Raw genomic sequence first — 242,442 nt, 5'->3', positions numbered from 1 at the left:
CGGGGAGGGATCTGTGCAGGACATTGAGCCTGTCATAGTCCACGAAGCCACCGTTGGTCAGGATGGCGATGGAAGAGAGGTAGACCAGAAGGGTCATCCTTTTGTCCTCTTTTGTGACCTCTGGTGGCATTCGCCTCAGGACCTTGGGCAGCCAGGGCATCCCCCATTCCCTGTATCGCTCCACATGTCCCTCCCCGGTCAATCTCCCGTTCAGGATCTCCTGAGCAATCTTCTCCACAAGTTGGATAGCCTTTCCCTCCTCTGTTAGAGGCTCCCCAACTGTACTGTGCTGGAAGTTCCAGTTAACCCTTTTCGTGCCCTTGTAGGTCCTGTACTTCATGAAGGGGAAGTACTTGAGCTTCAGACAGCTCAACCCTGCCACAAGGCATGCAGCAGGGTCTCGTCCCTTTCCCTCCACCAACTGCAGCATCCTGGGGAACACACAGGGGTATCTTAAGGATACATATGTTAATTGATTTGGGATGTTGGAATGACAGCATGTAACCCCGAGCAGCTCCTTAAGCATGTCGCCAAACGGACAAGCGACTGGATTGTGGCCACTTGTACTATTGTTTTTCCTGGCCTGGTAGTAACCGTTTTTCAAGTGTTTCCACCTGCTCTGGGGTCCGCGTGAAGCTAGCTTCTTTCAATTGTTCGGCAACCTTTTTTAAGAGGTCTCCATTTCTAGTTTTTCTCTCTTACATATATTTTTAAATGATCAGCTCATGATCAGTAGGTTCATCTCCTGTGACTGCCTTCTTAAGTCTGGTTTATGGTTCTACGTCGCGTCGATGCGTACGCGGACCCTACGCCGTAGCCTGACGAGCGGTTCGTGTCACATCGATGCATAGTGACGCGAACCGCAAGGACTGTGATTGGTCCGCTCAGAACGTCGGTGTGGTAAATTCACCCGTTCTCAGCCTCGACTGGTGGTTGGACAGACGACCTCCGCAAACGTCTTCTTTGTCACCTGTGCTTCAACATTTGCAATAAAAGCGTTTGTTTTTCAGTTGCTATTGTTTACTGTGTCCGGAAGAAAACCAAGGAATCCGATATGAGAGGTTTGGTTGGGTTTAGGCAATGAAGAAAGGAGTTGGTTAAGTTTAGTAAAAAGACCAGGTAGAGGTTAGACAGGCTAGAAGCATAATGAGCGTTACATGTCATTAATATTAAAGGGACAGTTCACCCAAAATTCAAATTTCACTCATTATCTACTCACCCTCATATCGACTAAGGGCTGGGAGAAGTTTCAGAGTTATCCGTGTCTTCTCTGAGTTACATGCAGCACTGCATGTTCATATGACGGTTGCAAATGGGGTTCAATTTTCTTCGTCCAAAAAGACACACCAAAAAACATCCAAATTCTTCGATTTGGATGGACCGGGAAGAGCAAGCTTAAAATATATACTTGTCAATTTTTTTTCAGAACAGTTTCTCATGACAGGGCTTCAATACAAGAGGGACATTACAGACGAGCTATGTGGAGGTATTTGGATGTTTTTTGGTGTGTCTTTTTGGACGAAGAAAAGTGAGCCCCGTTGACAACCGTCATATGGACATGCAGTGCTGCACGGAGCCCCGCTGTAACTCCGAGAAGGCACGGAGGACTCTGAAACTTCTCCCAGCCCTTAGTCGACATGAGGGTGAATAGATAATGAGTAAATTTGAATTTTGGGTGAACTATCCCTTTAAGTATTTGCTTATTTTGCGGTTAATTATGCACATGATCCGTTTGACCCCAAAAAGGAAAAAAGGATCAATGCGCAGCCTCCGCTTCCTTTCTGATTGCGTCCGTCTTTCCGTTTGGAGTGGGGGGGTTTCGGAATGGAGGGTTTTCCCCAATAGCCTTTTTGGAATAGCGGGGTCTTTAGAAAAAATAAGAAACCCCGCTATTACGAAGAATTACGAAGTCTATTTTTGGAAAGGCAGGGTGGAACCGATCCAAACAGCCAGGCACGTGCACACATACGGCCCTAGGGGTGCTTGAGCCCCTGCCCTTTTTGCCTCATATTAAAAAGTGCCCTCTGCGTGTGTTTTTTTAAATAGTCCTTGTTGAAAGTGCAAAATCAAGCCTGCACTTTATCACATTTTTCAACCTTGTAGAGAAGCTCTGTGTTCTTCACAGCATTTGTAAAATGCCAACAGGACCTGCACCCTGGAGAACGTGTCATTTAACTACAGAAGCCCTCTGACACACGCTGGGCATGTAGGGAGAAAGCCCTGAAGGCCCTCAACAAGGTGATGGATGCTGTGGTGAAGGCCCTCACTCTAACAGTCCAGATACTGCTGCTGGTGATGCAAGAATGTACCTTAATGCCATCGATTTTGAGTTCTTACTGTGCCTTGCGATAGCCACACCAGTTCACCTGTCCACTGCATATAGTGTTGTTGGGGGAGTGATGGATACCTTGTCCAATCTGAGAACAGAAGAACATGCAGTTTTCCAAACTATTCAAGAATGCCACAGAAAAGGCAGAGGCTTCTGGGATCAGCATCCCCACAGTCCCCCCGGGACAGAACAGGCAGAGGAAGGTTCCTGAACACAGTTTTGATTGATTGAAAGCCTTTATTGTCATTATACATCAGTACAACGAAATTATGTTGCTACTCCACTGAGTCAAGATGTACTATCCATTCCTTGATGTTCTTTCTCAGGAACTACATAGGACGTTTAAGGGAGATGGGAAGACACAGTCCTTCAAAGTAATCAGTGCACTCCACTCCAGATGCCATGGGTCCTGACTCTACTGAAGCTATTCGCACGCTGTGTGACTTCTATGGAGGAGAAGAAAAGGAGCTGAAGACAGAGCTCAGAGTTTTCCATGCATCTTTCCAAGACACTCTCACACTGAAGGGGATCTTAAGAACGCTAAGAGACAGTGGACATGACATCTTCCCAGCACTGGAGGAAATGATGAGAATATATGCCACGATTCCAGTGTCCACTGCCACAGTAGAGAGGTCTTTCTCTAAGCTGAAGCTGGTAAAAAAAAACACTCAGAAGCCTATGCACAGAAGAGAGGCTCTATGATCTCCTTCTCCTCTCCATTGAAAAAGACCTAGCCATAAATCACAATGATGTGATTAATATCTACAGGGACATGGCCTCCAGAAGGTTACTGCTTTAAGGGAGGAAGGTTTTTTCCATTAGGGTATTTATTTTTGTATTTTTTTCAAAGTTCCTGTTTCACTATTCAGTGTTCAATATTAAAGTGTTCCTCTTCAACAATAAATAGCCTAATAATAAACCAGTGTTTTGTTGCTTTGCATGTCTTCCAAGCCTATGATAATGTGAATTAACTCATGTCGACAATAATTTGTGGACACAAAAGAAATGGCAATTGCATATCACTTTCACCTACAAAGGACACACAGCTAAGTAGTTAGCTTTCTATTAGCACTTTATTTTTTAATTATACAATAATTTCCATATTGTGTAAAGGACCGAAAAAATAAAAAAAAATTCAGCACGCGCTTTGTGGGCGCACATGCTGCCCTTTTCTGACTTTGAGCCCCTGCCCCTCTATAATCATGTGCACGTCCCTGCAAACAGCTGATGTAGGTGGAGTGATAAAGCACTTTGCGGAGCCTGCCTGTATGGAGGAATACTAAGCAAGTTGGTTAATTACTGATAAACAGGGGTTAGGGAGAAATGTCTAATTTGACATATTTGATCATTTTATTAAAAAAAACACTATAGTTACTTTTCCTGGTAATTAATTACTTTTACCATGTAGTAACTCTGTTACTTTGTGCGGAAAGTAACTAGTGATCATAATTACTTTTTTTAAAGTATCGTGCCAAACACTGAGTTTAACTCCTAAGAAAATTGATTTCCAATAACATTATCTGGGTGTCAGTCGTTTAAGGAGAACTCCGATATTAGTTGGACTAACACGTTTATATGCACTTAAGTTGTCCTGTTATAGTCAGATGAAGGCAATAATTTGTTTTTTTCAAGTGTAATGTAAACGTACTGACTGATTTTCCAGTACAGAGGAATACAGCTGAATTAAAAGCATTTTTTTGTGCAATTGTCAGACATTACCTGCTGGCACATAGAAAAGCCATTGCTCACAAACCCCTGGATTAAAAAAAAAAAAGAAAGTGTTGTCAGAGCATGTGAATTTGACATCCACGAAGTGTCCAGAAACACTAAAGCACCATTCCAACCTTAGACCTCTGAGCTGTAAAAAAATATATATATCTGCAGTGCTCATATAACAAAGGAGGGCCCTTAAACTGGGTCTGGGAGGCGGGTGCGGGATGTGTGAATGACTCATCCTCTATCCTGCTATCTAGCAAGGGCCTACTAAACCTGAGTCCTGACCTGCTGCTTGTTCTGACAACGTCCTCACTGCTCAATCCCTCTGGCAGAGACTGGCCTGTAGCTGTGGTTCCTGCTCCAGCTTGCACACAGGAATGTACTATTGAGAAAGTGCTGCACCGCAAACCCTCCCAGCCATTCCAACCCGTAATCAGATCCAGCATGTTAAACCCCTTTCTGTCTCCAATCTCTCTTTCTTCCTCTCTTTTTTCTTTTCAATCCTTCTTTCTCTAAATGACATGTATACACAGAACACAAAAACTCCCATAGAGAACAAGCACTCAGACACCCACACAGAATCACAGACACCAGACTAGACCAGTGTTAAGATTAAGATCAAGATTATTAAAATTAAGATTAACTTTATTGTCCCACAATGTGAGAAATCTGTTCTGGGCATTCGTTCTGGCCTGGTTCATTTGCCCATGCTGCAGCCACAAGTAACACAGAACATGCAATTACTCACGATCACATACAATAGATATGTGCATCTATATCATACAAAGTGCTGGAGAATGCAAAAAACACGGTGCATTGAAAAATGAGGTAACACTTTACAATAAGGGTCCCTTAATTAACGTTAGTACAGCATTAATTAATATATTAACAATCATTATTATGTATTATTTATGATTACACATTAATGAATGTAGCCTATTAGTAAGCAGTTAATTAATGTTTACTACTCAAAGTTAGTTAATACATTTAAAATTTGAATAATGTAATTAGTTATCATTATGTATGCATTACTCAGCATAAGTTAACACATTAGTTTATATATTAATGCTTAATAATGTACTAACTAACGTTAATTAAGGGACCCTTATTGTAAAGTGTTACCAAAAATGAAAAAATAGCACCAGGAAAATTACTAACCTATACAGAATGAGCAAGCACAAGTCACCTGAGCTCTAGTCTTATCTGACCTTATTTAACAGCTTGATTGACATGGGAACAAACTAGTTTTTGAATCTGTTCAGTCTGCAGTGAGGAACTCTAAACCTTCCACCAGATGGTAGCAGCTCATACTCGCCATGCAGGATGTGTGATGGGTCGCAGACAATCTTATTTTCTTGTTGCAGAGTGGCCTGTTCATAAATACTCTGACTGGAGAAGTGCTCTACCAATATTTTTTTACAGCAGCATGAATTAGCCGAGACAATTTGTTCTTTAGCTGCCACGCTGTGATGCAATACCTAATCAGACTTTCCAGGACTGCCTTATAAAAAATCAACACAAATCTTTGATCAACACCATGGATTCTCAGACGACGTAAAAAGTGCAACCGTTGCTGTAGTCTGCAATAGAGGCTATCAACGTGTGTACTCCAGGTGAGTGCGTTGTCAATGAAGACACCCAGATATTTGTATGACTGCACCTGGGCAATGCCTTCTTTGTGGATGACCATGGGCCTGTGGTCACCCACTCCTCGGGGGTCGATGAAGTGATTGTTGTCGCACCACTTAACAAACCTCTGAATTTCCAAAAAGTAGTCAGATATATCATTGTTCTTTTTCAACAGTGATAAGATTGCAGTGTTGTCTGAGAACTTTGTGATTGTTTGTGTAAAAACTTCTTCTACACTCATCTGTGTACAGTGTGAACAGAACCGGTGAACTCACGCAGCCCTGTGGTGCACCTGTGCTCAGGGTTTCAGTGTCAGATAAAGTTCCAACTGACCCGCTGTCTGCAATTACTTAAAAATGAAAAATACCAATGTAATTTATGTTATAGTTGTGCAAACATATTGTAAAAGGTCACTGTCTTTCTGCAGCAACATGTAAACATTAAATCTAAACATTAGATAGCAAAAATAATAAAATGATTTGAATCTATCCAAACATACATATACTGTAGATATTGATTGAATTTCTGTCACATTTACTTGTAACTGGGAAAGATGAAAACCCTGAAGGCCTGGTGAAACTAAGTGGTATATGTGTGATACCACAAAATAGGTAAGCTGCACTTCTCTCTGCACTTTGATTCATTTTCTCAAGCATAACTGTTCCTAGGATTGTACATTAATAAATCCAATGAATTGCAAATGAAGACATAGGGCTTGTTCAGTTAGAAGGCAGATCGGCTTGTGGGTTCTCTGTTTCCTACATAATGCGTCATTTAGTCCCTATCACAATTGTTCATCACTGCACTAAATAGACGCTGAAGTGACAGATGGGTGACCTTGCTGCTAGTTCTTAGTTAGTGTTAGTGCAGGTTTGTTAGCTATATCAACAGACAAGACACTCTATTGTCATTTCTCACAAATCTATGTTCATACATGAAAACGAAAATACCGTTTCTCACCAGCTTCTCGCAGTGCTGGACTATAAATAATTAAAATAAGTTAAAATCGTATCGTATAAAAAAGGAAATAATTTAAACATCTTCTCCATGGCATTCATACACCAGCAGCAGTTTGGGAGTGTGTCCATAATAAAGTGCTTTAAAGGACAATTCCAGGCGAATTCAACTCGGGGGTGTATTTTCCTATCATTTTAGGTCTAAAAGAATGAATCTGAAGATTTTCAGTTTAATCGCTCCTGTTTTGCCGAGAAGTTTATTTGCCGATTAGTTTATTTACTTCAAGCAAGCCGACATGTTTGTAAAACTAGATCTAATTCAAAGTCTCCCGGAGTCTCGCGCGAGACCCAGTTGCCGTGCTCGGTGTGTTCAGGAGCAGTGGGAAAAGCTATCGTTTGTGTCATAAACACAGGAATATCAACTCTTTACTTGCTTCAAGTAAAAAAAACTTCTCGGCGCATCTTTGAGTAGCCATCTGACGCAGTCTGTGGAAAAAAATGTACACTTCAAGCAAGTCAAGAGTTGATATTCCTGTGTTTATGACACAAGCGGTAGCTCCTACTGCGCCTGAATACACCAGCACTGCAACTTCGGGCTCGCGCGAGACTCCGGGAGACTTTGAATTAGATCTAGTTTTACAAACATGTCGGCTTGCTTGAAGTAAATAAACTTCTCGGTGCATGTTTGAGTAGCCATCTGATGCTGTCTGTGGAAAAAAATTGCGGCTTTGAGGGCTGGAAACAGCCTAAACAGCGGAACTTACATCCACTCCCATTCATTGCTGCCGTGGCGATGCGGGGACAGACGCAACTACCGCAAAACAGGAGCAATTAAACTGAAAATCTTCAGATTCATTCTTTTAGACCTAAAATGATATGAAAATACACCCCCGAGTTGAATTCGCCTGGAATTGTCCTTCAAGTGTGAGGTGACTGACCTACTAAGGGGGAGGGCTGGGTGTGAATGTGTGTGTGGGTAGGGGGTGCAGTCCATTCACCAGCCTTACAGCTTGTGGGAAGAAGCTGTTCAGCATCCTGGTGGATCTGCAGCAGATGCTCCTGTACCTCTTCCCAGATGGAAGGAGGGAGAACAGTCCATGAGGGGGGTGATGAGGGTCCCTAATGATGGCGGCAGCTCTGTGGATGCAGCGCTGCTCATAGATGTCCTTGAGGAAGGGCAGAGGGGCACCAACTTACTCTATTCTTAGCAGTATCCTACAGTCTTATGATCAACCAAAACCAAATAGTTAAAGTTATAAAAATGTATTACAATGGAAGAATCCATTATACTTCATAAGAGGGAAATATTTCAGTTCATATGCTTGTTCATCCACTTACACTCTTAGTTATTGTTTCAGTTTGTTAATCATACCTAACAATGATCTATCTCCAACCACCAAATCTCATCTCTTTCCACCTGACTGGCTATGATTGCTGTCGATCCTTCCCTTTTCATCTCCAGACCTCCCTCCCCCTCCTCTGTGTTTCCATCTTTTCACTGAGGCGGCATGGGGATTATTTCTTTAAGCTCCTTTTTCTCTCTTCTTCTCTCAGGAAACTTTGACTGTGGGGCTGCTTTGCTGGCTTTCAATAAACTTTTTGGATCCTGCGCCTTCAAGAAAAACCACAGCTTCAATTACACAAAATGAAGCACCACACAACCCTAGGCAACCAAAAGGTGTTTTCAATAATTACTTATTATATGTGTTTGGCGAATCAGAAACATCTGCGGTGAATTTGACTGTAAGAGCCCCAAAACATTCCTAAAATAGGAGTGACGCATGCAGGCTCTAAGACACAAACTGTCTTTCAGACACACGCACACACACTGGAAGGCTACACTGCGCCATTGTCAGTATGGGTCTATTTGCGGGGTGTTTTTTTAGCTGGCCACAGCTGCGGAAATGAATATCAAATGTGGTTATGCTCCCATAAATCAAAACCATTTGCCATGTTCTGACTTTCTTTTCCCTGTTTAAAGTCAATTCACTGGGGTAGTGTGCATTACAATTACACCCCACAGCTTAACCCTTTCCTCTGAAACAGTCACAGAGGAGTGTTCAGGAGCTGGAAGTTAAGAATGGTTGGTAAGCCTTTACGTAATTTAATGAAATGAAATGAAGTATAATTTTGAGCACATGCTAGAGTAGACAAAATGACAGAAAATAAATGTACAAATGGGAGATGCCTAAAAAGCTGTAAAAAAAAACATGTAGCCTATCTTGCTGGCTAGCAGTAGGCACACCAGCTACAGTAATCCAGCCATAATAGTTTATCACAGCATCATCAAGCTTTCTGAATAACATACGTGTGAAGTTATATTTTGCTGTGCCTCTTTCTGGCGCAAGACCTTTAGTAATGGGAGATAACATTGCTATCCTTTATGGGATTCAGCGAAAATATTCTTTGTGTGTGTGTGTGTGTGTGTGTGTGTGCGTGTGTGCGTGTGCACATTTGTGTGTGCAGGTGAAGGAGGGTGCATTGCTGAAAGCGTCGGAGGTCCTGAACAGGGCTTTACCTCTGCTTTTCTGGGATTAGAGGGGATCCAACACTGTCCAAATCTTATCTTAACCTACTGTCCAGGCCAAACTAACAGACACACTCTAGATCAAGCTGCAGGACAATAGACCTGCCGTGTGTTAGTTTAACAGGTCTCTATGCTCACTAAAGGGGGATTGTGGAGGCCTGTTCTGATGTCCAAAGGCATGTGTGTGTAACTTTGTATGCATGTGTAGGTTCAAGGAGGGCAGGGACACATAAGGTCGTGCATGTGAGCGTGCATGTGTGGAACACTGGAATGTGAGGGAGGAAGGGTGGGTGGGGGAGTGCAGCAAGGAACATCCTATTAATACCAGACCTAATCTCCACCCTGAGTACTGAAAATACACACACGCACATAGGACACTGACGAACGGGGGGCAACCCCCATTCAGAAGGACCGCCATTCTGAAAATTTCCAAAGGTCCATCATTCCAAATTTCCGGGGGGCCACCATTCCGAAGGTGTCAATTGCTGTGTTTTTTTTTTTGAAAAATGAAGCTTTGCGCAAATTCATGCAGGACAAGTCTCAAGCCCCAGCTGTAGTCAGCTGACAGCCAGCCCATTAGTCTCTATCCAATCACATTCATTCTCCCACCATAGGCGGCCTATTTAAATCTAGACTGTCACTCTGATCTCCCCTTCTACACCGCTGCACACAGCTGCCGCTGTCAAAGCTTGCCTCCTCAACCTTCTCAGTGTCTCAGAGTCTTAAATGGCTCCATCTCACAAGGTTACATGCTGTCATTCCGACATCCCACCATTCCGACATCCTGTAGCGTAGCCGGGGGGGCAACAGTATTTGCGATCTTTCGACGATTACCAGGTGAAAGGGACAAATTTAGCCTTCTAGCTCCATAGGACCCCATTCATTCTGCACTCGTCCGCGATCACTCCTAGTGGAATTCTGGTGGAACTGCAACCAAGTTCGATACAATGGCTATTTCCTCTGCCTATTTTACCAATCCATCGAGAGACCACTGAGGACATAGCAATGCAAGTGGATATGGGGTTCAAAATACTGGCGTCGGTCAGAGGAGTCAGTGTGGAGGATGTGTATAAACGTAGATGCACATGACCGACAGCACAGAGCACAACAAAGGGTTTTCAAAGCTGTTGACAGAGATGTACAGCTTGGAAACACCAGCGGGGCAGATCTTTTGTGGCACCCACACTACACTGGGCTTCAGCAGTGCCATGAATAAGGTGATGCGGTTGGTGGAGGCTGATATGAAGATGGAGCAAGTGCTACAGAGTCTCATGGTGGATCTGGCTGTAGACAACAAGAATGCCAGTGTGGCTGGACAGGCACTGGACATGTGCCTCAAGTTGGTGGCTCCTGAGTATGCCCACAAACCCTGCAACCGCTACAGGAAATTCCTCCTCTTCCTTGAGCAAAGGCAGGTATCCAGTGTGCTATTTTCCTACAAAGACAGCAGGTTTGGGTGTCTCTCCAGGGCAGCAGCAGTCCTAATATACCACTTTGGCCAGCTGACAGAGTTCCTGAGCCAGAACCCTCACATAAACAACTGCCTGGCCTGCCTCGTCAGAGAAGTGATGGAGCTTCCCTACCTCAAGGTGGTCCTTGTGATGTTTGCCCGCCTGGGTGTGCACTTGGTGGAACCCTTCTATGCCAGAACCATAGAGAAAGATGCTACCCATACTCAGCTCAGGGAGTTCTACAAGGGACTGCATACAGGCTTGGGCCAGCCAATCAGCGACAACTACACTACGTTCACAACAGCTGAGTATCCTGTAGTGTCTGACAAGCTTTTCAGTGGTGTAAAGAAGACCTACACAGAGGAGATCCTGAACTCAGTGTCAGATGTGGCTGCCGAACACTTGAATGAAGTGAAGAAGCTGACAGAAATCATGCAGCCTCACCTGCAGACTGTCCTGGCCAGGCAGCGGAGGGGCTATGGGATTGACGAGGAGACCTTCCCAATGGACTATCCTGTCAGTGAACAGGCTAGTAACATTGATGACACCCCTGTGCACAACACTGGGGTGGAGAGACAATGTGGCAAGGTGGACTACAGACTGAAGAAGCTAGGCACACTGAACGCAGTCAGTAGGTCTATCATTTTACAGAGGAGCCAGGAGCTTAGGGATGGACAGATTCCGTCCTTCAGAGGTTTCAAGGCAGCAGCCCAAGCAAAAAGAGAGGTTGAACTCAACTGGAGTAAACTTATGAAGGTGAAATTCGAGAGTGGGGCAGACCAGAAACAGGAGATGGCTCAAAGAAAGGAGAGGAAGAGACTTGGCATGCTGGACACTAGGGGTGTACCCGAACCCGAATATGGTATTCTTATGTTAGGTTCTTTTAAGTTAATAAAAGAACAATATACCACACAACAACTCTTCGACATTGTGTTTTTTTGTATTAGTGCCTATGGAACACACCGAGGACTCCTTTGTTTTCACCAGTGAGGTGGCGTGGCCTTTTAAGTGACGTAGGGTTGTGGTCTTCTATAGTCGTTGACCGGAGGAGGGAGGGGTGGGGTGGCAGTTCTCCTGTTGTCGGTAGCGCAATGGCGTGTAGCATAAACAGCTCATGCAAAGCCTGACTTCTTCTAACGCAGAATCATATTTCAGCACTGAGACAGTGGACAGCGTGCTTGGTCACTCTCTCATGGGTGCCATCATGCTCTGTCATATTTCAGCACTGTGGACCTGAAATTCCTAGTGCCGACATACAGTATAAAGCAAGACACAGTCACACAGCCCTACAGGCTTTTATTGCTTTTATTTTGAAAACGGGACATATACCATCCTGTCAATATCACTGTCTGTTTCGCGGGTTGCCTAGGCAACTCTACATTTCATTTGATCGAAGTCGGGACGTTTGCAGACAGTGCTGCTAGTAGGCTAGTAACAGTAGGCTATTGCTAAAATGGGGAAAAACAAGTCGGGTTGGCAAAAGATGAAGGAGAAACAAAGGAGGATGAACTTAGTGGCCTCTTGTGCTCCACTCACTATTTCTCAACTCAGGCAGCCCTCGACATCTGCCCAGCTGCATGCTCGCCCTTCTTCTAGCGATATAAGTGGGACCATGTTGTTCATGCTAACGTTAGTGTTACGACGATGATGACAGTGGTAGTGGTGAGGAGGAAAACACGTTCGATGGGTGAAGAACATGATGAAATTGATGAGGAGGAGGGTAGGGAAGAAGACACTGACACAGCAGTTCACTCTTCACCAATAAATCCATGGCAATGTCCATAGTGTTACGAGGCAGAAAGAGAACTAGCAACACTACACAACTGAGAGTGTTGATTTGCTAGGAGTAGGTAAAATATCAGGATACGTCAATCAAAGACAATGTAGGGCCCATCATGCCACAGGATGCCCGGCAGCGATCAACGCGAGACCTTGGCAACAGTCACGCGAGGTTGGTTCATTTTGAACACACGGCGGCGGCAGGTCTGACGGTTCGGTTGACGGTAGGGATGGGACTTTTTGTCGACAAATCAACAAAAAATCGACACATGCTCCCCTCGACAAAAAAAATAGAGTGCCGATTTGTCGAGGGGGCGGGGCTTGTGGGATTTCCAAATTGCTTTTGTTTTTTTTTTGGCTTTTAATTTATTACATTTCCTATTCAAATACACATTATACAGTGCCACTTTTCCTAAAAATAAATACAATATTTTAAATAAAACAAATCTACTTTTTCTAAATGGGATCGCTACTTGACCCTCATTCAACGTCACACGCGACGGGAGCATGTGCGCGTGACAGGCGACAGAGTCAACATGGCGGCGGCGGCAGCGGCGGGGAGCAAGAGCAAGGTGTGGAGGAGTTTTATCAAAATCAACGATAAATTAGTGAGGTTCAAATTGTGCAGCAAGGATTATGCTTTTCACACATCCACGTCAGGGATGCAGGCGCACCTCGACAAAAAACACCCAATGTCGTCTTCATTATCACAGAGCAGCATGGACGCCTTCAGAGTGCGAACGATCGACAGTCGCCGCGCAGAGAAGATCACTGGTTTAATGACTAGCATGGTAGCTAAAGGTGTCCTGCCTGTCAGCTTTGTCGAGGGGGGCGGTTTTCGTGAATTCATGGCTTTTCTTGAGCCTGACTATCAAGTGCCATGCCGCAAAAGAACGAAAAAAATGAGGATAAGGCTGCGTCTCTCCGCAAATCGCTATGTGCAGCGGAACACCTGGCCATTACCACAGACGCATGGACGGCTCTCACTACATTGTCATACGTGACTGTTACAGCTCACGATTTTGAGGACTGGAAAATGAAAACCGCCATCCTGCAGACACGCGCGATGCCAGAGAGGCATACCACCGAAAATCTCGCTAATGTTCTGGGGGCGGCAGCCGAGGATTGGGGCATAGCCGACAAAGTTGTAGCATGCGTTCACGACAATGCTGCTAATATAACTGTGGCAACCTCTCGCCACCTGGAATGGGAGTCCCACCGATGCTTTGCACACACGTTGCAACTAGCCATCAACGATGGTTTCAAACTGAACTCCATAGCCAATGTTGTCGGCGGGGCAAGTCGTCTTGTCTCGCACTTTAATCACAGCACGGTTGCGTCTGAGGCGCTCAAGAAAAAGCAGGTGATGCAACATAAGGTCGTAAAGACGAGATGGAATTCAATCCATGATATGTTTGAACGCCTACTCGAGCAACGTTGGACCATAGCAGCAGTTCTGTCAGACCGAGAGGTGACCAAAGTGTCGGATGCCAGGACCCTGGATCTCACCGATGCCAACTGGCACACCATGGAAGAACTGCTGCCAGTACTACGTGCCATGAAGTCGGCCACAACCGCACTGTGCAGTGAAAAAGAAGTGTCGGTGTCAGTCGTTTGGATTCGGATTGGACCCACTGCCGGTTTTGGCCCGCGGGCCGCATGTTTGACACCCCTGGTTGAAGCACTGTCTCCACGTGTGTTTATTGACAACAGGATTATAACTTAAAAAGGACACGTTAGCTCGTTGGTATGGTAACAGGTGACTGTTGCTGCGTGCGTCTGCCCCGAGTCTGAAACAGCGGTGGCGTTAATGAAGCAGCGTCAGGCCGCTCACCAGTGAAATGCTTGGTGAAATCGCCGATTAAATACGGCGAGCCGCGAGCGACGTAGCATAGACGTGAGCCTATCTCACCTGGTAGAGCACACCTGCTGCAGCGACCCAGTTCGATCCCACCTGACAGTCACTTTGCTCCGTGTCAATCCGGTCAATCCCCCCTCTCACTCTCCCTCCCTCTCCCCTGTCTCTCTCCAGCTCTCCTTTCAAAATAAATGCATAAAAACTCCGAAAATAAAAAAATAATAAAATCTGAGTCGATGCTTGCCCGACCGGACAAGTCCGCACAGGTTCTACCTGCCCGCCGGTAATTTTTACTTGCCCCGGGCAATCGGGCAACCATTGATGTCGAACACTGCCACTTTTGTCAAAATAATCTTTATTTACTTGCACAAGTTTTATTTGGCGGTATGATACTGTTCCGGGACCCCCTGTTCTTCCTCGTGCTTGCGTGGAAAGCCTGAGGCAGGAAGAGCAATTCCTGCCCTTCATGAGCCATCATGAACGGCATAAGCAGGGAGCGCAGCAGCAAAGAAAACCCAGACAGAGCAGAGCAACTAACAAGATACAATGATAGGATTCATAACAGATAACGGGAGGAGCTGGGGTGGAAGTGGGTTGCAAAAAAGCCAGCAGAGGAAGCAGCAGCAAGGGAGGTGACGTCAGGTTAGCGCAGTTTAAATAGCGCGCTCTGAATGCAATTCCCCAATAGGAAGCAGCCACGGGGAGTCAGCTGAGCCATCAGCTGATCTGCACCGGTGATGACAGCTACGCTGTGCTGATTTAGAGCGTCACGTCATGGCCTGCCAGAACTAACGCTACGCTTGATTTGTTCTCTTTTTTTTTTTTTTAACAGATAGCCTGTAAAATTGATTAAAAAAAGAAAAAAGATAACATGTATGTCTATTGGTCATATTGTTTGGCTTAGAAATAATAGATTTTTTTTTAACTGAACTTTTGTTCTCTAGCTACTCGTTATGAGGCAACCCATAAGGAAAATGAACCTGCAGAGCTGACCAAGAGGGTATCAGTCCGCCCTCAAAAATATCAGGATGATTCAAATGACTCAGATCCAGATGAGACTCAGATTCTGACTCAGCCATTGCAAGTCGAGGTGACTATTTGTTTTAACTATTTTGAGGTTTTTTGAAGAGGAGAGCGGAGGGGAGCGCACACCTGTATTGACCATTTTAATCTCTCACAACTAATAGAGCAACCCACGAGAGTCACTAGTCACTCCAGAACTAGAAAAAATCTCTTGTTCTCTAACAACCGGAATGTCGGATCACAATATAATACTCTTTTCCAGAAAATTATAAAAAAAAAACGTCTAAACAGACCTCTCAGGCCCCAATCGTCAGCCAGTTTTATCCCAAAGAATTTTCAACAAAATTTTGTGGCAGCCCTAGAGCGTATTGAGTGGGATGAATTTTTTTTTGTGTGTGACAACATCGAATCTGGCTGCTCTGTCTTCCTGTCCAAAATCAGTGAAGTGATGGAAGCTTTCACCAGAAGGGGGAACCATAGAAAAGGGCAGAGGGTAACCCTTCCATGGATAGACGACCACTGTAGAACCAGGATATAATTCTCCCTATTATATCCAAGGTGGCTGAGAAGTGGATAGTCAGTTTTATCACCAAACATCTGGATACAGGTCACACCCCTCTGCATCATATGCAGTTTGGTTTTCGAGCTCTGCACTCCACGGAAACAGCTACCATGCTCACTGAAAAAGTGAGGCACTTATTAGACAGCAGTCCCTGTGCCATGGCAGTGTTTCTTGACCTAAAAGGGCTTTCGTGTAACAATGTTCATTTCCAGATGTATGCTGATGACGCCGTTGTCCTCACTCACGGTAAAAACTAACATCTGTCATGTCCAATGTTCAAGAATGGCTCACTGCCTCACGTCTGTACTTAAATACGCAAAAAACGGCTTTTTCTAAAAGACCTGTTGCAAAATTCTAATGTTTTTTTGAACGGGGAGGAACTTAGTTTGGTGACAGAGTTTAAGTACCTCGGTGTCACCTTAGATCCTACCCTATCCTACAAAAAGCATGTGAAAAAAGTAATCAGAACAGTTCATTTCAATCTGAGCAATTTCAGGCAAATAAGATCCTCATTAACTGAAGAAGCAGCAAAAATATTTATGCACTCTATGATACTCTCACATATTGAGTACTGCTTCACAATCTGGTTTTTAACAGGAAAAACCATACTCAAACCCATTGAATCTCTCTATAAAAAAACTCTGATGAAATGAAATGAACAAACTATGCAAGTCTGGTCGCTTTTCCACTGTTTTGCTACCCCTCCGTCTGGCCATTTGCATTTGTTTACAACCAAGCCGGCGAAAAATCAATACGGAGCAGTGGATAACGTTACATAACATATACAGTACGATGTTACAATGTGTATATTTGTGTAGTCTTAACTGTCATAAACAAAAGATTATGGGTTACGGAGCACGTTTGTGTTGCTGTGCCGCAGAGACGAGAGCTGGGACACCGGGGCGGCGACTGAGTAACTAACTACACTTGCAAGGTTGGTTTTCAGCCGTGAGACGCCAGGTGAAGGCAGAGAGCCTCCGTTCTCACTCGTAACAAGTCATGTAGTTAACTATCACAATTACTCTTTAGCTTTTTAATGAAGGTAAAAATGTAGCCACAGGAGAAATCCTGCTTAGTTTCATTTTATTTTGTTAAGCGCCGTCACTATGACGACCGGCTACTCTAAAGGCGGTACTATCCTGTAATGGAAACGCTCTCTAGAACAGAGGTCTTCAACAGGGGGTCCGCGGAGGTACTGCAGGGGGATCGCGAAAGTTTTGGTTGAGGGAAAAAAAATATGAAAGTTATGAAAAAAAGATCCATTGTGAATATGGTGTTCCCTGCTGCTGAACATCAGATTTTTACATAAAAGTCCTTTGTTTTCCTATAATATAGGTGTCAGGCGAGCCTTTGTATTGTATCTGATACAAACACGGCACACCGTCTCTCTCTCTCACTCTCTCTCGCTCACTCCCCCCCACCCCCCTCTAAAATCATCCCCATCGCGGGCGCGCGCACACACACACCGCTGCTGTGACACTCCTGAACCGTCGGCTACACAACACAATGATGGGACTTTATGTTTTCATTCTCCATACACACTCGTTAATTCACAGCACACACCCATACGACGGTGACATTAACGCGCGCCTCCACGTCTGCTCATAGCGCAGCAATAATGAAGCAGCGTCAGGCCGTCACTGAAACCGAGACATGACACGGCGGGCCCGGTGGAAATGTTCTCAGAATCAGCTCCGGTGACCACGGTGCTGACGATTGGGGGTGAGTCGCGAGCGTCATATGTCTTTTTAGAGCACGGCCGCTGCAGCAGTCCCATCGCTGCGTGTCAATCCCCCCCTCTCACTTTCTCTCCGCGTCCCCGTCTCTCTCCAGCTGCCCTTTCAAAATAAATGCATAAAAAGCCAGAGAAAAAAACAAAGTAGGGGAAACACTGCTTTGTTTTCTCTGTCTTTTTATGGTTTAGTAATTCTTTCATTGGTGCAGTAGCAGCGTTCAGTTACCACGAGCGTAGTTGTGACCTGTTGTGATCATAGATGGCATAGGCATATATTTTTTATGTAAGTCCCTTCGAAATATAGAGTCCCATGACCAGCCAAACTCCTAAAAAAAAAGCACCAGGGCCATTGCTAGGAATCCAGGGCCCCCTGAAAGTTTACTAAAGTGGGCCCCTGCCCCCTGACTTTTCCACTTTTTTTCATAGACTACATATCTATTATCATTTCTTATTTAGCCTAATTTGTTTTGATGCTAATGCAGCATTACTATGAGTATTAGTCAGGGTCTTATGCAGAATAATTCAGTCATACAAAGATTAGACTACTGGGGTTTTTGTGGGCCCTACTGGGCGCTGGGCCCCTAGAGTCCAGTCCAGTTTTTGAACTGTCATTTTCTGCTGTACTTTGTAGTTTGGCCTTGGTGTCTCGCACTCTCTCTGTGTTTCCGCAGATCCACCGGAGCTCCATCTCTCTGCACCAGCCACCGCCTGCATCGCCCCCCCCTCCCACCCTTTCCCCTGCTGTTAGACCGGCCTCCCATGGACCAGTCTACCACCCAGTCCTCCCATCAAGCTGGCCAGCTCTCCCTGCATGGCTTAGCGCCCTACACAGTTTTTTTTATAAAAAAAATAATGGGATTCATAGCTTAGAAAGTGCTTAGGCCTACTACTGCGGAGAAAAAGAAAAAGAAAGTCTGGCCGGGTCTTTGTTTACCCTCCAGTTGCGTGGGTCACGTAACTGAAAACTATGAACAATCCCTCTGACTGCTTCTCTCTGATATCTTGGAACAGTTTAACCAGAAATCTGCTGATATTTCCTCTGAAATCGATGCCAATATCTCTGAAAACTCCTATTTCTTATGCTACCAGCACTGCTGGGAGTAAAAGTTTGGTGCACATAGCAACAGTAACCAAGGGGGGGTTTTGATACACATTTGTTTTTACCAGTTTCAATTGTCTCAACAGTTAACCAGAGTAATATAATAGGAAGTCAGCTGCCAATCTGCAGGGACAGCGCGTCATAAGCGCGAGGACAAAAATGTAGCGTCTGCTTAAACTGCACTATGTATGTAACCATGGTGAGCTCCAGAGACCGAGTCTCCCTCCTTCACTCATCCGCACACCAGCGCCTTGTGCCCGGGCAGCAGGCCGGCCAGGCCCCCTCTAGTTCTGGAGCTTTTTTTTTTTTTTCGCTTTGACAACAGCTTACCGGTCCCGCCACTTTTACCTTTTTCCAGCCAGATAACATCCAAGACAGGCCAGAGATAATAATAATAAAGATAATAATAAAGTAATAGAAAGAAAAAAATAATATACACGAAGAAAAACAACTTCCGGTCGTGACTTCCGGTATGGATGAGCTGAGCTAATGGCGGCGCCCTTGTCCCTGCACACGGGTCCCTCTCAATACCATAGGCGCAAATTCCCCAAAATAAACAGACCTCACACAGCAAAACAGGTGAGCAAGATTTTTCACATGATTTTTGTTTGATTGATGATTCAGTAATTAAGTTATGCTGTACTCCAGCAGAGGCACTCTGTCCCGCAGAGGCAGTTCATAGATTCATAGCAGGCACCCTGTCCAGCAGAGGCAGTAAGGCAGTTCATTCATTTAGATTTGAGTGCAGTGTTGACAATATGTAAGGCCTGTAACCACCGCACTGCCAATTTAAAAAAAAATTGTGACCATGCAAATAGTCACAGAAACATGGGATCTCATGTGGGATTGAAGAGTGTTCTGGAAATTTCAGGACTTTTTCTACACTAAAGTCTCACATGCAGTGGAATCACATGGGCCTCCGTGCTGTGTCACAGAGACAAAACAGGTGTCAGCACAGTGGTGACCTTAAATGCAGCATTCCAGGATGTGATTTTAAAGCTGACACTTTTCCCTTGCTTTGTGGACATTTAAGATTACATACGTAATGGCAAAAAAGTTAACTGTCCTTTTGATGGATGTTCAAAATATTTCAGAGTGAGGACATCATTTGCTACACACGTATCAAGAAAACATAGAGAGTCATATTTAGCACAGCTACAAGATGGTCAGATTCAAGATGAAGACATCCAACACCATGATGATCATGAGATTATTGATCCAGCCCTTGATGACAGTGATGGAATAACCCAAGATTTGAACCCTGACACATATCTCAAGAATCTTGCATTGTTTTATTTAAAACTACAGGCCAAACTGCTTTTGCCAGCCACTACAGTACAGTGCATTGTAGAAGGATTTCAGGAGGTCCACAGCAGTGAAATGCAACATGTTCTGAAAAAGGTGGAAGAAGAACTGACAGGTTTACACATTACAGATGAGGAAATCCAGAAAATAGTTAAGGAACTTCAAGAAGGAGATTTATTAACTATACAACGAAGGTGTTTTGAGATCAGACAAAAACCGGAAATCATATTTCAAACAAAATTTTGATTATGTTGCACCTGCTCAGGTGTTTCTAGGAACTGACAACTGGTAAACAACGCTTTTGTCAGTATGCCTGTACAGCAAACTCTTGCTGCCTTATTTAAGCAGTCTGATGTGAGAGACCAGTACGCACAGTCAAAATTACGTGTGCACGCTGATATGATTTTAAACGATGTTAATGATGGTAAATATATCAAACAAAATCCCATCTTCCAAGGATCTTCTTTGTCACTTATTCTGTACCTGGATGCCTTTGAGGTAGCAAACCCCCTAGGCTCTGGCAAAAGGAAACACAAAATCATGGCCATGTACATGACACTGGGGGAAATATTGCCACATAATCGATCATCTGTTGACCCAGCACAGCTGGTTTTACTTTGCAGAGAGGAGGATTTTAAGTCGTTTGGCCAGGAAAAAGTATTTTCACGCCTTATTGCTGACCTGAAAGACTTGGAGGATTCAGGTTTTCAGTTGGAGGATGGGAGCAACCTTAAGGCACCACTGTTTGCCATTTGTGGTGATAACCTTGGTTCCCATGGTGTTGGTGGCTTCACAGAAAATTTTAGCACTAGCCAACACTTTTGCAGGTACTGTGTGATTGACAGAGAGACATTTCGCAAGTCACCACTGGTATTTGGACCACAACGAACCCCTGAAAATTATAATGACTGTGTTCATCGACTGACCCCTGACAAGAGTATGATAGACGGAATTAAATTTGATTCATGTTTCAACTCCCTGAAGTGTTTTCATGTCTGCTCTGGCCTTCCTCCATGTCTTGGACATGATCTTTTTGAGGGAGTAATGGCAAATGATTTGGCCCTCTTTATTGAGCATTTGGTAAAAGCTGAAAAACATTTCACCATCTCACAAACCAAACTCCTGGGGAGTGACTCTCAAAACAAGCCATGTGAGATTAAAGAAAAGGCCAGAAAGCTCAGTGGTTCAGCCACACAAAATTGGTGCCTTTTACGACTCCTACCACTTTATGTCGGCCAGTGGATAAAAAATCCTATGGAAAGTGAGGTCTGGCAGCTGTGCCTTAAACTGAGAGAAATTGCTGAATTAGTCTGTGCTCCAAAAATTAATCAAAATGAGGTGGCATATCTAAAAGTTTTGCTTAAGGAATATATTGATTTACGAGTAAAGATGTTCCCTGACTGCCCCCTCAAACCAAAACATCACTACATGTTACATTATCCTGACCTCATCCTTAAATTTGGGCCACTAATACGCTTGTGGACCCTGAGGTTTGAAAGTAAACACTGCTACTTTAAGGACTGTGCCAGAAAACTTCACACTTTTATTCATTTGAGTAAAACAATGGCTGAAAGACACCAGCTGCTTCAGTCTTACCTAGGACAAGGACAGTTATTCCCAGCTCCCATTCAGATTACAGGTGAAGCAAGTGAAATAGATGAGCGGGCATACAACAGGCATATACAGATGGTGTTAAACACAGCTGATATTGATAAACATAAAACTTCAGAAGTTTCAGCCGTGACTTATAAAGGTACCAAGTACTCAAAGGGCCTTGTTGTTGTTCTTGAGCACACTGGGGAAACACTGGTCTTTGGGAAAATATCTCCGATACTTAGTGATGAGGAAAATGTGTACTTTGTGGTTTTGGTGCATCACTCAGTTCTATTAGTGGATCTTGGAGTCTACTACCTGGTATCAGATGATAAATATGCATTTATTAATGCAGATAGTCTGCAGGACTATTATCCACTGCCTGTGTACAAAATCAAAGATCTCCCTACTGTTTGCTTGCATCACTCAGTGTGTTCTTCATTCTAGGGATGGATGATGAATGTATTCAGGAACTCCAGACAGTGCTACCTAGGGCTGAAACGATTCATCGAGTTACTCGATTAACTCGATTACAAAAAATAGCTCGAGGCAAAAACTCTGCCTCGAAGCTTCGTTATATTCCTATGACGCGCAGGGATATCGTTCCACACGGACCGTTGTTAAGGAAACACACCACTAGCGCGCGATGGCGGAGAGTCAGGATGTCCGTAAACGGCAGAGATAATCTAAAGTTTGGGATCATTACATAGGCTACTCAAAAAGGAAGAGAACAAGGTGCAGTGTGTCTACTGCAGCGGCGCCGGCACCTGTAATCCCCCCCTCCTCCTCCGCTTTCCCCCGCTCCACAGCGTCTCCCAGACCGTCATATGTAGGCTAAACCTACCGTAACTTCTCAAAAAAAGAAAAAAAAAAACTCCGGTCTCCTGTGCTGGACAGGTTCCTGTGAATTAGCCTCGTAAACCCGCCTCTCCCGGAACTGCATTTCATTTCATTCTGAGGGAGAGTCTGGCCTCATCCCCATTCTAAGCGTTTGGACTGAAACCCTCAGAAGGCCGAGCCAATCAGCGTCGCCCGCTGTGATTGACACAGCACGTTGGCCAATCAGGGACCGACTGGTGTAACGCCCCGTCACTACACCAACTTGCTGATTGGCTGAATGGGGTTGTCTGTCAACGCTACTACCAAAGATATTAAACCGTCTTTGCTACTACTCCAGTGCTCTACTCCCGCCCAGCTCCTGCCCACCCCAGACGCTTAGAATGGGGATGAGGCCAGACTCTCCCTCAGAATGAAATGAAATGCAGTTCCGGGAGAGGCGGGTTTACGAGGCTACCTGTGAATACACCTCATAAAGCCCGTTTGAGCAGTTTCTAAGATGCTGCGATTCTCAAAGACCCGACCCGACCCGGTCCAATCCGCAGGTGTTGAAGCCTGGACCTGATGCAGCTGGACTCACGAGCATTAATTCTCGGCTGGACCACGGCAAAATAAATAAATAAAAAAAGAAGCCAGTGGTCCGACCTGACCCAATTTTTAATCAGAATTTTAATAGAAAACATAATTTGTTTTTTATGCCAAGTCTTGACTTATAATTGTATTATTTACATTTTACTGTTAACCTGTTTGGCTTGATATTTTATATTCTTTGGTCTCAGGTAATTTTCAGAAGGAGCAAATGTGCAATCCTTATTTGTAATGTTAGCAGAAGTAAGCAATCCGGTCGTTTCGGTTAATGCTGCGTTCCAGGCAACCCACTCGTGTTTTTCCGACCTGTTTTAAAGTCACTGTAACGGCCACTCGTAACTTCCGACCCGTGAACTCGTACCAGATCGAACTGGTACGACTTCACAGGTCGGAAAAACACGAGTTACGGGCTGCCTTGAACGCACCATAACTTCTTGTCAGCCGATGGAGTTAGCAGCCCCCGCCCTCGTCATGGCGTGTCGTGTTTCGGTCCAAACACTCTATGTAAGTGATTGCTGTCGGAAGATAGAACTATTTAAGACTTATATTAACACAAAAATATCGCTTACTTCTGCTTTAACTGTTGTTACCTACTTATTGCACTTGCAATAAATGGGCTTTTTGGAGCCAATAAAAAAAGCCAAATGCTTGAACATTCAAAGCCACATCATTTTTGCTGTTTTGGTTGTTTAAAAACGCAAAAAAAAATGTATCCGATTACTCGATTAATCGATCGATAAAGTGCTAGATTAATCGATTACAAAAAGAATCGATAGCTGCAGCCCTAGTGCTACCTGACTTGGACAGTTTGGAGTTTACGGCCCTTGTGCAACACTTGACAGCAGAGCTCGGACTAACAAAGAAAGAGGACCTTCACTTAGTTGAGGCCAGGCCTTCAATTTTGGACCGGCCACAGTAATTTTGGATGGGCCACTACTTAGGAAAAAATAACACTAACATACATAGAGTTGGAAATTATTCCTGAATGACTCGTTCGTGTGTCTATATTGCCTTGAAAGCAGACATCTGCTGAGACCTATGGCTGAGATGAGCTTTGACAGCGCGGTGCGCCGCTCTCTCTCCCGTTAAAAGTTAATCTAGCTCACCCAGCGGACCTCTCTCTCTCTCGCTCTCACTGTCTCTCTCCTGTTACTTATATGTGTTTAACCAAATACACGAAAAGCCAAATCAAATCAGAAATGCGTAGCCCACTTCTTTTTTTAACTCGTATACATTTATTTTCATAAAGTAATAAAATATCTCGACGTTTTGCCATTGTTAACATTGATACAAAAGGCTGCAGGAATGGAAGAAGAATTCGGCAAATCAGGCACAACAAACAGGTTTTGCACAATGGTTTGCACAGATAAGTCTTAAAATATGTGCAACACCTTCTCATCACAATCCACGCCATCTACACAGTTACTTTAGCAGCTGTTATTAAAACCCAACTCATCAGGACGCGATATTGGACCACCACTCACATTACACAACAAAACGTTAACAATTAATCCACACTCAAACCGTTAACTGTACTCAACAAGCTGTTATTACAAGGTTTACAACAGATATGACAGACAACCTGGGCCGTGTGTGTGCGTGTATAAGAAAGGGAGGGAGGAAAAAGTAGGTAAAACCTGCTAGCTGCTAGCTGTTAGCTACCGTAGCTCAGGCGTCGGTCTCCCGTCAGGTAAAAGCTGCCGTTTATTCCTCATATGAAGCTCAATAAGTTATTGAGCCTCTCCGGTACAGTTATCATCACTGCTGTTGAATTAGCTGCTAAACTGCTGGACGCTAAAACCGAGGGGGCGTCTGTTTGTTTACAATTCACGAAAGCAACGTGAATTTACGTGCCGCTCACACTCAGTAGAGTTACGCAATGAGGCAGCGTAGCCTCTGCCTCCCTTGGCGGTCAAACTGCGCATGCGTAAACAGCCAGCCACACACACACACACACACACACACACACCAGAAGAGGCAGAGCAGCTCTGTGCCTCTGAAATACAACGAGATGGCGAGTGGTTTCTACGGCCGCTGCCTGACCGGAGGTAAACTCAGATGAGTCGCGTTTATTAGACTATGAAAATCACCAAATGCTGACACATTTAAACCTGTGGTAAAGTTATCTGAAATAAAAATAAATAAATAATTAAACCTTAGATTAACTAAAGTTATGTTCACCCTGTCATTTTGGATGGGCCAGTTGTACAAGTGGGTGGGCCCAGGCCCGTTAGGCCCACCCATAACGCCGCGCCTGGTTGAAGCAGATGATTTACAGCAGCATCTGAAGCCAATACCAAAGATATTCAATAAATGGAAAGATACTCCATGAGCGGCTGCTCCAATGATATGAAATGGTATACACTTCCTATCTCTCTAAATGGGCTTGGCCAACCGTCACCCCACCTCGTCTGTAAACATGTGTGTGGATTTATACAATTTGTAGGTAGATGAAAGTGAGATATTTATATTTTCTTATGATAACATTAAATATTTACACTACTAACAGTAATATTTAGCATGCCAAAAATAATTTAAATCATTTTCACAGGAGTTCGCGGCCGTTTGTTTGACGTTGCCTAGGAGATCTGTGCCAAATCTCGCGAGAGTGTGTCGTAGAGACAGAGACAGTGGATTTTCTCCTGATGTGTCTGTCTGAAAATTGCCATTTTCGTGTCAAACTGTTCAGAAGAGATTTGGCTTGTGAAAAATGAGTCCAAAATTTACTTCAGTGACTGTGGGGAGAAAGACCCGACCATAATCTGTGTTCACGTTCAATTTTCCCATTGGAGTCAATACACTCCAGGCTGCCTCTGAGGGGCGTGGCCGTGCAGAAGCCCACGTGACATGCATACAGGAAGCTGACTCGTCATGGAAGGTCTTGGTTTATAAACCGTCTTTGCCAATACTGCGCCGCAGATTCGTCCACGCCTTCAAACCAATAGGTGAGAAAAAAAGACCCAAGCAATCAACAGCATTCTCACCCACATCCACCCCAGCAACACACCTATTCACAAGATCACCCGGCACTAGGGATGTCACGATTGTTTTTACATGTAAAGTTTCTTTCCAAAAAAGATTATGTTGGAAACACAGAGGCAGATGTGCACAAAGTTAAGGTAAATGTAAGAAATACTGGTCCAATTACCTAACGTAACATAGGTACAATTGGTAGGAATTTAAATGTTAGCGTCTCATTTGTGATAAAACAAACAAACAAACAAACAATTAAAATAAACTTAAACATTTGGTATAGATGACAATTAATGATTTGAATATTTAAAACACTTCCCCTGGAGGATTTATAATTGGTTACATATGAATAGTAGATACTTAAAATATTTAAAAAATTTGTAATGTAATTATATTTTGACTGTATTTGATTTTACACATTCATATGTTGTGAAATTAATTAGACAGACAGCATTGTTTCCAGGAAGTACATGATTTTATTTATTTATTTATTATAATTACTTGATAAGGCGAAATACATCATTCTAGACAAATACATTATTCTGGCAGAGGTTACATTATAAATAGTAGTTAGTTCATTTATTGACACAAATTATTAAAAACATAACATTTGGGTCCAAACAATAAACAACACAACTCATGAAGTGCATAATAAGGTAAAATACATGATTCTGGCAGTGAGTTGAGTGTGCAGGTCCGTAGTTCTCTTTTCCTTAAACTGTAAATAATTAAACTGTGTTCTTAATCTTTAAAGCACTGGATGATGCTGATCAGTTCATCTCTCTCAGCACTGTAGCGAATGAAGAGACAGCATGTGCCCCAAATATGGACACACAACATGCAGTTGGACAGGCCACCATCACACTGCCTCGTGCACAACCCCACTCCTCAACTCTTCTCAGACTCTCCTCAACACCACAGAATTCCTGGATCAGCCACTTTGAGATTCCTTGGGGAAAGATGCCTCAAAAGCTCTTGGAGGCAACACTTGGACAGAAGAGGGCAAGGCCTGAAGACAGGAGAGCATGGAAGAGGACTGTGGTGGATGCCATGATTGCACACTGTCCAAATCCAAATAAGGCGGCATGTGAAGAAGTAGCAAAAGCAATTGTGTCAAAATACCCCTCAACCTTTGCAGACACAAATGAAGAAGGGGGGCAGATAGGAATAGGTTACTATTCACTTGCAAGGCAGATGAAGCAAAGAGTGGAACATGTAAATAGAAACAATGTAAGTGAGAAAGTAAGGCGACCAAGATCAGCAACAGAAACTACACATGGCGATGGCACAACCATTAAAATGGGCAGGTCCAAGGTGGATAGCTATGGATGCATTAACTGGCAGCCCAAAGGTCTTCCAGACGGAGAGAGAGTACAGAATCTTTAGAAAATAAAATAAAAAACATGGTAGCCCTATTCCAGTCACTCGGCCCCAGCGCTGTGGACAGTCCAGATGTGGATGAATCGATGAGGCTGACATATATCTATCAGCGCCATATGCTAAACACCTGCCCTCCTCCCAGTATTGCTGTTATTGAAGATCACTGGCCTTTTCTTTTTACCAAAAGAGGACTCGGCGACCACTTCAAAATTCTCACAGGTATCGATGCCTGTGATCGAGTAGCAGAAGCCCTACAATCCAAGGGGAAGAGGATTATAAATTTCTTTCAAAGGAAGACTCAGAACCGAGACATCCAGCGTCTTCTTCAAGAGCTTGGTGAAAGCAATGCCATGCTGCAGAGCCGGACTGGCATAGCAGCAGTACTTCTTATGATGAAGCGGTTCCGGGAGCAAGAGAACTCCATCTTTCTCTTGGCAGATGTAAGTAGGCACATGGCGCTTTTCCACTACACAGTAAAGGTGCTTTTCCCACAGCTGAGTTCTTCTAGTTCCTCCTCAGCGGGGGCGGGGTTGTCACGGGGGTGATCGCGGAGCCGCATTGTCTCTCTCTTTTTTCGATCCGCTCGTCAGCTCCAAACTCACTCGTCTGCACCTCGATCACGGACCACAGTGTGGTTTTCCACACAGATCATTTAACTCGGGTGAAGGAATAACAATAACAATCTCGGTACAGATCGGTGGTCGCTGTTGCCGCTCTGTTTTTGAAATTTCCGGGTTTGAGTCTCATGTCAGACGTAGCGCTCGTACTCTTCCAGTGACGACGCTCTGACCAATCAGTGGAAGGCAGTCTAGCGAATTGCATGATGGGCTTGGGCATTAATATAGTGGGGTAAGTGGTCTCAGACTTATGAAGCCCACTGTGTTGTTGTATATGATATTTTTAAAATTGTAATCCCTAGCTTTTTTGTGTTCTTTACAGACAAATGCAACAAAGCTATCCATAGAGACAGACATGAGCTTCCCTGCCACACCAAGACTCATAATGCTGGGTAAGAGAAGTCTCACTTATGGTCTCAAGAAATAATCAGTGTCACTTTGAAATATGTCCTTTTGAAAAGATGTGCAATGTGTATTTGTTTTCTTTAAAGGAATACATTCCTTGATGCAACAAAGTGGATGGTGAGCATAGAGGGAAAGGTGGCCTTTGTTTTGGAGGAGCACCTGGGCTTTGCAGATGCCTTGTCCATCTTCTTTGGATGCTTCTATGTTTTTAACATAGAGTATCAGGAGCCTGCCTGTGCAACACTTGAACTTATACAACGGTAAAGTACTTGTTGTTTGCTGTAGATGAAAAGTTGATCTTTTTCACCTTCTCTATATCAATGCATTCTAATGTGAAGCCCCTGTGCCCCCCTCCCATCAATCTTGCTGTCTAGATTTTTCATGAGGATAAACCCAGAAGAAGGCACAAAATGCACGGCCAAAACTGGAGTGAGTAGGAAGACGGGGTCGATAGTGAAGAGGAAGGCAGAAGCCATCAACAGCAGCGTGGCCTCCTTCCTAAGGGAGCTGACTGAGTTCAAATGGAGGAACTTAGACTAGGTGAGTTATTTCATTCTTACCTCTCACCAGACAGCTGGTCAATCATTTTAGAAGGCAGTTGATGCAATAATATGCGTGTCTGTGTTACAGAGTGAGAGGCACCATCAACTGCTGTCCTGACCCACTCGACTGAAGTATGGGGGGGGGGGGGGGTGCTGCTGAACCTTTTCTGATGTAAAACAGGGCAGTAGCACTGGAGAGTAATACAGTAAATGATATGACTTAACAGAATACTAAAAGCTGAACAGCAATTACATGACAGCAAAAAATGTGAGTAAAATTCTCCGTTCTTCTTCATTCATAGAAGGCACTCTGTCCAGCAGAGGCAGTTCATAGATTGTTAGCACTCTGTCCAGCAGAGTGTAGAAAAAATGTATTCAAACAGTCATAACTGATTATAGACTTTCAAGAATTCACATGTATTTTCATGCAGAAATAACTCCCACATGGAATGAGCGTGTCATTGGCCTTTGTTTAATTCAAATTCAAGTTCTCAGTTTGACCTTTTACACTTTGTCCAGGACACGGCCTGTTCTGTCCAGAGCCTCAATTTCCTAAACGCTAAAATATGCTGCACTTAGCTGTAGATGTTGACAATTAGACAATTTTAATAATCTGAGTGGTGTTTACTGTAATTCCGGGTATGTTCATATTCATCTGTGAATTAAAATGTTGGCAGTTCATTAATTGTAGGCTTTTGGTCCTAAAGAAGCACTTAATAGATTGGTGGCACTTTGATGTTTATTGCCTTTTTATATGTTGGCAATTTAAAATTAAAAAAAGTTTAAAAAAAAGAAAGAAAAAAGATTAGTTTCATGAATTGAATGTTGTTATTTTAATAAAAAAAGAGTGACATATCTGAATAATTGTCCATTTTCATTTTATTTTCCAGCATATTTTAAAAAAAAATATGAATTACAGTGCAGCTGAACCGATCCACAACACTGACTACAGTTATGGCCCCCCCTTGTCCAGATGCGTTCCGCGGTCCATGATCTTGAGGGATGATTAGTTTACGGGTCAATGGCATGATGTCAAGTGTAACAGGTACTTTTTCATAAAAATCTGAATACAGGATAACATTTACATTAAAATTTAAATACAAAAAAGTCTAGCAAAATCTATTTCAATTAAATTTTTCCCAAAGAAAGTAGGCTACCTGTGTATTTTATTAGTACACTTAAATCCGCTGTAGGTGGCTGATATACACGATGTTGACGTGTGCATGGGTGCATTAAACCAGTCCAAACCAAAGGTTCAATGTTACTCAAGGTTGATTTATCTTGTTCTTACCATCGATAAACTTTAATTCCAGCACGGCACGGTAAAGAAACGTGCGCCTCATCAGCCACCACCTGTGGTGCCTTACGTCACTTCCCTTTTCTCCGGAAGTGACCCAACATAAACCACCAAAATAAAACACAAACTCATCAAAATAAAAAGAGCAAAATGGCTCTTACACATTTTATACTTATTTTTGCAGTACGGTAACTCATGCTCACTGCATTTGACCTGATCTCAGTGGAGCAAGATGAGTCCCTTAGCACACCATGTCTTTTAGATAAGCCCTGTTCTTGAGCCTCGGACAGTCAATAATACACACACAATAGAGTTATAATGGCTGAAACCAGTGTGTGAGTGGTAAACTTAAAGGGATAGTTCAACATTTTGGCAAATTGGCCCATTGCCATAATCGCTATAGTCATAGCAGTAGGTTCGTTACCTTTATTTGTCGGTGTAAGCTATTTTTAGAACGGAGGAGCGGAGCGGCGAGCTGCTCAGAGCTACGTTACGGAGGCTAATGGAATTTCTTGGTTTCCCTCATCAAACTCATCAAATACAAAATCCCAAAACTCCAAAACGCTTTCGTGGACAAGTTGTGACCTGCACATTCACCACGCTATGAGATAACGGAACGTTACGAAACGGAGCCGTTTTCGAGGTAAATACAGGGTAAATACAGAGTCTGCTTGCTGAAAAACTGTCCCTGAACGCAACGCGCATCAGCGGTTTTGCATGAATTTACCTCTAAAACAGCTCTGTCTCATAACGTTCCGTTGTTATCTCATAGCGTGGTGATTGTGCAGCTCACAACTTGTCCACGACAGCCTTTTGGAGTTGTTAGGTTGTGTATTTGATGAGTTTGATGAGGAAAACCAAGAAATTCCCTTAGCCTCCGTAGCATAGCCCTGAGCAGCCTGCCGCTCCGCTCCTCCGTTCTAAAAATAGCTTACACCGACAATTAAAGGTAACGAACCTACTGCTATGACTATAGCGATTATGGCAATGGGCCAATTTGCCAAAATGTTGAACTATCCCTTTAAGGTTGTACCATATTAGTTCTACCCAATCTACCAATCTTTCTGTATTTGTAATGAAACTACAATCACGTGTCCAAATTGTTCCTCCTACAATCAACTCTTACATATTGTAATCAAACTGTCTGTTCAGACACCATATGCAGAGGCTGTGCTGCAGTTCCCACCAGATTACAAAGTCAGTTTGAGTGAATTATACACTTAGATGAGAACACACAACCCAGAATCCATAGAGTGCAAAAGTGGGAAGGGTTAGAAAATCAGACCAACTGTTTTCATTCAAATTCCAGACACAGCCGGTCGCACTCAAGTATCACATCTAGGGGAAAAAATACAAGGACTTCCGTATCCAAACAGTGTGCAACATTGACCCCTACTGTAAGAATAATACACTGTCAAGTCAAAGTTTTTTTTAGCACAATAAACACTGTTTACTCACACTGACTCACAATCTAATCAGTTGCATGGAAATTAATATTTGCATTCCTCCACAGACCTTTTAAACTTGTAATGATAGGCTATGTGAAAGAGAAACGTCATCATGTGGAATACTTTTAATTGAATAAATTGTTTCAGAAAATGGCCAGCCAAAAAAAATGGTTTGGGATGACTGAACTCTGGCTTTTTCAAGACATAAATATTTAAGTAGGCTACTAGTGCTTTCTTTAATTATTACTTTTGGACATGATGTCAAATTTGATATCAATTTTAACAATTTGAAAATGCCAAATCCCACAATGTGTGTGGGATATTTCAACCTTTTGTAAATTATTACTGTGGTGCAAATATGTAGTCAAAATATTGTAGTACTGTCAGTGTTTCACCAGTTTGACACTATCAGCGATGGAGAAATACTGCCCCCTCCTGACAATAGAGGTGAATTACAACTGAAGATTTAGCACAGGAAAAGCACTATGGCTGACTCATACATGTCATGTCACCACGATGAGCTGTAATTTATGGCGTTATAGGCGAATTCGACCACAACAGTGTCAGATTTTTTTTTTTGTATTTGGAATAGAAAAGCATACAAAGTTTGGCGGTGCTATACAGCGAGAGTGCTATCAAAATACTGCTCCAGGTGAGGCTCGAACTCACAACCTCGGCATTGCTCTACAGTGTACTGTTGTATAAGTACCGCGCGCTAACCGATTGCGCCACTGGAGCTCAGCGGTGTTGAGCTGCAGTTGGGTTTATAACCCAAGTGAAGAAATGTTATGTTGTTGGATGTATTCAAGTTTTTGTTGCTGCTGCACGACTACTCCCGTTTCTACCTGACATCTAAATATTAAAATACCGAAGAGGTGTCATTAGAAATGTTAAGATGACAAGTATTTTCTGTTATTATTATTATTATTCTGTTATTTCTGTCTAACAGACCGTTGTCAAGTTAACACACCGTTGCTAGGGACGCCGCTCTGAGAGGAGCACAGAGAAGATGTTAAAAAGAAACTATGCAGGATATTTACCCTATGTTTCATTTTTACCTTCAATAAACAGCTTCGGGCTGATTGTGATGTTAAATACATGACTTGTAACCTGTTACAGGGAGAGTGGAGGCTCCTTCCACACTGTGGCTGAAAACCAAACCTGCTGATGAGAGCCTCTGGTCACAGCTCTTGTCTCGGTGGCGCCGCGAGTCCGCGACACAAACGTGCCCCGTAATCACTTGTTTATAAGACCACACAAACGTACACACATCGTAAAATATAAGACAATCCATCGATCCACTGATTGATTATCAAAGGCTTTGTTAAAAACAATTGCACACGAACGGTGTTGGCATAACACCGGGAGGAGGGTTGGCAACACAGTGGAGACGTGACCAGACTTGCAGATGCGCTAAAAGATACCAATTTATAAATCGATAAAAGTTGTATTTTGATCAAAATTATGTCTCAAATTAATTATTTCACTCGTATACCGTGTAACAAGCGGGATAATGTAGCTGCACTCTGATTTGCCAATCGCTGGGTCGCTGATCATAGGTGCACAGAGGAGAAAGCAGGATAATTACCTTGTGTTTTGGCTGTGAATCTGATTTCGCTGATATAAATGATCATACATACACTGAATCTGAATAGAATAATTACCACCCCAACATAGTATGAATACTTTTTACAACATCATTTTTAAATTCAATTATGTAGCATCTGAATTGTTACTTAATAATTACTACCCTGTCTGGTGTGGTCCTTGTGATCACACCTATTAAGCTTCATCTTTCTGAAATAAATCTAGACAGACAATTTATGCCTCATGCAACATATACTCACTTTACCCACAATACCTCACATCATCTCATCTTCGCTTCCATTGCACATTACATTGAAGTAATGTGTCATCATGTTACTGTAGCTGAAGTTAGCATGTGTAGCTATGTAAAACTGTAAATGGTTTTACAGAGCAAGGAGACTTCAGCTTCTGTCTCTGTAAAGCTGCAACACATAAACTGTCACGGACAAAGACTGATGAGCAACAGCTCCTTGCTTTCACCCCCATCAATGAGCTGCTCGAGGTACAACCTGCCGACCACACTGTTGCAGTGTATTCAGCTATGCAGCTATTAGCTTTTATTTTACATTACTGTCATAATTCTTGCAGGTTACCAAAATGATGTTGAGCTGAAAATACAGCTTCCATAATACAAACCTGTCTTGTGACAGTGAGGCTCACCGCAAAAAAATCATCTACTCATGCATGTGCAACCAGCAAATTTGCTGTTTTTTTGTCTGCTTGTGCACCTAAAATTCTCAGTTAGGGACCACTGCTCCAAGTGAAAAATAAGTTAGTCTGGAGCCCTGCCTTTACATCCTCCACAGCTTTTAAAACGTCTCCAGTGCTTTAGATTGCTGAAATTGGTGCAGTTTAAATGTGAAATTAAGTTAGCAAGATTTGCTTTGCCGGTTTTTGGTATGAATCTTAACAGCAACATAAACATAAGAGCTTGTGCTTTCCTAATGTTTCTCTAATCAAATTTAATAACACTGAAAACAATAATTCACCACAATGTCCCATTTAATTGATAATGAGGTTATGGTAAGTCTGTAAAAGAAATACTACAATTTAATCAGAGTAAGTTTCTTTATTTATAGCTTTTCAATGATAATAACCATGTTCTAAATTCATTGTCAACTGGAATATGAAAACAGTTGCTACAGAATCTTCACTGTCAATTGTTGTTCACCATAAGAAAGTGTGTGAGGTCGAATGTGAACAGAGACAATAATAAACAAACAGTTGGTCTGTTCTCTCCTCAGAGAAGGTGAACAGGAGATGGTTTACTGGTTTCATCACCATCATCACAGCTCCATACACGATGTCCTTCTTCTGTTGGCATCGGTCACTCAGTTCTCAGTGTGGCTCTTTAGAATACACAGTAAAACACAAACACTTCAGTTAAAACATGGTGGAGATGTGCATGACTGTCCGCTTCTGTTGTGAATTTACACTAGTAAATGACAATTCCCATCATCTATTGTAATCATAACAAGCTGATGGATGGATAAAACTGAGGGGTAGACCGATCATATCGGTCACTTAACTGTCTGTTGACACGAAGCTGTGTTCATTGTTAACCCGTAGGCTATTTATACCTGCCCCGTCAATGACTGGGACCAACTGCTAGCATAGCTAACACTAGGCTACCAGCTAGCTAGCAAAGGTAATCGTTTACTCCAATATTGTTTTGGTTGTGACAGCCTGACGTTCTCCGGTCAAAACACCCGAGAGAACACACAACTAGCTGTAACGGTACGGTATTAAAAAGAAGAAGTAACGTTACTCAGAAAATAGTCTAAACATTTACTTACCGAAACGTCTTCCAGTCTGTTAGCACCGTCAAACGACTCATACAAACGGCGAATCCAATTAAATAACTGTTAAAACTATCCCTGTGCTGCTATTCCTCCTCCAAAAATACCGACCAAATCAAGAACTAAACTGACTCTACACTCCGGCGTTTAATCATCCAATGTCTGGTCCAGCCAGACGGTGAACTTTCTTCTGCCTCTGCTTCTCCTTCTTCTTATTTGTGTTTTATGGCAGCTTCCTACCTATTTCAAGGCGCATTACCGCCACCTACTGGGCAGGAGCTTAGGACGAGAGAGTGGGCAGTTACAGCAAAGATATTACAGTGAGTCTACCAGGGGTGCCCAAACTTTTTTCGGTGGAGGCGACATAAACTTTTCTTTCTGTGATGGGATGGCATTTGTTGCAGCTTGGCCTTGGCACCACCTGTTGGTTTGCAAAAGTGTAATAAAAAGTCTTTCCTTTTTTTTTTTGAAGTAGCCTACCACAGATAGCTACTCCTTTTATTTTGTAGAAAATAAAAACACAAGCTGATACCAGTTAACAAGGGGGTGATGTGATTTTCTAACAGGTAGGCTACAGGTGAGTTAACAGGTATTTTGGCTTTACTGGAGTGTTTGTTTCTTGAGGCCACACAGTGAAGTAGGCCTAATAGCCTATTAATACAGAATAATGGTAAGAAAGAAAGTGCATCGCTACTGGACTCTTCAGGTCCTGATTTCTTATACTGCATCTATGCTCTGCAATGTGTGTCTTTAATGCTCGATTCGTTTTTCCCACGTATCCTAAACCACACAGATTTAAGTAAATATATAACGTTGGTGGTTGTACACATAGCCTAATAATACTTTTGATGTCAAAACGCTTCCCTGTAAGGGGATGTGTAAAAGTGTGGCTCTTACTGGTAAAGTTACATTGCGCACAATTGGCACATCTTTAATTCCCACCTGAGACATGTGTTAAACAAGTGTCCTGTCTCTGAGGGAAGAGGTCTGATTTTACCACAATTTGTCTGATGTTGGGGGGAAGTTTGTATACAATTCTGCGTGTCCTTAGATGTTATAGACGGATCACCGCTCAGGATATGCCAGTGTTTTTTTTTGTTTTGTTTTTTACAACTTGTTCGAATTCCCTTCCCAAATTGGAATATTGTAGGATACATAAAGGACTGTTGTTGGAAGATGTATTCCCTGTGGCCTGAAGACACGGGTTCTGTGTTACATAAGTAAATTTATTCCATGCTTGTCTTAACCAGTCTTGTGGGTAGCGTCTTTCTTTGAAACGCATATCCAACAGGTCCGCATGATGTTCATAGTCAAAGTCTTCACTACACAGTCTACGGATGCGGTTGCCAAGAGGACATGTCTGCAGCGTGCAGTGGAGGTCCTACAGGACAGTAACGATGAAAACAGTGAGGATGATGATATTGAGCCGCCAGCACCACAAGCCAAGAGGCCCATCAAACCCAGTAAGTCAGCACCCAGGCCAACCACCTGGCACAAAGTTGACCTGAACAACCCACCCCTGCCTGAATACAAACATTGTTTGTGATGGAAGCATACAAAGGGAGGACCGCTGGCAATCAAAGGCAATATATTAAAAACAAGCCTGACAAATAGGTCAAGTTGTTTGCCAGGGCCTCGGAAGGCGGATTTGTACATGACATGGTGCTGTACCAGGGCAAGGCTACCCTGGAGGCCCACAATATCCCCCTGTCACCTGAACAAAAGGCCTTCGGAGACACCAGCCAGATTGTCTCTGCCCTGGCCAGCACCATGTCCTCCCCCACCACCACAGCCATCTTTGCTGACAATTTTTTTTTACCAGCTTGGAGCTAGTGCAGTGTCTCAGAAACCAGGATTACAGGTACACAGAGACAGCCAGGGACTATCGAATCCAAAACCCTCCACTCAGATCCATCAAGGAGATGGAGAAAAAGGCTGTCCCTCGTGTGATTACATTTCCAGTGAAGATGGGATACTGTTTGTCGGATGGAAGGACAACAAAACAGTCACTCTGCTGTCGATGGACATGGGGGTGGAGCCGATGTCACCAGGTTTCGGGTACAGCAGTGAGACCAAGACAAAGGGGCCTGTGAGCTGTCCAGCTGTCATCAGGAGAGCCAACATGATGGGCATTGTCAAAAGTGACATGCTTGTACACCTCAACCACACTCCCATGAAGTCAAATAGGTGGTACATGCATTTATTTGCTTATGTGACCGATGTTGTTCTGGCCTTGCCCTGAGTGGGTTTCGAACCTTGGAATTTCGCCAAGAGATTGACAACCGCTTGGCGCGCGGGTTAGCACGTCTTTTATGGGTGAGTGAGTTTAACTTCAGTACCGCTAACCGCCACACCTTGTCACTTCTCCTTACTGGTACCTTGTGACTGTGACTATACCCGCGAACCTCTATTACACTTCCGCGTTGGGTCTACGCCGTAGGTACGCCGTAGACACAACGTGGAAGGCGTTGAGCATTCGAAGTTCTGCGTCGAGGAACTGGTATTTTTTAAGAAAAATAACATAAACAAAAACATAAACATGGTTTGAATAGTTAGAATATAATTATTTTTCATGTTCTTATGTTGTTTCACTCCACCGTGGCTTTATAATTGCTAATTGCCATTATCTGCCTACAAACATCGCAACATGCTCTTTAACACCACTTAATGGATGAGAGTGTATATTTCAACAGGGTTTGGAGTACAAGGCAAAGTGGAGAGTCAGGAGATAAGAGTGAACTATGTATGACCCCTTGTAACACCTGTTGTTTTGCTGAAAGTTGTTATGCTCGTGCAAATCCATTATAAGGCCACCAGAAAAGGGCTGTACAGGGGCTGAGAAAAGGGATTTCAGAGTCGTATGAAAGTCTATGGGCAGCCTCTTGGAATACAGTGGCAGAATGGCATGATAAGAGAATGGATACAAGGCTGAAATCGAGGCTGCAGCAAGGATGAGGCCACGGGATGGGAAAGTACTGGGAAAGTACAGGCTCACCAGCATATAAGCCACACACGGATGATATGAAATCAGTCGCTCTGTCGCTCTCTTTGCAGTGCACCTTGGTGCACGAAGTTCTGAACTTTATTTTTCTTATCTTTTGCCGATGTATGCGACTCGGGTTGTTTTTCTTTTGCTTTGTTCTGAAGTGAATTAAAGACAACTCTACTTGAAGATCCATCTTTTCCAGCGTCGTGTTTTGAGTTTTTGAGTTTATTTTACTTAAATGGAGAAGGAAAAGTAAAGGCCCAAATAGGACGATATATACATTCTATATATGTCATTTTTCGCGTTGCTTTCAGTCACAGTAAACAATGGAAACTGAAAAACAAATGTTTTTATTGCAAATATTGAAGCACAGGCAACGAAGAAGACGTTTGCGGAGGTGGTCTGTCCGACCACTCGAGGCTGAACAGGTTAATTTACCACACTGACGTTCTGAGTGGACCAAACACAGTCCTTGCGGTTCGCAACGCGTCGACGCGACGCATAGTCAGGATATTTTGGAGGTGCGCGTAGGGGTCTGCATCCATTCCATAAGTTAAGTTGTAGAAAACACTTAGGGCCAGATCTATTAAAGGTTTGCGTGTATTAAAACGTGTGCAAACGTGATTGCACGTGCAAACACATGTGGAACCTGATCTACTAACCGGGCGCACCGAGGATTGCGTCTCTCAAATGGGCAAAATAGCACGTGCGATCCATTTAGCGTATTTGCCTTGATGGATATGTAAATATGGGCGTTTCTGCCAGAACGCGCAAAATACTGGGAAGAGTAGATGCAAATTGATTTATTTAGCACACGCAATGTGATTTACCAAACCAGGAAGAGATTGCGGTGGCTATTTTTGCGTCTTCATTTACCACTTCTGAAAACCATGTAACTGATACAACTTGTGTTATTGATTTGATGCCTACTAGAGCCCCATGATCTTACATCTCTGCATTTCCTCACATCTGGGTAATTCTGTAACAGTTTTTCAGCCGTGTTAAAAGTATTTTACGCGTCGTTACGCACGGTGCATGTCTGTTCTGCAGTGCGCTCCTCTCCTCTCCAGTACCTGGCTGCTCAGCTCCGTCTGAGATACGTCACCGCTGCCTTAGCCCCGCTATCTGGGATCTTAGTAGATCCGGCCCTTAATTTTGAAGTATGTGAGGATGTGGAAGTGGTATTTTCATAGTTTCTCTCAAGTAATCATAGGCTTTAGGGCCGTGCAAATGCAGCGTCAGTGCTAATGCAGCGTCAACGCAAATTCCTTCTGGGCAGGAGTGAAGGCATGACTGTGCTTTAAAAGTTCAATCGGAAGATCTGGAAATAGGGGGGGGGGGGGTGATACAGCTGTGAGAATGTGAAATTTGTCATATTACCACAAAATTGCATGTTTGTATTTGTAAAAGGTCAACCAACCAGAGTCTACATCCAGCTTTTGCTCCAGTTCCTCTGTCAGCATCTTGTTGTTTTTTAATTCTTCAATCAGGGAGCTCACTGTCTGCCTCTGCCTTCTTTCCCTGTCCTTCACATTCCTCAATTCCCGCCATAACTGTCCCATCATCTCTTGTGACTCCAACCACTTTTCCTTGAGCATAACTGGATCCAGGGCATACTGGTGAAAAACCTGAAAAACATTTATAGCCTACACATATTCAGTAACTCATGTCTGTTACATCCACCAAGCAAATATATTTCACATACTGAGACTGACTGACAGAGGTTGTCCTTCACACCTCTGGAATCTGACTGCTGACTCTGCTGCCTTATGTGATGTCTTGGTCAGCCTGGATGAACTAGGCTGCTGGAAAAAGGGGTAACTGAGGAAAAACTCCCAAGAAAACCCTTTAAACAGGGAAAAAAATGGAGAAACAGTAATCCCTCACCCAAGACGGGCAGACAGGACAAAGATGACAATTAAACAATTTACTACACAGAGTATATATGAACACTGATGGTGTTAAAAAATAAGTTGTGACAAACCTTTAAAAGATGATCGGGGATTTTAAAAACGGAAGGGATCACTCCCTCCCGCGGATGGTCTGCCCAGTCCTGTCAAAGTCTTCATGGCGAAAATGACAGCTAAAGGACTGTTCTATGTGTTGGCTCAAACCCCTCTGTCTTGAGGGCTTGAGTCCATGCATTACGCCTTTTAGTATCATTTGGGAATCTACAAACAAAACAAGTCCATCGAGAGTTGTTAGATGTCTTCAGCATAAGATTTCTTCAACAGGCAAAACTAACTAACGTTAGGCTAAGCTAACCTTCACTTTGTGGGAAAACTAGTCCTATGTGGTTGTTGACCAAACTGAAATTACATATCTGTCTAGGACAAAATTTCATAAGATTAAATATCAATAAACTGTTTCTCCCCTGTGAAACGTAATTCCCTGCCGTCTTGTAGTTTCATTTCGTTGGCTGGAACAACCAATGGCTGCACAAAAGTCGGGCATCTTCCATTTTTCATTTCATTTCTTTATTTATTGAATTGGGACAGTGCACATTCATCAACACTGACACATTAAGCATCAGTGTAAATGTGCCGGACTTAGCACAACTGCTAAATTTCAGCCGCAGTCCCAAGGCAGGTTTCTAAAAAACATAACACAGAATTTTAAAACCTTGTGATGACAAGTCATACAGTGGACAATTACAAGACAGAGCACAGACAGACAATATCAAGGCAAAACAGACGCAGACAAACAAAATAAGAACAGACAAATTTGACCCACAGTTAAAGAACAATATACCATACATGCCCGGGAACAGACATCAGTTTTAAACAGTATTTAAACTATATGAGTGCATGTCTGATTTGTTTTTAACCAATGTTTGAGATGTTTTTTAAAGACTAAATAGTTGTCACAGTTTCTGATGTGTGGTGGTAACTTATTCCAAGACTGTGTACCTCTTACAGAACTGACCATTTGACAAAATTTTGTTCTGCGCCTTGGTACATTACAGTCACCTCTTGTTAGAGCTCTGGTTCTTCGTCCTTCATTATTTTTTCTCTGAATAAATTTATTCAGTGGAGGTGGGGCAAGTGCGTTTAAAACTTTGAAGATGAGACAGACATCCATAAAAATCTGATAGCTGTCTAAATCAAGAATGTTAAACTTTTTTAAAACATTACAATAATGAAAATGAAGAGGTTTCCTGTCCAAAATCTTAACTGTCTTTTTGAAGAGAGACTTGATGGGTTTCAGTATACTTTCTGTTGTGTGTGTCCATGTTGTAAAACAATAATTTATGTGTGAGAATATCATGGCATGCATATAGACTTTAGCCGTCTTGGAGGTGAGAAATGGTCTTATGTGGTAGAAATTCGACAGGTTGAATTTAATGATATTTGTGATTTTTTTAACATGTGCTTTAAATGATAGTTTTGTGTCGAAGACCACTCCAAGATATTTAAACTCCTCCACTACATCAAGGCTCTCTCCATTGACCACCACAGATGGTTGATCGCCCTCTGCTGACTGACGAGAGAAAAACATACATACAGTCTTTTTAAGATTGAGGTGCAAACAAGATTCACTAAGCCAGTGAGATACAGGTGCCAGAGCTGCTGATAATTTTACAGCGGCTTCTTGTTTTGTTTTTGCATGTGCATACAGCACTGTATCATCAGCATATAATTGCAGATTAACATTTGGGCAAACCTCAGGGAGGTCATTTACATAAAGACTGAACAGAATTGGCCCCAAGATAGAACCTTGGGGTACCCCAGTTGAACAGCTGAGGTAGGATGACATTGAGTTTCCAATCTGAACAGCCTGCTTTCTGTTTGACAGATACGATCTCATCCAGCAGAGTGCACCATCAGAAAAGTTAAAAAGGGACAGTTTCGAAATAAGTACATTGTGATTTAGTGAGTCAAAAGCTCTTTTCAAGTCCAAAAAGACAGTCAGTTCCATAACTCGGACTCACTCGGACAATAGCTCGGACAGCCGTTGAGCAACTTTCCACCGTACCAAGATGGCGGCATCTAGTCAGTATGGCTAAACTAGTGCTATGTTAACTGTTGATGTTTGCTTGCTAAGTTGTGATGGCTAACTTAGCTTAACGATTGTTCAGAAAATACCTGAATGTGTGTCCTTAAATTTGTGTTGGACGTCTTGGACATAGGAGCTTCCTTTTGGGGTTGCACAGTAGACATTGGAATGTGTAACTGTTCTGTGTGGACTCAATAAGAGTCATGAACTTGTATGGCCAGGGTGACGACATCTCTGCCTCTTCCCCCTCCGCTGCCATTGTCTCCAGCTGCGCACTCTCCATCCTGACTGCATCAATTCCCGGGCATCTTTTTATGTAAGGCGGGCATCAGCAGGAAGATATATGTACGTGACGTGAGAGATGCGTTTAAGGTTTAGAAATGCCTGGGAAATTGTAGCTTCTGTGGCGTTATTAGGCTTCACTACTGATGTAGAAAACAGCGACGTTACGACCACGCTACTGAGAAATGTATTTAACTACTTGTAACGCTGCTACTGCCCAACACTGGGTGGGAGATGGTTTGAAAGAAACAAAAGTGGTATCCTTCTCTTTCAAAGTTATTGAAACTTAGCTCACTGCTGCACACAAGCACAATGTTCAAATGTTGTTTTGTTTAGGGAACAGAAAGGCATCCCTGCTGCAGTCAACACAAGATGGAACTCGACACTGAGGCAAATGAAGGCAGTTCTCCAGTGTGATCATCTAAAGCTCTGTGCTGTTCTAGAAAAGGCTGGGCATAAGGAGTTGTCATTTACACCACAGGAGTGGAATCTGTTGAAGGAGTTGGAGGACATCTTGAAACTGTTTGGAGATGCAACAGATTTACAGTAACACAGGGGGAGAAGGTCGTCACAATCAGTGCTGTCGTTCCATCCATCTTGTCCCTCAGTCACCACCTTGAGAAGCTGAAGCCTCAAGTCCGTTTCCTGAGCGGCCTGGTCAGAAGTCTCCAGGCATCCCTGAATAAAAGATTTCTTGGGATCTTCATCAACGTGAAAATGGCGAGGACACAAGATGGGATCACTGCCCCCTTTTCAGACCCAGTCTACCTCAAAACAGCTGCCTTGGATCCAGCCTTTTCTCTGCTGTGGGTGGAGCCCCATGTGCTGGTCAATGGTGACATCAAGGCAGAGGTGGCACAACGAGTTATAAGGTAAATATTATTGACTTTAATGTAACTTTTTCCCTCATAATCTGATCTAATTGATTGCAACAATAATTACGTTTTTCAGTCTAATTCTGTATCACCAACACCAATGGTAATGAGGGCTCTTTTGTTTCTGCTGTTGTTGTTGCATGTTTTGCCAGAATTGATCCTGCAAGGTGCAGCAGCAGAGACTGAGCAACCTGTGCTTCTTGTTGATGGACTATATAGAAGAAAAAGGGCTGTTTGCTGCATACCGTGAGCATCACATTTCATCTAATATCATTTAGTCATGTTTCATCCAATTTATATCAAATTTCACTTCATAATATGTTCTCATTTTGTCTCTATTAATTTTGGGTGTATTTAATTCAAACTTGCTCTGGCACGTTATACATTATATGCACACAATGTCTGCCCTGTGTGAAGAGTCCAACCTTTGACAGTTCAGTAACTTTACGGTCACTGACTCCCATTCAGCTGCTCTGTCCCCTTTACCGTCCTAAAGGTGTGTTTGCTAGAACCACTGACTGGACTCTGACCGGGGAGCTCCATCCAACCCAGCAGTGGCACCATGTCAAGATTGACATCGGTTTTCACTAACACTGGTTACACTGTACATGTATGAAACTGTGCCTTCAGTGCTGTGTCCATATGGTATGAGAACATATACGTGATGGAAATTTCATCCAGTGTGTGACTCATGCAGTCCGCCAGGTTGTCCTGTATCCACCTTTTTCCGAACATCAAAAACGTAAGCCGGTTTTGCTCTTGCGGTGGAATTTTATGGTTTCGGTAGTCGCGGTAAATGCATGGATTTTTTTTTCAATGAAAATCTGTAAAACGCATGGATCATCACATCAGCTTTTAACAATGGATATCACACAAATTGACATCCGTGTTAAAAGCCAGCGATAATAGATCCATGCGTTTACCTCAACTATGACAACGACTGAAAACCATGGAAACGTAAACGTACAATTCCACCGGAAATGCAAAACCTGCTTCCGGTTTTGACCATAGATGATGTTCGGAAACTTGTGGATAGATTGTCCATCATCAAATTCTTACTTACCCCAAGCCTTAAAGCCATTCTGCTAAAATGATTTATTTGTGATGTATTATGCCTCTGCCTCTCTTCAATCACCCCAAGCACCCCCCACCCCCACCTACACACTCACACCACATCCTCAAAATTTAAAATTAGGTGCCAATTAGCTCAGAGCAGTAGACAACGACCTTTGGTTTGAGAAATTGTGGGTTTGATCCTCAACTGGAGCAAAGTGAACATTATAATGTCAACTGTCTTGTCTTCCTATTGTTGCTCAGAACTGCCTAAATTTGCCAAAAAAATGTCTGAGTGACACTCTCTGAGGCGGTGTTCTGTAATAACAGGTAGTTTCCTTTCAATATAAATATGAATTTACTGGGAAAACAGTGAAAATAAGAAAAATTAGTGGGGTTTTCCTTTGAAAATGTACAAAGCCGGTGATTGCTCGACTGTATTTTTTGTGGCGCATATCCATGGATGTATCTCATGGATCTAAGAAGAAATAGATCTGTGATGAAGTGGAGGCTTGACGGCAGTAGTTAAACCACGTATGGGTTAAACGTTCCTTGCAGGTGGGAGCTTCTTGTGGGATTTTGAAATCTCGTTGAGTCAGAAAAAAATTACCCCGAAAAACTGAAAAAAATAGTCAGAAAAACAGGGGGGAAAGTTAGTCAGAAAAACAGAAAAAAAGTAAAAAAACAAACAAACCAAAAAATAAATTACTCAAGTGAATGCAATACGCTTCCGTATTGCACCTTGGGGTTGCATGCAGGGAAACACAATTTTGATTCTCTGTATGTTCTGTACATGAGATATTATCAACAAAGTTGGCTTTGTCTTGATTTTTGCACAAAATTATAATTTTTAATAGTGCTTAGTGTATAGCATTATATGTTCATTTTTGAGCAGCTTAAATGATAAAGCCAGCAGCTGTGATTTACTGATAACTCTCAAGCCAGCCCACAGGAAATACAGCATTACTATAAATGGAGCTTCTGTGTGACACAGACACAGCAACATACTTTATCTGAACACTTACTGTATGCTTACAAGATAAGATTCAAGCCGCTGTTGTGGGATCAATAACTGGCAACGCGTATTGATGTTTGCACACGTTTCTACTGAGATGGTCCTGGTTTCACAACCTTAGCCTGTGATACTCTGACAACATGGGGCAGCTTAATGTTTAGCCCTGGATCAGCACGCGCGCACACACACACACACACACACACACACACACACACACACACACACACACACACAGGGAAGCAGAGGGATTACAAAGGCACGGAGACCCATATGCTGCCCAGGGATGGAGACAACAAAACTTTATACAAGGAAAATGCAAGATAATTATGACCAAGGTGAGAACAAACAAGGTGTTTGTTGCATTTTAGCATCTTCATGACTGCAGAAGGAAACAGTTTGAGACTTACTGTGGCTTTTCATGTACCTGCATTTTATCTCAGTTGTGTGAGGTTGAGCTCTCAGTTACAGTAAGTGAAATGATGAATTTGGATTCAAGGCTTTACTGAAACTTATGTAGACTGCACATCAACGAGAAATAAATTACCGTACAATGACAGTTATAGCAGATGTAGATTCGAGTGCAGTGAAAAGCTGTTGAAGAGTTTCTGAGCCTTTAATATGCTAAAGCGGGTGTACTAGCCTGTTAATCCATATTAGAGCCTGTAACCTACGCTGTAGATCCTGCGGAGGGTGGGGGGCACTCTACACGTTGGTTAGACATTGCAAGGAAGAACAGAAGAACGCTCATAAAAAGGTGCAATCCAAAAAAAAAAACATTAGAAAAAAAAATTACACAAAGAAATATATCAATCGTAATAAATGACATCATGGTAAAAAAAACAAAAAAAACAACATAATAATAAAAATGTCCTGAAGAGGAGGTTTAAGATATGATTCTTCCCATGTTAAAGCAACTAAAAAGAAACAGTGAATGCTCACCATACAGGATTTGATGAGAATTTGATTATGGCAATCTGATATGATAATTCTATATAATAATAATTGCAAAGACAAAAATATGTTGAACAGGGATAAGGATAAATGCACAATGAATAAAAGCAGTGCTCTACCTTAATCCAATGAATGCCACAACTTTTTTGTAAGAAACGTCCTGGATTAATTCCTGTGTTTATTGAAAACCAGTTTTGACTTCTTTACAGTAGTGGAAGACAACAAAAAGCCTCATTAAAACACGGTGGTTCCACTACCACTGGGTCACTTCAAAATCACTCACTTTTCTACAACACAGGGTCAAACAACCGCTAGTAAATGTAAAGCTATTATTACTGTTTTCTGAAGCTGTGAATAAACCTTAGCCACATAGACAAGGCACTGTGATAAATATACACTTTATATGTGTCATGTTTAAAGGGACATTGTGTAACTCCTGTTATCTATTCACGAAAATCGATTATTTCGTTCTCTGTTTTTCATTAATCAGTAATCACCCCCATCAACAAACTGAAGTGTTCCTTTCAGCTCTGAATTAGCCGTTCATATCATTCATATCTACATGGAGTGGGCTCAGGTCGAGGTGGTGTCTGTGAAAAGTCACCGTGGTAACGCAGTGAGGAGGAATGGAGTATTACACTGATGCTGCATTCACATGCAGTCGGGCAGACAGCCGTCGGTAACAAACCAGATGTCATTTTAGTCACAGAAGTCGAGAGAAAGCCGGTAAAACGTAAACAATACGACATCGCCATGACAACATATTGTCACGTGTATTGTTTTGCCTCGTGGTGACGGACCACTTGTTTACATAGAGGCTTGTTTATGCTGTTACGTGCAGCAGCTGTCGTCCGTCTGCTGTCTGCCCAATTTCACGTGAATGCAAAATACAATTGAGTTGCTTGCAATTTACAACCACAACACTAGATGGGAGTGATACACAACACACAATGTAGCTACCTTTAACTCCTTAAAATGTGTGTACTATATGAGATGTGCTTTTTTATGTGAAAGTTTTTCTTGTGATAGTCAAAACTTATACTTTAATTCAAAAAGTTATGCTGGAATAGCTCAACATTTTACATACTTCTTGTTGAGAATACATACAATTTCTCAAATTCTAAGCTATATGTTTTTAAATTCCACTTTTCATTCTAACCTTAGAAGATCTTTTCATAACAAAAAGCTGGCCACTTTACTGACTATGACATTCATTTTCATGAACATATATTTCGCATAGGTCATGAAATTCTCCAACTGGGTCAAAAATGGAGATTAATTTGTCATTTCTGTGTGATAGGGACGACTGTTGACAAGGATGGACCACTAGCTCCACATGGCAGAAGCTCTGGCCGCCCTCTCTCTCCTCTAGTACGTCTCTATGTGTACGCACTGCACGGCTGTCTATGTGAGGTGGTCTTCACTGCAGTCTGCGACTGGTGCAGCACCCAAGACAGGAGGCTGGCAGGTCACAGCAGCCTCTGGGCCCTGCCTATGTACAGCACCGCAATTTATCTCATGGAGAATCTGAGAGCATGGCTTCTGGCTCAACACCAGCCACCACCTGTGCGTCTAATAGCCTACACCCTGTTCATTTACTTATGGGAATTCAGCTGGGGGGCCGGGCTGACACTGCTGGGGGCCTGTCCCTGGGACTACTCGGGGTATAGGTACAACCTGGGAGGACTGGTGACTCTGGAGTACATACTTCCATGGGCTATGGCAGCATTCATAGCAGAGCAGCATGTCATCAAGAATGCTCTGAGGTTAAGGCTGCACAGTTGAACTGATTTCAATGGCTATGGCTAATGGAGATGGCTATCTTACAAGAGTCAATGTGGAAAAACAGCAAGTTGTGGTTTTGCAGTGGACTGTTTTGAGATGGTGTGTGTGTGGTGGTTTCTTGGCAATGCCACACTGATGACATGACTGTAACTTTTCTGTTGTTTCTGTGTATGATTCAAACAACTCACATACTGTTAGCATACAGCCAGTATGCATGGATAAAACTCAAAACAGTGAGACTGTAATTTATAGTATTGTTTTTTTTATCTGCCCTGATTTAGACAGTGTGACTGTAGAACAATTGTCAGAAAGAGAAAGTGTAAATTAAGTCAAATAGGCTCTTGCCAGACTTTTTAATAAGTTAAAATCATAGTCACAAATCTTATGGATTCATGCTTAGTGGCCTATTTCCCCATGTAAAGGGATATCTACTGCAGCAGGGGGAAAGGGGAAAAGACATTTAATTAGGAAGTAAAGATAACTGTCATTCACCATGCGTTGAGAATGTTATGGCTACTTCCTCTATAGATGAGTGTTTTATTAGAAACAGCTCCCTGTGATACAGAATCTTTTTGTTTTGTTCTTTCCTTTGAGTTAATAGCACCTGTTTTCCCTGTTGTGTCTGTCAACCTCCAGAACTATTAAATAAATTATTAACCAAATAACAGGTATTTTTCCATTTTGCTTTCCTTTTCCCCTAAAAATGCGTGCTGGGTCATAACAAGACAAATAAACATCCAACCTTTTTTTTTTTTTTTTACTATACATATTCACATCTATATTTTCTCTCAAAAATGAAGACATAAAATTACATTCAATCATCAAATTAATTCACACCACTGGTCTGTGTATATAACTACAACAAAGTGCAATTCATAATTTCAGTTTTTCAGTTTCAATTCATCTTTGTGGCCATTAATACTAATATAAGTCAAAGTTCATTTGCATTACACTAATACATAATAGAAACATGTGAGATCATGATTTATATTTTTGTATGTTATGACCTGTCAGTATTTTGTTCATTGATAGATACAGTAGTGGCCTACATGTCAGATTGTATTCTTGTATTGGTGAGGAACAGTGACGTAGGCGGCCGGGTCATGGTCATGGTCTCTTCCTCTCAGGGTTTTGAACCACAAACAGAGCGACGGTCGTCTCATTCCTCTGCCAGTGGAATCTACAAAAGAAGATGCCATTTATCAATTTGTATATCTCATCATAATTGTCAAATCACTTCCTGCAATATGTAATGTGAGCCCTGACAAGTTTTCTGTTAACTGTTAATAGTGACTTACTGGCTCTGTTCAGGAATCAGTAAACTGTCTCCTGCAGACAGACTGAACTGCTGCTCATTCATAATTACCCTTGAGGATCCCTCCTGAAGGACAGAGAGAGAGAAGATGAATAGAAAAGCCAAATGATCAGAAAAAGATGAGAGTTTTAACAGAGGGTCAGACAGAGATGTCATATAGCTACATGGAACCACAGCATGGTAAGCAGCACTGACATAGGCTACTGATGGGACATATAAAGAGCCAACATACCAACTGCCAAATCCACACATCACTTGGTGGGATTGCTGTCTCTGTCGATCCAGGGCCAAACACCATTGCCTGTTGGGGTCATATATGTAATGTAGCATTTCTTTCATCATCTGCCTTGTTTTTCTGAATTTACACTTATTGCAGAGGGAATTCCGACACGCAGGAAAATACAAAAATATCCTGGGATCTCTTTACAAACCTTTTGGAAGTAAAAAGACTCCCAGTAAAAAGGTAGTTTGGAGCGCATGCGATGTAACTGGTGTTCTTTGAGGTAATGGATAAAAACAAATCCTGTTTTCCTTTGTACCCCATGTTTTCTTTCACCATACAGGATATATTTCAATGTGTGCAGGAATATTTTTTTTAGCATATTCATTGAATTGAATTACAGTACACACTTATTTAGGTTTTTCTACAAAATGTCTTTCTCGTGTCCATTCTTTAAAAACACTGTCAAATACAGAGCTGTCATCAATCATATTTTCATCATCTTCTTTGATACGATAGTTGCTAAATTTAAATCATAATTTAGCCTATTTTAGAGTATTTCATTCAGGGAAACTCTTTTCTGATCAAAGCAGTATTGAATAATTAATACTTTGCACTTCATATATAGTTTGATTAGCACCAACAGAGTCCAGACGTTTAAATAGATAATTAAAAAAAAAAAAAAAGATTCACAGTACTTCTGTCTCAAACTGAGCTCCAAACATGTCAACGGGTCTGCCACTGGCCAATGATGGTTTCTGTTTATTCAGCCAGTCTTTGAAGGAGAAGGGAGACATCATGTTCATAGTGTTCATGAGGAAGGGAGGATCTCTGAAGACTTCATCTACCCATCAAAGGACAACAGTGACACCAGTTAAACATTTACATGGTTTAGACTCATATTTCCTTATGTAGAAATTACAGAACAACTTACTTGGGTCAGGTTTTCCTGTTTTGCACTGCTCTGATGCCATGAACCTGTAAATAATAAGTCCATAAACTACTTCTGTGGTAAAAACCTGGGGCCTCATTTATCATTGCACCTTTTCCCCCCGTTTTGTGTGTACGCACTTTTCTCTGCCAAATATGGGATATATCAAGCCAAATTGTTTTACACCCATTTTGACCATGGCATACCGTCATTTACACCCTTTTTGAAGAACAGGAGGAATTGGCGACGATTTATTGTCTGATATTGCCATGTATCTGGCTTTCAGAGAAATTCCGCTTCTTTCCCTGCTCTCCATCTTCACCATCTTCCACTGAGCGCACATGGCTACTTTATATGCACATGCTGATTTGCATTGACCATATATGGTTGTATTTGGGTGCGTCATCAGTGGAGACATTTGTGTACTGACCACAATAAACCTGGGGGCAGAGGAAGGACACCTGGATGAGCCACGTATGACCTTGTTTACTAACTGATCTAGGTTGTAAATTCCTATAGGGAAACCAACAACTGGGGTAGACATTTGTTGAGTAACACATCTGTTGGATTCTTTTATTGTCTGAGAAAGCTAGAAGTGCTTGTAGTAATGAAGTAAAGTGGGGTATATGAAGGGACTGGGGGCACTACTCTGAACTGCTATCTGCTGTGTAGTTCTGTGTTCTGTTCCCTTCTCTATAGAGAATAAACTTGGGTGCATGCTACCTCTCCAGTCTTGTTATTTGACTCACCACCAGCAGAACCAAAAATTTCAGACAGATGCGTGTTCACATCCGCACTTTTCTTGGGTCTGGTGTGATTTATCGATGGAAATTGCGTACGCACAATTTGATAGATCTGAAAAGGGTGTAAATATTTTGGGTGTAAGCCATTTTTGGCTTTTCGCCATTGTGAAAATGTAATAGGAGTTTTACACCCTTTTTGATAAATGAGGCCCCAGGTCTGATGAAGACTTTAAGTGAAGCAATGTACTGTGTGTATATATATATATATATATATATATATATATATATATATATATATATATATATATATATATTGTACATCAACAAAGGAGAGACAATTTCTTACTCTTGGATTACTGGCACCAGCTGGTTTCCTAGATTCTCACAGTAGAACCATTTCTCAAACAGGATAGCAGTGGTGTTGTCCACATAGTACCTGAATGCACCAATATACACTGATTAGAGAAGAGAAGAGAAGAGGAGAGGAGAGGAGAGAAGAGAAGAGAAGAGAAGAGAAGAGAAGAGAAGAGAAGAGAAGAGAAGAGAAGAGAAGAGAAGAGAAGAGAAGAGAAGAGAAGAGAAGAGAAGAGAAGAGAAGAGAAGAGAAGCAGTGGTTAACCTCAGGCAGTCAGTTTCAGTCATCAGCCGTTTCCTCTCCACCACCAGTCCCACAGTGTTGGCCTGCCTCTGTGGGGAATGGGGGATCCGAGCTGGAAGCAGGAACATCTAGAAATTGAGGAGATATTAATGAAATACACATGTACACATGTACATACACATGTACTACTTATACAACTGCTCCATATACTTATACTCACATGTACATGTACTTTTTACACAGCATATGCAACTATGGCAAAGAAGGAAAAAGTATTCAGCAACACGTTAGAGCTCACCTCTCCCTCTCTGATGTGCACATCCTTGTGTTTGCCATTTTCAATCACCTTCAGACACATGTCCCCCTTCAGCTGGTAGAACAACTATTTAAAATAGTGGGAAACAAAAGATTGATTGTTTTAGTTAGTTAGTCTTAATTAGTTGATTTGAGCAGAAGTCCACCGTAGAAACCGGCTGTTCGGTGTAGTGAAGCTCTGCTCCAAAATCATTGCTCTTCCTCCCCTCTGTGAGCAACAGAGGAGACTTTGAGGAAAGCCAGCAGGATCCTTCAGCACCGCCTCTTCTCTAGATTTGAGTGGCTTCCCTCTGGGTTTGCTGCAGTACACAGTTGCACGGTTGCCCATAAAGAAATATTTAAGGCAACAGTGTATATATATTTACTCATATGACTGACAGTAACTTACTTACCTCCTCCCCTTCCTCGATATGATAATCTTTCCTGACGTTTGGACCTCCAACAAACATGATATTCAACTGGCAGAAGTGCCTGAGGAATTTAACAGAATAACAGACCCATCCTATCGTCAGTCAGTGGAAGTTAGTTGTTCATTTGGCAGTACACCAACACAAACATTGTGATTTGAAGAGATTTTCAGTTTCAGTTAGTGTGTTGTGAAATTGTAAAATACGTAACAATACGTTTTACTCACATGAGCTTGTTGCATACCGGTGGCACAAAAGCATTTTGGTTCTCTGCTATCCAGTCTTCCACGTTCACAAGAAGAGAACTTTTGTCCATGTTTTGATTGGAGATTGTGCTGTAGTGTCAAATGTCTCTGACTAATCCACTACTAGTCTGACTAGTTTGAACAATGTGACTAAGACTGAAAGTCCAAAATACAGAAGTGGGTGTAGGCTGAGTGGGGAGGAGCTTGCTAACCAGACAGGGTTAAAGGTTGCTTTTACATGTTAGCCTGTTGTGAATGTACTGATTACATGATGTCCATGGTCTGCATAGTTTGACTGGCAGATGCATGTGAGATAAGAACACACTAATATTAGAGCTTCAATATTGAACACACAGTTATTAATTAAAGATGTATTTAGGCTGAAATGTTGCTTCTTTTGTCCCACAAACAACATAGGAAAGCCATTGAACTCACTCTCCAAATGTCCTTCACCTTCCCTAAATATGTGGGATAAGATAATGATTTATTACTCCCACACTAGGGAAATTTACAGCAGCAAAGGAATCTAGAACACAAAAATAATAATAAATACAGCAATAAATTAAAAGATTAAAATTTGTATAGTAGCCTATAAAAACAGAATACAGTCCAGTAGTGAGCAGTGACAAAATAGAATACAAGAAAATGTCCAATATGTAAAATCACCAACTCCAGATACAAACGATCACTGCATGGCGCAGGACCCTGATGGTACCAGGCCAAGTGCATGTTATTTCTCGCCTTTCGCTCTTCTGTCCTCAGGAAGCTCCTCAAAAGGAGCTGCTGCTGTCTGACTTCCATGAGGCCTGCACTTGACTACTTGCTGGGTTTACTAGCAAAGGAGCCACAAACTATTCTAAGCATCAACTGGCTAACTCTGCGAGGACAACAAAGAAACCGACAACTGTTTATTGGACCTGGACATTAAAAACAGGACTTTTTCTTCCCCCATGGCCTAGTTTACTCTACCTTGCATAACACAACATAGGACTTTACAACTTTGCCAGTGTATGTGTTGCCAGTGTATTACTTGAGCTCTGCTGTGCAGTCTGTTCATAGTCGTGTTACTGATTGGTGAAGGTACTTCCCACTATCTTGCATGCAACTTGCTAACCTCCCCCTTTTTCTGACACCATGCCGTTCACCTTGGTTACAGTTTAATGTCTGCTCACAGCGTAGGCTCCACAGTCCACTGAAAACAAACTCAAAAGGCTGTATCTACCCCAGGTCTGTATGTGGCGCTGTAACACTGCCACACAAATAACAAAAACGGAGAAGAGTGGAAAGCTTGCGCTATAGACTGTAGAAGCATAACCTACAGCTTGCGCGCTGTAAATGTTATCTTGCTTGTTATTAATAGTAAGTATACTTAATTAATTGGTTCACCCATGGTGGACTTTACATTTTTTATGTGGCTAATAATTAGGCTACTAGTCTAATTTTTTTTTTCAAATATTAATTGCTGCTATTTTTTGATACCCTACACCTACTTATGCACAACACCACTATGGACTGCCTCAAAAAATGTAGGCTAATGACAAAAGAATTGCCAAAAATGAAAATGCAAAATTGCAAACCATGTCTGTAAGTGAAATCTGTTCAATTTGAACAGGGAATAGGCCTATTACCACTACGGTATATTACACCTGGCCTCAGTCCCCAGTATCTCGTGTTCTCACTCCACACAGGAACGAAACACCTGGCCGGTATCTTGTTTAAATAAAGCAGTAACAACCCTGTTCGTTTATTTACGCTTCCAAATCTCACAAACCAATAAATTTCTGTCCTACATCATGACAACAGCGGGGGGAAAAACCCCGGGGAAAGGCAATTGTTTGTGGAGTCACCTTCCTCTGGGCTTTGGAGATCTGGGCTCTGTTCGTCCCCAAAGTTGTCGCAGCACAATAACAATATCCACAATATCTGCCTACTGCCAGGTGACATCCAGGAAGAGGCGGAGGAGGATCACAAGGAGGATGAAGAAGATAGGGGGAATGTTGCCCCAGACCAGGGGCTGCCTGGAATTCATCTCCATGACAGACTTGCTACACAGGTGTCTGCCCCAGCATGTCTGAGGGAGCACGACTACTAATCCAGTGAACAATGAAATTAAAGTTAGAATTACAATCATTCTTATAATCAATAATTATAGTAGTTGAATTGTTAAAATGTTATAAATATTGTTTTGTTGATTTATTTATTCTAAATAACATATAGTAAACTATCCAATGACAATCATTATTATAATCATTATATATTTATCCATGTTGAAATGTAAATTTATTTTGTTGATTAATTAAAAATGATTATTGCTAATTGTTTTTTATGCACACTTCATAGAAAGGCAATGTAGGCCCAAATGAAAAAAGTAACTCTATTAATCACAAACTATTTTAGTGGTGAAGAATCATGCCAAATTGGTTATCTGTCTCCAAGTAAAAAAAAAAAAAAAGTGTTCTACTGTATGTAGCAGAATACTTTGCTCTCACCATAAGCCTATAGGTGCCTCACCTGAAGTAACATAATAACATACGTATATACCTTACCTATATGTTACCACTTTATGCACACAACTCTTTAAATCAATCAATCAATCAATCAATCAGTATAAACTTTATTGCCCCCGGAGGGAAATTTGCCTTTGACAATCAATGCCTCCAGCAGCTGCATATAAAAACACAAGACAGACATAACCGTACATTTAAATAATACATTTTCAATTCACTCCTGAGTGGGTACAGTTCCTACATAGACTGGATATTGCACAGCCCTTGTTGCCTTGATTGCAATATAACAATTAGGCTAATTGCATTGCTGGCCGTTTAAGAGCGAGTAAAATAAAGATGAATAGGAAAAATATCATTAATTGTGAGATGTAGCCTACAGGTTAGTTATAAAACTGCACTGATTGTGGAAAAAATAAACTGGTTAAAGAGTTTGTCTTGTCCTTTTCAATTTCTGATTATGTCAGTGGCCAGTGCACAAGAAACACACAATCGCAATTATATAGAGCATATGCCATTTCTACTTACCAAAAGACTACGTTTTATGTCTTTAGTTTAGCCTACAGTAAGCTTTCTTCTACCAGACTTTTTTTTTTTGAACAGGTGCTCCCTACATCACAATAAAGTAGCCTAAGCAGTTTACAGACATAATGAATAGGCTACATGCATCAATTCACTCTGTTTCTATAAAAAAAAGCCTAAAACAAATAATTCCAGTGTATCACAACTTGTGTAAATACAATGTTGCTATTTGAATATTAAATTAGCCACAAAACCGATGGGTTTTTTGTTTGGAGGACATGTTTTACCGTTTTAAATATGATGTAGGCCTCTGCATTTGTGTAAGTTAGCTGACAAAGCATCTCTCCTAGTTATTACACATTAGCTAATTTAATACTTTATTTTCAAAGGAGTGCGTTGATGTCTCGCATTAATACGTAACGCACCGTATGACAGATGTGTTTCTAAACCATCTATATTGCTGCTGTGCCCTCCCTCCCTTTTCTGGTCACGTGATTAGTGGCCTCGGTGAGGAGGTGCCTTATGACGATGGTTGCAGAGCGTGCCACACGCAGACGTTGTCCTGACAAACGCCGTTACATTTGTAGTTTTGAGTGTCATATAAGTCCTAACTGCTTAAATATGCGTGTGTAGCTGCTGGGATCCAAAAATCCCGTGGGATTTGTAAACGACTGAGATATGAATATTCTCTCAGCGTTACGAACTTGTGCGCTATCTTACAAGTGATTCCGGTTCAGTGGGACGGTTTGGACGGTTTTCTGGAAAGTGACCATTGTTGTAATCAGGTCGAGGCTGTTATCATTTTCACTTGCGGACTCTCATAGTTTTGCCGGTTTACACTTGAACACAAGGAAACCTGTTCAAAGTGTCATGAAAGAAATGTCAAGGTAAGACATACACGTGGCACATTTTTCACAGATTAACGTTTTTGTTCGCGTTTTAGATAGTCCTAAAGAATAGGCTAATAGCTAACGTTAGCCAACTGTCACAACAACCAAACAAGGCCTGCAGCCATCATGTTAGTTAGCTCGCTGGTGTGTTGTTGGTAGCTATACTGTTAATGTGCCCAACAAAATGAACACGCTGCCGTTGTTATTTGGAAAAATAAATTCTTCAGTAGGTCTGAACAGATCATTGATGAAACCATTCCTTCCGTGATAGGCAGCTAACGTTTGCTAACTTGCTAAATTAGCTAATTTGTTAGCATGTCCAACCTGTTTGTAGCATATTGGCTAACGTTCATTCGCCGCCAGCTGAGGTAAAGAAGTGGCTCGTTTACGGTAAATTCACTCGAGACATTTATGAAAATTTGCCTTTCGGATGTGAATTTATACACAGTCGTGGAGTCATTATTGCGCATGTTGTTGAACTGATGTAACTTTAGCATAGTGTCCCATAGCGGTTAGCCAAGTGTTTATGTACATAGGTTCGCGGTAATTGGAAAGGAGAGTCACAAACTAACGTTACCCGTTTCATCTACCACAAAGGACTGTGGCTTATACATGTTTTAGACCTGGTTTGATTAACTTACTCATGAAAAAAAATAAAAGGCCGTACTAGCACGAAGCAGTGGTGTGTAGTAGCTGTCATTTAACGTATTGTGTCATGTTCCCTCGCAGCACTATGCCTGGTGGGCAGCAGCCTCAGAAACACTATGGCATCACCTCTGCCATTAGCCTTGCACCGCCACGAGAAATAGACCACCAGTACACCAAGAAACTCTGTGATGCTATGAAACCATTTGGAGTATTTGAAGATGAAGAGGAATTGAACCATAGGTGAGGAAATATTGACATGACAAAGAATAAAGTAGCTAAAATGCTCTACATTCTCAAAGCATGCAGATCATTCAATGCAAATCACCTTTATTGTAGGACTGCTATGTCAAACTACAATTTTCTTACATATACAATTATGCTTTAATGTGTATTCAAGAACTTCTCATGCACTTATATTTAGTATTTGTAATACCATTTTGGTCTTGCTGAAGGTTTTAAGGGGAAGAGCATGGAAGAAGCACTTTCTTAATGTTATGTCCATTTTCAGACTTGCAGTTCTTGGGAAGTTGAATAACTTTGTTAAAGAATGGATTGCAGAGATCAGTGAATTAAAGGTATGTCATGTTGTGTTAATTCATCACTGATTAATAGGGACTATAAGACTAGAGATCCTAATAAGATTTAAGACATTCTACTGGTATCCTAACTTGAAAGAAGTCATTGACAAAATAGTGCATTCTTCTCTCCACAGAATCTTCCACCATCAGCTATCAGCTGTGTTGGGGGCAAGATATTTACATTTGGTTCATACCGCCTTGGAGTTCACACAAAAGGTATATGTGTGTGTGTGTATGTGTTTAACAGTATATGCAATGCGGTGACATCAACCAAATCCTGTTTTATATGGGGGGAATAGTTTGACAACATTTGAATTTAATAACAATACCATGCATGCACTGTATCAGTTGCTATATTAGCCTCTAAAAAAGGAGCAAAAAGATGTTAATACCACATAGCTTGTCGACAACACCTAGTCAATGCCATTATGTGTCACTGTTTGTTTTTGAAAAGCTTAGTTTATCCTGACCACACTAAAGCATGAAGCTGGTATTGTCTGATGATCATTCAGCTATTGAGTGTTTTTTAAAAGACCAGTTTTGGGGTTTGAATGCTGGGTAAACAGTGACTTACCATAGGCTGAAGGCATTGATCTCAGGGATGGGCTTTTTGGAACAAAAATACAATTCAAAGATTGTTTCAAACTAATCAATTGCACGCTTCTCTTCAAATGTGATATTCATATGAGTGACGGTCTATGCCTGTAGGGTATACTTCATTTAGAGAAGGAAAAAGATGCTAATGCAGTTTGGTTACAGGTGCAGGTGTAGCAAGTCTCTGATGATACAGATGTTATTGGGAACACACAAATGTGCCATTGATTTTGCAAGTCAGGGATGTTTGTTGGTTTTCCATGTCTGGGGGATCGATGTGGAAGAATGGGCTCTTGTCCCAGCAGTACTGATACAGCTCTTGCACACCACCTTATTTTTAAAATGGAAAAACTAAAAATGAAATGAAACATTTTAAAGGTTGAATATGTAGAATATTTATTAAAAGCTATATTTTTTCAAAAAATAATACACCCACGGGGCGTTTAGAGGGGTACAGAATGAAAGTATTGCTGTTCCATAAAAAATTATATTTAGTCTGAATTTTTTTTGATGGGCTTGACAATGACTTTCTGTCACGTTCTGTTTACATTCGTAGCTGCCCGTAGCCGACACGTGGCTCAATTCTCCGCTGTTTTCCTGCCTCCTCCCGGTCGTATGCGTCTGTTTTCAACAAAGCCTTTTTAATAATCAATCGGTGGATCAATGGATTATCATATACATGTTAGGATGGGTATATTTGTGTAGTCTTATCTGTCATAAACACGTTTACTGTCGCGGACTCCCGGTGCTCACCGAGACAAGAGCAGTGACACCAGAGGCTCTGAGCGCAGGTTTGGTTTTCAGCAGCGGTGTGGAAGGCAGAGAGCCTCCACTGTCCCTGTAACAAGCTACAAGTCATTTATTATGCTGTTAAATGACGGTAAAAAATGAAACATAAGGTAAATATCCTGCATAGTTCTCCTCCTCTGCTGTCCTCTGATCAGAGCGGAGTCCCTAGCAATGGCCTGTTTTACCTAGCAACGGTCTGGCAATCGACTGCTGGAATTCTTTTTCTGTTGTTGTTCTGGTAATTCTACATATTCAACCTTTAAGTGATGTTAAACTCACAGCTGTGTTCTATTCTAGTCTAGTGTTCTAGTGTTGTGCAACAAAGGTTTGTTAATTGTTGTAACACTTCAGGGTCTTTTTCATTAAACTCATCAACTCAAAATCATTTACGCCTCACAGGATTTAATTTTTGTTCAGTCATTGAACAACAAATCAAAGATTACCACTCACCCCTAGTCTTTGAAACTTCTTCCCACATTTACTGAGTTCACAAAAGGTCATCAGTGCCCAGGAAAACCAGGCCTTGTATTGTATGTTAAAAAAAAAAATATCTAAAGCAAATTTATTTGTATAGCCCATTTTTACAGTTAGTCTCAAAGGGCTTTACATTTAGACCCTCACATCGACTACGGAAAAACTCCCATGAAAACCCTTAACACGGAAAAAACAGGAGAAACCTCAGGGTGAGCAACAGTCCTCACCCAGGACAGGCAGACGTGCAGTAGATGTTGTGTACAGGCAAGACTTAGGAATAGTCCACCAAAAAATGAAATTCAGTCATTAGTGACTCAACCTCGTGCTGATGAATACTCCGGAGTAGTTTTTTATTCCTCAAAGTGCATCTAGAGATCCGGGAGGCTGTTTCATAGTCCAACGAAAACTTTATATGAGAAAAATAGTGCCTGACACAAAAACGTCCATAAAACTACACAAAGACCATTTAATATTCCTCCACATTGCTCGTCCACTGCAATCCAAGTGTCCTGAGGGGATGTAGTCCAGAGTTTACCCGAAACAACGTCATTTAGGACATTTTTACAGCCTAAACAGTCCTGTATTGAATTTGAATTTGAATCAACGCGATGCACACGGACGTGACCGGACTTGCCTCAATGACGTTGTTTCGGGTAAACTCTGGACTATATCCCTTCAGGACTCTTGGATTGCAGTGGACGATCAGTGTGGAGGAATATTAAACGGTTTTTGTGTAGTTTAATGGACGTTTTTATGCCGGGCGCTATTTTTCTCATATAAAGTTTTCGTTGGACTATGAACCCGGCCTCTCAGGTCTCCAGATGCACTTTGAGGAATAAAAAACTACTCCGGAGTATTCATCAGCATGAGGGTGAGTCACTAATGACTGAATTTCATGTTTTGGTGAACTATTCCTTTAACGCTTTACATTTCATACACTGAGACTTTCCAAAGCGGATGCTGAATGAATCTAATGACCATGGTAGAGTCTGTGCTTCACAATGCTCTACTTGTGTTAAGCGTCGTAACTTTAACCACTGTTTACCATTGTCTTTAACCTTGAATGCAGGAAGTTTGTTCAGCTTTCTTATCAGATTGAAGTTAACACATTAACCTACTGAGCAATACTGTTTACACTATTAACTTTTTTATTGCAGGAGCTGATATTGATGCTTTATGTGTGGCTCCGCGCCATGTAGAGAGAAGCGACTTTTTCCAATCTTTCTTTGAGAAATTAAAACAGCACGAAGAGATCAAAGACTTGAGGGTAAGTATAGTGCACTTCTCTATATGTCAGAGCAGCGAACAGCAGTATGCCTATCTGTAGGTTTAAGGATAAAAATCCCACATTTAGATATTTGAAGTGGAACTATCATCCTCCCATAGCATTTGAATTCATCCCTGAGCCATGAAAAGCTACAGACATGTGAAATCAAAGATGTTTCAGTGTAGATGATACAAAAGGAGCTCCTGCCTTTCTCCAAGAGGAGCCGTGTTCACTGTTCTGTGGAACTTTGAATGCTATGACTGCGTGCACTTTACTGATGAATGATGATACTGAGTATCTTGTGTTTCTTGGATAGTGTAAAAGGAGGATAATTGTGTGTTTAAACTGTTGAATTTTAGAACCCTGACACTCATATTTTACATTCTAATAACTTTTCCTGACATTGAACCCACCCTTAAAATACAAATACACAGAGCTGTGTGCAGAAAGCATATTCCACCTGGGTTCACACCCATGTTCACTTGGTGCAAATTTCATTCCATGATCATGTAATTTGGATTTATGATTATGTCCTGTCCCCAATTCGGTTTTGACAGTGTCTGTCTGTTTTTTTTTTTCAAGGCTGTTGAGGATGCTTTTGTACCTGTGATAAAATTCAAATTTGATGGGATAGAGGTAAGTTATTGAGATTCAAGTGATCTGTGTTATTTGAGTTCTCGGTTACTGGGGCCTGAACAAGTGCAGGCTAGAATGTTGGCTTGTGGATTACGCACTACTACTCAATTATGACACTGACTTTGATTCTGTTGGCAAAAAATTGCTTTATGTCAGCTGTCCTGTCCAAAACAATAGCCTAGTGAAGAATGTGAACATAAGGACAAAACATTTTTCAGGGACCTGAATGAACTTCATAACACTGGTTGGTAGCCAAGCCTGTAGTAATGGTCTTTGAAACCTCCAGAGAGCAAAAATGTGGGTACAAAATAATGTGACAAAGTAATTGTTCTTATATATCCATGAAATCTGTGTGCATGTCATAGTTGCAGTTGAAAGCCTTGTGCCAATGAGATTTGTGAATAATGTGTTTGAACGTGATCATTTAAAGGTTGAAGCTGTTAAAAGCAAATTTTTAAACAACTTTTTGTTATTATTTTATTGTATGACTCTAGAATTTTTGTTCTTTAACTTTTTCCTTCAGTAGTTTAACCTCACTCCGTTGTAGGGATGGGTATCATCTGGATTTTATCGAAACCAATACTGCTTATCGATCCCGATACTAATTGATACTCTTATTGCATTTTCATTTCATTTAGTTAAGTGAGCCACACTTGAGACCCGTGATTCACAAAGTGTGACGCACACTTCACTGGTGGGGAATAGAGACATGACGGGTGGGGAACAACAAGCTGGTATAGACCAATGTGGCCAGCTGTGGTCTGGTCACTTGTCGCAGGAGTTATTACAATGTTTCGTGGTTTTCAGGCGTCTTGTTTTTTTCTTTCCCTCACAATTTTTTGTTTTCATATAACATTAATTTATATGCGGATCAAGTGCAAGAGAAAAAACTGGCACATGCCAGATTTAACGTTTGCCTAAAAACTAAAACGATCTGATTAGGAATGACGAAGGGGGAAAAAAACAACAACAAAACAAAACTAAACAAAACAAAAAAATACACATACACACACAGGAACCAGTACCAATTTAGTACTGGTTCTCGATACCCATCCCTACTCCCTTGTGTCTAGAGAACCACCAAGTTCAGAAATGCCACCCCCACCCCCAACTCTGTTTTTATTGGATTGTGTATGGATTTTGTGTACTCTTTTTAATATCAAGATTCTGTCCTGCTCTTCTGTCTGTCTGAGCAGATTGACCTGCTTTTTGCCAGACTGGCGTTACAATCCATTCCAGACAACCTGGACCTGAGGGGAGACTCTATTCTAAGAAATCTGGACATTCGGTGTATCCGCAGCCTTAATGGTACACTTCAAGGCCTCTGTTCTCCATATTGACTTGACTTGAAGCCTAATGCTGTTGCTGGTGCAAGATTGAGAAGAGCTTGTAGTAAATTTTATTTTACAGGGCTTGTTTGTAAAAACTAAAGCTTCTCTTTTAGTGAACTGACCCAGAGACTGTTAGTCTTAGGCTTGTTGAACAGTGCTGTGAGATTTATGGTGCTTTGTCTTGATACAGGCTGTCGAGTGACTGATGAGATTTTGTACCTGGTGCCAAACAAAGAAAACTTCAGGCTGACACTGAGAGCCATCAAACTGTGGGCAAAACGTAAGTGGACTTGAAACATGAATGGAATGTCAGAAACACTTCTAAAGCGTTTTTTGTATGTTAACTTTTATTGCATGTTGCATATTGTATCATGAGCACATAACACTGACCCATCACCAGAATTGACCAATTAAAAAATGGAGAGACAGTTGACACTAGTCAAGTATCCAGTTATGCATTTATGTTTTAAAATTAAAAGACATTATCACCTCCCATGTCTCTCTGACAGATTTTTTTTCTCCTACTTAAAATCAATCTGTAGATTACAAAGAAATTGTTCAAAACAAGATTTAACTTTATTTTGTTTGAGTTTCCCTTCATGGAGTGCAATCAGAAACAACAAGCCAAAAAGAGTCCTGACTGCTATTGTGGAATGGAACTTTTCAGTAAGCTTTTCTCTAGTTCAAAACTGACAGGGATTCAATTGATATTGCATTATCGATATTACTAATCGATCCGGTATCTTATTGATTCTCATTGGGTAGGGCAGGGATTCCCAAACTGTCATGCGCAAACCGCTGCTAGGGGGTGCGTGACATAAAAAGGGTAAAGGTGATATATATATTTTACAAATATTTTTTCCCCTGCCTATTTAAGGCCTGGGTGATTTTGGCCACCGCCCCGGTTAAAACACGCGTGTGTGTGCATGAGGAGCCGTTCAGATGTATCATCTTTTGTGCACACAAACACACAACACGACGGCATACCAGTGCGCTTATTTTTTCGTGCACATTTGTGGCGGTGTTGTGTCAGACAAAGATTCTCCCTTGGTTTTTCTACCGTTTCCCACGGAGCTCTGCCCCATTTCAAAGGTGAAAGAAGCCCGTGTGTGGAAAGACGTCGCGTCCGGGATGTAGAATGTGTGTTATAGAAAAGAAACACACATTTCAGGACAGCTGATTTGTATCACCCCCCACCACCGACGGCGTTTTTTTTTTCTTTTAGTTTTTTTCATGTGTCGACCATTGGGGGTGCGTCAGCTCTGTCAGAAATTTGAAGGGGGTGCGCGACCCCAAAAGTTTGGGTACCGCTGGGGTAGGGGAATTAAAAGAGAAATGGGTTTATTTGCATTCATGGCACTAATATTAATAAAGTAGACAGGGCCAGTTTAACACTTTAGTACTGGGGCCTGTGAGGCCAGCTGTGGCCACAGGAGTTAATATTCATTTTTCCATCTGTGTACGATGAGCTGATGTGACTTACAAAAAGCTTCAGTTTTGTCTCATCTGTCCACAAAGTTTCTGAGAGAATGTCCTTTGTCAGCAGGGACCGTCGGTGGCGGAGAAAAGAGTAACTCGGTTTTCATTAAAACAAATTGACCTAAAATACAAATTTGAATTAATTGATAAAATTGGTGTATTGCCCAGCCCTACTCTGACATATCAAACTATCACTGTGCTTACATTGAGTGAGTAACATCAATATTGTAAAAATGTCACTGATTTGTCCTGTGTCCTGTAACTTGAGGTCGTGGAATCTACTCCAACATGCTGGGGTTTCTGGGTGGAGTGTCGTGGGCCATGCTGGTGGCCAGGACCTGTCAGCTGTACCCTAACGCTGTAGCTGCCACACTCGTTCACAAGTTCTTTTTGGTTTTCTCGAAATGGTGAGAATCTTGCTCTTTGAAAGCAGAATGTTATGTTTGCATATCTTGCACAATGCCACTCCACTGTATTTAGGTGTTCAACAAACGTATTCACTACATTTGTATTTTCTTTTTTTGCAGGGAGTGGCCCAACCCTGTGTTACTGAAACAGCCCGAGGACAGTAATCTGAATTTGCCTGTGTGGGATCCTAGAGTGAGTATGACACCAGACAGTTTCATCATGTTGTTATTAGGGGTGGAACAGTTCACAAAATCCATGGTTTTGTGGTCACGGTTTTCGGTCCGGTTCTGTATACGTTGATTGTTGGGAAAATCAAATATGTCTTGTTATATTCAGGTTAAAACTGAAAGAATGAGACATTGTGACAGTCTGAGGTTTAAAGGAGAATTCCGGCCATTTTTGACCCCTAAATCGTTTTCCTTATCATCACCCAGTGTTGGGGGAGCAAAAAACGCGACTAAAATTGATGCAGGCAAACCAGAGTTACACCATGGCTAGACGGCGCTAGGGATAGCGGCAGCGCTAAAGTATGGGGGCAATTTTTTCAACCACAACAAACACAAAAAACAATCAGATATCTATGATACATGACTCGAATCCTTATGACACACCACTGAACTCATATTGTACAGTATAAACTTTGTGTTTTTGCATGTAATCACTCACCTCAGATATCCTAACTCTGAAACGTCCTGGAAAGACATTACTATCTGATCGCAGAGCGCCTGCTCTTCCCTGCCACAGAAACAAACACTTTTTCCTTGTTGTGATGATTTCTTTACAAAAATAAACGGTCGGAGATATTTTGGACATTACCACTGCACTGCTCCACCGTTTATTTTTGATTTGAAGAATGTTTTTGACTCCTTTTTTTTGCTATGAAACCAGTTTGGTCCCCTATGTTTTGATTTTAGGTGAACCCATCTGATAGATACCACTTGATGCCCATCATCACACCAGCCTATCCCCAGCAGAACTCCACATACAACGTCTCCACATCAACACGCACCATCATGAGTGAGGAGTTCAAATATGGTAATGCAGAATACACAAGTGCACCAACACTGCAAAGCAAAGAACAACAAGCTTATTTCTCCACTGTGTGTGAACCAGTTGGCAAGTTCTCAAAAACAATGAGTAGTTTTGCTTAGGGCAGTGGTAACAGCACATTTTTGTTCCTCTTTGCGCTACATGTTGCTCTTCTAGTGTTGACCTTTGACATATTGTCCTTGTGTGTTTGTCATAAACAGGGCTTAGCGTCACAGATGAGATACTTCAGGGAAAAGCAGAGTGGTCGAAACTCTTTGAGCCACCCAGCTTTTTCCAAAAGTACAAGTAAGTATTGCATTTCACAGACACCTCCTCCACCTCCTTGACAGTAAGTCAAGATGGTGTTGAACATGTAATTTTGAGTCTGTTTCCGGAAATAACAAAGTAAAGACGTGTTCTGTAGCCATACCCACCCTGTTTATTGTCTCCTGCACGATACACCACAAATGGCGACAAGGATATTGAATGAATACCCCTGTGTAAATAGACTGTAAGAGTCACCGTACACTGGTCGTACTTGAGAAAAACTGAGTAGTTGTTTTTTTTTTTTTTTTTTGCGGAGTAACTGGGCACGAGTTGGACTAACAGTTAGCATTGTAAAAAACCGCCATGGCTGTGCAAGTCGGTCATGTGGTTGAATACAATGATTTTGAGTCATATCTGGAACATCTGGAGCAGTGGATGTTGGCAAATGAAATCAAGAATGAAAAGAAGGTGTGCATGTTTCTCTCGGTGATTGGGGCTAATGCTTTTAAGCTGCTGAAGGATCTGTTGTTGCCAACAGTACCGAGTACTATGCAGTATCCAGATCTGGTTAGACCATTGCGTACGAATTACAAGCCAGCACTGATTGTAATCGCCGAATGATTTCGTTTCCAGAAGCGTAACCAGAAAGAGGGAGAAACTGTGTCTGATTATGTGGTGGCTTTAAAGCAGAACTATGCAGCTCGGCCGGAAATAGCTCGCTCCTTCGTTGGTTTCTCTTTTTTTCCCTCTCCGGAGCTCCCCCACAGTTCTGGTAGGCACATGTCACTGTCGTAAAAAAAAAAAAAACTCGCCGCCGCCACCTCCTCCACCCCCCCTACACGTGCTTGTGTTTACTGCTGTTTGCTAAGCCCTGCTAACACCGAGCTAACGCTAACACGGCGCTAATGCTAACACGGAGCTAATGCTAACACCGAGCTAACGCTATGCTAACACGGAGCTAATGCTAACACGGCGCTAACGCTAATACAGCCACACACAGACATACACACACAGGAATAAAGGTTCCAAAACGCGAAGGTGTGTGTGTGTGTGTGTCATGATGTATTACATTATCTTATAAAAGACCCATGGTGTGTGTATCTGTGTTAGCATTAGCTCCCTGTTAGCCACAAGCTGAACTTCATCAGTAAACATTTCATGTTTCCATGGTTTCCTCCGACTTTCCGAACTCAAACCAATCACGATTCGTGACATGCATGACGTCATATGCGTTCTTATCTCGTACTGCCGTAAAGCAGTTTCTCGCGATACTTCTATCCATTGACGAGATTTGTAACACCGAGACGGACGACTGATCTTGCAAGTGCGGTTTTCAGCCAGTGGGGGGGGTGAGCGCATTGGCCTAGACCCCATTCACTTCATAACAGGTCACTCAACCATCACAGTGACTCTGAGCCACAATAATTACAGCCCAAATCCTGCATAGTTCTGCTTTAAGGCAGCTGTCAGCTACCTGTGCTTTTGGATAGTAACCTGGAGCGCAGGTTGCTGTCTGAAAATGATCTGACCTTCCTGAAAGCTTGTGAGATTGCAGTAGCAATGGAACTGAAAGTGATTTCAAAGACTGAGAAGAGTGAGTGGGCCTCTCAAATAGTCACACAATTAGGATTTATAGCGACTACAAGATCGGTATCAATCAGTGTAAGGAAGAGCAGACATACCCACTACTTGAAGGGGAACTATGCAAGTCCGCTCGCATCTCTGCTGTTCTGGTTATGCTGCTCTCAGCCATGTGCATTTGTTTACAACGAAGCCGGCGAAAAATCAATACATTGAAACGTTACATAACATAAACGATGTTGCGGCGGGTGTGTTTGTGTAGTCTTAACCATCATAAACAAAAGATTACGGGTTACAGAGCCAGTTGTGTTGCGGTGTGCAGAGAGGAGAGCTGGGGCGGCGACCGAGTAACTTAGACTGATGTTGCAAGGTTGGTTTTCAGCCGTGAGACGGCAGGTGAAGGCAGAGAGCCTCCGTTCTCACTTGTAAGAAGTCACAAGTCATGTAGTTAACGATCACAATTACTCCGGAGCTTTTTAATTAATGCAAAAATGTAGCAGAGCCACAGGAAAATCCTGCTTAGTTCCTCTTTAACACAGATGATCTGTTTGCTACCTTAGCAGGAGGAACTTCAGTAAGCTTGACCTTTCTCATGCCTACCAGTATCTGCTGTTAGATGAAGAGTCAGAGAACTATTTGACAGTCAACACTCATAAGGGCCTGTGTATTGTCTCCTGCACGATACAACACATTGACATTTTACCAGACTCTGTTGCTACTGATTGAAGCACATGCTCTTGAAATACTGATTGAGGAAGGTTTCCACTCTGTTAAATGGCAAGATAGGAAATACTAAATTTGTTTTGTTTGTTTTGTGCTACAGGCATTATATAGTTTTGACTGCCAGTGCGTCCACAGAAGAAAACCACTTAGAATGGTGAGTGTCACACAACAAAATTTCCTTTTTTATAGTGTTTCAACTGCATTAGGATATTTTAACTGAGCCAGATGGTGCAGTCGTTCACCATCCCTGAGTGAATTTATTTTAGTGCGTATTCACTAGTGTGACATGTTTTGTTCAGAATGTTTTTGTTTATTTTTAAGTTCACAATGTTACAGAGAAACAAATCAGTGTTTCGCATACATTAATTTATTTGTGGCGTCCGTTCATTCATCTTGGCATACTGCTCTTTCTATGTTATTGTCGTTCACACACACAGACAAGCGCGCATGCATGACAGTAGTGCACAGTAAAAGCTAAACCCCCCCCCGCCACGGTCTCATGTCATGTCACTTGCAAACCTGTGGGAAACACTGCAAATACAACAGAATAAATAATTCTTGAAATGAGTAAACTGTGCGGTTATTGAGTGAAGTGCACCAGTTGTTAGCAACACTCTTGTGAGTATATCCTGATGTTTCCTTCAGGATCGGTCTGGTGGAGTCAAAGATTCGTGTTCTTGTGGGAAACTTGGAGAGGAATGAGTACATCACCCTGGCTCATGTCAACCCCCAGTCCTTCCCGGGCTCGAAAGAGAATCGAAATGAGTGAGTCTGTTTTTTCTGTGTTCAAATGCTTACTGAGAAAGTTGAAATTGAATACCTTTCCTTTAAAATCAGTCAGAAAATTTGAAGTACTAGTAGAGGTATAAGCTTTTGTTGTTGTTGTTTTTTATCTTTTATTGTTCTCATATGAAATATAAACCATTGATATGTTTTTACTACTGGGACAAGTCACTAACCATGTTTCCATCCACTTGTTTTTATTTGTTATTTATTGTCATGAATATTGATAAAAAAGTTAATACGTTGATCTCATTGGATTTTCTCTTGATCTGTAAAAAGCTGATGCGACAACTACTGATGGAAACGGTTCTTTGCCTGACAAATATGAAATTCAATTACATTTACGTTGCACGCAGTGACGTAAATGGCCATACGTCTCGCTGTACGTCACTGCGTCAAGTGGACAGATGCTGAGAGTAGGTGTTTCCTTAATTGGATGTATGTGAAAAACATATTGGCAGTTTTAGACAACAAAGGCTTCAGAAATGCCTTAAATTTTAAGGAACTCGAGAAGGAAATGGCGAAGGAGGGATATTATGCAAACCATGGGACATCCTGAGGTGCAGGGTTACATGGCATAGAAGAGGGAGTTATCCACCAGTGGTTCAGGGGGGAAAACAAAAGTCAAGTTTCCCTTCTTTGATGAAATGGATCAATCCAGGCAGCAGCTCCTAGTAGTATTCGATTTTGCAATTCACTGCAAAAATGAATAGAAACATGCTAAATTGCAAGAAAACAATTCAATACACCAATATGATCGCGAAACAACACAACATTGTTACGCACGGCTTATTATTCAATTTAAAGGGACAACGAGGAGTTTCTAATCGGTTATAAAAAAGTCTCACGTTAATGTGGATGAATCTCCGCTACCCACACTTGTTAATGGGCCCATTTTCGATAAATATATCGTTCTGTCTCTATCGTTATTTTGTTATTATTAGTGGTGGCGGAGATGCTGGTCGAGCCGACCAGCGTTTCTTTACTTTCAGTTTCGCAACGAGTCATGAGAATAACGTAGCTGAATCGCCGTTTATGGTCGGAACTACGGTGGTATCTGAACCTCTTTGAACCTCTGACTTTAATTATTGATGAATGAAAACATGAGTCCGTCTTGCGCCGGTCAAAAGAATTTTACGGTGCGCGCGGAGGCTCATAAAGGTAGTGTGAAAACGCTTCGCTTTTCCAAAACTCCTCGTTGTCCCTTTTAAAGGTCTGATGGAATAGATGGAAACGCACTTGAACCGGCATTATTCACATTAATATTTGTATCCATCTTCAGATAATTCGATTGACAAGTGGATGGAAACATGTTTACTAAGTCATGGTTTCCATTGTTGGCAATGTCATGTTAGATTGACTGGCTGCAGTTTTAAAGTAATTGAAGTGTTTCCTCACATCATCATCCTCGCATCATTAACTTTATTAACTAGCTTATTTAATTCTAAACTTGTTGTTTTCATTTTGAATCTTGTGTGTTTCTGCAACAGGAATGACTTTGTCTCCATGTGGTTCATTGGGATTATTTTCAAGAAAGTGGAGAATGCAGAGAGTGTAAACATTGACCTGACGTACGACATCCAGTCCTTCACAGACACTGGTAAGTTCTATAATATGACTCCTCCACATTTTCTTGGGGTATACGATATAAAAAATATATAATTAATTATTAATTAATTAATTAATTAATTATAAAAATATATTATTATTATTATTACCTACCAAACACCACATAAGAATACTGAAACGATAAAAGAACCTGTACATTATCAACATTAGCAACTTTTATTAACAACAAATAGCTTATAAAAAAATGTGGATGACGTGCTCTCCAGTCTGTTCACCTGCAGCTGCACAGAGGAGCTGTCAGAGGAGCTCAACATTAGAAGATCTAACTGCAGCAGATCTGCAATAGATGTTGTATACAGACAAGAAAACTGTTTACAACACTGATTATGGGAAAACATGGAAATGGTTGATGAGGGCTGATGAAGGCAGGGAGAGCAGGCGAGCTCGAGAATCGATTTTGAATCGAATCGTGACCCTAAGAATCGGAATCAAATCGTGAGACACCCAAAGATTCCCAGCCCTGAAATGTATAGAAATATATTAGGGCTGTCAATCGATTAAAAAAAAAAAACGAATTAATCGCACAATTTCCTGTAATTAATCGTGATTCATTTATCAACAAATAAACTGTATTTGTCCACTTACGACTTGAGTTTATAATGAATATTTATTTATGTATTATCATCAAATAGTGTAGAATAAACACAAAGAAAGTATATTTAAATTCAAAGACTATTGTAATGGCTTTCTTTAAACTTTAAACACAGTTTCTCTCCTGTGAAGTACAAATTTGGCACAAAAAGGCACCTTGCTTATATCCTCCAAGAGAAATAATAACAAAGCCCAGGCCTACAGTCTATGGTTGAAGTGCAGGTTGAATATCAAAACCATCAAGACCACTCCAGTAACTCCAGTAATCAATGAAGCTTGATATGTAATGTTCTCTGCAGTGTACCGACAAGCCAACAACATTAACATGCTAAAGGATGGGATGAAGATTGAAGCAACACATGTAAAGAAGAAACAGCTCCATCAATATCTTCCTCCTGAGCTGGTGCAGAAGAAGAAGAGGGTGAGAAATCTTTCTGTGCATGTGGGGACGTATGATTTTTTTTTTTTTTTTTTTTTTTTTAGCTCCGTCATGATTATCATCCTCTTATTTTACCACTCTGAATTGTTTCTCTTTATTTTCTCCCTTTTGTCTGTCCTGCAGAGCATAGCGGAGTGCAACCGTAGCTCTAATGGTGGGAGCTCTAAGCGTATCTCTCTCGACAGCAGTCATCTGGACAGTTCTAGAGACACAGATTCAGGGACTCCCTTTAGCTCTCCAGCCACCAAACCCACCAAGCCTGCAACTGACACAGAAGATGGGTATGCTATACTTGTTGTGTTGTTGCTCTTCACATCTGAAATAAATTTTTAATAGGTTCATAATTGTCTTTAATTTGTGTGTTTCTACTGGATAAAATGAACACCATACATTGATCTGGCTTAAATATACAGTCACCATGCCGAGTAAATGTTCCTTCTTCTCTGTATTTTTCAGTGCCAGCCCACCCAAACAGCTTTTTGTTGAAAGCCCTCCAGCATGCAGTGCAGCACCACCTGCTAAAGACCAGGGCATGTCTATCCCTGTCATTGGCTCAAGTGAGTTTTTGCACAGAGATTATGTTGATCATAGAAAATAAAGCAGTTTTTTGTTTTTTTTGTCTTCCTGGTGGCTGTCTCTTTGAGATAGGTAGGTAGGTAGGTAGGTAGGTAGGTAGGTAGGTAGGTAGGTAGGTAGGTAGGTAGGTAGGTAGGTAGGTAGGTTGGTTGGTTGGTTGGTTGGTTGGTTGGATGATTGATTGAAAAATGTATTTTGTATCAGATGGCCGTTGGGGGAGTGACAGAGTCCTGCCTCACCGGAGGGACTGCGTCAGGCTGGAATAAACCTTATTGGATGATAAACATAACAGACAGCTTTTATTTTGAAATGACAGGCGGGAAGTTATCTGATGTATCGGTGGACCGCAGAAAACTATGATGACAGGCGCCTTGGATAAAGTGTGTGTGTACATTGGGGCAGTTCAGATTCAATTAAATAGTTACTAGCTAGAGGGGTCCAAACTGATGCATAGTTATTTGTCAAATGATGTGAACATTTTTGGCAGCTGACCCCCCTTGAGTGAGGTGTACTTATTCTCTCAAAGCCGTCTTTTTAATGAGAGATTTGCTCTCTCTTTAACTGGGAATCTGGGATATGTCTGGGATTGTAATTGGGATGGATGGATATACTATGTGCCTAGCATGTGCCATGTAACTACTTGCACACAGAAATTCTAGTGTCAAAACGCTCCAAAAAGAGTAATTTGCATATTAAAAATTCTCCCGGGGGAGGATACCCCTGGATCCCCCCTACCTTGGTTTGGTTTCGGACCTTTTTCACTCTCACGAGTTTGCAGGTCTACAAATAATCCTAAACCTGTAGAGAACAGTAGTGGTTTACAAAGGGCATGATGATATTGGAAAAGTTGAAAATGTGTCCCTTTTCTTCTCTGTCTTTTCTCACGCTGCAGAGCCCCCGGTTAAAGCAAAGCCTCCTTCCCCACCAGCCAGCAGCTCTATCACCCCAGTGCTGAGTGGCATTGTTCAGCCCAACGCGACCAGCAGCCCCAAAGAGGAGCCCAATGGCCTGGAGGAGGAGGACTCTGTCAATGGAGCTACGACCAAGAGACCACACTCGCCTACACAAGAAGACCTGGCCAAGAGACACAAAGACACAGAGGTTAGAGGTTATTCTCAGTTCATGGCTGGAGTTACAGTTTAGATGTGTTTTTCAATACCTAACTAAATGTGCCCCTTCTGTAACTGTTGTGGTTTTGCTGCAGGTGGTGTCCAATGATGACTCTATTTTCAAAGAGCCATATCCACCATCTTCCGAGTCCCTTACACAAGGAGAAGGACCCAATACTGTAGGTACCTCCTGCTCCATCAGCTTTTATTAACTGTTTATATACAACTAACTAACCTATAGATTTCATTCTGTCTCTTAACCTTCAGACCCCTACTTCTGGATCAAAGGCAAAGCCGATTCCAACTATCGATACCTCAAGGACACAGGTAATATCCTTTTGAACCATGACCTCTGTCTTTATAGCTGAGTTGTTTGATTTCAATCAACATAAGGCTGTGAGATATACTTTTGTTAAATCAGTAAGAAAGTGACTTAATTTGATTGATATTGTTCTTACCACAGAGACTTCCGAGCATGGAGCTACCAGATGCCTCCTCGCCTCTCCCAGCCAGCAACAGTTGTCGTGTTGTGAAAAACTCAATTAAACTGGCCCTCAACCGCCACAAGTGAGTTTCATTCATTATTACAACAGCCACAGGGCGATTGAAACTGATGTTATTTAATTGTCTTTAAAGGGATAATTCACCCAAAATTCAAATTTCACTCTTCTACTCACCCTCATGTCGACTAAGGGCTGGGAGAAGTTTCAGAGTCCTCTGTGCCTTCTCTGAGTTACAGCAGGGCTCCATGCAGCACTGCATGTCCATATGACGGTTCCAAACGGGCCTCACTTTTCTTCGTCCAAAAAGACACACCAAAAACCATCCAAATACCTCCATAGTGCTCGTCTGTAATGTCCCTCTTGTACAGTGAACTGGTGTCAGCGCAAATCGCGCGAGACAGGCAAAGCAGTGAAATGAGACACTGGGAGCTTCCACTACAAACAAGCTTAAAACCTATACCTATTGAATTTTTTTCTGAACAATTTCTCATGTTAGGGCTTCAATACAAGAGGTACAGATGAGCACTATGGAGGTATTTGGATGTTTTTTTGGTGTGTCTTTTTGGACGATGAAAAGTGAGGCCCGTTCGCAACCGTCATATGGACATGCAGTGCTGCATGGACCCCCCCCTGTAACTCAGAGAAGGCACGGAGGACTCTGAAACTTCTCCCAACCCTTAGTCGACATGAGGTTGAGTAGATAATGAGTGAAATTTGAATTTTGGGTGAACTATCCCTTTAAATATTTACTTTGTTAAATCCACCTGTATGTTTGAATGTCTTGCAGCATCACACCTCCAAAGCCCCCAGTGTTTGAAGGCACCCTCAACACTGACACTCCACCTGCCAGTGAAGAAAAGGGCATGTCCATTCCTGTCATTGGCTCAAGTAAATACTATATCTGTTCTTACACTAGCAGCTTGTGCAATTGAACTTGTAATGGTGCACAGCACTGTTTACTAAATAACACTTATTAAGCAGCCTTTTTTAAGATGAAAATAAGCCCATAACGAACTTCATCTAGATTTGCTCTTCAAGGATTTTTGTTAATTTTCTTAACGATAAGCTCTGGCAGGGTTCCCTAATTCTGGTGTGGTGCTGTTTCGGCACTGGCCGTTTTATAGTCCAAAATTAATAATTATGTCTAATGCTTCAGCTGATGCTCTTTTTTTGCTGCACCACCTCTATCTATATAGAGCTTATAGACACACACTGTGATCTGATCTGATAGTTAAACATCATAGGTAAGTGTAAGCCTATAAAAGTGAAGGCTGCATGACATCTTTTACAAGGAGGCAGAGAGAAGTCTGGTGGGAAAGAGGAGCGGTTTTCGAAGTTAGGCCATGATATAGTATTTATGTCTGATTTAGCCGCTGCTCCTTTTTTTTCACCGTCTCTTTCTATATACAGCTCATAGACAGGCTCTTGTGCAACGTACAGGACAGCTGCGTGTGTGTCACCTGTATGGACGGTGCTGCTATTACAGTTTTTCTCGATTGTTTACACACAATTTTTGGTACTTGAGACACAATGGCCTCAACATCTAACTCATGCACCAACTCCCTTGACCAAATCTGCTAAACTACAAGCACAATTCCTGCTTTACACTGAATTTGCAGTTCTATAACACACTTTTTTCAAACTACACACAATTCTCTGCATTTGGCACAATTTTCATGAAGAAAATCTCTTGTTTTCACAAGTAACACACTGTTATTCAAAATTCTAAAGTTAGTTTCCCTACTATGCACACTGACTCATCACATGGGTAAACACCTGTCACACAGTTTTACAATTAGCAATCAGAGCTTTAGCAAAAAAGGGCAGCATAACAGGCAGTGATGGACTGACACCAAAAAGAGGGAAACCAAACAGAGAGGCCACACATCACACAAACACACACACACACATAGCAGTGATCATAATGATGATGACAAAAGAAAATGCATTGATCACCAAAATTGCATGTTGATAGAGGGATTCGAACCTAGACTAGAACAAAGTCTTTGACTACAAAGAGTGCTGCTCTACTAGGTGAGCTACATATTACAGTAGTCTCATCTTGTCAAAATTATGTATTCAGTCTTTCAAAATTGTTCGGCCGTAAACCAGCTGACCCCGACTGACTCTTTTTTTTTTCTTTTGTGGTCAGATCAGCATGGCTGCATCGTCACACGACCACCTCGGTCGCGTCTTCACGCATTTCATTTGTTACCGTGTATTTGAGTGTTCTGAGTATCAAAACAATATTCAAAAATTTTACAACACATTTATATATGTAGGCCTACTGTCTGTAGTTACAGTAAAAAAAAAAAAAGCCTAAGTCATTATGAGGAATGGAGTAGAAGTGTTTTCCATTCATCCTAGTGTTTTACACTGAGCACATCAGTGTTCAACTGGTTGTTATAAATGTCTAGTCATATGATGGTTTGTGTGTCATTTGAGACTAAAATAGCATTTTGAGAAGAAATAACATTGGGCCTCATTCACCAATATCTTCTTAAGAACCTTCTTAGATTCTTTCTTAAGTTGTTCTTAAGAAGTTCCTTAAGAAAACCCTACGTCAGATTCATCAATGCGTTCGTAAGCCTCAGAATTGTTCGCAGGTGTGTTCTTATGCCATCTCCTCGTAAGTTGAGGGCGTGTGCCAGGTGAGTCTAATTAACATATGATTAGCATAGATAACTAGAGATGTCCCGATCACATTTTTTTGCCCCCGAGTCATTTGATTTTGAGTATCTGCCGATACCGAGTCCCGATCCGATACTTTGGCAATGCAGTAAAGTTTTTAATGTAGATCAACTGTATCATCCCACTATTTTTCTGTTCTTTGTGCTCTACTAGGGATGTAACAATATCACAATCTCACAATAATACTCTACCTCAATAACAAGCCCATGACATTTATTGCAGTATTGTAAACTCTCAATGTATATTAGCACAGTAGCTCCACAGTATAATATTAATGCCGTTATCCATAAGTCAACAACAAGAACATTTGGTCAAAAATAAAATAGCTTATCATGTCTTTCTCAATCACCAGCCTCTCTCCCCTGATCCCACCCTCTCCTGCCTGTCTGCCCCCCCACCCCCTCCCTCACCTCGCTCCTTCTCCCTCCCTCACTCACTCCGCTCCTTCTCCCTCCCTCCCTCCCTCCCTCACCCAGCTCACCTTGCTCCTTCTCCCTCTCTAACTTTAAATAAATACCTGGTTCTGTATCTGCCATCACGCAACACAACGGTAGTTTTTTATTCAACAGTATGAGAAGTTTAAGAATGTCCGCGACATCTGCGCGGTCGGTCCGTGTGTCGGTCTCACGTGCGTTACGTCGGACTCGCTCTCAGTAGAAGCTGCAGTGACTGTTGTTGCTGCAGGTGTGTGTAGCGCTCAAACATCAACAACAAGCTGCTTGGAAGTCAGCAGTGAAACAACGCAGCCACACACACACAAACAAACAGTGAGCTGACACGGTGACACGATCGTCTCTCACACTCTCGCAAGCGCCGTCATTTCATATCGTTACTTGTCCGCGACGACGCAGCCACACACACACACCGTGGAGCTGTGCCCCACAGACCATGCACAAAACACAAGCACGCTGCACCGAATGCGCGTCGCTTTGGGTAATGAGCGCACATGACGAACGTCTACAGTAAAAGTAATGTGTTTGAGAGTGCAAAAGATGATACATCTGAACGCCCCCCATGCGGCCCGTCTTCGCTTTAGACAGATAGGAAAACCCTGACATGTAGATATGTAATATATCCGATTCCTGATCGGGATGTAACGTCCGATTCCGATCGAGTCTGAAACCACGTGATCGACCCCGATTTCCGATCACGTGATCGGATCGGGACATCCCTATAGATAACCGCCCCATCAATGCCCGTAAAAGGGCATGAGACTGCAGGGCCGTGTGCACACAGCACCCACAGGCACTGAGCAGAGAAGGTGGAGTGAGAAAGAAAGTTGAAATGCTCAAATGAAAATCTGGGAGGGAGCACCAGACTCCAAACGTAAAAAGAATTTAAGTAGTGAAGTGGCGCTACTGCGGCAGGAATGAAACAAAGAAACAAACAAAAGGCTTATATTTAGTTTATATTTTTATATTTATATTTAGGCTATATTTAGTAGCGTCAGCAGTGGATGCAGCTCTTCGGGTTGTTATCAGAGAGACCACACTCTCACGTGTGCCATCATAAATATCATCATATTATCACATATGAAAAAAAAAACAGTTGTGTGTAGTGTGAACACTTACAGTAAGTGCACTGTTGCAGCCCGCAATTAGCAAAAAAAAAATCATATCGGCAGCTGTATGTTGCGCACAACAAAACTGATATGAATTAAGTGTCTATAATGTTTTTTTAAGAGACTGCAATGATTTGTCAATTATTATTAATATATATGATTATTAAAAACATCATAAAAGATAAGAAAATAATTCTTATTCAAATCATATAATATCATACAACTGCAGAACAGAAGAAAACGCTATAATTGGTTATTTTTGCAGAAGTCTCAGCACTTAAAAGTGCGTAAGTATACTCCTGACTGTTCGTAGATTTTGTTCTTAGTTAAGAACAAATTCTGGATAAGAAAACATTCATGAATGCCACAATCTTCGTAAAAACTTCGTAAGTAGGACTTAAGAACAAATTTGTTCTTAAGAACGGTTCGTGAATGAGGCCCATTGTTTTGAATGTAAAGTTTCATTTTGCAGGAGCAGTGAGAGGTTTTGCCCATTGTATGTGATTTTTTGGATTTGTGTGTAGAGTTCTGAGAGTATGAGGCATGCTTTCAGAAAATGTGTGTAAACAATCGAGAAAAACTGTAAAAAACAAAACAAGACATTTTTTAAAAAGGACAGCGCTGTGCTCTGCTTTTGAATAAAAAGCGTTCAACATGTGAAGATCTAACTTTTACCTGAGTGCTGCTCCTGTTGGCATAAATATTAAAGATATGAAAATGGTAAAACAAAAGCTTTCTTGAAGAGTTAACACTTCAATCAAAATGAGGCGCCTAACTGAAGAATGTTTTTGTTCTCTTTCTCTCTGTAGAACATGTGGCGCCCCCCATTGGCAACTCCATCCCCACATTAGTGAGCAGGGGAGCTGAGCCACTGAATGGATCGGCCTCCAAGAGACCCCACTCCCCATCTCTTGAGGAGCAGGCCAAGAGGCTGAAAGAAACAGAGAAGGCCAGAATCCATATAGCCTAAACATAACAATGGAGAGTGGATTCATACACACAGAGGTGGGGGATTTACATGTAAGTCAAACACCGAGATGGTAACTTCACACAAGGACAGGAAGTGGGTTCAGTCTCAAGAGTCAAGCAGCAAGACGGATACCTCTCCTCAAATCCTGATTTGTCAGTGGATAGGTGATTTGGTCGGTGTTGTCTGCGCCCTCTGTCACACTCACTACCAGAGGGCATTAACACAACTTCATGGAGATATCTGACATGAGAACTTAAGCAACAGTTTTTTACTCATCTTGTCCTTCAGTGGTTGAAAGTGCACACTGCAATGACAGGAAATGAGTTGTTCCTCTTTTCATTTTTCCCTTTTTTCCTATATTAACATGTTTTAAAACAGCCCAAAATGTTTATCGACGCTTGCTACACACATTTCTTGTGTATGCTGATTTAATTTTTCTTGTCTTTTTTTTTTTTTGTTCCCTTTTCTCCCAAACAGAAACCTGTACAGTAAATGTTGATGTACATAACTTTTTTGTCTTAAAAAAAAACAAACAAAAGATCACTGTTAAGTCTTTTGACCATTCTATAGTAGTTTTATCTAAAAAGAAAAAAAAACATTTAAAAAAATTGTAATTTCTTGTTTTTCTCTACTGCTCGTCCAACAAATGTCTGAAGCCCTGGATATCTTTTGTAAACACTGTAGGTTTGGATACTTGCAGGGAGGATTTATTGAGGGTTTTGCTCATGGTGGAAATCACAACCACAACTCTTTGGGCTACCATGACATCCTAAAGAGGACTCTAGGGTAGTTATCAGACCTGCAGTATGTAGGCGATCAGACGCCCAGTGACATCAGTGCTTCTCAGGTGCCCATAAGAGCAAGAAAATTAACCTCACAACAACAGGAAACATCAAGCATGTTCTGGAAGCCATGACATGGGTCTGAAGCTTTTTGGTGTTGCGCTCTTGGGAGGGTTAGTAGACAACAGCAGAGGGATCATCAATACTCTATGCTAATCTGTCTGTTCAGAAGCTTCTCAGTCACGGCTGTAATCTAAACGAAAAAGGTTGGGGGTTCTGCCTACTTTCCATTGTAAGTTTAAGCCTGATGCCTGCTCAGTGTGGTTGGCACAAAAAAGTGAGTGCTGGACAGGTCACGAGATAGTTGTCAAAAGTGTTTAAACTATGGTTTTGTGTTTGTAACTGTGATTGACAGATGAACACCTAAAATGCTCCTATAATCCATCAGGAAGGCTAAATAACAAATTGGTTTGGATACTGTTTGACCCCCCCCCCCTCCATCGCTGCCACCATTGTTCTGTTACCTATTATTGAAGCTCGATCTTAATGAAGCGAAGTCCTGATTGTTCGTGTTCCATGTCCATGAAAGAGTTTGTGGTGCTTTTGTGAAAAATGGTTCAAAGTTTTTTGAGAGTTGTGCTGGTTTGTGTGTATGCATGCATATATGGTTGACTGTGTGTGCGTGCATGCATAAAAGGTTTATGTGCTGGAGATGGATGGAATTCCCTTCGTTTTGGGTGGTAACCCTCTGCGCCTCCTGTGGAGGTTCTTAAAAAAGGCATCTCCTCGGACCACAGGTGGGGGGTCAGGAGACGACTTTTTCCTGCCTTTGGCCCCAACCCTACATCTTTATGGTCTGAAGTTGGGTTTCTTTGTGTTGGTCTTCAGCACAGAGGTTCTATATAACAAAGTACTTATAAGCACCCTCTTCATAGTAGCAGGTAAGAGAGTTGGGACACAGACTCTTTTCCAGCATCAGTTTCCCCAACAAAATGTACAGAGAACATTTTTTTCAAATTCATATTCTTCATTATTGGGGGTTTTCTTATCACTTTATTTATATTTGCATATTTGTACCATGTTATCTTTTTTTTAATAGCATATAGCAGGTAGGTCTTTTTTGAATGAAATCTGCACCACTCTGTTTCAGACAACTCATGTTTTCCTGTTCAGAAACATTTAACAAAACAGGTAATTTAGATGTTTGTTTCTAAAATGTATTGAAAGGGTATTTTTGTATGTGTTTATCACTTCCTTTAAATCAATCTGTACACCAATTAAACCCCATAAACTACTCTGGTGTGTGTTTGTTTTTATTTATATATACATATTACAGTGCTGTCATGTGTTTGCGATGATTGCAGTAATCCGATGAGCGGGAAATGTGGGCATGGCTGGTTTTGTTTTGGTTTTTTTTACCACCAAGGAGTGTTTTGGGTGAAAAACTAATGCTTGCAATCAGCTCAGAATCATTAAAAACCCCTAGTTTGACCCCTCGCAAGTTACTTTAAAGCCAAATTAAACATTTCGGAATTTTCAAAAATCATGTGAGGAAATTCAGGGTGGCAGCCAAAATAGCCTAAATAAACATACATGGGACAATATTTCAGGTTGGGATCATCAACATTTTTTTTTTTTAGTTATGTACCATATATGATTTAATCATAGCAATCTTCATCTCTACCAATTCCCCATGCCAAGACAAAAAGAAAATGGGGTCAGTTGTCTCTGTAGGATGTATAGTTCAGGAGCCATATTCATTTTTCACAGTCGGAAATCCAGGATGCCCTCCAAAGATGGTAAAAAAAAAAAAATCTGCATGGGACAATAATTGACACAGTCTCTTACAGAAATAGGCTACATCATGTAATGATGTAAACTGTATATTAGGTAGGCCATATAAGCTAATTATAAAGAAGACATCCAAAATGTATTTCAAACTGTAGCTATATGAAACAAATTCCTTGTTTGTGGCGTCATACAAGATCAACACTACTGTACATCTTCTGTCAATGGACGGCCTCTTAAAGCATTGGAAGTTGGCTGTAGTCAGAGAACATGCACTAAAGCACTTATAATAAATCGAATAATCTAAAAAGAAAACTACATTTCTGGCATTAACATCCCACAATAAGATTATTGTGACTGAATAACACAACCACCGTTTGTGAGGAAATCAAATGTGAAAATGAAATTAACTTGTTCTACTCTCCCTCCTCTTTGTAAATCCCGTCTCAGTTTTAACAGATAAAGACACCACATCTAAAACCAAAAAAAGACTAGACATTACATAATAACTTGATTTTGACTGAATAACATCATTGCACTGGTTGATGATGTCTTCAGTGCTGTTCTGCTGCTTTGGAGTGCTTCTGCTTGGTCGATGAAACTGAAGATAATCATTACAAGTCACCTCCCTTATTGTCATGGCCACATTGTCTCACAAACACATAAAAAAACAAACAAATAAATTTTGAAATAATCAATAAGTTGATTTTAGACCTAGACACACAAAATAACGTGTTAGCCTACTGTTCATTTCTGCCACTGTGACAGAGGAAGAAAGACACTGAACATAGCTACAGTAACTGTTACTGATGGACTTACCTGAACAGGTGAGCTCTAAAGCAAACAGATGGGAATATGGTGTAGGTGATGATATATGTGTCTATGGTATACACTCCCTCAGGGTTAATCCAGAAAGAACACATTCAGGAATGATCCTCCTGTTTTAGGGCGCTCTACTGGGTTACCATGGTGACACTGTAATATGTACTGCAGTTTATCAGTCAAACATTCACTTTGTCTATGTGTGTTTGTTAATCTGATCTGAAGACTGCAGGTGCAGGACACAGTCTCTATATTATCCAGCTAAGCAGACAACCAAAGTACATAACCATGGGAAGATATTTGGGGTCAGGGGGTCAGACAGCTCCTCTTAAAACATTCTTCATGTGACACATGCACTTTGAAAACTTGCAGTCTTTTTGAGAACTGAGCTGGGTCTGCAATGACAGACAGGACAAACAAACTGCAACAGTGATACTGCTTCTTCTTGCACACTGGTTTCCCAACCAGAACCGCTCTTAAACTATTAACTTGATGATCATCGCCATCAAGCCCATGGTGGTGATGTTATTAATTAATCAATGTGTAGCTACAGCATGGTTCGCTCCTTCTCTTTCTTTTCCCCTATGTTCTATTTTCTTGTGGTTTTGTTTCATTAATATTATAAAGTCATAAAGGTATTTGACTTTGTGATGTATGGAGTCTTCAGGGATGTAAAGAGCACATTAGGTGGATAATGCAGCAAGTGCATTAGCTCCCTCTGCTGTGTGCAAAGGAAAGAAAAAAAAGCTTACAGCACCTGGTATTCCCAGGTGGTCTCACATCCAAGTACTAACCAGGCCTGACCGTGGTAAGCTTCCATGATCGGACGAAATCGGGTGTGTTCAGGGTGATATGGCTCTAAGCAACTATGTTACTGACAAATACAGTATGAAGCAAAGTGCACTGCCTGTGATTGATGGTTATGCTCCTCTTTTCCAGGTGGAGGTGCTGTAAAAACATCACAGAACTTTGGTTACAATAGTGCTGGTTGGTCTGTCTTTGTGCTCTGTTTTAAATGGGAATTTGGGAGAACCATGAATGTGAATTATTAGCATGGAGGGCAGGATCCCAGGGTGATCAAAGATGTAGACAGATTCCATCATGAAGATAAATTGTTGTGAAGAAATTGAGTAAAATGAATATCCATATTTCCTCAAACTTATGACATTTCTCTCAGTCAGGGAGATTCCTTTCCTTTTTGGCTCTCCTCCCTTACGATGTTGTAGCAATCCTCCTCCACCTGAGGGCGCAGTGGAGGAGAACATCAGTAGGAACCACAGGCACCACACTTGCTTATTCAAGCAGAATAATTTAATGACTCTTTGTAAACCTGGTGGATCATTGTAAAGTGGGTGTCTCATGACATTTTAATTGAGCAACTTCCCTTTTTCACAGTGGACAATCTCACTTGTCAAAGTAGGAGGAGGACGGGTGTTACATGACATTAACAACGGCTGCGTTGCCTTCAAGAGCTAGTTTTTCTGAAGGGTGAACTGTTGATAGAGGAAGTTGAATTAGATAAAAGTCATGGAAAGAAATGGTGCTGCTGCTGACCCTTTTTTTCTTTTTTTTTTTACAAAGTACAAACTCTTGCATGCGAATTAGGCTATTTAAAAACCTTTTGCTGAAGCAATAGTTCCACTAAATGCAGAAATTGACAGTGTAATCGTTTGTTTTAATGGTGTACTGTTCTGCTCTGGATATCCCTCCCTCCTTTTGTTGTATATAGATGCTGGCTATTTATTTTGATATCATAGCCCATAGATCTGTTGATAAAAAAAAAACTAACAAATAGAACCTTTTAACAATTGGCATAGCTGCCCCTATTTATATATTGCTAATCTTTGTGTCTTGAGACTATGGTTCTCTTTAAGAATGCTTTAATAAAAATATATTTTTTAAAAACTTTCTTACTCATATCATGTTATACTTTATGATGTGTCTATGCGTTAATTGAATGTTGTCGCCCCCCCCAACACAAGTTGAGCCCCCCAGTCCCCTGATTGGTCAGTCCCACCGAGAATATGAATCATATTTGAAATGTTTTCCATATGCCTGATGAAGGTCATATTCCTGACTGAAACGTTGCTTTAATGAAACAACTGAGAGTGAGACAGTGTGCGGGAGCTTCTTCTGAATTTTGCAAAATGGTGTAGGCTACTGTTAAAATGGTGTACCAGCACAATTTGTACCAGTACATAGTGGAACAAGATTTAATACTGAGGAACAAGATTTAGTCATGGATTAAGAGGGTAACAGTGAGGGGAGGGGGATCAATGATCAAATTCTTGTTGATTATATTGACAATATTGGTAATGTCCTCAAATATCCTGTAGCCTATCAGTCAAGCAATGTGTTCATGCACTCAGTGTCCTTTCCTTCTGTTTATAGAGAACATGCTCTGCTGACTGTGCTGTAATTGATCCCTGTGTAATGGTTTTCACTTTGTTATACAAGTTTTCACAGCTCATTATAGGTGATGTGGTAACCTTTAACCTTTTCCATAGGTTGTTGGCCCAAATTGGCTGTTATAAGCAACTCTTTTTCTTTCTTAGTTGCAGGTTTTTCTCTACTTTACTCATTCTGTTTCACATGATCTTGAGCAATGTGACAGCATTTTCAGTTCTCATTTGCATTCATGTCTCGGAGATCATTTATATAGCCCATTGTGCGTTCTGAATTATGTTAGTGACATCACTTTTTGAATCCATTCACTTCTTGAATACATAATTACTTAGTGTTAGCTTTGATCAGATTGACTAGGTGTTAAGACATCTGAGCTACCAAGCCGTGAGTGTGCTGTCCTCACCTGATTGAATTACACAGCTCTGTGTGATTTCAAGATCAAGTTTACTGTGTTTTTTTAGGGACAATTTCATGCTTGTTAAATGTGATTTGCTCATTGAAGTGGCATGTTGTACTAAGTCCACCTGACTATGCTTGGCCATGCTTAACCCATACATACAGTCATCTCGCTGTGTATTTCTGAACAGTTTTTGACACATTTGCAGGAGTTTGCATAGGATCTTGAGTATTGTGGACTGTGGAGTTATAGTGTAATCTTAAACAGCTATAGGCATGTATCAATGCATGTCGATAGCCTGCAATTAAATTAGAAAGAGCTTTCACTGCAAGAATTATTCTATGTACCTATTCTATTATCTGTTTTGGGTACAGTATCACCATCATGTAACTTACCACAGACTTGAAAACAAAATTCCGATAATGCCTGAAGGCTAAAGCCTGCATATTTTGAAAATGAATGAGGGGAACTAGAAATATAAACATAGGTATCTAGTTTATGCTGTAAAACAAAAACTTCAGACCACGGAACAACTTCACTTCACTTTATCTGGAACTTCATTTGTATAAAACCATTGATGCGTATATTAAATACAGGCCCAACAACAACAGCCTGCACATTTGTAGCCTAACCTAACTCAAAATTTGGATCTAATCACTTTCACCTCAAAACAGTTCAATCTGTGCCCAAAACTGAACTATGTTGTCAAATCGTGCCCCGAGTCAATCAAAATTAAAAACACTACTGAGCAGTCACTAAACACTACATAGAAAAATAGAAAACACAACGCTCAGCACATGAAGCTGTAGAAATAAATGTTTCTTGTTCACTGTAGGCTAAATGCATGTTGCAAAACAAAAAACCTGCATTTATCACTTCTCTCCTTCCCTTTCTTTCACCCTCCTCCTTCCCTCCCTCCCCATGTCCTTCATCCCCTTTTCCTTCCTTCTTCTTTTTTCTTCCCAGTTCATCCCTCCCTCCCTCATCCTCTCTTCCTTCACCCCGTTGTCTCTCATCTTCTCCTCTTACAAAACAAAAAACCTGTGATTTAGCACTTGTACATAGTAAAAACAAAAAAAAGTACAAAAAAAAAACAGAAATCCTGTGCATTTTACACATAGCACTTGTACAGTACAAAAACAAATAGAAATCTTGTGCATTTAGCATTTGTATGCAGTAAGCCTACGTAAAAATAAAATACAAAAATATACAAATGAGAAGTACATAACTTAGCCGCATCATTTCTCTGTACTGGATCAGACCACAGGACTTTATCCTGAACTGGCTTAGGCTATGTGTGCCCTCACAAAAGACACAAGTGTGATCAATTTTGAGTTGTTGTGTTCAACCGGTGAAACCTGTGCTTTAGTTGTGTTTGACTTTTGCCACCTGTGCTCAGCATTATGCAACACAGGTGCATCATAATGAACATAATGTTGGCAGGTTGTGTCTAAACAGGTGAAAAGTGCTGATGGTTTTGCCATAACAGTGACTGATTCAATCAGTGGGTTCAGGCAACTAAGAATTTGGTTCAGACAATAAGGTTTAGTTTTTTAGCAATTGAGAAAAACTGTAATTTTGATTGACTCGGGGCACGATTTGACAACAGTTCTGAGCACAGATTGAAGTGTTTTGAGGTGAAAGTTTGGTTTTGCAAGAAGAGTCTGAGGTTTTGTGAATGTAGCTTGAAAATTGGGGTTTGTGTTCACAGTTTAGAGAAAACGAGAGCAGCTTTCAAGAAATGTGTCTTAGCAATCGAGAAAAACTGTAAACAGAGGAATGAACTTTAAAAAAAACAAAACAACAACACTAGCCTAAATAAAACACATTTCAAATCTTTCTTATTAGGCTACCTACTGAGGCTCTATAGGTTCTCACCGTGTCTGAGTTTGTTGTCTCAATGTCTGATAGGCTACAGGTTTGATGACAAAGAAATAAAATCATTATTTTTTGTTGTTCAGTTTGAGAGATGGATGAATTCTGTTTTTTTTTTATGTGGTTTAAATGTGGTCTGATTTTCTGTTTAAACTTTAGACTGTCAAAACAGCGTCGACATGTGGGCTTTTTTATTTTTATTATTTTTTTTTTTTTTACAAACGCTGAACAAACTAAATCCACCTGTGCAATAGTTTTCAGAAACACATTTTATATGAAACAAACAAGACTCTTGCTGTTCGATACTGAATGATCACATCAGACACAGCAGGGCCAGGCTGAGTCACATGTCTTGTGAAGCGCTGCTCAGAAGTCAGCTGACAGTGAGACATCATAAAGGCATCAACAAGCCCCTCCGTCTGCATTGCAGTGCTCTACCCTCCACCGTGTACTTCAGACCAACACAAACAGACGAGCCGGAGCAGGAAAACAGCGCAGTCATGCTGCTTTTAACTCTGCTTTTCGTGTCATCAGGTAAACACACTCTTTAAAGAAATGAAGGCTGTCCAGTCTTCAGTCGGTTCACATTTTGAAGCTCTGGTTGTGTAACTAAGTGCGTTTCAACATCAAAAGGCGGAAACGAATGCAGCAGCGTTAGCTTTGGTAAACAGTAGGAAATTAGCTAATGTTAACTTCAACTCGCACTAGTGCGACTTTTTAAAAAAGCATACATTATGTCCCTTCTAAGCAAATGAATTGTGTTCATGTGTTAAATGTGCAAAGAAGTCGTGTTTAGTGAATGTAGGTCGTTTTGTCTCTGAGGTGTAAACGCGTTGTTTTGGCCCGCTCGCGTCCGTTAGCAGCGGCTCGGCTAACTGTAGGCTAACGTAGCATTAGCCTCAGGTCAGTTGACCGGGTTGATAAACACCAACACAGCGTTAGCCCTAGGTCACTATTTGTGTTGTAAACATGCAGGAGGCATCATACTGAAAATAGTTATCATAGCAGCCAGCTGACTGTCACTCTGGTGGTGTTTTTGTGATGTTGTATGTTAGTATCGGTTAATGTTTTCTCATCGAAGCAGAGTTTCAGTCCGGGGCCGACCGGTGCCCCACCTGCTATCAACCATTAACAGATATTTTTTCGTTTCTTTTTTAAAATTTATTGAGCAATTGAAAAATACAAACTCTAAATGCAAATCATAATAACGTTACAGGTGAATAATTATGCAGTGTAAAAGTGCAAAGACATTTTATGGGATTCATGAAAGGGAAACCAAACCAAAACAACACCACACAGTACCAACCGATAATGGACCGCTTGTGGTCCTTTGTTTCACCCTGGTTGGTCGAGGAAGTTGAACTAGAGCCACCCAACTAGAAACTTTCATTTCAGGTTTTTAGTAAAATGTCAGTATCTTACCAAGTTTTGTTCTCAGTTTTTGTTCCTCTTTAGTATCTTTCTGTTGTTGTGCTTGCATAAAATCTTCTTTAGCACCTCTGTAAAAAGCCCTGACACCATATCTTTATACGGTGGAAAAACTGGGTCAGTGACAAGGGTTATGGCTGCAATGCTATGCATAAACTTCCAAGGCTGTTTGGTCTGGTTTTGTGGCACTTGGAATATGGATCTCAGATGAATGTCATGTGTTTACTTCCCTTATCAAAGCAGAATCCCCTCTTACCACAGCCTCACTGAAAAATATTGGTTGTTTCAAGTCAGGAGTCAGGACACTAGCACTTTGTGTGCAGTAGTTATCTTCAGTTTGTTTTGTGGTTCCAAAAAAGTGATTGTATTTAATGCTGTGTTTGTGCTTCCACGTTCTTGCATGTGTTTGCTTCAGACATTCCTCGTTGGTGCATGTCATGAGCTTTAGGGCTTAATCGTGTTGTTCCACAAGGGTTATGCATACTTTTACCATCTCTGGTTGTTGTGTGATATCGATGTATAGGCTGTTTTGCTGAAACGTTTCACGGATCACTTTCTGGTGTCACATCACGTGGTATTGATTCGTGTACAGTTAGTTCTTCTTTTTCTTTTTTTATTAATATTTTACCTTGCTGTAAAACTTAGACTCTTGACCTGTGGCCTGTTTGTCTGCTGTCAGCGAAGATTTGAAGTCCACAGAAATGTAGCACATTCATTTTTCCACAGCTTGTCAACTGTAAATGGTTTACTGTAGTGTGTAAAAGCAGAATCCAAACAACATGTCTTCCTCATTGGTACAAACGATCTGCAAGGGAACAGTCTGTTTCTTTGACTGCTCATGTGACTCATGCGGTGGTGGGTGGGAATGCGCTTCCTATAACTACTGTAAATCCACTGGTATGAGTGCTGAGGGAGAGAGGCTTCACAGTGGAGGGTGATTGAAGGTTTTGTCAGTGCAGCCTCACATTATTACCTAAGGGCACTCTCTCACAGCACTGGTGCCGATCCGGTTTTATCCTCACAGCATTGTTTTGTCAGACATTTTAACCATATTTCCAAAATGTTGTCTCTCTGGTACAGATAGATTCCTGTTTTTGTGGCCCAAGCATGGTTTAGAAAGTAGAAGAGAAAACAGGAAACTGGGAACTGAGTACTCTGGTACTTTCCCATGTCACGTCTTTCACTTCAGTAAAGATTTTGCATCGACTCCAAATATGATATTTTTGTATATGCATAACCACTAATGACATGTAAATTGTGGTTATGCATAATGCACTGTAATGAAATCCCCTTAAAGTGTGTCTCCTTGGTCTGGTGCACTCAGTCTGACTGGGTGTTGGTGTCAGGTTTACAGGGGTATACTAATGCGACTTAGCAATTTGAAGTAGAATGTTTTGGTGTGTTTTTCCTTGATAGCAGTTATAAAACACTTAAGCAGGTTGTTTACCCACAGTGCTCAGTGTTTTAAGGAGCTCCAGTTTCACAGAGCAAGCACACTGATTTCTGTCTGCTCAACAACAGGTCTTGGTCGCATTTGATTGGTTTAGGGAACCTGGACCAAAATGACGTAGCGGATGATTGAATCTGTCTTTAAATAACGGGTGACTGAGCACTTTGCTCAAATGTCAAAGTCATGCCTGAACTGGAAATGGCTGTTCTGAAAAAATCCCATTTGACCCCTGCTAGGTTGAGTCGATTTCAACACAGTTGGGTTCCTTGGTGCTAAATTTAAGTAGTTCATGTTGATCAGACACTTTAGCCTCCAAAGTATGATATTCAATTTAGATATCTGATATTGTGTCTTTGTATCAAACACAAATTCATCATCATCTTCCTCTTGTAATATATTTTGAGGAAGTTTGAGCTTTGGATTTCCCCATTTCTTCTAGCAGGCAGATTGACACAAGATTAGGTAAAACAAACAAACTGTCAACCTTTTTAACTGACCAGACATGTGATCAGATAGGATGTTGCTTGCTCCACATTCATGATCATTTATGATCATCAGGATAACTTGAAATGCCTAATGTAGTCTAAAAGTGTAAAAAAAAATGTTGTTATTTTGATATGAATTTGATATTCAATCAGGAAATTTGACACTTTTCTACAAGTGTCTTTTTCCACTTCAAGTGGGAGTATTATGTTCAGGAATAAGGCTGTTACTTTTGTTTGCTTCCTGATTTCCCACAATCAAAATGTGACTGTTGCTTCCTTTGCAGCTGTAGCGACCCCACTGCTGGGCACTGAGCAGTGTGCCCGTGGCCCCCCCTACTGGTGCAAGAATGTAAAGACAGCATCTCTGTGTGGAGCTGTGACTCACTGCCAGCAGAACGTGTGGAACAAGCCCCAGATGGTGAGACTATTATATGAAAGTGACGAGTGCTATTCATATACCTTCCTGTTGTTTATTCTGGTACGCTATGTACAGACGTATGAGACGAATGCATTTTTATTTGACACATTTCATTCTGTGGTTTCAGAAAACAGTGCCATGTGATTTATGTAAAGAGGTGTTGATGGTGGTGGAGCAGATACTGAAGGACAACGCCACTGAGGTAAGATGGAGGAAAAAAATTAATCCCTGAGCGATAAGAAAACAAGTTAACTACTGTATTTAAAAGACTTGTATCTTCTGTGACAGGGTGAGGTTCTTGGATACCTGGAGAAGGCCTGCCAGCTCATCCCCGATCAGAGTTTGACAGCAGAGTGCAAGGAGATGGTGGATGAATACTACCCCATCCTCATGGGAATCATCACAGGAGAACTGGTGAGCACTGTTTAGTCTTTTTAAACACAGAGAGAGCAGCGAAAGGTCCAACTAGCTGAAATAACATTAGTCTATGCCCACCACAGATGACTCCTTTTCAATTTTCCCCCATTACCAGATAATCAAGAACTGCATTTAGTCACACTGGATGTTTTCTTAGGCAAATTAAACTCAAATAAGCTTGAACAAGATCTTTGTTTACCTCTCCTGTCAGTCTATTGTTTAGCTTAATCTAAGACTCGTAAATAATCTGTCTGCCACTTTGGGTCAAAAAAAAGAGGACACACAGACGTGGCTGTGAGCAAAGTGCAGGAAGCTAAATAAGGGCCATTGATGAGGAAGTGAGTCCGTGTCTAAATGGGAACAGACTAGTCATTGTGTAACACTGACCTCGTGACTGGGAGAGCATTTGGTGTTGGCTTCTTTGTTTCAACTCTCACCTGCTATAGCTACTGTGAGAACAGAGGGGGCAGTTCTTCACAAATCAAATACAAACACAACATGACTATTCTAGCTATCAGGTGCAGATTGAGTCTCTTTGAATTAAATTCATTGTGCAGGTTTGCAGTTTTTTTTAATTAGGCAGCTCACTATAAAGCAAAATGTGCTCGTAATTGAATTAACTTTAAGTTGTGTTTTTGAAATTTCAGGAGGATCCCGGTGTCGTGTGTGGCGCCATGGGTCTGTGTACGTCTCAGCAGTTTGCGCTGGCTCAGGCTGAGACCAAGGAGCAGCTCGTGTCCAACGAAATCCCACAGATTGACCTCTCCCAGAAAGTGGCTCCCTTCCTCCTGAACGTGCCCCAGCTCCTCTATCCTCAGAATCCCAAGCAGGAGGCTCCCAAGCAGGTACCCTGTTTAACATGCACCGTACTGGATTCTCCTTCTGTTGTTGGGCGTCGTCTTCATTTTGCTCTGAATCTTACCGTCCCTGTAGGAAGGTGATGAGGTGTGCCAGGACTGCATCAAGTTCCTGACCGACGCTCAGGCCGAAGCCAAAGCTAACTCTTCCTTTATCGATTCTCTCATTGCCAATATTGAGAATCAGTGTGACCTGCTGGGACCAGGCTTGTCTGAAATGGTGAGACATATTGATATGTATCGTACATATTTTTCATTCTGAAAAAAGCCGAGTATTAAGTATTTCTTTCTCTTCTTTACAGTGCAAGCAGTATGTAGGCCAGTATGGTACCCTCGTAGTGCAGCAGCTCATGTCCATGGTGAGTCTTGTTACTTTTACGCTTGATTTTTGTGTTTTTGTGTTTTGCAAGCATAAGCTACATTATGACATGAATTGCCATTATGTTCTAATATTCAGTGATGATCCTATTGAACTGGTCATCAAAGCTAAGGACTATGATGATTAGTATGTTCTGGTGGTGCTACACCAACGATCAGCCCCCTGTGGCATGCTGACTGAATTTATTCATATCCTCAAATCACTTACTTTCTTTTATTTTCTTAATTTCTGTTGTCTTGTTTTGTCTGTGTTTCTCCTTTTTACTTTCCTCCATTCATGTTGTCTTGCTCTGTTTTCTTCTGCTTTGGGTTTTGTGTGCTGCTACCCAGGAACAGGTAGGTCTCTCTGTGTTCAGCGCCGTAGCCTTCTAACCCTTAGTTCCTGCTTTTTTTTGTGCTGTCTACTTCACTAGAGCTTCTCACTTGACACTGTAGAGACGCATGTGAAATTGTGATCTAATTACGAGTGAAACCACTTCAATTAACCCGAACACTCTGCTTGTTTTGGTTAATGACTTGACACTCAAGAGCCTTTTGAGACACTGCTGCAAAGGGGCACATCAATTGAGCGTACAGCTCTGGCATATTGAACATGTGTTTGGATGTTGTGATGTGAGCTTGGATCTCTATTGTTCTCTACATGGCTGTTGTTGTATTTTTAAACACCAGGTTCAGAGCTGAAGATCTAAATGTGTGTGTGTGTGTTCTGTGTTTGGTACTGGTAAAAGTAAACTGTAGCGGGCTGTCTGTTTCAAAGGGTGGTAACAGAAACATGCATGGGTGGTCATGCTGTGGAATGGGATGCTGATTAGAAACACATGGTTTATGCTAACTGCATGCAGTGTGGCAGGTGTGTTGTCCACATTTAGTGTTGCATCCTAAAGTAAATGTGTCTTGTCTTCAGCAACCCAAGCAAATCTGTGTCATGGCCGGCTTCTGCACCGCCGCTATGAAGAAGTCCGTTCCCATGCTGAAGCTGCAGGCCGCCAAGACCGTACCTGCTGCAAAGGCCGAGCCGGCTCCCAAGACTGTGCCTGCCCTCAAGCTTTTCCCTGCCACCAAGGTGGAGGCTGCTAAGGTAAGTCATGGTGGCAGTGACTGTTTATTCAGGAGCATGCGATGCTCTTACAAGATTAACATTTTGTGATGGACTTCCTCTTTGCATTCCAGCCAATGGTGCGTGTTCGTGACTCCCCGACATGTGCCATCTGTGAGTTTGTGATGAAGCAGCTGGAGACTATGTTGGAGGATGAGAAAACAGAGGTGGGATATGTGCTACTTGATGTATATACCATGTTCAAGAAAAAAAAACATCTATAAAACTTAGTGTCATGACTTGGTGTCAAGCTGACTCATCGGTCTCTGTCTCAGGAGGAGGTGATTGAAGCTGTGGAGAAAGTTTGCACTTTCCTGCCCTCCAGTCTGTCGGCTCAGTGCAAGGACCTGGTGGAGACCTACGGCCAGGCCATCATTGAGCTGCTGGTGCAGCAGGCCGACCCCAAGACCGTCTGCACAGTTCTGGCTCTCTGCAACGACGCCAGCCGCGCATTTGTCCGTAAGTCCTCAACTCTTTAATGCACAGGCTCGGTGTAAATATTAGCTCTGCTGACAGAAGGTGTGATGTTCTGTCAGGTCCTAATCTGCCTCAAAAGCACATTTCCCACATATTGGTAACAACACTAATATCTGTTTTTTAAATTCTTCTCAGCTGCGCTCGATCAGGCTCGCTTCAAGGCCGGTGGCTACTGTGATGTGTGCAAGATGGCCGTCACTTACATCGACGGCATTCTGGAGAAGAACGCCACCGAGGCTCAGATTGAGGAGGCTGTGAGGAAAGTGTGCAGCTTCCTGCCGGACTCTCTGCAGACTGAGGTGAGTCATCCCATCTGCTTAGCTTGTGTAACTTTTTACTCGTGACAGCCTTACATTAATCCCTGTGTGCCACCACAGTGTGACCAGATGATTCAGCAGTATGAGCCAATGCTTATCCAGCTGCTGCTCCAGATGTTGGACCCAGACTTTGTCTGCATGGTAAAGAACACATTTCTTTTTTATCACTTTTGCAGATAATGTCTTTTTGCCATAATTCATTAGAAGATAGTAAATGGGATATTTGGCTTGCACCTACTGCCCTGTTTAGTATTTGAACTGTGTGTGTGTGTGTGTGTGTGTAACAGAAAGTGGGAGCCTGTCCTGAAGCTGTGCGCAGGCTGCTGGGAACAGAGCAGTGCAGCTGGGGACCTGCATTCTGGTGCAAGAACATGGAGACAGCAACTCGGTGCAATGTAAGTGTTTCAGTTCTATTTTGATGCCAAACTGTGTCTCAACAGCGAGACTCTTCAGCCTCTTTTTGGGACATGAACTGTACTTAAAGAGGAATCTCCCATGAAAATCGTAATTTCTAAACTGCAGTGTGTAATGCTGTCCCAATAGATCATGTACTGAAAATTTTGCATCATCCTGTTTGTTTTTCTGTCTTTTAGGCTGTGGATCACTGCAAACGCCATGTGTGGGTATAGAAGATGAGGAAGACCAGCACAAACTGACCTGTAGGGAATTAAAAGAAAAACCACATAGTGCTGCTTTCCACTTTTAATTGTTGTTCTGTTTCCTTTTTTTTTTTTAGTAGACTTAAATGACTGCGATTTATGTTTAAATTAACTTTGATATTTTCAACAACGTCATGGTGGAAAGGGACTAAACTTTTTTTTTTGTTTTTTTTTCTGGGGTGGGGGGGGCACGGAAAGAGTGATTATATGTATGGCCTGCAGCTCAGCCTGTCTTTGCTTTACTGAGCAGAAGTCACAAAGCTTCACAGATTTGCGTAAGTTGTTTCCCCCAAAAAACTGCTAGATGTGTGTGTGTATGTTTGTGTGTGTACGTACGAGTGAGAGAAAGACACAAATTCAGTTTCAGATGTGGTATAATGCTGACAGCTTGAGATGGCTGCTGTCCTGATAGGAGATACAGCTCAGAGTGTTCAGAATGACTGGCATTGATTTTAGCAGATCCTTCAAACAAACCTATTTTGTAGAAAGAACATGTTTTTTGTTTTAAGGAGCTGATCAGGAGCTAATCGGCCTGAGAGTGAACCTCCCATTGTTTGCACTCTTCCTACTCTTTGTAAATCACTGTTTCTAACATACAAAGCATCCTGAATTCAATTGTCTGCTTCAACCCCTGAGCCAACTGTCAGTTGATCTGTACATTTTTAACAATTAAAATGATCCCAATCCAATCTGTTCATTTCCCCCCTCCTCTTTGCCGAAAGCAGAATCAAGTGTGTTCTTATCAAGGTTTTCACGAAAAAGCTGACACCTTGTTTATTACAAAGTAGCACATTCTGCAAACCTTGAGACTGAAGGTTGTGCAGCCTCAGCAACCAGATAATCTGAAGAAGAACTCTGTGGCCAATGTGTCTAAGTTTTGAAAACAAGAGAATTTGGTGTTTTATAAACTGTTAGTGACCATTTCCTAATTTTAGACTGCAGTATGTCTACATTAAAGGGGAATAGCCAATTTTTACAATCTGGACCATATTTCTAGCCAAAAATACGATTAACTCACCCAGATAACTTTGGTGTTATTATGATGAAATTGGGCCGAGCCCGGTATATCCATATAATGCGGGTCTATGGGGCAGCGGAATGCAGCCTCTAAATAACATATTATCTGCTGTGAAACTCGTTAATTTCACCAACATTTTGTTATGATACCCTAGTGCTATTCCCCTCTGAGTCCGGGGTTAGCTGTTTTCAACATCCGGGGTCTGTAGGTTGACCTACTAACCTCTGAACTTGTAGAACATTTTAAAATGACTGAAATCCACAAGTTGTTAAAGGAAATTTCTTCACTCTACTAATCACTGACAAAGTTTGCAGACAGATGTAAATCAATCTAAAGGAAATTTAAATCTAATGCAACTGGACTTGGTTATTTGTAACCAAGTAAAAATGTAAATAACCAAGTCCAGTTGCATTTGATTTATATTTCTTTGAGATAACTATGACCTGGACAAATGAGAATATTCACAGGCAGATGTAAATCAACAATCTTTTTTTATTGACCACAAGTGCCCACATTTTTCCACATATCCCTCAGTAAGACGTGAAGCTTAACATGCCAGCTTCTCTACCCCAAATGTTTCACTCTTGAAATACATTTGTGCAAATATGAAAGTTTAAAATGAAGGCTATGACGTTCAGTGAATTGTCCCTTATGGATTACACTGATTGTCGCTCAAAGCCACCACCTTTCAAATATGTAGAAAGTTAAGACCTGGTGGACACAGCTAAGGCTCATCACGAGCCACATCTGAGAACAGTACCTGTTAGTGAGGTAAGAAGGAGGTTAAAGCACAAGTAAGCGATCCGGTCGTTTTGGCTAACTTCTTGTCAGCCGATGGAGTTAGCAGTCCCCGCCCTCGTCCCTACGTCACCACATTCACGCGCATCCCTTGGCTGCACACACAGAGAGGACTGCCCCTTTATGCTGTTCTCTCTCCTCATTGGATAAAGGTTGTAGGATACAAGGAAAGTTTTCTCCTCGGCTTACAGCAGAGCAGAGTGACTGACAGACCCGTGTTTCAGACCAAACACTCTATGTAAGTGATTGCTGTCGGAAGATATAACTATTTAAGACTTATATTAACACAAACATTCTGCTTACTTCTGCTTTAAGGCCTTTTGGTCAAGAGTGGCAATGAGCTTATCAGAAAACGGCTCTCTTGGTGCACTTTGCATCACAGTGCGTTGAAGTTCAGATGCTCAGTAGCAGTTGCACTGACTTTACTGTCCAGCTCCACTATGCCACTTCACACAGTAAGGTTATTATGGTACCAAACATCCTGATCAGATACAGTGCACAATAAGCACAGAGAAAGCAGACCCGACAGCCAATCCCAGAGTAAGGAAGAAGGACATGACCACTCCTGTGGCCTCGGCCAGCTCCCGTGGTACCACCTTTGGGCCATAGATCATTGGTAGAGTGCCGAGGTAGCCGTTGGAGAGACCTAGTAGGCAGTTAAAAAGCACGGGGTACGCATCGTGTGTGAACAGCACTGTGTGGAGGTGGTCCCTGGGCTGGTAGTTACACAACATGATAAGTGGGACCATGATGGAGCGACACAGCACCAGAGCCGGCAGGACTCGGCTGGTGGGGCCCGGCACCTGCAGCCAGGCCGTGGCCTGCCTGCCACAGAAGTCTGCTACATTGTAGAGGAGGAAACTGGTGAGCGGAACAAAGTAAGTGGTTGTCCATGGGCTGCCGCTGTCTTTGTGGACAGACTGGATCCCTGAGGATACCGCAGGAAACACCATGATAGAGATGCAGAACACATAGAACACGCTCAGGCCGAGCACCCACGTCTTCTTGAGGATGGGCAGCAGAGGTGGGACGGACGTTGTGCTGGCTGTCCCCGCAGCGCCTCCACCGTCGCTCATCGCTCCTGTGCTGGTGCATGTTGCTAACAGCATGTAGTGTCTAGAAGAGAGAAGCAGAGCGTAGCATGTTTGAGAACATATGGTAAATCTACTGTACCATTTTCAGTGACAATCACATTGTCTTAGTTTGTAATGTTTGTTATGTATTTTCACTGTAACAATGTATGTACTGAACCTGTCCCCTAAACAGGCATTTAGTCTTCAGACTGCCATAATGCTGTCTGTTGACCACTGAGATGATTATTATCAGTGCAATTAGTTAAATGCATTTTATTTCAATTCAACTAATTGTAATCTGCTGCTGATCTTGGTAATATAATAGCAGCAAATTTAAAATGCTACATTTTTCAACATTTTTCAAATTGGCGCCATCTGGTGGTGGCCTACAGAATGACACCGGCAGACTGTGCTCAACTATCTGTGGTCTATTGTATACAGAGAAGGTAAAAGTGAACTTTACAGAACAGAGAAGTGTTGTCAGCAGATACATCTGTGGGCTCAGATTTAAATTGAATAGGTAGTAATTGTATCTATATGGGAACCATAATATCTCTGTTTGCATCTGACCTTGAATATGCCAGCTTGGGCAGCAGCAGATAGGCGATGATGCAGAGCAGAATGAAGACGTCAGCTGTCAGGAAATAAGCCAGAGCGCTGTCTGTCACGTCCTTTGCGGCAGCCAGGTCTATTACTGATGCCACTGCGCTCAGTGTGCCTCCCATCGCCTGGCCTGAGACAAAAAGAAAAAGGCTTTTTATGAAGAGTTATGAAGGAACCTTTGAACTGCCTCATTAGCTCATCCACTTTAAATACCTGCTTATTTCTGTTCTGCACTGGACAAGAGGAATAACTTTAACCAATTATGTTCATAAAGTCAATAATTAAACCCATTAAAATATTGGAATTATCCATGTCACATATTAGTCTTGCATTATAAAATATATCCCCCTTTATATTTTATAATGCAAGACTAATATGTGACATGGATAATTTCCAATTCCAGTTCCAGTTGTGAACTTAACATTCAACGCATTAGAGATTTAAAGTTACTATAGCAACCCTTTAACTCATTAATAAATGAGATCCAAAAAAGGATGAGGTTGCCAATCATTATTTTCTTTAAAAACTCTTGTTAGATCAGAATCAATGCTTCTCATCACCAATCATCACAAAACCATCTGGAGTGTAGTCCTGCGTGGAACTTTTCCAAAGTCTATGCAAGACTGATATAGAGAGCCTAAGCAGAATGGGAAAAAAATGTCCATGTAAGTGAATGGGAGTCCAAATTGTATTTCGTGATCTGATTGAATTGTGTCATGAGAAAAATATATGACCTTAACCTGTTTAAAACGTTGCGCTTCATGCCAAAAAATCAGCAGTTTGTCATAAAATGGCAATGGAAGGAAAGGGCAGCATGTGGTGTGTGACATCACCTACGCGACCTGAAGTCTTTCTGGTTACGGATTTTGGGGAATTTTACTTTAGAATAGTTTTACAACAAACTGCTGATTTCTTGGCATTAAACATGTTTTAAATAAGTAGAGGTCATATATTTTTCTCATAGCACAATTCAATCGGATCACAAAATAAAATTTTGAGTCCCATTCACTTCAAATGGAGATTTTTTCCACATTGAGGTCCCATGGCGAGCGTTACTTCCTGCTTCCGCTTGGGCTCTCTATAACGTGTTCTGTCTGCTATGCATCAATGGTTTAGTATCAGCAGCTAAAAAGGAGGATCCCTAATCATTTATTTTGTAGTGGGAATCTGTTATGTGAAATATAACACGTCTAGTGTATTATAACTTGTATTCTTGTTGTGTTCACAATGCTATGCACTACATAATCCATGGAGATCATGAGAGCAGGATAAATATTTGTACAGTGCTACTGTTTAAATGTTATGGAGGTAATGTAAACACGAAACCTGAACAGCATGAGTACCTGATATCAGGGCCTGGGAAATCCTCATGGGGAAATGCCCACTGACCCCAAACATGCTGCCAGAGAAGATGTTGGAGACTCCGCTGACGACAGCCACGCTGACCAGCGTGCCAGTAAAGAACTCCATCCTGCAGTCGGACACATCCACCTTCACCAGCACGGTGGTCAGAATGAACACCAGCAGGATCACAAAGAGGGACGACAGGATCCGCAAGTTTGGAGACAATCTAGCGGGACGCAGCACAGAGATCGGACAGGGAATTTATCAAAGATGAACTGATCACCATGAACACAAAAAAGCAGATGTTTTGTGCTGCGCTTCCTGAAGTCAGAAACAGCACAGTCTATAAATCCTAAATATGCAAACAACACTGACACAAATACGAGACAGTAAGCTATCAGTTACGCACACGGATGATGAATATTAAATGTTCTGCTGCTCCAATGTGACAAAACATCCCCTTTGCTCCCTGTTATCTCAAACCAGGGAGAATGTTAAGAAAGACACAGCATTTAAAACCCTGTGGGAAATTACATTAGTGTAATCTGTTAGGCCAAACAGAGGACAAATGTCCCATTGTAACATCCTAACACCCAGAGACAAACAACACAGAACATGTGAAAGTGCACTAAATGTACATCAACTGTCTATTATTGTGACCAGACCACAATGTGTGTGTGTGTGTATGCAGGGTCTCAACCTGTTAACTAGGATGTAGTTGAGGACCAGACACAGCACAGACGGCACCGTGGAGGCAATGGCCAGATAACTCTCAAAGTAGTCCTGTGAATAGTGAGAAATGGAAAAGATTAAAGTCAAGTTCATTTTCTTAAATATTAAAGACATATAAAGGTCAGACACTTATGCAACCACACAGGGTGTCACCCAAAGAAAGAGGAAGTGAAATGAAGAGGGAGAAATATAAAAACCAAACGTATTCTCTTCTCTCTTCCTTATAGTTAAATTAGTCTCAGAACAGTAGAAATCTAAAGAGCTGGTTCAAGATCAGATCTAAAACAATCAGCTTCTATTATTTGTTCATCAATACTATTTATCAGTATTATTGTTCCTAACATACTAAGACAAATCCTGACTTAAATTCTTTCTGTTGTCTGCTCAACAATTACAATATATTACATGTCATCATGAATTTATTTGTGCATCACATCATCCAAATATTCTTTCAGTCTACAACACTACAATGAGTCAGACTATTTATAGTAACAATAACCTCATGCAGATTTAAACCACTGACTTCCTTTGGTTACAAGACATTTCTCTTTTACCTCATCTTACTTCAACTTTGCTGTCCTCAACAGGCCTTTAGTGTTTCTAATTGTATAATTGTGTTACAATGGATTTGTGAAAGGACACTCAGTCCTCACATCTGTCACAGGATCGCCAGTTCCATGAAAAGCATGCAGAATGGCACAAATGTGCATCCTCCCGTGTGACACACACGTACGATAAATATAGCATTGTACTCTCACTCACGCTGAGATCTGACCGTTGCTCCTCGCTGCCGCCGTGGTGAGAGTTGTTACTCAGTTTGTAGAGCCAGTAGTGTTTGGCTGTTATGAAGAAGTTCCATGGCAGCAGGGAGCCGATGCCCATCAGGAAAAAGATGTAGTACACCAAGTTGTAAGAGTCCTCTGGACTGTAGCGTTCAGCCAGAGGCACCGAGGAATGTTTGGGCAGGAGGGACGCAGAGTCCTCGTTCTCCTCGTCCTCAGAGTCATTGTGGTTGTCAAAAACACTCGGAACATAGGAGGAGTTGAGACTGGGCTGTATGGGCGCTGTGCCATCCATTTTCACAGAATAATCACAAAAAGTAAAGATGAGAGAAAACGGGGAAGGTCGAGGCAGTGAAAGAACACTTCACAGACAGGAGGTGTTAAACAGAAAGCTGTGGGAAACAAGAAAAACACAAGTTAAACAAACAAACACTACAACATTACTGCAGTATCAATTGGAATTTGCTTGGATGAAACTTACGTTGACTAATGCTCGTTCAAAAGGGGAACAACAGAGTGTGATTGTTCTGAGGCCATAATCATGGCTTCATGATTTCTATGCTGTAGTTGTTAGAGATCAGTCCAATCCAGACCCTGTGACGCTGCAACACAAGGAGTCAAATTTAACCCTCAACCATCACTTTATTCTGGGCACATTAACGGCTGTTTTCCAAAATCTAATCCTTATGAACAGACAAGATAATACAGGACCTGTCTCATTCTGCTAAATATACTGAATATGGCAAACTGGCAAATTTGTACCAGACTGGGGATCAGAAAGGTAACTTAGTTAGACAGTGACTCAGCATCATTATGACTCAGGTGATGCCAACTCCTTTCTATTCTCACTGTGACTTCACTATTTGGCAGGAGCGTGTTGATATGAACCCGCTGCCTTAACACAGAAGAGGATTCACTCCTGGTCTTAGGTAACTGGAGTCACGGCTTGGACATTCCCACACACACTGGGCTTCTTTTAAGTTAAATGCCCCATCAGATTAAACTACTCAGCAGATCTCAGCATGTCTCTTCTGAAGACATGTGATTGTTTGACTAATTATGACTTGACTTTCAGCAAACACTAGCTATAGTTTCATCACACATTTCCACGAGTTCTGCAAACTGCAGTCTCAGGTTTCAAAATTAGCCTAAGTGAATGATGAATGCACGAAAACAGAACCAAGCTGAAGTGAAAACCACTGACACAAACAGGAGAACATGCCTTCACTAGCAAGACTTGCTGCGGGGGGGACAAAAAAAGGGACAGACCTGACAGTCGCTATGCTGACCTTGCATCCTGGCTAAAGCAGAATGTGTGCCGCTAATAAGGAACCAGTATTCACATGATGCAGACCCCGAGAAAAAAAAGAAAAAAGAAACAAACATTTGAAACTAACTACAATGTGCATTTTCATTCAAGGACGTGTGTGACTGAGAGCAGCTGCTTTCGTTGTTGTTTTTATGACTCACTGCAAAATGATTCCTCTCTTCTGTCGAACGTTTCATATCAACTCTGTAGACGTCGGTGTGTACATGTAAACACGTAAACCAGGCGACTTTTCTTTCATTTATTAGCTAAATGAGTTAATTTAAAGTTAATTTAAGAGCTAACTTAGCTCAGCGTGTGTTCCACCCCGTGGGCGACATTATGCACAAACAACAGAGCAACTTCGCCCCTGAGTGAAATATGAACGTACCTGGCTGTGGCAGACTCTCCGGCTGTTGCTCCTGTGGTGTCTTGAAGACTCAACACTCACACAACAATCCATTTCACAGCAAACTTATTTCTGGTCAGCTGATAAAACCACATTCCTCTGCCTAATGCCGACGAGCAGCAACAACAAGTTTACTTCCGCCCTATGCTTCCGCCTCGAAACTTTCAGAATAAAAGCATCACCTACTCATATCTAAGCCAGACTCACCCGAGACCTTTTACAGTTTTTACTTTTTTACTTTAACCTTTTACTTTCTTTTTACAGTCTATGCCCGAGACGTATATTTTTCTGAGGAAAACTAATAATTTACACTTAAATGCACATTAAAGTGATATTTATTTAAAATGTAAACTGAATATCAGGATAAAATTAAATAAAAACGCATGTGCTGTTATTCTGATAGTCAGACCTACTGAAGTCCTGTTATTGTCTGAAATGATGATGGCCTACTTGTTCCGGCTAGCTTTTTAAAGTAAAAGCATGTGGTTAATACAAAAGATATCGAGTAAAACCAAGTTCGACCAGCAAGTAATTTCTGGCAACATTTGAGTGCCTTAAAAAAAAAAAAAGCAAAAATGTAGGCCTATGTGCATGCGTGCTTGCGAGGAAAACACACATAGGCCTACACACACAGGCACACACATCTTGGATCTCTACATCATTATGTCTTTACAGCTAAATTACCATTATGTTTAGTGAATGATGAAACCAAAAATATGTCCTTGCAATACAATTGTTAATGTACATTGCATTTACATTGTAGGCTACTTAGTTGGCTGATAGCCTATTTTTACCCAAACTGGAGTGAGGGGCAACAATAAAGCTTCAGTGCAATTGATTTAAGTACTAAATCTAGTATTAGTATTTCCTTTCTAAAATCTAGAAGAAAATCTAATAAAAATGAACCGTAATACTCAGATAGCTCATGGACCTCACCAGCAACAAAAGACTGCCTGTAGCTGATTTTTACTAGCCTCAACTAGACACAATTTTATTGTCTCGAAAGTTTTTGTCATCTTTGGTTAGTAGGAAATGTATCAGCGAATTCCCATTGACATACTGTAATCATTTGGAACAACATGCTGTATAATGAGTCACATTTATTAATCTGATAAACTCCACATTGAATTATGACAGTTTCTTATTCATAGAAAGTTAATTAAATCCAATACACATATGAAAATTCCCTCACATTGTAAATATTCTGTGTATTAAAAAATTACAGACACAGTTTTGATTATATTGCACCCTTGTGTGCAGTGGTAGCCTATATGAACCGTAAATGTTGACAAAGTTGTGAACTACCTATAATATTTCCCATTAGAGGGCACCAGAGGACAGCATGTTCAGAAGTGTGTCAATGCACGTCACTGGGATGTGAAAGCAATTACAGTACCTTTGAGAAGAAAAGAGACTAAAAGTCCTCTCCGCTGTCAAACATGATGACACCTGCTGATTTTGTGTCTTTGACTGGAATGACAACCTGCAGACGCTTGGCTCTCTGTGGCACATGAGCGGACATCTCTGGATGAGACAAATCACTATCAAACGAGTCACTGCTCAAATATGGAGTGTGTCCAACTCACAGCTTCATACACCGCTGTTTTCCCCTGGCAACAACCGATCAAATTGTGCAAAATGCACAAATATCTACAATGAAATGTCTTTTCATTCTGCTCTGATGCTGAAATCTAACATATCCTTGTGCTTAGAGTATTCTACAGATTGTTAAGCTAAGCATCAGATTCCCATGGTCCCATTTCTTTCTGTGATGGTCCCTGCATCCGTGTGTATTTTTTAAAAAAGGATTTCACAGTAACTCATTGTAAACCTTAGATGCTTCATGTCTCAATGAGTCATTTATTCTCTTTCATCTGTTAGGTGAGCTCAAAAATTACCACCTTTCATTTAATAATGTAATGAATAGGCTATGTGTTGTGAATGTCAAATGCCTTTTATGTGAATGCATGTACAGGCATTACAAGCAGTATGCACTTAGCGTGGTTTCTACATTAAAAACGCCTTTAAAAATAACACTATTCTCACTGCTGATTCATTCTCTAAAAGGCGACCAGACATCCTGTGTAGGGGTGAGGCTGACGCTGCAGCCAGCTTTTATACCAGCACTTTCTGCATTATAAAAGGTTCAATTAACTTATGCACTGAAGGGTGGCATATCAGTCCTCAATTAGCAGTGCATCTAATGAAACAGGTGCGAAGTGTTGCCTGCCATTAAGACCACAGTGCAGCACACACTCACTTCAGCTGACTCACTGGGATATTTGTTCTCCATGTAAGAGCCTAATCTGATGAATCTCCACACATCCTGCACTCATAAAAAAGCTGAGGTTAGATCCAAAGGCCCATGGCCGATCCTTAAAGGCCACTATTAGTGGCTCTAAAACCTTGTTAATTTGGACGCTGGACTGTTAAAAGCTTTCAAAGCTAAATGGACCTAAAGGGAATCTTCCACTCAAGTGTGAGGAAGAGAGGGAGAGGTTGAGTAGCTTTGTGTTTTCTGTGAAAATGAGGTGTAATCAATAAAAATAACAAAAATAACAAAAACTAATACAATTAACAGTGGCTTTGTCACCGAAGAAGCCTGTAATTTGGTGTGTGGATTTAATGGAGCCTGCTTCTACATTGTTTGGTTTTGCAGTAACAGGTTAACAAAATAAGCAACAAGAACACTCCCGTTAAACTAAGAAATATAATTTATTGCATAAAAATTATATTTAGTTACAGGTAAGAAGGCTAGACGTTTATTTACAATTGGTACTTTACAGAGATAAAATAATGTCACTGAATCAATTTTGCTTTGCTTGTTTGTTTGTTTTTTTTTCTTTTTGTAAAAATGTCTGACTTCTTGAACAAAAGGCTAAATTTTTTTATTCTCTTTGATGGGAGCAAGGTAGAATCCGCTCCAGTTCCAGCACAAACGATCCAGAGCTATGGTCAAAGATCCAACAGACACTGAAGAAACCTGGACACTTAAACACTGTAGTCTACAGCTATAGCCAGTCTCTGTCACAAGATTCAAGGAAAGAAAAATAGTCCTGTGGTGTTCAGGGATCCAGAGTAACTGAACTGTTCATGTTCAGTGGGTTTTTCCTCACAGGCAAAAGATCTGCAGGGCACGAGTTCATCACGTTAAGTCACAACCTGTATTGGAGCCATTGCGTCGTACTTTAGTTGTCTTCTTCCACGTGTGCTTTTCGGTTGTCGCTTCCTTGTTCATTGATCTAATCCCTTTGATCCAAATGAAGGATTCTCACAGAGACTACCATCACCACTCTTTAATCACTTGAGGATACAAAATCAGAACCCTGTCAATGCCCTGGTCTGAAAAAATAGAATTACTCTTCAAGGAAACAAAAGAAGTCAAAAAATGCTTTGCTTTTCTTTTGTACTTGCATAGCACTTACAAACAGAAATGACAGACCTTAAGCGTGTGCACATACACTATTTGCACACCCACTTACCCTCTCACGCATAAACACACACACACACACACACACACACACACACACACACACACACACACACACACACACACACACACACACACACACACACACACACACACACACACACACACACACTCACACAGTTTTCAGTTCATTCACACAAAACAGTGACATGACTCACTGCTGAAGAGGAGGGATACTGCCTGTGTTTTGGTTTTTTTTGTGGTTTCAAAGATATGAACACTTTGTTTTGCTTTTGAGGGAGAAAACGACTCAATAACACAGCAAATGAAGTAAAGACATTGTTACAGATGACAGCATTTCAATCCCCGTCTAACAATGTCCGACAGAACAATATTGATAATGCAAATAGCTTGAGGAACCCTGACCACAAAGCAGGCGGCTTAATAAAAACGATGTTATCAAATTGAAGGAGGAGGAGGGGGGGGGTATAATGAGTGTTAATGCTGATGGACAGACGGATGGACACACAGATAAGTGGTGAACAGAGAACAGATCGAAACATAATGCAGTTAGTGTTGAGGTAAATTTGATGGTCCCTTGCTGCCTAGTTGATTCAAGACAAGGCTAATCTATTCTGCAGTATTCATGTCTGAACAGTGAGAACTGCCCTCAGTTACAGCAAAACAAAGAATGCCTATGAAATACAGCATACAGCGTATTGACCAGGACGTCTGGCCGCCTCTAATCATGTTTTACACTTCATAGCTTTACATTTTGAGTAGATACACAATATTAAGAATAACAAATAAACATGTTTTTCTTTTGTTATTCACATCTGAGACATCCACTGTGTGCACCTATAAGCCTCCCATTTGGCCTGCTCTACGAGAATCAAAAATAATGCACAGTAGCTCAGCAGCCTAAACAAGCACAGATGATAAAAAAAAAGCTGCTTCTATACGATCGTAACAGCAATGACAATGAAAAGAGAGAGAGAGAGAGAGAAAAAAAAATCCACAAATATGGATAATAACTTAAAGAGCGTTCCCCAAAGGAAACTTTTAAGGGGTGACCAGAAAGCTCTCCTGCAGTTCATTCTCAACAGATCGGAGGAGTGTGGCAGAGCGATAGAGGAATGTGAGGAGAGATGAAAGAGAAAAACCCCTGTGAGTCGGAAAGATATGCCAAGGCTTTGAGGCATTTGTTGGTACAATATAAAGAGTCAGTCGGTGTAGTTATCCACCAATTCTGAAACAAACTTCACAATTCACCCTCCCACCACAAAGAAGAGGCAGCTTTATGATTTTTTTTTTTTTTCCTTCAGCCCAAAGCGATAAGCTCAAGCCCTGAAACCTTAAGAGTTGGGTCCTCATATGATTTGTTGGCAGTCAAAGCAGTTACACAAGAAATCCTAGCCTGTCTGATTCGGTGCCGATTAATGACCAGTCTGTCCGCATGTGTGTTGGAGTGTGTCTGTAGCCTGAGGAGGTTGCAGACAGGTTGGGGCTGCCTGTCATTCACCCACACAGAATGACAATGGAGGAAACAAAAGCCCCTGCCATGAGGTGAGATGGTGTTGAATCATGCACTTTCATGCTGCTACCGAAACATGGGTAAACATGGTGTTTGCCTTTCTGTGTGTGCATCAGTGTGCCGAATACATGGATTTTTTCCCTCCTGTTTGCTCCAAAGCTTTGTTATTTATATACAAGAATAGCATCATTTTCAATCTTTGAAGAAGCCAGTCAACTGCACACACATACACACTTTCTATCGTCTATCAAAATGCTTTCACATCTTGCAGCAGCAACATTGCTTTGGAGGATTCGAGCTGAATCGGGTTAGCAGTTATCATAAATTGGTTCGCATGGAGATGGTTATAGTGGATGTTACTATAGTGGACCAGTGAGACGTGAGATGAGGCAGAGGTAATACAGTGCATGTGACAGAACCAAAAAAATGCTCTGAGGGCTTCTGATGTGAGCCAGGGTGCATATTCATAGGCAGGTATCCTTATTTTCATCACGGTGGGGGGAAAAATGTCTTGCTTCCTCTCTTGTCCCTAGACCAATCAACAATCCCCATCAGTTGTCATGACAACTAGCACCTCACTTTTGCCCATCTCTTCCAGCGCGGTCGCCAGAGAGACCAGGTCTGCGTCACCTTGGTGACAGGCTTCCCATAAGTCCAGTAGAACACCTGTGGGGCTGGGCTTTGTTGCAAAGTAGTTCAAGTACCTGAGGGGAAAGAGAGACAAGGTGAGTTTATTCTCAACAGAAAAGGACAGAGTGAAGGAAGCGCTGAATTATTAATTACAAACACTTAAAGTCATTAATACTGTATGTTGCAAATGCTGCTGGTAACACTTCATTATGACGGTCATGTATTGATGCCCAACTAACCATCATATTTCACAGCAAAGCAGGACTGGGTAGTTAGCGAGATGGAATACCATCTTAAAAGTAAAGCGTGTACATTAATCATATCCCCAGACTTAATATTCAGGTCATGATTTTAAGGTTCTCCTGAGTGTGGCCAGGATACTCCACACTTTGTTTACAGTTGTCTGATTCAATTTGGGCTCCTAATGTCACACATAACCTAAATTCACAGTCACCCCCCCCCACCCAACTCACAATCCCAGATTTATCCCTCCACAGTAGAAATAAGAAAGTGAGCATCAGTGCTGGACTCCACACAGCTAAAAGTGTGGCCAAGTTGCTGTTCACACATTAACATGTGAGGCTGATCTGACCTGTCAAAGCCAAGACTGCGTGCCAGTAGCCTCCAGTCACACCCACGAGCACTGGGTGCATCCAAACTGGCGCAGATCTTCTGGCGGATGGAGTCAGGCAAGCGAAAGGCATAGGGTCCCACTTGTGAGGAGGGAAGGCAGGTTCCTCCTGAGGGAAGGGGCGAGTGTGGTGGTAGAGTCTGGAGAGACAGAGATGGATGGATTGTGATTTAAGAAAAAAAATAAAAAATTCTGACTCCCGCAATGCCGTTATCTCTGTGTGTCACAAGCCTGTTTTTAGCAGTTCACCGTTACCTCCTGGATGTCTGTATGCAGCTGGAATATCTGTCCCTCCCCTTCCACTTGTCGGACACAGATCTTACAGGCGAGCTGCGACACGGCCAGGCTGCCTCTCTCCAGGCTAAAGGTGCAGTGCAGCGGCCTCTGACTGCCGCTCCAGATGTGATAGAATGGGATCTCCTGCCGCACAGAGAAAATAAGTCGTAAAGCTAAAAGCTTGATTGAAAGTCTCTTTGTCCTGAGCACCACAATCAAGAATTATCTTGAACACAGTTCCCATTCAGGGGGTGTGCAGCATTCACTGCAGTACAATTTATTTCGAAAGTGCACTGTCTATAAATTAGAACCACTATCAGATGCCTGGTTGTTCAGACTGCAATTTCGGTGCTGCCGCCTGCACGAAAATGCAGTGGAGAGTTTTAGTGAGTACTAGAAAATCAACCAGCTGTGTTCTCCATCTTTTTAAACTTTGACAGACCGTGGCTGGTGAGGTATGGCTTATAAATTAAGTTACAAAGCTTCTGATGATTTGTTCTGCCTTCAAATACAAAAACACCTACATGCAAACAAACAGGTTAGTATCTACTGTCTGCTGTGTTGTGTCACCTGGTACTTGGCCAGCAGTTTGCTTCTCCAGTGAGTGTGAGGGATGTCGTGGATGGACAGGCGCAGGTTGTGGTAGCTGTCTTTGAACAGCAGTGGCTTAGGATCCTCCAGCAAAACTCCACCTAGACTCCTCTCCAGATCCAGCACCTCCTGCACAGAGACGGGGAGAAGACAGGCTCAGGAACATTCATTTGATCATTATTGGTTTATAATTCTGACACTTTTTGAGCGCACACTTTGGAAAATACTTAATTAAAATGTGTTTTGCATTCTGTGTCTCCAAATGGAAGTGTGTGAGAACTGCCTGGTTTGAAAGCTGTCCGAACTTTAGCAGCCAGAAATCGTGTAATGTGCTGCCAGCAAACTGCATACAGCACGATCGTGTTTACTACCCTGTCTGGTCTGTGAACACTTGCAAACATACAACAAGGGACTGAGGGAGGAAAATATTTAACATGACTGAGTCCAACTTTCTCTTGATGCTCTGTTCACTTGCTGTTTAGAAAAGGAAGCTTGTATTGTACCTTACTATTTTGAGGTATGGCTGCTAGTGGAACAGAAGCGAAGCATCCAGAATGTAAAATGAAAAAATAAAAAACAAGATGGATCTGCAGGATCAGTTCAGGAAGGATAGTACTCTTCTATGTGCTTGTATTGTGTTTGTCAATATGTTCTTCATTGTCATAGCTGCCTTTTTGTCTTTTTGTGTTGTCTACATTATTATGTGTAATGTGTACTGTTATTGAACTGTTTTTATGTTTATGGGACTACAGACGGAAAATTAGCATCTTGCTATAATCCGGCACATTTACATGTTTTTGTCCCATTCAAATAAAGTCAATAAAGTAAAGTAATATTGATCCTTATTGTTCTTATTGTGTGTCAGGCTTTGATTTCATGACACCTTGACAATGTTTTATTTCATGTATACTTTCTATGTTTTTCATCCTATACTTTTAATCAAGTCCAGGTATTCTAGATGATTCATTCTGTCTTTTATTTTGGCTACCTTCTTCTTTAAGCTGACTATTGAGATTGAGTCTTGTCTTACCAGCAGGTCATTTAAAGGAGGAACAACAATAATATCAATATAATCCCTGTTCATAAAAAATGTGATGTCAATGAAATGCACTGGAAAAATAGCTATAGTTTAAGATTGTATTATGTATGATGGTTTGCCTGGACTTGACCCTCTACCTTTGAATGAACTGATTAAACAGAGGGCAACCTTGTATGTCTTTGTATTTATATTTGTGTTTTGTCAATTGTAAGGTTTTCTCTTCAATATTACCTGCCTAGGGACCATGAACGAAAATGAGCAATTGTGCTACAATCTGGAATTTTCACAATGTGCATCATAAAAACAAACTTTGGGTTATTATAGGCATCATAGAACTGAGCCAATCTCTGTTCTCTTATAGAGGCTCTTTTTCAACTACAGCCGATAAGATTAATGAATTTTTCATTTAAAAGAAAAATGCTTAAATAAATTACTAGTCCTGCATTTCTGAAAAGGAATCTCAAGTGGAATTACAGTTCACTGGTGACTGTCTGGTGCATTTCTGAAAAAAAGTTGTCAAAATTCTTTTGGGGCTGCAGAACGAGCTGCAAAAAACCAGCTAAACTGTCTTAACTGATGTGTTTGAGTCAGCAGTGATTGGACCTGAAGTTACAAAATCTGTGGGAGTGGAGGCTGAACAGGAGGTGAACACACCAGACATTTGTAGACTGCTACCTCTGCTACATAAGCTGTCACTGACATAACATAACAAAATCTCAAATAGAACTCTCAGCAGGTGAGTTGCATTGTGGGTAAAGTGTGTACCGAGTTCTAACAAGGAGGAGGAATAAAGAGGACAATGTCGCTGGCTCTGCAGCATTGATTTAGATTCTTTGTCTGTGCCCAACAGAGTTATAGAAGTGTAATGCTAAGTCAGAGGCGTGCTCTTTTAATATTTAAACTAGAGTTGCCAGACTCTCGCATCGAGAGAAAGAAGTAAACAAGTCAATAGAAGAGAAAACCCGAAACAGAGACACAGGAAGAAAAGGTAAACAGCAGGGCAAAATGACACAAGTTGAGATATGGACATTGACACACACAAACACACACACACACGGAGAAAAGAGATCAATAAACACACAATAAACACCTTGAGGGCATGTGGGGTGTCATGGATACAGTAGATCCGGAGGCTATAGTCCAGGGAGAGGCAGGGTGCGCGGGGGGCAAACAGCGCCAGCAGCAGGCGTTTGCAGGCAGGCTGTGGGGGGCAGGACTGGCCCACCAGGCCGTACGTTCCCAGCTGTTCCATGAGAACATGACAACACTCCTCCTCCAGCTGCAGGTAGCACGGAGACGACAAAGTCTCTTCGCCCACCGTCAGCACCTCCTGAAAACAAGATTGAAGCGGGATTCAGTGATGCCACATTCAGCAAAGTCTCAACTATTTAAAAGGATATGCCAACATTTTTTTTTTCGTGTCTTGCCTCACCATGACCAGCAGAGAGACACCATCCTTTCGACTGTGCGTGCAGTAACAAGGGAGATACGGGCAGAGCTGGCGCACCGCTAATTAGCTTAGCTCAAACACTGGAAGTGTATGGGTAGTGTTAGCCTGCCTCCTACGTGAGCTGAAATCAGCAGTCAGAAGCTGATTTCATTTTAGCTCTAAATATATCACTTTATCGACATTTCAAACATTTTTAGGCGAGAAAGTAGCCGAGTAGCTTGAACCAAAATAAACCGTCTTTGCTTGAACCCTCCGTTTTGACCGATCTCGTCCCGTTACCGGCATTTGACCGCTCAAAATGCCTTACCGGAGAGTTTTGTCAGCTCTGAGACGAAGATCAGCCTGCCGGTTTCCGTTTAGAGTTGCTAAAGAGTGTCTCTGATGACTTTAGGTGGAGGCAGGCTAAAACTACCTAAGCACTTCCAGCGTTTGAGCTAAGCTAATTAGCGGTGCACCAGCTCTGTTCGTATCTCCCTTGTTACTTCACGCACAGTCGAAAGGATGGTGTCTATCTGCTGGTCATGGACTCGAGAGTGAGGCAAGACACGAAAAAAAAATGTTGGCGTATCCCTTTAATATTCTGCCGTCTGATTGTCTGACCTCCCAAGCCCCCTGGTGTGTCTGGGTCTTGAGTGTGAGGGTCCAGTCGGGTGTGGGTGTATCCAGCTGAGCGCAGTGGGGCAACGTAAGGACCACAGGGCGGTTCAGCAGCATACCAGACGGGCCACAGCTCACCACAGGACTGAGCACAGTCTGACTGCCCTCAGAGGGAAGCCTGGAAACATAACACACACACATTTGCAACAGTGCCCCCAAAAAACATCACACACACACTTTAAAAGAACATCACGTCCACCGTGACACATGAATACTACATTTGGATCATTCTGGTATTGATGCGTTTCAGGCAAAGTGAATATCAGACTTCCAGAAAACCACCAAGAAATTAATCCACTCTAGTATTCGTGTAGAAGTTGAGTCAAGTTGATACATTTTTTATCTTAAAGAAAAAGTGATAGAGCCTAATAACCTTCAAGTGATTTGCAGTAGGTGAGCCTTGCATGGGAACATTTCTGATTGAGGTGAGAATGAGGTCTGTCCTGCTACGTGGATGCAAAGGAGATGAGTGAAATAGAGGGATAGAGCACTCACGTTGTTTTGTCCCACTTGTTAATAATGAGGTACATCTCGTAGAATTTCCCCTGGGGGATTGTGCCTGGGGGGACCAGCAGGCTCACACCTAAGGGCGAAGGCATCATGACTTATCTTGTATAATATGGGATTAACAGAGCATGTCATTGCTTCACAGTTGCAGCATGCTAATTTTTCCATTTGTGCATGAAAAGCCGGGTGCCACGGGGCGTGGTATTTATTACCTGTGTTGGGGATGGTGAGGCGTCCTCCCAGGTTACCCAGGGTGGCACTGGTGCTCAGCCCTGGTTCTCTGGACAGGGTGTGACTGTGGTAATCCCGCTCTCTGCCCACCGTACCCACCGACTTCAGGCTGAGGATCTCCCCATCTCGTGAGCCCATATCGCCAGGGATCTCCAGGGAGGAGAGAGTGGAGGAGTTATACACCTTGATTTTGAGGCTGGGCAAGGGGTCCAGCAGGGGAGAGGTGGTCATGGGGATTTTGTGGGGGCTGTCGTTGACCCCGTGCTGCAGGGAGAAGAGGGGTCCGCGGAAGGCCCCCGCTGTGGCAGTCAGATCCGGAGGAGCGGAGGGATGCAGAGGATGAGGGTTATCTGCAGACACAGGAGAAGAGAGGAGTTGTTCTCTTATCACCAAAAATGACACATGCAGGGCTGAGAGTGCTAAAAGTGATGCGAGTGAAATGAATTAATGTTGCTAATTAAATTTTGATAACAAGAACAAGAGAAGGGATACCATAACAAATGCTTGGAATGAAAAAAAAGGGATGTGGTGAGGAACAGAGGTTTGACTAAAGCGAGGGGAGATAACAGTATAAAGAGAATTAATTTATATGATGTTATAAATAGCGGAGTGATAATGAAATGAAGTTCTTCTATGAGGCAAAAACAAGCAAACTTGTGAAAATAAACAATGATAAAAAAGAAAAAACCAAATGTGCACTGAATAATGTGTGTGTTACCGGGAGTATGTGTGACCGTGTGTGTGAATTCACCCTGTCTGGGAGGCTTGTAGTTGCCAGGATGGAAGGCGGTGGTGAGAGCAGACGAAGAATCTGTGATATCTCCGTGGAGATGGCGCCGTCTGCGGCGGTATACGAGGCCTCCCACGCACAGCGCCAGGATCACACACAGCAGCAGGGCCACCACCAGACCGGTGTAGACCGCTACACCCATACCTGGGGCCAGAGCTGAAGGACACAACGACGGACATGGTGGTGAGATACACGTGAGACATGTGAAGACAGAGACACAAATGCAAGGGAAACTAAAGGGAGAAGGAAAACTCAATCATTTATGAGATATCACACACCCACTGCAGCAGGAGGCACTATGAATTAGTTACTGCAATGGAAGTTAGTGCTGAAAAGATTTGTTGATTAGTTACGTAGTTGACCATCAGTTCTGATGATCAAATCAGAACTGATCAGACAGAACAAGTGTCGTCAACTCGACTTCTATGAGGCTTCCTCTGACTGTCTGAATGTCCTACCACCTTATCATTTATTAAATAATCAACCAATTTATCAGCGCTGGAAAGGGTTCACAAGATTGAAATCTCCAAGGATAGGTCCATAACTATGCAGGGGCGTAACCAGACATTTTTGATAGGGGTGGCCCAAGTGGGGCACTGACTTATGCTGGGGTGGCATGAAGCGTGAGCACATGCACACACAAACACACACCCACCCACCCACCCACACAGGTTTTGGCCATACCCATTTTGTCTGCAAAACCCATATCTACTTAAATTACTAACACTGCAAGAAAAACTAGACAGGAAAATACAAAAAATACAAAATACAACAGTGGCAACATACAATCGTGATAAAAAACCTCAATGAGAAAAGAATTACTTGACAAAAGCCAGTATAAACAATGTATAAAACGCCTCTGACTGGACATATAGCCCATTATATTTTGGGGTGGCACCTGGGGTGGCCAATCAGATTTCAGGGGTGGCCCGTGCCACCCAAGGCCACTCCTTGAATACGCCACTGTAACTATGTCTAAACAATACTGACATGCCAGTGTGTGAAATACTATTGCTTAAATCTCCATCCTGGGCTCCCTAACTTGACTCCACTGTTACAGAGATGGAGTGCAAAAATCCACAGACCTTCTTCTGTGCAAAACAGTGTGTTCTGCTGAAACTAATGTGAGGCTTCAGCAGAAATCAAGTGTGTATCTTCAAGAGTTACAGACATAAAAAGACCCATGCATTGGGGCGTACAATTGTAAAAGTTGAGCATCTGTAGACGTTGAGGTATTGGCACAAGTATCAAGAGAGAAAGAAGCAGGTCGGCTATAAAATGAGCTTCAGCTGAACCTTATCGTGCATTTTACACAAAGCAAGGACTGTGAATGTTACACTGGAATTGCATTAGGGAGGGGATCACGTCACGGCCAGTATGGAAAAAGAGACATGATCACAGTGACGCTAACTCTTTGAGTGTACTGGTGAGTATGCGAGTGTTGTTTTAAGACTAAAACGCCTGCAGGATATACCAGTGGTTTGGTTACAGCTACATCTTTTTGGCTGAAAGAGATCAGCCAGATCAAGTTTAGTTACAATCGTTTTCACACTTGTCTAAATCCGTGCATGCAGAGATTTTTCAGTATTAACCTAAGAAAAGAAAAGAGGACTGTGAATGAAAATACGCTGCTTTTTTAACCGATAAATGAAACTACACATTCGAAATAAGACAGGTGATTCAGGTTTTACTTCAAGTTATGAGGATATGAAGATATAATATGGCTGTAGATGTCACTGTGGAGATTTTATAGATGCACTGCTGGCACACCTGGCTGCCATTTCAGCTTAAAATTTACCCCGGCGTTTTTTTTAATTGATTGTGATGTATTTTTTGTAATTGACTGCATTTTCTGAACAAGAGTATTTTCGCAGTGTGAGAACAAATGGCACAATGCTGAGAGCCTATTGAAGAATACAGTTGTACACTTTTTTTTGACTTGTTCCTTCATCATTGCACAGTAAAAGAAAAATATCATCGTTCTTGGTCTCTGACAGACTAAAACGTTTAGTTGAATTTACCACGTCTATTGTGAAAAAGGCAAACCAACAGATCAAAGGATTCTCTGCTTGTGAATGTAAAAATAGAGCAGAGGGAAACACAAAAAAAAGCTTGTGTTTTGCAATGCCCCGAGATGTTTTTTAGTTCATTGTACACTGAGTGATAAAGTGGTCTTATGGGAGTTGGAGTCTTATGGCAGCATGAGTCACACCGAGTGTTTAGGAGGTTAACTGATTGTGCTCAGGTGTGTGTTTCAAAAGCACACACTTTGATGAAAGCTTTTGAAAAGTGGACATGGTGGTGGTAAGTGTGAAAACAATTGTAGAAAACTGCAATAAACAACTCCTAGTGGGGCGTGCTGGGGGTGGGGTAGAGGGGTGACCTTAACTTCACCTGCTCCCCATGGCCTCCCTCTCTCTTCCCCTGCCGGGTGATTGGTTGTGACTGGTCAGCGGGCCCCGACAAAGCCTGCTTAGCCCCGACTCCCCAACACTAGCAGAGCCAGGCCCAACCCAGACACGTGAGCCTATGGCACACCGCGGCAGAAAGAGAGAGGAAAAGGCGAGCTGGTGGGTGGAGGTTTGGCGGGAGACGAATAGGAGAGAAAAAGAAGAAGGAGTAGACAGGAGGGGGGGATAAACGAACGAGAAGAGAGCTACAGGAGAGGCAATTTGGAAAACGGGATAGGAGGAAACTAGATAAGGTTGTGATTTGTTGAGAGGACAGAGGGATTATAAGTGTGGTGAGGAGGAGAGGAGATAAGAATAGCAGTGCTTGAGGAGAGGACCCATGTTAGAAAAGGAGGAGAGAGAAAGAGAGAGAGAGGGAGGGAGGAAGAAGTTGGAAGGAGCTACAGACACTCCAGAGAAGCAGTGAGTGAGAGTGTAAGAAAGGGTGGAGGAGAGGAAAGCCGGAGGCAGACAGGCTGGCAGAGGAGAGCTCCCATGCTCACGTGGCGCGATGGAACCGAATCCGACAGCCGTCCGCACTTATTACCAGGAACGGAACAATAGCGAATTAGGTGCATTACCGTGGCTGCTCTCCCCTAAGCCCACGTCACATCGAGCTAAAGGAATTACTATCACTTCAAATGTAAACTATATCACAGATTAACTGAAAGTCATACAGAAATCAACTGTTCTTCTCCAGCAAGTGCTACTTCCCCTGCACAGTCTGTGGATCAAAGAGTTTCAGCTTTAGAGCCCCCTCCTTACAGAACCTGCACACTTTCCTTTCTGTCATGCTGGGGCGGAGTCGGCTGAACAGTTTTTGGTCAGTTTGTTGGATTACAGTGACATTTATTAATCAGTTTCCTATGATTATATATTTTTTCTCTATCTATAGTTGCAGGAAGCTGCCCAGGGGTGGGTCTTCCATGGTGGCACAGGGGGCCCCCCCTGCAATCTGATTGGCCACCCTGTGTGCCCCCCCCCCCCCAAATGGTCATTGACCTGTGGTAATGTAAATCACTGTGTAAAGCTCTTTAACACTGCTATCTTTATTGTAGGCTCTTAATCAACTCTGTACAGCAAACATCCTATAGTCTTCTGTATAGTAAATGTAGAAAATGGTGTAAGATTGTTAATGTTCTCAATTTCACCATTTGAGTAATGCTTGTTATTCTACATACTGTTACACAAAACACTGAGATGTTAATTGTACAGAGTTGAGCTCAAACTACTAGGTAAGAGTATAAGACATTGATGTTCAGTTTGAAAGTGTATTGTGTTGCGTATTCTGCTAAGACTTTGCAAGATAAAGTTGATTATTGATTGACTATAATTTTAATATTGACAAGTGGAAAATAAAAATGTCACAGGCATCTTCCTTACAAGGTGAAAGATTCAATGTGGCCAATAAAAGCAAGACGAAGACATGCGTAACTATAAAATATAGACATTCAAGAGAGCGATCAGTGGCAGCCTTCATTTTTGTTACTTTTGGATGCCCCCCCCCCCAGTATCACTGTTGCTACCCCCTGTGCCCCCCACCAGAAAATACTCTGGACCCGCCCCTGAAGCTGCCGTGTGAAGGATGTGCTAACATGGAGCCAGCTCAGGAACCTAACGCTACACTTAGTCAACAACAATAGATAAGATGGGACAACAACACTGGCGAGCCAGCTGGACAAGAAGGTGAGGCGAGACTTCGCTGGACTCGATCTGATATGACAACAGAGTGTGGATGGACGGACTCAACACAAAACGCCGCACACATTCAAACCCCACGTGCCAACACAGATGTTAGGACTCCTCTCCCGAATGAGCACACAAACAGACACACATGCGCGCACACACATACAGTAGTAAACAAACAGAAGGATGCAGTGAAGGAGTGAAGTGATGGGAAGGTGAACTTACGATGGCTTGCATGTTCAATAGAAATCTTTTTATCTGTTTGAACAGGAGACAAAACAAGAGAAAGAAGAAAAGAAAAAAATACACAAAACATGAAAATGGGTGGTCTAAGTCATTATGCAGATGAAAGATACAGCATCATCAAAACACCAAAAACTATTGGAATCCACCAGGATGCAGCGAGGATGATAGTTTGTGGCAACTCGAAGCATTTTACATGCACGACTGAGGTATTTAGCAGATTCTCGGAGGGATCGACAACGAGTGAGCGTCTGTCGCGTGACGTGAGGGTCGAGAGGAGTCATAATGTCGTCAGGTCAAGGGATAGTCTTATTTAGGTGGAGGGAAAATAAATAAAAAATCGTCAGTCAGTCTCCTGCGGTTTGCCAAACGACACCTTTACAGATTTTCTCCGGCACAGTGCTTCCCATCCTGCCTCTTCTGTCAGAGCTACTTGAGTGCATGTTTTGCTGACGGCCTCCCGAGAGAACGCTCAGCTCTCCGCAGCCAAATCAGGCAGTGTATTTGTCTAATCTAGCTGCTCCACAGAAGCCTGTTTATGTCAGGCCTCGCGTGTAGGTCTGATAGAGACGGAGCACGGTGCTGCACTTAATGTGGATATGATCCCCCTTCCACCCATTGCACGTGCATTCATGAGGCTCGCCTGCATGTTTTGGGTGAGTTGCATAGTGCCTTGTGTGCATGTGTGTGTGTGTGTGTGTGTTTTAATGTGTGTACTTGAATGTATCTCGCTGCCTCTGTGGATGTGCGTCTCTGAGATTCTAATGCGCTGTCAGCTGGATTCCTCCCAGCTCATCACGGGCTGCACACTGGGTGTCAGTGCGAGTCTGACTCACTCTCATATGCTCTTCTCTGTGCTAATTTTTCAACTTGGTCGTGTCATGCTTACTTCCCACTCCATGCGCTCCCCTAACATGCACTTGCTCCGTCTCTCTCTCTCTCTCTCTCTCCATCTGTGCTTTTTTAGATGTGGATCACTTGCCTTCTCTTTTTGTGAACCTAAATCCTCCCTCATGAAACATCTGTCTGACATGTTCTTCCCAGCTCTCTCTACATCACTTGTACTCTCATCAAGCTGCAATGGCAAAACACTTTTGAAAAAAAAAAAAAAAAAAGGCGTTCTTTACAATATGGCTTTGAACTAAAATACACCCTATAGGGATGAGCTGTGAGCACAGAAATCTGTTCCTGCCAGGCTTACTATTATCAATTCCACATCCACCTGAGGCAGCAAATAGGCTGTTAGGGAACTGACCCCTATAGGAACCTCAGAAACACCACTTTCCTTCAGATATTAGACGACTGAACTATTTGCACTAGTCGACTAAACCTCACAGATGTTGATCTGTACTCGACCGACTGAAGAATTAGGATGAATCACATCAGGAAATATAAATCAGCCACATATTTACCCTCTTTTGACATTTACCCCAGCTCAGATACATTGATCTGGTGACTTACTTCGTGTACATAGCCCCTCAGTGCAGTTTTTGCTCTCCATCATGCTGCCGCTGCAGTGCTTCCCTCCGTTCCTGGGTGGGGGGGCTTGGCACTCACGACTGCGCCAGTGGGTGCACTCTGTTCCACAGGCAGACCACTTTGCCCACTCGGTCCAGCCTCCATCCACTGAAATGAGACAGCGGCGACATGAGTCATTTTAAATACTTGCATCACTCCAGGTAGAGGGAAACTGGGAATGACATAATGCGGCGTGATGCAGACTGTATGTAACAGCTCGAGGCGCATAATTTCAAATTTTTCTAAATATAGTCTGGAGTTTGTTTTTGAATGACTTCAAAGTCAGGATGGTCTGACACCTTGTGTGTGAAGCAGGAAGAGCCGGGACAGAGTGTGACTGTAAATTATCTGTGTTCCTGTTGTGTATGACTTGTCATGATTACATCCGAGCAGTTACATGATCAAGTGAACAAATGTTTTTCTCTTCTGAGGTAAGTTTTAAAATTCAATCCTGCAAGATGGCCCATTTTGGAAATCTCCCGACAAACTGTACCTGTCTGAAAATGTAAACAGGGCCGGCCCGAGCCTCCATGGGGCCCTAAGCACAATTTTATTTTTGGGACCCTCTATTACTGCCAATAATCCTGACTATTGATTGATTTGATTTACACACCTACTACAAACTTATTTAAATTGTTCAGATATGTCATTATGGATCATCATCCTAGCCTGGAATGTTTTTTTTAGCCATCTATGGTTTTTAATCTGAAATAGTATCAAATTCAGCCAGAAGTGCAGATTTACACTTAATATTCAAAGTGATGTACTAAGTGGGATACTGAATGACACATGGGCCTAATAAAAGTAACAAAATAAACCAATAGCTAATGCATTTGCTGTAAACATATCATCACCTATTTTTTATTTTTGGTTTAAATAAACTGCAACAGCAATGTGAAACCACAACAATAAAGGGTTTTTGTAAATACACAGGATTTCTCTAGTTATGCATTATATAAAGTTGATTGTTCTCGGGGGTCCCCAGTGGTCATGGGGCCCCTAAGCAGGTGCTTAGTTTGCTTATGCCTTGGGCCGGCTCTGAATGTAAATAATTCAGATCTTCACCTGGACACAGTGTGGTGCAGGTGACTCTCTGGAAGGGCGGGCCCTCGCAGAACGCTCCCCCGTTCAGAGGCGTGGGATTGGTGCAGCTGCGTGTTCGTCGCTGCCAGCCCCGCCCGCACTGAGCGTTACACTCTGACCATTGAGTCCAAGACGACCAACCTCCGCTCACTGCCGGAGAGACGGAGACAGACAAGCCCCACTATTCATATTTCTGCGTCACAGCTAACGTCATCGTGAAGAGCAGGAGGTTTAACCTCACCATGAGCTGTGAGGTAAGACATATGTGTTACCATAAACAATGAGCGTGGCGGTGCTGCTGCGTCTTTTGCCCACCACGTTCCGAGCCACGCAGGTGTAGTTGGCGGTGTCCAGGAGCCTGGCCTGCTTGATGATCAGATCGTGATCGATGGTGATCAGGAAGTTGGAGTCCTGAGACGGATCAATGGCATCCTCGTTCTTCAGCCACTCCACCTGCAGACAAAGCAGGGGATAAACAAACACACACACACATCCATCGCTGGAATAAAAATCAAGTTCTTTGCTGGAGGAAACTAATTGAAAATTTAAAACTTGCGAGTGTTTGTGTTAATTCAACTTTGAAAGATGGACTCTCTTTAATTCTCTTGGCAGATATTTCTCCACATAAATCATCGTACAAATCAGCAGGTGTGTATGCATAAACATGAGTCAGCACGCCACACACAGACCCATTCAGCAAACACAACAAGTCTGCAGAACAGTAAGCCATAGCAACACGTCTCACACGCTGCATTCGCTATTGATCAGACATTGTCAATATTTGATCTTTCTTAGGTTAGAAAAACATCATCTGTGGAATCTTTTGGCCAAACTCACTTTTATTTTTGACACATCCTCCTCCTTTCTAATGGTCATAATATAACATAACAAACAACCACAAATAAAACAATTAGAATTTACCACATAAAAGTGCAGTCTAAGGCTCTGCTGTGATCACATATCATATTTTTACACTTTCACGCAATGTACTTTTTATGTCACATAATAACCCTGGTATTAAGCCGATAAAAAGGCAGAACATAAATACTTACAAAGTCATAAAAATCACACATTTCTGAATAATTTGTTTTCTTTTTTAATATATTGTCGCACGGCTGTTTTATGAGCAGAGTAAAACTGTGCGATGTAGCGCTATACAGTTGAGTGTAAAAACATGACACAAAGTGGATTTAAGTGCAGCCTTTTGGTGATTTGTTGCTTAAATAACAAAGAATATTATCACAGATCGTTGTGTGTTTTTTTCTTGATGAGGCCACGTAGCTGAAGAGACTTAAATCTCTCAAACTTCAGTGGCTCGCCCTTTATTTTGTTCCTTTGTGCTTTATGTTGCTGCAGACTGAGGCGCATAAATGTGTATGATTAATTATTGATTTGTTACATCTCTGCTTTGCTGTCACGTGGACTCGCGACACACCAAAAAAAAAAAAAAAGGATTTGAACTATTTATTGCCCATCAGCATCAAGAACAGAATTTTAAAGGTACATTGTGTAGGAATTACTTCCACCTAGCGTTGTGGTTGTATATCGCAAGCAACTCAATCATATTTTTCATGCTGCATTCACCTGAAATTGGGCAGACGGCAGACGGACGACAGCCGCTGGACGTAACGGCATAAACAAGCCTCTATGTAAACAAGTGGTCCGTCAGCACGAGGAAAAACAATACATGACAATATGTTGTCATGGCGATGTCATATTGTTTACATTTTACCGTCTTTCTCTCGACTTCTGTGACTAAAATGACATCTGGTTTGTTACCGACGGCCGTCTGCCCGACTGCAGGTGAATGCAGCATCAGTGTAACGCTCCATTCCTCCTCACTGCGTTACCGTGGTGACTTTTCACAGACGCCACCTCGACCTGAGCCGACAGCTCCGGTGTCTCCGGTGAGTTTCCGTGGTTTCCTACCATCACGCTGCCACTGAACGTAAAAACATGGCGACACCACATGGCAGCCAGCACCGAGCTTACCCGCTCCATGTAGATATGAATGATATGAACGGCAAATTCAGAGCTGAAAGGAACACTTCAGTTTGTTGATGGGGGGGATTATTGATTAATGAAAAACAGACTTTTGAACAAAATAATCGATTTCCGTGAATAGATAACAGGAGAAGTTACACAATGTACCTTTAAGCCCAAATGTGACAAGATTGGAAAGATGATTTACCTCAGGGGCAGGCATGCCCTCCGGGGGGCGACACTGCAGCAGCACCTCCTGCTCCAGTCTCACCTCCCGCCCCAGCGGCTCCTGCTCAAAGTTCTTCTTCAGGTCTGCAGCGGGTGACACAGATGTAGTCAGCAATTAGTGAAGGCTGCCTCATGACGGCAGAGTGACACCCTGTTTATCTTAGTGACACTGGTTGTCACAAAAACACGCACACTCATACACACACACACACACACACTAGACAAAGCCCCAAAAAGCCTCTGTCACTGTGTGTGTGTGTTTCCCCCCTTCGTATCTTCATAAACACGCACAGTGTCAATCACAGTACGCCACACATTACCACAGGGGATTCTGGCAGATTGAGTGCTGGAGCAGATGTATTTGCATATATACTTAAGCTGACACGTGTGGCAGGAAAAAAAGTTGCCAGACATTTGCCCTTCTGCTGTCTCTCTTTCTTCTCTCTCTCTCTCTTTCTCACACTGAACACACACAAACTCGCACATCCACGCGGCCTTGATACTGACATGCGACACGAACGTAGGCGCGGTTGCTCTTGGTGGTGCCGGCTGCGCTCCAGGCCACACACTGGCACCAGTAGTCGTTGGGCCCAAACAGCTCCTCCACCTGGTTCCTGGACACCGAGATGTCCACCTCCCTCATCACCAGACCTGTGCAGAGGGCAGAGGGGGAGAGTGAGTGTGTGTGTGAAAGAAAGACAGAGACAGAGGAGTGAGCAGGGTTCCCACTCTTTTCTTGAAATCGTTTTCCAGGACATTTTCAGCTGCTACAGTCTGACAGACATGAGTTTTTACGCCATACACTGATCCATCTCCTGTCCCATTCAAGCGTTGGAGAAGTGTTCTTTTCTACAATGGTACCTTGTTTTGTACATTTAAAGCAGAAGTAAGCGGAATGTTTGTGTTACTAAGTCTTAAATAGTTATATCTTCCGACAGCAATCACTTATATAGAGTGTTTGGTCTGAAACACGGGTCTGTCAGTCACTCTGCTCTGCTGTAAGCCGAGGAGAAAACGTCTTGTATACTTCCTTGTATCCTACAACCTTTATCCAATGAGGAGAGAGAACGCATAAAGGGGCGGTCCTCTCTGTGTGTGCAGCCAAGGGATGCGCATGAATGTGGTGACGTAGGGACGAGGGCGGGGACTGCTAACTCCATCGGCTGACAAGAAGTTAGTCAAAACGACCGGATCGCTTACTTCTGCTTTAACCAGTTTGTTTCTATGTTTATTCCTCTCTCTCATTCTCTCTCCCAGAAATCTGATTTAAAGATGTGCAGTCTATGGCTCTAACTAATGAAATAATCTCTTAAACGCTTAGAAATTATGACAAATTTATCATAGAACAGCACAATCATGTTTTTTTTTTGTTTTTTTTGGAAACAAAATCCTTACAGTAGCATAGTCTGAAAATGTCAAATAGAGCTCTGGTAGCTGCGATAAATCCTTTTCCAGGACAACTCAAGATTTTCCAGGACATTTGATTTATTTTTCTCATTTTCCATGTGTTTACCATGACTGGAAAATTGGTCAACCATTTTCCAGGTTTCCCAGATTTTCCAGGACGCATGGGAACCCTGAGTGAGGCATATTCTTCACAGCACCTATAAACTATCTGCTGGCTGCGAGCCACAGGCCGTTAACATGCACATAAAACCCTATAGGAGCTAATGGATTATGTAGTTGAAAATGATGTTTGTAATTGAGGATGATGTTTATGCTTGTGAAATATAAGGTGACATTACTCTGTGTGTGTAGTTGACCGTGTTCACAGTGTGTGTGTGTGTGTGTGTTTCACCTGAGATCTGATCCAGGCTCTCTCTGGTGATGTGATCGTTCTGATTGACCCACTCTCCGTTGCATTTGAAGTAGATCTGCGTGGCCGGCGACGCCCGGCACCTCAGCTGGACCGGCCGATTCTTCACGATAAAAGCGTCCTCGGGCTCCAGCAGGAATTCTGGGAGAGGCTCTGCCGGCGCTGATGGGTAGGAGTCGGGGAGGACCTCGGCATCGCTGTAGTCGCTGCTCTCTGAAAACAAAAGAAGTGATTTAGATGATTGACCTGAGATAAAGTGCCTTGCTCGCTTGTCACTGAGTTTCCATCAGTTGTTGGCCAATCTCACTGTTGGGGGAAGTAAACAAAATGACAAATTCATCCTATGGGGATCAATGTGTTATCACTTCAATAGAGGGGGTTTGCATGACAACTTGTCTTGTGTGTCTAAATGCAACTTTAGTGCATGTACGAATGGTTCTGTCAGCAGTGCTTGACTGCATACATTAAGGCAGCCCCGTCGGTGTATTTCACCAAGACATTTAAGGTGCTGACAGCTCGCACTATAAATGGAGTGGCACAGCAACATTATTGCCAGTAATCTGGTCAGTGCGAGCCTCCTGCTCTGGTCGCTCTCGAAGAATGCATGCCTCTCAGCTGGGGAGGGGGGAGAGCAGCTGACCTTCCACGGACAGGTCCCGTTGATCGCACATTATCCCCTGACATTTTCGATGTGACACATCCCTCCTGGCAATGCTGCAAAGAGCTTCTCCTGGCAGGAAGGACACGATATTTCTGACCTCTTCACTGCGACTTGTTACTCTAATAGTGACGGATAGATCCCGGGCAGTATATCAATGCCGCAACGTTATTGGTTACCACTGTTTTTGCAGCAGCAGACAGATTTATGTGTCTGCAATGATGCCAGCGCCATGCACTACATTGTTATAGAAAAAAATCCTGCCTCAGCACATTTGCAGCGCAGACACTAAAGCCCTCTGAGGGGGAATGTGTGACTTTGTTCTATGTAAATAAAACTGACTTGTTCTGACAGTTTTAAGAGTATTATAATGATGTTTAATGATATAACAACATAAACTGTTGAACACTTCACTTATGGTTGATCATTTTCTCCAGCCGTTGGTACTGGGAGCAGACTCAAACATTCTGTCAGTCAGACTAGTCTGTTTACAGGACCACAGGGCAGCAGACTATGATACATAACTTGTGTGTCCATCATCAGCTTGATTGTATCTTTGTGTACTTGGGCACAGACACTGGAGCAGCACATGCAGACTGGAGAAGTGACATAACGCTTGCAAACAGCAGGACTGCAGCAGCCTCTGCCTTGAAAAATATCCTGAGTATAGAAATAATATCCGGCCTGAAACCTGGAGCATAAATCAAATATGTTTTGTTAAATTTAAATTGTGTTGCAAAAGCCAAATGTTTTTCTCTCTTTGTATGCGGCGTCTTAACGACCAAACTCTTACCATCACTTCTGACTTTCTCTTTCGGGTAAATTCAAGTTCTTGTAAATTGTTAATGGGTCTGACCTTCCAATAGAAAACTCTGCTCTGCTTACGAAAATGATCTGAATTCAATATGCATTAAATGGAAGACTGGAGCGGAGTGCACAGGATTGTCAGGGTCGACTCGGCTCCAGTCGGGAGATGCCGAAACAGTGAGGACACATCCAGCCCGATGCACTTTACTCCCTTGACACACACTCACACAAACACACACACACACCCAGATGAACACAGCTCGTGGGTAATTGTGCTTTTCTTACATGGCATTACATTATATTAAAATCTCACTCTCTTCATTCAGTGGGTACAGGAGAAAGAGGTTTCAGGGCAGGAGGAGCAGCTTTTTTCCACAATGCGATTTAAGCCAGGCTAATTTGCGTTGTTCAGTTTTCAAAATTAATCGAGCCCAACTTGATCATTTATGCCACAACCAGGGAACAAGAGAAACTACTTAGAAAGATACCATCTCCTATTTTAGGAACATGAGCACTTCCCCACCCCCATCCTGCTGTTTCCCTTGACAGATTCTGTCTGAAACATTAGGGGAAAGCAAAGAGGAACACAGAGGCACGGGGGAAGTGGGAGAAGAAAGTTGCGGCATGATTTAAAACCAGCAGAGATTGAAGACACCCGGGCCGTATACCATCTTCAGGTGGAGGGATCTCTTGACCTAAAGCTCCTCCACCATGAAAGGGCCAGCGGGGACAGGAGAGTCTGAGGCAGCAGTGCCCACAGGACAGATAGAAAGGCCAACAGCTGCTCCAGGCCCAACAGCCATCCAGGACCGACCTGTCACCTGCTGTCTGTCTCTTCCTCCCTCCACTCCATCACTCTCTCCCTCTCTCTCTCACACACACACATCATCCGTACTCCATGTCGATTACATTTATTCACTAACCCGTGACCCCCAACTGAACCCTCACTGCTGCACGCTTCCACTCCACCCACGCTGTGCTCTCCTAGTGATGATTACAAATATGAGAGTCTGGATTTTTTTTGTAAGTTTTAGAAAAGGAAGTTATTTTCTCTTGAACTGAGAGTTTTGACTTATTATCCATGTTCCCTCCTCCCTTCTTCTTGCCACTCTAGTACCTCTCATTGATATTCAGCGAAAAAGACAAAAAAAAGGTGCATAAATGAATCATTTCTTAAGATCATTAAATCTTTGGATTAAAAAAAAAGTTATGACACCTTGACTTCTTCTAAATGCTTTTTGTATTAGTATAATTTGCTCATTTTTGCTCAGTTTTTTTCCTCTATCTCAACACATCATTTTACACAGTAAATGTTGTGATATCCCACATTGTGTACTTGAGATTCCCCTGAAATTACCCAATAATTAATTACACAAGATCACACTTTCAGAAATTATGTAAAAAAGTGAAACATTTTCTGTAATTAAATATCATACCTGTCTACATCATCATCTTCAAGTAGCAATAATGAGCCCCGTCTTACAGTCATGTGACATCTCTGAGGTTCTGTGTATTCACTGCTATATGTCTCTCTGTTTTGATGGATAATTAAAACAGTTCAGCCCTGAAACAAAATTTACTTTTACTCCAAACTTTGCATCATGCTGCATATTTCCACAGACACACTTGAAAAACACCTGGGACGGTCAGAGCAAGCAGAGGAAGAATAATACACTGCAAAAACTCAAAATCTTTCCAAGAATATTTTCACTTGAAATAAGTAGAAAAATCTGCCAGTGAAAGCAAGAAAAACTTGCTCCACTATCAGATTTTTCCACTTATTTCAAGTGAAAATTAGCTTGAAAGAAGTAAAAAGTGTCTAAAAACAAGCACATTTTTATGTGACGAGTCTTATTTTGAGTATAATTTGATTTGTTTTGACTAGAAATGACATTTTGACTACAAATAAGACAAATATTCTTGGAAAGATTTTGAGTTTTTGGAGTGTAAACACACAAACATGCACATGAATCCGTACACACACACTTGTTTCTGCACCCACAGGTGACACCCTGTCAGGAGCCACACTTTATGTCACTTACATACACTCAATTAACCGCCTAAAACACTGCAAGTGGGTTACTCATGCAGGTAAACACAAGCAAGTATTTATAATGATAGTTAACACATCTCAAAGTCATGCTTAACCATGAGCACCAACGCGCCAACGTGCCGCTCCCACAATCCTCTCCTCCCCGTCTTGCCTGTGTTTTTTCCTCTGCTCACATCCTCTTACTCTCTTCGTACGAAGCTGTCGCCTCCAGACTTTCAGACTTTGAATTCCCTGTCAATAACCAATTGTGTTGCCCCTCCCCCCCCCCCCCGCTCTATCCCTTTGTCCGGCATTGATCGCTCGGTGTTCAAACATCGGCTTGAAAAACACAGCCTGTCACTCTTCAGGCGAGATGAGAGGGGGGCCACGGGAGAGGGAGTGAGAGAGAGAGAGAGGCAGCTAGAGGAAGAATGGCAGCGGAGACAGGCAAACACAGAGAGACGCTGCTTCAGACGGAGGCAGATTGGGAGGAGAGACGCTGCATATTTGGGTAAACCTCTCTTCTCAGTGCAGGAGTGTGCATGTGTGTGTTCTAGGGGGCCTGCGCAGTTTAATTAAAACACTTGCATGACAGAGGTAGGAGACAAACAGACAGCTTCTTTCTCTCCCCCACCCTCTCCTCCTCTCTCCCCTCGTCTCTCTGAGATAATGGAGCTGGGGGTTTAAAGTGGAACCTGTGTTTTTGGGCCAGCGTACAAACATCCATCAGAACTCAGCAGCTGGCAATTTGTGCAGAATGGAGGAGCCTCAGAGACAAGAACTCCTTGCCGTGCAGCACAGCAAGTCTTTTATTACTCTAATGATAGACAGCAGACAGCTAGAAAGCAAACACAAGCTTTTGGGTATTCTTTTCTGGAGCACACAATTGCACACACACACACACACACACTTAAACTATACGACACAAGATGACAGCCCATGTTCATGCAGTTCTCTTCTCACTGACTCTTTTTTTTTCATGCAGGCTAAATTCAAATGGTGCGACTGAAGGAGATTCCTTCCTTGCTGATGACGACGGGTGGAGTTGCAGAGTTTTAGTTTAGTTTATTACAGTAAGATCCCCATTAGCTTTTGCCACGCAGCAGCTATTCTTCCTGGGGTCTTTCATCTTCATGAGTGACAAATCTAAACCATCAACCAACAACACATAGTAACTTAAAGCAGAAGTGATATATTTGTGTTAATATAAGTCTTAAATAGTTATATCTTCCGACAGCAATCACTTACATAGAGTGTTTGGACTGAAACACGGGTCTGTCAGTCACTCTGCTCTGCTCTGAGCCGAGGAGAAAACATTTATCGTATCCTACAGTTTTTATCCAATGAGGAGAGAGAACGGCATGCAGGGCTGTGTGTGCAGCCAAGGAACGCCGTGAATGTGGTGACGTAGCGACGAGGACTGTTATGGTGCGTTCAAGGAAACTCGTATTTTTCCGACCGTGAAGTGGTACCAGTTCGATCTGGTACGAGTTCACGGGTCGGAAGTTACGAGTGGCCGTTATAGTGACTTTCACCGGTAAAACAGGTCGGAAAAACACGAGTGGGTTGCCTGAAACGCTACAAAGTTGTAAGTTGTGACTTGAAGCTGTAATTTACGATTTCAAAAGCCTGCCTGGAACGCAGCATTAGCGAAAACGACTGGACCACTTACTTCTGCTTTAATACATAAAAACAAAAAAAAACACATACTTACGTAATACATACACAAACAAAACATCCAAGACGAACACCTAACAGACATTACCAGCTCCTACATTGAATCACTACACAACATCCTGTCACACAAGGATGCCAAGACCCAATTTACAGATTTATACTATACTAAAATTATGATCCAAATAATAATCTCTTAGTTTCATTAAAACTAACCATGTTTCTTTGTTGTATACCATAATTCGGAAGGGCATTCCACTCCTTCATAGCTCTATATAATACTGTAAATTGAGAAAGTGCCCTGGGTAAAATAAAAATAAAGAGCCTCGCAACAGCATAACTGAGAGTCAGAGTGGTGGAGCGAGGTAACAACGCATGGGAGAGGGAGAGAGAGAGAGAGAGAGAGCATGGAGCTGGACAGAGGTGACAAGATGGGAGGACATGAGGTTCTGGCCAGAGACAGGTCAAGAGGCATTTGGAAACAAGTGGAGAGGAGAGAAACTGTCTCTGTTGTTCTTTCTGTGACCTGTCTGTCTCCACCCTCTCTTTTCTGTTGCCTCTCATTCTTTCTCTCCCTCTCTCTCTCACACACACACACACACACACACACACACACACACACACACACACACACACACACACACACACACACACACACACACACACACACAGACACACACACACAGGACAACTGTAATTTTCTTAGCCCCAGTGCCTCCAGCCAGAGCCGAGTCTAAAGCGTCTGTACTTTATCATTACCTTTACAGAGTTAGTCATTACTGTCCCCTCCAGTGCCCTCACTATCCCAACACTGCTCTCAGAAGTGGGAGTGGGAGGGGGGGGGGGTGCAGGAGGGAATAAAGCACATACGGGGAGAGGAAGAATACTTGTAAGCAGCCAAACAACAAAGACACACTGTAAGAGACACGGGGACGGGCTGTGTTGGGGCGAGCTCAGGAATCTCTACTTCTTTTTTTTTTCCTTCTGTGTCCTGTGAGGTCAAAAACAAACAAATAACAGCCCAGCGTCCCAGCGTCCCACCTTCTCCCTTCCTCTTTCCAGTTCGGTGTCTAACATGAGAGTGCTTTTCTTCTTGCCCTCCCCTGACTCCAATCCTCCTTCCCTCCTGCCTGCTGGATTCAAAGCACTTTGTGCAGCTCCAGTTGACTTCAAATGACATCCAGCCTTAAATGCAAACATACACACATAGAGAAAGCTCTATTATAGCCCGCAGCTATGAAGCACAACCAGCTTGCTGAGCCCACTAAGGACAAACAGCTGTGAGGACAGACCGTCAAATATGACAATGCCGCCGGCAAGGGAAACAAGGCCAATAAATAGAGTGATCAGCAGCCATTATGCAACATTGACTGGGTGACCATATATCCATCATCCTCACCCAATTTACCTCATTATCATCATTCTTGCCAGGAAGCTCCGAGGTGGAGTCGCACACGCGCACGCAGCCAGGTCGCGAGAGACAGAGATGGATGGAGGGAGACAGTCTCTCCTTGCCTTCCTTAAAGGACAATTACATTGAGTGATTGATATTCAGACTGACCTCGTCCTCATCAGCCTGAAAACAACTTGCTACACGAGGAGAGAGAAGAACCAGACGAGTGACGGAAAAGATGAAGTGCAGAGACGTGTGGTTTAGATGTTTGATGGAAAATCACTGAATGTGCGAGCAGGACAGTGGGTGTGTGTGCGTGCCTGCGTGCGTGCCTGAGTGTGTGTGTGCGTGCACTGGCATCAGGCAGGGCATGAGACATGAATGCAGGTTGGAGCGACACTTCTCTCATCAACAAAGGCAGACGGAGTGTGAGGAGTCATGCAGTTCACCCATCTGACTGAACGCACACACACACACACGCACACTGGCACAGGCACTTACAGTAGAAGAAACCCCTTTGAGCCCACACGGGGGTAAAATTGGACATCTTTTAAGCTGCAGTGCCTTTAATTCACCAGTGACTAACAAACGCTATTATTTTCATTTCTTGGTGGTAGGTGTTGTGAGGCGACAGGAGGCAGGAAGCAGAAGCTGACGTCCTGCTAGGAGGGACACAGACCCGACTCTGTGTGCTTTCTCATAAAGCCTTCGACACGTCGGCCTTGAAAGCTCTTGTTTGGATATTTTGATGCCCACCACCAAGATGTGCACCTGCAGCGGCTCCGCATGGCTCCGCAGCCTGGTTGTTTGTACTCACCATGGTGACTCTCTAACTACCAGACATCATCTCTGGTACAAGCAGGCACACACATTCCTCCTCAGGTCCTCCTTAAGTCTTACGTACCTTATTTCTCAGCCACTGGCTCTTTGAGTTTTTCTAACTAGCAACTGACAATAGGTTTTACATTATTTATTTTTCTTATTGTTCTATTGAAAGAGGTGCTGAAACATGGATACCTCCACTGTGCACTTTTAAGAAGCTCTGTCTTCTTTTATTGTTGTTAGGATGAATGTTTTCCACATTGTATTTCTACTGAGATGTCTGTGGTGCTTTCATTAACTGCACTGTAACATTATTCTGTTATTTTATATATTTTTTACCATGTTCTAGTTGTTCCGTCTAATGTTCGCTTTTATGTTCTCATTTTGCTAATATGTAAAGCACCTAGAGTTGTCTTGTTGCGGAAATGTGCTATACAAATAAACTTGCCTTTGCCTTTGCCTTTGCTGTGCCTATATGTGAGGGCAGTGTCCCTCTATCTTAACTTATTTTATGTTTTATGTAACTTACTGTTTTATCACCTATGTCTGTTTTTATAGTCCTGTCCTCTCGCAAGTGCTTTCCAAATGGCAAATAAATGACTCTGACTTTTTAAACAAGACCCATACGTTGCAGACTGAGCAGACAAAGGAAAGGAGTCTCATGATTAAGAATACACTTGCCCAGAGTAAAAAAAAAAAAAGTTAGTTTTGTCTTTGTGTTTTCAGCAGCAACAGGTCCTAGATGTGTTAGTCTAGCACAAACAGTGAATCCTTCTTCCCCTCTGCAATAACCACCCTGAACAATCAATAATGAACACTTAGCTGCTTTTAACAGCCCCGCCTCCTCCTTTTTAGCATGATTTCACAACGTTTTTGTTTTTAATGTTTGTTTTTTTAGTGTTTTTACATGAGCCTGTCAAAGAAGAATTTCTGTCACTCGTGACTGGCAATAAGGCTTACCAAAAAAAAAAAATCCAAGAGACAGCAGTAATGTTTCATAATTAACAGTTTGCTACTTAGTTGTTCGAAACTTTTTTCTTGAGGAGTCTGTGCTACATTTTAAAATCCTGTCATAGCAGTCTCACTGCATTTCATTTGTTAATTAACCTCTGGTGATTAACTAGCAAACACAACTGTGCATGACACTGCTGTATCATAGTTCATTGAAACACAACTCCATCAGCACAAAGTTATATTTTTTTTTACTTTTGTATTTCAATATGTAGCCCAGCAGTTACACAACATGAAAAATAAGACATTTTCTTTTTGAAATGTATTTTTCTGAGCTATGCCATCAGCTATTTTCCCCTCACTTATGGACTATATCTAGGTTAACACAGCCGAGATCATTTGTTTATTGAAAAATGGGTGAAGTTGTTGACTTTCCAGGATTTTCTACAAGGCACTATTCTTCTGACCAAGAATCACATATGTGATCATGTTCGTTATAGGAACTCGTGAGCTTGCGACTTGTTGGAAGTTCATCATGGCTGTGGAAATATCACACCTTTGATTGGTTCCAACATGTTAATGAGGACGCCTGCAGAGCGACTATTTCTACGGAGCTTGAAGCAACCCCAGTTACAACAGAATACGATCGAGACTGCTGTAATTGATTGTGCAAGTGAGTAAGCGAGATGGAATCTGTGTGAGTCAGAGAGTGACGGAAAATGGGACAGAAAAGGTGTGTGTGTGTGTGTGTGTGAGATGAGAAAGAGGGAGGTGACAGGAGGCAGGAAAACAGATTGGCAGAGGGAGAAGTCCGAGCCGGTGATGGAGATACGGAGTGACAGAAATGCTTTGCTTGTCCATCCAGCATGTCTGGGTGACAGGAAGAGAGAAAGCAAGCCTGAGGACATGGTAACACACATACACACACACACTCACGCAACAAATGCAGCGGTTTGGAAGACCTCTTTTGCAGATCCGCTCGTAAATAGAGTGTTATCCCACTCTCTTAGCTGCAAGGTGTGTTACCCTGCAACCCTCTAATTGTAAATGAAGTGTGACCTGCCCTTTTTCAAAGGACTCATCTTCTATCTTGTTTTCTCATAAGCCCTTGGTGTCATAATGACATTTAATCAGCCCTGTTGTAGGGTATGCCAAGGGGCAAACACACAACACGTAAACATGCTATCCAGCTACGTGCTTCCAGACGGTTGAGGACCCAATGACAGGGCGAGAGTCAGCGGTGTTTTTTCCACTGATAACTGGGTGAATAGTGAAGAATTTTGTGGCTGTTTCACGTTGGACCCACACAATTCCAACAACTGTGTATGTGAAAGAGAGGTAGGGCGGGCGTGTTTGTAACAGACTTGTGGATTATATTTACCGACTGTGTATCCAAGGGACAGCCTACTCCAAGTGAGATTCTTTTTGACTGTGTTTTTGAATGTGTGGGTGAGTGTGACTGTGAGAGTGGGAGCGCTAAGAGGATTTGCTCTTGTGTTGTTGTAGCTGTGATCCCACTGCTGCTACTGGTGCATTTGAATAGGCAGAGAGAGAGAGAGAGAGGGTTGGGGGGTTGGGGGGCTACGTCGTGGCTGAACGTGTGCTCTGTCACAGCTAGGGGGCGCCACCCCCCCACGGCGCTCATTAATCACGGCCCATCAAAAAGTGGCCCTGTGCTGTTTGTGTGCGCCCTGACGACCACCTACTGCATGGGAACACAGGCGCACACAAGCACCACTATCAATCACTATCGGAGTGAGAGAGAGAGAGAGAGAGGGAGAGAGGGAGGGTAAGAGTGGGGCAGGGACACAGGGAGGGAGGGAGGAAGGGAGGGAGGAAGGGAAGGAGAGGAGACAGAGTGGGTGAGACAATGTTGTTTCCCTATTATCCTCTCGAAATTACAGACCAATGTCACAACTATTACTTGGAGGAGGTCAAACTCATATGGTAGAATGAGGCAGTGTGTGTTTGTGTGTAGACATAACTGTACGTGTTGAGTGTAAGGCGCCACTGCTTGTCTGCTCCACCACTGTGCAGCTGCTGCTTCATCATGAGGGTTGCGCAAATCTTACCCAGAGTGGCTGGTTGGTTGCCATGGTAGGTATATTCACATGGAGCCGGGCTCCTCTAGAGAGAGGCCTAGCAGTCTACACACCACACACACTAACACATTGTCTGTTGTCTGTCTCTCCATCACTCTTTCTTGTGCCACCTCACGCCCTTCCATTTGTAAGTCTTGTTGAAATAAGTGTTTGTAAGTTGTGTGTGTGTGTGTGTGTAGCGCGCACATACATAACGTGAATAGGTGAGCAGTACAGTGGGATGAGTGTTTGGAAGCCGGGGCCGTTTAAATGGCTGTAATTACATGAGAAGATGAGCTGCATTCCTTTCTGAGGGCAGGCTGATTACAGGCCTCTCCTCTCTGGGCCCCTGTAATTACCTACTCTACCCTGCACCCCCCCACCACCTCCCACCCCTATGTGCCTCTCCCTCCATCCCACTACACTTGCATTGTATCTGCACTGTCTTCGTTAGGCTACAGGCGTGTCCCCTCCCTCCCTCTAACCAGCACCACCACAATACCGGTCCTCTGATTCACCTCTCTACTAACTTTTGCAACACTTAACCTCTCCTTGCTCTCACCAGGTCACTCCTCTGTCCTCTTTATTGCTTCTTGAACTGATTACACACACACACACACACACACACACACACACACACACACACACACTTAGAGGCCGCTCAGCATCTTGTCTTTGAATTTTTGAAAATAGGAGTGTCCTGTATTACACATAAATTGTCCTCTTCTCATGAAAATATTGGTTCTTATTTTAAAGCTATAGTGCGTAACTTCTACGTATCTGTATATATCCATTTCAGCCAAGCCACTACAAGAGGAGATGATACAACGCTGATTAAGCCGTTCGGCTCCTCTAACACCTCGCGGTATTTTTCAGTATTTGTTCTTTTTGTATTTGGTGTCTTTGGCGACATTCCCGCGCTGGTGCACAGCCCAGGAAGTAATGGTGCATTCCAGGCAACCCGTAACTCGTGTTTTTCCGACCTGGTACGAGTTCACGGGTCGGAAGTTATAGGTAACAGGTCAGAAAAACATGAGTTACGGGTTACGTCGTAACTTATGGGTTCATCAGCCTGCCTGGAACGCAGCATAAAGCGTTCTGCTCGAGAAGGGAGGGGGGAGGAGAGCGCTGCTAGAAGCAACATGGTGGAGAACCCGAAGAAGTGACCAAGAGGTTCAGAAGTGGATCCTACTAAAAAGAAAAAGCCTTCCTGTTCGGCAGAAGGTCTGCTGGCGAAGAAAGAGAGTGACAAGCGGTAGCGGTGGGGAGGGGAGGGGCGGGTTACACCGGGCCATACGCCATATTGAGGTGCCGGCCGTATCGTTGTAATAACACAGAAATCCTCTAGGGGGCGATAGAAGTTACGCACTATAGCTTTAAAGAAAATACTAATTAAAGCAGAAGTAAGCGATCCGGTCGTTTTGGCTAATGCTGCGTTCCAGCAGAGCAGAGTGACTGACAGACCCGTGTTTCAGACCAAACACTCTATGTAAGTGATTGCTGTCGGAAGATATAACTATTTAAGACTTATATTAACACAAAAATTCCGCTTACTTCTGCTTTAACTGATGTTCTTGAATGCAGAAAAGGCATTTGGCGACAAATGCCGCTCAGTCTTGTCTTGAAACTTGACAGCTTCTGCCTTACAGGTAAATACATGCTCTGACCTTTTGTCTCCCTCACAAACATATGCAGTTGCAGTATGGGTGGGGTTGTGTACCTGACCTCACACATACACAAATAAACACAAGAAAACCAGTAAGTCCATCCCAGTCAGGAATTCCGGTAAGACTGGAGACACACAGACAGTCAAATTACATGTCCCTCACCCAAATACCCTTCATTTGTTCCACAAGCACAACAGTCTTGAATTCCTGCTACCCTTTAATTTGTGTTCAAGCACATATTCAGCAGGGAACTCATTTACAGTTCACTAATTGAAAAGCTCACTGAATGTGAAGATCATCCGCTGTAAACCTGGTTTTATGTTTGAGACATTGTTGAGGAGTGCCGTCGTGCGTTTGGTGTGTTACGTCAAGAAGCATGAACTGTGATCTTGAGAAACGTCGGCAAGATGCGTCAAAACATATGTGTTTTTTATTATTTGATATGACAACTCGGCTCCCTTGAGACAGGAAGACGGCCAGATCAAACTTCCTGTACAAATCACATTAGACACGCTGAGCAGGTGATAATGAAGAGAGAGGAGAGTGATGGGGAGGGTGAGGGTGAGGGTGGGGGCTTAAAGAGTGACAGAGAGAGAGAGAGAGAAAGAGAGCTAAAACATGACAGGGGGAAGAAGATGGAAGGATTAAAAATGAAAAGTCCTGATCTCTTCAAGCACCATGAAGACAGAGAGCAGGAGGAGGGGAGACAGAAATAGAGCCAGTCGGGGAGAGAACGAAAAGGGGGTAAATGGAAGGGGTAAGCACAGGTAACCTAGCTAATGTAAGGCACGGATGGAGCAAGGGGGGGTGGGGGGTGGGGGGGTGAGGCTGGGAGCTTTGCTGTAAGTGTGTAGCCACACTAGAGGGGAGGGGAGGGAGGGAGGATGTGTGGACGGAAAGAGCAAGGGAGGAAGCGATGGAGAGAGACTCTGAAACACTCCCTGGGTGCAGATCAAGTGCAACTCTTGATTGGTGTGAGTGTGTGCGTGTGTGAGTCTGAGTGTGTGTGTGATTGTGTGTGCAAAACTGTGGGCATTGGCTATGGCTGCCATGATTGCCAGTGCTATTAGAGATGCCTGCTTCTGTAATGTGTTGTGACAGGGGCTGATTCTTGTGACTAACTGCTTTGGCAGAAGAGCTCCTCTGTCATGCTAATGAACAGATGAGGAGATGAGCCGGATTGACAGCGGATCGACGGGCCATGCACATGACTCCTCACACACACACACACACACACACACACAAGTGCAAAGTGTGGGACGGTATATAGGAAGACAGTAGCAGACCGTGCTGTCGTCTGTGTGAACACCACATGGCACATGATGCAGGCGTCTCAACTCACAAATAACTAGTTACCGAGTCAGTGTGACAGAGGTGACAACACAACAAAATGAGATAAAAAAAACCTCATATACATGCATAGACACATGATTATTACACCACACACAAACACAGTCAATTGGCGTCACTCTGTTCCTTCATTGCGTCCCCTTGCATCAGAGAAATCCCTAGATGCAGCGCACAACAAGCAACATGCTGTAGGCTAGCCTCTTCAAGTGTGTGTGTGTGTTTATGTAAGAGGGAGATATGGTCTGTGAGCTTTGGAAATGTATGAAATGAACCCTTTAATGTAAACAAGCTACAAGCAAGAACATTTTGCAAAACTTACGCTAGCAAAATTAAATACACACTAGTACGACGCCAAATTGTTGGAAATCAAATGGCTTGGGTGACATTATTAACTAGGATCCTTTAAAAGCAAGTCAGATTTTTAACAAGATGTTAAAATAAAAATGAGAGCGATGAAGATAGAAATAGGCAGCGGGGAGGTAGGCAAGGAGCAGAAAAGATTAGGGCACTAATAGGAAGAAAATCCATGTTGGAGGAGATAGATGATGAGAGGTGATGTGGCGATAGCAGGGAGGACAAATGGAGAGGCAGAAGATAGAGGAGCAATTCAACCTCCTCACCCTGCAGAATGTGGGGGGCTTGTAAGCAGAAGTGGTGCTGTGCAGAAGCAAATGGCTGTTTTATCCTTTTGATCTTTTTTCCTTCACTCCCTTTATACCTCACTTCATCATTCTCTCAAAATAAATTTCCCTCCCTGCCTCGACACAGACACACTCACTCGAATCAGGCCAAAGGAGAAAAAGGAGAAAGATGAGATTTCCACCCAGACCTCTTGTTTCAGTGAACCAAATCTGGGTCTGCACTGCTCGTTTGTTGTCCTATTTTGATCTTAAGTCATTATTCCTCACATTTCCGGAAAAATCCCCCAAACTATTGAAAAAGTTATTGTGACACTTTTTTGTTTTTCCAATACAACAGAAAGAAAAAGGGGGAAGGGGGAGAAAAAAAACTAAACCCAGAGGAAGTCAAACTTCAGACTGAAATGTGCAGTTCAAGATATGAAGGGAAAAACATACCACACTGACTGCCAGGTAATCTCAGCACAGTGCGGTACCAAAACATAAAAGTAATAACTAAAGCACAGGCATCTCACAGACTATCACTTGAGGCCAGGCCAGCTTCTCCATATCTTGGCAATCTCAGCCGCTAACAGATTGTGAAACACTGAGAATTGAAAACTCTTCATTGCACAAAGGGACCAGTAGCATCGCTGCAAAGTTATCTCCAACCTGGACAGCCTGTGCGCGTCTCTGCTCTACACCGCAAATGTAAATCTTGTTATGTTTCAGGTCAAAATATTGGTTCTGTCCCCGGAGTGATGAGTCAGCATTTTGCGCATCAATCATTCATGAGGCAGGTTCCAGTCTGATGTCTATAAAGTTTTTTCTTGGCTCTTCAGTGCAGCTACAGGAAGGCGGCGTCCTTGACCCAGGGACAGGGACGGTGGGACTGATGTTGGAGCAGAAAAAAAAAAGAGGACATCCCAGAGCCTGCAGGCCCATGCATGGACCAGTATGACTGGACTGGCAGGAATGGCGATGGCGATGGAGAGCAGTGATGAAGAGAGCATGACGAAATCACCCTTGGCATAAGCAAATACAGCAAGTGGCTGTGAATGAGAGAGGAAGCGTGCTTGTGTCTGTGCACGACGACCAGAGAGAGGGAGAGATGGATGGAAGGAGAGGCAGAGTGTCACCCACCAGACGCCCAGGGCCAGCGCAGACTGATGGTGACACTGAGTGGCCAGAGTGTGCAACACTGTGACAATAATGATGAGAGACTCTTTCCCGATCTCTCTCTGGTTTCTTCTTCTTCTTATCCTCCTCTTCCTCCCTTCCTCTGTCTGTCTGTCTGTCTCCCCCCTGCAGCAGCCTCTGTCTTTGAGCCACACCCCCGACTGTGTGTCCTCCTCTGGCCCTGCAGGTCAAACTGCATCAGGCAGCAAAGTCAGAAATAAACTCCCCAAAGTTTTTCTTTTTTTTTTTCTTCTCCATTTTTACTGGGCAAATATCCAAAAAGGCAAATATTAAAAAAGAGAGATGAGGCAACAAGAGCATCCATGTTGTGAGTGCGGCTGGAAAGAAAATAAGTGTAACCAGGTTCCAGAAAATTGTCATTTATCTAACAAGCCAACATGTCTCTACAGTACAGCCGTGCTGCTGGCTCTGTGAGGTTGCACTGAAGCACAGCAGCGCTTTGAGTTAACATCAGCAACAGGCTCCCGATGACAACGCCCACATGCTGATGGTTATCAGGTAGAAGGAGAATACCTTCACATATCTCAACATAAACAAAATTGTCAGATGTTCATAATGATAGACTATAATCATTTTAAACTGCATGAGAGTTGTGTGGTCTCTCTTTGTCTTTTATTGTATTTTTATATTTCTCAGTGTTTTATCTGATCTTATGTTTTCTTATTGCTTTTATATGCTTTTAATTTACTGTATTTTAACTTTAACTTTCTTTATTTTACTGTTTTGTATCTGTTGTGCAGCACTTTGGTAACTTTGTTGTTTTTAAAATGTGCTATACAAATAAAGTGGATTGGATTGGATATAAATGTTTAGTGTTTATTGGTGTCAATCCCATGGGAACATATTGAATTGTATGTCCTGTTCTGGTGAGTCCAGTCTCAGTGCTGTCTGAATGGAAATTCTTCACATTTGAGAAAAAAAGAAACATTTAGTTGAGTTCACTCAATGATGAACTTGTTAAATTTAAGTGGTCAAAGGTCAGAGATGTCAAGGTCGAACACCATCATTTTTACACAAATTTATATCAAATATCTATTATATAACACAATAAAATAATGAAGTGATGCCAGTTTGCATCCAAATGGCCACGGGTCAACTTCACTGTGACCTTTGTCATGTGTCACATCATGTCACAACGCTCTTCAAAAACACTTCTGGCCATTATTCAATGCTGTGACTCAGGAGACGGGGGAGATTTGGACCACATTTCCATCAATTTGACAAATAATTCCTGTTCTGTGTCTAGTGTTTTCGCTTTTACTTCCCTTTTATGTTAAATTCACATTTTCAAAGAAATAAAATAAAATAAAAAACAGACTGACATGAATCTGGCATATTTCTGGTCCTTTTCCCATTACCCTGGATCTATGGATCTTTGCCAGTGGGGGAGAGGGGAGGGGGGGCACATGGCCATGGCTCTAGTGGACAGAAGGGCATTAACTCTCTGTCCCAGATCCTAATGGCCATGGCCCACTGAACCTCTCAAAAACCAAAGTCCCAATTCCCTGTCTGCACCGACTCCCGACAGCATTGTTTTGTTTACACTGTTCATTTTTATGACCAGTGCACTTGTGTATGTATGTTTTCAGTGTGGTCCTCGGCGTATGTGTGTGTGTGTGTGTGTGTGTGTGTGTGGCCCGGCTAGTCACTCAGAGCTCCTTCCTCCTCTCTCCCTCTCTCTTTCTCTCCCTCTCAGTCTCTCTGTTCAGCTTCATCCAGTTGAAGCCATGGCAGCAGTGCTGGTTAAGAGGTTTGTGTATCCCATTAGGATGATGAAGAGGCCTTTCATCAGTACACTCCCTCTGGCCAGGCGCTGACAGGAGCTTTACCTCGACAAGCCTCTCAAACACACCGCTCGACGTGAGACAGCACCCAGCAAAGAGGTCCGCAGGCGCTACGCAACTACGCATACTCTCTGACAAACACACACTGCTGCTCAAACCCACACACACACAGACTCTGAGCTGAGGAAAAAGAGAAGACATTTTCTTGCTAACTTTTCACTTTCAATCTTAGATCCATTTTTAACAGTAGCCAATAGAATTCATTGTACAAGGAGTGGAGACAAAAGAGGGCTGCAGAGGGAAGAAAAGTCTTGACTAATTCTGACTCGCTACTCCGATCTATTTTTAATCACTGCCACACGAGGACTAATAGTGGAACGGCCGTGCAGGGCTCCGTCCAGATGGGCAAAGTAATTTTTCAGGAGGAGGAGAGCAGGAGGAAGAAGACAGAACGTGAGGACGGAAGAGGAAAAAAAGAGACAGGAATAGAGAGGGACAAGACAAAGATGGAGCGTACGGGAGAAAAGAGGGAGCGAGAGAGACAGAGATTAATAAAGACAGAGTGGGAGAGAGAGCAGGAGACAGAGAAGCCACAGGAGCCGAGATGACCTGGATTCATAGGACCAGTATTGATTACTTAAGGATGAAAAAGCTGAAGAAAGAGCTTTGCTTTGAGTGCAGATAAATGAACTCACACACAGAGACCTGGGAAGAAAAAAAGTGGGTGAAAGTAACAAAAGGTATACCTCACTACCGAATCTGCTTTGTCTTAAATCTGACAAGGTGGAAGGAAATCAGATGCTTAATCCACGGCCGTGATGCATTACAGAGTGTGACAGGTATGGACTGGAACTACTTGTGTGTAGGCTGGATCCACACACAAACAGCATTAACAGGAGCACACTTGCAGCATATGGGAGACTACTTGATCTGATTAGATTTTATTCTGTGGGATTTACGGGTCTATCTATGGTAATGTTTATAGACGTTATATAGGGAGGGGGGGGGGGGGGGGGTTAAACCGCAAAACTACACACATTCATACACACATTCATACACACAGTCCACAGAGGCCCATCTCTCCTTTAGTAGTCTGGATTATTCTGCTTCACGTAGATTAACTTTGTATAATCGCTTTGGGAATTCTGAGCTCAAAGCGCTGACGCCACCCAAAGACGCTGCATCAAAGACTCAAAGAAAAATAAAATGAAACACAGGTAAAACATGAACTAGAAAACATGAACACCAGCTCTGCTCTGTTCAGATCTGCATAACATTTATGTTACGTTTGTTGTATGAGGCGGTAATGGACACGTTCATTTGAAAGATCTTTACATTACCAGCACTTACGCTTCTTTTCAATTCAAAACTGACAAAGGCAAGTTGTTAACCAAACAAACTCCCGCAAGGTGAGTTAAAGGACAATTCCGGGGGAAGTCAACTCGTGGCTGTATTTTCCTAACATTTTAGGTCTAAAAGAAGGAATCTGAAGATTTTCAGTTTAATTTTCAGTTTAATACTGTTTTGCAGTACCTAGTTGTGTCAGTCCCTGCATCGCCACGGCAGCGATGAATGGGAGTGGATGCAAGTTCTGCTGCTTAGGCTGTTTCCAGCCCTCAAAGCCGCAATTTTTTTTCACAGACAGCGTCAGATGGCTACTCAAACATGCACCGAGAAGTTTACTTCAAGCAAGTCAAGAGTTGATATTCCTGTGTTTATGACACAGACGGGAGCTTGTGAACACATCGAGCGTCAACTTGGGTCTCGCACGAGACTCTGCGAGACTTTGAATTAGATCTAGTTTTACAAACATGTCAGCTTGCTTGAAGTAAACAAACTTCTCGGTGCATGTTTGAGTAGCCATCTGACGCTGTCTGTGGAAAAAAAATTACGGTTTTGAGGGATGTAGACAGCCTTAGCAGCGGAACTTCCATCCGCTCCTATTCATTGCTGCCGTGGCGATGTGGGGACAGACACAACTACCGCAAAACAGGAGCAATTACACTGAAAGTCTTCAGATTCCTTCTTTTAGACCTAAAATGTTAGGAAAGTACAGCCCCGAGTTCAATTTGCCTGGAATTGTCCTTTAGCAGCACTACATACCGTATGGATAGATTAAACTCACATTGATTATTTTTAATAGCGTTCACTTGTAGCCCCATGTCTCTGGCCACTGTTCACTCTCCTTTAAACTCTTTTTATTTTCACCATCTCCTGAGGGGACATCCATGGCTCTTTAGCTGCTAAATGTTCCACTATACCTTCACTAGCTTGTGACAGACTTTATCCTTCCTGCAGTTTGGTGCTGAGCAGGTAGCATACAGTGGGTTTATCAGTGCTTTCTTGATGAAAGCAGCTTACTCCTGAAGCTGAAAACGACACTGGTGAAAACATTGATACTGAGCCAAGGTGTTTAAGTTTAAAGGCCAGAAAACCGAGACACTAAGCTTCAGGATGCTGTGCTCTGTTAAAGTTAAAGGGAACTGCACACAGGTCATAGTTTGTCAAAATGAGTAATGCCTTTCACAAACCAACGAGTCATCTGATTTATGCAACAAAAATATTGATAAAAGTTGCTTTGAATAGATAAACTTTAAGTTACAGACATGCAGGTGCTGTGGCTGTACCAATTCTGTATTTTCTCTTGCCAGATGTGCTGAGATAGAAAATCCCTAATACTGATGGTCCGTAGAGCAACAACAGTGCAGGTCCTGAATGGCCATACTGTGCTGGAAACCGTAAGAATAGAACTGCTTGACCCCCATATGGCTGCGGTCAGGCAGGTCGTTTGTGAAGCACAATGGCCGGTCGCGAACATAAAGGTGTTTATATCTTTCCCACAATTTACAATCTATTCAGCACGACTGCCTTCACAACTTCTATTTTCCACAGCAACAAAGAACCAGCTTTTGCAGTGTGCAAGTGAGTATTGAGGATGTGCAATGGAAAACGCAGGTGAACGGTGTTTATAGTTGATATTGCAGAATGCATGCGACACAGGGGTGCTTTTCACTCAGCACTGTGAGTTATTCAACGTGCACAATAATAAGACAGAGCCTGTTTGAATAGTTAACAAGCTACCGGTAGTTACTCGCCTAAAAGCAAACAGCAGGATCGGTGTGAATGAAATGAATCACGGTGTGTGCAGCTTTTGTGTAAATATGTATTAAGTAAAAGTCATTACAGACGATCAAGTCAGGATTCATGTTGAAGCTTCACTTATAACACAAACCAGTGCCCTTGTAACATCAATATACAATGTTGCAAATTATAATGTACAAAACTGTAGGTCAGAGGTCGAAGCCCTCTGTTAATTCCACATCCCAGGCTTCACTGCTCTTTATTATAACAACGCAGCGGTCCTGCTGCACAACACTGATAGAACCTGCGCAGGCTTTATGCACGTGCCAATGAAAGGTCTCTCACCCTGTGCTGTACGTGGCCTCACCTTTCTGTGACCCTTGACCTCTCACCTCCATCTGTGATAGACTCTCCACAGGTGGCTCCCGCTCTGAGCCACACACTATTCTGCATTCGTAAGTATGCGGTGGAAAACAACAGATTACAATCTCTATTTAATTGCCCGACACATGGGCCGGCTCTCTGAATGAAAAATTATAGCATGCATGGCAAAACTACTCTGAAAATACAAGCACATTACATTAATATACATTACACAGCCTCCAATCATTTTAATGGCTGGTGAGACACTGAAAGCAATCAGTGAGGTAAATAAGGAAAAGAAGGAAACAGGGATAGAGAGACACAGGGAAGCAAAGTGGACGGGATGAAGTGAAACTACCTGTGTACTTAAGGAGTGTGAAGATGAAAAAGAGAGAAAGTTAGCTGAGCAGAAGAGGCAATTTTGGACAGCGTGAGATTCATCATGCCGTCTTGTCTTAGACTCATCACGTTCTGAGGTCTTTCATATAACAAGGTGTGGAGATCAATAGTATCCATTTACTGAGGTGCAGCTCATCTAATCATCTGGTGCTCGGCTGCCAACACAAGGAGCTGTGACACACACCTGGGTCTCTGAAGGAGGAAAGAGTAATGAAATATACACTGCAGCCCAGCCTTTCTACTAGTCCCCAACAGCCAGCACAAACACAGCCCCCACGCCTCCCCAGCCTCCCCAGCCTCACTTCCTTCATCTCCTCCATCTCCACATATGAGCAATAAACCCTCACCTCCTCCTCCTCCTCCTTCTCTTCCTCCTCCTCCTCCTCCTACTCCTCCTCCTCCTGCTTACACAGATGCATGGGCTCTCATATGTTTGGCGAACGTTTCATATCGTGTGGTCCATTAGGAATCTGAGGGGTGTGAGGCACACAGACCAAAATACCCACAGCACTCTGTCTCTCTCTCTCTCTCTCCAACTCATTGACTGAGTGCCTCGGGGCTAACTGCTCCTTGTCCCTGCTCCCCAATGCAATTCTATAATTCATCTTAATTGCGAAAAGCAAGTAAGCAAAGGGGAGCAATGGAAAGATGAAAGTGCAGGTTGTGTATTTCTGGGCCTGAGGGATCTGGTGTATGTTTTGCGTCTGTGAAAGGTGAATGTCGGCACTTACTGCTGCAACTATTCAGAAATATATCCACCTTCTTTTTTGTACAAAAGTCACTAGAAAATTTGTTTTTCTCGATTAAGCTAAAAAAAACAGACCATGGAAGAAGGAAGCAGTCATAATAAGAAGTAGTTTTATGTACTGATTTGGTACAATTATTGATATATCTTACTCTCGCACCACTTTTATGAAGGTGTTTCTGGGCAAGAAAATAGAGACAAAAGTTTGGACATTCTGTGCTAATTAAGGACTGGGAACGCATTTAGTTTTGTGCACTCACTGTGATTTTTCAAAATCTATTGTAATTTATTCAAGGCTTCTCTTGTTCGCATTCCTGCGCTCAGAGACAGATAAAAGGCAGATGGCGTTTAAACATTATCTTGAAAATGCAACATGACGTCTGAATGTCAAATTGTTCGGGTGACTTTCGGGAAGCTCGGATACAGATGGAGCTCCAGTTTTAACTGCACCCATACAGGGTTTTGCTCCAGGTAATTAGGAGAGGACTCAGGGTTTATGGCTACTGGAACTTCAAAGCAAACTCATGGAAACTGGTGGGTCAAGGCAAAAGTTGTGTTTCAGTGTACAGTTAAACATTTATGAATGAGATTACCCCTGCTGCTCCCCGTGTGGATCGATGCAGGATAATTAAATCAAAGGGAGATTTCTACATTTGGCTGCTACTGTGCTCAGCATGTACTCCCACATTTCCATGTTTTTTTTGTTGTTGTTGTTGTTGTTGTTTTTTTAGAAAATGCAGTAGTGTATCATTTGTGTTTGCTTTTATTTTTTCATCCACTTTTCTGGAGCCTGTGCTATCTAGGGCAGTGGTCAGCAGTTTTAATCAATTTTCCAAACACAGGAGCACTACGGCAGTCAGGAAATCCTCAGCAGGACAGTAGGGAATGGACATAGCAATAATAATAACACAAAATTTAATCTGAATTATGTTCTAAAGAGATTAGGTCAGAATAATCCCCAGAATAAACATAAATGTGGAGGAGGGGAGGCCGCTTGTGATCAAACACAGGGAGCTGTGTCGCTTGTGTGTGTGGATGTGTTTTTATTCCTGATAGTGGAATCTGTGTGAAGTTGTGTTTGATATTGAGTGCAAGAGCGATGATGGTGTTTATTTTGGGAAATGACGGTATGTCTGAGGGATGAAGAGTTGCTATTATTAAAGTGGAATAAAATGCTCCCCATTCCCGGCTCAAATACAAATAGTGATTCTCTCAGTCTGATGGATTCCTGAAGCCAAACGGAGTCAATTCATTTCCAAATGGGATCCACACATCTTAAAATAAATCCCCCACCCAGTGAGACAAAAACCTAAAACCCATTATCCAATTTGGGTGCAGCTACATAGTTTTAAGCATGTGAACATTTTGTTTGCCACCAGCCTGCTCGAAAACCAGAAAAATGGGAGAAAGGACCGCAATTGTGAGTAAGCAGAATTGTTCGTCTGTGATGTCAGTTTTTTACTTGGAGCTAACAATTTTCTGATTGCACTGCCAATGCAAAATAAGTACCTTAACATCCCTGTGTTCAGTGCGGCCAGAAGAACTAAATTTCAGCACATACAGCAGAGTGACAGGTTTTATGAAGAGGAACATGCAAAAACATGCAGTTTAAGTCTAAATTTGACCATTTGGGAAATGTTTTGGACTACAACATCACAACAGGAAGTCAGTGCACCTGGCTAACAAATTCTAGAAACTTTCCATATTATCCTCAACTACATTTCTGTCTATAGAAAGAAATATATATCATGTGTTAATTAGTTAAATGAAGAGGTGCTTATAGGCAACCAGCTAAGCTATACGCCTGTTCTTCAGTGTAGCTATAGAAATCACAGGGCTTTTTATTGATCACCTGGTCCAAGTAATGAAAAACAAAGAGCAAGCCCTATTCCTTTACTGCCAATGACAAGAAGCTGAACTGCACATTTATAGCCTCAAATTGTGACTGTGGCTGATTTGCTGTGTTCACTGTGAGGTCCGTCTGTGGTGCTGACTGTGTGCCGAGGGTTCAGGGATCAGAGCGGACAAGGCCGGAGCAGACCTCGAGGTCACTGGCTGCTTTTCTGCTGAGCAGGCTATTGTCCGGCAGCTGCGTGGCCACATCACTACAGGTCTATTCAGAGTCTATTCAGCAGCTTCAGCTAAGTGCAATAGAAGACCCCGGTCCATTGTCTGACGCCAAGTCTGTTTGAGCTGCACCAGAGCACTCACTTCATCTCCCAGCGAGTTCAGAGAAACAGTTAAGTCTCGGTGAATGGGGGCGGATTTACACAAGTGAAAAAGACACGTTAAACACATTCAGACCGACTCCAGCTCTCAAACAGAGCGCTGCTTGACCTCGGCGACCTCTGCAGAGTGTCAAACCACACCGTATGACCTCTGCTTGCTTCCCAGCATGACACCCAAACATACATTCTGATACAAATTAAAAAAGGTGCTTAAGAAGGAAAAAAAAAGAAAACTCTTCACTTGTCCACCAGACTGACCAGCATCGACACAGACTGTGATTTCTATTTCTGGAAGCATGTCTTAGCTCTATTTGCATTTCTCTTCTGTTGTGAGTTTGACATACAAAGCAATAAAAACACTTTAATGCAAAAGCGGGTGATAAGGGACCAGGGGCTCTGCTGGTGAGTTAGCTATTTCCAGAGTAGTGGGTAAGTAGTATGATCGTGTACATGAAATGACCATATCACACTCAGTAAAAAAGCCATCTGGAGGCATCATCATTTCTATGACCAGAATTAAGTCAGAGTGCATAGAATTTCTAGTTAAAGTGCCTCCAAAGAGCGTCATTATTACCTTGCTGGAATGCAAATGTGCTGTGGGCCAATTAAAGGTTGAGCCAATACCAATGTAAGCCAGTAAAAATCCGCCCCTCCATAATCATTCAGCAATATGACTCATGGGCGAGATTGGAACCGCGTCCTGTAAATGTGTCACGATTATGACTCTGTGCTTAAAATGAATGGAGGAGCTGTGTACATCATTCCCATGGTGCTGGAGCCCAGCCACGCATATGTTTGTGTCAGCGCTTCTAATGAAATAAATAGACTAGTGATAGTACTTATTAGACGTCCATAAGTGGCAGGTAAAGCCAAGGGGCCCTGTGGTGGATCAAAGCCACTTAAATGTCTCTTTTTAGATCTCCCCCTATCAAGAGGTATTTAGGAGGAGAAGGAGGGGGGGGGGGTTGCTTTTTTGTTTGTGGAGACAGACGCCCTCATCCAGGATGTCTCTGTGTAATTACACGCCACAGAGGACCTTCATTCCTCTCCTCTTCACGGAGAGAGATGAAAGACAAGAGAGACAGAGGCATGTAATCGCTTCTCTGACTGAAAGAGGGGGAGAGGAGGTGAGGGACGCAGAGAATAGAAGGACAAAAGGATGGTGAGTGGTGGTGGGGTTTTAATAAACCTCCTCTGTCTCTTGTTTACAGAGTTTCTCCTGCCTCTACTGATTTCTCTCTCTCTCCCCTTCACACACACACACACACACACACACACACATGGTCTCTATTTCATTATTCTCAGACTTGTCTGTTCTTCGCCTCAGGACAGATGTGTAAATTGTTGTGCTAATGTAAGGCCCACTGCTGAGCGCTTTGGAGGGAAGGAGATTTACACACTCCTCACCACTGTATAACTGTCACTCACAAACTCACGCTCACAAGAGCATGAAGAGGGTTGCCGTGAGCGACAGCATCTCAGCGCACACACTCGGCAGACTGTGCACGTGCATATGAGGACATGCATGCACACAAACACACACAAGTGCCTGGCAGAGGTGTGGGTGGACGTTGACATACACACGTAAATGTTCCATTTCTTTTTTGCCATTCATAGTCTCCTGGCCTAAATCGAATACAAAGCCTCCCTTACCTCATCAAAAAGGCTTTAGGAGCTGCAGTGAAGTTACAATCTGTTGCTGTTTGACTCCAAAAAATATTTCTGTTACAGGCATTATTTACTGTCAAGAGCACCAGAGGCAACACACAGGAAATGCAACTCCTTTTTCCTATATTAGTTCCTATATGGAGTTGATGATCTTTGTTTTGTTTTCTTATCTTTGTGTCATTTTTATTAGTAGTTTGGTGGCATATGTTTTTTGACGGGTTGCTACTTTAATTTCTTTGTTTTATTATTCCACATCCCTCCATCATATCTCGGATTTTGTGCAAAACAAACAATTTAAATGAGCTCCGGAAATTAGTAATGAGCATTTCGAACTATTTTCTGACATTTAATTTATCAGAATAATAATCATCATTATTTATAATTGAAATAATCATTAGCTTCCCTTTTTCAACATTTTGTTTTCTTACACTTGGTCACACCTCTGCCAAGCCAGCATGACCCTGGGTGATTGATAGGGATGGGATTTTATTGAGCCCAGTGCCATTATCAATTCTGCTTATGAGTCTGATTCTTCATCGATTGCCTTCATGCTTCCTGATCAATTTCCTGCGTAGGGAAAAAAAGGTCTGTACACAGTTTTCAGCATCAATGCAACCGTTTTATTATCACTGAGTCTGAACCTAGTGTAGATAAAGAGGCGGGTGTGTGCCTCAGGTGTGCAATTCTCCACTGTGTTGCTGCTGTTCTCATTTAGGTTTTCTAAGTCAAAGAGAAAACGTCTACTAAGCAAGACAGCATGGAGCTAATGTTATTATAACATGGGATATTTACCCTCTGTGTTGCAGGCTATTGCTGAGCCGCTGCACACAGAGAGAAGCCTCTTTTCCTCAGTTAGTTACTGCAGCACACACAGCTCAGACAGGTGTGTAGCCAAAAAAATGAGATGAGAAAAGAGTGAAATACAGCATTGGAATGTAAGATTGGCCTCCACTGAAACTGAGTGAGTTAATCTACCTGGTGGGGCTGCCCAAGAAGAGCATGTGTATGAGAAATGCTGCACAGCAAGAAAGCAGTGTCACTTATGCAAAGAGCACCAAGCACACGGCACACCTGGAGTTTAAACCCATGTTGTGTAGAAAAATTGTTTCCACACATTGTTGGTGTTTCCATGCTCATTTGGAATGATCATTTTACAGATATCAAAACTGTCGTCGTCTTCCTTCGTGGCATGAACCCGTGCCTCCTTGTTGAAAAAATCGATAAACTGGTGATTCTGAACTGTGACTGGTTCTCAATCCTCATCCCTGGTGACTGATTGTTCTTCTGTCTGTCTGATGGCACCAAAGCCTCTGGGGGAGGGCTCCAAACCCCCCATGTGCCCAGGAATCTGCCAGTCCGTCTGTCGATCTGTCTGCTTCTCCACAGGTATGTCTATCTGTCCCTGCGTGATCCATGTTTCCTTTATTAAGCCGTGGAAGAGGAGCTGGCTGCAGCGTGAAGGTTGAAGCTATACAGGAGAGACACCGCTCAGTGTTTAATGACCCACTATAACTATACCTATTCATCTCCCCTGGCAGAGCAGTGAAATGTCATGGAAATGGTCCTCTGCTGGAGATATTGCATCGTGCTAAATCACATGTTTTCAGCCAACTCTTTGCTGGAAACCAGATTACATGAAACATTGTTTCTTCTGTTTGCTTTCATGCACAAAAAAGCGTATTTGACAGAAAAAGGTGCAAAGAACGCTTCAATACAAACGATGTTAATCTAGAAGTAGTTTAACATAATGACACCAGAGAGCGCAACAACGGAAAAAGTGGCAGCCGCCGCATCAGCTCCACATAAACCAATCGAGCACAAATTTCAAGCTCTTATCCATCCTTGATCAATAAACTTTCCTTTGCTTGTGCAAGGTGCTCTCTCTACCTGCTGCATCAATACACACACACACACACACACACACACACACACACACACACATACACACCACCATACCACACACAGAGCGTCTTGTTGCTGAGGGGATTGGAGACAAGTGAAGCTGTGCAACAGCAGCGGCAGAGTCGGAGCAGAGACTCCCAGAGTTAATGAACCCTCACCAGTCAGCATGGCTGTCCATCTGCTTTCATAATCCCCATAAACAGCAGCAGGCCACGGGTGCTGCCCAACCAGCGCACACACACACCCACACACACACACACACACACACACACACACACATACAGAACATCGTCATCCTAAATATCCTACGTGAAGAATGAGTACTGTACATGTGCTTTATGTGTGCCTATAGACCAGAGCGGCATCTAATGAGAATGACTGAGGCATCCTGGGTAATTTAGGGGCAGCGCCCGGCATTTTTAAATTGCACTCTTTTTGTGTTTTGATGGAGCGTAGACTGGCTAACAATCAATTTGAATGTTTTATTTTTTGTTTCTTTTGTAGCACTATGTCTCATAATTATTTTGACACCCTCCTTGAAACCGACCGTTCGCATTATCTTGAAAAATTACAATCAATTAATCTACCGGTATGCCCGTTTAGCCTCCCACAATGATCAATGACCCCACACAGTGGCCAGAAATGTCGTACCCGGACATCTACACGTATTTGGTCCAATCACCAGGTAGGTTTTGGCCAAGTGTTGTCTGTAAATAGCCAACTTTTTGTCAAGCCAGTTAGGCTGAACTTTTCAATGGAGGGATGCCGGGCGCTGCCCCTAAATTACCCAGGACGCCTCAGTCACTCTCATTTGCATAAAGATGCCGCTCTGGTCTATCCGGGTGTGTGTAGGGATTGGGTGTTGTAGAGGGAGGAGGGGTGTGGTGGTGGTGGTGGGGGGACTGATGTGTCTATTCTGATGGCTGTTGTGCCTTAGCCCGGCTCGCTAGCTAATCTAGGCGGAATGGTGGGGAGAGGTGAGCATGAGGTCGGCTGTTGAGCCCATCTGGTCAGCAGCAGGTAAGAGGCTTGAAACACACACCCGCTGACACACTTCATGCGTGTGTGAGCTCATACACTTAAATCTAACCTTAATTACATGCAGGTACATCTGCCACATTAGCGCAGAAGTCGCCCCGTCGCTCCTTCGCACGCGGCGCCCATTTAAAATGATTCCTTACTCTTCTGCGACTGATGTCTAGCGGCGTTTTGCAGGCGCACACCTCGTACACCTGGCATGGCAAATGCTGCGCTGGGGGAGGAGGAGAAACCAGCAGGTCTCCTCCTGTGCAATCAGAACGGCTGCCAGAGCAAGAGAGATGGGCTGCGTGTACGAGAGCTGTGTGCTGATTGAGACTGGGAGTGTGACCCCACTGTGACCCATGCAGAAAAGGAAGTAAAAAGCGAAGCAATACGGCTGACTTCCCATCAGCGCGCACACCCACCGCACATAAACACCCACACCAAACACACAAACGGCGCCAAGAGGAGCCTGTCAAGCCCTTGATTAAGACCTGCGTCCAAGGCGAGAACAGAATCTTTACTGTGCGCTCGGAGGCTCCCAGTCAAAGCCTCTGGAGGAGAAATAAGAATTAAGTCCTGGAGCTGGAGACGGGTGGAGGAATTAAAGGGTGGACGAGGGCAGATCTCATTCTTCCACTCTTCTCTTTGCTGTGGTTGTGATCCAAGAGAGTCTGAGCAGAAACAGGGATTATATCCCCTACTGAGCATGTTTGTGTGTGTATGCATATGTTTTCGGGATGAAGCTAGATACCAGCAGACCTTTCCCTTCAGCACAATATTTAAAGCCCCAGTGTGTAACTTATTTGGCTTTTTATTAGCAAAAATCAAATATTGCTTTCATAAATACGTATTTCACTGAAGTGGAATCACACCCGCATACAAATGAAAGTTTTCCAGGTAGCGCCTGCTGTCACCACTGTTTAGTGTGAGGAAGGACGGAGGCACTGATGTTGCATTCAGGTGCATTCAGGCAGATGGCCGTCGGCAAACCAACCGGATATCATTTTACTCATCACCATCACAACATATTGTCACGCCTGTATTGTTTTGCCTCGTGCTGGCGGACCACTTGTTCACATAGACGCTTGTTTATCCTGTTACATGCAGCGTCTGTTGTCTGTCTGACATCTGCCCGATTTCACGTGAATGCAACATCAAGAATAAGTTCCGATATGCAACCACACCGCTAGATGGGGGGAATTCCTACACATTATACCTTTAAAGCTCAAACTGACAAGACAGGAGAGAAAATGAGACGAGAGACAAGGAAAAGGAAAGCATGGAAGGGAGAGGAGGTGAAGGAAGGATGAGGAGGTAAAGAACGGAGAGGAGGTCTGGAGGTGCCCTTGTTAACCTCTGATTAAGTGTCCAATCACTCCCTGTTACTGACAGCGGTAATGAGCTAAAGAGACAAACATGGTGATTTAACTCTACAGTCACTACGTTGAATAACACGGCATCACACCGCTGACACGCAGCCAATCACATAAGCCCCACTCCCTGCCTCCGACACACACTCAAACACACTCATTAAGCATCATCCGCCTTGATTTAAAACACGAGGGAGGGGAGGAGGGGAAAACAACAACAACAACACAACAAAAAAAACTGTAAGTTGTTTGAAAGTCCTGCTGTTGCCTAGCTGCACGCCATGCAGACAGAAGGATGCAGGATCATTTCCGTCGCCTCCTTCAGCCGGAGATATGTGCGCATACGCTCAACACGCCTGCTTCTCCGGGGAGGTCATTCCCCCACTTTAGACACACCAGCTGCTCGGTGTGTGCGCTCCGTGGTGTTAAGAGCCCCTTCCCCACCTCGCACAAGCCCCCGGTGGCACCCACATCCACTTACACGGAGGCATGACAAAGCTCCCCGCACTCCCCTCCCTTACCTACTCATGACAACCCAAACCCCCCCCCCCCCAGGACCACATTTATAAGTACCCCTCAGGGCAGATGGGACCCTAATAAGCGTTACGCTCAGAGAAATGGGATTCTTCACACTGCCTTCTAAAGAGCAATTCCCAAACTCCACAAGAGAGCCGGCTGGGGGGGAGTGAAAAAAAATGATGGAGTGAGTGAGATATGGATGACAGAGGTTGGTATATGTGAGACTGCACAACTATAAATACAGCTGATGAGACTATCACAAAAGCCTGAAAGAAGAGGAAGAGGAAATGGCGACAAAGTGATGGCAATTTATTAACGTGGATGTGGAGGAATGTAGCGTCATATGCCAAAGTCATGAAAGAGAAGTCGGAAGAAAACTAACTGCCATTGCCTTTTCTAATGCAGCACATTTCCCCTGATGGGGGGGGGGGTGCATTATTAACACATTAAGAGCATAATTTTCCTCCAGTTTGACGGACCCACATGACACACTCAGATACAAACAGACACAAACACCGGCATTAACAGATTGGCTGTGGTCTAGACTCTAAGCTCTGAGTGGACTTGGCTCAACTGCCTTTTGAAGACAAAAAAGCCTCTGCTAAGAAGATGAGGGAAATCTACATGCCCTGAAAAAGCCTTTTTTTCTTTTTCTTTTTTTTCTTTTTTATAGATGTGGACACACGCAGAGTGTTGGACCACAGCACAGCCAATCAAATGCTGACACTGCCTATGATCTATGGACCTCAGCGCAGCAACTTTTACCAAGTGCGTGTATGGCTGTACGTGTGTATCTTCGGGTAAAGGGGGGTTTATTCTGGATCTGACGCGACCCCCCATGGTGAATCCTGATCCTATTGGTCACGATGCTCAGAGTGCTGCTGAGATCTTAAATGAAAATTCCTGCACTCACTCACTCCTCCCAAGTGACCCAGCAGGTCTTCCACCATTATAGACGTAAATGCTACCTCTTCATCATAGGATGTGGCTGCATTTTGCATATGTGGGTGTGTGTGTGTGGGTGGGTGGGTGTTGTCCTTTTGATGTCAGATGTCACTGAGCCTGTCTTAGCATATCAATCACTGAGTGAATCAGTGTTTTGTTTTTGGTAGCTAAAGCAAGCCGATGTGTATTTTCCTGCGCATGAGAGGTTATGCAACAGTAACACATCTCCTCTAAAGAAGCATGCACACACACACACACACACTCATGCAAGTGTAACTCTGGTTGAAGTTGTAAATGAGTTTGTGTGTGTGCATGTGCATGTGTGTGTGTGTGTGTGTGTGTGTGTTCTGCTGCTGACCCCCTTTACCCCACACAAAGGGGCAGAAAAAGCTCTCTCGAGTCTCCTATTCATCTAAAGCACAATGGAACCCCACAGAGGTTTTCTTCCTGTTTCCCTGTCTGCCCCACCCATCTCCCCCCACAGGGCAGGATGGAGGGGCAGGGGGTATACCCTGTCCTACCAGCCCAGCAGCAACTTCAGCTCCCATCTGCCGCTGAAACTCTCCCTCCTCCACCTTCTGCATCCATCCATCCATCGTCCATCCATCCATCCATCCATCCATCCATCCATCCATCCATCCATCCATCCATCCATCCATCCATCCATCCATCCATCCATCCACCCCCTCTCTCATTCCACTCTCACTCTAACACAAGAACCACAATAAAAAAAAATCCTATGTTTTATTTACAGGCTCCACCTTCAAAGGTCTTTGACAGAATAAAATGAATTTTGTGATTGCTATTAAAAAGAATCGCCCGACCTTGGGATAAACAGCTCGCTGGAAAACATTTTTCAAATTCCAAACATCAATCGCTCTAAATGTCTGGAATAAATTGAAGTATTTCTGTATTTTACAGTTTTTCTTCTGTGAACGTATGCAGGTAGGAGAGACCATCTGGTGTGAGATAAACAAGGCATTTCTAACCAGAATCCAAGAAGACATTACCTGAGAAATTTAAATAACTTCACTTGATAGTTATCTACAGACTCTTTGCTTCCTTTTTGAATCCCACACAGTTTGAATTAGTCGACATGCTCTACAGTATTGATTAAATCATTATCACCCAGCATTCTAAATACCTTGGGAACATATTTTCTTTGCAGAGTAAAATAATGACCTGTGCTTAAAACCGTATTCATCTCAACTCTACTAATCTCTGCTTGAAACTTTGCTCTGCCACTAATTCGGCTTTCCATTCTTTATAGTCAGCGTCCTCCTCCATTTACCTCGCTGCTTTGACCTCCTACAGAGCCCTCGCTGTTTGCTGCAGATTTATGGCCCAATCTAACATGCACAGTATTGGCAAAGCATTAAACATGTCTACTCTTAATACTGTGAGCGCTCTCCATCGATAAGAGCCTTAATAAAAACATCCCTCTGGTGGATTTGTGTCTCTTCTTCACTCTCCACCCTCCGCCTCCCCACTCGACAACATCCTCCCCTTTGAAACCACTGTTTCTTCTGCGGCTTTTCTGACTTTAACCCGGTCCTTCTGCACATCACCTGCCTCCCTCTTACTCTTTTCCACCCCCCACCCCCCCGCCCCCCGTCAACATGCGCCCCCTCGTTCTCTGGCCTGTGCCAGAGGTTTAATGACGCTTGAATGCCACTGCTATGGAGTTTTCTTCTTCACTCTTTTCTCATAAAGGATATTTAAAAGCCATGCCCTGAGATCAATCTATCTCAATGTGTCTCTCACGGATTCATTTCTCTTCCATCTCCTCTTTCTGTTTTTTCCTCCTCACTTTTAGATGGATAGCATTACCCTGTGTAACCCCTCTACTTGTTTTGTTCACACACATCCTCTGTACCAGCCCCCTGACTGCAATTGGCACACTTGCTGGAACTGCCACTCTTTTATCTAGTCTATAAATGCCTATTGGTACCCTAAAATCCTTCACTACCCCCTGTAGTCACCTGGGTCACTTACTCCAATAAGAGCTGAGCAGCTGCTTCCCTCCCACCTCTTTCTCCTTGAGATTTTTGAGCATCATAAGCACATTTTAAATATTAACAAAGACCACTTTGCACATATGAATAATACAGCAGGGAGGGCAGTGGCTGGCCAGCGATCCCATCCCCTGCCGCCTAACGGCCATAAAACTAATGCACTGCTCCAGGACAGAATGTGGCCTGCTCAGGTCTGCCAGCAGGACTTGCCTGAGGAAGTAGTCTGGCCCCTGGCCTGGCCTAAAGAGAGCTGCCTGTCTGTTTATTTATCATGGTGCCCAACCACCTGTCCAAATCTGTGCAGATGCAACAGCCTGGCAGCACTTTTGTTATGACTACATGTTTCAGAGACACTTTAATCTAATCTGACATCTCAATCTGTTGAGTGTCTTTGAAGCCAAATCTACTTTGGTGTTTGTTTGAGCTTGGCTTTGTTGCCACATTTCTTTCTTTCCATGCATCAAAAAAAAAAAAAAAAAAAAAAAATCATATCTAAGCTGTCGCAAAATTGCAGAATTGTGGCTAAACTGTGTAGCAGGGGCAAGAAACATTTCAGCAGCCTTTTACTTGCACACATATAATATTAAAGAATGCAAGTCTTCTTGCATCCGCTGCACTGTCATTCAGGAGCAAGAGGATTCCCACACTTAACACAAACGAGACAGCACATCCTAAAAGAGTGTCACTATTCATCCCGTCCTCTCTGGGAGTGTCTGACATGCTACGCTCCCTAACTCTGAACACTCCACTGCCCCTTTGCTATACCGTCGCCCTCGCTCTCCTCCCGGCTTGACCTCCTCGGTCTGGACACTAGTCCCTTGCCCCTCCCCACCCGTCAAAGGCTTTACTGGGCACCTGGTCGTCTCCATTTAATCCTGATGTGTCGCAAACAGCGCACAAACACACACACACACACACACTTCCCGTATGTCGGTTTTCTAATTCTGATGAAGTCATTAATAATGACACATGCTGAGAGAGACAGTGGACAGCAGGGTGGTTACTCCAGACAAGTGTTCCTGGCAGTCCTGGTAATTAATGTGTATGTCAACACAGAAAGAGGAGCTCCCACAGCAGAAATGTGAGCTCAGCACATCCAGAATACAGAGCCAGGAGAGCTGAGGTGTGTGTGTGTGTGGAGGGGAGGGTGGGGGTGGGGGTGGGGGGTACACAGACAACAGGAGAGAAGATAAATGCAATCTGTCTGTCCCATCATGTATTCACTAAATATATCTTCTTCTCTCCCAGACAGAAACTTTACTGGGGCACACTGAGCTATTGTCTCCTGTTGCCGCCCTCCTCCTCCCCCAACTACCCCCCCCCCCACCCCCCACCCCCCAGCCCTGCAATCCACCACTGTTTATATCAACGTTTCTCATTTCTCATGCAAGGATTTCAGAACGGTCCACAATTTTAATAAACGTAAGCTGCTTTTCTGCTCTGACTGTTCAGAGAATAATACATGCACAGGACCTTGGTAGGTACAGTGGGGGGTTCTTATTGGCATTCAGAGAAGTGGCAGCAGACCTATGCAAACAGTCAGTGTGTCCCACAAAAGATTACAGTTGTCATTTATTTAAAAAAAAAAAAAAAAAAAAAGCTGACTTCTTTAGCAGACGGTCAGATTTATTTATTGGAGTGGTCTGTTAGCAGAGCCGGTGTAGCTTCTGCACTCCACATTGTTGTCCACATTGTTCTTTTTTTCCCCTACTGTAAACCGAGTTTAATCCACAATCCACTAAACCCTCAGATTTCAGACTTGTATTTCAATCTGATCTGGAGAAAGGGAGGGGAGGAAAAATGTCCTGGCTACCAACATAGGCCACACTGAGGGAAACCATTAATTGAACACTGGAGACGGACAGAGTCCCCTTGGTGGCCAGGTCTTGTCCCATCAGCTCAGTGACAGTGACCTGCCCTGTGTGTGCCAACTGATTTCATCTGTCTGAGAGCTGGCTGCACTCTTTGATGGCATTAACACTATAGGCAATTCACTAATCAAAGCCTGCTCTGTTCACACTGTGATTCTGGTCTGAATAAAATAATGACTTCACATTTGAAAAGTGTTAATGGATCCTGCTCAGCTGAACGACTTCAGCGTTTAAAAACAATTTGTACACTCAAGCTTAAAGCAAGTGTCACTATATTTAGATGTTGTAACTTGCAATGAGAGAAAAAATGAGAAGCCTCTCTCTGTCTTCCCCCGGAGCACTTGAAGTGCTCAGTCTTACTTTCACTAGACTTTGCTGTTTCTTTTTGGAGAGGCCAAGAAGGCATGGAGCAAAACTTTAATTACTCCCTGCGCACCGGGGGAGTTTGATTTTTCCGCTCCAAGTAGAAAAGAGTGCTCTGCGCTCGGGTCTAAAGCTGAAGACTTTGCTGCTCTAGGTAAAAAGAAATGCTGGTCAGCACGCCACCAGACCTGCACTGTTACTGTGAAGCTGTAAACCAGGTCAGTTCTCATACACAGACCATGGTTGTGGTCTGGAGGTGACTTTTAATTAAAAGTAAAAAGTTTAAATAATATTTGTTATATAATTTTTTGGTAAGTAAAAAAAAAAAAACTGAATGCGCGCGCGCACATGTGAGTGTGTGTTTTGTAAATACTGTGCAGTGTCACATGTGCACAATATTTGTCAATGATTACAAGCCAAACTGCTGTGTGATTTCAGGACTTACCCGTGCCAGACACCACACATCCCCTCAACAGGAGGAGAAGAACCAGAGGACCGAGACCGTGGTCGCGCTGCGTCCGAGCAGAGAGCATCTTTTCCGGCTACGCCGTTGCGAAACGTCGCGGGTCGTCCACTCAGGGGTAACCTGCGGTGCGTTGGACACACCAAGTGGCTCTCGGGCCAGCAAAGTGTTAAACAGTGAGTTGTTCGTCAGGAAATACTTGCGAGCCCAGTAAGTGGTGATTTGGTAAATAGTTCACTCTTGACGTAAACAGGCTGCAGCGCTTAGAACACATCCATCACCCAGCGTCTGAGAGGGTTTGAGACTGAAAGGGTGAAATTTCCGCCCGTTCAAGTTTGAAGAGCTCCGTAGAGATCACACCCTGTGAATGTAAAGAAACAATTGATCAGGGCTATTCCTGGTGGGTCTCATTTCCAGCTCTACTTGTCCCCCGGGGCCATCAGCGCAGCGGTGCCACAAAAGTCACCAAAAAGTTTGACGCATCGCTGCTGTGAATGGAAAAGACGTGAAACAGACGAGAGAGGGTCCGATTCCCAGCAATCAGAAACTTGCTTTGCGACCATGCAAAAAAAAGAAATAATGACCACGGGTTGATGCTGTCAGACAGCCGCGCGGTGGACCTCCCCCTCCTGGGCGTCTTGTCTTGTTCCTGCCCGCAAGGTGTAAACAAGAACACGGGAATCAACGCGGAGCTCAACGCCAGCCTCCGGACTACCAGTCCCCGCCTGGCCAATCATACACCATCCTCCTCCTCCTCTCAGAGTGAAGGCTGAACAAGTGAAGGTAAACTAGTAGCAAGCGAGGAGGAAATAGATGGGAGGGGAGAGACAGAAAACCCGGACTTATAGAGCGCACGGTACCGCTCCGGATTCAGCGGGAGCAACCAGGTTTCACTGCAGTTTATGAGTTTCTTTTGTGAACATCTATCTATCTATCTATCTATCTATCTATCTATCTATCTATCTATCTATCTATCTATCTATCTATCTATCTATCTATCTATCTATCTATCTATCTATCTATCCTATTGTCTGATCTTGTAGTCTAACCTAAAGTGCAATAACAGACAATTCCCTCTCCTTTGCTGTATGAATAGCAGTCTTCACTCTATAAAAGGAGTCCAGTGGCACCAATCCTGGTTTATGAGAGCATATTATTTCCTGTCAATCCATCCTCCCAGCATCCAGCTGGATCACATTTTCTTCCCGGTGGCCACAAGAGAGCAGCCTTTCATAAACGAGTCTTGTCTCCAATGAGGAGGAGAGCTGACTGGAACCTCAGCAGCTACCCTTCATTATGGAAGTTGTTTCCCTGTGTGACTGGATGGTGCTGATCGAGTCTGATTGGCGAGTGCATGGACACCACAGGGGGGCATGGTGAAGAGTTGAACATTGCTGTGGAAGCTTGAATATTGATTGTTCTTTCATCAAAGCGGTGATTGAGCAGGTAAGTATAACTGAAGAGTTCAGCTTCCTGCGAGTAAGGAGGAAATTTGCTTTTAATGTTGGTGAAGGCTTCAGTTGCAGCAAAGGTTAGCTGTTATATAAAACATGGCCTGATTGAATGTGGTGTTTCAGAGTCTTTTCAGGTGATCGTCCTCGACTCATTACTCGTGCATCCCTGAGATTTCCCTGTGAGACACCTACACAACACTGGGTTACATAAAGCAACAAATTTATGCAAATGCATTCACTAACTGGGCATATGATGTGTAGATGGGCAGGAATTTAAAAGAAAAAAAATAAATGGGTGGAGAATGATAACAAGTGCAGATGCCTCCACACGGTGCACAAAGGTTTATTAAAATGTTTTCATGAGGATGAAAATGATGCAAATTGTCGGCTTTCATGGTCGCCAGACCACAACCCAGTAGCACACCTAGGGGAGATCTTGAAACAACAGTGCACTCCCAAGACCATCATGAAAACAATAGAGGAGGGAAGTACTTTCAGTGCTTATGCATCTTTTCTACGCTAAAGAGCATTGAGGATGTTTTGGAAACTTAAAGATGCATCTTGTCTCTATGGATTGCATGTCGAGCTATTAATACTATGAAAGTATCACACAGCCTGTATTCAGAAACCAAGCGTCAGGGCTTCTGTAACTTTGTGATGTCACTACTACAGTCACCATCGCAGCCATGCTCCAAGCCCTGTTTACCTGAACTCACCTCTCAGCCTGGCAGGATGTGGGAGTGAGTGTTTACCTGAAACGTGCTATATTGTTATTTGATTACTCAGAAAACAAGCAGCCAGATTCTTATTGTTTCTCTGACCTTTTGTTGTTAGACCTCCAGAGAGAAGCCCGAGAGAGGAAATGTGAAAGTACATAAAGTTAGTAAACCACAGACATATCTTCTTGAATTCTTCAAATCAAACACTGTGTTGCACAAGTGTAAAAGATGGGAGCTTTAATGTTGGTATTTCTTTTATTTCCTTCTTATACGTGCTATATTACTGGATAATGGCAAGAATGAAAGCAGAATTTCATGTCTATTTACTTTTCGTCTTTCTCCATTATTGTTCTTTATGGCCATCATCAGTCTGATTCATACTGAGTCTAAGGGGAACAGACTGGATTTGCAGTATGACAGAGAGAGGACCTGTTGATGTCATAGTCACATCATGCACCAACATTGAACAAAGCTGACAGCTTCCACTATGGTTGTCTACGTCTAATTAGAAATGAATAAATGATGAGGCAACCTAAAAACTCAGAAAACTCAATGTAGGGAGACGGAGGAGAGAGAGAGAGAGAGAGAGAGCTGACAGATGCAGCAGCAGCAGTTCAGCAACATCAGCCGCCACACTCACATCACGCCACGCAGGCAGCGTGTTCACGGCCTAACATTTGTTCCTTCTGTTGCTGAGTCACACTGATGGTCAGTGAGAGGAAGGTTTGTCCTTGCATGACTTGCACCTTGAGTTTGGATGAACACTTGTGTGTAAACTGCTTGGGATTTATAATAAGAGACTTTAGAGTAAAAACAGAGTGAAGCCCAGAGTTTTAAGCATGGGGTGAGGCTGTCAGAAAGCCAGGATGTACACACGCATGCTGCTGAGCCCAAAGCGAAGCCCTTCTCTAAGATGTGACAGTATCTGGCAACAGAACAGCATTGCTGTATTTTGCTCAAATCCAACTTCAAAGGTCATAATCCGTCCAGACAAGTGATGACTCCCAATGCCTCCCTCCTCTGATGACAATTACGCTGTTTCCTGGAGCACAGAATACGTTCAGGATTATTTATTTATTCTCAGAGTCTTTATTGTGACTGGCGAGAGAGCAGCAGAGGTGGGTCGGAGAGTGACGGAGAAAGGGGACACTGATGGAGACAGTGTGAGCGAGAGAGGTTATGCGTGAAATGGAGTTCGCAGGTTGTGTTTGAGACAGATTTGCCTCCTGAAGCTGCAAATGTATTTTCTGTTTACATGTCCGCGCATGCCATGCCTTCTGATTGTGTTTTCGCTGCCATTTTTACTTGTCTGTTTTTCACATAACAACCCTGTACTCAACATTATAACTCTATTGAGCATGTAGTTGTATCATATTATCCCGTCATTTTCAAATCTTGTCACTTAGCAGTAATTCGATGCACTTTGACGCGACGAGCTTGTTTGACAGTTGTTATGTGACTGACTGTGTCGCCGCGTCTACCTTGATGAGGTCACACAGGATGTAAACACTCTGCAAGCTCTAATTAGACAATTTACCCCCTCTTCTCTTCTCCCCAATTATCAGTGAGCTGATGACAGCATTGAACTTGCCATTAGTTATTATTTTGTTCTGCCCTTTGCTAAGACTAATTGAAGATATAAGTCAAGGGCACCCAATGGAAAACTAGAAAGGAAAGCTGGGGGAGAGCAGCGCCATAATCAAGTGGGATGGAACTCATATGTGGTGCACTATACAGAAACAGACACAATGAGGAAGCCAGGGCTATTATTAAGGCATAATAGGTTATCCGCCGAGGACTGTTTAGCGTCGCTGACTCTCCGTTGCTTTGTGTTGCAGGCGTGACATAAAAAGGATCAAGCTGCCTATCTCTGTAAAACAGAGGGGGCCTAAAAATAGGAGGCATGCTCTAGAAGTTGCTGAGGAGATAATTGAATATTATTTTCAGGAATGATTAAGTTGACCTATCCAGTAGACTAATTATTTCTTGCAGGCCAGAGGAGAACTTGTTTAATAGAATTTGGTTGCAGTGAATAAGGCAAAATAAAGCAGCCAATCTACAGGCTTTCTGCTCCAAGAAAACATCATTCATAGAGAGATCAACAATACCAGTCATTACAGTTTGCGCGTAGGAGGATGATCACACATTTATCATGTGCTTTTGTAAGAGTGGTGTCGGTCAGTTTCCTTGGAACTTTTTCAGGTCATCCAAATATACAATTATGCTCCCTCAATTTGTACCACATCCATGACCCCTGGACAAAATTTAGACATCAGTTACTCCCAAAATATTTGTGATACCACAATATAAGGCTGGGTCTTGACTAAACATGAAAATCACTTTTGACACTGGTTTCAAAAATTTTAACCCCTTCCTGGCCAGTTGTTTTTGCTGCAAAAACACATGATTTCTATAGGGCTCTTCTTTAGGGCTGGTGACAGTATTTTCTCATTTACAGAGTGATAAAAAAGAGATATCCAAAATCCCCTCAGTAAAAACTTCTGACTGTAATATTTCAACAAAATAAAACAAGAATTTTGAAAGGTGCTTTATCCATTGTTCAGATTTCGGTTCTGGAAATGTATGCAAATTAGCGCATATTTCACTAGATATTGCCTCATTTACATATTTAAACATAAAATTCTCCAAAACTTGTAATACAAAAAACATTTCTCTTAATGTAAGTGATAAACTTGGTAAGTTTCATGGTGATATCTTAAAATGTTTACTTTTTGTATTAGTTAAAATACATTTAAAAAAAACCCATTGGCGGAGGTGGACATTTTTGTCCACTTGAAGGGTCATGGATGTTGTTAAAATGCATTACGAGTCCAAAAAATGGACTTCTGTGTGTGTACTTTATGTGTGTGTGTGCATGTGTGCGTGCGTGCGCACGCGCCGAGAGCAACACAGAATCTATATGTGTGTATGTCCCTGTCAGTGTGCATTGACTTCACCTGTCCTCTACCACTGTAATCCCTGGGTACACCTGGGCCTTTGGGCTTCAGGGCTTTTAGCAGATTGCATGTGTCAGACTTAGGACAATTACACTGATTGTTGCCCTAGAAACTCTGCTCACCCTCTGCTTCTGGGGGAAAAAAGTTAATAAAATTAAAGGTGACAAAACAATGTGGAAAATGTGAGAATATGTCTGCAAGCTGATTTTAATATACATCTCGCTCTACCGACACAGCACTTCGACAAACAAATCAAAATGATTTTCATATGCTGAAAGGTCATTTCTGTCACAGACCAGTAAATTAAAAACTTGTTATCCTTTATTTAAACTTAGGACAGGCGATTTTCAGCAAGTTCCAGCCTAGATACATGAAGACATATTCATTTTTTTTCAAACATCATGCCACAGAGGATATGATTTCTCTGTTTGATTTGCCTTCATGATATCCAGCAAGAATATGAATCTTAAAGTCTCCTATGATGGAAAAAAAAATCCAACCTCAAATCTTATGTCCATATGATGTTAGGCAGTGTGTTATATAATGCACTACAATACAATATCAGGACTGAAATAAGGTCAGTGCCACAAATAAGTATTTCCACTTTGAAACTGCAGTGAACATGAAATCTTGTCAGTATAGAGAGTGAGATGTTCTATTAGCAAAACCACTAACACTGCGTCAGCTAGTGCCAGTTACAAGCCATGGAACAACATAAACAAATAAAAGATGTTAACTGTGCTAACTATTCTGATATGTCTGCTAAATGAGTCCCTTCAGCTTGAGGCTCAAACATGTGGCTAACAGAGCTACAGTTTGTATTATTATGATATCAAAGCAGCAAAGTGTAGATTGTGTGTGTGAATGTTATTTTACACACTATGACTATTCTATTGAGACAGAGTTGAAAAAGTTTGTTAATCCCTGAAAGCCTTTATACGGTGCAAGGTGTTGGGAGAGGGAAATATCCGTGTGAATGGAAGTGTTCTAAGGGGGTAAGACTGAGCCGCAGTGATGAGTGGGTGTGAACACTAATTAAACATAACATCTGGTGGAAGTGAAGGCAGCGGCAGCTTTTGAGCTGACAATCAAATCATCAGCTATTAGAAAAGCTACAGTGTTGCTTTTATTATATCAAACGAACAACATTTATCTGATGGGCTGGAGGGGAAAGAAGACATTGCACTCATTGAAGCCCTCCTGCAGTATGCTTCACATGTGGGAGTTTCCTACCCACTGTGGGCCTCTGTCAGGTAATGTCTCAGTTTATTAGCCCTGATATGAACTATAAACCCACATTTTGTTTACGATGAGGGGAGTCAGGGTAGAGTGATGATATTTCATAAGGGAAGCATTATGTAGCTATATTTTATGATATTGGCAGATCAGCACATTTGCTATAGGCTACAAGTGAAGTCCAGACTTTAGAGCAACATCATAGCTTCATTTCTATGTACTTGTGTGGGTGCGTGTGTGTGTGTAGATTAATGACCACTGGCGTAAGAAATGCCACTGAGTAACGTTGTAGGCTACACAAACACCTTCTAGTTTTGCGACGATACAGGGAAACGCCTCAGGGTGGAAACATGACTTTTGCTGTCCTCTGCTACTCCCTCCATCCCTCCCTCTCTTCATCATCCATTGCTGCTGTTCACCTGTGCCACCTCACTAATGATTGCTCAGCGGCCGTGAGTCGACCATGCATCATTTACCGGAGGTTCCAGAGAGGCAGCGAGAGAGAGAGAGAGAGAGAGAGAGAGAGAAGTAAAGAGAGAACCAGAAGGAGAAAATGAGAATAAGGAGAGAATGAGAATGAGGGGAGAAGCTGACAGAGGTCCAGACACGAGGAGACAAACATGTGCTGCAAAGCAAAGGTAGTGTAAAGGGAGGAGGCGAGAAAAGGCTGCAGGGAACCAGGAGGCCCATTTTATTAATCACAGGCTTGATCTGGTGGGGAAGGCTGACAGCTCTGGATGGAAATAATACTCAAGAGCTGCCACTACTGCACTTCTGCCCACCACAGAGAATGGGTGGAGGCAAAACATCCCCTAAAAGGGAGAAAAAAAACCTGCCTCGGCTTGTTATGTGTCTCATTTGTGATTGATCTAATTGCACGAGCAGATTATTGCTAGTGAGACAGAGCCGGATGTAGTTAGCATGCTGCAGAAGAACTGCTCGATATTTGGAGGTGTGAGATTGAGAAAAAAAACCCTGCTTGATTTGATGTGTTGGTGTCACATTGTAGGGGTAGGTGCTGCCTAACAATATATCTCTGGTTTCATTAACATTCACATTCATACAGCTATCTTTGTGAATATGAAATGAATTGATGGCGGTTTTCAGCAGCACAACAAAACAAAAGGGTTTCACACTTTTGGGGGAAAAAAACATAACTGCAAGATGTGGTGACAAAAACAGGATATATCACCTCTACACTAATATCTCAGCAATGAAAGGTAGAACTGAAGGGTTATTTCTGGAAATGCATGATGCACTGTTTGGCTATAGCCTGGGCAGGATTTGGTGGCATCCCATGATGCAACACAGTACAATGAGGTGGCATCAGCCAGACAAATAAATGGAACATTATGAATAACTTTTTCCTGGCAAAGACAGAGAAAAGTCAATAGAGCAAAGTGACAATTTCTTCATATTCGTCATGCAAGCTGAACGGACACTATTATTAGGTGTCTGACTAGATGGCCAATCAAGCTTATAATAAGGGGTTGGACTTTTGCAGACCGAGGACGGATAACACAGGCGCTGACCCCGCAGTACAGACAGCCAGTGGTGATCTTATTAGCCTAGAAAAAGCTCAGGTGTGGGTGTGCTTTGTTTGCCTGGACATGGTCTCCCATCATACCAATATCACCTCATTTCTGGAGGTGGGAGCCAACACCGGAGGGAGGGGGAGATGGGGGAGGGAGGGAGGGAAAGTGAGGAGGAGTGAGAGTGAGCGAGAGAAAATAGGCAGAAGGGAGTCAGTAAAACTTTTCCAGTCTTAAATATCTCTGATGAATATGGCTCCACTCGTTTGTTATTAGATTAACTTTAAGGAGCGTGTACTGTGAGTATTATGACCTCTCCACTTATTTTATTAGAAGCTGTAAAATATCAATAATCAATGAATTGATAGGGATCAGAGGGAGCAATCATAAGTTTTGCATGTGCCTTTCTTTCTCACACCTTTGTGCAGTGGCAGTTGAGGCACCTTTTGAGGGATGTAAATCTTGCTGTGGTGAAAGTCAAATCCTTGCAAAGCAGCAAGTTGCGGTTGAGTCACTGGGCCTCCAGTCAGGAAGTGGACATTACACAAAAAGCCTTAGGGTCACATTGCTGTGGTGGCAAGGGACAAAATGTGGATGTCATATTCTTTTAGTCTCTATTGAACATGTAACGTGTGGTCCCTCAATTAAAGGTACATTGTGTAGGAATTACTCCCATCTAGCGTTGCAGTTGTATATCGCAAGCAACTCAATTGTATTTTTCATGCTGCATTCACGTGAAATTGGGCAGACAGCAGACAGACGACAGCACGTAACGGCATAAACAAGCCTCTATGTAAACTAGTGGTCCATCAGCACGAGGCAAAACAATACACGTGACAATATGTTGTCATGGCGATGTTGTATTGTTTACCTGACCCACGGTTTATCGGCGTGAATGCAGCATCAGTGTAACGCTCCATTCCTCCTCACTGCGTTACCGCGGTGACTTTTCACAGACGCCACCTCGACCTGAGCCGACAGCTCCGGTGTCTCCGCTGAGTTTCCGTGGTTTCCTACCGTCACACTGCCACTGAACGTAAAAACATGGCGACACCACATGGCAGCCAGCACCGAGCTTACCCGCTCCATGTAGATATGAATGATATGAACGGCTAATTCAGAGCTGAAAGGAACACTTCAGTTGAAAAACATACTTTTGAACGAAATAATCGATTTTCGTGAATAGATAACAGGAGAAGTTACACAATGTCCCTTTAAATCAACAATAAAAGTTGGCATTTGGTGATGTTATGAAGTGGTGTCATGGGTATCGTTATGGTCGCCACTATTACCACAATCTTCCCCAAGTAAAGATTCCTGCAGTGTCATATTGTTGAGGATTTTTTTTTGAATCTTTTGCCAGGAGTCAAATGAGATTTCCTCCTCTCCTAATCAAACAGACCTCCTGGTTACAGCAGTCAAAGCGCTGAATAAGCAGTTTCACATTTAAAGTCAGTGATTCACAGATGCCCTTCAGTGGGCACAGGACATCAGGGAGGGTCTGGCTCAAATTAAAACTGCAAACCTTTATTTCTATTATTTCTATGATACTTAAGATCCAGATGTTCAATTACAATAATCTTTCATCCACTAAAATTGTGTAGTTGAAAATGTCCAAAGTGTAAGAAGCATAAAAATGTGCCTTAAAACTGCAGTCTATTTCTGATGCTTCTGACAACCACAAAACCAATGTATATGACCAAGTGAAAACTATGTATTTCTCTAGGTTTGAAAATTGGGATAGTTTAAGTACATAACTCCAAAAATATATAACACAGCATGTTTAGTTTCCAGAACTTTAGGGCTATCTCAGCAGAGATTTGAAACATAAACTATGAGCTACTTCTAATGCCACATGGAGAGAAACACAAAATGTTCTCATCAAAATGACAGGAAATCTTTAAATACTTGGTCTGTCTTTTCCCTGTCGTATATAGAAAAAGGTCTCTCTTAAGAAAGAGTGTAGGAAGCGGGCAAGAGAACAAACAAAGCACCAGTATACAGTAAGGTATGTCACAACCTGAGATGAAATTAATGAGCAAGTATTGCACCTGCTTATTGGGAACAGAGAGGGGTTGAAAAGGTGGACATCTGACATCGGAGACACATCTGCTCCTCTCATCTTCTACATGATTGGGACTTGAAGGATCACAAGGCGGTGGGTGTTAGTTGGGCAAAAAATAAGAGAAAAAACCCCACCTCTATGAATCCTGACCTCCTTTGTAGTGCAATCTGACAAAGTTCAACGATGCCTATAGAAAGTAATCCCAGTATGTGAGGAGCAGCAGGGTTGTGGTGCTTGTGAAGCTTCAGACCTGCGGTCCTGCTCCTGTCACATTTCCTGTGTTCAGGCTTTAAAGCGTCTCCTTCAGCGACTAAAAGAGACAAAGGAACAATCATACAACTAACACTGTGAGTAAGTGCGCTCCCGGGCTCCCACATTCCCTTTGGAGGACGCACCGCAGCCTTTCATCTCTGCTCCCCTCTGTATCTCCCTTCTCATCTCGCTGCTTTATGTTCTGCTTTCCGAGCAGGGTTCAAACACTGGGGACCAGTTTAAATACTGGAGGTTCCCACTGCAGTACTCCAGTGAACTAGAGCATATAGTGAAACGTAAAAAGCTCAGGTTTTTGCTCATCTCTCCCGATTCTTTTTGTCTATGCACACATTTATGTGAATGGTCTCCTCTTTTTTTTAAATTAAAGTACCCTTAGAGAGGAAAGAAGAGAAAAAAGCAGAGGAGAACTGAATGGAAACAAAAGGATACAAATGCTGGAACCTAGAACCTGATATTCTTGATGCAGCTTTCCAAATACTCCGATGAGCAAATCAATAGATGAAAAAAAGCAAAATAAATGAAAGGAAGGAGGATGCACCTGGGTCGATAGACTAGCAGGTGATTGAGAGGAAATGGGAGCCTTGTGTGCGCGCCCATGTGTGTGCGCGTGTGTTTTAAATCCTGTGCACGTTTGCGGTTACGCTTTAAGACCTATATTGTGTGGCTGTGCAGCACATGTGTTCTGAGAATGTGACAGTCTTTCTTGTGGTGCAGCTCGTGGCTACTGATCTCTCCTTTGCTATCGACTCAGTTAGTCTTCTGCAGGAAGTATTTTTCAGGAGAGTGGGGAGAGAGCGCTGAGCTTCCAGTCCATCAATAAAGAGAAAGGGAGACCGGGAGAGAAACAGCGGTGAAACACAAAACCCCTGTGGCACCAAGAAACACCTCCAACAACAAAGATGACATTAGACAAAAAGCATTAGTCCACTTTTCACTCTGCAAAAGAATTCCAAAGTGATGTCGTTAATCAATCATTTTATCATTAATTGGATGCTAGCATATTAATCTCATGCTTCTACAAATACAATTATATGGATTAGGTAAAACAACATAATCTGCTGTTCAATCCTCATTACTCTGGTGATTAATCCATACATGATTACCTCATTTTAATTAACATAATGAAACACTCCAAATATCCTTTCTGCCAACAGTGAGTGTGATCTTTGGTTATGTTTTGTGTGCCCAGAACGCATTATTGTGTTCTGTGTATGTGTATGTGTATGTGTGTGTGTGTGTGCGCTGCCCTGTGGTGTGTGTTCTACCTGGCTGACAGGGACAGTCCGCCAGTAGAAATTAGATTATACAATCACACAAAAAGTCCCAATCAAGGCTCATGCATATTTCATCCCCCCGCCTGGCTTTCATAATTACTTAATTAATTCCCAGCTCTAAAGAGATAGGCCAGTGCTAATCCCCCAGCCTCCCCTGGGGCTTCCTGGACTGCTATAGATGTCCTGTCCCAGGATGCACTGCAGCAAAATAGGAGGGAGACATCCTGAGCAGTTGTCTGGACTGTCATCATCATGGAGCTAAATCTGCTCTCTTAGGAGACCGCTCTCCTTCTCTCCACCAATGTAGGTTGAGCTTCAGGATTCCGCTGTCCCAGTAAAGCTCCGAGGTGAGGCTGTGTGCAAGCAGAGACTTTCTATTCCGCAGCGAGAAACACTTTGCGGCGGCATTCCCCAGAAGAGAAGGAACAGGTTCTGACTGATCTGACACTTGGAAAAACAGGGAAACATACCGACTTGCATCCTTTTACAAGCAACATGTGCTCAGCCTGTTTTTTGCTGCTTCTTCGTAGCTTGTTCTCTCAGTAAGAGTAACACAGCGTTTCGTGCACTCGGTTTGAACTGAAGGCAGATAAGGAAACAAAAGAGAAGCTTTTCCTTTTCTTTATGCACGCCCACGTTGTTAGGTTTTTGTATGGGACTCAAATATCCAGCAAAACCAAATTTAAACTCCTATTTTGTGCTCTCCTAGACTGCTTTGATACTAACTGTGTCAGCTTATGTTGTAGGAATTAATGACTTTTAATTCTAACAGAGGGGAAATTTGTGTAAGCCATATCAGCCATAGAATGATTAAGCTGAATCCAACAAGTTCCCTCGCATCTGTGGGGAAGAAAAGAAAAAGGATTGTACAGAGAAACAACAGTCACTTTAACAGGCATGACTAATGCTAAGACTCATAAGCTGCACAGCATTAATTCCCTTTGGCTTTTAATGTAAAGTCTAATGAACCAGGCACCAGATTCCTACTGGACCAGGAGCTACTTAATCACTGATAAATGAATATAAGCAAACATAGCAACACTTATTTAATCACACCTCCACAGCCTCCATGGCGGTGGCAAATAACATCTATTACTGGAATTATGTTGACCCAATATGAGCGAGACTGTGGCCTTTCTTCCCTTGTTCCCATTTGAAAAATGCTCTGTCACTTATTAGGCTGTAATTAGTAACTATCTGAAGAGTAAAATAATTTTTTTTGAGCACGTAAGAAATTAATTACATGTCCACCGAGGTACAAAATCACCTCAGTTGAGTCTGTGTGTCAACACTGTGCAGAAGGACCAGTCACCTGCTGCTGCCGCCGTGCTGCCGCTGCTCCAGTCACAGCAGCGGGAGAAGCTCCACTGAGAGGGAGCGAGACGGGAAGGAGAAGCATAGAGAGGAGACAGATTTAAAACACTCCAATCAATCAGTGATTTGACTTTGGGCTAAATCCATGTTGATAATTAGCCAATCAGAGCAGGTCGGGCTGGTGGGAGCTGGCCAGGCAGGTGCCTCGAGGCCCCCACGGGACCTGAACTGTCTCTTCCCTTCATTAACTCCCCTCGTCCTTTCCCCTTGTCCGCCTGATCCTGCGAGCGGCCGGGGCTGCTGGGTAATTCAGTCTCCAGTCTCTGAGGTGACCCCACGCCGGAGGGCTGAGGGAGCCGAGGATACAACACTTCTTTTTAACCTCTCTGTGACTCCCTTTCTCTCTGTTCCCAGGACCACTATACCGCTGCCTGTTGTCGGCTCTTTGTTGGCAGGGTTGTGCTCAAATGGTCTAAATACCATGACATTTTTACTTTTTCTTGACCTTCCACCCAGTCTTTAGACATGGAGGTCAAAGAAAGAAGATTGTAGCTCTTCTTTGTATGTTTTATCTCCCTTCTTCTCCCTCTGTCTGTCTGTCCATCTGTCTGCCTCCGTAGAAATGCAATTTCCTCCCATCTCACTGTTTGCGGCTCTTTATGGGCTCTTTATTGCCGTTCTTAGCTGATTGCTCATATTTATTTACAACGAATGCAGTTATGAGCCAGGGATGTGAATGCACTGGGCATATAAATGCAGTGCTCATCTCCTGTTAGCTCATTGGGATGTATTGCACAGCTTACGTGTAAACATTTTTTTTCTCTCCTTTTGTCTTCATGACTGCAATTTTGCACCTCTAAGGATCCACTCTTAGGTTACGATGCAGAAACTGGAGCTTCATTCCACGGAAATTCTTTTAGAAAAAAACCTAAAAAACAAAAAAAAAACACAGAGGGCCTTTAAAGATGACATACAGTCTTTAATATGTGTCAAAAACTGAGTTGTCACAATATCCAGTTTTAATAAGGGATGTGCAGAGATCCTTGTCTCACAGAAATTCACCCACCCACGCATGCACGCACACATGCACACACAGTAATCAGCATGATTTCTCATTATGGTTTTGCACACCGCCATTAAAGCTGAGTTACAATGTGATTATTGCCTGTGACAAATGAAGAGGTTATATTCAAACTATTAAACAGCTCATAGCTTTTGATAGGAGACATATATGATCAGTTAAGGTGCTTCAGGCAGAGAAAAGCTGTCTGTCTGACTTTGTCTCTTCTCCCTCCCCCTCTTGATCTCACTGTAACACCAACCACTATATGTATGTGTGTTTTGAGTTAGGTTAATCTGCAGTTTTTGAAGTTGTGAGGAAAGAATACTGCAAACGATATCATCAATTGTTCACTCTCCCCCATTAATGTGAACACAAATATCTCTGTGTGTGTATGGAAACAAACACTGATAAATAACCAGTCAGAACATGTTTTTCAAAAGTATGTTAATCTGTAGTTTTGAAGTGGAAATGATAATGCTGGGTTTCACACATGCACGTGATGGTGGTTTTTATTGGTCGTAATACGGAAAAAGCAGCGTGGCCGACGGAAGATGTGTTCCCGAGAGCTGCACAGGGACGCTGCAAGTACCTCTTTGGAGAATATATATCTATCAATATTAAATGCAGGTGAGATGACAGAAGGAGCGAGACGTGCGCCCACAAAGTACGTGCACGCGCGCTCGCTGTGACACACACTCACTGATGACAGGTGCAGTGCGCTTCACTGAGCAGCTTTGGTTACTGACAGATTGTGGCAGGTGAGCAGGTCTAAGCAAAGCAGCGACTGTCACCTTTAATCTCCCAAATCCACATGCAAACACACATACACACACACACAAATACTCCCACCAGTGGCACTGCAATATTTTTTCTGCTCCGCACCCTGCATGTCTGATTATTATCCTGTCTGCTGGGCGCTGGGACTAGCCCACAGAGGAACCGGAGTGGGGCCGGTGACCAAACAGATCTACCTCTCCCGGGAGACTCTTTTCCCCCAAGTGAATACAAACCCCAAGTGGTGGTGCCGCTGCCGACCCAGCTCACCCAGCCCAGGCCCAGGCAGGCCCCTGCAGGGTACGCTTTAATGACTTCCTCTTGTTGTCGCCCCCACTCTGCATTTAGGTGTGGCTGCCATCTAAAAACGAGTTGTGGGGAGAAAGGGGGGGTGCAGATTAGTGCTTCTGTGGTGTGTACATGTACTGACAGGGGGTGGTAATGAGAAAAAAAGGAACCTCCCTCCCCCTGCCCCAATCCTATCCCCTGGTTTAATAGAGGGAATTCAAATGGAACTGCAGATAGAGATGCCGGGGCTTCTTTATCTGTTCTTTACAGGTGGAGGGAGTGACCATGTTTTCTTCAGTTTTAGGCTCAATGGTCAGATGCAGTTAAGGATTAACACAATCAAAATGTCAGGCTTTCAACACAGGAGTAGAAAATGACTGAGCCATTTTTGTTGTTGTATTCTGAACGAATTTCACAACCACTTTATTGTTTCCAACAAAGGGAGAAAAAAAAGAAAAGATTTCTTATTCTATGAAACGTTTTCCTTTCTGGTTCCTGCTGGTTGGGTTGGTTTTGGCCCTTGTCCAGCTGATCCAGCACTGCCCACTGCCCACCCAGTGAGCAGCCCCAGGCTTGGTGTCAGTTGACGGTCGGTGCCCTGTCTCTGCCGCAGGGCCGAAGAGCTCCTTGCCCCCATGGATTTTTCATTTGTGGATCTTGCAGAATCAATGTTCTGTTTTGCCTTCCCAGACAGGAACCATGGATCAGCATTTTCTTACACCACTCCTTATCTCGTCATGGTTTTCATGTGTGAGTATGTGTGTTCATGTGTTTCTTATTTTCCTTAACCTTTCCCTACTCTGTCTGCCCTCAGGAAACCGCATCCTCCTTTGCCATTTAAAAAAAAAATCCTTCTCCCCTTCATCTGCCTTCTTTTTATGTGTGCACATTTCTGCCGTGCCTGAACAAGTGGCACCAGTAACTGCAGAAGAATAAAGCTCACATTCAATATATTTTCTAATCTAATCAGCCAACCAACGACGGGGTATTTTAACACATTTATTTATATAAACAAAACTCTCTCTGGAGCCATCCTCTCATCCCCACAAAGGTCTGCAGGCAGCAAAGGGAAAAGCTGGAGCTTCGTAGAAAGCTGTGGAAAGTAGGGCAGGAGTCCCTCTTTGACAAACTAAATTGTTTGAACAGTTCTTTAAAGCACAGCGTGGGGCAGTGACAGAGCAATGCCTCCCCACCTGCTCTCAGCTGGATAGTGGAGTTCGGTGGCAGGTGGTTTTTCATCACTACCCACAGCGTCTAGCGTCCTAAGAGACTCTTAGATTGTAAGTCATTGTTCCCGAGGTTGCACCTCGACGTGACAATGGCTTTGCAGCAGGGAGTGTAGCTGATCCTTGTGACCTTCAGGACTCACTTCACAATGTAAATGATTCCTTTCAGCTCTGCTCTTCACTGCACCAACAGAAAAGCAAGATAAGCCACATTTTACTCCGTCACAATGGCAGAGTGTGAAAAAAAAAATAGAAATAAATAAAGCTCTACAAAACCACCTTAATAACAACGGTGGAGCCACTTAAAGCTGCTGGTGCTGCTGGTCACTACACTGATGACGACCCAGCACAAGATGGAAAACATAATTGCATTCTCACCACACTCTCAGACAAACACTCCCTGCAGACATTTAGGGAAGTTAATTGTAATTTCACTTAGTCCCAGAGAAGCATCGAGTGAGGCACTGGGCTTATGCTGGCCGCTGTTCATACTGCACTGCATTAGGAACTGAAAACCTCCCACACTGCTCTAATTACCAGTCTCAAGACTGTTTGAGAGGCAGAGTGTTTGCAAGCAGAGCAGAGATGTGATGGAATTAATTAAACAATTAGAAGACCCCGCCTGTTTTAATAAATGTGATAAATATTTTATTAATTTAGATGTTTTACAACTTGCTCACTCAGGTTTTATGTTTCTTGTTACCTTAAGCTCCTGATGTTTTATTTCCATGTGGCATCATTCAGTATACTGTATGGTGACTTTTCAGATACTGCAACTGCAAAGAAACTTTTTGGGGAAAAGTGAAGCTGGAGCACGTCCACTGTCCCACCTCAGGGAGATCAGGTTTGCTGGCTACGTCGCCGAGGACAAGTATATGTAGCTAAGATGAGTTTGCACCATTACAGTAGATGACTTTATTTAGCCTTACGGTGCTTCGACTGCACTGGCAAGGTGTAACAGACATTAACATGTACACTGGGGTGATATTTTCAGTGTGCTACTTCCTCCCTTTTTCATATTCAGGGGTGTGCATCAAGTTGGAATGTGCACATTTCTTTGCATATGTCTTTCCCTAAGGTGTGGCCTCTTCCACCATATCGCGCCACTCATCGCACTCCAAACACATCTCCTGATTATTAGCACGTCTCTGGTGAGCATTTCGTCACGCGGCACTGTCACATCCCAGCCGTTATACGCTACAGCCAGATAGTATCAGTGTCCAGCATTATTTCCTGGACTCCCTTCTCTGTAGCCAGGGGAAGCGTTAAGGGCAGGCAGAGAAGTGTGCAGGTCTAGTTTCACCTCCTCATTCTGCCTCCTCCACCTCATATTAAATCCCACCCACTCCCTTAGAAAGCCGAGGGGCCATAAAAAGCACTGCGAGAGAGAGGATAGGAGGAATCATTACGTGCAATTTATAAACCATTAAGAGCCATATTAAAAAGCCTGCAATCTAATTCACCCAGTGGTGGGCTCTGGAAGCGGTGGTGGCTGAGGGGGGAGAGGAGAGTTCATTTAGGGAGTGTGTCTTGGCCACTCAGAGTATGTGTGATGTTAATAGGGTCCGGGGGCTCACCCCTAGCCTAGAGAGACTGCTTTCCTCTGCACTGATACCGAAGTCAGCAGTGGGAGGGGTGGAGGCAGAGCACGAAGGCTGACAGACAGAGAGGGAGAGAGAGAGATGGGAGGAGAGGGGATAAGAGAGTTGAAGAGATATGATATTGCTCTCCCATCCCACCTAGTCCAGCTGGTCATCTTTTAAAAGTAATTGTTATGTGGTTTCACAGCTGCACAGTTCAAACAGGGTACGCTGGTGAAATAAAACCAGGAATTTGCCTTTATTTCAACCACACAGACATCTTGGAGGATACATTATTACAGCCTTATGTTGTTTGGACAAGCACTACGGAAACCCACAGAGTTCAGGGAAGAAGTCCAGGTCTCTGAAGACATAACGAGTGTCAGGCAAAATTACAGGATAATGTGTCTGATATAATGTACCGAACATTCAGATTTTCCGTTATGCACAACAGAGCAGTCATAAAACTTTCTCTCAATATGCACAATAAGGTAATACAGCTTCAATGAAGTGCCGAAACAAGCAGAGAAACTGTGTGAAATGGTCAAGTAGTGACAATTTTCTTCTCAATCTAGCCTCAATGTCTCTTGAGGGAACATTTACAAGATAATATTAGGACCTAGGAATGGGTTTAGTCGAGAATGTTAAAAAAAAGTTTATGGATATTGGAAATACCTGAAACCAAAACTTTTTTTGATACTTTTGCTGTGTATGTCTCTCTGCTTTATCTGCTTTACCTTGACTATTCATACTCACCCTTCACTGACAGTCCTCCAAACGCGGCATGACAGAGAAAGAAGGTGTAGGGGCCGGACAGGAACGCAGCTTGGGTGCTGTTGACCAGTTGTAAACACATAAGGGGAGTAGAGAGAGCTTGCATGGTCACAGTTGTGCATGCAGAGCAGAAAAGCCTTCTTTTCTTTTCTGCTTGCAGGACTGTTCTGGGCCCTCGTAGCCCTTTAATGTGCAAAATTCAGTCAAGTTTTCAGACCAATTAAACGTCATACTGTACTTGTTTTCAGCCCTCATACAACACATTATCATATTCTGTCGCATTAATTATATTCTGACTCAGTATAAAAAATGTGTATGAATTAAATATTGATTGGTCAGTATGTATGCCAATTAATCAATGCATCATTGTCAAGGGTGTTGCTACTCCATGAGTCACAGGCTCTGACTCTCTGTCGGACAGAAACTGTCAATATGCTAATGCATACCTGTCAAACCAAAGAAACCGTCAGATCTTTTTTAGAGCTAACCTCCCTCCTGCTGCCTGCTCAGAAAGCTCAGAGAAATGCACCTCAGTTTGATTGAAATTATTACAACTAACTTGCTAACAGATTTGTTTGTCAGCTCTGCTCATGCAGGCTACAACATCTGTTCAAAGTACCACCTTTCCAGTCTACTAAACTAAGTATTTTATTTTTCTTGCTGCATAAAACAGAGATGAACTTACATTAAATAATTCATTCGTTTCATTTGGAAATTAAAACCCATATAAACTTAGATTTTGGTCTATCTGTAAGGTTTATATCTGAGGAGGTTTATCAGTGCATTTGAGAGTGATATGATTTTAACTTGTTGCGCTTATATTTTCTCTGTGAAATGATCAGTAAGATCAGATATATACAACTATGAAACACTAGTGAAATGCAGCGGGTTATACCACTGAGAGCATCCTCCTTCAATTTGCATAAACCTGCTTATTTGTCAAAGGATATGTAAGCAATAAGAAATCAGAAACCGAGTAAGTATCTGGTGTAATTTATAGGCTATGATAGTTTTGAGACGTTTTTCTACAGAAACAGTATCAGTAAAGTCTGATACCCAGCTCTATTGGGAACACTAACCTATATGAGAGTATGAGCAGAAGCATTTTAAGCTAAAAAAAAAAGTGATAAACTGCCTGGTTCTGTTTATATCACTGCTGCATTGATACGATATAATGGGAACACTAGAGACATGCCTATACTGTCTTAGTAGGGAGAAGGTCAAGAGGGTCAATAACTGTGGCATAGAAAGCGTCTGCCCGGAGCCCGGGGCCCTACCTCACCATATCACAACACCACCACAGTCAATACACTCCAAATTGAGCCCTCATGCAGAACACCGCACAGATCAATATTCTTAAAAAGGTTACTCGTCAAACTATTAAATACTTTATTGATCCATACGCGATATGTACTGCTTATAGAGAAATCCATAGATATGTTACTCTTGTCCTGTGGCGCAGAAGGAAGAAATATCTCTCATTATTTTGATTTCCTGAGGTATCACATGGCAAAGTAGGTGTGGGAGAGAGGCAAATAATTCTCATTCTATTGGCCACATGCCTTGATAACTGCCACTCTTTCTCCTTTGAGAACATCCTGTCAAACTCAATGCCAAAATTTGACAGTTTAACGTTTGCGGTGCAGAGTTTGACATGATGTTCTCTCCCATACAAAAACAGGAAGGCGGAAGACAACATTTAACGGGGCTACCTATAACTCAACACTTACATAAGCTACGTTAAGAATATCTCCCAAAACAGGCTGAACATTCCGTTTCAGAGCTTTTCATCTCCTTTCTTACAGCTGTCAACGTTTGGAGAGAAAGCTTCTCTAGCTGAGAGGCTGAGGCAGCCATACAAGCATCTCTCTCATCAAACCTAACTACCTCAAAACCTAACATTAACTTCTTTTTCACAGTCGGGACAGTTGCATACCATTCAACTAAACAGAGCAGCTGTGCCGAAATCACAAAATGTACGATAAACCTGTCACAATCTGTATTAGCAGTTGAATGGGGAATGAGAGAAAATGAGAAAGGAAACAAAAGCAGGTGTTGGTGAGGATGGAGAGTTTAGTTTGCCAGGTGTAAATCTGGCAACTGGGGGGAGGGAAGGGTGACCAAGATGAATGAATGGGATGATACTGAGTGTCAAGGTGAATAGTACAGCGTGTTGAGGCACATTGAAAATTCAAGACAAGGCAAAAAAAAAGAAAAAAAAGTCAAGAAGCAGGGGGCAGAACTGGTTAAATGACAGGTACAGATGTAGCAGAATAAAGCGATTACTTAGGATAAAATATAGCTTCATGATAATAGGTGAGAACAAAAAACATGCAGGGATGAGACATGAGGAATAGTTACATAAATCAAAGGTGAAAGAAGGAACGAGTTTCATCTATACAAGACAGCTATGAGTGGCACTCTTAGGTTTGATGGTGTTTTTGATAGCCTGTTGGTCCATTACAGCAGGAGAAGTGAAGAGGAGCATCAGAGCAGGGAGCAGGGATGGAAAGTACTCTGGGGTTGCAGAAAAGTACAGAGACACAGAGTAGAAATAAGTGACCACAGGCAGTTATGAATGCACAGTCAATAGAGAGACAGAGAATAGGCAAGGGAGAAAAAATCGAAAGGGACACAAGAGAGCCAGAGAAAGTGAGTGGGACAGAGAGAAAAGGGAGTGACAGTGAAGAATGGAGGCAGTTAAAGATATCTGCCGAGCAATCTGTTATTACAGAAAGAGAGAGACAAACAGCTTCTTTCTTTTTTTTTTACAGCGAAATAAAGACACTCATCAATTTAAATCGGCAGGGTTCCCGGACCTCACCTTTTCTCTGTCAGACACCGGGTGGCGAAGCCTGTTCCTCCCTCCCCATGTCCATTCATCACACAGAGGAAGAAGACACCACTCCAGGGGCATCCTGGGTATTCTTGCATGGCCGGAAATGTGGCGATGGTGAGTGGATGGCGGCAAGACCCTTTGTTATTTACTGCTCACTTAGCCCCTCTGCACCCCGACACACACACAATTTATGAGGACAATCGTCGGGCCTGCTGCGCTCCATTGGAGCACTCCCTGATGGATGTACATGCACCCGCGAGAGGAGAGAGAGAGAGGGAAGGAGAGAGGGAGAGAGGAAGGCAAGGAGTACAAAGATTGAGGTCAGGGTGTCTTACAGTTTTCATTACTGTAAATTAAACCACTCATTGAGCTTCATAAGAGAAAAAAATACATCAAAACGATGGATAACGAAGATCATTTTGTTGTAAGAACAGTGCACATGAGGTAAAAAACAGTCATTTTAGATATGTTAATGTGCACCTCTGTGAGGCAGCGTGAATACTTCACAGCATGTGAGCTCTCATCTCATGCTAGGAGTGATGTGAACTGAACTACCTGCTCGTATGTCTTGCGAAATGCCACTGATGCACCAAATGTCACCAGAATGTCAGCAATTCCACAGTCTGTGTTTTGAGCTTTTATTTTGGTGCATTAACTTTAGTAGATACCTCTGTTCTTCGCCTCAGGCCTGCCTCCGTCATCCTATCTGCACGTCCCCAAACCTCACCTCTGCCGTCCCCGTGCTCTGAGCTCTCGCGAAGGCAGCCGCCGCACAGTACAGTAAGTGTTCGATCATAACAACCCATTAGAATAATCACTGATAACAAGTCCATTTTCATAAAAACGGCAGGAGGGGGATTAATGAGCTTAACCCTACTTACGTTCCATCCATTTTGTGCTGTAAATCAATAATCTAGTAATAATGTTCTTCAGTGGGGCAACAGAGCCCCAGGAGCAGCATCCTCTCTCTCTTCTTCGTGAGTTATTTGAGCCATCCTGCTATCTCCTTTGTTCTCAATAAAGTTGCCTTTAGGGACGCCAGGACCAAACACATATATTTTTAGTCTTTTCTACACAGTCTGGTGTGAAACAACACAAGGGATTGGTGAGACTCCAAGAAGCAGAGAGTGCACAGAAGGGGAAGGGAGGGGAGGAAGAGAAGGAGACAGCAAATGAGCAAAGAGGGGGAGTGATGGGGCCGAGAGAGCAGGGGAGAACATGAAATGCATGGGGGGGGGGGGGGCACGTGGAAGTGGTGAGGTAGAGCGTTTTACAAGGCAGTTTTTAATCAGCCTATCCTCCCTCTGAATGCGTTTTCTAAGATACAGCACTTCTCTCTCTTGCTCGCTTTGTCTTATTGTGGAGTGTTTCTGTACTTTATATGCAGCTTCTCAGACTTCAGTGGCACTGAAATGAGTGACATTCACTCGAATTCTGACATACAGTAGTTATCATAATTACTCAGTCCTGTGCAAAATTGATTCTGAATATAAAAGAAGAACAAAGCAAGAACAAGCCACAAGCAGGTGAGGTTTTAAGATTTGAGGACATTTTGATACTGTACAACGAATCTGATTCAATTTGGAATAAAGGTCAAAAAGTTCTTTAGGTTAGGAGGGGCTGGTAACAGGTGGGTGGTCAGTGAAAGGTCAGGCATAGAGTGTTTATGCCAGGGGCCGGCCCTGAGGTCAGGATCAGGTGGGCAAGAACTAGTAGGTAAGCTGCAAAGTTACTCCACTGTGTATTACTGAATCACACAGACATGCTAAAAAAAATACAAGAATGGGTGTGGCTGAACGCGTTCAATGAACGTCGTTCATGAACTTTTGGGCGAACGTGAACTGAACGTACTGTATTTCTGCTTGATGAACGTTACTGTGAACGCGTTCATTCTGGTGTTTGTGAATGGCGCTCTCTCACAGTATGACTTTGTTCAAGAGTGTGCCAGATTTCCATAGAGCCTTCCAGGCGAAACCCCAGCTAAAACACAGGCCTTAATATGTAGCGGAAAATCCACCCAATCTGGCAACACCAGCCACCACAGTGTTGCACCACTAATGTAATCCCTGGTTGGATAATGATTCAAAATTGGATACAAAGATGAAATCTGACACATAGTTTCAGTTAAAACTGTGGTCCTATATGGACTGTGGCAATATTAAAAAAAAAAAAAAATAGCTTGCAGCAACGTATTGAAAAAACAAACAAACTGTGAACTAGTTCATTTTTGGAACCGTGAACTTAGTTCAAAATTTTGAATTATGAAAATTATGAAAATTTGTGAACTGAACTTTGAACTTATTCATGTAGAAAGTGAATTTTCCCAACACTGAGAATGGGGTTTGTAACTACAACTCCATTCACACCTTTGCTGTCAAAAAGCCTGCAAAGATATCAAAAAATCAAAAAAGTGAAAATAACCTTTTTTTTGCAGGTTCACCTGCATCAAAAATGCTTATACCTGCTAAATTTGGAGTAAAAATGGAATAACAGGACATGATAACGCAGGTGGGTGTGGAGATGAGGTGAGGCAGGTGCACAGAGGTAACTGCAGGGCAGGAGGGACTCCTCATGAAAGGCACCAACCAGGGGCAGGTGAGAGAAAACGCCCTCGACAAAGATGGACTTTCACATGAACAAATGATTTATGTTTTTTACATTTAGTAATGGTTCAATAATAACTAATGTCAAAGACTGCAAGCCTGTACACTGCATAACTCTAAAACTAGCATTATTTTGTACCCTATACTGTACTGTAGGCTATTTTCCCTAAGTGCTGTCATGACAATTGCAGGTATTTTTAGCAGTTGCATACAAGGAAAAAAATATTACTTCATCACTTTAGAAAATGTTTGCCTCCACACTATTCTGTTATTTATTTATTTCATTTTCGCAGTATCCACTTGTCATGTCTCTAGCCAAGGAAACTCCTAAAGGGGCTCAGTGGTTTCCGTTCAGTGTTTCTCACTGTGTCCTTGAGGTCCAACAGATGTGTTGAATATCTTCCTCATAAAACATTTTTTTTGCCTTGTAAAGATATAAATACATAATAATAACCATCAGCACGACTGTACTGAGTCATTCATGTGCACTGCATGTGCCTTCTCATGAACTAATCAACTAATTTGAGTTACTGAATGTGACTTCTCTGTCTTTGCGCCTTTTGGAGGATTTTCAAGCAAATGTCAGTCAAATGATTTGTCAATTGATTGTTGTGTGGCAAACTTAAGTCTGTAATTCTGTTTTCAGAAGTGAATGTTATTATGTTCATTTATTTTATTCATATTTTAATGGTAATTAGCAGATTACCAGTGCCTGGCATATAATTTGACAAATTCAGCTTTAAGGTTATAGGTTTAAGGTTTATTTTTTATTACTAAGAAGCTAAATGCTTGGTCAAGGTTAGGGAAAGATTGTGGTCATGGTCTGAATACACATTCATCATCCACCCTGAACTCCACAACCTTCATTTCCACTTTCTGAATGAAGGGAGCAGTAGGTCTTAAATTGGGAATGAATTTGGGCATTGCTCATAAATTGTGCCGAATCTTCCAATGTGAATGTGATTCTTTTGGGTGCTTATGTCTTGACCTGTATTAAAGAAAGCTCTAGCATCAAATTAAGAAAGTACAATCAGGTAATGTGAAGTGCCAAGTGGGTGTCAAGTGAACCTCTCATACAGCCCGAGACAGTGACTTACTTAGAGATACATACATACAACTATAGCTCTGTCTCTGGATGTTGGAGGTCTTGTAGTTGAAGGGGTTCAGGGCGGAGCTGTGTTAATTAGATGTTGGAAGCGTGCACACAGCCTTTGGAGCCTCAACTGGCAGCGTCCCCTCTCCTCCATCCCTGCTCTGGTGTCTCACATTCCCCAAGATGCACTGAGAGAGCAGTAGGAGAGAAAGAGTTGGCAAACTCTAGCGCCCATAAGCCACCGCCAAGCCCCAACACTGCACTGCCTGTCTCAGCAACAATCTCTGCAACAGCATTTAGAACAGGAGGTAATAGCCCACAACATACCCTGACGCTGCATTTATTCAGATAATGTAGGCACATTTGAATGCAACAGATCAACGTGTCTTTCTGTCTATTTCTAGATTTCAAAATACCCTAAGTCATTTACCATCTGAGGATCTGCTGTCGCCTTAAGGTCTCTGTGTTTTAGCTGACACAGTCTCTGTCCTCAGGTGCCGTGTTTACAATCAGGAAGCGAAAGTAAGGAAATATTATACAAAGATGCAGCCCACTCAGGTAAAATTAAATGCAACAAAATACATGCGTTTGACCCTTCAGGATTACTATCTTTATATTTTATGCAGACTAATCGACTGTTTTACCCCTGTTACATAACAACAGGCTGTGTAATTGGATGCTAGGGCTTTAGTAGAATATCTGGTGCCATATTTGCAGGGATTTACAGTCTGTTACAGATGAAGGAAGTGTAGCTACTTAGGAGTGCAACACGAGTTCAGCATTACCACATGAGATGAGGATAAGAGACTAGTAGTGAGGATGGAGAAACACCGCAGGCCATCTGTATTTGTTATTAAACTGCCCATCACCTTGCACTAAATCCCAACAATGGGAACAAATCCAGCAAATCAAAGCACATATGGCCAGCGACTGGTGCCTGAATTATCCTTCAAATGTAGGTTAATGAATTCAGTAGCAGGCTGTGCTCATGAGCATCATATCTTTTAACAACCTGACAGACGCACCTGCCAATCTGTGGCGGGGGGGTCTCAGTGGGGGTGGGGGGGTGCGGGGTGGTTAAGGGGGAGGATCAATCGAAACCCAACCAAGTGGAGCCTGTTGGGTGACAGCACCGCCAGAGATGCCGGGACACCCAGGGCAAGCCCATTCATCAGAGAGCATCAGGAGCTAATGAAACACACTGTGAGAGTGATTAAGACACAGACACCTACTACAGCATGGCCCCGCGCCTGATGCATTAATCACATCCACTGTCTGCGGGTATCTGATCCCTCTCTGTATGTACTGTATGTGTGCAAGCATACGCTGGACGTTTGCATGTTTGTACATGCAAACAGACACACACACAGACCGGTGTTTTTGTGTGTGTGTGTGTGTGGTTATGTGTGTGCATTTGTTAGGGAAATAGCTGTAGCATGTGTGGTGAAGGTGCTACTGTCCTTGCCGTGTTTGCCCTTGGACACGGTCCACCACCTTTGTGGCTCTGCCAGTAAATTACTCTGTGCTCGGACTTGGCATGAATACAAGAATCAGTTCTCCCACTGATCATTACCTTTTGGTGTTAATTGATTAATCCAAACTGACTCATAATGAGCGAGCACCAAGAAAAAAACAAAAAAACCCAAAGTGTGTTGCATTGTGGAGCGGATGGGGATTGCCCTGTTGGCTCAGCAAATGAATAATATGATGCAGATGGCACAAGTGCAACATATTTATTTTAGTAAGAAACATTTCTGCAGCTCATTATGACAGCTGACACTGCAGTCTGGTTATACACAAGTTGCTCACATGGCTGTTTGTGGCTCTAGCGTCTTATTTGGAAGTCCGAGTCAGTGCCGCCATATTAAAGCTACACTACAGATTCATTACACGATATCCAAACACCATCTGTGGCGTCACCATCAGAGAGAGAGGCTGCATATTGTTTATGACAGAACCAAGATGAGGTTTTAATACCCGGGTTTATTGCTTAACAAAGGAAGACAGGCTGAAGGTGATTATTTATATCTATTAATTAAGTTAATTGAGATGGAAGGATTTGCTTCCCTCGCCCCTGCAGTTAATTACATCTATGTCTACAGCACAAGGTTGATGCAGTAAATACAGATGTCATCCGTGCACACCAATGTCAGAGATTAGGCTTAGTATGTGTTTGCATGTGCACGTTAGTATGCATGTATGTCCACAGGTATAAATATCAGCGCCACCAATGCAAGGTATAGGCTGCGTCGTTTCTCCCTCAGCAGCTGCAGGAACACGCAGTTACCGAGTTATGTCGTGCAAATGAAATATGTGCAATCGCTAGAGATGAAAAAGACATTGTCTCTCATTGTGTTTCATGCGTCTTTGTCCAAAGCAGCCCAGCAGTTCGACCTGCTGAGTGAGCATACCCACTCTCTCCCCACTCTATCTCTGTCCCTTCTTCAGACTCACTTCTGCTGCTGCAAATGGGACAGCAACCAAGGGGTCTGCACTACAAGCAGCAGATTAAAGGATTACCATTAATTAGATGTCAGGGACAGAGAGGGGTTTTGCCTGTCTTGGCCATGATACAATATCTGTTAATCTGCTGCGCTCCTGGATAAAAAGAAATCAGTCCATTGACAGAAAAATAGGAAAAGAGGCATGGGGCCAAGGAAGAATTGAAAACAGGAACAAAGCGGCGAAGGAGGAGGGGTGGGTGAAGAGAATGGAGGAAGGATGAAAGAGGTGCAAGAAAGCAAATATGCTCATGGTCCACTTGAACGTGCATTGAGCTTTTTCTTATGGAAAGAAAAGCAGCTGGGGATAATACGAAGCACATGGAAGGAACAATGAATTAATAAGAGTCTGATCTATGGAGAAACAACTAAACTGATGAGAGGGGTGAAGTGGCTGAGGCCAAAATAATTCGAGCAAGAAATATATATTTATATATATTTTAATTTACTTTTTGTTATTATTTTTATTTATTTGTTTTGCTCAGACAATGTTGAGGAAATATCTTACTCTGATCATTTTTCCATTTCATTTGTCAGCTTTGCCTTGACCCTGCTGCATCTGTATGATATGATAGTGTCTCCTTTCTTTTTTCAAACACGTGTCATTGTTAATTGAAGACTGGTCAGACGGATAGCAGGTAAGTCAGGTGATTGACGGGTGACCGGTCTAACTTTGATAAGGTACTAGTCCATAATAGAAGTCCTGACCCTCACTTTTAGTGTTATTAACCCAAGCCAAACTGCCCGTGTTGATTCCATCTCCCTTTGACAGGGAGTCTGATACTGTGCCTCAGGCCAGGTGAGGAGAGGCTATCAGGGTCCTGTTAAACACCCGCCTACTGCCCAGCAGATAACACTCACCCTGCAGGCAGCCGGGTTTTGGCTACTGTTTTTCTAGTCCGGACAAATCAGTCGGCCCGAGCCCACAGCTGTATGAGGCTTATCATCAGCATTTACACACCAGTCAGTTATATTGCTGGCTATATCAACTATCTGCAAAGTGATGTTGATCTTAAAATATACAACCAGGCATTTTGTTGAGGCAGTTATGCCCGCAGGCAAGTACAGGACAGCAAATCTTTGCTGCAGCACCTAATGTAAATTTAAGTTGTGAGGGGGTAATTGATGGAGGAGGGCTAGGACATTATTTTCTTATGGCCAGGCATAGGGCATTCCCTCTATTTGAGTAGAGGGACTCTGGGCACCCCTATGAGCCCCACTCGCCTGAGACTCTAATTACTTTGGGGACCTGGAGAATTCAAAGGATTTAGATACCGGAAAAAAGAATTTCCAATTTACTGCACCACTTGATGTTTGTCTTCATTCACGGTGTGGCTTGTACTTCGCAAAGCAAATGGACACAAAGTGCACATTTGTGCATCCTGATAAAAGTGAAACATTATTAGAACGCTGTCACGGCTGTGTTTATCCCTGGGGAGTGTGTGTGTGGATAATAATCTCCTGGACAAACACACTGTAACCTCCTACTCCGCTGGAGCTATCTTCATCTTACAAAGCTCAACCCCTGCCTGTCTGGCTGCTGACATTTCTGCTCATGCTGCGGAGCCACCGCCCTGAACGGCTTCCTTTATGCTGGGAATAAATTACCGCAGAAAGTATAAAGACAGAGCCGTCAGTTTCATTTCTTGACCGTGTCGTATCTCATTCACTTTTATCGTGCCATTGTTTAGACATTTACACAGACGTGTGAAAAATTCAATAATCAGTTCACAGTCAGCGAAATGTTCTGCATGAAAATCTAGACATGATATCTCCGAGTCCTGCCGAGGTCTGTGGTCCACTAGGCAAATGATTTGGTTACATGCAAATCATCTTTTTTTTCATTCCCTGAGCTTTATGTAATTATAATTCAGTAATGAAATTCAAATACTAAAAAAGCATAAAAAATATTCATTTTCATTTTTCATTAGTTTGCAGCTTGGATTACATTTTCGCCTGATTGAGAACAGTCCCCTGTGGACTGTGGAAGGTGCTGTCTAAACAGTTTAAAACATGGCTTCCTTGACAACAGACCCTCTGAAGCATGATAATCAGAAACACATTTTGGTTATGAGGTCAACCGACAATAATTGCCTGGCAGGTTGGTCAATTAACACTTTTCCCCCACATGTGTTTGGATCTGTACACACGTGTTTATGTTGTACCTTTATATAGTCATTCATAAAGGTGTTAATTTCTTCCCTTTGCATGATTTAGTCTGCTCACACTAGCGAAGTGCTAATCACATTGCAGGATATTGGTATATCAGAGAAAGGGAGCAGTGTGCGTTTCATACTTATTCAATGTGACATATTTGAAAATATGAGGCCACAAAAGCCATAAAGGCTTAATTTGAGAGGTTACACTGTTGCGGTGTAAAAGCCATAAAAATGCTCAATGGTAAAACGAAGATTTAATAAAAGAAAAATCCCAGTGATTCAGTTGTCATCAGTTGAGAGCCCCCCTTAAGCGTATGCACAGGCCCATGACCAATGAAATGAGAGTGAGAGAAAATGGGTGGTAAACTTTCCATCATCTCCATTCTTTTCTGTTTAACAGGGGGATATTTTGCACTCGCTCTGAGTGGCATAGTCCAGTAAAGCCACCATGTTTTATGGCCTTCCACCTCTGTGTTGACAAAGATTGGGCACCAGAGAGAGAGGCCGGGCTTCTAGACACTCAAAGTCATGCAGGACAGAAAGTAGAGGCAGGCGGAGTGACCCCTCCCTGACAGAATCTAGTGTTGTTAATGGTTTAGGGCATTAACGCCACATTTTCACACTTTAATTGTGCACTCGGTGAGCGAGATGTCAAACAGCAGAGCCCTCCGGGGTGGCATATGTTGTCTAAGTTACGTGTGTGTGTGTGTGTGTGTGTGTGTGTGTGTGTGTGTGTGTGTGTGTGTTTCTGCAGATTTGTCTGTATGAGTGTGTGTGTGTGTGCATGTGTGTGGGAGTGTGACAGACAGAATGAGACCTCTCGGCAGAAGGTGCTGGGGAGACAATCAATACTGCTCACCAAGGTGGTGCGTCTACAGCCCTCTCTCATTATGCGTGGAGAGGGAGGCTGCTGCACAGTTTGGCCAGAGAAGAGCCAGGGGAGTGAGGACACACATACGTACATGCACGGAGAGGAGAGGAGACCCCCTGATGCCGGGGGACGCTGTCTTTTTTATGATACGTGACAAGATAATGAGTCTGTTGCACCCCTGAAAATACCCCCCTTGGGTGTATTAGCCCTGTGTATCTTTTCTGTGGAGGAGTGTTACTGTATTCATTCTCGAGACTCACCCGCTAACACTGACACCACATGTCCATTCAAAGACACCTCTATTTTAGATGTGATGATGTCCAAAAACCAAGAGAGGCTATTTGTGGATATTCTGTACCTAGTAAGGGAGAAAAAGAACAGAAAATGATACCTACAGCATACCATGACACTGTAAAAACTACCTCCCTGCAAACAATGTGGGCCCTATTATCTACAAATAACCAGGATCCCAAAGGTGCTTTTGGATTAAATATAACTACGAAAATAATGGGCATATTTTAAAATTTGATAATGCAACCCAATCCTTCTGGGCACCATTTTCTTGGACCAAGACTGTGGGACAGGTCTGTCGAGCTGAACCCCATCCCCATCCATTTTTATGCATGCTGCCAGTAAGCTGTGCCAAAGTGCTGATATCCCTCATTAGAAAAGCAGAATCCAGGAAAGAGTCCAACTAATGCCTACCCACACGGACACACTGATGGTGCAGGGTCTCCACAGGAGATTTGAAGGTCAACAAGAAAAACAGGTTGTAACAGATAGCGAATCACGGCTTGTGAAAATCTGGTCATTTCCATAGAATATCTTGAGCCGTGGTAGATTTAGAGTTTAAGCGGAGTGGAGATGTGTTCCCTCATGCTTGTTAATGCTAACCAAATTTGACTGTAGAAGGAAACAGACATGCTGATTGAGGTGGCTGTGTATGCATGTGTATCCAAGTGAAGCCTGTGTGATTTCCATGCCAGCAGTCAATTTATCCACACAAGTGAGGGGCTCTGCACCGTGATGCAAACACACACACAGAAAAAAAAGAAGTCTCAAATATTTGACGTATGTAGAGAAAAGGAGGGGAAAAAGAGCAGCTATTCTAACAAGTCACTCATTATCCGGTGATACCCAAGATAATTCTATCCACTGAGCCCACAAAAGCCAACATTTATCCAGCCCTCAGGGCGAAGCCTGGGGAGGCTTGGCTCCAAGCTGGCTGGGATCCGGCATTAACACGGGTCACATCCCATCTCCCATATCCTTAGACAAAATATGTATCCTCATTTTCTGCAAATGCCTCCTTTTTACCCAGTCATGACTACATTTATCATCACATTTCTCTCTCTATTTCCCTCTCTCTCTCTCATTTGCTCACTCACACACACACACACACACACACAAAGTGGATTCACACTCCTGTCTGACTTGAAAGTCTTCTCCCTCCTGTGGTTCTTTGCGAATGCTCTGGGGTGCTCCAGGTGTGGGGAGGGCCTTTCAGTACCAGATAGGGCACGAGGATTACACCCACACTAGATTAAACCAGCACCACTGCCTGCTGGGAATTCTGACAATTATCAGACTTGTACTCCAGGGATGTGGGACTGATGGGGGACAGGAGGTCCTGAGGCAGAGGAGGGGGATAGCCAGGCATTGGTTGTCACCAGGGTAATGTCTCCATCTTGAGTAGTGGTCTGCCACATTGAGATAAACAGTGCCTGCCAGGCAAATGTGTTACAAGCCGTCAGATGTTTCAAAATGCACAGTTAAAAAGCACAGTTTGAGACCTCGCATCGACTATTTCTGTTTCATGTGACTGGCTTAAGAATACCCTGCTGCTTATCTCCTTTTGTTTCATTCTGCATCCTTGGACACAACGCTGGTCACAGATGCTGCTGTTGAAAGTGTTGTAGGTAAATGCTCCCTTTCGCTGCCCACACTAAACCAGGCCGCTTTGTCATTTTGGATCCTGTTGTAAATTGAAGGACCCTTCTGAGGGCACTGGGGAAAGAAAAGAGGGTCTGTAAATGAGCACATTAAAACAACATATGCTGCTCCCTTGCACCTCGACTCTTAAGACTGGCTTTTATTTCACCCTTTCTCCCTCTACTGCACACTCTGCTCCCCCTCTGTTGAATTCCCTCTTGCCTATTTTTGGAAAGTCATTGAGAGTCTTTGACAAAGACAGGCTGAAGTGAATGTGAAAGCGTGCCCCTGGCCTTGTCGCCTCATAGTGGAGCAGGCCATCTGACCACCAGCAGTAGGTTGGGCCAAGTGGGGCCATTAGACCAAACCTGGGAGACCCGTACAGCCACCACTGCCAAGCTGCTCCACTCTCCTTCAAGCTTCACACTACTCTGTCCACCTCTATACCACCACCCCCCACTTCTCTTCCCCCTGCAGGTGCCAACTCTTCCGCACTGCAAGATCCCAACGGAGAACACCGAGCAAAAATCCATCCAGTCAACCCCATTCTTCCGAGCGTGTGGGAGGGGAAGAGAAATGTGAAAGAGCAATGGTAAAATGGCAAAAATGGGACTCGTAAGCAAGGTGTCAGAGGAGGTTGAGTCCCAGGTGGGCTAACATTATATCGTTGTCCAGATGACCTTGGGCTGGGTACCATGGAAACATTTCTACCTTGACTCGGCAAGGTGTCTTGGTGGCCCCATGTTCGCGTTGGCGACAAAGCCTTCTCACCTCAACACAGAGAGAAATCACCTAAGGCAAAAGGCTGGAAATAATAGTAGGACTCCTTTGGTACCCAGGGAAGAAGAGTATTAGCAGGAAATCTTTTGAGGTGCCGCTGTTCATGCTCCATAGCTCCTCTTCACACAGGTTGCTGTATTTGAAAGCTATTGATGGCCTTGTTCAATCAATGGAACAACAAAGTCCCGAACCAAAGTGACTCAGAGAAAAGTGAGGCTAAGCGTGTGTGTACAGAGACAGAGGCTGAGAGCTGGTGATTGCATGTGCTAATGAGTGTTTAAAAGGGCTTGAGTTTTTTTTTTGTTTTTTTTCTTTGGGGGGGGGGGGTCAGTGAGAAAGAGAAAAAGAAAGGCAGGCACAGACAGTAACATAGAATTCCTACCAGATTTGATCTTGGCAGGCAACGTACCCAACCTCCATGTGTGTATCTAAGCAACATGTAAATTTTCTGTCAGCTCACACTATATTCAGCTGTATTTGTCCACTGTGTTTTGATGTCTAGATTAAGTCTGCCGGAATACATTACACTACATTCATTTCAGGAATTAAGTAATATTAGCCTTGATTACCAAAAAGTGTGCAGAGGCAGGACAAGACAATATTTGTATGCAAATGCAGAAAATGTTAAACCGGGACATTGTAATGATTCTTTTCTCCGAGCCTAAAGACAAACATAAAAATCTCCAGCGAAACAAGCAAATATTTGTTATTTATATTTTCGGAATCATTTGATTTGAATGTATTTTGAATTACAGATGAACTGAGATTGCAGATGCGTCAGCTCTAAGGTTGTTTTCGTCTCCTCTATTATGTCATGCCTCATTGTCATGGACTGCAGTTGTGTCTGTAGGCGGAAGAACGGGGAAGTATGTTACTCCTTTTGTGCCACACCCCAACCTCTGTCTGGCTGCCCCAGGCGCAGCCCACCTGCCACCTCAGCGCACACCTTCAGTAGAATATTCCCTTTGATAAGTTCACGTCTCATGCTCACATTTATGACTTCCTCAGTGAAACACACTGTAGAGCAGCAGAGCGTGACTGCGCACAACTGGCAGCTTTCGTTGTGATTAAGAAGGCAGGGAAATGACGTTATGCAAACAATCTCTGAATCAGCTTTTGTTCGCTTCCCTCTCCCCTCGAAACGTTAAGAAAGTTGGTTCTTTCTAGTTGACATCAATTAGGAATTAATTACATACCGACTTGTAAACAGTGCACTAAACACAGACCAAAGGCCGTGCGTCATTGTTCAGTATTTACACTGAGCAAGCATTTGTAGCTGGCATCTCCTTTCTTGCGAAGTGCCCTTGGAACCAAGTCTTTTATATCTCAATTAAAGTGCTTTCCCTGTGCTCCTTTGCTCTGAGCACGGCCATTATCACCATGGCTCCCAGCAGTCTAATTATGCCCACTCCCAACATCACCCCCCTCCTCTCCCCCCCATACCACATACCGCGCCCACGCTGTTCTATCTTGGACCTTGGCAGGCTCACCTCAGCCCGCTTACGGCCAATCACAGAGCGGTGTGTGCCATCATTAGAGTATGGGATCGCCTGTGTGGCACTGGGTGTCTCTACGGGAGGCATTGATGAAATACCCCAGGGGAGGCCTGGCACAGCAAGGCTGCTGCTAAACCCTGAACTGCCTGTCAGCAGCACTTTGTCTGAACATGATAAGTTCCTGTTAAGAGGCAGCGCTGCCACGGCAGAGCCCACGCCCACTGCAACGTACAGCAGCAGAGGCCTCCGAAATGTAGTCCCATAATTCAAAGCAGTCCCGCGTGTCTGGACAACAGTGTTGTGGTGGCATCCTCTGTTCAGTAACAATTACCACAAATCTGACAGCAATATTTATTTATAGATCAACCAATATTCCAGATTCTAGAGATCGTTACTGTGCTAGGAGCCTCACCTCTGGGTGCTCGGGGCAAGAGAACAGCACCTTAAAATATAAAATACACATAACACACACTTAATAAATTCCATGAACTGGTCAGTCACCACAGTTGAAGAGTAACGCTGGGAATACTTTATATATACAGTACTGTGCAAAGGTTTTAGGCAGGCTTGAAAAAATGCTGTTAAGTCAGAATGCTTATCCATCATCACCATCAGTGAGGTGTCTGATTGGACCCAAATTTATTCACAACAACCCCAAACATTCAGCCAGTGTCATTTAGAACTATCATCAGCATAAAGAAGACAGAGACAGAAGGGTCTGAGGAGCTCCAAGATATTTGGAAAAAACCACCGGCTCCAAAAACTGTGTGCAGATGTACCTACCTAGAAGAATTGATGCTTTTTGAAGGCAAAGGGTTGTCACACCAAATATTGATTTGATTTAGGATTCTCGTCTCTTTATTCACTGCATTTTGTTAATTGATGAAAAAAAAAATTAACACTTCCATCTTTGAAAGCATTCAGCTTTTTTCCCACACCCGCGTAAAACTTTTGCACAGTACTGTATATTAATTATTGTCATTGACGAAAATAATTATAGCTCAACTCACTATGTTATCTTAACTCTGTGTCATTGCACTCCATACTCCAGCTGCTTTTAGAATATGTATTAGGTCAGTAGGAACTTATCACCTTGAGACTGAGTGCCACAGATTGTGATTTTTCGTTTTGGTCATTTCATGGGTTTTGTGGACTATTACAAATATGGAAATTTAGTTGCCTAAGTATCAATGGTCTAAATCTAGATGATCACTCTGCTGTTGGTGGTAATATCAAGAAAACAGGTATTAAAATTGTAGGTGGCACAAATAATGACACATTTCTTATTTCTCCTAGACCTAGCACATCCCAACATGACACCTGACTGGGAGTGATTGATAGTAGCAGTCAGACCTTGTGCTTCCAACACCTCATTGGTTGGACACCTCATGTTTCTACACATGCTTCACTTTCAAAGTGAAACAGCAGGAGAACTGGGCTGCTGCTGCCACTGAGACGTGTATTTAGCCTTCACATGTGGTGAATTATTTTAATCGCTCATTAACAGGTAACTAACTACACTAAAAAATGAACTAAAGAGCTGGATGAATGTCCCCAAGGCTCCTCCTGAGAGAGCGAGAGAGAGAGAGCGAGAGAGAGAGAGAGAGAGAGAGAGACAGAGATAGAGAGAGAGAGAGAGGGAAAAGAAACATGAAACGGTTCGGTGACTCGCAGCTTTCCATAGGCAGAGTGGCGGCTTAATGGAATATAAGGGAAAGAATAGAACTGCCAAGTGACAAGTCCAGGAAAGTGTAGAAGCACAAACAAAGCACACCTGTTCTGCAAAGAGAGCACAAATGAGACTTCACCATCATAAATCACACACCAATAGCAGACAGGTACCTTCTCATATTTAGACTCGATGGCGGCAGGGAGGGGGGGGTACCGAGTCCACGGGAGCTTAGGAAGACTGTCGTTTGCGGATAAAGCTGGCCAGACATAAACTTACAACATACCTCTGACACACAAGTGGTAGAAAAGACTTAAACGTGACACCAAATGGAAGTTAAGTACATTTTAAGGAATAAAGCTGGTCAACTGAACTGCTTAAAACTTCCCTGAAGCTGTGTCAAACTGCATCATACACTGTGTGCAGCTCAATATTAAACCATCCTTCAAGAGTGACAGGGTCCAGTCTTTGAGGGATAAAGCAGGTGAAAATGGACTTCATTCACTGCTCTTCAAAATTACCTGAGGTCCAGTGATGTTCACATGTGTGTTTTTAATTATCAGATGTGTGACTTCTTCCTAGTGTTCATGAAACCACTTTAATTTATTTAGCAGCATGCAACATGGTGTTATCGTCTTTAGTATATGGGAACATCACAAGGGAGCAGCATTTGCACCGCAGGGTGCACTTTGTTCTGTAAAATGGATTCATATTCCTTAGCTGTTATGTAATCATGCAGAGCAATCATCAGACCTAATGATCCCCAGTAGATGGCTGCTGCCCCTACCATTACAGCTCAGCTGCCATGTTTAACAGTCGACAACAGACATTGTGGGTCGAAAGCATCGTTTAGCTTTCCTCCGATTCTAAAGAGGGTGAAAAATGACTCGTTAGAAGATATTGCTTCTTGCTGATGCACAAGATTCAGCTTTACAGCAGGTTACTGGCCTTTATTTACTGGACTCACATGCGATGCCAAAAATACCAGCGTTGTGAAAATCCCAGTGTGCAGTTCTTGAGTGTTTAGGCGTTATTATGGTAATGTTCAAGGTTGCAGCACTGCAGTGTTTAGCAAATATCTTATGAAGCGTCTGCCTAACGTTGTGAGTCTGGAGCTGTTTGACCATGTCTGGCATATCTGGTATTTTGTTGACATATTCCCTTGACACATAAAATCATTTTCCTTAACTGTTTATTCAGCCCATTAGTAACTTATTCTCCTTTTTAAAGCAGCATGCTGTACGGTGGCATTGAACTGACTATATGTCTCACCCCTGTCTTTGAAATTATTATTTAGCTATTCATGTAATACTATGTGCAATCCATGTGTCCTTGTCTGTAATACATTTATTATCTCTGTATAATATCCTCCTGCAAAGTAAATATCTTTGCTGCAATCTTGTGTATAAAGTACACAACTGTTCTATTTAATTTAAGGCACTCAATGATAAAATAAAGGTAATATTAAAAACCATAACAGTTGCCTATTAATGTATTGATTTTATTGAAGATTATTTAGCTTTTTCTATTGTACATTCCTCTGACAGTGCTATTATCCTTGATGATTTTAATATTAATATCTGCTGCCTTGAAAAAGTTGTGTTTGATTTCATAAATGACCTGATAGCTTTTGGTTCATTATAGGGGCCCATACATATTAAAAAAACAAAACAATGTAGTAACCCGAGATGTGAAGGAAACATGCAGCACAACTAACAACTGCTGTGTCCTGTCTATTCTGTTAGTGAAGTAGTAAAGGAGGTGATTTACTCCAATAGAGTGAATGTTGATGAATACATTCATTCTACAGATGACATGTCACAGTAAGAAACACTCTAAGTAATTTAAAAAAAAACATGGCTTTTGTTTAGCTGCTTCAGTCTTAAGGTTTTGGCATTGTGCATTATGGCTCAGGCTTTCATGGTCATGACTCACAGGAACGCTTTACAGTTTTTCTCAAATGTTTTGGCTCATTTCTCAAAACAGTCTTAACACTCTCTTAACTGTTAGTGCAAGGGTCACAGCAGGGTACGTTGTGGTACATCACAACTCTCTTTGCAAAACGTATTAAATCATCCAAAACATTTCATTTATGTTTCAATAGCTTTTGTGTCAGTTAATTGGCCAGTGCCACAGGAATGAAAAGTTGTTTTCTTATCATTTGAGCCATACTGGTCAAAATGAATAGATGCTTTTTCACCATGGTATTCACTAATTACATTATGACAATACCACAAAATTACATGTAAAAAAAAAAAAAAGACAATGAAAAACCCTAGAGTTGGCAGTTTAGTTAGAAAAAACTTTTAGATAAATACATATTTTTCAACCAAAGCAATGTCAACCACAAAAGACTAATTAGAGAATGTGTGTATCAAAAGTGCATGAAAACACTGAAACCAAATGGAACTGATTATGAACGGAGGGAATCGACTTTAGAGATTAGACCCCGGAACGATATGGATCATCATGGGGAATGATCCATAGGAAAAAGGTGCAAACTTCCCTCTAAGTCAAGACAGTGGTGGTGATGGTGAGGAATGCAGCTGGTGGGGGTCATGGATGGAAACCTGCGATCAGATGGTTTTGACTGAAGATGGTCAGGCACTCGCAGTGAGTGGGTGAGAGATAGAACACTATTGTAAATCAGATCAACCAAGGATTGCATTATACAGATGGCACACACACTATTCTATAAAGCAAAAGCAAACCCACTTCCAGGTATAAAGAAGAAACTTTATTTTTCCTCAATTAGACAAACAACTGAAGGGAAGGTGTAAGCAGGATCAGAGGAAGTGAGAAGTGGCAAGTATGTTTTTGTTAGGGTGAAAACTGGCACCCATACAAGCACTCGTTTATAGGAGAGAAACAACAAACTACTTGCATAATGAAATTTTTCTACTTTTCTGTTCACCCCTGGTTGTACTAATGCAGGCTGACAGCTGTCAATGAGAATTGACACATATTTTGGCCCAGGCCAGTCCAGTTAGTGTCAGTAAGGTCGTCTGAACGCGCTGTCGAGCTGCACATCATTCCTCAGACTGCAGACGCACAGCAATGTTAAAGGTCCATCCATCTGCAAGGACTGTCTCTGTCTCTTCCCCCACGGGTCACTGTGAATCACTGAGGACGGAGAGAGAGGCTGACACTGAGAATTATACTGCAAAAAAATAAGATAAAATAAAATAATAATACACTACTCTATTGTTTTTATTATGAGAGCTCTAGGCAGAACTCCAAAGGTTAGACCTTTTTTCTCTTTATTTTGAAATGGATATTTTACATCAACACAGTCTCAGTTTAAACCATCATTTGACTGCAAAAGATTTGTTTTCATTACTTCCCACATGTTCCTCTGTGTCTCTTGTTCTCATATATGTTAATCATTCTGCTGACAGCAAGTCTGCCTTTGCTTTGTTTTTACATCCAATTTGAATGTATTATATTGGATGTGCACTGAATGTCTGTATGTATTTCACAAACATACATATTATTTTTTCTTTGTTTGTACATATGTTTTTATTATTTTATTTTTTTACTCTTTGCTTGAAAATAGATTTTATGAGACACAAAGGATAACATGTCATAAACAATTGTACTGCAGGTTGTTTAATTCACTTTGCTGTCAGGGTTAAATGCAATTGTATTATTAAGGGGGTTGTAAGAATAAACATTTAAATTAGTTGGCAGAACCAACAGTAGTTTGAATTGAATGAATATTTTCTACAATGACTTTGTAAAAAAAATGAGAGTGAGGGAGAGAGAGAGAGACTGAAACAGAGAGCGTAGGAGATAGATAAGAAAAGCAAGATTAGACAGCTAATTATTTAATCTCTATTTTTGTTTGGGACTAATGATAATTAGGAACAGTGCACAATAATTACTAATTCATAGACATGGGAGCAAACAAACTATATTAACACAGCAGTATATATCTTATAATCAACAATTAACAGCACAGCAAAATTCTGTTTGCTTATCACATAATTCAAATTGCTGCCCAGTGCACTGGTAACAAACTGTGCCGGCTGATGAAAAGAACATGTACTTCATAGCCCTGCGCATTAAGACTAAATGAAAAAGTTGTGAATCTCTGAGTGTTTAAATGATGTTTAAAGGTTGTTAATTCTTTACTCTAATAATATTCTCTCAGTGCAGCCTTATGATGATTCAAAGATATATTTCCTCTACAGAATGCTCCATCTTGTGAGGCCTTGTTTTTTCACCCCGTAATACAGCATACAGTGGCAGGAGGCAGGGATGGATGATATGTGTGGGAACATTAATCATATGCATGTGTTTGCAAAATGTTCTCTTTCTGTTTGTGCCGCCGGGCTGCAATGCCTGCTTTACTTTTGCTTCTTAGTCACAGACAAGCGGAGGTGCAACGAAACAAGGGCAGCAACGTACAAAGTCAGCAACTTGCTAGGCAACAGAGCATTCATGTTCACACTCACAGTCAGACAGATAGATAGATAGATAGATAGATAGATAGATAGATAGATAGATAGATAGATAGATAGATAGATAGATAGATAGATAGATAGATAGATAGATAGATAGATAGATAGATAGATAGATAGATAGATAGATAGATAGATAGATAGATAGATAGATAGATATCCCCCTGACCTGTCATGCTGGGGACAGTTTCAGTTTTATCTGGCTCCCTGGCTTGACTTTGATGTCTTCATGATATCCAGACCCCAGGCGACCATCATTGTGACTTCTAAGAAATGCCTCTTACATATGTCAGTGTTGTTGCCACTCAGCATGAACAACACATGATCAATAACTTATGATACCTTGCTGGTTTCGGTGGTCTGCTTTCCACTCAAAGTGCAAGTAAACCCATCTAGCCTTTTAATGTAAGACTAAACTTTGTGTTTTTAACCATAGCAATTTAGCCTGTTGGTCTCCATTCGACATTCAACAATTGGGAGGATGTTAAATTTGAGTTCCACTCAGAAAGTAAAAGCTAATAAAATAGATTAGATGGCTTACCATAATGTTAGCAGTCATTTCTACTTGATTTGACATTTTGCTCATGTATTTGACACCTGCTGAGTCACTGGCAGATTGGGCATGCGCTGCATAGTGTGGATGTTGCTATGTTGAACTATGGCGATCAGGCATCCAGTTTCATCATCTCATTATTATCTATAAGAATATCAACAAGACACCATGCACCCGAATTCACCTCAGTTTGGTCTGCATGTCTGTCAAGAAATATATTGTAGGCAAGGCTGATGCTAGCTGGGCTGTAAACACTTCACTTTCCTGCTGAACAGACAAGAGCACTTCCCTTTGTTCCCAAAGTACCCAGAACCAAACATGCTTTTTACATTGTCCCTGTGTTTTGGAGAGGTGAGCTCAAAGGTGGACTGAGAGCTGAAATACAGTAAATGACCCACATCCTGCTGAGTTCGTATAACCTTTGTGAAACCCCATTGGTCTTCAGAACATAAAGGTAACCTCAGCTTGATGGCATGGCGGTGAAGATGATACCACGTGGATGCCAAAAACTGACTATGATCTGTATCACAAAGTGAACAAAACATTGACGTCGTGATCTGTGAGTGAAATCCACACTCATGAATTAAAAACCATGTAAGATATCAAATATGGGGAGTAGGAAGTCCCAATTGTAGATTGTAGAACTGAGATGGACCAATCAAATTGCTGGTATTTCCAAAAAATAATTTCAGTTTGACTATCTACATGTAAGTTTGACAAAAGAAATAAAATGCACAAAAACATCATGTTTTGAATGTGCCACTATAATGATGCAATACAGTCTGAGACAAGCACTTAGGAGCTTTATCATTCAAGCATTCAAGTCCCTGATATTATAATGGTGGTCAGAGGTTACAGAGAATATGATCAGGTCAACTGGCTCATCCCACCCTCCCTTCTTCTAACCTGAGTCTGTCACTGTCTCTTTCTTCTCTTCTAAAATATTCACCACTCATCCCTGCAACTTCTTGACTCATGTGTCAGTCTCAGAGGAGTGATGGTAAAGATCAGTTCTCATGAACACTACCTTATTTCCCCTCAGGTGATCTCTCAGAGGGGGTAAAAAAAAAAGCCCAAGTTTGCCGATTAGAGGTGGCTGTTGGGCTACAGTAAGAGGGGAAAAGAGTTGAATGAGAATGAAAAAGAGATGAGGAAAAGAGAAAAAAGGGAGGAACTTGCTGTCTGTGCTGTCAGTCAGGTGTCATTCACCCACATTCCTTCAACTTCACCAAACCCAACAACTGTCTCCTCGGAAGACATGCTTCAAGGTGGCACAGAGCCCAAAAATAAGTCATCGTCAACCCTCATTAAAGAAGACCAAGGCCTTCTCATTTCTACTGCTTCAGCTTATTCTCATTAACTGAACAACTTCTCAAGAGAAAATGGGCAAGTGAACATAAAGGTAAGCCCTTTAATGGCTCTGATTATTAAAGATGCTTCATTAGTCCTCTCTGTCTGGTTTGCTATGCTATTTGTGCGAGACTGTAGGCTGAGGAGAGAGACAAATACGAAGGGTGTCAGGGTATGAACAGAATGTGAGATGAATGTCAGGAAAAACCAAATTAACAATCTGGCCTCTTAGGACTCTTTACATTTGCATCCACACCTCACTGTCTCACAGCCTCTTTTCCTTCCTTTCACATTTGCCTGTCATCATCAGCTTCCATGTCACTCTTTCACTTTTTCCCCGTTGGTCTTCAGCTACAAAAATACATCAGTCTGTATCTGTTCAGACTGAATAAACAGACAGAAAAGTACGTTTTTTTTTTTACAAAATGTATGAGTTAAAGCAGAAGTAAGCGATCCGGTCGTTTTGGCTGACTTCGTTAGTTAGCAGTCCACTCCCCACCCTCGTCCTCGTCCCTACGTCACCACATTCCCCCGCATCCCTTGGCTGCACACACAGCCCTTCATGCTGTTCTCTCTCCTCATTGGATAAAGCTTGTAGGATACAAGGCAGAGCAGAGTGACTGACAGACCCGTGTTTCGGACCAAACACTCTACTGTATGTAGCCTAAGTGATTGCCGTCGGAAGATATAACTATTTAAGACTTATATTAACACAAATATTCCGCTTACTTCTGCTTTAATACCAGAATTTGGGGTAACGCTTTATATTAAGGTCCTTGTAATAAGCATTAGTTAATAGGTAATAAGGCTCTTATAAGTGATTACAAGATGCTTATTAACATTATTATGCATTTATAAGACTATATATGTATTAATAGACTCATTATAATATAGTTAATAGCAGACTATAAGAGATTTATAATAACTTATAATAAACTTAGTTAACTGTTTGTTGATGCTTATGAACATTAATAAAATCCTTATGAGTATCGTATAATTGTTTGTTATGCCTTTATTAATCTTAAGGTCTGTGTAATAAGCATTAGTTAATAGGTAATAAGGCTCTTATAAGTGCTTACAAGTATTAATAGTCTCATTATAATAAAGTTAATAGCAGACTATAAGAGATTTATAATAACTTATAAGAAACTTGTTAACTGTTTGTTGATGCTTAAGAACATTAATAAAATCTTCATGAGTATCAATCCAGCCCAACCATGATGTCTTTGTCATGCCTTTATTAATCTTTTTTTTGTTTGATTTATTAACATTAATATATACTTTATTGTGCATCTATTATCAGTTAACTATGCACTTGTTAACAGTTAACTGTGCTTTTTGCAGGTACTGGATCTAAAGCGAGAACAATGTCTTATTAAGGCTGACAAATCTTTTATTATGCATTTGATTTTGGTTTTCAGAAAGGTGCGTCGGAGGAGAAGAGCAGACTTGTAGAGAAACTCCTGCAGTTTCTTCTCAAAAATCAGTTTTCTGAGTTTGTTTTGTGTCCCTGGCAAAGTCACTTTTTTTTCCTTCCTCCTCCTTCCAGTGTTTTTGAGGGACTGCTTCTTTTCTGCTTTTTCTCAGTCTGTACAGTCTATGCTGTTGAGTGATTCTTTACCCCTTTCGCTTTTATTTTGAAGGCAAACAGCAAAACCGGAAGTTCCGGTTTAAGCTAGCAGCTGATAGCTTAACACATGCCCATGTGTAAAATGGAGGTAGTTGCCCAACATTTCTGCCCCCGAGTAGAATTCAAACCCATTCTGGGCCTCGAAAAGAAGCAGCTGACAAGAGGAAGCGTTGTGAGACGGAGGATGACTCTTCTGGTAAGTTTAACTGCTGCTAACTAGTTAGTACAAACTCAAACATGCATAGCTAACGTTAGCCGAAGCTAGTGTAGACCTAGCCGCCTCATGACTGTTGCTGCCCTACGGAAGCGCTCCTCTGTGTATCAGAGAGAAAGTTTTTATATTAAAATAATGTAGTTTATTTTTTCTCCAGCTAGGCTTATATACATACAGTCTACATTGTCGAAATATATAACTTCTCTCTTTCCCTGTGCACTGATATATTTATATTATATATATATATTCTGATATATTTCTGTACCTGATAGCCTACTTACTGCTGTGTACATTCAGCACAGTCATTATTTGAGTTTGAGTTTAATGAAATGTGCTACATAAGACTCTATTTAAAATGCTTGAAAATTCAACTGTAAAGTGTTATTGCAGATATATCGAGACATTTATTTTAATGTTTTTACATTTAAAAAAAAATGTCATTATGAAAACTCAGATGTAAATTTCCTCTATCCTCATTCTCAACCCACCCCTCCTCAGACTCCTCAAGCTCCTCAACCTCAGATGATGGCAAGAAGAAGTGGAAGAGGGAATTGCTTTTGATGCAAACAAGAGTGCAAAAGAGCAGCTGCATTAAATGTTCAATGGAATTAAAAAAAATAAAAAATAAAAGTGTACTTTTTTTTCCAAACACCTGTTTTATTTTTATTTGCATACATTTTAAGTATAAAAATCATGTTGCACTTTGCAAAATTGCACTTTTTTGAGTTAAATTACGTTTTGTATAATATGCCTAAATGTTTTAAAGGTGCTTTCTACCTGTTTTAGGTGATTTTGATTTTTAGTAAAAATGTCTCTTTACTTGACAGCAATGAATAAAACAATGTTGGGCTTCACTGTTGAAACATTTGTATTACTATGCAATCTTTTCTTTACATTTTATCAACCTTGACCACATGTATTGTTCATTACAGATGTGGAAGTTGTGAAAATCATTGTTAACCATTAATAAATGCATTACAAAAGATTTATTAGACTTAATAAGGTATTGTTCTCGCTTTAGATCCAGTACCTGCAAAAAGCATAGTTAACTGTTAACAAGTGCATAGTTAACTGATAATAAGGGCATAATAATGCACAATAAAATATTTATCAGCCTTAATAAGACATTGTTCTCGCTTTAGATCCAGTACCTGCAAAAAGCATAGTTAACTGTTATCAAGTGCATAGTTAATTTATAATAGATGAGCAATAAAGTATATATTAATGTTAATAAATCAAACAAAAAAGATCAATAAAGGCATGACAAAGACATCATGGTTGGGCTACACTCAATGTGTTTGTAATGTTATTATGAACAATTATAAGATACTCATAAGGATTTTATTAATGTTCATAAGCATCAACAAACAGTTAACTAAGTTTATTATAAGTTATTATAAATCTCTTATAGTCTGCTATTAACTATATTATAATGAGTCTATTAATACATATATAGTCTTATAAATGCATAATAATGTTAATAAGCATCTTGTAATCACTTATAAGGGCCTTATTACCTATTAACTAATGCTTATTACAAGGACCTTAATATAAAGCGTTACCGAATTTGGTCTTAAATACTATTATGGACAATGAAAACTGTAGATGCAGCTTTATAAAAACATGTGTACCACACTGTAAAACTCACAGATAAATCGTGATCATTGTCCAAACTTTCACAAACCTTTGTACTCTTTCACAAAATCCTCAATCTGGCAGGATGGGAAGTACAAAATGCTATTTTGAGCCAGTTCTGCGATCAGGTGAGGGGATGAAAAAAGTACGAATTCTGCTGCAGAGTGGAACAGGCCCCGTTGCTCTGTCCCCACGCCGGCTGCCTGCTCCCAAGGGCCCATGAAGGAATAATCAGTCATTAACTGGTGCAGGCCCAGCTTCAGCTCCAGAGTGCCGTGTCCCTGGGAGGATCAATAGGCCAGGGTAATTAAAGAGCTGGCCGGGGACGAAGGGGGGCATGTTGCCAGTAAATCCACCGCAGCGACAGGATGCCTGTAGCCAGAATGACTACAGCACTGACACTGAGAAAGCCACTAAGGGAAGGTGACTGACCATACACACAAGAAACAAACACATGCACACAAACGCAAAGCAAATCACAGACAGTAATATGGTCTGCAATCTGGCTCAAACACAAGCTTAAGCACTTATAAAAAAAAAAGCATAACAGGACACTGAGGAGTTGTGTGCATGATAGGACTATTGTGTAATTACTTGACTTGTTTATTTATTTATTCAAGATTTCCATTGTCATGTTGTGTAAATTGGCATAGATGATAGTAATTACAGTGATTTAGAGTTCTGTGCTCACCCAAACACCAGAGGATTAATCGCGTCTTCTTGTGTATCCAAGTGAAGACGCAAATCTATTGAGCTGTCAGGACACATGGTGATTTAATTTCTCTAAGCTGCTTTTAGCGTGAGTAATGTTTTATTGTGGAAAAGGTAGAGACAAGGTAAGCCGCATGAGCATGAGCCACATTGCTTTTCACATCCAAAACACCAAAGATGGATTTCCTTTTTACACTACAAATGAAGCTGCTCAGATGTAAAAGTCCAATAAAGAGATGAAAGAATATAACCAGAGAAAATCCAGTAGGAAAGACTGATGTTTATTATACAGTTTCTCTGTTTGTTTGCAGAGGTATAATGTGTTTCTGCAGAGTAAAAGTTCAGTTTGCACCCTAAATCCTTGAGCATTTGCAGGCTCCGCTGGTTTCTTTAATCTAATGCATTAGCGATTCTTAATAAGTACACAGAGGTCCTGTGTTCTTGTCAACCCTCTCAGACTTAGAAGACTTTTTTAAATCCAGCACCTTACATTAAAGCACCTCTATTCATATAATGTAGTCAGCCGTACACAGTGAGAAAGCAGATAAGTTGTGTAGCCTATACATACTCCGGTGTAGTGGGCAGTTTCAGACAGATACACTGCACTACGTGTGTACTGATAAATATTTGAATCATAGCTTGGGTGACGTCTTTTTCCATGTTGAGACCATCACCAGGGTAAGAAAGCAAAAAAAAAAAGTCATACGAAGGCATTGATAATCCAGGGAGCTTCTGGAAATATTACTTTATAAAGGTACTAATTTGCACATACTACTAATTTGTAAGGTGTTGGTATAATTTATAACTCGTTGCCTTTACCATCACCTAACAAAGGTGCACATTACTGTGGATGACATCTCAGTCTGTTAGGTGACACAACTAATAAACTGAGCTATTTTTAAGTTAATATTGCCAGATACCCAACATTAGTGTCACAGTAGTTTGCCTACCAGTCTTGCCAAGAGCTTTAGCCATATTGTTTCACTTATTATGCAAAAGATTATAATATAGAAACTCGCCTTTTCTGGGCAGACAGTTCTGGAAATCAACAAGACAAGAGACGACTTGATTGCTAATATTACTACAAGAAAAGAAGTGTTGACATAGAAGCATAACAAGGACTTACATTATTGCCAGTGTTGCCTTCCACAGCCGTTGAAAGCTTTTGATTAAAGAAAGTAGTTAAGACATTTGATGCTGAATTCACAACATTTCGTCTGAACTGAAATGTAAACAGCTTATAATGTGGATGATGCAGCAGCAAAAACATACACATTTATACACATTTTATTTTATCAAGGCCCAACAATGCAACTTTTTACTCTAATTAATATGATGCCATCGTGGCTCTGTCTTGCTGTGGCAAAACTGCAACTAAAATCCCAACCACTATGACCTAGCAATGACATGATTGAAATAAAACAGCTACAGTACAAGCGCCCAATGCAAACTAAACATACTGGCAGCTCAGGGCACAGAGTTGCCACCAGCATTTTAAGATCTCAACCACGACAGCTGTAAAATATATGAGTAACTTGTTGGAGGTGGAAATTAAAAATGATCTGTTTTTCCAGCACTTGAAGCCAAATACATAAATTTTGGAGAGCATACAGTACAGTTTATTTGCATGAATGACTGAATGAGGAATTGTAGAAAGTTAACAGTTGAACCTAAACTCAGAGAAAACTTGTCCAGACCATCTGAGCTGTGTTCTCTGTGACAACCCCTGACTCCATGCTCACAGCCCCTGCAGACAGTAGTGACTCTGATTTAAAATCCCTGCGTGGCCTTCCCTCCATTTCAGTTCACCACACAAAAACAGCACATATCGCTTATGGTGAATCAACAGCACTTTGCGGCAAGTGATGAAAACACCACATCATTGTAAACAATACGAACATATTTCACATGACTCATTGTTGTTGAATCCAAACAGGGAAGGTTTTGTGTGTGTTTCTGCCAACGCATTGGTGCTAATTACGCTTTTCAGTGTGAGATGAAAGAAAATGAAAGGTGACACTTTCTACCAACCGCTGCTGTTTGATTGTTAGCTGATAGTGGGTGTCATAACTGCCACATGGGTTTCCACACCCTCATTGCTGCATAACAAGTACAGCGTACCAGCACAGCCTGATGGGAAACAGCTAGACTGTCAGACAGATAGACTGAGGACTGTCACAATAAGTGAACTGAGAAATTTTAAAGAGTGCATTTTATTGCATATGGAAATGGCTTAGATATTGATCACTTTTAATGAGGCCCATTCAGCAGACAGCATCCTGTGTATTTGGTTTACTGTTGGTTTCTTGTATTATCTACATGTTTTGCACAATTAGTGATGGAGCCTGCAGCCAGAGGAAGGTGTTGAACTAATAATTTTAAAATGAAGATACCGGGGGCGCCGTTTTGCTCAGTGGGTAGCAGGCGCCCCATGTGCAGAGGCTACAGCCCTCTCTGCAGTTAGCTCCGGTTCAAATACCCTGTTGGGTGGCCCTTTGCTGCGTGTCATTCCTCCTCTCTGCCTCCCCATTTCCTGTCTCTCTCAACTAACCTATCAATTAAAGGCAAAAAATATTAGGCATATTAGTCAAAGATGGCCAGCAACTTGTGACCACATTTCACTGGATATTGGGATATTATAAACGCAAATTGTTCAATTTTGATATTCCTGGACCCTTTCTCTGGCACCATAGGCTAAATTGTACACTTGAACAATATTACAGCTTATTTTAATTGGTAAATTGGCATAAAATACATATTTATCTAAACATACAATAAGTCTCCAAGACCTTTTATTTTTTATTTTTGTCTGAGTCCGCCCTAGTTTCCATATTCCTCGAAGAGTAAGACAATACTTTCTATCCTCAGCGTAAAAATAGCCTTTTCTCTCCTGAGCTGTCACTGGCCCCCCGTGATGACTGCTGAGTGTTTCACCACATACCTCACTGTGCAAACTTATTGATTTAGAAGCTTTCAGGTCCTAATTTCCCTCTTAACAAGCGCTTTATTAGAGGTAGTTACACTCTCAAAAGGTCACCTACTTGACTAGTCTAGTATCGGGGTTGAATTGTTTTGTTTGCTACAGCCTGATGCTGTAGCAAGAACTACCTGATGCTAATTCTAAAAAGATCCAGGTTTCCAATAGAATAAATACACATTCTTTCATTCAGTCTCTTAATTCACTTTTAATTACATATACATCCTTGGGGAATCACATGTTCCCGATGGACGTTTCCTAATTTTTAGGTATTTACTGTGGATTTGCAACAACAGGGCTTCAGACTGCAAAGGAAATGTAATGGAAGGTGTTGCTGTTTTTGATTAACGGTGTATACTTAACACAATGAACCTGTTCTGCTTCGTATGCAACACATACATCATACAGGGAGCCCTATTCACTGCATTTGATGTCTGTTAGAAAACTAAACAAAATACTTACTGCAACAGGTTCACACCAGATAAACTCTTAATGCAATCAATGCAGTACACCTCTGCAGGCCTTCCAGGATTCAGACAAAATGAGATTAAGCGCAGCAACACAGGGAGGCCACAGGGAAGAGGAGAGGTCACAACACCTTTACTCGTTTATGTTTGATATCACTTTTGTACGGGCCATTATACTTCCCCCTGCCCCACGGCCGCTCTGGCTTCGTCCTAAACAGATAACTGTTGTGTTTGTGTGGGTCGGTTTGGAAATAATGCTCGCCTGCAATATTGTTGCCGTCATCACAAGTTGATGAATTATCCTTTAAAAATTTAATTAGAATCTTGTTACAATGATTTGTCAAATATTTATTTGAAACTGGGCAGTGGAAATTAGTGCTGTTTGAGAAAAAATGATCTCATCTGTGCATGGGCATATGAATAAACCGTTATGGATGTGTTTTCTTTCACTTTCATTTCTTTTGAATAATTGATCAACTTCAAATTATTTCATAGAAAAAAACGTTTTTTTCTGCTTTCCAATAACACTTTACTTGACGCCTATCTCTATAAAACATTATAACCATACTTATAATGAGTTATAATGCAGTAATAACACTGTATAACTATAGTTATAAACACTCATAAATGATCATAATGCTTTATAACAATAATCATAACACACTATAAAGCATTTTATCTTGACTTATAAGGTCAGGTATTATAATATGTTACAATTGTTAGTAACTGGCTGACAATGCCCACATTTATAATGCATTATAAATATAGTTATAATGTGTTATGATTGGCTTATGTATAACTATCATTATAAACACTCATAAATCACATAAGACTTTATAACAGTAAGCATAACACATTATAGAGCATTATAACTTTAATACTAAGACCTTATAAGCCATTATAAAATGCTCTATGATGTGTTATTCTTATTGTTATAAAGCCTTATGATAATGAATGAGTGTTTATAATGATAGTTATGCATGTTTATAAGCCAATTATAACACATTATAACTATATTAATAAATGCATTACCGATGTGGGCATTGTCAGTGAGTTACTAACAAATGTATTATAATACCTGACCGTATAAGTCATGATAAAATGCTTTATAGTGTGTTATGCTTATTGTTATAAAGCATTATGATAATTTATGAGTATTTATAATTATAGTTATACAGTGTTATAACTGCATTATAACTCATAAGTATGGTTATAATGTGTTATGGAGATAGACGTCAAGTAAAGTGTTACCGAATCCTCTTATCTCTGATGACCTGCCATCCTCGGGTCTTTCCAAAAACATAACCGCACCCTTGAATCCAATTGGATTCGTCCTCACCGGGACTCTATCCTGTGTGCTCCCTTGAGCCTATTGATTATTTGATTTATTGATCAACCAATGTTTTTTCCATTAAGACATACAGGAAAACTTTGTCCACTCTTGTAAGAAGATAGTAAACGGAGAAGCAGGGAGAGTAGGAGAAGTGTATTGATTTTGCGGACAGTGACTCTGATCACTTTGAACAGCCTGGGATCGACAAGCCGTCCCCAGGCGGAGCACGGCCTTGATCGGGCAGAAAGGAAAGCAGCCGTTGGGCGTGTCTATCAGCACCAAACATTCCACAAATCGACAAAAACAAGAGAGGGTATTAACTGTGATGCCCATTGATCGGTCAGCACTGCACACAGTCAGAGAGACAAGCTGGCCCATTCGATTTGTCTGGAGACAGGGACGGACCTGGTGTGATTGTAAAGAATTGCAAGCAGCAAAACGGACAGCGTGGGTCAACAGGACATTTTCAGTGGGAACACATTTTTGTAGTGAGCTATACTTGATAGACAGGGAACAAGGTGAGGGAGGGAAAGACAGAGTAGAACATACAATGACGGAGTGAAGGAGAAAAACATGGGGCTCCACAGGGGACTGATCTGAGCAGTGTCATTAACAGTCGAAGCAGAGATTCCCTCCTGGCTTTACTGCCCACTGTGCACCGAGGGTCATTGTTTCCACATAGATCTGTGAGCAGGGGGGAGATATATTAACAGCTTAGAGCCAGGTTTATTCTGTTGTGCTTGGCAGAAGCTCGCAGGCGGGGGGTCAGCAGAAACAACACAAGTTTGGAGCTGCTAGACTGTCCTTTTCTTCCCGAGGTTTGACTGCAAGCTGAGTGGATGCACAATGGTCACAGATTCAAACCTGTGAATGCTATATGTGTCCACTGTTGAAATTGATTTTTTTTTCTTTTTTTAGCATGTGAAATATACAGTCCAAATACAGTACACAGTGCAAGTTCCCCAGGGATGTTGACAAAAGCTGCACATCTCATTGTATCCAACATCACACACTGCTTTCTACTACAGTGAGTTTACACAATTTCTTAATGAAGGAGAATTCTGTATTTGAAGTCACATCTCAGGAGTCCCTTCTTCCTCCAAGGCAAGATAAAACAAAATGGTCCTCAAAGCTGATGATTCTCAGAGGATGGCATTTAGCCCCAGCAGATTTTACTGCATGTTTATGTTGACAGAATTATGACTACAGGAATGAAGCCTGCACAATGACTGTAAACCAGTGAGTAAAGCAAAAGTAACTCCACCTAAATCAAAACACAGCATGTCTCATGGCAACAAGGGCCTTTTTATCATTTAATTCTGTCAGGTGGAAATATTACAGTCGATTCTTTTAACTACAGATGTCTATTTTCATGATTCTTGTTCATTGCTACATCAATACGTGGATATTAAAAACGGCACTTTTGATTGTTTTAGATAATTAGATTTGTTTTTAATAGACCGTCTACTGAGAAGAAAAAATTATATGCCTGATGGTTTCTTTCCATAATTTTTTACAACACACAGAGAAGATCGCACTGCTTCATATTTCATATTACATAAGGTTGTTGTCATTTACAGTACTTATGTTTCCATTTCACACCATCATGTCTCATCTTATGTGAAGGCAGAGAATAAACAGGTGCCTCATATATGCTTTTATTACATGATGCATTCAGGCACACAGATATGCATCAAATGCCCTGACTTACACAGTGTAAATGTATATCCATTCATGGTAAATGTATGTGTGTATCACCATATCTGTATCGGTGCTTCCGCTCTATTTCACCTTGTATTAAATGATTGATTAATCATGTCCTCATGAATGATATCAACACCCACATTTTGTGAAATGTTTGGGTGAGCCTAATGACATTTTGACGCAGAGCCAATCTTGAGAGCGGACAAGAAAGGTGATTGAAATTCATTGCTTTTGAATGGCTGCAATTTCTGTCCAGGTCAGAATATGCCAATTGCCACGAGCACCGGGCATTTCCCAAACCTGCAATTAAATGTGGAGCACATAAATCACTGGAGAAGGATGAACGATGGACAGGGACTTTCTAATCACAGGCATTCAGTTGAAGAAGAATGGATTCTTATTAAAATTAGACAGACCTGAGTGGCAGATGACACTCTTTTACAGTCACAAGGCATAGTCTGAATAGTGAGACATAACTTAAAGTGTTTCTGAAATATATTTCATTTCGCAAACCTTATTGTGCCCCAATAATTAAATGGACAACTATGAATCAGTCGTTCTCAGTCCTTGTCCATCTGTCCGTCTATCTCTCCATCACAAACAATGGTCTGGCTGAATGCAATCAGCTGGCCTGTGACAAGTCCTCTTATTAACTGAAGGGCTGCTTTTGTGTCTGTAAATGATACCCAATATATCACATGCTGTTGATCAGACTTCCAACAGACAAAAAAAAAATCTCAGCTGTTTTTCAGCATGTCAGTCCTGTGAAGAATAATAGAACTTTTTCTTATTGTGCCACTAGATTTTCACATTCTTTCATTTCATTACAAAATCTCCAAGTTTGATTTCAGCGAATACAACAAATCTCTTACTGACCTTCCCACATGCTATTTCTGTGCTCTCCTTTTCAAACACTTCAACAACCCAACGATTTATTTAAAATCCATCTTGGCCAAATCATCATTGTGTTCTTCTCAGTACTTCTGTGTGTGTCTATACAGCAACACACAGACATTCAGACACAGACAGGTAGCAGACAGGGGCTGTAACTCCCACTGCACAAAGCCATTATTCCTGGTGTAATTTAAGACGGCCCTTTGTAACATGGTAATTATGGCAGATGGGAAGATTTTCACATTACAGTAATATAGAATTGCTGACGGGTCACTGGACTTTTGCAGTGAGAGGGAAGAGGTCTGTGAACAAATTAACAGAATAATCTTTTATGTTTTATCTCTGAGACGCACGCAGAGAATGGAGGTGGTCAGGTTGCCTTTAAATCACAGAGTCAATTACCTTGTCCATATGGGACAGCAGTGATTTGGATATTAAAGACGGGCGGAGTTGCGAGTGAAGGGGCTGTATCAAAAGGCTCTCCCTCAGCTATCTTGTGTCCCTCAAGGCTATACTTATGAACACCTGACTGACTCTGATTCGGGGCTGCGCCGGTTGCGATAACCTCGGCAGTGGTATAGCACGTTGAGATGAGATGGAAGATGGAGCACCTGGTCCAAAAAGAAATGTGAACGTCTCCAGGGATTCTCATAATTAGCACCAGATTCACTTCATAGCACCTTTGAAAAACACTGTTGTGTCTGGCAGCACAATAACACCCACGTTTAATGTTTTTTTAAATATACATTCACATGCTGCAGTGTCAAAGAAACATAATGCTGTTGTTTGGGTCTTTTTAAGTAAGATATGACGATACTGTATGTGTGACATTAAAGAAAAAAATGTTTTTAATTACAGTATCAGGGAACAATAGCTAAAAAAGGCTCTGAGGTAAAAAGCCTTAGTATTCATGTTAATATTTAACATGGCTATAATAACTATCTATTTCATAACACTAAATCAAATGGAAATACTGCATGTAATGTTAGGGGACTCACTTGATGAACCTAGAGGGATATAAACAGATTTCATCACAGCATCTTTCACTCACTCACTCGCTGTTTTGGTTTTCCAGCCTGCAGCTTTATGCTTTGGCTGATGCTTGCATGCTGTCATAGTGTCCTCTCTGAGCGTAGCAGGCAGCTGTTTTCAGCAAAAGAAAAAGGTGGTGGTGGTGGGGGGGTTAAAAAACCATTGTATGCTACCTGACCACAGCGGACAAACAAAGTTAGAGGCTGAATGGTGAACAGCATTTAGCAGAGAACAGCCAGGTCCCTTAGGGGTTTGTGAAAAAACAAAAGTCAAGATAAAGGGAGAATGAAAATTTGTCTTTCATTCATCACATGAACAATAACATTAAATACAAAAGAAGAATCAAGGTACTCTATCTAAGCTCAGAATAGCTGCACATATTATGAAGGTCTAATACACTAATTCTTGTATTGAAAAGAACTGGATGCTTAAGTGGATTTCTCCAATGAAATAATAAATAAAGGCAAGGCGAGACAAGACAAGGCAAGGCAATTTTATTTGTATAGCCCATTTTTACAAACAGTTTGTCTCAAAGGGCTTTACATGGCATCATAGACCCTCGCATCCACTGAGGAAAAACTCCATAGAAAACCCTTTTAACAGGGAAAAATTGGAGAAACCTCAGGGTGAGCGACAGAGGAGGGATCCCTAACCCAGGACGGGCAGGCGTGCAATAGATGTTGTTACAGACAAGAAAACAGTTTATAACACAGAATGTGGGAAACAGACATGTTAACAAGAGCGGATGGAGGCAGCTTCTGGTGGGAGGAAAGGCAGGGAGAGCAGGCCAGCTTAATGGGAGGACTGGATGGACTGGTGACTGGTTCATGGGAAGGGAGGGCAGGCTGGTTTAACAGCAGGGGAAAGGGGGGGGCGATGCAGGCAGTGGTTGGCGCAGAGAGATGGAGCTCCGGTGGATCTGTGGAAACACAGAGAGAGTGCGAAAAGACCTTGACACTTCTTCTTCTTCTTCCAGATACATTATCAATTCAAATATAACAATAGTTATTAAGAGTTGAAATGACATTTGCTATCCCATTGAACTGACATTATTATTCTTTCTGTACATTAAAAATATACTGAGTAGGACTTCAAATATAATCCATGTGACAAATGTCACTGACAAGGTTGACATGTTTTCTTCTAATAAAAGGAGACTGGGCAGATTTTGAGTTAATTGATTCAGTTCCATGAAAGCTGAGTGGTTGACATAAACGTTATTGAGAATGGCCTTTAACTTTGTTTTTGCATAATAGTCTATTATCTTCTCAGCTGCTCTGACAGGGCCCAAACAGCTGTTTTAGTGTTATCAGACTGCATCATCTGTCGACTGTCACTACTTAAACTCGCTTATGAGAGCAGAGACGCAAAATAATGTCTTGAAAAAACAATCTTTAATCCTCAGAACTGTCCGTTTACCCAGAAATGGAAAAGCTCTCTATTTCTGATAATATATGGTGTCTCACATTGTCGCTGTTACTGTTTAAAAGCTTGAGTTGAATGTACTTTCCAACACACATTGCATACCCAATATGAATCATATACGATGCTTTAACTGTTTGTGTCTTTTCATAATACATTAAATTGTGTTTTTTCACAGCACCTTGTGTCTGGCTGGTCAAAATGATCCAGTGAGGTCCCAGACAGCAGTGGATAATCCAAGTGATCAAAGGGTCTTAATGCAATATGAGGTTTTTTAAAGGTCAGCTTCAGATCTGCCATTTCTTATAAGTCCTGTGTTCTCCTCTGGCCTACCAGCCATTAAAGGTCACATCATACTATCCTCCTGCAGACAAAAAGATGGCAAAGGGCTCTGTGTGGAGGCTTCCATTCTTCATCTAACAAGGGCCACAGGAGTGGACACTTCTATTATACTACATGCTGTCATACACAATTCACAGTAAGTTCTCTCTGAGTTCTGCGGATACAAAGGTTTGTCCTTCAGGCACGGAAGTGATTAAAATCATGGAATTTATGAATTTTTGTGTCATTGATTGATTGATTATATTTTATTTATCCCAGAGGGGAAATTTGTTCATGACAGCAGCACTAAAAAGAAGAAAAAGCAGGACAAATTATACAAAGAATAAAATACACAATTCATAAAAATGTTTCACCATGTGATGATTATGTGACCATTATTATCATTATGATTATTATTACTACCATTTAAGCCTGACCAGTCAATGCATCGTCCAATTTCCAAAAATGAAGCCGACATTTAAAGAACAAAACCCACCAGTTCCTCCGAATGGACACCCACATTTACCAAGCAGAAATAAACAGCCTGGTTGAATTTTTTAACTTACTGCCAAGATTGCATCAGAGGAACAGCCCAGTCTGAGCTTCAAAATGCTCTTTAACAACCTACTGTATAGGTTTGAGGCTGCGTCCATCTTCATTTACAGTCAATGGTTCTTTTGGATGTTTATTTTTCTCTCTTCTGTCCTCCTCATTGAGGAAACAGTCAGGTTTCTGTCAATAATATTGTTAGGTCCTGGCCTCACTCTGTGAAATGCCTTGAGAAAATGCATGTTATGATTTGCTGCTGTATAAATGAAATTCAGTTGAACTGAATTGATTACGATCTGCAGCAGAGCCTTTAAATCTCATGAGCATTGCTGTGGAAAGTAAATGACATCAGCTAGAATGAAAACAAATTAGGCTATTTTTGCTTTAGAATACAAGATAATGTCAGCACAGGTTTACCATTATATATCATGGTTAGAGTCACTAGATTTGCTCAGTTTCATTCAGCACCTTTTATTTCTGACTTCACTTCTTTGTTTTTTTCTGTTTGTTTGTTTTTTCTTTTCTTTTTCTAGTACTTGCCAATGAGTCTTTTAAGATAACAGCGGGTTACCATTTTTTTCTGATAATGACTAAATCACAGCTTGCACCACATGTCTTTTCAACATACCTATTGGTATCTTCTTAGGGCTTTGCAAAAATACCTGAAAGGAAAAACACAGGCTGAAGATGTAATTGCAAGATGCATTCTAAATTGAAGGGGATACAAATTTTGTTTTTCAATGCAGTATCCCTATTTTCTAAACGTGTATGATGTAACATGATGTGAATTTGAACAGAATTCTTCGAAATCTGTATGTGAAATCACTTTCATAATTGTTTCTTTTCACTTGCCTATTTTGTTGTTATGGCACATCTGTGTTTGTTTGCTGTCTGTGACTGTTGACGTACATACTAAAAGGTGACAAATTAATATGATGTTAATGAAAGCACATTTGCCTGAAACATTTCAGCGTTCGATACAGAAGAGCATCAGATTAATCTGCACACTTTCATTTTTGACATTTACATTCTAGTGTATCGGGGCAGGGGGAAAATTGAGCTAATTAAGAAATGAAATTAATTCAATTAATCTGTTGTAGCTTGTGGGAACCCAGCAGCATTTTGAAGGCTCAGTCATCCAAACAAAGCTTACGTATGTGGTGATGTGGTGATGTGTTCTAATACTGAATATGCTGCTGGTTGACCTGTGGCATTCTTGTCAGTGGAGTTTACTTTCCTTACTGTGTTGTGTAGGAAAAAGATAAGCTTTGTCAGTTTTAAATCACTTTTGCAACCAAATAATGGGTGTATGAAAGTTAACAAATAGACTTTCAGGGGAAATCTGTCCTAGATAATGCTCTCGTTATCAATTTCTCAACTTCTACATATTTCAGGAGATACTGTATTTCATGATAAATGTTGTAATTTACTTCTCTTGGGTGCGCTCTTTCTTTCCACCCAGTGATGGACAAATCATATTCAATAATCCTCTGAGAAGAAACCTGATGCATTCAGAGTATATACTATAGGCATAGGTCATAGTAAGAGCTGCTGTGAGAGCTCTTATTCATGTCCTGTACCTGCACTGTTTCTGGCCTATTGAGGATTCTCAGCTCAGGAAATGTTCCTCTGCTTCTTACAATACATTTTACAATTCAACTTTTACTAATAACTGCATACACTTTTCCGATTCTTTATTGTCACAATGAGTCCTCTAAGCCTGAAAAATATTTTTTATGTGATTTTACATCAGCTGCAAATGTCCAGTTTGTAAATTAAGAAAAATCTAGGCAAGTGCTAATTAACTCGGGCAGAGTGGACAGTGTGGACCATTAAATGGAGGTTTCCGCCATGCAGTACTAGCTACAGTGCAAGGTGGTGATTCAAATGCACAGTCACTTTAACAAATCTCATTCTGAAGAATCTTACATGTTGGCTGGCACTTTGCATTTTAAATTGCTAACATGCTATATAGCAATGTTGGAACTTAAAGGGACAACAAGGAGTTTGTATTTGGTTATAAAAAAAGTCTCACCTTAATGTGGATGAATCTACGTTACCCACACTTCGTTTTGTCTCTATCATTATTTTGTTATTATTATTAGTGGTGGAAATGTTGGGCGAGCCAACCAGCGTTTCCTACTTTCGGATTCGCAGACGCTGCCATGGTAATAACGCCGCTGAATCGCCGTTTATGGTCGGAACTACGACGGTATCTGATCGTGTTCGAACCTCTGACTTTAATTCTTGATGAATGAAAACATTCTTGGCAAGACGTCCATCTTGCACCGGTCCAAGAATGTCACCGTGCGTGCGGAGGCTCATGGTAAATGTAGTGTGAAAACACTTTCCAAAACTCCTTGTTGTCCCTTTAAAGAAATGTCCTTTGTCAAAGCTGTACAGTGACATAAGTAATTACACTACACACTGTCAGTAAGTAGTAATCAAAACTGGTTCCGATTTTCAAGTAACTTGTCAAACATTGGTAATAAATTTTAAATGTAGTTTGTTCATTTAATAAATGGTATCTCTAATCAAGTAAGTATTTCTGTATGCACATGTACCTGTCATAGAGTACCAGGACGGGGACTACAGGCTCACTTTCATTGCTAATGATTTAAGTAGTGTAATTAGTGAGCTGTCGACAGCTGCACCAGGACATTTGACATCAGTGAAAAGGAAACTTGGAGGAGTGACATTAATAAATGTTGCTGGCTGAATCTGAGATTTGTGTCATGTGCTCTCATGCAAAACCATGGAGATGTGTTATGATCGTGTTGAGATCTTGAATCTTTTGTTGAAAACATCTTTATCCGTAGAGTTAAAGCTTGTCTACCAGCATTTTCCCTTTATGTCGAGTCTTTGCGGTTGCTTCAGTGACCTCTGTTTGTGCAATCCACTTTGCAGTCCAATCATGTCTAATGTCCACATATGGCTGTTTGACCAGCCCAACACAGACAAAGATCCCAGCTGACTGTGGCATCACACTGCTAAGAGCATTTCCCTGTTAACACAGATCAACAGTGACACTCGGGATTAAATCTGTCTGTGGTCTGGTAATAAACACATCCAACAATAGCCTGATCTTCAATTTCACCACTTCTCTGCTTTTATCCACCTACTCTCCGAACATCAATCTGTAATTGAGGTCTGGGAAGTCACTTTTTTTTTAAAGTGCATCTGTAAGAATAACTAAGAGCAAATGATAGCATGAAGGAAGTCTTGTTTTTCTGGGTCACAGATTTGTTTGTGTGAGAGATGACGATATGGAGCAGAAGAAGAGAGGCAGAAACACCTCTTCCAAGGTCATACCCTCTCCATTCATCATCAGTGTTTGTCACAGCAGTCCACATGTCCTATAGAGCGGCATGGTCATGAATGTGCATCTTGCCCCTGTGCCCTGGGATGAATTTCTCCTTTAGCATGACAGCCACAGTGGATGCATGTTGATTACCCGCCACATGCACTCACCACCAATCCATAGACAACATTATTCAGGTACAAATCAGGAAACAGGGAGGGATAATGTTTCCTGAAAAACCGTTCATGTGTTGATAACTGACACCTTAAGTCATGCATATTGATTAAGTCCTGGAGGCATTAGCAAAATCAGTTGAATCTGCAGAATGGGGAGGTGGTGTGAATGCTGCAGCAACAGTGAGTGAAAGACATTTAAAGGCATCTGAACACAAAGGGCTGCGCCGTAGCGATAGGAGATGTAAATAAACCAGCAATCAGGATGCATTAGCTTCAGCCTGAGTAGCTACGATACACCACACTGATGGACTGCGCTTGCTAAATGAGAAACAGTGCAACCAGGTGGATGAGTCATTTTGAAGTCATGCCCTCGCCAGACGGCCTCATTGTCCTCAGTGAAAACATTTTCTACACTTATTTATGGGGAAGTTTCGATCCACTTCATTGGCTCACTTCAATTTAGCAAATTACCCCCCCAAAAAAGGGGCTCGGCCTCCACTTAGATGTCAGTGTCTCTTCAATTACTGTTATTATGATGAGGTGTGCCGTGCTGCCGCCATCAGCGTGCTTCCACCTACTGTATGATGTCCTTTTTATTTAGGTCGGAGGTGGTTATGAAGCCCATAATCTGTAATCGTTGGTTACAATAGCGCAGTCTAATAAAGCGCTGCAGCACTCCAGGTGTTCTGGAACCTGATCAATGTTTGTGCAGGAGTCATGGGGACAGACAGTGTTGGCAGCAACGCATTTTTCCTGGAAAACTGTCTCTGGCTTCCCGGCATCTACCTCAGCAGTGAAGAGAGAGACACCTCTTCGGATTTCCTGCTGAAATCCAATGTGGCATCTTCAGTTTCCAGAGAGGCACATTATGGCTTTTCAGTCGTGATTATGAGGTAACCACCACCACAGATAGGAGGTGTAGACCACATGAAACAAAACACCGCAGCAAATGTACATGAAAAGGCACAAGCATATGGACAACGCTCGCCTGAAAAAGAGATAAAAGACACACACAGACACACACTTGCAAATATACAAGACCTCTCGCACAAATGTGTAAAAAGCCTCACAGACACGCACCAATCACAGCTCCACCAAGCTCACAGGCATTTATTATTAATAGAGGAAATCATAGGAGGCTTTTAATTGGAGATGCTCTAGTGGGTGTCTCAGAGGTAAGCGGGGTGCTGTCACTGTCGATCTGCAAACTTCCTCAACTCGGAGAAAAACGGCGGGACGTCGCACTTTCATGTACACCTCCTGTTGACTGTGAAGGATGTAATTTGAAGCCGTCCTTCTCCTCTCACCGCAGCCTCTGATTAGCAGCCCTGACTCCCAGGCTGGAGCATACTAATTCAGGAACGGCAGTCTGGGAATCACCACCATTAGTGGCAGGTATAGATAGTAAACGGGATCATATGCAAATGAGAGAGATGGTATCACCTTGGTTGTCAGTCATCAAAATGAAATAAAAAATTATATATGGCCGCTAATAATGCTTCGCCAGAGGGAGGAGCGGAGGAATGCAGATGAAGAGCGACAGAGAAGAGGTAAGTATAGAGAGAGGATAAATGAAAGCAGTGTGGAATCAAAGCGGGCCGGCCTGTGCTCACGTGAGGCTGTGATCATGGCAGGCGTTCAGGCAGTTTGCATGAAATGAGCCCAGACACTGACAGGAGTTAATGACAGGAAGAGCTGGGGCGCCGGGACACTCCTCATCATCAGAACAGTGGGACGGTGTTGCCACTTCCCGTGTGTGTCCTTAATGACAAGCTGCACCTGACCATCATGACATATACCACTGTTCACACAGGAACTCGGACAAAGTGCTGTTATTTCAGTCTCTCTTTTGTGAACAAAAGCAGCACAAGAGAGGCGTTCAGCGGGGATGTTAATGTCACACATTCCAACAAAGAGCGGACCATATCTCATTACGGCAATGGAGCTACTTGATGTTCGGTGGGTATCTGGGTGTCTGAACCCAGCCGCAGTGTGCCGCGGACCTGTTGGTCCATCACACTGTGCTGGCTGGCACAAGGATCTGAGAGTCCCTCTTGTTTATCACATACTGACCCACTTTGCCTGACAGCTTACAAATCAGAGACATCAGTGTGTGCTCTACATGTGTGCGCGCGTATTTACTCACCCCTCAGCGTCACCTCCCCTCGTGGAGCTCCCCGAGAGCCTTCCAAGGCCTTACCTCATTTGCACTCATCACAGCAACTTGGGAGCGGGCTGACAGGCTCATTTTCCCCCACTCTGCATGGAGCAGCGCAGCAGCATTGCCTAGGAACAACCAGGCACCCAGAGTGGTTTTATAATTAGCTGCTTGCTCTCTGCCACTAATGTACAGGGAGCAAGAGCCTCGTTGTGAGTGTGTACGGTTGGCAGGCACTCAGCATGTGCGAGCCACCGCTGATGATAAGATGTAGGTGTACAGAGGTATAAGTTGACTGGGGGTCACAGTGACAGGCTGGATTGAGGTGAGAGAGAGGGAGGCGGGCGAGGTTTCGAACGCGTAGATAGCGCTCGCCGTCTCAGCGCTCAGCGGGTGAGAATTGTGCCTGGGGCCGGCGGCTGATTGCTTTGATGTGAAATGATTGTGTTTAAAGTGGCTCGTGGTCACATGGTCAGCCAGGCTTAAGTTGGCCGGTGCTGCACCACATTGCGTCCCCAAGGGTCCAGAGGGCTGGAGGGGCCGATGTAGCTGTTGGTACATACTAGTGTTATGGCGGGTGAGAACTCAGCTGCTGGTTGCATCTCTAGGTAATGCCTCTAGATAAAAGGGTCTGGTCCTGGCGAGCAGGTGAAAATGAAACAGGGAGGAAAGGTCTCTCCAGGACGGGTCAGCGAGGGCGCTTCCCTCTGTCCCTGGAGGAAATGTCTCAGTCAGTGAATAGAGCGACAGAAACACTGTTGACTATATGAATAAAGTGCTGCAAGAAACGGCAGGATAAAACAGAAAACGTCAGAGATGAGCGCAATCATCATAATCTGCTGTTTTTATTGTTTTATTTTATTGTTTTAACATAGACCAGGCCCTACGAGGATTTTGTTGGAGGCTGTTCAACATCACCTGTATTATTGCTTCCATAAAAACAAGCTCATACTTGTGAGCTCCGGATGTTGTTGATGAAATCATGAAAAGATTACAATATACACAGTGTCTCATCTCATTTTATCCTGCTTCCCTGGCACAGCGACACTCAGTCTCCCTGTTTCCATATAGGAGAGACAGCATCTGTTGTTCAGCCACGCTCATACAGCGGAGAGAACATCCACCAAGTGTAGAAGTGGAAATGGAGCGATCAATTAGAATTTAACAAATGACTTTCTGTGTATTACCCAGCAGCTGTTAAATCGGTCAACCCTAACACACCCACTCCCCGTACCCCTCCCTCTCAGAGGGGACGGTGGAGAGGGGGAGAGGGCTTGTCTGCACTGCGTGCTACATCATGGCAAACTACAGAGAAAGTCAGCTGTGGCCTGGGGCAGCACTGTGCTACACATAGCGTTGCTGTGGACGGAGATGGAGGGACGGAGGATGGAGGATGGAGGTGGGTCATTTAGACCCCAGGGGCCCCTGGTGGAGATGATGCGGGGACTGAGGGCCAAGAGATGGGCATGCTCCATATGGAGGTCCATAGTCACCTCAGGCAAAGGCCGGCCAGGCCATTTGTTCACATCCTCTACTCTTAAATATATAAATAAAATATATCCCATTATGTCACATTTGCAAGCATACACACAAGCACATATAGTATACATAAATTCAGAAACAAGTTTGCATGCAAAGGCACAAACCCATTTCAGAAAGGACAGACCTACTTTTAGTTGTACTAGTAACCTCAGTCTCAGTCAGGGCACAAGCACAACTCAGCCAGTCAGCTCCCTGTATGGTAAAGTTTTATGGTAAAGTGCTACTAATGGCTCAGAAGAACGTCTTACAGTAAACGGCCACTTAAAAGCTGCCAGACCCATAAACTGCGTGACACAGTGGGATCTGACCACACAATACTCAATTTGAGTGATTGAATGCATGGTGCTGTCTGTGTGTCGAGGTATTACTCATGTTTTGGGGACCTCAATCTGTTTACACAGTCACTGTACAGGGACTAAATTGCCTCCAGGGCTGAACAATATAGGCTATATTTAAAGAAATAACTTTTTGTGATTATTTTGGCGTATATTGTAATATGAGTCAGTTACGAGTCACTATTTTATTTGCAGTGGCATTTTTTTTTTATTATGATTTTACGTTTTTCCTGGGGAAAAAAGATAGTATTGTTATTTTTGTTGGGGTCAGAACCAAACAAACATGTTCTCTTGGGTCTAGAGAATATATTTTGTATAGTGGGGAATTATTGCAGCACCATGCCCTGTGACATATTTTCACTTGATCAAAATGAAAAAAAAAAAAAAAGTAGGATCAGTGTTTTGAATATTGCATTTGACAAAAATGTATTTAAATATTAATTTTGATTGATTATTCAGCTCTCCTTGCGCCCCTCTTTGACTACGGGAACAAAAAGCAAGCCCATTTCACGTAAACATTATGGTGTGTAATGTGTGTGTGGAAAGGGATGTGTATTATAAAAAAGTGACAGAAAATAGGTGAGGACACTCAGATGGAGATGTGAAGAGGAAGTTATTTTCACCTTGGATACATACTGTAGACCTGTAACACATCAGACTTCTGACATACATGTCCTCATCTCAAGTTGGAGGACTGTACTCCCAGCCAGAAACACAGCACTTTAAAAACATATCTTTTTTTTTTTCAGTTGCAATTTTGAGCAGCAGTCAATAGTTAAATCAGTAGAAAAGAACTACATCTTTCCAATTGCACATCACCACACAGGCACAGTAATCACTGAGCACAAAAGAGCAGAAAGCCTCTACTTATGGAAAGTACTGTATAATGGCAGAGAGGCTGGTGAAGTCTACCATTAAGTTTTGATAAGATGGTTGCCATGCTAACCCATATGGAGATGAAAAATAAATTAATAAATAAAACCTGCTACAGTACATAACCCCAACAAGGTTTTATGGAGACGTGTAGGTTTGATACAGTCATTTTATATAAATATACGTTTATGAGGGTAATGTTGATGCTGATGATATCATCTGGAGGTTCTGTTAGTGTCAGTAATGTCTGAGCAGAGAGCCAGACGTCTGGCATCATGCATCTCATACCCAGCCATAGTTGGAATCACCTGCTGGATGTTGAACATTTACAACATGCCTTTGATTTGTTTCCTACATTTTTGTTGTTTTCACAGCTTGTAAACAGGATTTTTTTTTTCTTCTTCTTCTTCTGGCTTGTTTGCTTTTCTGCATTTTTCATTAAATGTGGCTGACTGACTGAATGAGATGAATTTTTCATCCAGGCATTTCAAAACATCCAAACTAATAGTGAGCTTATAACAGATTGGATTCTCTGTGAGAGTCTTTCTGCTTGTGGAGTAGTAGTGGCGGCAGCACAGACGCAGCAGCAGCAGCAGCACAGAGAGGACATCTGCACAACAAACACCGCTGCTCTGACTCATCCAGATAAAGCAAAATGTAATTTTGTTTATGATGAGAATTACTCTCCAAATTAATTTCCACAGCAATTAATCTTGATGCCTCACCTATAAGATGCATTCTGCTCTTAGGGAGAGGTGATAAAATGAAAATAATTGGATTGATTATTTTATATATTTTTGTAATGACCAAGCCGTAATGGTTTTCTATTTTTAATGGAGTTTTTTCTATTATGAATAGCCTATGGTGTCTGTGATGTTCAATAGCCTGTGGGCCCTTAGATATTTAATAAATATTCCTTTATTGTGCTGTATTCCATAGGTGAAGCTCAAGTATTGCCTCTCGTGTCCAAAAGGCTCTCCATATCCCCCTCACCAGTCAGTCACCAACCCCCAAGCCTAATAACCCCATTGAGGAGCATTTTCTTAATTAAACCTGTATTTATCTACTTGCTTGGTATATAAGAAAGGACAGGGTTAAGTCTGTGATTCTCAATCTCATATTGGGACTCAGCCCCAAGGGAATAGGTCTTTATAATCTGAACATCAGGCCCATAGTGTGCTATAGTTTGCATAGGTGTTTAAGCCAAAGGCTTAATAATGAAGAGGTGAGACAGCTAGTCGTCCTGTGGAGGGATAGAAAATAATGAGATGAGGTTTGCGAAACAGAGGGGGAGTAAAGATAGCACAGAGAAACAGGAGGTAGAATGAAAGTGATAAACAAAGCAGAGTAATTCAGACCTGATAAAGATGCTCATGTTTTTTTTACCTATTGGATGAAATATTGCAAAAGTGCATCTGTCTGGGGCTGAATCACAGTGCTGTCACACTTGCACACTACTAAAAAGCAGACATTGCCTTGGACATTTTATATCAGTAGCTGGGGGGTAGAAAGCAATTACACTAACAGCAGTGAAGAACAAATCTTTTGAAGGTGAACAACTCTGGATTTCCATATTGGAATATTTGCTCAGCACTTGGGAGTTGGATGATGCATTTTTTTCATTTAGATTTTTTAGGATCATTATAAAATATGCATCAAACGTCATCATCACTTATGTTGTGTTGGGTTTGTGCACAAAATTGCCACTGGTCTTGCACACATGCTTCTCCCCAGTTTTCCCATGTTCATCCCAATTCATTTTGGGTTTGGCTGTCAGATTGTCTCTACTGCACAATGTAAAACTTCTACATAACTCTCACAACTGAATCTATTGGAAAGGGGGGGGACTGCTGAGGAATTGCAAAATTCAGCAAATCAATTTGTCACTTTAGGAAGAAGTTCCTTGTTTGCTCATTTAATTTTAGTTTCATGACTCATGACTGAACAACATTAAATGTTCTGCACTCAAAATACTGAAAGAAAAAAAATTACCTTTTGGCTTCTTGAGTTAAGTGCAACAAGGTGTAAATACAACATTTATCACCTCGTGAAGCTGACATAGTTAATTGAACTTACTCGTTTTACACATCCAGAAATTATGGAGAAACTGTGGAGTCTCATTTCAGTGATCATGAAAAATTAAAGGCAGGTGTACTCTCCTTTTAGTTCTGTTGGTTGAGGCTGAAACAGAAAGCTATACAATCTAGTACATTCATTTTTTCTGCTGTGTTCTGCTTGTGTGGGATAGGAAATCACATCACACATCAACATTAATGAGAGAGGAGTTGCCCAGGTGAGTAGTCAAATGAAATTAGTTTTAAGGTTTGCCCTCAGAATCAGAAATTCTGTATTCATTCATAACCCAAAGGGGAAATTAAAAACTATGGTATGCAAATCTTGATGCATCTTGGAGTAAAGGGTGTGGTACTACAAAGTTGAGTGCTGTCATTTTGATGGGGCATGATGGGAAGACTGGAACAGTGATCAAAGCCGGGGTGGGGGTGTGGGGGGGTTGCAGTGCTAAGGTCCTAGCCTTAGAACTCCCACACAAAATCACTGCACCACCCCACCCAGGGCAAATTAAGACATCAGGGCCTTCTTAAAGAAGAACTGTGGTGTAAATACTTAATGACTGAGCTTGGTTAATAAGGAAGTTCTGAAATCAACTGTAGCCTACATGTATCTTCTTTAAACTTAGCAAGAGAAACATTTACTACTTAATGCCCCCCTCTTTCCTTCTATGAGTGGATCAAGAGCATGAGTTCTTACCACATATGAGTCGTTAAGCCATTAACATTATTTATAAACTAAGTTAATCAACAGATATTTGGCTGGACTGCCACGGGCTTCTTTAGTTAACAGGCCAGTATTTGAAGCATGCCTTTATTTCTAATTCCATGGTATTTTAGCACTAAGCCTCTTTTTGATCTGCTCCCATCCTCTTCAAATTAGAAGCCCTTTAGCGTTTCAGTGCACAGAAACCCTTTATTTCTAACAGGCCTTTTATTGCTCTGCTGACATGCTGTGGTAAGCGTATTGTCTCATTTACGGTTGCTAGCGTGTCTGATTTTTTGACCAGCCCATCGATGTGGCAGCTCACTAAGATTCCTCCTATTGCTCCTGATGGGCAGTACAACTGTGAAACTAGACTATAGTGCAAACAACCATAAAATGGGCCCTTACTGTCAATGCCTGTACTCCTGACACAAAAGACTAGTTGTTTTTATGCTGTGTTGTGCATTGTGAGTTGATTTAAATTGCTCTATGTTGAATATTTCACTGTTGCTGTCCATGGTACTGAAAGGAGGATTTTAATTTGGCATATTAAAGTAGTCTTTCATTTTGTTGTGCGTAATCACATCCATGAGGCAAGGACAGAACACATAGTTAGCCTGGGACGCAAAACCTGACCTGGAATTAGGGAGTTTGATTTTTTTTTTTTTTCACAAACTGCAGCCTGTGGGTACACATGCATGGTTGTATTTTTAGCAGGTATCATTCTATTCTGAGATTCCTGTCAGCCTGAGCAACACAGATAGGCAGCTGCTCAGGTGAGCTCTGGTGTCCTGGCGGAAGATCTTGCCTTGAGCTCAGGAGCTGGATGACAAAATAATAGAGAAGGCCTTTGAAATATTTTAAATATGTTGTCATGAGCCACCCCCTCATGATGGAAGTCTGGGATGACTAAACAGTATTTGATGACACAAAAAAATCTGAAATGTGGCATGCTATCTTGTGATATCACATAGGATTATCCTGCATAGCTTGATAAACTTGGAAACTCATCTTCCCTTTGATGAGGCTGAGCTGTCCAGGCCCAGAGGCAGCAAAGCCCAAAATCATGATGCTCAGCCTGCTTTTCCTTTAGGGTGATGTTTTCATGTCGGTATCCAGTGCTCTTTTTAAACCAAACATCATTTGAGAGCCCCCTTGCTGTCCTGTGATGGACACCGTGCTCCATGCAACCATGCACCATGATTTATGTAATGTGAACACATGAATAGAGGAGTTAACCAGCTCCAGTAATAGCTTTAAACTTTTATTCTCAGGTTCTTTGATACGCTACTGGTACGCGTCTGTGTTGTGACTTTGGAGTCGGTGCCCACTTCCAGTGGTGAAAGAAACAAATTACAGACAGTTTGTCTAAGCATGGACTTTTGACTGTCTAAACTCTTTTTTTGACCTTTTCAGTTTTATGCAAATCAATAATTCTTGATCAAAGCATTCTGAAAGCTCATTTTCGCAGGTCACGGTTCATCAGCAGATGTCAAAGTCACTCTAACCCACACCTCCAATCTGGTTTCATTGACATAACTTCTGACTCCAGTTAGCATAGTTAATGTCATTAGCCTAGGGGATGAAATACTTTTTCCAGCTTACACTGTAACCTTGTATTCATTTGGTGTGGGAATAATCAATAAACTTTGTTCATGACTGGGGAAATTCCCACAAACAACCCCTCAAGGCAGAGCAACAACTTGGAAAGTCAGTAAAACATGACTTGCCGAGCTGTGATGCAGAAACATGGCAGACAGAAATATGAGTTTGGTTAATGGTGAGCAACCTTTGATGGAGCAAATATTTGAATTGTGTATCAATTGTTATATTTAATTTGTGGTTATTAGTTCCTCATTGGCTGTAATCCATAGAATATACTGGTAACACAACACCACATGATGCAAATACTGGCAACGGCAAACAATATGTGGACCTTCTTTGTAACATGTTGCATATGCATGTACATCAAAGTTACATGGCCTCTCAAATTGTGAAATGTGATTATCTGAGGAGCATGTGAATGTACCATGATTGTTTGAACTACATAATTTATTTAGGGCAGGAATATTAAATTGACTGTTATTAATCTAAATATAGTTCATTTGTTCATATTCACAGGTTTGAAGGCTTATTTAAGAGCACGCCTAAGCTTGATTACCTACCTGTAACTTCAAACATGTAGGCCTATATTTTTGTCATATAGAGTAGCACCCTGTGTGAGGGACTCATTTTCTCGGTGTGAAATCTAAAGGTTAAACATTAAAAGCTAAATCAACATCATATCCCAGAGTACAAAGTCTGCTGTTGAATTGTTCAAGAAACTTTTCAACATATACTTTGGCCACAGGTGGCTGCAGGTGCTTTGTCAGTTTCATTTGATGGAAAACACCTGCTGTCACATCATTCATGTAAGTGTGGCCATAAGTGCAGCATTTTCGAAAGTAAAATTGAGGATTAGAGCAGCAGCATTTCCTTCAACATAAAAAGAAATATAACTATATGAACTTTTTCTCATTCAAATACAGTTATTACAAGTTTTTTTTCTTTTAGCTTTATCATTTGCAGCATTAACTGAGCTGTTGCATGGCAACCAAGTGCTGTGCACCAACTGAGCTGTCAGACTTCCCCCTGACATTCACTTCCTCACCTTGAGTTTCAACAAGAGGCACTAGAGGTATCCAACATGTTTACAGCCTTAAACAGTATTCAAGTTCTAACTGGATTTATGAGTCTTCTACTGGACACATAAAACTGAACCTTTCTCAATTCACAATATGCATGGCTTCGAGATAAAGAAATTACTGTATCATATAAATAATATTCATTTTTGATGTTCTCTGTGTAGTTGTTGTCACGCCCACTGCCCCCTAGTCTCTCTCTCTGTGCTTGATTTCTGATTAGGAGCTCCTGTACTGGAGGTTGGACCTCTGCTCCACAGCTGCCATCTATCAGCCATCAGCCTCCTACTTAACCAGTGCTTCTCAGTCAGTCGGTGCTGGATGATAAAGAAGGTTTAGGATCGCCAGCTCAGTTCTGCACTCGACCAGAGTTCTTCAGCCACCTGCCTCACGTCGACAGAATCCCACGGCCTGAATCTTCCTGCTAGAGAATAATAAATTCTTGCACTGATCTGCTGCCTCTGCCTCTGTCTCTGCCTCTGAGTCCATTTACCTGGTCTTAACAGTATCATCCAGCCAGCATGGACTCTGCAGAGCAGGAGGCAATCAGGCAGGCAGTGACACTCCAGGGAGTGCATTTGGGACATCTCGACACATCCCTGAACGAAGTTAGGGATCAACTCAGTCAAATTACTGCTGCCCTGGCTGTTGTTACCGATCGACTTAACACTGTTGTTGCCTCTCAGCCACCTGCTGGCCAACAAGCACCGTTGGCTGCGCCACCTCAACCGTGAAAGGGAGCTAGCAGTCCGGGGTGAGTTCACAACTTTAGATGAGGCCATAAAATCAGCTATAAAAGTGAGTGACCAACTGTCCCTGTGGCGTTCTGAATCAACTGTTTCCCCTACTTACCGTTTTGAGCAGCGAGCATCCCTCGGCCCACGTCGAGAGGTGACAAGTTCCCGTGAGGTCCACCGGGAGATGCCGAAGAGCCCTGAACCCGAGCCCATGCAAGTAGATAGTGTTCACCTGTCCCCTGAAGAGAAGGCCCGCAGAATTAAGTCTCAGTCAGGTAATTCGTTTTCATGTGATTGACTCCTACTTCTGTCCTCACCTGCAGTGGAGCCCCTAGATCTGTCGTCTGTTCCTGAAGCCTATCATGACCTAGCCCCGGTTTTCAGCAAAGAGCAGGCCCTTTCTCTTCCCCCTCACCGGCCCTATGACTGTGCAATTGCTCCCCAGCAGCAGGCTGTACAACCTCTCCCGTCCAGAGCAACAAACCATGGAGAAGTATATTCAGAAGTCCTTAGCTGCTGGGATCATTCGTCCATCGTCCTCTCCGGTAGGTGCTGGATTTTTCTTTGTGGGGAAAAAGGATGGCACATTAAGACCATGTATTGATTTTAGACGGCTTAACAACATTACTGTCAAGAACAAGTATCCTGCCTCTCATTGACTCTGCCTTGGTCTTAACAGTTGTACTGTAAACCAATATTTTAATGAGTGTCATGTACACAGTCACCAAAAAGAGTAACTCTCCTGAGCCTCTCTGTTCTTTCTCTTGGTTTGTGATCCAAAGTTTCATACTTGTTGGTAGGTGCATGCGTGTGGATGTTGGCCCATGAAATTTCCCCCTCTTGAACCGTTTGTCCTCAACATGTTTACAGACACACAGGAACTGTCCTCAGATGAGATGACTAAGTGCTGAACATAGCGTTCAGGTGTTAAGTGACCTTCCAGAAATCCCTCCACTGAAAACTCTGTTTTTGTCTAAAAAGGCCTCATAAGGAAAGAGATAAGCCTGGAGTGTAGAGCTGCTAAAAGGCTCCAGTTTGACTCAGGATTGGCTTTTCTTCTCCTCAGTGCATAACCGACTTGATGGAAATGTTTAATATCAGTTCCCAATAGTGACCAAAGGCAGGGTAATGTTAACTTACTTGCTGTTATCAATATTATAAATGTGTGCAGCAAATGTTGCTGGCGCTAGCTTTCATTCATAAGGTGACCTCATTCACTTGTGCTTCTTGCTCTGTGTGTATTTGTTATTTTCATAGGGTCTCATAACCTCTTGCTTCCTGAGAACACAAAAAACGTGTGGTCTAGTGAAAAAAAACTTGAGCATCAGTATCCTTATCCTCAGTATCATCATTGATCATGCTGATCGTCAAGCTGTGATGTGTATTTTGATCGTATCTATATGTTTTACATTTTGATTTAAAGCAGATAACAGCGGCACGGCCGTTTCGGCTAATGCTGTGTTCAAGGCAGGCTTTTGAAACCGTAAGTTACAGCTTCAAGTCACAACTACGACTTGGTAGCGTTCCAGGTAACCCGTAGCTCGTGTTTTTACCGTCCTGTTGTCTGTGAAAGTTCCCTATAACGGCCGCTCGTAACTTCCGACCCGTGAACTCGTACCAGATCGAACTGGTATGACTTCACAGGAAGGAAAAACACAAAGTACGAGTTTCCTTGAACGCACCATGAGTTAGCAGCCCCCGCCCTTGTCAGGCATCAATTGGTCCTCGTGCTACGTCACCACATTCACGCGCATCCCTTGGCTGCACACACAGCCCTTCATGCCGTTCTCTCCCCTCATTGGATAACACTTGTATCCCACAAGGAACATTTCTCCTCGGGTTACAGCAGAGCAGAGTGACGGAGGGACTCGTGTTTAGGCTGAAATACTTCATGTAAGTGATTGCTGACGGAAAATAGGACTATTTAGGACTTATATTAACAAAAACATTCCACTGATATCTGCTTTAAGTTTTATGAATTTGATTCAACATGCTAATAAGTGAACACAGGCACGGCCATCAAGTAAAGTTCTTAACAACTGTAAAAACAAATAATATTAAAGCAGAAGTAAGCGGAACATTTGTGTTAAAATAAGTCTTAAATAGTTATATCTTCCGACGGGAATCACTTGTGTGTTTGGTCCGAAACACGGGTCTGTCAGTCACTCTGCTCTGCTGTAAGCCGAGGAGAAAACTTCTTGTATACTTCCTTGTATCCTACAAGCTTTATCCAATGAGGAGAGAGAACGGCATGAAGGGCTGTGTGTGCAGCCAAGGGATCCGTGTGAATGTGGTGACGTAGGGACGAGGACCAATAGATCCATGACGAGGGCGGGGGCTGCTAACTCCATCGGCTGACAAAACGACCGGATCGCTTACTTCTGCTTTAATAATATTATTATTAATAATAATAATAGTAATAATCAGTTCATTTAAGACAATAACTCCAGGTAAATGTATGTATAAAAGAATCCTTGATTTATAGGAGTTATTGTCTTGTCTTATAGAATATGACCCCAATCTCAATAAATACTCCCAAGATATTAATATTAATTGAAATCCTGCCTTAATGTTTGTTTTTATGAATGTCTGTCTCGCCAGTCTGCCTGCATCTAGCCAACCAGGATGTTTTAGACATCTTCAGGAGAAGTAGTGCTTATTTTGCAGGTTGTCTTTATTTGATTTATTCAAGACTGAAGAAGCACTTAAGTACCATAGTTATCTCCTGAAAGAAAACTGTCTTAGAAGACAGACAGTTATCAAGTGTCTGAATCAGTGTGAATCAAAACACTCTGCGTACCAAAGAGTTGCTCTTTGTGCTAAACCCACGGAGAATTACCACATTTAACTTCCTATAACTGTCTGGGTTTTTTTTAGCCCTGAGTATCAGACATCGAAAGCGTCTCCCAGTTTTCACCAGCTCTTTATATGAGACTGATGCAAAGCCCTTAATTAGCTCAGATATGTTGATTATGGGAGGCCTGCTCAATATTAAACAACAGATCATAGAGTGTGCAAGTGACTCTGGAAGATGGAGGAACACTTAACTGGTCTTGCATTCATCAACTGCCCAAAAACATGACCTCTCTGCTGTGTGTGCAAATTACCAGTTGCTGAATTAGTTTACAATTTAGTAAGGGTTTGTCCTCCTGCCCCCGTGTGGTCCTGCATAAATGTAATGCAGCTTTAATGATTTAAACCTAATCCATTTATCCATCTCTAGTTCAGTTGTTATGTCAGTTACACTCATCATAATTAACAGATGATACAAAACGGATGTAGCTTTTTATTAATTAGGAGACCAGTCAAGATGGATGTGCTAACATGTTCCAACATGACATTTTGAATTCTTTTTTTAGTCTCAACCTTTTCTTCACCATGATCTGAGACTGTGAGAAGGTAACACAGAAAGGTCATGGGAAGACATCTCTACTCATTTACTAGGCTATAATATTTTAAATCATTAACTAGCTGATAAAGATAACATTTAACAATAGATCATGATGACTTTTACTGATCAGACATGATGCTGCGTACCTTCCTGAGGACTGTGGAGTTTTTTGAGGAGGAACTCTGGCCGAAGTGGAAGTGAAAGTTTAGTACCAGGCTCAGCCCCTAGTGGCCAAGGCATGAAACTGCATTACACCTAAAAATAAATGCCAAATAACCTCTCATTAAACATTTCTCTGTCCCTTCTCACTCCCCCCCTCCTAAGCCACCTACCCCAACTGCCCTCCTCACCCCCAGCAGAGAACAGCTTAGGTCATTACAGTCTGCTGTCAAAACCTGTGACCGCTCCGCATTGGAGCCGCCAGGATTAAGGGCTGTGAAAACAAGAACAAGGAGGGAAAGGAGGTGAAAGCTGACAGAGGGAGCAAGGCCTTAAATATTTTCTCTTTCTTCCCTTCTTTTTTCCCTGCCACAGTTGACCGCGTGCTGATTCTTGCAGCTACTTTGCGGCGGACTGCACTAATGTGAGGGGATATGGAGTCACATGGAAAACACGGAGAAGCCGGGCTGTTGCCCTCGTAGTACGGAGCAAATATCTCCTGTCTACGGAGCCAAGGCATCAAGGCTCCTAATCATATCCTGTCTTAACTGCAAAGAGATGAAAATGCCACTTAAAGGAATCTTTATCCTCAGAATTGGCTGTTGGCAAGAAAGAAAGAAAAAAACCTCAGACTTAGTCAGGTGGTACCTTTTCTAGCAGAAATAGTCATCATGGCTGCAACTGCATGATAATATATTGAGCTGTTAGTAGCGGCCTGAAATGCTGACCTAGGTCAAATAATTTCAATTAACTTGTCTCTTTTCTTCTTAGTTCCCTGGCATACTAAATGGATGGGCCGTACCTCAATCAATGGCACTTGGCAAATATTTGACTGAATCTAAAAGAAGATGAAGCTGGATGTTAAGGAGGTGTGTGTATGTGCGCGTGTGTGTGTAACCACTTTCTATCAGGTATGTTTTTTTTTCTTCTTGAGGCTGTTGTTGCTTTGTTTTGTTGTGGTTGTCATGGTTGACAATGGCAGCAAATAGCATTCTGATTCAGACACTTATGGTTTGAGAGGTTGAGGCAGCATTCATATATCAGACCCCTATGTCTTTTTTTCTTGCTGTATATATGTGATGTTATCTGAAAAGAGAGTCATGCAGGTGTCAGCAGGCGCAGGGAGGATATTTGACTTTATCTCAACCATTCACTTCTATGTTGACCCTATCGGGAATTTTCAATTTCAGCCCAACAAAGGCTCATCCTGCGCTTCTCCTGTCAAGCTGGAGAAAGTACAATATTTACTTTTTTAAAAGCTCAACCCTAACGGGATGCATTCCTTCCCACTCTGCATATTAAATCGGACCCCAGCAAATTGGAGAGCATAAAGCTGGACCGTGACTCCATTATCCCCTGACGTTAATTTGAGATGAGTGTGAAATCATTTGTCTGTTTGGACCTGCTGTCCTGCAGAGTGGGCCTGTTTGGTGTTTTATTTGCCGTCACCTCCGTGCCCAGAACTCCGTTAATCCTCTGTTTGTGTTCAAACACCTTTAGCTGGTTGCTCTGCGTCAGTCTGTCTCCATACTGGCTGCTGTGAGCAGTCTGTCTAGCTGGCTGCCAGTGGAGCTGATCTGGCAGGCAGCCTGCTGTTGGGGACGATGCCTATTTCCAGAGATGTTGCGACAGCGGACAGCGGATCGGTTCTGTCCGTCTTCCCTGCTGACTCCCTCACTGTCTTGTCTCTCTGAATATCAATCTGCCTGTCTAGTCTGCGACTGCACACATCTCCCTGTCGGTCTCCCCACCTGTCCGCGTGCCTGCTGGTATCAGACTTACCAAGCCTGTCTTAAACAGCATATTGATAAAAAAGCAATATCAAACTTTTCTTTAACTGATTTATTCATGACTGAAAACATACTTAATCAATGATTAAAAAAATTCTGCTCCTGTTTTGAAAGCTGTTTCTTGGAAGACGGGAAGTTATGAGAAAGTATAGGATTACACCAACTGTGAAAGCCTCGACACAACTTTCGCTTTTCCATAAATGCAAATGCTTTGAACTCTGCTTTCAATCTGTCGCCCCCTGTAGGCGGAACAGGACCATGGACCCGGTTCCACGGGCCCTCTGTCTGGGGTCATCAGCAGGCTCCGTGTTCTGGCTCGGGTCCTTCCCCTCACCCCACTCCTGAATGGTACCCCTGATTATCTCATAGTTTTGCTGGATATTCCCTCATCTCCCCTTTAAAAGGACTGCATTACTTCCACCTCCCCAGACTTGTCAAAACCAATTTGCTTTCCTATTATTCCCTCAACTGATTTCACCATGACCCCTCCTCACAGCCCCCCTGCCCTCCACAAATCCTCAAACCTTCGCTTCCCTCAATCGAAACTCCCAACACGACCTGTTCAACCCCTAAACTCCCTCCACCCCCACATTGTGGACTCCTGTGATTTTTTTTTTTTTTTGGCCCCGCCTTCCTCTGTACCACTCTTATCTGATGAAACGCTACGGCAAAGTTTCCTCCAATTTCCTGGCAAAGCTTTAGAGGGAATAAAGCGAGCGGGTGGTGAAAAAGCCTGTGACACACACAAACTAACAGGCTATTGAAAGCAGACAGTAAGTCACTGACTACTATATAAAGCCTCTCTAATAAAGATCAACGAACCTGAAACATTTTTTTGGTTGCCAGCACGGGGAGCACTTCCACCATCATATCCTGCACAGCCCCCCCCCCTCCCTCTCTCCCTCCCTCCCTCCCTACATCCACCCAACCCATCCCTCTCCCGTCAATTAGCGCCTCACCAGTGACAACACAGAGGATCTTCATTAGTGGAGAATGCTCAATTATATCAGTTGATATTCCTTTCCAAAACTAATTATCCCAGTTGCATGGTACGGCTGACTGAGCTTGCCCTCACCCCGGGGTGCAGCGGTTACTGATGTGATTTGGTTTTGGCTCCAAGGTCTGCTTTCACTCTCCTCTCCTTTATTGTCCTCCTTTCCCTCTATGCCCGTTCAACACACTCAACCCTACACCATCTGAGTACAGATGAGTCTTTTCTATATAGTTCTCCATCATTTGTTGACCTTATATTTTCCAAAACTTGTCCTGCTCCTATTTTTTTCTACATGCCCCTAACATGTAGTTGCAAATCTTGTTTCTCCTAGTAAGACACAGAATTAGTAGAACTGTGGTAATTCTACAAAAAAGCTCATCATAGAGCCTTTCTCTATATAATCCTGCTTCTTTGTTCATCCTGTGGGGGATCACAAAAATAGACAGCCTCTACCACAGCTATAGATGAAACAGAAATGGTGCAAACACTGTCTTCTCGAGAGAGGAGATGGGGAAGGAGGTGAAAACTGCAGAGAACATATGGTGGAGTCGCTCGCTGCTGTATATTGGCTCAGAGCATGTTTACTTGGAATCCATTCACTAATGAATAGACATGACATCTGAAATATGTTGTTTATGAGGAGAATTGCCCATGTTATTTATGAAATCTACATAACAGAACATGTTTTTTATGTTGCTGTTTTTCATTTTCAATTAAACTTGTATGACTTTGACATTATTGCATTTGGTGGCTCTGTATGTGAAATGAGTTAATTACTGCAGGAACTTAAGGGGGGGAAAAACACACACACTGAATTGAAATCTAATAGTCATTTTGCCTCCCTGTTAATCACTTTGTTTTACATTTCATGAAAAGGTTCACTAGAGGAAATATCCATTTGTATAAACAGGCTTTACACTTTTTAGAGTCTGTGTTTCCTGTCACAGTTCTCTCACTGGGCTCCTCGCTGCCCTCAAGCCGGGAACCGGTCTCACAGAAGGTGGGCCATTTAGTCACATTTCAAAGTAGCTCAGGCAGGGGAACACACTCATTACACATAATTCTCCTTCTCCTCTCCCCTCCCCCCTCCTCACGCTGGCCCCCCACTCTCCCCCCTCTCCCTCTCTGTATCTTTCCTCTTCCCTATTTCAAAGACCGAAAGCCCTCACGGTCCTCCGTCCGGAGGTAGATCACTTTAATTCTGCTTCACAGATCTTTTTCAAAAAGACCCAAGACCCGGAGACCTCAGAACCGGTGACCGGTGTGTGAACCCCGGCCGACCAGCCAGGACCCGGACGCTTGTAAACACAGCCATCATCTCACACGCTCTCATTCCCCCCAAGCGCTTTTGTTCCCTCCCCACAATGGTACAAGTATTTGATGTGGAGCAGTGTGTGTTCTTTTAGCTCGGATGTGTTTGTTTGTTTTCGCAGCCACCGGTCATCATGTCCATCAGAGGCAGTGGTATTGGCTGTCACCAGGCTGAGAGCGGCTGATTGATGATTTAAAGGTAGACCACAGCTCTCGACACACAACTCATTAAGTTGTTTTTCTTTCACTTTTGGTTATTTTGAGGGACTGCATCCAAAAGCGTTGCC

The 242,442-nt window shown here is 42.3% G+C and overlaps 6 protein-coding genes, 1 non-coding gene and 2 pseudogenes across 12 annotated transcripts; 5 read left to right on the top strand and 4 right to left on the bottom strand.

Annotated features, from left to right (window-relative positions):
- Window positions 1-12,923: 12,923 nt before the first annotated feature.
- Window positions 12,924-28,902, top strand: LOC146973827 (uncharacterized; annotated as a pseudogene).
- Window positions 28,903-32,293: 3,391 nt separating this feature from the next.
- Window positions 32,294-32,387, bottom strand: trnai-uau (transfer RNA isoleucine (anticodon UAU)). Its single transcript has 2 exons — window positions 32,350-32,387; window positions 32,294-32,329 (listed from the first exon to the last, which is right to left on the bottom strand). It is a non-coding gene; the product is annotated as a tRNA-Ile (tRNA).
- A 10,284-nt stretch (window positions 32,388-42,671) lies between these two features.
- LOC146973825 (uncharacterized) lies at window positions 42,672-47,524 on the top strand (annotated as a pseudogene). The gene is made up of 3 exons (XR_015037785.1): window positions 42,672-43,171; window positions 43,327-43,420; window positions 47,494-47,524. The product of XR_015037785.1 is annotated as an uncharacterized LOC146973825 (transcript).
- On the top strand, window positions 43,127-48,409 carry LOC146973824 (transmembrane protein 229b-like). 2 transcript variants are annotated; one of them, XM_085800780.1, is made up of 3 exons: window positions 43,127-43,171; window positions 43,327-43,420; window positions 47,494-48,409. In XM_085800780.1, exons 2-3 carry the CDS (start codon window positions 43,381-43,383, stop codon window positions 47,976-47,978), a joined length of 525 nt encoding a protein of 174 aa, XP_085656906.1. In that variant the 5' UTR covers window positions 43,127-43,171; window positions 43,327-43,380; the 3' UTR covers window positions 47,979-48,409. The 2 variants fall into 2 exon arrangements, with proteins under 2 accessions (XP_085656906.1, XP_085656905.1); XM_085800779.1 differs by lacking the exons at window positions 43,127-43,171; window positions 43,327-43,420 and adding an exon at window positions 45,432-45,577.
- On the bottom strand, window positions 48,351-52,895 carry haao (3-hydroxyanthranilate 3,4-dioxygenase). Its single transcript, XM_085800778.1, has 10 exons — window positions 52,735-52,895; window positions 52,493-52,571; window positions 52,084-52,167; window positions 51,807-51,913; window positions 51,534-51,623; window positions 50,448-50,491; window positions 50,212-50,357; window positions 49,526-49,594; window positions 49,277-49,359; window positions 48,351-49,158 (listed from the first exon to the last, which is right to left on the bottom strand). The coding sequence occupies exons 1-10, from the start codon at window positions 52,821-52,823 to the stop codon at window positions 49,086-49,088; spliced, it is 864 nt and encodes a 287-aa protein (XP_085656904.1). The 5' UTR covers window positions 52,824-52,895; the 3' UTR covers window positions 48,351-49,085.
- A 3,405-nt stretch (window positions 52,896-56,300) lies between these two features.
- On the top strand, window positions 56,301-81,397 carry papolg (poly(A) polymerase gamma). 3 transcript variants are annotated; one of them, XM_085800776.1, is made up of 24 exons: window positions 56,301-56,665; window positions 57,398-57,556; window positions 57,825-57,891; window positions 58,029-58,110; window positions 60,909-61,018; window positions 61,601-61,654; window positions 62,851-62,962; window positions 63,176-63,265; window positions 64,733-64,871; window positions 64,992-65,064; window positions 65,787-65,907; window positions 66,123-66,207; window positions 68,573-68,626; window positions 69,118-69,237; window positions 70,746-70,855; window positions 71,775-71,896; window positions 72,038-72,195; window positions 72,371-72,471; window positions 73,419-73,591; window positions 73,695-73,778; window positions 73,867-73,926; window positions 74,063-74,166; window positions 74,890-74,990; window positions 79,164-81,397. In XM_085800776.1, exons 1-24 carry the CDS (start codon window positions 56,649-56,651, stop codon window positions 79,322-79,324), a joined length of 2,457 nt encoding a protein of 818 aa, XP_085656902.1. In that variant the 5' UTR covers window positions 56,301-56,648; the 3' UTR covers window positions 79,325-81,397. The 3 variants fall into 3 exon arrangements, with proteins under 3 accessions (XP_085656902.1, XP_085656901.1, XP_085656903.1); XM_085800775.1 differs by having other exon boundaries at window positions 73,383-73,591; XM_085800777.1 differs by having other exon boundaries at window positions 73,383-73,591; window positions 74,890-75,005; window positions 79,164-79,905.
- Window positions 81,398-87,817: 6,420 nt separating this feature from the next.
- psap (prosaposin) lies at window positions 87,818-96,065 on the top strand. Its single transcript, XM_085800774.1, has 14 exons — window positions 87,818-87,928; window positions 91,042-91,175; window positions 91,303-91,377; window positions 91,464-91,589; window positions 92,240-92,437; window positions 92,526-92,669; window positions 92,752-92,808; window positions 93,732-93,905; window positions 93,998-94,090; window positions 94,199-94,382; window positions 94,536-94,699; window positions 94,778-94,858; window positions 95,005-95,112; window positions 95,311-96,065. Exons 1-14 carry the CDS (start codon window positions 87,895-87,897, stop codon window positions 95,344-95,346), a joined length of 1,608 nt encoding a protein of 535 aa, XP_085656900.1. The 5' UTR covers window positions 87,818-87,894; the 3' UTR covers window positions 95,347-96,065.
- Window positions 96,066-97,490: 1,425 nt separating this feature from the next.
- On the bottom strand, window positions 97,491-103,649 carry slc29a3 (solute carrier family 29 member 3). Its single transcript, XM_085800773.1, has 7 exons — window positions 103,424-103,649; window positions 102,208-102,328; window positions 101,707-102,118; window positions 100,913-100,995; window positions 100,212-100,438; window positions 98,836-98,998; window positions 97,491-98,308 (listed from the first exon to the last, which is right to left on the bottom strand). The coding sequence occupies exons 3-7, from the start codon at window positions 102,019-102,021 to the stop codon at window positions 97,678-97,680; spliced, it is 1,419 nt and encodes a 472-aa protein (XP_085656899.1). The 5' UTR covers window positions 102,022-102,118; window positions 102,208-102,328; window positions 103,424-103,649; the 3' UTR covers window positions 97,491-97,677.
- Window positions 103,650-107,130: 3,481 nt separating this feature from the next.
- unc5b (unc-5 netrin receptor B) lies at window positions 107,131-162,990 on the bottom strand. 2 transcript variants are annotated; one of them, XM_085800771.1, is made up of 17 exons: window positions 162,188-162,990; window positions 126,197-126,427; window positions 124,906-125,049; window positions 124,379-124,482; window positions 122,460-122,640; window positions 122,170-122,337; window positions 121,048-121,212; window positions 119,569-119,601; window positions 115,169-115,363; window positions 114,399-114,767; window positions 114,175-114,262; window positions 113,623-113,797; window positions 112,663-112,902; window positions 110,513-110,662; window positions 109,922-110,086; window positions 109,628-109,806; window positions 107,131-109,109 (listed from the first exon to the last, which is right to left on the bottom strand). In XM_085800771.1, exons 1-17 carry the CDS (start codon window positions 162,273-162,275, stop codon window positions 108,944-108,946), a joined length of 2,841 nt encoding a protein of 946 aa, XP_085656897.1. In that variant the 5' UTR covers window positions 162,276-162,990; the 3' UTR covers window positions 107,131-108,943. The 2 variants fall into 2 exon arrangements, with proteins under 2 accessions (XP_085656897.1, XP_085656898.1); XM_085800772.1 differs by lacking the exon at window positions 119,569-119,601 and having other exon boundaries at window positions 162,188-162,969.
- Window positions 162,991-242,442: the final 79,452 nt, after the last annotated feature.

The sequence above is a fragment of the Trachurus japonicus genome, chromosome 15 (genome assembly GCF_045865225.1).
Source record: "Trachurus japonicus isolate A0001 chromosome 15, Traja_1.0".
NCBI lineage: Eukaryota > Metazoa > Chordata > Actinopteri > Carangiformes > Carangidae > Trachurus > Trachurus japonicus.
This window is presented reverse-complemented; position numbering and strand designations above follow the sequence as displayed.

Coding starts and splice junctions, on each gene's coding strand:
- LOC146973824 (XM_085800779.1), top strand. CDS start 45,526: ATGGAGACAACAAAACTTTATACAAGGAAAATGCAAGATAATTATGAC. Junction 45,578..47,493: donor GCAAGATAATTATGACCAAG/GTGAGAACAAAC, acceptor TCTGTGTGATAG/GGACGACTGTTGACAAGGAT.
- haao (XM_085800778.1), bottom strand. CDS start 52,823: ATGGACAAAAGTTCTCTTCTTGTGAACGTGGAAGACTGGATAGCAGAG. Junction 51,914..52,083: donor TGCACATCAGAGAGGGAGAG/GTGAGCTCTAAC, acceptor CTCAATTTCTAG/ATGTTCCTGCTTCCAGCTCG. Junction 50,358..50,447: donor AACAGGAAAACCTGACCCAA/GTAAGTTGTTCT, acceptor TTTGATGGGTAG/ATGAAGTCTTCAGAGATCCT.
- papolg (XM_085800775.1), top strand. Junction 57,557..57,824: donor GAAGAGGAATTGAACCATAG/GTGAGGAAATAT, acceptor GTCCATTTTCAG/ACTTGCAGTTCTTGGGAAGT. Junction 74,991..79,163: donor CATTCCTGTCATTGGCTCAA/GTAAATACTATA, acceptor TTCTCTCTGTAG/AACATGTGGCGCCCCCCATT.
- psap (XM_085800774.1), top strand. CDS start 87,895: ATGCTGCTTTTAACTCTGCTTTTCGTGTCATCAG. Junction 92,438..92,525: donor AGCAGGAGGCTCCCAAGCAG/GTACCCTGTTTA, acceptor CCGTCCCTGTAG/GAAGGTGATGAGGTGTGCCA. Junction 94,700..94,777: donor CGGACTCTCTGCAGACTGAG/GTGAGTCATCCC, acceptor GTGCCACCACAG/TGTGACCAGATGATTCAGCA.
- slc29a3 (XM_085800773.1), bottom strand. CDS start 102,021: ATGGATGGCACAGCGCCCATACAGCCCAGTCTCAACTCCTCCTATGTT. Junction 100,996..101,706: donor AGCAACGGTCAGATCTCAGC/GTGAGTGAGAGT, acceptor CACTATTCACAG/GACTACTTTGAGAGTTATCT. Junction 98,999..100,211: donor TTCCCAGGCCCTGATATCAG/GTACTCATGCTG, acceptor TTTTTGTCTCAG/GCCAGGCGATGGGAGGCACA.
- unc5b (XM_085800771.1), bottom strand. CDS start 162,275: ATGCTCTCTGCTCGGACGCAGCGCGACCACGGTCTCGGTCCTCTGGTT. Junction 125,050..126,196: donor GAGCCTGGATCAGATCTCAG/GTGAAACACACA, acceptor CCCTCTGCACAG/GTCTGGTGATGAGGGAGGTG. Junction 114,263..114,398: donor CCTCACCATCCCCAACACAG/GTAATAAATACC, acceptor CTTCGCCCTTAG/GTGTGAGCCTGCTGGTCCCC.